Genomic DNA, 286,558 nt, shown 5'->3' on the forward strand with positions numbered 1-286,558 from the left:
AATTTACATTTTGATATGATATGCACATGAAGACAGAACTTTGATGTCTGGGGACTGAGATGGCCATGGGAGGAGCTTAATTCTGCAATTTTCAGGATGCTTCTGCAATAAATGATTAGAAGTAAAGAGACTTTTAACACATCACAACAGCACGTTAATAATTCTGGAGGACACTGTATTTTGTATGTTGTCAATGTCATTAATTTATTTCAATCTACAGTCGTAGTGGTTCATCCGTGTGTTCAGTCCCATTGTGGTTGCTTTGATTAGGACATTATTATTATTATTACTCATATACAGCATATAAAACATTTTTTGGTTTTGTTTTACTTTATACTGCCTGTCTAGTTATTTGGTTGTGTTATTTGCTTATCACGTGACCTCAAACAGACTTGACCATTTGATTGAAGGTCAGCTTTTGAAACTTGAAAAAGGCGGAAAACAATTCTTAATCTATAAGATTTGATCATCACATACATAACATATATAGGAAAAAAATGAGCTGATTAATGCCAATTTGCTATGTCTCTTCTAAAAGATTTAAGGGAAAGGACGTCCAAACAGATGAGGATAAGAAAAAGAAAAAAATCTGTAACGTTGAGTTCAAGCCACGGACTCCAAAACAGATGTGTGCAAACATGACTAAGGACTTTATTAACCAAATCATTTTCCCCATAATACCCACAAATAAAAGTGATCTCTTTATATATATTCACATTGTATTTTTTTTTTTAAATTGTGACACACAAACAAAAAGAAAATGCCTTTCTTGTGGTTTCCTGCCATGCAGTCACCAGGAGAAGTTGATGAACATTACGATTGATCGACAATGGCGTCTTTCGTCTCTATTGGCTCTTCAGAGTGCTGAAAACCTCCTCGTCGGCCGATCATCAAACGTACTTTAATCATGAAAATAAATTATGAAAGCATTGTTCACCTTCAGAGTACTTTGTGAGCTTCCTCCATGACAATTGATTATTATTTTTTTTATATGTTCTTATTTTTATAGTATAATAGTAATCATAATTATGACTCTAATTCTCCTTGATATAAATTCAATAGCATTTTTTTCCCTCTATCTCAATAATTAAATAAATCACTTTGTCAATCCTCTCGTGTCGTCACTTTTTGAGTAAAAGAATAATCGAGTAGAAAATAAAAGCTGTGAGATCCCAAAGAGGTGACTGAAAAGTGTCAAAGCAACACAGAAGAGCGCGAGAGGAAAGAAATGAGAGCAAAAGAGACAGACTCAGCGAGAGAAAGAAAGAGAGAAAGAAAGAAAGAAGGAAAGAAAGAAAAGCATCACCATCAGACACATGTCAGATACGGCTCTATATACAACAAAGTGTGTTGTGGAAAACCATCCTTGGTGTGCCCGTCATCCAGCAGTGCGTCTGCAGAGTCACCCCAGTGTTATACCAGAGTGTACGACTTGGCATAGGGGTTGTTGCTTTGTTTCAGGTGTCCTCTGGAGTCCAGCAGGGACTCCTGGGAGGTGCTGAGCTTGGCAGCCTGTGCTTGGGCCAGATCCCCAGTGGGCGGGACTTCCGCTCGGACCTCACCCCTCGCCTCTCCCCGTTCCCGGACATCCCTGTGCGGGAGGGTGGACGCCGTTCCCGACTGCCACTGTTGCACCTCCCTGGGTGAGGGCACTTCCATGGGGGTGGGCTCCATCGGAGGGGGCCTCTTTAGGGTACGGCTCCTCTGGGGCTCCAGGCAGGTCTGGCCCATGGCTCCGCCTCCTGCAGCTCCTCTCGTTTCTCCCGTAGCACCGGCAGAACCTCCACCCACTCCGGGACCCGCTCCTCCGCCTGCACCGCCGCCGCTGCTCGCCCCGCCGCCTCGGGGCACGCCGCGGTTCAAAAGGAAGTCCATGCGTAGGTAAGGCGGCAAGTGCACCAGCTCTCCTCCTGAGTGGCAACAGCAAATAAATGGACAGAGAAGACAGTTGAAGACGACTGAATCAATCAATCAATCAGACCCCGCCACAAAAGGTTTCCCCTACCTAACCTACCTAAGTGCTTCTCCTATTCCTCCAATGACAGGACACATGCAAACATTTTCAGTTGACAAATGTCAAAACTGTGGGATGCAAGCTGATTATTCCAAATGTGATTTTTTTTTAGTCTCCTTCACCAATGTATTCAGTTTTAAAAGTCTCCCTTAACTTTTAAAAAAGAAATTAAAAATGTCTGAATTGCATTAGAGTTAAAAAATATCGAATCAATCAATCCTCCTGAAATAATCCCTTTTTCTGACAAAGACAAGCCGCACAATCTATTTTACTGTCAAACCGCTGAGATTTCATGCCGAGGGTAACTTTTACAAATTGGGCTCATGATGACATTGAGGAGACCCTGCCGCCCTTACATTCTTTTCCTTCTCCATTGTTCCCTCTGCCGTGAGTGCGCGCTCCGAGCAGGTTGAGTTCTGACATTTCTCCAATTTTAGAATTCCTCTGCTTAAATCGACACCGCACCGAGAGTTGGAAATCTCATTATCGTCAAGGTTTGCACTGCGACACGGGTTCACCTCGGACCTTAAGGCATTGTGATTCAACTTAACCGTGATTCTAAACTTATACCAATCTTCACCCACTGTGAATCTATCTGATTGATGGAAAAAAGCAACAGAGCGAAAATGAATTCAAAATTATTCCTGCAGAGGTATTGTATTTAAAAGTTAAATAAAAACTTAACTGTACCTGACAAATACAGTGCCCGAGATAAAAATTGTGTATGCTATACTGTCACGTTCATCATTCGCTGGATGTTGTCTACACAGCACACGCTACACAAAGAAACAAGACATTAGTGCTTTTGGAAGTGTTGCTCAACCCTGACAGTCACTGTATCCACACCATCACTGAGTGAGAATTGAACCCAGGCTGACTGCATTGGAAATCGGGCGACACGACCCCATCACTGACTCGTGTACCACAAGCCAGACGAGGATTGCATTTTCAGACGAAACTGTGGCGAGGTGAACCAGCAGTGACTCTGGCACCCTGACAGAAACCAAGCGCAACTGGTGTCCTCTAAGCATCGACGCGATGACATCCTTACCGGGTCTATGCGCTTTGGGCACGGCCATATTCATAACGCGGCTGACATCCTGAGGCTTGGGTGGCGAGGCGGTGAAGCGACAGATGCCCGACTCAGATGGCGTGCTGGAGGTCAGGCTGTCGGTGTAGTCGTTGGTCCCTGCTGTCATCTGCTCGGAGGAGGTGTCGGAAATGAAGCACTCGGTGATGGTGAACTTTGCGTGGCGGAGCTGCTCCTCCATCTTGGCGTGCTCGTAGGCTCTGGCCAGCTCCTCATAGGTGGAGGAGGCGCTCTCGGTCGACACCATGCTGCTTCGCGCTCGATCTGAGGACGGCAAGTTGCATATTAAGCCAACAACACCCCAAAGCATACGAGACTATCTATTGAATTCTGTCCTTCATATTGTCAGCACATTTATTGGTTACCCACCTGTGTCCTGTGATGGGCTGACACTGTAGCTGTCGCTCTCCTTGTCCACAGATCCGGTCGCGCGTGGCGTGGGGAGTCTCCAATCGGTAGTTAGCGTGTGTGAAGAGCTGGTGGGGTGCGGCCTGTTGAGAGTCCACTGGCTGGCGTATCGGCTGCGTGCGGCGGCAGGACCGGCTTTGGCAGTGCGTCTGGCGGTGGGATCTTATGGGGTAGAGGAGTGTCAAATGTGTCTTTCCGTTACGATGAGGGGAAAAAGTGGGATTAATTACACTCATTCATGCAGTAATACGTTCGTAGTAGTGCTCAGTTTGTCAGCCAAAAGTGAGCCCAATGAGTGAATGAGGCTTAATGAAGTGGTGGCAGAGTGCCTGATTGCGTAAAGAGTAATATATAGTGTTGCGATGTGAAAATTATTTCATAGGAGGAAATACTACCAAGATTAATGTGAAAGCCTACTGAGGAGTTGTTTGTTTATTGGGGAGAGTGTGGTACAGTTTAAAGCAGGGGTGTCCAAACGTTTTCGTTTGAAGGCCGCATGCAGAAAAAATGGAAGGGTGAAAGGGCAAATAGTTGAGGAGTTTTCCGAGTTTTTGGGCGGGCCAACGGCCGTCCGTCTATCTCACAGAGTAGATCCAGCACAGCACTTAACAGCAGCCAAATCCCGTCTCCAAAAAAAGAACAAACTGTCGTAAAGGGAACATTTTTCAAACAATTACTTGAGGATCATTAATTTGATGTCTTCATAAATCCGCCACAGAGCACAAAGTGGACAAAACCATTTTTGCCTCTAAAATGGAATTCTTTGTATTCACCACAGTGCTTTGAAGATAAATTGCGTTATTCGTTTCATCACAAATGCTTTATTTGTATCTTTGAATAGTGGAGAAAAGTTGTAGAGCATATAAACAAATGTATTACTGGCAATGGCACCTATTATCCGGACACCCTCCCTGCTCACTCTGCTCAACGTCACATTTTTTTAAACTAACCGAGTATAGTTGCATTCATTGCATTACATGTTTTATTAATGAAGTAGTGTACACTGTGCGTGTACACTGTGTAAAATAAAAAATGATTTTGTACTCTCAGCAACCCCCCCCCCCCCCCCCCCCCCCATTGTAATTTGGGAAGGGTGCGCATAACAGTTTTAGCATTGTGCATTTATTTTCGTTTGGGGCATTAAATTCCGTTTCAAATGCGGACAAGCGGCGGCATTGACCGAACAGTAACAAGAGTGCTGATTTGGAACACTCTGACCTTGGCCGAGGCTCTTTCGATACACTATTATTGGAGCTAACTGTGGTTTGATGCAGTCTCGAAAAGTAAACCTTCAATAGTCTCACACATAGAGTAGAACAATATACTGTATATATCTATGTTTATACATTATACACAATATTTAAGTGCATACAGTATCTGTAGTACTACGCGGTCACGTTTCACATCGAGGGACTGCACAATTATGCATAAGCGAGTGCAAGAAGGATGGGGAGGCGTAGGTGCAAACGTGTCAAGGGGAAGTAAAGGCACCACTACTCTTCATTTATTCCGCGTCGTCGGAGCACAAACGCCAAGTTACTCGATCGCACTGTTGCCGAGTCATCATCATCATCATCATCATCATCATCACAGCTGGAAGTCACCTCATTGACAAGGTGACGAGTTTGCAGTAAATCACAAAGGTGAACTTTGCCGACGAGGGAAATATGCGAGGAAAGAAATGACCAATTATCCGCGGCTCGGTTTGTGCTGCAGTTGCTAAAAGCATACGAAATGGCTTCGTTCATGAAAATGATCGCAGCAATAAGTACAACAACAAGATGGAATATTTAGGAAAGAGGTAATAGAAATGGGCACTAACAATGGTGGGACTCACTGGTTCCGGGCCTGGCATCGGACACGTCCACCAGTGGTCCAGTGGACTGGGAGAGAGACTGGTAGTGGACTGTATGCGTCACCGTGGACGACTTCTGCTTGTTTGTGTCGCCAAAGTCGTTATCGGTCAGCAACACAGTGGATCGGTCATCTGCCGGGTCAAATGAAAGATGGCGGGGCGAATATGAGAACGTGTGGGCAAATTGTATTTCTTTTCGTTCATATTCTCGGTCTTACCGATTGTCTCCATGGTGTCCCTCTCTTCGATAAGCAGCTGCGCTCTCGGAATATCGATGTGCATTCTTAACGTCTGTTGCTGCTTGTTCACGTTTTCTGGCGTCCGCGTGTTCTTACTGTGCACATTAATGGGAGGGGGGGGGCATGATTTTTTTTTTTCTGTTGCCTTGAATTGTACAAGGGATGCAAAGTACTCACCTCATAAGCATTTCTGCCAGGCTTTTGGCATCTGCGAAGTCAACAATGAAACTTGAGTTACGAACAATATAAAGCTGTCAAAAATGATAACGAGCAGTGGAAAGTTGTTGGAGGAGATTGTTTAATCCTATGTCATGTTCACCTTCAATGCAAATTTGTTTACGTATTCCATCAAAGTTGGGATCTTAAATGAGGTTGTATTCATGTCAAAATATTTATTCAGAACACAACTCCAAAGAGGTTTTTTACCAGGTACACGCTCTTTCTCACATGCAGTATACTGTACATACTGAAAGACTATTGCACATGAGTACAGGTTCATGTTTTACCATGAACACATCGAACAGACACGCGGAAGACGGAAAGGCTTGGCATTGTGACTGACAAAAATCATTTCAATCCACGGGCCAACCTCGGAGTCTTTTGAGCCTCTGCTCCCTGCGTCTCCGCTTCAGCACCATAAGCATGATGAACACCAGGGCGGCCACCACCAGGATAGACGTGATGGTCACCACCATCTTCAGACCTCCGCTGCCCGACATGTTGTCTGAGATGGGATCGCCTGTTTTCAGCAGGGGAGGAATGGTACCTTGAAAGAAACAGATTTAGATACATTTTTAAAATTACCTTTTTTTGTGTGGAATTGTGCCATAGACGAAATCATCGTTTTAAAAATGAGGTCTATTTGTTTTTTCAATTTGAGAAAAATAAGACTGGTCACTTTCGGGTTATATGGAATTGTAGATCTTTGGAACTATTTAAGAAAAAGTCCAATACAATTGTGTAGACTGCAAAAAGAACCCTGCTTGGACAGTGAATTGAATCACGTTTGAAATGTAAACATTTTCTCTGTTGACAGCATTTAATGCATCTCCGAAGGATCAGGCGTTTTTTTTCTACGATTGCTCAAGTTTGAGAAGAAATTTTGCCATGATCCGCGTGAGGCTCGTGTTGAATGTTTGCTTTTATTGAGCTGCCAAACTGACAAGCTCCCCCACAAAATCGTGTTTGCCCACACACAGAGGAAAGCGCATCCACACACACATCCGCCATCCTGACAGGCTACTTAAACTCCTCAAGCAAAAGCCCTCAAAGAAAATTAACGCGTAGTATAGAGTGCGGCGCTCTCATCGCCTCCCGTCTGTCCGCCTTAAAAGCACCCTTTCAGTGTGAATGGCACACTCTGTCGTCGCACAATAAAGCTCTCGCTTTGCCAACTACAATTAAATATGAAGAGTTGTATTCTTACTCCCCTGGATGCGTGACAGAAGCGAAATGATGTTCTGGCTGCTTGAGATGCAGACGACAAAGTTGTGTAGATCCCGAGTGTCGGCTCACAAACGCAACTGTGATTTAATGAAGGGCAGACATGTTCAGAAATAAATTTCAAACTCACTTCCATCTGCGCTCAGAGTGGCAAAGGTGAGCTTCTTTTCCGCCGAGCCGGCACTGTTGATGACCTTCATTTGCAAGTCGTACCAGGTGGCTTCCTGCAAGTCGTACAGGATGTAGCTCTTGGTCAGCGACGTGCGCTGAGCTGTGGTCCAGGTGGCCGAGTCCACAGCTTTGTACTCCAGTATGAAGGAGGTGATCGGACAGCCGCCGTTGTTCCAGCCAACCAGATTAAGTCTGGCGCGGGAAGAGTTGATGCTGGCGAAGAGTTCATGTTCTTTGGCAAACTGCGGTTCTGAAGAGCAGACACACACACACGCAGAAGCTCGGCTTTTTGACTTGCCCGGCAAGATTCATAACATCCATCCACCAATTCATCCATCATACCTTTCCCGTGTGTTTTAGCTTCAATGATCTCACTAATTCGGCCTGGCCCAACAGCGTTCTGGGCCGTCAAAGTGAATTTATACCAGGTGCCGCACTTTAAATTCTCCAGACGGTACAAACGCTCGCTGGGACTGATGGGAAAACTGCCCCACTGCTCGCTGTTATCCTCTGAGTACTGCAGGATGTATCCTGCCGATGAAAAGATGACAGAATATGTTCTGAAAAATCTTTCTAGTTCTGTGAACAACATCACGTTTTCGCAATCAGGATCATATTGGTCTTCTAAAGATGGATTTCCTCGCCAAAAGACTCCCCACCAAGTGGGATTTGATTTGTGGTTCACTGTTTCATGAGTTTCAGCTGATCCGTTATTTTACCCTGGCTGCGGTTAGTTATATTTTCAGGGAAAAAACCTCAACAAATAATATTTTGAGGTCAAAAAATTTTATAGCGATTGCAAACAAATTCCAACACAGAACAATTGAGTCTTGTCATTGTAGCACTTCAAGACATTTTTGAACAGTAAATGGAAGGATAAAGTGATATTTGAAAGCACAACTAGGGTCATATTTTGTGTCCGACTTTTGAAGGATCTGCAGAGACTCTGGATAAGGTTTTAAGGTTAAGGTGCTTGCTGAATCTGCATCAGAGGTTGTAGATGAATATGCCAGAATGTCTCACCTCTGATGGAGCTTCCGCCATTGTCTCCTGGTATCCATGACAACGTGATGGAAGTTGTGGTGGTCTTGGTCACTGTGAGACGTGGCTGATCAGGAGGCACTGCGGATGGAAGGATAAAAACACTTCGGTGCGCGATGTAACATTTAGAGATACAATGGACCACTGCATACTTGCATTGCAACTAATATGGGCATTCATTTTGTTTGTTTAGAGTAAATCATTCTCGTAAAAGTCTTGTTTTTTTTTTGTTTTTTTTCCTTGACATGAATTATCCGTGCATGATGACTTGCCTTGAACCTGCAGGTTAAGCGTGATCTCATCTGAGCCCCAGTTGTTGCTGGCCACACAGCTGTAATTGCCGGAATCCTCTGCTTTGACTGTGCGGATGATGAAGCTACCGTTGGTGTGGACGCTCCGTCGGCCATCCACCAGGACAGGCGCAGGTGTCCCATTGGTGCTGCAGAATAATAAAGTGGATAATATCGACTGTACACATTACAAGCCAAAACAAAGCATGCTGCCACATTACATTGGAAACATAAACGCTCACACCTCGAGACAATTTTGAATCTTCCATTAACCTGCCATGCATGTTTTTGGAATGTGGGAGGAAAACCGGAGTGCCCGGAGAAAACCCACGCAGGCACGGGGGGAGAACATGAAAACTCCACACAGGGAGGCCGAACCCACGGCATCTGCACTGTGAGGCAGACGTGCTAACCAGTCGATCACCATACCTACTTATTTACTTTCAAGGCAAATTAATTAATTTCAAGTTTGATTTGAGTTAAAAAGAAGACAATATGTAAGAGTGAAATGTTCGAACAAAGGAAACAAATCCAAATTACATTCATTTAATAAATCAGTTGTGCTGCAGTCCACTTTTTGGAGAATCACCAACATGTATGAGTGAGGGGGTACTCATCGTACGATAACAAGATGTGGGACGTCGCGAGCTAAAAAGGGAACCACTGATGTAGTTTTTTTGGTGCGACAATTCTTGACGTCTGACTTACTTTCCTTTGAGCCACTTAATCGTGGGAGAAGGGTCCCCAACATATTTGCACGGCAGAACAATGTCCTTCATCCAAGGAGTGGTCACCGTACCATTAAAGGTTAAAATTCTGGCTGGAGCTAAATATAACACACAAGCAGTGAAACAAACTGATGAGAGAAGGACACAAGGGCAGACTACTTATCCTCGGCCTACTGCACCTTTAGGCAGAGGCTCCACTGTGATCTTCTCACTGTTGTTGCCATGACCGGCGGCAGTCACAGCCACCACCCAGATGCTGTACTGCCTGTTCCGAGCCAAATTTGTGATCCTGTAGAAATATACGTCGGGAGAGGCCTCAAACTCACTCATCACCTGCAAATTGGAGAGGAGAAGAGATTACTGTATCACTGTGGGGGCCACCGTATTCCGACATCCTTGTCACACAGCGTTGCGATATGAGTCATCCACATTACAAGACCGATGTACAAAGAAAAGAAAAGAAAAAAGGTAATCCTGTGGCACACAAACACTATTACCATCGGATGCAGGTTTGAGCAGAAGACGATGTACTTCCTAATGATGCCGTTGAGTTTGAGAGGCGGCATCCAGGAAACAAACACCACAGAGCTGCTGGAGGCAGCAGCCTTCACACCTGCAGGGGGACCAGGAACTGGGATGGACAGAAATAAGTCAAACTCAGAAAAGGAAATGAATATGCAGTCCTATAGGGGGGATACCATTACTTTCTGTCATAAGAAAAGAACTATGAATTCTGTGCTGTTTTTTTAAAATATGTATCTAAAGACAAAGAACATTCTTCTCTTAGCATGATGCAGGGCATTTGCACCGCCGCCAACGACAACCACGGTGATAATTAGTGACACTTAAACCTGAGTATTTTTATCTTTAAGATATTTCTAACAAACGTTTTGCAGTGTATCTCCTTTGAAGGAAGGTGTCTCTAGATCCATTCAGTGCACGGCAACGAAAGGAAAGTACAGTAATGTGATGAATTACCGTATTGGCCCGAATATAAGACGGCCCTGAATATAAGACGACCCCCTCTTTTTCAAAACTCAAGTTTGACAGAAGACTTTTTGAACACCAAATTAATTTTTATACAGAAAATAATTACAGTACATCTGAAACAAATGATTATAACAATATACTTGAGAGAAAAAGCATGTTATTTTGCCTCATTCCAATCTTAATATCTGAACATCTAAATATGTAAACTAAAGTGCAATCACATTCGTAAATGAATGGCTTCTGGTTTTTGAAATGTAAATTACATCATAACTTCTCCTCAGCTGCCGGTTAACCTGGCCGATCTTCGACCCACTTTTCTCCAGATTGTCGCTACGTTTCTCCATTTTCTGTTATCTCTTCTATTATTTTCTTCTCTTTTCTTTCTTACCTCTATTTTTATTTTTCCTCTTCGTGACAGGGGTTCACTTTGGCCTGGGAAGTCAAGTTCAGCATTTGCTTCAATGATATCTGGCGCCATCTAGCGTCGTGAATGGGCATAACGTCTAGACCCCGAATATGAGACGACCCCCACTTTTTCAGTCTTATTTCAATGCAAAAAACACCATCTTATATTCGGGCCAATACGGTACAAAGCAGACTGAACATACGGAAAGGGTTCCAGAAAACAAGAAAACAGGAAAAATTTGGTATACTGTATGTTTGTTTTCCATTGTGGTGTCTTACCATCCTCTTTTGTCCGCACGTAGATCTGCTCACTGCGAACACCATCTCCAGCATTAGTGAAGGCTAACACCTGAATGCTGTAGTTAGTGTACTTCTCCAGACTACCCAGTTCCAGAGATGGCTGACTGGTGGTTATGTTCCTGATTTCTCCGAGTTCTAACACATGGGGGGGGGGGGGGGGGTGATGAATTCATGAGCCGAACATGAATAATAGTCGTTGAAGTTTTATCCTGTGTGTGTGTTGCCATTTGTATCCGTAAATAATGTACAAACCAGCACCAACTAACGGAGATAAAAAAATAATAATAATACAAAAGAATCACAGATAGATGGTTACTTAATCAAATGAATTTTGAATTATTGTGGAATAAAAAAAAATAGACTCAGGGACTATATGGGGTATATGACGTGGGTAAAATGCTGTTCTGGTTCAGTATAATGATGCAACAGTGCCCCCTAGTGCAATACTTATAAAAACACAGAATTGAAAAAAAAAACAATGAATGGATGAATAATAACAACAGCAGCAACAACAACAACAATAACAATAATAATAATGCATCTATAGTTACATTTAAATGTCATTACCTTGCACTGATCTTTGCATAATGTAAGCATATCTAGAGTATGTTAATACCTCCGTCAGGCAGATTTGCCCAGTAGATGACTCTGTAGCCCTGCAGGTTTCCATTGAGAGCCTCTCTCGGTAGCTGAATCCAGGAGAGGGAGATAACATCGGGGGACTTGGCCACAGCCAGCACATTTTCAGGAGGCCGAGATGGCACTGAGAAAGAAGCAGAGGTATAAATCGTGTATATCGTATATATAAATAGTATGCTTGGACACATAAGTAATGTGAACTTAAATAGGTTTTGAAAATACAGTGGTGACAGTTTTAAATGTTCCGTTTAGGTGGTTAACTGTACTTAATCACTTCTCTGGAAAGATTATTTCCTTATGTATGAAAAAAGACAAATGACACATTTTGAATAAACTAAATTTGCAAAGCGCGATAAGCATGGACTCATATGCACACACACACACACACACACACACACACACACCAGGCACAGTCCTCCCGTGCTTACCGTCCTCCAAAGTTTTGGTGACCACCTGCTGTGAGGACGGACCAGTCCCGGCCCGGTTAGCCGCTTGGACAACCACGCTGTACTGTGTGAACTTCTTCAGGTTGTCCAGCACAATGCTCTCCATTGTGTCTCCTGTGGTGTCCACGCTGATGATGGTGAACTGGTGGCTTCCACCGGGGCTGTACTCCCTGTAGCCTACCTGGTAGCCTCGGATCACGCCGTTCTGCAAGTGCTTGTGGGGAGGCTGCCGTAGACGAGAAATAATTAATCGCCATATGAGGAGACAATAGATGAATAAATAGACAGAATTTAGAGACAATTCTTGAATTGCATCTCAGTACATTGAGCAGGCCTATCCGTAGTGAGGCCTGTGTGTGGATGACTGGGCTTTCGTGATCACGACAAAGTTTTAAAATTCGGTTTCAGTCTTGTTTCCTTCACTGCTTCAGTGATTCGATTAAAGAATAACAATTACTTACAGTACTTGGCTTAGGATAATAATCTTTCTACAACTTGAACCGCAAACTCGACAGACTCTTTTTCAATTATCAAAACCTTTTGGCAGATTTCTTCTTTTTCAGTTTTTCTTATTCCTTTAGGAAGGGTTAATTACTTTCTGGCAGGTTGAAAGAAAACCAGACAACAACAACAATAACAAACTAACAAACACTAATCATGCAGCATGCTGCAAATGGCCACCGGGCCAGACTTTCGATCCCACTGTTAATGTGCCGTCGACTGTCACTCTACCTTCCAGGAAACTTTGATGCTCTGTGGGGAGGTGGGCTCCAGAATAACATCTTGTGGAGGACCATCAGGAGCTGCAGAAAGAAATCTATCAGTCAACATTACCATGCGCTTGTGTCTTAAATGGGACGGATGATAAACCATCAAGAGCAATTTAGTTGACACGTTTAACTTCACTAGAGGGTGCTGTCGAGTTAAAAATTTGGGATTTGAGTGCTCACGATTCTTAATGTGCCTTGCAGCTTAATGGCATAATAAAAAAACAATATTCACATTTAAATGTGACAAATGCTTTACTTACTTTGAATTTCATGCTTTATCTCATTAATTTAATGCACCCACAGGGAAAGTACGAAATAGATTAACATTTATTGTAGTGGCTACCACGCCGGAATGATGGGTAATATAAAACCCCCCGAATAACTGCATGTTATGGTGGGCTCTAGTTGTCTCATGACAAATTTTCACTCACAAGTACTCATGGATGACCATCTTTGTATGGGATCAAGCATGCTCTGCTGGTTAGTGATAGTGGCTTCAGCTGGAACAAGCTGTCCACTTGAATTAATGAAAGCCACACCTCTAAAAGACGCCTCCATCGGGCATTGTCTTTAACATATTTCCTAAAATAGTGAGTTTGTTGAAAACCTGAATCTGCCATAACAGAAATAGAGGCCTCATATTTTCTCTGTGTCGCTGATGGTGTGGTGGCACACTCGCCTGACTTGTGTGCGGGCAGCGTGGAATCGGTTCCCACTCAGTGACGGTGTGGATGTGCGTGTGAATGGTCTCAATATGTGCCCTGCGACTGACTGGCGACCACTTCAGGGTATAGTCTGCCCCCCCCCCCTCCCCGCCCCAAGTCAGCTGGGACAGGCCTCCAGCAACTTCCCTGTTCAGGATAAGTGCTGTTGAAAATGGATGCATGTATGGATGGATGGATATTTTCTCTCTCTCAAGGAAAAAAGAGGAAAACGGGGTTCCACTCAGAGGCTGTAATTACCTTTCCTATGGCATTTGGTAATACCATGTGTCCCGGTAAATGCCATCATTACCACACACCACTGCAGAGCAGAGGTGGCATGCATAATGCTCAAGTTGCTGTATGCAGCAACCAGAAGGACAAACACGAGTGAGTCAAAAATGGATTTGACTGAATTTATGATTAAAATATAGACATATTTTTAAATACTGTATCGTATTACAAAATTGCAATGCAGAAAGGCCTCCTAGTAGGAAATACTTTAGCCCTGATAGATGCCCAAAGATGAGTGAAAAATGCCTTAGGTAGGCCATGATATGACAAAAAAAAAAAAAAAAGAGTGAGTCGCTTTCGAACCGGCTTCATCAGTGGTGATGGTGAGTTCGTTGCTCGGGTTGCTGTTGCCGATGACGTTCTTGGCAACCATGCGGATGTTGTAAGTGGAAGAAGGGTGGAGGTCAATGATGGTGGCCTGGTTGAGCTGCGGTGACACATCTTTGGTCACTTGGGCTGAAAGCCATGAAGCTGGAGGGAAAAACAGAAAGACGGGCAATCAGATATGATAACGTGTCATCGTGCGGACACAAGCCAAATGAAAAGATGCTTATCAAATGAAGAGAAAATGTTTTTATGATGGGATGCATTATATAAGTTTCGACCGTTAGTGACGCAGCTTGCCTCAAGATTCTTCAGATCACGCTTTCATGATACTACTTCAGTACATCTCTGTTCCAATTGGAAGCGCCTTAATTCAAGTTGGGTCCCCCCCCCCCCCCCTCATGACTGATTTAAAATAGAATCGATGATCAATACCTGATTTGTTCTTGCATTCTATGTCATATCCTATAATGGGGCTGTTTCCATCAAAGCCCATAGTCCAGCGAAGAGCGATGGTCCTGTCTTTGACTTCCCGGATCTCCACCTCAGGAGGGTCAGGAGGCTCTGTGGTCAAGTGTGAAGAAAACAAAATACAATTACAGAACATTTGCTTGGATCAGATTTGTATCTTTGTTTCTGTCAAAGAAACAACGAATATAAGGACACCAAGGAGCACATTTTCAGATCATACAAAGGAGACGTGGTTTGGAAAGGCTTCAAGCAAGAGCCAGAAATGTACTTTTTAAAAAATGTCAATGTGTATAAAACATTTGCAAGTTGTGTAATTGAGGTGAACATTTTTTTTTTTTAAATCATCCCTTTGGAAGTGTTTTACCTTGCACAGTAAGCTGTATGATTCCTCGATCTTCTCCAAAGGAGTTGATGGCATGGCAGGAGAAGAAACCAGAGTCCTCGCGCACGGTGGGCATAATCTGTGGAGAGAAAACACACAATTCCTCTGACTAAGAAAGAGAGTCACACTGTCACTGTAAAATCTGAACGAATTCATCAAATAGCAGAGTTGGAAGAGGAAAGTCATGTGGAAGAAAAAAACATATTTCAGAATCGTCAGAATCTTAAATACCGTGATCATGTGGAGGCAAGAGACTAATTTAGTTTTCGGCCATTGACTTCTCCAGAGACAGATTTCCTTTTGAAGATTTTAAAGTTTTGACACTCACCACCAGCGTTGAGATGACTTCGTCGGCCACCTCCTTGACGGTGACGATGTATCGGCTGGTCTCAGGGTTGATGATGCGTTCTTCTTTGTCCCAGCGCACCATGATGGGCTTCTCTCCATGTGCGATGCAACTCATCTTCTTTTCCTCCCCCTGTGTGGCCAAGGTGGTGTTGGGATAGGATGTGATCATCGCCGGAACTACAAGTGGACGACACAGAGGGAATTGGTAAGAAGCACGAAACCGGCTGGGATCACCGTCGTCGTCATGCCATCCTTTTGAACGTGGGAAAAGGCCAATAAGACATGATCATAAAAAGTCACAGAAAAACTATGAAAAAAGTCATGATGTCTATGCTATTTCAGCATTTATCAAGGTAGGTTTTCAACAATCTAGCTTTTCACTCGCGGAGGAATCCGGAGCCATGACATGTATATATATGCTCATGTGCAAAAAAAAAAAAAAAGTGTTGTTGTCTGAAAGGCAAAAAAATACCAACTTTGGAGATATACCTTGTTGTTGCAAAGCAGCGGTATGGGATTTTACATTTGTAATGTATTTATTTGTTAGTGTTTTGGCACACAGTTTGTAGAAGGATCCGGTTTGGTATCGTTATTTGTAAATGCACTGAAAAAAAAAAAGAATAAAATGTGTATTTCCAGCAACACGCGGCGAAAATGTAACTTTTTCTAAATTCTCGGCGCCTGCTTTGATGATGACAGTGAGCGGTAACGTGCAGTTTTTTGAGGAAGAGGCTGCTGAGACGGGGAAGAAAGCCCTGACTCCTGACTGAACTCCCATCGGTCTGATCGTGGAGTCGATCTGGCGGAGTGCCGTAACCACACACCGGACTCATTATCAACACAACTAGTCAGGGAGTGCGTGTGCACGTGCGTGTGCGTGTGTGTGAGTGTGTGATTGAGCAGAATGTTTATACATTGTTAATGTCTCTCACTCAGACTGCTTAGAGTATTTTTATTCATTCTCACACCTCCTTTCATACTTCTCACATAAGGCCGATTAGTCCAAAGATTTTGGGCTACAATGATCAGGCAAAAGTGTGAAAGTGCTGAATTGGATTACACCACATTAGTTCGGAGGCTCTGAGCAGAGAGCGTGAATGTACTAATCTGTATCACCGAGCACATTATGGGTATTTTCCTTCTTCTTATCATCGATCCCGGCCTCCCTGTGTGGAGTCTGCATGTTCTCCCCATGCCTGCGTGGGTTTTCTCCGGGTACTCCGGTTTCCTCCCTCATTCCAAAAACATGCATGGCAGGCTGACACTCTAAATTGTCCCTCAACGGATGCTTCTGTGTGCATGTGCCTGATTATTACATAGCATGAGTGTGTGTGTGTGTGAGAGCAGCAGTGGTGTGGGGCTGAGCGGGCAAGCAGAGCAACCCGTGCTCTTGACACATCTCAGCCACACTACACGATGGAGGATGGCGAGAGAGCATGTACCCCTGCAGCGCTAACTATGATCCCTTTCGCTCCCTCGTTCCATGTGCCTCCTCGAGCTCTCACCAGGACAGCCATGATTTAATGATGAGAGAGACCACTTTGATTATTCATACGCAGCAGACAGGTCCGCTGGGCACACTGGTGTCTCACGCGCACATTAGAATAGGCATGTGTATGGAAGCATGAAGACAGACGCACAATCAAAATACACAATCAAAATATGAGTGCTTATATTTTTTGTAATGTATTATTCAATTTATAAATGGCTTTATTTCAAATCCTTCTTTGAAACTGACGCTGTGCGCGTGAAACGTTTAAAGCTCATCTGTTATTCACTGGCGGCCCCTTCTGCTTCCTCCCTGATGCCCCATACCGTCATCTCCCTTCCAATGTCCCTACGAAGGAAATTGCTGATTTATTTTGCATTGGCACTATGAATTTTAAGTAAGTCCTATTAAAAGAGGCCGCGCTCTAAATGGTATTGCTTCTTAACGGGGCCTATTTTTGCCTTCGAAATCTGAAGCCGCGGCAAAGCAAGTTCAAACTGATGAGGACGGTGTTTGCTCAGTGAAAAAAAAAAAAATGAAGACACTATACACTTTTATGGAAATGTTGCATTCAGAATTGTAGGTATGTACGTAAAGGCTTTAAAATAGTTTTTTTCCCTCTGAAGAGCAGTTTTGACTTGTCATTTTCAAAATTTGAGCAGCAATTTTTTTCCAGGTTAATCCCAGGGAGATGAAGCAAGAATTTCATTAAACAATAAAAATACAACAATATGATGGGCGAGTTGAAGGTAGGGCTGCAAGTGCATCATCTGATATGGATGAGGTAAAGAGTCTTACTTTTGACAGTGAGGTACATGGACTTGCTGACGTCAGCGCCCACATCGTTGCTGACCTTACACAGGTAAAAGCCGTTGTCGTCCTCCAGCACGTGTTTGATCAGCAAAGAACCATTACTCAGCTGCTGGATGCGAGAGCCGCTGTTCAGGAGGATGGGCTGAAACAGGGGGACGCCTGCACCTGTGGCATCAAAAGGGACACTATTCAGTCGACATACAGGATTGACATACAGTATATCAGGGGTGGGAAAACTTTTCTGCTCAAGGGCCATATTTGTTTTCATAACGGACAGATGGACGAGGTCATTTGCAGATGTGGATGTAGAAAAAGTAAACCAATGTACTTGATTAACAAAATAATATTCCATCCTCATTTAAATAAAATGATTAATTCAATTATGATTAATCAAGAATTTTATTTCTCCAAAAATATTAAGTGTAGAACTGAAATTGTTTATTTTCCCAATTTTTAAAAAAATATTTACACAATTCTATTTCAATTAACTAATTTGAGGGCTAAATAATGCAACTATCCGGCATGGTGGGCCTGATAAAAGACTGGCGCATGCTGTATGCGGTCCAAGGGCTATTTTTGCCTGCCCGTGATTATTTTTAATTTAAATTTTTGATTGAACTGCAAAAAAAGTAGGTTAGTTAGTTAGTTAATTAGTTAGTATTACAACAGCTGGCATATTTGGACATTGGAGGCAGGTTTACAATGACCGGGATAAATTAAGTGTTGATTCAAACCAAAATAAAATGAATTTATCACACAGATTTTGTATAAAGTCTTATTAGATTGTGTATTCGCATACCTAATTAAGTTTCCAGTGGGTGTATGAATACATATAATCACATGTTGGCATGACCCAGACCTAGATGATTACGATGCCCACTCTGTGTGCTTTCATTTGAGCACATGTGTTTACAGATTTGACGACAAAGCCTGTCAGATTTTGGAAGGATTGTAAACATGTTTCTTAACACCGGGTCTAAATCCTTAAACCGACCAACAGCTGCCGAGTGCGGTGTCGAGAGCTGAGCTACCGACGTGATGCAATCAGAGCGGACGTAATGCTCATGTTGAACAAGGCGACAGATTGGTGGCAGAGGGGGAGAGTCTCAATGTGAGGCTTTGCCAGTCGGATGGATTGTATTTAGACAAGGATTAATATGCATGTGTGAGTGGACAACTCCCAGGATTTTTTGTTTGTATAAAAGATAATGAAAGAAGAGGACAATTATTTGTGTTAATGACTTTTAAAAATGATGTCATGGCCCTTTAACGGAAACGTGGATGTTTTCTTGATAACAAATAGAGTTGATGAACAGCAGTGTTCTGAAGTCTGACGTAAATGTCACAAACTGCCGCATGTAAGAAAGAAGTCTTAAACTCGGATGTGTCGCCAACAAGGACGTGAATAAGAGTTAAGTCCTCACGAGGACTACCTGTGAAAGTGTGAAAAATAGAGTCACTCCAGAATTTACTTTTGATTATCCATTTCTCTTAAACATAAAAACGACCATTTCACTTTCCACCGAGAAGAGCTCTAATATTTCACAGGATATTTCTGTGGAACTATACCGGACATATTGGACTAAAAACTTGCGCATATAATTTCCTCTTACTCTGACTAATGCAATGTACCGAGAGTTCTTTGAAAATCTGTGACAGGGGCCTTAGATAGCAATCGGGAATGTTCGGATGGTGTTAATCTTTCTCTCTTTTTGTGTGTGAGTGTCTCTCTCTCTCTTTCTCTCAACCCCCCCGCCGCCCCACTCACACACACGCACGCGCGAATCCCATCAAAGGTTGAAAAACAGATATTTCATTGTTTTGATCATAGAACCAAGTGCATAGACACACTTGCACATGGTCACACGCACACTTGCACAAATCCCCATCGGTTGCTGTCTTTCTGTTGGTGAAGCTTTCATCCCTGGTTATATGGATGAGGTAGCAAACACCTGGGACCTCGCTTCATGTGCTCTGCTCGTGAGGCTGAACTCACCTGCTGCCTTCCTGTCCGTATGCCAGGCTGCCTTATTGTTCTTCTATGCCCCGATGTGTTGCCTGTTTTTCTATAATCGGGTCTTTCTCGGCGATAATGCTCTGAGGATTTGGGGTGACAACTTGCAAGACCGTGTGAGCTGTACAGATGGATATGTGCGCTCTGTGCATGCATCAATAACCTCTTCATGTGTATAAATGCACGCACCCGTGTGCACCACCTAACTAAATACAACTCAGCCTACTCAAAACAAAACAAATACAAATCCCCACCAATGAATCATCTGTGTTTACTGACAGGTGTCTTAGGTGAAAGTAACCTTTTACGGCAAGTATTGTACCTTTAGAGTGCTCCCATACAATGGTGGGTGGCGGGTATCCTTCAGCAGAGCAGTTGAGAGTGACAGTCTTCCCATAGATCCCATCTTGGTCCTCGGGTTGAACCACAAACTGAGGAGGAACTGTACGCACACAACAGTTTATGTAAATGTAATGTTTTATTGTTTTGTACGCATTTTTAAGGAAGTTATAATAATCCGAGTAGGCATAACGCAGTGGAAGGGGCATGTGAGTCATATTTATTCACGTGAATCAAATCCCTGCTCTGTATGGTATGTAAATGTAGGCCAGTACATTTAGAAGTACCATAATAATATTTGGTGGTGGACTGCTCCAAGTTGCCACTGGCCTCACCTCGAACAATTAGTTGACTCTGATGCTCCACAGCGGCCGCTTCATTGCGGGCAATGCACGTATAGTTGCCATTGTGGTCAGGCGTCAGATTGGAGATTCTCAGTGAGCTGGTGAAATCAATGTTGTCCACAGTCACGCCCAGGCTAGTCGGGATCGGTCGTCCATCTTTTTGCCAGGTAATGTCCAGAGGTCGGTCACCTGACATGACCACGCAGGGGATGAAGACGCGCTGACCGATGGTGAATCGCTGAAACTCAAAGGGCTGAATGTAGGGAGGGACTGAAGACAGAGCAGTGGAGACGAGTGGGGGCGAGGAGACATACAAAGGAAGATAGTCTGTAATTAGAAATAATTTCAGATGCCAGAGCGCATTTATTTCTTTAAATTCAACTGACATCCTGTAATTTTCTAACTGCAGCGCTTCGGAAATGTCTTTGAAGGAACATAGAGAACCTGAAATGCAAAGAATTCTGTAATATGTAATGAAATTCTTGACGTTCACCTTTAACGGCTTTCACATTTACATTTATCTTATGCATAGTCGCCCAGTGTTTGTTTTACAACCTGATGAATGTCCTGGGGAATGCTTAAAATTGTCAACGTATTAATCGAGAACCGTCAAATTCCTTCATGAATGTTAATGCAGACGTATTACAAGAAGGTGCAAAAAAAACGGTGCTAAAATCGAAGAACAGGAAAGCCAAATGTTAAAATGTGGAATGTTCTGGAATACATTTCTAAACAGATGACGCACAAGTGCATCAGAATGCTGGGAAACAATATGTACGGAGAAAAAAAGAAACACATGCTCATCCATGTTAGGACTAGGATTTCACAAATGTATGGCCATGAAAATTCGACAGCTCGAGGACATTCCTGTACATTTTGGGCCATAGAATTGAACAAACTATTATGTTGGAGTTGTTCAAGGAGAGGTTCAATATTTCAGCCTTGTGGGGTACTTAAGGGCGGAAGTTGACCTGTACTTATTTTCTTCTATTTTCTATTAGCTTCCTACCACTCATCTACTATAAACTGTATATTACCCAACCTGTACATCATACCTTCATAAAATATGTTGCCAAATGGCCTGCTTATTTAAGTAATTACAGTGATTAGGGAGGCACAATCTGGACTGTAATTAATGTATCCCACACTCCTATGTGGGTGGTTAGGACATTGATCAACAATGACAAGAATAGCACTTGAAATCAAGGTAGAATGGCAACCCGCCAACATAATAAGAAAGAGTTACGCAATAAACTGTGTTAAACTTGTCTCTTGGAATTGCACGAGTCATCTTTGAGTGTCCAGTGAAATCAAATAACTGTGAAAATAAGCAGCCAGTAGCTGCTTATTTAATTCCCAACAAAGTGGAGATAATGGACTCCGGGGTTCCCCGAAGACCGCCGTGTATTTTCAGCATGAGCGGGTTGAAATTAACAAATGCATTCTCTTCGCATGATACCGCTGGGAAGTGTTGTTTTGGATCATCGGCCTCTCTTGCGTTCTCACTCTTCTCTCTCCACCTCTGTTGCCCTCGCTTCATGAGCGAGTGTTAACGTGGCGGCGGCGGCATCCTCGCGTACCGATCAGACTGAAGGAAATGGAGCGTTATGGAGAAGCCCTACTTCGTCTTTCCAATTACAGCTTGTAAGAGCTCGACGGAGATCAGCTCTGTGATATCATTAGCACAGATACAGTCTTCATTAACTAGCCTGATGAGCTGAGGGGAAGCAGGTAGCCACATTGCTTAGTCTGAGATGAATATGAAATCTTGAATAGCGTGAGCTTATTTGTTTATCCATCGGCTCGAGCCTTGCTCTGTGATGCACTTTGGAAGCCGACTCTGGTCTCGCTAAAAATGGAGATGAGCAATTTTTACTTTGCAGTTGTTTCAAATTAGGACACAGGGACCTGCAAAGGGCAAAGACTTGAGGACCTACTGTACAGGATATATTGTAGTATGCATGCCAGGCCACTAGTTGGCAGTATAGTATAAATTGGTAGTTTCTTCGGGAGTCTTCGGGCTGTAGGTGGGGGACACTCTCAACTGTTGACAGCCATTCGCAGGGCACACATAGACGAACAACCTTACGTGCTCACGCTCGCAGATCAGGACAATTTATCGTATTCTATCAACCTGTTATGCATGTTTTTGAAATGTGGGAGGAAACTGGAGTACCCGGAGAAAACCCACGCAGGCACGGGGAGAAAATGCAAACTCTAAACAGGAAGGCTGGATTCGTAATCGAACGGCGCACCGCTGCACTGTGAGGCGGAAGTGCTAATCAGTCGACCAACGTGCCGCCGACATTGGACATAAAGGTAAAATATAGACTTACCTCTCACACGGAGGTGAACACTTTGGGAGTCCATCTTGTTGGGTTGGACCATCACTTTGCAGTTATACTCTCCGGCGTCGACCTGCTGCACATTGGTGAGCCTCAGCGTGCCGTTGTTTTCGAAGGCCCGCTGTCGATGGTTGAATGGCAACAACGCTGAGTTCTTGTACCACTTGATGGAATAGTAAGGATAGCCAATCACACGGCAGTGAATGAAGGCATCCCGTCCAGCGATGGCGGTGACGTTTTTCATCGAACGGATGCTGGCACGGCCTGAGAATGGGAGTGGTTCAGAAAGAACTCCTTATGAGGACATTTATCGGCCGTGGTGTTAGGCTGCAAGAGCTGTGACGCTTGCTGCAGTGATGTGTACACAAAACAGTCCCTTTGCAGGAGATCACACAAGACAATGTCAAGTGCTCATAAAACAAATACCAGCTTCCTATGTGGTCCTTGCCATCAACATCGTGTTGAACTATTGCCGATTGTTTCACTTAGCGCTCAAATTTTTCGTTTCAGCGGAAAGCGGCAGAATTACATGCAGATTCAAGTGTTCAACATCTGAGGGGAGGTTTGAATTCATGTAATAATGCATGCATAAAAAGCACAATAACGTAAAAAAAATTACGTTGAGGGCAGAAAAAAAATACAAAGAAATAAATGAAAGTTGTTAAGATGCACTGAGCAAAAAAAAAAAAAAAAAAGTGAGCGAAAGCTAATACAAACCAAGTAAATTGACAATTCTCTTGCTCAACGCTCAGATGTGTGCAGCATTCAGGCAGACAGACAGACAGACAGACAGAAAGACAGACAGGTATGTGTATTGTTGTTTTTGGAGGAGCTGATTTGACAAGCACCTCTTACGTTTATTCGAGCCTGGTGGTACACGAGGCCGGCCGAGTTGCTGCACGTGCACCGGTACACGCCGCCGTCCTGCACCTGCGTGTGCGTCACGTTGAGCTGGCTGACCACGTGGCCCTCGTGGGTCTCCGAGTGTCCCAGGTGATGGTGGCTGTCTTTAATGACCGGGTCGTCGTCCAGAGACCACATGCACCGAGGCGGCGGCGTGCCCCTGATGTTGCATACCAGGAAGACGGGCTCGTTCGGGTTCACCACCTTTTCGCTGAAGGAGGCGAGGATCTTTGGCGTACCATCTGCGGAGGACGACAGGACGCAATGGGGATGCGCTGATGAATAAAACATTGTGGCAGCCTACACGTAATTTCAGGGCACAATCACCAAGGTACAATCATACTCACTGGGTGGATAGAAATAATCGCCGCCTATTACTCTCGCAGGTAGAAAGTCTTCCATTTTGTATTCATTTATAACGTGGACATATTTACCATCGCGAGTATTGCCTTTCTTTATACAGTATAAAAATCACATTGCAGGTACAATTTGACAAAACTAGGGCATTTCCGAACTGTGCCACATTGGTGAGACGGCAGTCACTAATTGGATGGAAACAAGTAAGCGCTGACAAATATCGTCGATCCCAGCTTTCTCAGGCATACATTATTGGACAGTCGTTAAAATCGGCTTTGATTTACAACTACTAAAAAAAAAACAGTCACCTTACAAAATTTGACTTTGGTTCCCTCTTGAGAGCTCTTGCATGTTTTGGGATGCCGGAGAAAACTGGAGTCCTTCGAGAAAACCCCACGCAAGCACAGTGAGAACATGCAAACTCCATACAGGACCGCCTGAGCTGAAATTTGAACCAGAACCAGGCTGATGGGCTAACCTCTATTCAACTATGCCGCCATTGTTTGAATCATCATCATCATCATCATCAATTAAGCCCAAATGCGTTTTTGGACGCAATTGGGACACGTAGTCAGTACAGCTAAAGGAAGAAAATAATATATTGATCCCTTCTCTTCAGGAAAGACTTCCCAAAAGATTTTGGACTGTGTCTAAGACTTTGTCATCTATTCCTCGAGATAGGTGTTAAAGGTTTAAAACAGGGGTCGGGAACTCCACTTTCGGAGCCATATCCTGCTTGTTTTAGATCCCTCCCTACTCCAACACACCCGATTCAAACGATCAGCTTATCAGCAAGCTTTGTAGAAGCCTTAAACTATCAGAATCATATGATCATATTACCAGAATATGTTCTCTGTATTTCTGTCATTTGGTTTGGGACATGATGGCAGCCATACTTATTACATTTTCATTCCGGAGGTTTTAGGCAAACAAAGAAGTGTAGCTGCATTTTGAAATATCTGCCATTTATTATCAGATAATCTGGGTCTGCTGCACATGATTATAGATAATCTTTTTACAGTTTCATGGCCGCAGGAGACAGTTGCCTGAGCAACACTGCTGAGGTAACCACATTACATGCATGCGCTTGTGCTTTTGCATGTGTTTGTGGCATCAGGGATAATGACATTAATGGTGCCCTATGGATGAGATGTAAACCTTACATTGATTTTTGTGTGTGTGTGTGTGTGTGTGTGTGATATTGCACATGTATGCATGTATACAAATACCTATTGCCGAATTGTTACCTTCAAGGATGACTTGCACAAAGTCCTGAGCAGACATTTTGCCCTTCCTGGCAAAGCACTGATAGGCCCCACCATCACTCTTTGACATTCCTTCCATGATGAGATTCTCCCGGTTGAGACCGGTGAAACGGACGTTGTTGCCGGGGTAAATGATCTCTCCGTTACGGTACCATGACAACTCGTACTCGTCGGAGCCGCTCACGCTACATGAAAGAGACACCTTGCTGCCCACGCTGCCTTTCACCTTCCGTGGGCTGACCATCGCCTTCAAAGGTTCTGAGGATACAAAGGAGGTTCAACTTCAAGAAGGTTTTTGTTCAACGCAACTTAATAAGAATGAAAAAGCCTCACGTCTGACATGCAGGCGGCCCATGACCTCGGCGTTGCCGTAGCTATTCCAAACTTCACAAACATATGTCCCAGAGTCGCTCGGCTGCGTGCTCTCTATCAGTAAGCCCGTGATGGTCTGGCGGAAGCGACTATCTGGCTCCAGCGGGCTGTTGTCCTTGAGCCAGCGGTACTTGGGGAACGGGTAGCCGGATGCCTTGCAGGGCAGCTCCACCCGATGATTAATCATCACGTCGCGGTGGTCGAAGTCGTCCAAGATGCCTGGCTCGGCATTGCTGGGGTCTGGAAAGAGGCGAGCTTCGCGTTAGCGTTAATTATTTATGAGTGTCGCTCGGCATTGGGAAGCAGAATCCAATAGTGACTCTGTGGGTGAAGATTCTGTCCTTGAAAGTATGTGACGTGGTAGGTGAGGAAGAGAAAGTTCAAAAAAAGCACTGTGGATTGGTGCCTTGCTGAGCCAGCGAGCTATTAACATACAGAGAGCAGCATTACGGTCATATTGCATTTAAGCTTTACTTGTAGAACGCAAAATTCTTGAAAATTAGGCCAAGGACACTTTGTTTTCTTACAAGTCTTGCTTTGTCCCCTTATCGGTTCGCCGGATTACACCAAAACTACAAGCTAATTTTCTCAAGACTTGTTGGGGCTCGGGGGAATTACATGGGAGGAAGGGAGAAGGGAGAATAGAGAAGGGACACATGCGGCTGCAACAAACTCAAGTTTGTCTGACTAAATTTGTGAATTGTTCTTGTCGAAATGATGATGTGCTATGTAGTTCAAGTCAAATTTCAAAGTCAAACCTGAAGTACAATTTGGAAATGGCAACCATGGCTGTTGCACATCATGCGTTGAGAGGTCTATCCCTCCAACATAGTGGTGGTATCAGTGACCTTCTAATATTGTCATATAATCTATAACAGTGTCATTACTATGTCTCTTTTCTACTAGTGTATCGTGACTTCATACCTGACACAATGAGACGTGCACTGTTGCTCTGTCGAGTCTCCCCAGTGAAGCGGTGACGTGTGGTGCAACGGTAGTTATTCAGCCCATCCTCAGGCAGGACGTCCAAAATGTACAAGGCTCCTGTAGGCGTGATGACATATCTTTGTCCTGCAGCGCACACACACACCCGCACACGCACATGAGCACACAGGGGTTTCCAACTGTACATTACATTCCACTGAGTGAGTTGTTTTGATTGCGCTGAGGCATTGAAGGCAGCGAGGGTGATTTCTACTTTGTACAAAAGTAGACCGAACTGAGGCTTTGTGGGGGCAAAACAAGATCAAAATGGGGTGATTCACTTTCGTTGATAAAAGGGAACAGTGGGTGTTTGCGCTATTTTTGTCTATTTAAAAAAAAAAGGAGTAGACCTGTCAATATTTACTGAAGTGGTCTGCAGTTACTGCAGCTAGAATGCCTTCAAAATACAATACACGGTATTGTATTTGGATTGCAGAGTGGTGCAGTTTTAATATTTACTGTTGCGATTTTGGGACAAAATGGCTTCCCAGATAGGTGCTTCAAGCTTCCATGAAAAATGCATGTGCAAGCAGGTCTGTTTTCTATGTAGCTTAACAAAATAGATGTAAGCGCCCTACGGTCGCATAACGTCAACCCCGATACATAACAAATGAAACTCTCACACACTAAACGGACGTGTTACTGCTCCGATTTTCATATGCAACACCAGCACGTTCGCAACAACAAAGTCCAAAGCAATTAGCTATGAAATGTTAATCAGAAGCATTAAAATCCACTGTAATTATGCCAAACGGCAAAAGTTTTTCTTTAATACTCCGCTTGAGACTAATTTGGATGGAAGAAAGGCAAAGGCATGTGTACTATGCTTACATTTTTGATGATTAAAATTACAAAACAAAAGAAACCTTGTGGGGCTCAGCAAATGGGCGGTATATGTGTGTGTGTGTGGGGGGGGGGGGGGGGGGGGGATAAAGAGCAAAGTGGCAGAGGGGAAGGAATGGCAAAGCTATTGTAAGCATTGACCTAGATAGAATAGACAACAGATCCTTTGGATTTGATGTCCTGAAGGGCTTTTACTGGTTTACATGCAGTGGAATATCCTCGGAGCAAGTGAAATTTATGAAGGTGGAGGCAAGTAGCGAGGGTCTAACCATGTGCAAGCGTGTGTGTGTTTAAGTGCCTGCGGCACGTGCGCATGTGAGCGTTCCTGACAATAGTGGGAGGACATCATCTCAGGGCATGAGGAGCAGGGGGGGGGGGGGGGGGGAGGGATACAAAAGCAAAGAGACGGCTAAATATAATTTTCCAAACTTGCTGGCTGCGTGTAGGTTTCATTTCTGCAAAAAGCCTCCCAATATTTCACAAGTCGGTTATGAAAAGGGCTAAAAAGTAAAGACGTTTTCCCGCAGTTAACCACAATCTAGCGGCCACAACAAAACACAAGTGTCGATTGCGAAGCTGTACACTCCATTCTGCTCCTCTCATTCTTTTCTCTCCTCCCTCCCGGCTTCTCCATTTTGTTTCTGTACCGGTCCTCCGAAATCTCACAGCGGAATCCATCTTGAGTGAGACGAAATTGTATTTCACCGCAGCCGCTGCCAGCCACCGCAATTTTCTCAAGCGCCTGGATGCAACCGTATTCTTTTTAAGACATTCGAGCTCAGTTTATTGTGTGATGACAGAATGAGAGAGGGATGGGGCTGAAAAAAAACTAAGATGGACTGTGATCAATTGGATTCTGTCAACAACTTGCATCACTAATGGCTCCTTGCACACAGGTAAAAGCAGAAAAAAAAACCCTGCAGCACATTATAAAGGTGATCAATAAAAGGAGCTAAAATAAATCACTAAATTCCTAAATCATCACTGTACTCGAGTTGAATAATGGAACATCATGACATTATTTGTGCATGAGATAGAATTAGACTGTATTGAAAAGATTTGCCTTGAGGCATAATCCAGGTTTGAGATTAAAGTTCACTTTGAAAGCACGATTAAAATTGGATTGAAAAAGCCTCCTGCACCTGTAAAAGTGTCTTTCTGTGAATGCACCTGCTGTGTGAATAGATTTCAGCAATGCACAAGAATGAAAGAGCCGCCATTGACACTGTGTTGAAGAAGGCGTCCTTGGTTTGAAGCGAGGGTTTTGGCATTAATGCTAGAATGCTAAGAGAGTCTCTGTGTCTTCTTTCCCCTCAAAAACCTCTGTGTTCCTGTTTGGCTCATTCTACTTCCTCTCCTGCCTCCTGCATGTTCTCTCTAGCGGTGTGCGTGTCCTGAATGCTAAAGCGGTGTTTAGTTCGCTCAGAACATTGCAATCTCGCAGCTGCTGCCATAAACATCTTCCTTTTCATCCTTATGATTTGTATCCCCTCGGGTATGTGTTAATATGAAAAAAATGTTGAAAACGAATGCCCTAACATTGGGGCCTGACTCTTGAGAAATCAAAACAAAAAAATAATGAACGCACTACGAATGAATGCTGAAAGAGGAAGTTAACCCTAAAATATAGTGACAATAATAATATAAGGCACCTGAGCAACAAAGCCACTACTCTCCGCTACGAAACATTTGAAGATGTTCATTTTGAGTTGTATTACACAGTGTTGATTCAATCTGTAAAATAAGGTCGAAACGGCAGATACAAAGATTTCATTTTCCCCCCACCCCCCAAACACACACGGATGCACACACCCACAAACACATAAAATGTTGGCGTAATTTAGAGTGGAAACTATTGTGACAAGTGGTGTTATAGAACCACTTCTTTATATTGAAAATGGGCTCTCATTTATCATAAATTATTGCTGCGTTGTAATCCATGCAAAAAATGTCCAACTGCCATGAACGATTCATATTTAATAAACAAGCGAGCAAGTGAGGGATGTCGTCGTAAATAAATCATGAGACCGCCCCTCCACCACATCAGATTTGTACCGGGACTGGTCACTGAGATTTGCTTGACGACAGTAATGGGATTACTGCAACTGCCGAATAAGAGCATTTCAATGCTTTTTGGCGCGGCTTTTTTCATTCTTTAGTCAAATCCAAACAACAAAACACAGAACTGTCTTTATGATCAATTAAAGATTCATTGAAGATACCCTCCGTGCACTTCTGGAAAAAGGCTGTCTTGATAAAATGACCACAGATAAACATTGAAATATTGTTAAGCAGCAGTCGTGTTCATATTACTGCCACTGTCATCGGGTACACTGTGTTTTCTGGCATCCCCGGAATACGAGAGTTGCAGATTTATGTCATCGCGGCAATAACCTAATATCAGAGGAACTGGAGAACGGATTAGTTTCTCACTAATGTCTTGCACTTTGCTGAGCACACACAAACACGTGCTCTTAGCGCAAAAGTGCTGAAAGTGAAAGTTGGGTCTCCCAGGTTTAAGAGTCATGTCCTTGTTTATGTCTTTGATGAGGTTAGCAATCCAGTAATCCCCGCACAAACCCAGTGCCATTAAACAGCATGTTGCCATGCAGGCCAATGGAGTGAAATGAGGAGAACATCAGCACAACTATGGAAAAAGAAAAGGTGATCTTGTTTTAAAAGTAGCTGGATAATACAGCCTGAGAATTTGGAACACATCTCGACAACGGTGGCTCTGTTCAAATTAAAATGTGTTGACACACTGTCAAACACATGCCAAAGGGACAGGGGCCATTATAACTTTGCGTACATTTCACGCAGTCAAAACCCTGAAGGGAGTTGATTCTGGAAAGCAAATTGTACTTAGGGGCTCACAATTAATTTTTTTTTTTCCGGGATGTTTTTGTGTAAAGTGTATTGAATGTTTTTCAGTATTTTTTCAACTATTGTTTGGGTTTGTGAAAAAAACTCCAAATTATTATTATTATTTTTTAATTAATCAAGGGGCCTCTCAGAGTGTGGTGAGAGGGCATGTGCAGCCCGCAGGCAGCCAGTTTCCCATCCCTGTTCGAAGGTAATATGGATGTCAGTTTGATCTTATCACATCATGATGATTGATCCATGTTCACGCAAATACCAAATCACGACATTTCAAATACTCAGTGCACTTCAAAAGCCCTTTGCCTCTCCCACAACACCCCCCACCCCCATCCATAAGGAGAGTTGCATGATGTGTAATTGGCCAGAGGATGAGTCTGGACAATGCATCTGAGGCCTTACTTTTTAATAGGGCTCTGTTCCAACTTCCCACTAATTATGCTGACACAATTTGATGAGCAAATGACTAAATATCTTCGTCTGAGGGGATTTTGGGATGGGGGGGGGTGTTCAGGGGGGGGGGGATTAACATTGATGTAATAAGTACAATTTGTCACTATTAAGACAGAGGTGTTGACAGGCGCTGGTGTTGTCAGGGCAACGGATGGTGCTCCCTCGTGACGATGTATTGTGTCGCATCCGTCGAGTAGAGCGGTCAGCCCCCTTAATAATCAATGCCTCGGGTTGCTCTGCAACTGGCTGAAGCACACGTAGGATGACAGTGTCATCAACATACCGAGGTTGAATACCAAGCAGCGTATCAACCTCACATACACGACACGCTACAAACATGCATTCAGTACAGCACGCGCTAACACTGACAGTAAACACCCACAAACTTAACAAGCAAGACAACACAAACCGTCCAGTTCCGCCTATAAGCTGTAGCTTTTCCCCTCGATTTTCCCCAGATGTTCCCGATACCAGAAGTGTCGTGTTTCTCTCCATTCTTAGCTCCTTTTCAACTCACCAACATCATGTTGACTGTTTATTAAATTTCCAGTGAGTTCACTGTCCACAGTTTTATACCAATCCCGCACATCTTGAAGCGTTTGAGTGGACACTACATTTTCCAAAATGAATTGGTTCTGGAAGAAATTATTTAGCAAGAAATGTTTGTAAGTAGAGACGCGTTTTCCATGTAAATGCCCTAATCCGTTCCAAGCCCCCCAAAATTCAGACAGAAATGTTTTATAAAGCATAAAAATAAAACAAAATAAACAATAGATATTATGGGCGTAACGAGTTGGCGTCAATGATTGACCTAAAAACACGGACATTTTGTCACAGTTGGCAGTGCTGCAATTTTTGCTTTCATGCTACTTAGCGCTTTTTCCACTTTTTGCTTTTCTCTTTTAATGATGGAAGTTCATATTTGCTCTTATTTTTGGATGTGTCATTTGTCCGGCTGAGTGACTTAAGTGTGAATAAAGTCTTTTGGGAACTTGTGTTCCATTGACATACTGTACTTCCTCTGAATTTTCATGTACTGTAGTTAGAATTGACGAAGAGTAGAAAAAGACACTTGTTTCTTGAAGTGGATGACTTCAATATGGCATTTGTTAGAGCGGGCGCAACTATTTGCAGAAATTGCCAGAGCAATAACAGTCAAAGTATCACTACTTCGAGTCGTGAGTCAGGTTGCTTTGCCCTGTGCCCTACGAGGGGATGGGCATGTTCCCTTTTAATATTAAACGTGTTCTGTTTTTGTTTTTTCCATTCGCCCTTGTATGACATTTTCCTTTACCCGCTGAGTCTTTTCTCGCAAAGTTTTCAGGTTTGAAATATTGATGTTGCTTTTTTGTGATTGTCAGTCAGTACTCTTGACCGTGCTCTGCTTTGTTTACAAAAGACACAAATTTTACCACGGCCGTAATGGAAGGCCTTTCTTTGTCTTTAGAAGACTGGCTTTTTTCAGGGATCCATTTCTAAAAATAAATAAAAATGAATACAAAACACAAAGGCCTCTGAAGTGGAGAAAGTTGTGCATCACTGGCAACGTATCACTATACTTAGCAGCCTGTCAGTCCTACCAGGATCACTGTCCACATTGGAAAATGTGACACAAATGCCTCGGGCTGCTAGAATAAAGTTGCAACTATCGCCGACTCCTAAATAATAATAAGGTAGCACTCAACAAATTAGGGGACGTTCATTAGAATGCAGGCACTTGGATCCAATGTGGTCAAAGTTACTTTGAGCTTCTTGTTGTGTGAAACATGCGCAAACATTTGCATGATGTGCTGTGTGTACATTTTTAAGGCATTGTCTTGGGAGGCATTTTCAGTGTGTGTGCGTGTGTGTGCCGAGGGGCCATGTCAGCACTTACACACCGTGCTTTCCAGCTGACGTTAGTGGTGCAAGAGCTACTGTACCAGGCAATCCCCATCCCACCTTTTGAGAGCTCTGTGCATCCTTATGGGTCAGCTTATGCTTTTGCAATTTCATTTCACATCAGCACATATTCTCGAGAACCTGTTTCACCTCAGCCAAGCACAAAAGCTAACATGATTGTTTGATTCGATCTGTTTTCATTGAGCTGTTGAAACTTTATGCCGGGCTAGCCATTAGATTATGGTGCAAATTCAAAAAGAGAAATGCTGTTCACTCAAAAAGGAAACACCCCCACTCTCCCAAATGGTACAGTCCTGTCCATCTATTCTTCATATTTTACACACCCTTCCATTAAAGAAATAAACACTCATAATGTTCCCTGAAATCATTTGAAACTGAAGAATGAAAATCTCCACGTCATGTGACTTCTGTCTCATTGTCCTTTGGAAAGATGTCACATCAGTTCTTTGCCACACTAGTCCAAAAATGTTTTCCCCTTTCTCCTTCGCGAAGGCCTGCACTCGACTGGCTGCTATTCTAGATCATGCTTTTGTTTGTTTGTCCTAACCCCCTTTGTCTTTCCTCAAAGTACTTCAAAACTTACCCCCTGCACCTTCATCTCAGGCCACTTGTCATTCACTGCCATCTTCTTCCTCTTATCCTCTGCCTGCATCTGTCTGCATCCCTGCCTCAGTCCATCCTTTCCTCTCTCCTTCCTCTCCGGCTCAACGTGAACACTGCCGCTCCTTGTCCGCGGCCTCCTGCCTCGGACAAATACTCTCCTCTGTGCTCTACCCACAGTGTTTAGCAGAGCTGCTGCAGGCCTACCTCTCAGTATGCACGGCAGTCATGTGGCCTGACAATGGCTCATTTCAACCTCGATTTCCCCTGAAATGAATGGGAGCCCACACCGGCGCATGCGGGCATGCCTTTTAATTGGTCCAAGTTAGATTCAAACCATTAAACCACTGATGTTGCCACATCTCCGCTGCACTTACACAAAACACACACACACACACACACACAAACACAAACACACACACCCTCTTTGCTTTTCTTGCAGCAAGCAGCAAACGCCTTATCTCTCAGCCCTGCATAAATGCAGACACCCTGAATAGCCATCCCCTGGATAAAACGTAGGCCCACACATTCACTTGCATGCAGAGGTGATCATCCAGCACATTGTATGCGCATGTCCGACTTATATTGCCCCCTAACTGTAAAAAAAAAGACAACTTTTAGTTTTGGGGGCTAAAACAGTAATTTAAGTTGGAACAACTTTGAAGTATAAATTATTTACATTTGTGGCATCCATATTAGTTAGCACAACAAAGCAAGCAAGTTAGCTGGTCCAAAACAATTTTCTCAGTTGTTTTTACTTTTATCTTTAGGTTGGGGACAATATATGGACAATTAGTTCTATATACCCTTATTTCTTGGTTGAAAATGTGGGAACTGCAATTTTCACGTGAGCAAAACTTTTAATATTTCGTTGAATTGCCAAATATTTTATCGAAGTTCCTTGCCTTGAAAATTTGAGTTCACTCAACTTTTTTTTCCCGTACAACTTGGAAAAATAGCAGTCACATGTGTGACCTGACCAATAGTATAGATTTTTGAAAAAAAAAAAAAAAGAAATGTACCAAACTGTAACATATAAGGTTTCAGCTTGATGGCAGAAATATATGGCAGCAGACAGAGAGAAAGAGAGTGCGAGAGAGCAGCCAGTGTCTTGTGTGAATATTAACATTTACATAGCATTTTGTTTTTCCTTCTTAAAAATTTCTTATTTTTTTTACAGTCTGGCCCTCATAATCTTCATCAAAGCATATACCTTCAAATGTTGGGAATTTCAAAAATAATGGGTAATTAACTCATTCATTACCAGCCAATTCTGGATCAAGTCTGAAAAGACGTTTAAACACGTCTTTGGGAGTGAATGAGTTAAAGGCATTAATTAATACGTTCCTTCAATCACCAAAGACTATTCAATAACACGAATAAAAATGCTGAGGAATTTAATCTTACTACGGTAACCACATCTATTTCAGGTGTCGCATGTTCTCGACAAGAGAGAATGCGACTTTGACTTCAATCTGTCAAATATTAACATGCATTCATGACAGTGCAGCAGAATGACACATGGGCTTGTTTTACAGTCTCACCCTGTGTGGAGTTTGCACAATCTCCCTTGAAAAGTGAAGGTGTCAAGAGAATATACAGGAACTATACACTGACCGGGATCGTGAGTCGGCGCCCGAAGCCTTGGCTTCAAACTGCCGTGGAATAAAAGCAAAGGCTCAGAACCTAGTGTGTTTCATCCCTCAAAAGACAAGCAAGTGGGCCGAGCCAGACCGACTGCTGCTCCAACAGGCCTTTGAACGATTTTAGCATTTTCACTCTGAATTCACAACAGCCCCCGATGTCAGAGATGGAAGAGACGGCTCGCACCGACCGGCGCCCCGTCTACCGTGCTCACCGCTGCTTTCGACCGCTTGCTTGTTCTCTATGCAACACCCACAAAATTAAAGGGAAGCAGCTCTGGCGCTTTTCAACCCTTTTCCACCACCCGCTTTGATCTCCTTACAGCACACCGCCGCCATGACGGATCGACAACCCCGCCGTCTTTGTTTCGGAGGCTTTTCCTCTCCATTTTTCGAGCCACACGCATCAATTTGCTTGGCTGAGCCTGCCTTCTCTTCCTCTCTAACTGTCTCTCCCCACCAGTTGTCCTCCTCATTTAGCTCGTTAGCGCGCGGTGATAGCCACGAAATCAATTACGGGAGAATGGGAGCTCGCATCTCAGCATCATTACCTACCACAAACTATATTAGGCCGGTCTGAGGGGAACACGAGAGATTGTGATGATTAGCTGTCCGCCCCAGCCACTCGAGCATCCAGCTCGACTGCATCCTTTTGCACGCTGCTCTGTCGCCTTTGCCTTTTTTTTTTCAACTACCAGCAACCATGAACAATGTTAAGACTTATAATACAAATAAGGATATATGGAATATAATACAGTCATGCAGATACAGAGAACACTTTCAAAATTATAGTAAGTGAATTGTAAAGTGTACTAAAACAACACGCCCGTATGAGCAACCCCCAGCAAAGCTTTTTGGGACCCTCTCAGCAGTTTGATTCTCAGTTTTGCTATTCAACGGGTTTTGATGAGGCGGAGAATTTTTGCCTCGTAAACCGTGATGCCAAAGTGCTTATTCCAAGCCTTGAAATCAGTGGAGAGTGAGGACACGGGAGTTTCTCTGGACAGCAAAATATGCGATGTGGAGTGCATGTCAACAGCAACACAAGCGTGTTTTGATCTTTATTCTGCCTGCGTTTATCCCATGTCATCATGCAACCTCTCTCGGTATTCCATCCATCTCAGTATAGAGTTCTTTTTTGTTCTTTACAGGCATTGTTTCTTCCCTCCTGTGTTCCCATTTCATTTGTTATTACCACTACTCCTCTCCCACCCTCCTCCCACCACACGCACACGCACACACACACACACACACACACACACACACACACACACACACTTCCTCCTCTTTTCTTTTCCCCCTGGCCTCACCCTCATAGGAGAGACTTTAGGACAAACTCCGCCCTCCTAGACAGCTGCACATCACCAGCTGTAGGAGGAAGCACAACATTCTCCTCCTCCACCTCTCTGCGCTTCCATCAAAGTCCTCCCTTTTGCTCCTTCTGCCTCATATGATTACACGGAGTGGGGAGCAGCCAGACGCAGCCTGTCATTGATGTCAGACTCATGACACAAATTACCTCTTTTTGATCATTAATGGAAGCCATTAATGTGTCAGCCAAACACGTACTACTACACACATTTCATACCGAAATCACACAGAAAAGCCTTTTTTTTTCCATTCCCATAATTTACAAAGAAGAACAACAAAGAACCCAAGCAGCACTAATTTATTTAACAAATGGCGGAGCCCGGTCAGACACACGGTCCACCGAGATTCCACGAAGGTGACACACTTGAGTGATTAGGAGCTGAGCAGTTTCAAGTGCTGAAGGCAGAGGCACGAAGTGGGCCATCTTAGAAAATCTATCCACCACTGTACGACAGTCTTGCCCCGAGACGGAGGAAGACTGGTGATGAAATCGAGGGAAATGTGGGACCATGGGCGAGTAGGAACACGTACTGGTCGAAGTAAGTCGGCTGGGGGTCGATGAGACGACTTGCCACATGCAGTTGGATGCCTGTCCCCACTGAAAGACTTCCGCACCTCAGTTGTTAGTGACAAAGAATCTTTCTGCGGGACAACCCGCCGGGATCTGGATCTGTTCGTGGACCTCAAAAATCCTTTTCCCGCATTTGTCGGCTTTAATGTAGAGACGTTTTTCGAGAAGACAATGAAGCATCTTATAGACGTGTTGTTTGTGTTCAGGGATGTCTTTAGAAAAAAATTTAAATGTCATTGAGGTCAACAAAACAAAATACATTGTTAATTAAATTCTGAAAAACTGCTGGTGCGTTTGTGAGACCAAATGGCATGACCAAATATTTGAAGTGACCTGAAGGTGCTTTGAACGCGGTTTTCCACTCATCCCCTTCCCGTATTCTGACCAAATGATATGCACTTTGGAGATCAAGTTTGGAAAGTATTGTGGCTGATTGTAGGAGAGCGAAAGCAGAGTCTGAGAGGGGAAGAGGATACTTGTTTTTGACAGTGATGTCAGTGAGGCCTCGACAGTTGACCTTGTGTCTTAAGGCCTTATCCCTTTTTTTCAATGAACAGGAGATGTTGAAGGACAAATTAATCCCTCCACGAGTAAGGAAGAAGTGTCCTTTTTAAGGGCCTGCTGTTCAGGTTGAGAAACGTGATACAAACTGGAACGAGGGAGTTGAGCATTGGGCAAAAGCTCGATAGCACAGTCATCTGCTCGGTGCGGCGGTATAGTGACCGGAGAAAATCCACTTCAGTAAATGTAGATCAAGCACACGCCGCACCGGAGGGTTAGAGCTGAAATTTCAAACCCTTAACTTTAGAACTATGATGCCGACATGATAAGCCAGATGACTGTGCTGCTGTTGTCAGATTTATATGAAATTAAATGAGGTGATGAGATTTGTATTTGTGTTTGTATAATTGCCAAATTGATGTCATGTTGACATTCATGTGTGTTTTGGTTTTGAATGATTACTATTGAGATTGGGATTGCTGTTTTCATCATTGGGTATACTTGTAGGATAGTAAAAATCTGTTCCTACTATATGTGTGCTTTACAAAATGACGACCGCACCCTGTTTTTTTTTCTACAGCTGGCCTCATCATGTATTATTTAATAACTGAGGATCATTCGAGTCAACAGTGAACAATGGCCAAACCGTGTGAGGAAATTGGGTTGAAGTAGACTTCACAAATAAGAACAAACAGGAAAATCTTCTTGTGAATGTAAAGTGGGGCAGATTAAAAGAACATGTTATGCGAACGATTACATGGCATTTATGTGGCACACAGTCGGCTCATGTAAGCAAGATAAATTGGGACGCATAATTACTGAACAGATGCGCCATAATACCTCCTGATTTTGCATTTAGGTTCTTATAATTCAAGTTTGCCCCTTTTTTTTCTCCAATTATTTGTAGACACAGACAACGGAAAAGGGAGTGAAGACATTATAAAGGTGAGATTTGTCACAAAGCCTAAAAGCAGACGAATGCACATCTGTGACAATGCAATGCTATGGCCGGCGAAAAAAGGCTGGCTAAGGTGTCGTTCAAAAGAACAGCAGCTTGTGGCGAGGAAGGCTCTTCTACCAAGCTATCGCCCTTTCCAAATTCACTTTGATCCTCTCCTGACTTTCGACCAAAGCTTTGTGTGCTTGTGTCCTCGCATGTTTTATGCATTTCTTTCTCACAAGTGCTGAGAGAAGACAGATGGATGGAAAGGCAAGAGAGGTTGTGCAGAAGAAAGCACGGCAAGAAGAATACTCCAGTGACTCTCTTGTTATTTCCAGTGATGGAGAGCTGGTCATCATGCAGCAACTTTGATCTGAACCTCCTAATTGGAGCTGCTTTGTTAGTTGACAAACATGAAACAAAACCTTCCACGGCCAGGTTGATATTTTCATAATAATATTCTAATGTTAAATGTTCCTTCAGTTTAAGTTACTAATTCAAGATTGACTTTGTAATGCATGCTCATATGCTATAATGTGTAACCCGTAAAGGCCAAACAAAATCCATTTTGGGATGCAGGTTGGCCTCAGATTTGTCAGCATTTTTCCGGAGGTGATAACGGGAATTTGATATTCAGGATCAGACTGTCCATCCATCCATTTTCTAATCTGCTTATGCTCACAAGGGTCACGGGTATGCTGGAGCCTTTCCCAGCCGTCTTCGGGCAGTAGGCAGGGGACACCCTGAACCGGTTGGCAGCCAATCACAGGGCACACACAGACAAACAACCATTTGCACTCACAATCACACCTAGGGACAATTTAGTGTGTTCCATTAACCTGCCATGTATGTTTTTGGAATTTGGGACGTAACCGGAGTACCCGGAGAAAAGCCACGCTTGCACGGGGAGTACATGCAAAGTCCACATATGAAGGCAAGAGCCGGAACCGAAAACCCTGAACTGCTGCACCGTGAGGCGTGCGTGCTAACCAGTGGACCCAAACAAACTGTCATCAAAATAAAATCTTATTTACCGTACAGGCACTCTTTCAAGTCCCAAAACGTTTGGTTTGTGTTTGACAATAAGTTTGTTGAGTGCATATAAATGCTGCACCGACTGTATGCCACTGCTAACTCTTTTGAATAGCTTGAAGCGCTTACTTTCTCCACACAATTCCCTTGCGTAATAGCCTCATAAGAGCACTTGCCTGAAGGTGTGTGTTGATGAGTCGTCTCTTTTGACCGGTAACTTAGACAGTCACCCACTTAACCAGTCCGACAGAGATGAGTTTCAGCTTCGTATTTCATTTTACAGATGATGACAAGCTTCAAACTAAGGCAGGCAGGAACACTGTTGCCACAGTGAGCACGAGTGACACCCTCCAGGATGTGCATGGATCTTAATTTGATCTACTTGAGATTGCAACTTCCTTCCACTTGATTGAATTAAGCAGAGCGATGTGACTAATTAAGTGGACGGTGAGAAACACAAGCGCGTCAAAGGCAGCTGATGAAACGACAGAGACAGACGATGGCAAATATTGACAAGGGAAGTTTATTGGTTAAGCGGTGAACAGAATCGCAGGGGGAAAGACGGTCGGGTCTGGTGGAGCCATTTCGGGGATGTTCGTCATTCATGATGCAGATAGTGGTGTTTTTCCTTTGGTCGTGTAGCACAGTGGCTGTACATGTTGTATCCATCCATCCATCCATTTTCCGAACCGCTTGATCCTCACTAGGGTCGCGGGGGGTGCTGGAGCCTATCCCAGCCATCTCCGGGCAGTAGGCGGGGGACACCCTGAATCAGTTGCCAGCCAATCGCAGGGCACACAGAGACGAATAACCATCCACGCCCACACTCACACCTAGGGACAATTTTAGAGCGTCCAATCAGCCTGACATGCATGTTTTTGGAATGTGGGAGGAAACCGGAGCACCCGGAGAAAACCCACGCAGGCCCGGGGAGAACATGCAAACTCCACACAGGGAGGCCGGAGCTGGAATCGAACCCGGTACCTCTGCACTGTGAAGCCGACGTGCTAACCACTGGACTACCGGGCCGCCCTACATGTTGTATATAAATGAATTTACCACCGTCAATGACAGAATTAAGAGAATGATCCAAAGAACAAAATCACCACTTTGCCAAGAGAATATTAATTAATTCATGTGGGTGTGTTCCAGAACTGAAAAAACAGCAGCGCTTCCAAAGTCAAGCACGACCATGAAGTTGTTCTAATGTCAAATGAAAACTTTTGTAAAATGAACACATGTGTTGCAGACTCAAATTGTTTGGTCATGACATTCCGATTGAATATAAAACTGACTGTGTCATGTTTTTTTTTATAATAAAGCTCGGATAAATAGCTCACACGTAGAAGAGGCCTAACAGGTTGGTGTTTATAGAAAGAAACTCTAACCTCGTGTCGTGTCTTTTGGTATTGACATCTGCAAATACCCAAGATAAATGCTCGGCACTGAACGGAGTCAAACCACAACGCGTCCATGTCAAAGTACACGTACATGATGTACACTTGAGAGCCTCACATCACCTGTTACACGGCCTCATATTGCAGTCGACGAGCCTGGCCTATTAACATTTGGCAGATGCGCTGCTCCCACATGAACAACCTGCATGGCTAAAGGTCTTCTGAAATGTTGAGGTTTATAATTGGCAATCTGTGCTAAGCCCAGAGGCCTCGTTCACTTCGTTTAGGCCTTTTATGGCGGCGCGTCAGACGGAGAGACGTTTCCACTACATAAAAGAACAGATGTTAAAATCACTTAACCAGATTGGTGTCCCTCTCACTCGTCTATTTCTCTTTTTCGTCAGTCTGGTATTCAACTGGATGCGGCGAGGCGGCGTTCACACAGTCCTGTGTTATTGTCCATGATGCAATCTCGGTTCAATACATTCACTCGCGTTAGATATCATCTTCACCTCTGCCAATCGTAATGTTTGATGTACACTGTGGTGTGTTGCCATATGGTAAAATGTTTTGAAAGCGAAAATTGAAAATTGATGTGCGACTTCGGTAACTGGTGGAAGTTTCGATAACGACCTGACTGTCAAGATGCAAATTTTTTCGAACAAGCTCAACTCAAAGAGTAGCACATGGATGTGAATTGTCGTCAAATTTCATGAATAACACTCCCGCCTCAAAAAAACGATGCATGCAAAGGTGCATGTGGGGCACTTGCTTTTGTTTTTGTTGGTCAATTGACGAGAGACAATACAATGGCTGCCTCCATCCATCTTATCTCCCATGTGACGTAACTCTTTTTCTCAGAGTAGGCATTTCTTCTTCGCTTCCCTTGCTACTCTCGCCTCTGTCCTCCAGTGGTCTCATTAAGGCAGGACTGTAAGGCGAAGATGAGCTGGTTAGTAGCAAATGATTGACGGAATGGTCGGGAGCTATATGTACCTGTGCATGTTGTGTCACGGGTCATGAAAACATGGCGGCCCTTGACGGTGCTCTATTGCAGATTTTCAGTCGTAAAGTATTGTTGGTCGCTCGGTGATGAATGTGGCTTGATTTGATCGAAAACACTGAAGCATTCTGGCTCATGGGTGTTAGCGGAAAGGGGGGAATGCAAGCAAAGGATATCAAAAGTAAAGAACAAACATAACTGGACAGACCAGAGATGAAACCAAATGGAAAACAGACGGGGGAATGTAATTGAGTTGGTGATCCATTAAGGGTCTTATCTATTTCACGGGAACTAGACGCACACAATGTGCTTGCTGTCGGAGGGGAGCTAAGATTAGACCCAAGTGATTGACATGTTCGTGGAGCCAACTGGAATACTGCCATCCGTCCCTTTAGATCGCCGACTTACGGTAAAGAAGAAGCAAGTGCCAAGGGCAGTATATGAGAGCATTGTCAACCAATGAAGAAAATTGTTTTGAAGCTTTGACGCGTAACCCAGTCTTCAAACGAGTGGTGTTACAACTTCATTTAAAAAAATAAATACATTTAAAAAAAAAAAGGAAATACAGTCTACCACCAGAAGACATTCTAAAAAGACATCGAGCAAACAGTGAAGTGGCAAGGGGATGCTGCCTCGTGTGGTGCGGATGACCTTTTGCAATGCCACATCGTTCTGGAAGACTTTGATCAAGAGCAGCTGGGAGGTGACACAATACCCTTGTGGTGGCCACACTGGCCACACCGGAGGCATAAAAAACACAAACACACACACACACACACACACACACACACACACACACACACGCACGTGCACAAGAGCACCCAGCTGGCCTAGAAATATCATTTGGTTCAGGTCACGGGTTCAATTTCCGTTTCAAACAGTGGGGTGTGTGACTGCAGGTCAAACATGATAGCTGGCAGAAAGCAGGTATTAGTCCTCAATACATACTAGCGTCATTTTCATGTCAGCCTTATGTTTTTCGAACGTAATGCTGAAAGAGAGGGTTGGAACCACTTTTTCAGAGCGATACTAGTATGAAGACTGAACTCTTGAGTATTCACCGATATGATAACAAGTAAACAATGCCACTAGTACTTTATATACATACAATTTCTGATCAACCAAATGAAAGATCATTTGAAAGAAAGTCATTTGGTTTATTTCTGAGAAACAGCAAAACAGTGACTGATTTCATATCAACCAATACTGAGAACTGTTGATTTCTTTACCTATTCAAGATGGGGAAAAAATATTAAATGGATTCAAGATAAAATACAATAAAGTCCACCCACCCAGAGGAAAAAAATACCATTAATAGAGTCACATATGAGTCCAAAAAAGTAGCCACGTTGTGATGAAAGGGTCCGAAGGCAAAGCTACAAAGCATGCACAGTCCTTCTGTACATTAATTTGCACCTAATGGGAGGGGAGGAACATGAAAAATGACAGATGCATCAGAAAGGAACAGATGCACATGCTCTGTATGAAATGAAGCAGAATGTGTAAAAGCAGACCGTGCAACACATTGACATGCTACATTTGCTCTTAAATTCATCTGTATTGGCTTCAAAGAGTGTGTGTATGTGTACAGTCATGAGGACAGACCAGGGCCATATGAATACACTCAGACTGACAGTTCATATGGTAAAATTAGTAACATTGAATGTCTCTATGATTATCAAATAAAAATGGGAAAAAAGTGCAAACATGTACCCCCCTCCACCCCAAAAACCAAAAAACTAAGAATGTGTCTCTAAAGTCACGCAAATGCACCAACATACAGTGCACGAGTATGAAGTGGGCATTTCAAGGTTTAACTCTGGGTTCATTTTCGCTTTTTCTTTTGAAGCAGAAGCACACACAACAAGAACATGAGAAGAGGAAATGATCTATTATTTATTATTAGTACAGTAGTATTATTAACTAGTAAATGGTCTTTCACTTGTATAGCGCCTTTTCAACCAATTAAGGCATCCAAAGAGCTTCACACTGACCTACTGATGACGTAGCATCTGGAGGTTCAGTATGTTGCTCAAGGACACTTTGACATGGTCACAAGGATGAGGCATTGAACCCACAACCTCTGGGTTGGGAAACAACCACTCAACCACTGAGCCAGACACCCAAGAGAAAGGGTAGTGTCACCTCACACACACACACACAGATTTTTTTTTTTTTAATTTAGAAAAAGCATTTTTTACTCTTGCCTGACAGTTAGGAGTGTTGAATTTGCCCCATGACGTTTTAATGACGACAACAGTCTGACCCTGAAAATTTCCATTTACATGGCAGAATGGATTGTGCTCAACCAGAGAGGCTGCTGTCCGGTTACATCCGCTGACATAGCCAGATATGCTCGCGGAGCAGATCAGCGGAGCTTTTCCAAGTGGAAATGACCAGACAATCAGACATTAACACACACAAAAACACAACACGCCCAAATTGAGACACTAATCTGATTATGGAGCAGCTGTCGCGGACAGATTTCAGTGATGTGGTTAATGAGTCACCGCACATGCACATGCATGGTTACATCCATACACGAATGTAACCACTTGGCTCCATAGGCCCAAACACACTGGGGAGCCCTCAACAACAGGGAAGTCACCATGAATTGAAACACGACCTGCCTTTTAGAAGGCACAATATGTACCCGTTTGCAAGATTGAAGGTTGAATTAAAATTGAAAAACAGATGATCATGACCCGATGATCATGTCTTATAACAAAACATGACCATGCGATGCGGTGGTAACGGTGGACATTTCCACTTCAGCCTCCGCACTCTACTGCCACCAAATGTCTCCACTGAGACATGTCATGCAAGCCTCCACAAACCCCAGTATCAGTGCTTTGCATTTCTAAATACCACGAAAATGGAAATGGACTATCAGAATTGAATTGACCGTGACTACTGCGTAAATCAACAGTAGAAATCACGCGAGAAAAATCACGTAGAAATCAAAGCTCTGATGAAATAAAGAATTGTGTTAAAATACTTTGACAAAGAGATTGTACAGATACTCTTGAGTTTTTATTTTAACAGGATTATTGGTGTGGTTGTTGTGCGCAATTGAGTACATCTGTTCTGCGTCCTACTGATATATATCAAAGCTCCCATGTGGTCAAATGAGGTAATCAAACCACCAGAGATCTACTCACGGGACCAAAATGATACGGTTACATGAATACATTGCACACAGTGTCCTTGCCGGGTCAATTTAATGTTACAGATGATGAAAAATAGTTGACACTTGAAAATTAACCCCAAACTAAAATAGAATGAAAAAAACTAAATCATGGATGCACTGAAAAAAAATGTGTGTTGAATTTAGCCAATTTTATTGCACGGAAAAAAATCATCTGGATCCAGTTGCAGTGTTCAAGTAGACGACAGTTCGACTTAAAAAATGCATCTGAGTAGAGATAATTGTATTGTGTGCAGCCACCTAACAAATTAAAATTGGCTAAATTCAACACACCATTTTTTTCAGTGTGGTTGGTCTCAAACATGGTTAGGAAACCTTGTACAGAATTTCCTTCCATAGATGCCCGGACAATCTAGTCGGGGGGGGGGGGGTGTATAGGGTGGGAGTATTTGTACAATTGCATCTTTATGATGCGATAAAATTATTACAAATATATATTTTTGCCAACCGGCCAATCGCAACATAATCGGTATTGCTATGAATACAATATTTGAGTTGGAGTAGTTATCAAAAGAAGGGGCAAGAGAAATTAGTCCACCTCTCTTGGTGCGCGGGAATGTCAGGGAGTAGGCGGGGTGTAACATTTCCAATTTAGGCTCATGCAATTTTAATATTTGACCATTTCCTTTGATATCAAAGTTAATGGGAAAAAAATGGAAATGCGGTCGTCATTTGACCGGTCACGCTGATATCAGTGGCGCGCTTCCTTTGAGCTGTGATGAGTCAATCGGATTGGGAGTAGAGTCCCAATGGGTCCGTCGTTAATGATTAAGTCAGGGCGCAGACATTGTGGCTGTGCTAGCGACCAGCCTCAATAAGTCTACACTTAAGTCAGTCATTTCGAGGGTCAGCCGGACAGTCAATTACAGTCAATATGTTAATCAGACACCGCTGTCAGTCAGTCAGTCAACAAGATAATGATGGCACACGCGTTCATGCGGGGTAATGACAGCCAGCCTCACACTTCCAGATGTTCCTCTATTGCCTGTTTCAGAATGTGACAACTTGTGAAAAGAATCATCCCAATGACACTGTCAGAGGGAATGTGAATATTCCAATGGCATCAGTTCAACTGATTTGTAGGGAAAGGTTCTGGTACAAATGCAGTGCGTTTACCCTCTGGCAGCATCTGCAAGTCATAATTTTCCTGGGAAACACCTGCAGGCAAGACGATCAAACAGCAAGCGGCTGCTAGCTGTTTGCTTTTGTCTAATGTGAGAGGGATTCCTTTGACAATGTGCACGTGCAAGGGGGGACCGAAACAAAGTGCATAATTCCGAGAAGAAAAGAGAAGAGCGGCAACGTGATGGCCCTTAGATCACATCCGCACCGAGCATCGCAAATCAGACACGGAAAAGGTTTCCCTTTTATCTGCTGAGAGTCATTTGTTGCAGGGAGCAGCGCGCCGCCGCCGCCGCCTTTGACTGCCACGTGAAAATGTGATATCACAAGGAGGCCTGAAGGTCGTGCGGCGGCGGCGTGGTGCTACTTGAACACAGGCACCACAGAGAAATATATTTACCTTGCAGACTTGTCCGTAGAGGATCGACGACATGGGCCCATTTAACTTGAAACGAGTGGAACACGGCATCCCGTGTCCTTGGGAAAATCGAAGGAGTACTTGCATTTAAAGATACAGGCCTATCCATTTCTGAATGATTGCAAATGATCACATCTTCTGAGTGTGTGTACAAGTGTAGTGTTTGGTTGTAAGAACTTTTCATTTCGACGATGCCAGAACAGAATTCTCCTTTCTGGAGAGAAGCTTTTGACTATTAGCAGCGTGACAGCAATTGCGACTCTTGATGCGCAATGGCCGCCGTGCCGATCGCTGCCTCACTCCACATGGCCTCGGCCTCCCGGATAATAGCGGACTATTTTTAGCCTGGAGCGAGAGTGTGCGGGTGTGAGAGGGTATGGCTGAGAAGAATAGGGATGAAGCAGCCGGGGGGGGGGGGGGGGGGGAGAGAGAGGAGAGAGATTTCATTGACAACATGCAGCACTCAAGTAACAGAAGGAAGACAGGAAAATGTTATGGGCAACCAAGCAACTAATAAGCTTGAACCCCAGCACTCTGCATAATGCGACAGCTCATTACCGTCCAATTGGGCATTACAATGCCTTGCTTACCGAGGTTTACTGATGTAAATCAAGCAGGAAAAAAATACCTTGGTGCCAAAGAAAAGATGAAATGATGACAAAATTGACTTTCTGAGGCGAGGGTGTTATCCAAATGAGGGAAAAGGCTTTTTACGATGCGCATGCCCTCATCATCAAACAACTGATGCTATTATGATGACCACTTCACAGCAAAGAGCGTCTTTTTGCAAACACCCCTTTCTTCTGGGACAAGACTCTGACCTGCATACATGTCACTCACACGAAAATCAACCTTTTGATGTCTTGCCACATCATTGGAACACACGCAGAAAAGCAGCATCCCCTGATTCATCCCAACCCACCCCCTGGAAAACTGCAGACCCTTGCCGTATCTTAATTTTACTCTGGATGTCTGATCCTGCTCCCTCTGGCTAGCCCATATGCTGTTTCGATGGATTATTGCATGCTACTAAACTTAGTCTGGATCAGTCAGAGGTAATCACTTACTGTATATAATGCTGCAAATGTGTGCGTGTGTGTGTGGGGGGGTGGGGGGGGGGGGTAAGATACAGGCTCGCTGCTATGATGTTTTATAGAAATGATCAAACTGTAGCTGTCTTAATTAGGGTTTGTTTTTTGTTTGTTTGTTTGTTTTAATTTCATGTGAATTGAAAAGGACCTTGCAAGGTAGAGTATGCAGTAGAGTCACTGTGTGAAATACGATGTGCAAATAAGAAATAAAACATACCCGGTAATGAATAGAAAACAATCCGTTCTTGGGTCAGCTGTCGAGATCCCAAATTTTTTATTAACTGTACACCCAATGTTTTCAGTAAAAATGTAACTTTTTTTTCACTGTCTTACAAGACTAAAAACCAAATACGAAGTATTCAGCTTTTACTTTAATTACAAATCTGTAACGCCGCTGAGATTCACGCCGCATATCTGACTTGCTCATGCTCACCTGAACATTGTTACAAGGTCAGAATTTTAGTGTGTTTCAGTGCATTCTTGCAAGTACAACACCAAGGGCAACCTTAGAATTTCCAACGCATTTTATCCTTGACACCACGAGAATTGCTTTGTGTGAGTGGAAACTAATATAGCATGTTTTAATTTATTTGACTCGCTCATTGATACACATATCGCAAAATTTGTATGTCTTTTCAAGGACTGCTGTCAGTCTGGTGAAGAAGTACAAAATAGTTTTGTATGTAAATTACAATATTTAGACATGGTTTCTCATTCAGGAACATGAGAAAGAGTGTCCAAAAACTAACTGTTAGTTTATGTGAAATGAAATGACTCTACATGTATTAGAAATAGAAAATATGCCCCAGTGACATTAACAATTTTAGAGAGCAATGACAGTATTTGTTTGTTTTTATGTCATGATTGGATGGACGGTTGGATGGATGGGTCATTATTATTACGGGAGCCAAGAATCACAAAGCTTCACTTTGATAACAGAGCATCCGCTTTGCCTTGTGATTCATGTGTGGCCTCAATTCCACATCGCAACTGTTTGCATTTCAATTATTTAATCGGCGGTTACTGAAGTCGTATATCTGGGTGGTGTAATACAGTCGTTGAAAATGATGGATCAAATTCAGTCTGACCGGAGCACGATGCCTTCAAAGAGGCGGGAGACAATGCAAAGAAAAGCTCTGTCTCCATTTTGTTTCTCTGTCAAGGACACACGGGGAATCGAGATTTTCCACGGTGAAGCTCCCCAATCCAGTTCAGTCCAGTTCAATCATACAAAGTGCTGATCAGTCTGCACTGATATTTCAGTGCATAGGCAGTAATAGGCTCAGATACATAAATGAGAAGAAAAAAAATGCATACAAACAGGCTCACTCTCTGCCTGGGTTGAATGGAAAGGACCATTGAGAGTGAGAAGAGAGGGGTGTGTATGTTTGCATTGGCCCAGTCTGGTTGCTTTCAATAACACGGTGGTTCAGTCCGATAAAGGGCAGCCATCTATCTGCAGCCACCCAGTCAACTCTGACACCGTTTCCGTGGAAACGCCACCCTCGGGAGTGGGAGCGGGTGGGGTGGGGGGTCGAATGTGAGACTATGAGGGAGGGGTGGGAGTGCGGCGGTGGGTGTGTGTGGGGGGGGGGGGGGTTGGTGGGGGGTAACGGGGGTGAATGTGAGACCTTGAGGGAGCATTCTCCTGTTCTGTCAGCACGCCAGGAGGAAGGAGAAAAGGAATGGAGTGATTGAAGGGTAGAGGGGGGTGGGGGATGGGACATACAGGGGGCAGGGTGCACCAGATACCTCAAAGGGGTTAACTTGAATCAGCCATGGCACACATGCACACACCTCAGGAAACAATGTGACAAACGCAACTAGAATCACGCATGCGTGTATACACTTTGGCATGCCGCATGCAGCGACAGTCCAGTTGGGTTTGGGGATGCTATGTAAATTATTTGGGGTGGTCGACCATGACAAACAGTTGAGGAGTCAGCGAAGCCATCAATACTCATGCCTGAAAGCGTCACAAAGATGGGCCCCCTCCTGCATCGACCCACAGCAAATCACGCTGTCACCTTCAATGATGTCAAATATCAGGATCCTCATCACTCATCACAAGAGGTGTGTCACGTATTTGTTCGGCTTAAATCATCCCCATGCAAAATCTGCTGACGCGCTCAAACAATTCACAACAGCAGCAGCAGTTAATGTGCGGGGTGATGTCCAGCCCGTGTGTATCACCAATCACATCTACCATTGCTGCGTTTCCTCAAATAGTATCCGTCACGCTAACAGACATTGGCTGCCTCATCCACTTAACACAAATAAATGCCTCCCATAAATTGACACCTTCCTTCTCCCATGGGCATAATTTTCTCAGTTCTTAAATGCTACTGTCGGTGGCACGGTGGGCGACTGGTTAGTACGTCAGCCTCACAGCGCTGAGATGCAGAGTTCGATTACTGCTACGGCCTTCCTGTGAGGAGTTTGCATTTTCTCCCCGTGCTTGCGTGGGTTTTCTCCGGGTACTCCGCTTCCCTCTCACATTCCAAAAACATGCATGGCAGGTTAATGGAACACTAAATTGCCAGGAAGGCCATGCATAAACTTTAAGCAAAGAGAGAGGAAATAACCATTATTATTAGCAGGGACAGTTGTCTGTACTCGCGGACTGATCACCCGCAGAGACAAACTCGCACACAATACTGGTACAATATGAAGATGTACACAACCCCCATTTTACCCTGGACATGGGACTTTATACTGAGCGTTTGTAGTAACGTCAGTTGCTAGCGTAATTTGGAAATTGTAAAAATGACTTTCTCAGACTGACTCGTCCATCCACCCACCCTTCCCGTCCGGTGGCTGATTACAAGTGTGTGTACTGTTTCGCTGAATTAACGCTATTTTGCTCCAGCAGAGCCATTGCAGCAACCCAGATGTCCATATACTATAATCTAATCGAGAATGTTTCTGGCTAAGGATTGGCTAATCCGACACCAGTCGTCTTAATCTGACGTGTAATTGATGACATCTGGATGAGACAACATGTAAAACATGACCTCAAGACAATCTGACTGACTCGTTCGGGTGCTGTAATCTTGTACGTTTGAGTAACTTCGAGGGGCTCCACGGTATATTCGTTTCCGGCACAAGCCTGGCAAGAAAAGTGGTCTAACTGTACGCAGTGGTGGGCTATACAAGTATGGGTATTTTCACAGATGCCAGCAATTTAGCGAAGGTAGAAACGGACAGTTTGCGCCGAGGATGTTGGCATGAACGGAGCCCCTTTTGCTTGACAAGGCAGAGGCGGAAGCTGATTTGCTGGAGTCCACTTCGAGCGTACTTTTCGTCTTTGTGTGCCCTGCGATTGGCTGGAAACCGGTTCAATGTGTGCCTCGCCTACTGCCCGAAGACGGCTGGGATGGGCTCCAGCACGCTCCGCGACCCTTGTGAGGTTAAAGCGGATCAGAAAATGGATGGATGTTTCTGTTACTTAAAGCAACAGGTGAAAGGTTAATAACAAACAATAAAAGCGGACAGTTTGACTATTTTTCTCATTTAAAAACAAAAAATGTGGACGCTTACCAGCCTACCAACCTCAGAGGTTCCACAGTGTACTAAACACAGACCCCTCGTTGTGTAGCTCCTCTTTTCCAGACTACCTACATGTGTCACACTGCATTCACAGCTCTGCCAAAAAGCAATGAATAAGTCCAGAGTCTATTTTGGCTGGTGTCAACATGTTCCTTTAAGTGTATAATGGATCAAATCATGAATAATCAATTGAATTATGCCACACAGGAGAAACACCTCCCTTTTCTCCAACCAATATTTTGTCTTCTGTCCAATCTGAAGGTGTTATAAGATCCCTGAGTGGGTGGCAACCGCCCTCTTCAACCTGCAAGAGCCCTTCTCGGCGAGCGTAGCAACAAGATATGTCTCTCCTGTAAAAATAGGATTGGCCTCTGTAAAGCCTTCTCAACGCCTCAGATGCAACACTCATGCCACTCCATTTGAGTATGCGTCCAAGCACCTCAGAGGCTAGCCACACAGGCAATGTCTGCCCCTCTATGCCGCGCTCTCTCTTGTGTAGCTCCCATTTTCACCCTTCTCAGATTTTTCAGCCATCTACCTCACAAACACATCAATATTTCAGTCATCTTGTATGTCAAGACTTCCCCCCTTTTTATGATGTACATCTCTATTGTTTCTTCCGCATAGTCAAATGTTAATGTGACTTGGGTATGAGGGACTTTGCTGTACACGCTCACCCAAAACATGGCACATCATGGCAGACATTTCGTGAAAATCAAGAAAACCAAGACTGCCTGAGTGAGTGGATCATCTTAACAAAGAAGCAATGGAAATAATAATTTGATTGTGATCAGTTTCATTCGATGCTCTTAAGAGATCTGATTTTTGTCATGGAATGGTATGGAATTCTCTCTCACATGGATAACAACATATTCAAGGATATTTTCCTGAACAAGGCCACTGTGTGAATGAGAAAGCAATACATGAAGGATGGACATGAGAATAGCGATGGTACATTTTCACAAAACAAGACTTCCGCCCATTCACTATAAATCTCGAACACGGACTGAAAACAGACCAAAAAAAAAAACATGTTTTCCCTCAAAAGGCTTGAACAAAATCCAACAAAATTCAGACTTTTGCTTGTAAAGATGTTATTTTTGGAGGTAGCATTTCAAAAATAACACATTCTCATTAATGATTTCATTCATTTGAGCATGATTTAAAAAAACAATCAGATTCTGAGTTATCCTGGATTATGCAAAACACTTATCAGTTCCATTTCTTTGTCCTCCCAATGATATTCATGCCGAATCCTGCAGTGCCCTATCTTTGCTCACAGCTGGCAAGTGTAACTAAAGGATTATGCAAGCAGCTTCTACAAGCAAATAGATTTCTCCCTACTTCAGAGGAAACTGCGAGTGATGCAGCGCTTATGTATCCGCCAGGCATCCACGAAAATGTAGCTCCCAATTTTCCTTTTTCCACTTGTTTTAACAGGAAGATGTGGAGCGAGTTAGGCGACGGTGCATCTCGTGTATCCATGCTGACGAGAGCAGTTCAACACAGTGAAGCATGAGAAGGTGCTGCTTTCTTCAAACCGACTCTTCATAAGGCGCTGAAGAATTGAGATTTGGTACACAGCATATAGTTTCATGTCAGAGTCAACGGGAACACAGAAGCCGAGGTAGTTAATGGCATAAAAATATTGCTGAAGGTGTGTCTCAAATTAAAAAAAATAAAATATATCACACTTCCAAGTGTACATTCTCAGCGATTTCTGAGTCTCCTCCTGCCTTCATGTGAGTGTCATTGAAGGAGATACGGTGTATTCATTAACTCATTCACTCCCAAAGATGTTTTTAAACGTCTTTTCAGACTTGGTCTAGAATTGGGTGGTACTGAATGAGTTAACGTTGGTCTGGAAGAAGAAAAAAACCATTCGTCTATATGTATTGAATTGGTGCTCAGCGGTCAGCCTATCAATTACAATATATATATATATTTTTTATGAGACTGAAGAAGTATCTCCACAGCCACGACAAATGAACTGGAATTTAAGGAAAAGGAAGGCACGTTGAGAGTTTGGCTGTGAGAAAGACAACAATTACACTTGCCCTAGGAAGCAGAAGGAACCTGACCACGTTGCCATGGAAACTCAAGCACAGCAGAAAGTAACGGGAAAATCAATTCAGACTGAGCTTATCTCGGCTTCTCGCTCGCTCCCCTCTCATTTCACGAGGGCTACAAAGCATGTCTCCGCTCCGAATTGCATTTTTAAAATTGCAAGGCCGAGGCTGCTCGAGTCTCGGCAAACAATGATTCCCTCCATTCATTCTCCCCAAATGACAAAGGAGGATTATATAGCCACATGAAAAATATGTCTTCAAATTTAAACCTCTCAAATGATGCAAGGGAGGGATGCCAATGTGGTTGTGCTACGCCACAAGACAAATTTCCCCCTTTCCTTCCCATCGTTCCTTCTTTCTGCCTCTTCCCCCCCCCCCCCCCATCTTCCTCACTCAATACCTCACCTCCTCCGACGGACGACCGCAGCTGCATGCAGGTGATAAGCATGTGCGGCAATGAGCGCTCGCCTCTGATTGGCTGCCTCCGCTCCTACGCTGATGTGAAGATTGCAGGGTGCGTCTGTCAAAAAGGCCACTCGGCTTTCGGCTGTCACCTCGTGATGACGTGACCGCAAATAACTGGGCTGGTGGGGATCACAAACGAGAACTGCATCCTTCCATCCTTTATGGAAGCATAGTTTGAGAGCCGAGCACAGACCTGGTGTCGGCATCTTTGAAATTATATCTACAGTGTGTGGCACTGTGACAAGATTTGACTGGCTTCTTGTTTTCACAACTGCTAAAGCAACAGCCTGCAGGGAGTTCGGGTGGTTAGATCTTGGATGCTTGCTGTCCATGGCAAGGTGAGGCCAATGACAGGCTGCAAGTCTAGCACGTGGGAGTGTGTTTGTGCGTGTGTGCGCGTGTGTGTGTGTGTGTGTGCGTGTGGTTGTGTCACGGTTCATGACAAAGAAGGTCTATGAGGAGAGAAAATGAGTCTTAAAGAAAAAGGACTGATTTCTAACGTCTCATACATCACCTAAAAACAATACAAGGTCACCTTGCGGCCAACTCAGCTGATGATTTCAGAGGTGGCGGCAGGCAGGTGATTGTCGGGTGCTTAGATAATCTGAGAAACAACAGTAGAGGATACATAAAGCTCCTGTGCCCACAAGAGGACTGTGAGGCAGATGAGCTCACCATTAAGCCACCCAGCTGGCTTTGTATTTTATTTTATTAGTTGATTTGTGGGCGACACAGTGGTCGACTGGCTAGCACGCCGGCCTCACAGTGCAGAGATGCACCGGAATCGGCCTTCGTGTGCGGAGTTTGCATGTTGTTCTCCCCGTGCCTGCGTGGGTTTTCTCCGGGTACTCCGGCTTCCTCCCACATTCCAAAAACCTGCATAGCAGGCTGATTGACCACTCTAAATTGTCCCTAGGTGTGATTGTGTGTGTTCATCTGTGTGTGCCCTGCGATTAACTGGCAACCGGTTCAGTGCCCGAAGACAACTGGGATAGGCTCCATCATGGTTGGATAGTTGATTTGTATTATTATTATTATTATTATTATTTTCAACTGCTCAAATCTCCACTGACTTCCTGAGATTTCCATTGCACCTTTCATTCATTTTTAACCACGACTGGACACATGCATGGTCTGCTCCCAAAATATTCTAGCATCATAGTAAGACCAAGTTTAAATCTCAGGCTCACCACAATTAGCTGTGAGTAGGATTAAAAAAAAAAAAATAGAGCGAGAGAGAGAGAGAGAGAGCGCATCTCCATTTCATTGGTGAACAGGGCCTCTCAATGTGATTGGTGTCCAGCAGGTGCTCTCAAAGCAGGATCATGTCTAATCAGTGTTGCAGATGCCCAGCATGAGGCCGCAGACACCAGGGCTTTGTGTGAAAGTTTTAAAGAGGCTCAATGCGATTTACTGTATTTTTCGAGATTTACCACCCTGGGAGCAGAATAAGTCCGTGTCTTAATCCTTGATTGGATGGAAGATGACGCCAAGAGAAATAAAAAAAATCTTGTGAAAAATCCCTCTTAGGTCCGCAGGGTGATTTGAATTTTAAGTGGCTTTTTAAACTTTAATCAGTCGCTTTTAAGATGGGATCAGACACTTTTGCATACGGGATGTGACGAAGGACCCAGTTTGACTCCACTTACCCCCAGTAGGGAGCATATGGAAAGGCTTGAGCCCAAAACTTGCCACCTGTCACCAACGCACGCAGCAACTACAGAGCCGATACAAACAGCAGCCATTCAAATCCCACATCCAGGAGCGTTTATAAACAGAAATTAATTGCTTGTTCCGCCTGTAATTAGCCAACACCATGCTCATGACTAATCTGTGCTTTGGCCTAGTGCCAGGCTAATTCTGGCACAACTCCAGTCCATTTTCGCCAGTGTTTCCTTGCAGTAATCCATAAACTCAGGCAGGGTGAACAATGTTCCTTTAACAGACAATACATCCAAATTCAGACATAAAATATGAAGCTGTGTTTTTATTCAATGAGATGGCAAAATCACTGCTACCTGAACATGTTATGTAAAAAAAATCATGCTTTCCTGTCCATACCACACCGAACATACAGTATGTAACAGTTCACAATTTCCCAAACCAAGTTTCATTGAATTCAAATCTGCCCTCAGTCCAAGTTTTAAAAAAAAAAAAAGAAAAAAAGAGGGCATCCCCGCGTCACAGGAAGCCAAATTGCCCATTAAAGACGAGAGGCTGCTCAGTGTCCCAAAGCGTGCAGCCATCAGCACCCTAATTATCCGTTGCCCAAACAGCCGAACGGCTGCCATATTGCTACTGTTTGTTAGGAAACAATGATGGAAGAGTGCCTGCTTCAACATTTGTTGAATTTGTCTATCCGCGCGGCGTATCAGCTGGTAACCACAGCCATCGTGCCGGGTCGTTACCAAAAATAAGTTCAACGGCTGTTATGTAAAGTACAACAATATCCATCCATCCATCCATTTTCCGAACCGCTTGATCCTCACTAGGGTCGCGGGGGGTGCTGGAGCCTATCCCAGCTGTCTTCGGGCAGTAGGCGGGGGACACCCTGAATCGGTTGCCAGCCAATCGCAGGGCACACAGAGACGAACAAACATCCACGCTCACATTCACACCTAGGGACAATTTAGAGCGTTCAATCAGCCTGCCATGCATGTTTTTTTTTGGAATGTGGGAGGAAACCGGAGTACCCGGAGAAAACCCACGCAGGCCCGGGGAGAACATGCAAACTCCACACAGGGAGGCCGGAGCTGGAATTGAACCCGGTACCTCTGCACTGTGAAGTCGACGTGCTAACCACTGGACTACCGGGCCGCCACAAGGATTCCAAAACCAGATAACAAGTAACAGAGCATATAGTAGCTCGCTATTAGCTAGCTTTAGTAGCTAACATTACGAAACCACTCCATTACGTCATCTGAATGTTGTATTACTTTATTCTGGAGGAGAAACATGAAAGCGAGGGTATATTTCAAAACGAGTTTGTCTAAATGAGAGCAAGAAGAAAGAGAGCTACAGATGACCTTAGGTTTAAGATGCTTATGGGAGCACCATCATGAGATCGATTTGCTTCCCCTTCTGTCTCAGTAACCCTTCTATCTGTCGATTCTTATCAAATATGTATCACGTCCTCAAACCTTCACCACAGCAAAGAGGGAGACTTCAAAAGCATCAAACAGAAAGCCAAAAGAAAGAATTCTTTCTTGCCGAAACCATAAACCTCACAGGGCCAGACCATGAAACCAAATGTCAGCTCAAGATTTGCGATACTTGCATCCCAAAGCTACAGTACTATTCATGAACACTTGAAAATCTCAATCAAACCTCATTACATTGCATGCCTGGCAGGCAGTTTGGGCACTCCAAATTGTCCCTTGGTGTGATTGTGAGCGTAAATATTTGTCTGTCTATGTGTGACCTGCGATTGGCTGGCAACCAGTTCAGGGTGTCCTCCGCCTACTGCCCGATGACAGCTGGGATAGGCTCCAGCACGCCCGTGACCCTCGTGAGGATCAGCAGATTAGAAAACGAATGGAAAAAAATGGATGTTTCTACGCTAAACTCCGTGAAAATATATCTTTATGTGAAACCAGTGCAAGGCACAATCACATGATCGCAGAACCTCAGTTTTCTACCACACAAAAGCAATGCAGCTCTCGAAGAGATGCCAGAGGTTTTTGGCGTTGATCAAGAGCATCCCAGCATTGTTCAGGAAGCAAACCAGCACCTCAAGCAGGCGCAATATCCAATATTTTGGACTCCAGTAGGATTTGAACTTTTGGCCCTAGCTCCCACAAGCCTAGTCCTTATTATAACAACAATTTCCCAATACGGTGATGATGCTAAAATTCTTATACAGGTATGTGATCGTGAAAAAGCATCTCCATACCGTACATACATTTATTGTTGTACATTAACCATCAAGAATTTCAAGAATTGATTTATGTCGAATTTGTTTGTCCATAAACCTATACTGTGTACATGCTTGCCTATTTAGGCATGATTGCAATGTTGTTCTATGCGGGGATCAGACACACGTCTGCTTGAGCCTTGACCCATTTTCAGCCTCCCTAACAGCAAGCACAACAAGACATGTTTGTGCGAGGAGGAGAAAGATGGAGTCTACAAAGGCGAGAGCAAGATGGAGGGAGGGGAAGTGAGAAAGATATCATGTGGCCAATGTGCCGCAGCCCCTTGTTTACCAAGCAAAGAGCTTCGCCCACTCACCTCCCCTCTACCTTTCACATCTCCTTCTTATTCTCTCGATCCCACAACTTGCCTCCTTCTGTCTAATGTGCACGCACATTTCTTTGCATCTTGTTCTCGCCCGAGCTCATTTCGAACACGGTGGCCTCCTTTCAAGGTTGGCCTGACTTTGGGCGTGTTGGATTTACAACCCCCCCCGTCTCTGCTTGCCGCTCAGTGCCCTCACTGTCAATCTCTGTGAAAAATGGAGGCGGCGGCACATCGCTGGCATGATAAATTCCGGGGAGCAGTGATCCTTTACAACCGAACGCCTATTGTAGCCTATTTGAAGACATCCTTAAACATCTTTGCTGCTAAGTTTGGTTTAGACTGTGACTGTATTAGCAACACAACAGATTTATTAGGCTCTGTAAGCACTCTGGAAGGAAGAACGACATTAGGAGGGCTGCACAGAATGCAAGAGGCACGTTCATCCCCTAAAAGCTAAAACGCACAGCTGGGTAGCTGCCGACTTGAGCACAACTGTAACTAAAATATTTTTATTCGGTTTTTTGGAGTTTTTTTTTAAAATTATTTTTTTAACAGTTGCCCCGAGTATTGGATGGAGTCATTTGCATAAAGCAAATAAGAAAGCAGCGTTATCCACACAGGAGAAAATTGACTTAGGCTCTTTGCCAAGCGGGTTATGCAATGAGATGCAAAGGAGAAGAGGGCATTAGTGAAGGCCAGTGGAGGTGGATGCAAAGGAGTGAAGACGAAAGTCAAAGGCAAAAAGATAAGATGGGCAATTCTGCAAGGGGAAGAGGCAACTACCAACCATGACTTGCTTTTCAATCAGATAATGCAGCTTTTTCAATGTAACAATTGTTCGAAAAATTAAATTGAATATTACCCAAAAATGATCCATTGCACAATGTGGGAAAAAAACATTATCACATTGTTTTTTTCATGAGGCCAATTATTTACAGTGCACGTCATCTCAAAATATTTATCTGACAAAATGCTCACAATTATTGAAGACTGTTTGGGCAAGCCAGCCATCTTCTCATCCATTTTCTAATCCGCTTTATCCTCACAAGGGTCGCGGGTGTGATGGAGCACTCTCCCAGCTGTCGTTGGGCAGTAGGCAGGGGACACCCCGAACGGGTTGCCAGCCAATAACAGGCAAGCCAAATCATCATTTAATGAAAAGTTTTGAAAGCAGCCCAGGGTGAAGGGCAGACATGAAAAAAAAAAGTAACAAAATCGATAAGAACTCAAAAGTTTGGACGCAGTAGAGATCCGTGCCAGCTCCGGGCTCATAGGTCACAACTAATACATTACAAAACAGAAAGAAAGAAACTTTCAAGCTGATAAATTACACTCCACTTTCTCAAAGAATATGTTTTCATCCTCGCTAAACTGTGCAAGTCAAGTGTGCAAGGTCTCGCTGACATCTTGTTTGCTACTTTTTTTCAAATATCCATTCTTTGTTGGCTCTTCTTCCTGATACCAAGGCCGCCAAGTCTGTTGCTCTGGCTGACATCTTGAATGATAAGCAAAGTAAGAATACATAAATGGACAGCCGCACAAACGACTCCCTTTCAAAAGCCACTGCCCGCGCGGGACGCTGACACACAACGGTGGGCTTGGCACCACAGCATCCCTTCAAAACAAAGCTGCGCTATAAAATACAGAACACAGCACAGCTCATCCCCCCCCCCCCACCCCCACCCCACTGCCTTTCTTCCCCGTGTCTCTTTTATCTCTCCATTAGCTCTGTTAATTGTTTATCAAAAGGAGCAGACGACAGCAGCGGGGCATATGAAAGCTTGAACATGCAAGACCCGTTTTAAAATTCATGACAGGTTAATGGTTTGCTAGTTGCAACGTTAGGACCCAGTGAACTCACGTTGTGCACATTCACATTCAAAACAGGCTGCTTCAAATGACTACTAAGCAGCCCTTATTCTAGGAGGTAATTCATATTCTAATTAACTTTTCAATCACAGCTGATTAATCAAGACACGGCCTACTCTGTAATTATGCATCTATTTTAGACCCATTGAGAATGAGACGTTCTTCAGTGATTTTTGACACACTTTCCTTTCCGTTTTCACCAGTTGTTGATGTTGATGTCGCTAAATACAAAACTACAACGGAACTATTTGAAGTTCAGCCAAAACAGGCCAGAAAATCTTTCTGCACAGTGTCCAGAAAACAATTTCGGTCAGGTCACTGATGGTGTCGGGGCACACGCGCCGGACTTGTGTGTGGGCAGCGTGGGATCGGTTCCCACTCGGTGATGGTGCGGATGTGGCGTGTGAATGGTTTGCATGTTGTCCCTGTGCATGCAAGGGTCTCTGACAGTCCTCTGGCTTCTCCCCACTTTCCAAAAACATGGTCGGGAGGTCCATGAAAGACTCGTGTAAATGTGAGTGTGAATACGGTCGTTGTTCGTCTATATGTGCTCTGCAACTGACTGCCAACAAGTCCAAGGTGTACACCGCCTCTCGCCCAAGGTCCGCTGGAACAGACTCCAGCTCATACATGACTCGAATGAGGGTAAGCACGAGAGAAAATGGATGGATGGGTACAATGGATTCATCTCTCTGTGTTTTGAAATAGAACAAATGTACGGCAGGCAGTTCATAATTTAGCTTTAAACATTGTGCAATTAATAATGGTTCAGCAATTATTTGAGCCTGGTTTGACAAATTTAATTTCAACGAAGAGCATTGTTTGGAATTCTGAAAAAGAAAAAATGGAACTCGATCAGCGCTCTTAGTGCACATCCTAGTTTTTTTTTTTGTTTTTTTTTTGCATTTCTACAAGCATTGATTGCACCTCCCTCACCTTCTGATGCAAAAGAAGCTTGATGTTCCTATTCGCTACAAAAAGTCTTTTCTCATGAAAATTTTAAAAAAATTGAGAGAGAGAGAGAGAGAACTGGAGAAGGAGTTGGAAAACAAGGCTGGGTCAAACTACAGCTCGTTGCCACTGTCAAAGCTCTCCGAGTATCCTTCTGCAGACCGCTACTACTTGGAATCAACTCAACCTCTCCATAATAGTGTGAGGTGGATCTACCCATGCATCAGAATACACCATCAAATATTTATCAGAGAGCAGCAGTGATTTTGACCGTGAGCTCATGCTTTTGACAGCGCTCGCCTGCTCTTTATTGGAGTAAACACAACCAATCCAATATTGTCCTTCTTGCAAAACGAGGCGGATCCAGATGAAAAGAACACCAGCCCTTGTGGTGTCCGCATGAGTCACTCTATTTGCACATCCAAATCGTATCTGCGTGCTGAATATTTCGCCTAAATTTCTGTGATATGAGGCAATGTCTTTTAACTGGAAGCTTGCAGTGAGTAAGTCAGGCAAACTCGCCAGTAAATAAGTCTCCGGCATGGATCAGAAGACAAATATTCATGCTCGAGCAGACACATTTAAAATGCCACCAAAACACCGTCCCAGATTTTGCCCTCAGTCAAATGACATCAAGTGCTCACTTACAGGTCCCCGAATGCCCCAGTACGAAGCAAAATCAGCCCGTAGGCGGAACACGGAGCAATCACAGAGATAAGCGCTGCTTTTAACGTGAGTTTAAAAAAAAATCAAAAAAAATCAATGCCCCGGTTGTTATGCTGAATTACATGACTTGAAAAAAATTAAGGGCTGTTCTGCCATGTAAATGTTGGAGCTTGACTGAGGTTGAGAATGTGCTACAGGGGAAGACACATTGATTCAGTGTGACAGTTATCAACAACCCCTGGCTAGGTAGGAGACGCTGTCATATGGAGCTGTTGATTTCCAGTGCTATGACTCACGAGAGAAAAGAGTCAGAGTTGTAGTATTAGGAGAAAAAAGTTGCAATATTACAAGAGAAGTTAATTAGATAATCGAACAAACCCAACAAGAAAGTGCATATAGACTGTAATTTTCTTTTCTGGCTGTGTTCTTGTAAAATAACCGTTTAACCATTTAACAAATGTATCGGATGCCAAATGAGCCCTAAATTAACATCATTCATAAGACGTTTCTGTATATGTCAGTATGTTATACGATAGTATATCAGTATTTGGGCGGCATGGGTCAGTTAGTGGTTCAATCTCGGGTCATTGTGACCTTGTCGAAGATAGAGAAAGTGAACCCCCAGCTGCCCCTGATGCTGCGTCATCAGTAGGTAAATGAGGAAAGCGATTTGAGTAGCAAAGGTAGAAAAGTGTTACACAAGTGACAGCCAATTTCTCTCAATATAAACGTTTTATTTTTATTTTTTATTTTATTGTAATGCTTACACGTAGTTATTGTAGTGATTCATGAATTTTCCTATCTCCTGTCATATGAAAACAGAAAAAAAATAGAACAGACACATTATGCTCGATTAATTTTTGACTTAGAGAAGAAGCCCATACCAAAGAATTGGGGATTAAAAGATACATTGAATTTGAAATGTTTGATTTCTATCAAAAATGGTAAAACACTGAGAGCTCAATGAAACTAAAAGAGTCCATCCACATTAAAGCACTTTCATGTCAGAAGCTCTAATAGATTTGTTCAGTGCTGTATATACAGTATAAACTGTAAAATTTTCTCACAAAATTTACCATTTCATTTTCAAAATATTTCAACTTTTATCCTCGTCTACTTTTGACTCGAGCATGAATGTCCCTTCTTAAACGGTTATGATGCGTCATTTGCTATAAAGCCACTGTGGCCTTCTATGGAATAGGCAGCAGCATTTGCCAACCAACCCGTCAAGGCATAATTTGGACATTGTTGGTGCAAATACAACAGTAACCGACCTGTGTATAAACAGTCAGCGAATCATCCAGATGATTTTTAAGCATTTATTTTAAGGGAGAGCCACTGCACATTGTCCAGACGGACATGATACAGCTCCTGATTTAAAAATCCGACTTACACGCAGGACTCGTAGCGGTCTTACCTGAGCCGAGCGAGACCGTGTCTTTCTCCCATGATACAACACTGACGTAGGACTCGACAGAAGCAGGGATAATGCACTTGAAGACGGCTACGCTGCCTCGCATAGCCTTCTGGTCAGCCACTCTGACCGTGTAGGGTTCCCGTGAAACTATGCCAGATAAGCAGTGAATGAAAACAATTTGAACGTTTTCTTTCTTTCAGTTTTTCCGATATCCATCCTCACAAAAAGTTCCCCTGCCCCACCGCGATGGACTTACCAGCTTTAATGTGGACATCCTGACTCCGAATCTTGCCCGAGGGGTTTTCGGCAGTACAGTAGTACGTGTTGTCGTGGATCAGCTTGCTGAAGCTGGATGGCAGGAAGTTGAAGATCTGGAGCGTTCCGTTGGGGTGCACATGGCGGATGCCGGGGACGTCATAAATCTCCTCACCGGTGGCCAGGTACCAGCGCAGTGAGGCGGGGGCTGCGCCCCCAGCAGGACAGGGCACTGAGGTCCCTGTGGTGCTGGCGAATACTACCTCTTGAAGCGATGCATTGACAAAATATAAGCTGGAATGTAGGTCCTCACTGAAAACTGTGGAGGCAGAAGAGAAACGCATTAGACAAAGACAAATCGATTTTGAAAAAAAAAAAGGTGAACGTGACACTATTTGCTTTAGGTGGCAGCAAGAAATGATGTGAGAGGTCGGATCTGCCTCTTGAATTTGACGCCTGCGCACTTGAACATCAATGGACACGTTACCGTCCACTCACCGCTCTCGTCTTTTGTCATCTTCCTTGAACCAGGAAGTAGGCAGCTAATGAATACAACGGCCAGACAGCCGTAGCCTAAAATGCATACGAAAGTGCCAACTAGCCCGACAGTGCATGCATGCATATCAACCGCCATGTTTGATAAATATTTAGCATCCACAATCAAAATGAGTTGATTGTGGATCTATGTTGAGTCAGGCCAAAAAATATGTGGACATGGAGTACATGCTTCATGTTACTAGCTTGCCCTAGCCTGCCATCTGAGTCTCCGAGCTACGAGCATGGTGGCTCTGCTCTAAATGGCTTACAGTGACACCGACTGCAGGCTCTGGGGAGAAAACATTTTAGCACTTCATAAATTCCTAATAAGGTCTCAAATTGCAGACTTTCCCCCCCCCCCCACCCCCATCTTTTTTTCTCTGCTCCTGCAGCCTGAAACCAGCAATAAGACCCCCTTAATATCTCGCTACTCTACACTCTCTCACCGACGTACAAATCGACACATTTCAGCAAATCAAATCAACTCTTGATTTGAAGTGAAACGGTTGCGTATGTATTGCAAATTGTAGGCTATTTACTGTAGTGATGGAAGCATTTTCTCTCTCACGCTGTCTTTCTATAATCCCATCAAAAAGATTCACAAACACAAATTGAATGAAAGGACACACCTGGAGATGATGATTAGCTCAGCGCAGTTTACACGTTTTCGTTTCGTTTGTTTATTGAACATAAGAACATATACAGTCATAAGTTGACAGAAAGTAAGGTAAGTAAAATAGTGAAAAGAAAATGGTCACGTTCAAAGCGAACTAGGAAGAAGTGGAAAAAATGCATTTCGTCCTACCCGTTGTTCTCTATAAATGATCGAATCCTGCACAAAAACTGTCAAAAAAACCAACAAACCAACCAACAGGGGTGGAGGCAAATAGCAGAAGTAACTCATAGTACCGTGTACTTTGAAAATCATGGCCACTGCCTGTCAAACTAGTTTGGCGGGGGGCGCTCATGGATTTTTTTTTTTTTTTTTAATGGCACACAGTACAGTATTTACACTATTGGCTGAACCCTGAGACAGGTACAACTGGCAGTAGTGGTTTTTGTACAGTGGTCGAGAAGCAGATCAAAGACGACTGTGATTGCCGTGGAAGCTCTTATTCCGGTCTATCATCGGCAAAAATCTGTCTCACATGTGAAAAATGTGTGAGAGAAACTGCCTTGAACCGGGCTGAGCGCAAAAGCCAGATTGATTGAATTAAAAATGGAGAAATGGACTATTTCGCTGCGCTGCTCGTTTTCTTAATTGACTCCGCTCCCCTGGGCCAGGGCGCCCGTGGTCTGGTGACGCAGGTCCATGGCCTGCGCAGACCTCACAAAGAGGACGGTGTCACACCCCAACAAACGGCCTCAGCGCCTAGCCACTTACTACTTTGCCCGAGAGAAGAGGCGTAATTGCCGTCATTTTTCATGAGCCCAACTGTAAAGGTGAAATCAGTGACACTGTTCAATTATGTATGATATGCATTTATAATTGACTGTGATTTTCTTTTACGTCTCCGGTTGCTGAGAGGAATCTTTGAAGAGAAGAAAGTGATTTTCTGTAAAATGTGCAGGTCAAGCTATTACACAGCTACTACGCAGTGAAAACACATTCCTTTGGGCTGCGTTGTGGCAACATTTACTGTAGTTCCTATTATACCACCATCGGTTAGAAAAATCTTCCATCGAGCTATCCATTTTCGAATGTTTATCATGTTCGCAGTCACGAAAGAGTTGGGGTCGATCCCAAAACAGACAACAATTTAGAGTCTTCAATTACACTGGTCAGCAAAAGTTTGCTTTTTTTTTTTTCAAATCAAAAATGCAATTAAAAAACTTCTCGTCCGTAGTGCGCTGACTCCGAGTCTCCACTTTTTTTTCCCTCTAGCACATCAGGTTTTAATAATAATAATAATAAAATACTACTACTAATAATATAAAATATAAGCTAATATAGTAAAAGATTAGGTTCAGCAACAGGTGGATTCCTTTTTCTCAAACATCACAAATTGCCGGTACATAAATTACAATGTAAATATTTTTTTGAAGTAAGTTAAAATATATGAATTACAACACATGGTAAAACCTGTATTGCGTCAGCTTTTAGAGGTCTAACCAAAAAAAAAAAAATAAACACCCACAGATGAGAATGTTTCAAAAAGATGGAAAAAAAGACATTTTTGAAATCGTTTTCCCCCAAAAAAAAAACATTTAGAAACATATCTAGCCATATTTGATTAAAATTTGCTGTTGACCAGTTTTATCGAAACAGGAAGCGATTGGAATTTCACTGAAGAAGGTGTTCCTGATTCCCAAATTTCATCTTCAACTTGAAATTTTTTCCCCTTTTAGATCTCAGCTACATTACAAGGCATGTTCCCAACTCATTTAAGGGATTCTATTATGTGTGCAGGAGGCAGTGGAAATGTCTTTTTTATGTGCCACCTTCTAAAATGCTCCACATAACTCCCTCATTTCCTGTTTATCAAAGTAAGGCAACATATTTAGAAAAAAACTTCTCAGTGTCACCGTGAAAAAGCAAACAAACCCCCGTAATAAGCTTCTCAGGATTTTAATAAAACCTTGGCCTTTCTCTTTTAAGGTCAGAACGGTGTGTATAGGATCACACAAAATTGCACAGATGCATGAAATGAAAGCATTCAGTGAATTTACATTGTAAGATGTTCCACCCTGACCAAAAGTGTTTGTTGCATCATTTTATTTCATGCAGCCTCTAGTTGTTTGGATTCCACATTCTTTGACAGGGGCATGAAATAAAAAGCTGCACAGAGCAAGCAAGAGGGAGCAAAGAAAAAAACAAAACAAAAAAAAAAACAACCCAACATTTTAACCCGCAAGCGGGATTCAATATTCTCTCTTTCAGAGAGCATCTGTTGAGTTCATTCCGTCGTCGTGTATGCGGCAGCAATGGGAACAGTGGCAGTGTGGCACCGGAGTCCGAACAGTGACCGTGTGACAGCAAAGAACCTTGGATAATTAAAGCAGCGTTTGTGTGCCCGCAGGGCAGTGTGTGAGGGGCCGGGACATCACACAAGGCTCACTAAAATACAAGAAGAGAAGACAGTAGAGTAATATTCCACCCTTTCAAATTTTTATATATTCGAGTCCCTTTTCTCACCACAGTGTTTCAAATTGTACCAACATGGCAAATGATTTATAATTTGTTGCAGGCAGAGTTGATAGAATTTATGCTCGAATGCTCCATAAGTCAATGGAAAATTTGGCATATAACAGTCACGCCCGCTAAGCTCAGGCTATCAGGTTCTGGACCGAACCGAATGATGGTTTTGGATTCCAGAAATGCAGGCTCAGACAAAGTGCAATAACAAAAATATTTATTGACAGAAAAGCGCACCGACAAAGTACAAAAAGAAATCGCTGCTCACAAAGAGCCAAGAGAAACAATGCAAAACCAAAAGCCCTTGCAAAAGGCAAGATACGAGGGAACACCAAGAATAAACAAAACGGAATGTCTATATACTATATATGGCAAAAAATCTGCTGAACGATGGCTCATATATTCAAAAAATTGTTTGTCGAGTCATTCATATCTCAGGACACCACTTTAAATTTAACCAAAGATGCCCGAGACAGGCAGATGCCAATGAGCCCGAAGTGAGTAAACGCTGGCACTCATGTGATGTGCCTGGAGGCAACACACCATGCGCCCAAGCTAAATAACTGTCCTCCAATTTGCTCTCATGAATATTAAGCAGCGCTGTGACAGTGGAAAGGGGCGGCTGCGTGCATGCCACTGATCCTCACCGACAGATCTGTCCTGTGATATTTGAGGGGCTACGCTTAAACGATGATGTCTAAATTATACACTTGCTGCTTCTGCATAGGAGCTCACGAGCGAGAACAGGGTGAGGAGCAATTCTTTTTTGCTGCTGTAGATGGAAAAAAAATATTGGCTTTCATATGAAAGATGAATGAGACAACTAATTATTCTTTATCTTTTTTAGATTAGATCTGGATCTGATACGCAATTTGAAAAAACGGCACCTCTGGTTTGAAATCAAATGATCAAAAGTACACTGAAAAAAACATTGTGTTGAATCTGCTCAATTTTATTTGGTCAAGCGGCTGCACACAAAAGAATTTCCTGGATTTAGATACCTTTTTTTAAATGAAAAGACTGCTGACCGCTACCGTGATGAAGATCACGCGCCACCGTAGGTTAAATGTGACCTGCTTTTTTTATTTATTTTTTAATACTTTTTCGTGAAAATGTAGCCGATAGGATGCTTAAGGTGCAGTATGCACTAACACAAACATATATAATATTAATAAGACAGACACACAAATCTTACCCCCCCCCCCTCCTTTCTGCCTGCACTCCCCACTACCGGTCCGTCGCGATCGACCAGTTGGACACCGCTGTTGCAGAAGAATTTTAGTGGAACAAGTATGATAAAATATCATAAGACACTGTCTGCCAAAATCTCAATCTAATTTCACCTCTGTAGTATTCAAATTGCCACAATTGAAAAAAAAAAGTCGTCTGCTTCTGAATGGATGTGTTCACGTGTTAATCAGAATCAGAATCAGAATAATCTTTATTGGCCAAGTATGTAGAACACACAAGGAATTTGTCTCCGGTATAACACGCTGCATTAGTATCATCGTAAACAACAAATCATTGAACCATTTTAGAGTAACCAGTAGCAGTATTTGTAGTACAAGAAGAGTGACTACGTCAGTGACTGTTTAAGGAGTTAATGGCTAGAGGGAAGAAGCTGTTTAAGTGTCTACTGGATTTGGTGCGCATGGATCTGTAGCGTCTGCCTGAGGGGAGTAGCTGGAAAAGGTGGTGGGCAGGGTGCGGGGGATCCAGGAGGATTTTCCGTGCCCTTGTCTTGATTCTTGCAGTGTGCAAGTCCTCAAGAGTGGGTAGGGCGGTGCCAACGATTTTTTCCGCCGTCCTAACTGTCCGTTGAAGTCGGATTTTGTCCTTTTTTGTGGCGGCCCCAAACCAAACCGTGATGGAAGAACACAGGATTGATTCGATGAGTTTTATAAGTGGCACTAATGAACTCTTCAAAAGTGGGTTACCAAATGCATCTGTTGTTCACGGTTTTCGCCTTTCTCCCTAACAACGCACATTTGTTTATTGCATGAGATGATGTGCGGTTTAGTATAGTTCGACTGTATGTTCTGGCCAATATTCCAAGCCCAGCGTTCATCCGCTGCATTGTCGCCGTTACAGTCTGCCAGTAAACAATGAACTTCTGTGCTTCACTGTGATACTCCAAGACGTCTGATTGAGATTTGAGTGGGTATAATCTAATCCCTTCCCGAGTAATCTAATGGTCATCTTACATCGTCACTCTTGATAACATGATTAAGCAGCAGCGTACACGTCGGCCAGATTGTTGCTGACAAAGGCCTGACTTCAGTCGGTCACGGCGCATCATGGACGGCCAACCTTATTATGTCAGCAGTCATTATAGTTAAGGACCTTCAAAAGGAGTCGCTGCGCGTCGTCTTAATATGACCAATGTCCACTTGCATTCAAGCGTAGCTAATGCGCATGGTGGGTCAGCACAGGTTTCACTGAGCCTAGAAGCTCTTGGCAGCAAGGAGAAGCTGCTGAGATAACTCACCTGTCAGTCTACGGCCTCTGTCGGCCTTAATATTTTTAAGATGCTAAATCAACTTAAATTGTGAGTAAAATCTATTTTAACAGTTCATCCTTTGGGGTAGCTTGGATAGACGGAGTTGAAAATTGCCAAAATGACCACAACAGAAAAGAATGGGCTTTACGGCGTGCTTATCAAAACAAATGGAACCACCAAAGACTTGGCCACTTGTATGGAGACACCTATCTATTACTTGTGTGTGTGTGTGTGTGTGTGTAGTGCATTTTCATTCATTCATTAACTGCTTTTTAAACATAATATGATTTACCCCCTCAACAGCTAAAAGTGGGATATCTTTGGCTGCGTTCTTTCTTTCAATATTATTGAGCATGCCTAATTATCTGACTTACTTATTTCCCTAGTTGAAGAGCTGGGGCGGGGGGGGGGGGGGTCTTATCAGAGCCATAAACATTTATTGGGCTTTCTTTTTGGTCAGTGTGGCAATTTCTTTGAGACTATAATGTAAACTTTTATGAAGCTATTGTGATTTTTATTTAAATAGTGTTGGAGATTTATTTGTTTCGAATTTGTTACAAATGAATCATTATCTCTTTTTTAAATTCAATTCAAAGAGCAATTGTTATTGTATTGTATTGTTGTATTATTTGATACATTTTTTGACAGTAATATTGCCATAACCTGATCGCAATGGCGAAATGATCTGTATGTTCTGAATTGGAGAAGGGGCGCCAAGGTCGTGCTCTCGACATCAAATCTATCGAGCAACCACATTTTGTCCATAATGGGTCTTGAACTTGCAACCCAAGCAAAGCACGTTACAAATCGATAAATTTGTCATTTTTGGGCGAATTTACACCCTTTTGTTTTTTTGCATTGATAACGTCATTAGCGGGCCATGGCGGGCCTTTGATGCTCTACCGCCATTCCGATTTTGTCCAATAGACGTCTGTGACCAGCAGCTGGTGAAGTGTGTTAATATCGATGTCACAGCAGCTGGCTGCGCTCATCCTGTTAGCTCTGTCTGCCATTATCTCTCCCCCACCCCTCCTTCAAAGCTGCTGCTGCGTGCCATTCTCATTTTAATACTCCAGACTCATTTGAGCGTCTTTATGGACTTATCATATTAAACATTTATCGCAGCCATTTTCCCTAAACCAAGCATGTTTATTCAACACTTAGGGGACTGCCGCACGACTCCTTTCAGCAATCCCCCACCCTGTACGCGCGCTGCCTTATTTTCTCCTTTACCTCATTTCTTTCCATTTCTCCACCTCCCTCTCTCTGCCCCCCCCCCCCCCAGGTCCAGGTTTATTACGACTCTCCATGTGCCACGGGCTGAATAAAAAGGAGCAATATTTGTCTACACTTCCTCTCTACTGCTCTCCGGTCATCATTTCCACAAGTGATGGGTGCTCGTGGAGACCAAAGAAACACAAATGTATTCTGAGCATTTTAATACCTTGCATGAATCATGTCTTAATTTAATCATCTAATCAAATAGTGATTAGCATAATCACTGGTGGGGATGGATGTTCCAGATAGAGAGGCACGAAGCAATACATAATAGACCTCAGTCTGACAACAGTGTACGGGGATACTTAACACCATGTAAATGACGACACTCGGCACTCGGTCCAAATTACTCCCTTAACTATATCATTGTCTTCACTTCTACCGTTAAATGACGCTGTTCCATTATGCCACTTTTCCACTGTCTAGCAGCAGCTCGACTCAGCTCGACGTGGCTTCTCCTTGCCTCGGTTTGGGGCACTCACTTTGCCATTTCAAAATGGAATCGCTGGAAACTGCACAAAAAAAACTCTCATTGAGTTGGGCCGCGATTTGCCAACTATTATCATTAGAGGAGAGGTGATTCTTGTGTGTTTATCTCGACACGGGATGGTTAGTAATGATAGGAAGACATTTTATTCAGGAGGAGACTAACGGCAGCACCAAAGTGCAGACAGAGGAGCATCATGCTGCTGCTTCTATTGATTATTGTCGTGTTCAGATGTTGCAGTGACTGAGCAATGACATATCAATGTACAACAGGGGATCTCAAACCCCGGTCCTCGAGGGCCTCTTTCCTGCATGTTTTCCATCTCTCCCTGCTGCAACGCAGCTGATTCAAGTGATCATGGCCGTTATCGGGCCTCCGCAGAGCTTGCTGATGAGCTGATCATTTGAATCAGGTGTGGGAGAGAGAGGAGACAGGGAGAGATGGAAAACAGGCAGCAAAGCGGCCCTCGAGGATCGGAGTTTGAGACCCTCGATGTACAGCAATAGCTGCGGTGGTTTACGTCAACCTATGGTAGGGATTGGCAACTTAAATAATGGCCACGATATTTCATAAACTCTACTGGGGGGGTTCTACAGGACTACCCTGCACTTGCTAACTAGATGTGTGGCAAAAATGTTGCTAATGGAAAGCCACCAATTAGATTACAGCTGAGCTGAGTGTATCCCGTGAAGTAGAAAAGGAAAGGACGCAGAAAAGTGGAGACTGCGGGCAGCATTATAGCTCCTAAAATCTGCTAACAAATAAGCAAACTGATTTACATCGTGTAGTGAACTGGACTGACCAGATATTACAAAATGAAGTGCTGTCCACAAGGCCACACTATCTAGACCAAGACTTGGCCGAGACCAGAACTCACCAAGACCATGACAAAAAATTAGATTCGCTGGTGAACGTTATCTTAACTGTGTTTATATTTTTACCGTTGCAGTCAATCTAGGGATGGTTAGCTGTGTTAGCAACAAATGAAATGAAGGTACAGTGTCTGTTATTTTACCAAATGCTTGTCCTTTATTACCGCATGAACAAAGTTGAAGAATAGCAGATCAGTGCTGGTTGGAAATGTTAAAATATGAGACCGAGATAAGACCTAGATCAGGGGTGTCAAACTCATTTCACATTGTGGGCCACATACGGACTCGGTAGATGTCAAGTGGGCCGAACCATTAACATGATACCATACTGAGCTATGAATCACCAAAATCTCATCTCTTTCCTTTGTTTTGGTCTCAAGAAGCATTGATTGGCGCTTTCATATCATTTGCTGCGTTGGGTCTTTCTCGGTGACAGACTGAGACTGCTGTTTTCTTCCCCGATCAAAACAATGTTGTCTTCTACTGTGATCAAAACAGTGTGCCCCCTAGCGGATAATCCAGGAATTGCATTTTATTTAAAACATTCATTCTGTCTTTAATGCATTTTTTTCACTTTTAAATTATCCCGCGGGTCGGACCGAACCTCCTTGGGGGCCGATTCCGGCCCGCGGGCCGTATGTTTGACACCTCTGACCTAGATCTTCAAAATGAGGTCTCGAGAATAATCTTGAGACCAAGGCGGGTCTCCGGTGTTGCAAAGCTACTAGGAATAGAACCTGGGTTTCCAGAAGCAAATAAAAGTAGATCCGTAGTCAGCGCAATGCTGTGAAGCTGGGAATAACAATACCCGGTGACAAGTTACTGCAGCGCCACACCACAAACGTGCAAAGAGGTTGGTGAAATCGAGGAATACCACAGAGTGTTAAGATTATTGACAATGCACTGAGTCTCACACCAGGCTCGGGGATCAATGAGCGCCTGAAAGGACATAAATCAGGCCTCGCGGCCCGGCTACTGCATGACACACCCACCAAGCTCCTCAATTAAACTCGCAGTGCATGCACACTTGCACACAGTAAATCACACGTTGTTTTTGCAGCTTGTACGGACTTGTCCACGCAAATATAGAAAAATAAGTGCACGCCTCACTTATAATTCCTTAAATGACACGACAGCACCTACCTGTGAGTAGTGCAGCACACTAATATGATATGTCACTTTGACAGGCGCTGAGCGAATGAAAAGCATCCTTTCTGGTGAAAAGCCAGGCTGAGAGGGGGAACCCCCGCCAGATGTACTACAACCTCACTTTGCACGCATGATCAAACACCTACATCTGGCTGCTGAGGGCTTTTCTGATTCCGCTTCTTTCCACGCGGATGCTAAATGATATCGTGAACATTTGAATGCAAGAGACATTTACACGCTGGCTTGTGCAATTACTCCTCCGATTTGCTGGAATCCAAACAGACACAGCATGATCAGTAATTAGATTTTGCACTGGATGAAGCACGCACGCATGCTAGTGGCCAAAGCTTGCACTTAATTGGAGTGCTGGATGGGCTCAAGGAGGCGCCGTGCAGTAGAGTAGCCCTCATTATCCCGCGAGTACAAATGAACCTGGTATATCAATTATGATCACACATGAGGGTATCCATTACCCAATGATTGCGGCCCTTTCAGATGGAATCACACAGTGCGGGGAATATAACCCAAGAAATCCAGACCATTACAGATTCATATCGGAGCAAAGCCGTTCAAGATGATCTATCACTTGAATGTGTGTTTTCAACATGTAATTAGATTTCATGGGCCATGATCTAATGTCTGCAATCAAGCCATAATTATTTGCTAGTAAACATCCTTAATGTGCAGCACAGTAAAGCTGGTCAGGTTGACAACATCTATGACGACATGTGGCCAATGGGGTCATCTCTAGAGTCATTCGATATCCATCCATCCATTTTCCGATCTGCTTATCCTCACAAGGGTCGCGGGGGGTGCTGGAGCCTATCGCAGCTGTCTTTGGGCAGTAGGCGGGGGACACCCTGAACCGGTTGCCAGCCAATCACGGGGCACACAGAGACGAACAACCATCCACGCTCACACTCACGCTCGCGAATGGGAGGTCATGACAAAATTGGCAGGCTAACTAATCGTGCTGCAAGCTAGCTTGCATGCTCTGCGAGAGCTTCCGCATTTCTTAGGTTTTGCTCAGAGAAAAGGTCAGTGATAATTGAGATAAAAATTTAATTGCGTGATCCCTTGATCTCTGCCTAACTGTTATCATATCAAACACATACGTGATTAAGTCCTTTAGCATCGAATCAATCCTCTTGCATAGGACTAAATTTCATTGCTGCTCCTCTTTGCATCGATAATGTGAATTTGGTATTTTAACGTGATACTGTTTTGCCTTGAGGCAGCTCTCAGGCAAAGGTGGAATTTGCTTCCGTTTGTGTTGAATATTGATGGCGGAATCGGGTCATTAGTGGCTTGGGAAAAAAACACTTTTGAATGTCTCTTAAGACAAATACTACAGGTCTTCATGTTCACAGTATTCTTCTACGCACCTCAAATGGAGGAGCTACAGAACAAAAACTTGTAAAGGAAACAATCTAAAACTTAATTTTAAGGATTTTTTTTCTAGTCCCCTTTAAATTGTGTGTCAAACAAATTTCGTTTTCAAACATATTCATTCTTGTTTTTGCCCTGTTGTTGGAACGTAAATGTGACACCATATCATCAGTGTTCAATGAATAACCGTTTTACAACTTTTGCCATTTTTGTTGTTTTTATCTGGAATGTCAGAGATGAATATGGAAAAAAAGTCATGGCGATTGGAGCTCTTTCAGGCTTATATAGTAATTAGTTGAATAGCACCTGACAGTGGATGAATGAGTTTTCATGTGGATAAGCATTTTGTTAAAATAGCATCATGTGTTGACTTGATTGTTTATTTAGTTAGGTTTTTTTTAAGTCGCTCATATACAGTATTGCATGTTAACTACACCTGTAAATATGACCATTCTGTGGAATGAATTACCCTGGTAATTCTGTCTGATGACAAACGGTCCATCTCATCGGTACGAGAAGTTATTTATATATATATATATATATATATATATACACATATATAAAGGAGGTTACCATAGAGACCGGCCAGGAAGCATGTGATAGGCCTAACTCTGAAACAGCAAGAATTGTCTAGAAACCAATCACTGCACTGCCTCCTGTCTACAAGGTCATTCATTCAGCCTGACAACGCCTGCTCATCCGGTGAGCAGCTCATTTTCAAGCTTATCAACAATAGTTAATAAAGCAAGCCTCCTCTATGGTTCAATCGAATAAAATGACGCGAACAGCAAGGGAAACGTGTTCATCTTTAAAAAAAAAAAAAAAAAAAATCAAATATGAAATAAAGGTGACAAAGTAATCCACCCAGACAATGTCTACACACAGCAGCCTAATTCAATATCCATTGTTTTCCACTGGCTGGTCCAATAATCCCAGGCGCAATAAAAATACAGTCTCTTGCATAGGAGTTGATGTAATGTCACAGTCAGATGATTATGATTGATGAGAATTCCTTATTGTTCTTTTATGAGTTTCAGCACAAGCTGAAGCGAAACACCATTTTAGTCAGCGTCAATATATGGGACTGGATGAAAGAAAAAAAAAAAAAAAGCGAGGCGATGCCGAGACCAAAAATCCATTCCGAAGCCTTATTTTATCATCTTAGGCAGAAGGGAAAATCCATTTTAGGGACACACCGTATCACATCACGGCTCCTCAATGCAGCTCAAATGTATTCATACCTGTAAACTACCGACTTCCCCATATTCCTTCTTTGTGCATTCAGCTTTTCTTGACCCTCCATTTTGAATGCGTACAATGATGTGAAAATATTTTACCATTCTCTTCCCCTTCATCCACCCTGCCTTTTGTACACACCCAGGCAGCCATAATCTCATCCTTGTAGAAAAGACGCTGGCCAGTAACTGAATGCCATAAACTATCAATTTTCTTTTATTGATTATAGAAATGGAAATTCATGACGCGAATATGCATGCACAGCATCCGCGATATGGATGTGTGTTCTGCTGTCCTCACACAAATCCTATATACGGGTCTGAGAAAACAATAAGCAAATCTGAACGCATTTAAAAGGAGAGAGAGACTTTGGGTCATTTCAATGGAAGATGCATATTTAGTGCGTGTTCTGAGCTAGCCCCAAAATTCCAATAAATCGTAGCTCTCTGCTACAACGTCACACTTTAGTTTGGGAATACTTGTAAAATGTTGTACTGGTTTTCTTCCGTGAAATAAGACAAACATTGACAAACCTCACTGATGGAGAAAAGTGGGAGCAGTAAATTAGGATTTTACTTCAATGTGCTATAAATGACACTGTCAATTTGTTGTTATCAGTTTTATGTGCATACATTTCTCTCGCCTGTTTAAATGCAAATCTGAGGAAATGTGCTTTTGGAAGGACAGCGACAAATCAAATGTTCATTATATCGAGTACGTCACCTATTACTAAGGGCCACAGTGGCGCTGAGAGAATATGTAGCATCAACAGTTCAAAAAAAATATATTTTTTAAATGAAAAGACATGAAAATGCATTCTTTTCACTGAAAAGACCATAATAAAATCTAAAATTACTCCACTACAGCAAATCCAACTATTGAATATGATCGCAAACAGATAAAATTTGTCCGATCAAGACATCTATAGGCCAGAGGTGCATTTTGGTGGTGGGCTTAAAAGGTTTGATATGCCTCTTGCACATGCTTCACCTTTATCAAGGGTGTCAACCTTTTGACAGCCATGAAAAATCCATTTCTTGCGGGCCATTTTCACTCTCCCTCACTTCTATGTGTCATGTGCATCAATAATAAATACCAACATTAAAAACAAATACAAAGGATGAAACTTACCATTCAAGATGCTCTGGAACAAGGTAAAAGCCAATATCCACATGCCCTGCTCCGTTCAATCCCCTCCACAGCTATGCTTTCTCTTCTTCCTCACACCAGTGCCTTCCTGGGGTTCTCTTCGGAACGTTTAGGGTGATGTTAAACATTTGTCTCCAAGCAAGCAGCCCTGAGTCTCGTACTTTTAATTTCTCCTCGTTACTTTTTTTTTCTTTTTTTTGCCCCACTTTTGGAGCAGCAAATGAGCCCGGTGATTGTCTCGGAGAGAGCGGTGCACTCTCCTCTGCTCCGCGTCTTGCTGCCTCTCAAAAGGATGCTGAGGGGTGAATGAAGCCCAGGTGTGTGTGTGTGTGTGTGCGCGCGCGTGCTCGAGTGTGTGCGTGCGTGAGTGTGTGATGCTGAGTCAGAGGCGTTCACGAACGGAGCATTTAACAACAGAAGGCTTCAACTGCCTAAACTCAATATAATTTGGGGGGGGGGGGGGGACTCAATTAACTAACAGGTTATGTTTTGGGGAAGGAGGAAATTAAAGGGGGGGGAAAAGCCTCAACTTGCGGAGACGCAATAAGAAAAAAGAAGGTGCTGGGTTAGGGTTGCTTTGTGCAGGGATTCCAAAGTCAAATTATCTTCATCGCCTGTGTGCGCCCAGCAAGAGGCGAGCAAGCGCATCTTCGCCACTGACGCTCTCTGTAATCGCACCGCACGGACTCTGGGAGCATTACATTGAATAAAACACACCCACACACACACACACACACACACACACACACACCCTGCTCTGCCCCTGCAGACGGTTTAATTCCTCATTGCTTTAAAGGAGCAGAGGCGGATACCGGTAGTGTCCTGCGGGCAACACGCCACTGGAGACGAGACTTATTTGCATTAAAGACGCGGCGGCAGCCTGGCCGCCCTGTTCAACCTTCGAACATAAAAGTTTTTAAGAGTCAATATGGAAGTGTCTTGCAATTAGTAGAAAACATAAGGGGGAACGCTTTGCGCTTCTGTGGTCGATGACTCAGGCTGCGTTCTTCTGGTTTGTTCTGAACACTTTGTTGAAGATGAGCTTTAATGCTTAATAAAGTTCTCTCGCTCCGTCAAGGCTGCCCTATATCACTGCTTTCCTGTCATATATAGTCGTGGTGTTCCTACCTGGCTTAAACCAGGAGGTATGGAACATTTATTAACTTCTGTCATCAGCAACACACTATAATCACAAATACATGTATGTCTCACTTTAGTTATATTCAGGTCACCGTTTGCATTGATAGGTACACTAAAAAATGTGTTGAATTGACTCGCCAAGTGGGCTGCACGCCATAGAATTATTTACATGTCGATCCATTTTTAATTTATTTTTTTTAGTAGATGTATAGTCTTCTTAAAAATGTATCCGGATCCAGATGGATTTATGTGCATATTCTAGAAATAGGTCAACAGTGATGGGACATTGTGATTTTCTTGGAAAGGTGGTATACTATAGGTAAATAGCAATAATAACATAATTAAACACAATTTGAGCACATTTGTTACAGTGTTCCCTTGCCAGTTTGCGGTCCGGCGATTGCGGATTCAATCAGGTAAAGACAAAACATGGCTCAACTTCAGAAAACAGGTAAGCCGTGAGTGTTCGTTATCTGAGCCCTGAGCAACCGAGATGTCATTTTCAGCTAGACAGAAAGTGGCAAAATGGTCACCCTCTGAGATGGCTACAAACGGGAGGATTTCACTGGTTTACTCATAATCCACAAACACAAATCATTTGGAAATGAGTCACGCACTGCTCCCCTGTCATGTGGTGTTCCACAGGGCTCAATTCTGGGGCCTCTGCTGTTCTCGCTGTATCTGCTCCCATTGGGTTCCATCTTAAGGAAACATGGTATTCCCTTCCACTGCTATGCAGATGACTGCCAGATCTATGTCCCACTGAGCAAGAAAGACGCCTTCTCATTAAGGCCACTCCTATCCTGTCTGGAAGAAATCAAAACCTGGATGGCACAAAATTTCTTGAGATTCAATGAAAAGAAGACAGAGGTGATATTGTTTGGTCCCAGTGGCCCTTGTACATTCCATCCTGTAGACTTGGGCCCCCTGTCTCCTTATCTTAAGTCAACAGTCTCAAACTTGGGCCTTAAACTGGACAGTGATTTCAAACTCGATCGGCAAATTGGTGCCGTTGTTAAATCCAGCTTCTTTCACCTTAGACAGCTGGCCAAAATAAAACCTCTCCTCTCACATGAACACTTTGAGACAGTAATTCATGCCTTTGTCACATCCCGGCTCGATTACTGCAATGCCCTTTACTTTGGAGTCAGCCAGTCCTCCATTAAGCGCCTTCAGCTGGTCCAGAATGCCGCCGCTCGCCTCTTGACTGGTACTCGTAAGAGGGAGCACATAACTCCTACTCTGGCATCCCTTCACTGGCTCCCCATTCATTTTAGAGTTATTTTCAAGATCCTCTTATTTGTTTTCAAATCTCTGAATAATCTCGCGCCACCTTACCTCTCTGAGCTCATCCGCCCCTACACACCTGCCCGGCGCCTCAGGTCTGTGGACCAGACTTTATTAGAAGTACCAAGAACTAAACTGAGGCTCAGAGGGGATCGAGCCTTTTCTGTTGCTGGTCCCTCTCTCTGGAATGACCTCCCACTAAACATTCGGCAAGCCTCCTCGCTGCCCATCTTCAAAACCCTCGTCAAAACTCACTTGTATTCTTTGGCATTCGACTCAGCATGACTTAGATTTGTTCTTGGTTTTACTGTTTGGTGCTTTCTACCGCCTTTATTACCGATTTGTCGTACTGTTTATTGTGCATGTTAAATTGCTCCATGTACAGCACTTTGTATGCAGCGATGGCTGTTTGAAAGTGCTCTATAAATACTGTTGACTTGACTTGACTTGACAAAATGAATCAGAATGCAGTGTTTACACTAGCGAAGGCACGTCCTGTATATTATTGTCAAGAAAATTGGGGGGTTGACTGCCCCGTTCATAAATTCATAAAGTCATAAAATTAGCGACCTGAATGGAGTTTAAGACCAAGGTGTTCCCAGGAAAATGTCTTGTTTGTTTGCTTGTACACAATCTTGACAATAACAGCGGTTCTGATTTAGTGCTAACGTGTTCAAATGTTATGACAACACCACGGGCTCAACTGCAGGTGTACAGGTGCACCGGAATTTGTTCTGACTTATGATTTGTCGGGAGAGAAAAGGCAGCCTGATCCTGTTGGGAGATTTACAAGGACATCCAATGTCAAATATTGAATAAGGTTTAATTTGATACAAATAGGAGAAAGAATAGAAGATTATAACAAATATCATGAATTTGTTTTGTGAAAGTAGGAATTAATTCCCAAAAAAGAAAGCGTGCATACAGTAGTCATGGTTGCACAAAATGCAGGGTTAAACCAGAGCACCCCCCCACCCGTCAGGCACACGCATGCATGCACACATGCATGCTCCACACTGCCTCCCTCAAACCCAGTAATCCAGCCAGCACCGGCAACGGCACCATCCCTCCATTTTAATGCCTGCCTTGATGTCAAGGGTGTCGCTGTAGTAGCCGCGGAAACCCGCAGGGCCTGTCCACAGAGCTGGCTTACGCTCGATGTGATATTACCAGCAGGGTAGTAGTCTGCATCTCATTCTCTTTTCCACATGACGGAATATAAGGAGAGTCATGTTTATTTACTGCAGGATATCCAATCTCTGAACTCACTTTAAGGCTAAGGCAAGAAGCCCCTACCAACCCCCGTCCGTCCCTGAAAAAAAACAAAGCATGTATGATAAATAAATTCACAGCATTGTCTGCCCTCATTTTGGTCCCATCCCGTTATGTCCCAATGTACACAAACAAACATATGCATTTGTTTATGGACCTGATATTTCTGTTTGCTGACCAGACTTCTGACGTATTGGGGGGGTTTTGTCCACTGTCTGGCAGTGGTCTCCATAACATGTGCTTGCATAGCTTGAAAATACAAATTATTCTCAAGCCAACAGATAAAGCCAAACAGCTTGAATTCCCACTGGCAGTGCAAACGAAGAAAGCCAAGGCAAATCAGGGCAGTAGGTCAGGGATCCTGCCTATAATTGGCAATGGATTAGAGGCACAGTCCTCGTGTTTTAGCTCTGCATTTTGGGCATTTAAACCTAATTCGCTAGCAGCACAACAACTCGCTGGATTGTATGAAATAAAGAACCGACAGAAACAAACAATTACTACATCACAACAAGCCAGTGGGTGAAGTGTGTGTTTAATTTAATGCAAAAAAAAAGTCAATTGCTAAATTATCCATCCATCCATCCATTTTCTAATCCCAAGGGTCGCGGGGCATGCTGGAGCCTATCCCAGCCGTCTTCGGGCAGTAGGCGGGGGACACCCTGAACCGGTTGCCAGCCAATCGCAGGGCACACATAGATGAGCAACACATTTGTGCTCAGAATCACACCTAAAGACAGTTTAGAGTGTTCCATTAACCTGGCATTCATGATTTTTGGAATGTGGGAGGATACCGGAGTACCCGGAGAAAACCCACACGGGGAGAACATGCAAACTCCACACACGGAGGCCGGAACCGGGATCGAACCCACAACCTCTGCACTGTGAGGTCGACGCGCTAACCACTGGATCACCGCGCGGGAGAGTTTAAGAGTGTGTTATTTCAGTATTCATAGCATAATGGTTTGACTTTCACTATGACATTTAAGAATATTCAAAAGATAAATAAACATTGCCTGCACAGATATTTCGAGTCATTACATTTCAGTGTTTAATTAATTGTTAATGCAAACCAATTTGAGATTGACCCACACCACTTCATGGATTTTTTGTGACCTTTAAGGATGCTTTCTACATGTTTTTTGTGAGCTGTCATGCAGTCTTGCTGCACTTAAGTACAAGCTGCAAAAATGGATGCATTTTAAAGGCGGGTGCTGGTGTGTACAGTGTATACACACACTCACACCACTATACACACACACACACACTCCATACGTTGGAAGTGGCCCGGTATAAGCACCCTTTTACAACGGGTGTTTTGACAACAAACTAACATGGGCTAACATCCGTATTGACCACTGACTTTACAGTGACCAAAATACAGCAAGTGCGCTTGACTGCTCGGCAGGTTGAGTAGCGTAAATATGACTGAAGAGAATGTGAGGTCTTAGTTGACATTGATTTGAGGTTTTTAGATCTCAGGAAGATAAGAGTGACTATCCAATTGCTCCACACACAAGCCCTACTGTCCCTACGGAAAACAGGTGCCGAGTTCATCACTTCAACTAGGAGGACAGCTGAACAATTACAACAGACGCTTTGTGATGTGAAAGACAATACGTTAAATTTTCACACTGAAGACAAGAGCCTTGACCTTGTCAACAGCAGGCAGTGGTATTTGGTGGTAGCTCCTATTCGATCATTTTCAGGCATGTGGGGGGAGCTGCTGAATGCGGAATGCATTCGCTTTGAAACATATTCAAAGACCAATGATGTTTTTATAGGACAAATAGAAGTTCCCCAAATATCCTGAGCAGACCTACAATATGGTGGCGTCAACAATAACAATAAGAGCCGAAAATAAATGAATGTACATCATAAAATGAGAAGTTAAAAAAATTTCACATGGGTACAAGCAAAAAAAAAAGAGTAAATAGTTCATTGTTTTTATTTTTAATGCAATATTTTCAGGGTCACCTTGACAGTTTCATATTTTCCATGACTACACGTTGTGATATATTATGCATTGCCATTCAAAAGTTTTCGGTCACTATGGAAAACATATACAGTATACAGTATATTTTAGAAAAACATTTTTTTAACCACATCAAGAAGGTCGAATATGTATTCCGGTTCATTTACAGGTAATGTTATCCTCGTAGAAAAAAAAAACAGTCCTTTTCTACAATACAAAATAAATAAGTGCTACATATCTTTTCATCCATTTGGTTACTATCTCAGACTTTTAAGAGTTTCTTTGTACTTTAATCATTTTGTTCACATTGTTGGTCGCATTATTACAATCATAATTACTTGACGTCAGATCCCAGATAATACCGAAAATAGATAAATAACACAACTGCAATTTTTGACAATGACATGATACGAGCATGAATAAAAAATGATTCAATTTCTCTCCAGCCATATTGTAAACATGAGCAGAATAGATTTTTGGGTGGGCTTGAGTTTACTGTGTGGGTGGGAGGAGGAGGCGTGGAAGTTCATTTTAACCCCCCAGCACGATGCCCAAACCATGATAAGTGAATGTGACAATGAGACCCTTGGGCTACTGAATGCACAGTCTTGGTTTGGCTGTGTGGCCGTGTGTGTGCGTGTGTAAGAGTGTGTGTGCGCGCACACACATGCACGTGCATGCATGCGTTTGCAGAAGTAGAGCACATATGAAACAATTTATGAACACAACACACAACCACATACACAAGGCCACAATTCCCTGTTGTGTAAAAGCTCACACTGGCATTTTTCATTTCACTACCAAACATGTCATGGATGCTGCAACAGGCTGGTTGACTGGATGGATGGATGGATGGAGGAACAAATCACTGCAATCATTTTACAGGGTCTTTAGACTCTACAGTCTTTGGACTCTAGGTTGACTGACAGAGTACTGACTGATTAGCCCTTGGAGAAGTCATTAGTCTAGGGCTCGTATTTTCAAGCAAGTCTAGCACAAAGTGCAGTGTAGCTATGCGCAAGAGTGCAATTTTCTTTCTTTTGGCATTTTTGTAGATGGGCAGTAGGAAATGGGCGTTTGCGCCATTGTGGGAGTGAACACAGCCGCCTTGATTCCCAGCCAATCGAAGAGGCTTTCCTTATTTCCTTTAAATTTATCGCAGATGAGGCGTGCACTCTACACAGCGTAAGCAGAACAGACTCGCTAGAGTCCGTGCAGAAGATCAAAATACTTGCAAAGTACGTTTATAAGGAATCACAAGATGATTTCCACTCGCCGGATGATGTAAAGTGTCCTGCTGCAAAGTGGGCAGTTGGCGACTACCTTCAACCCCCGATCATGTATCTGTGTTTTTCAAGTCCTATTTTTTAATTATACCTGCTAGATACAGTATATTTGCTATACTGTATATGGATGTCCATTGCTATCAATAATAGACTGCATATAAAGTCCGTAAAATGTTAGGCCCAGATTGGTTTAAAAAAAATGTACAGCGTGCTTCAAAATAGTGTCGGAGTGCTTTTTCTTTTGAGGTGTGAACAAAAATCTCTGCAGTGTCACACAGGAAGACCGTATAACCAACCACCCCGCAACCCTCCACCCTCTGTGGACCCACAGCTTGTGTAGTCCCTCCAACGCACCCCAACTCTAGTGTGTGTGCATCCCAGCAGGGTAATCCCTCAGGATGGAGCCTCTTGTTTTGACAACTTCTGCGAAGCCTAGTGTCTCTTACAACAAAACACAGGCTGGCCTATCATCAGCCAAACGTGAGGCGGCAGCTCACTCCTTGATCACCCAAAAGAGGATCTGGTTGCCCGTATACGATGTGACCCATTATCTCAGAATAGAAACCATCTCAGCTCTGGTGTAATGATACCCTTTGTTTGTTAGGACAATGACATCAATAAGAGACGAGGCACGCTCATGGTTTCTGACAGAAATGTGTCTTAGGTTACATGTTGCCTGCACAGAAGTGAGGTATCCACTTAACTGAGTTGGGGCGAGGTTGCTGCTTATCCTCGACTGGTTTCAGTGGTTGGCAAGACACCAGAGATCAATCAACTTGAAGACAGTTGTGCTCTTTAAACCGCTCCATCAGAAGGGTGGAATGTGCCAACTGTGACAACAGCAAATTTATAGAACCTAAAGATCAGGTTCATGTGGAGGTCAGAGGAAAGACTTTTATGAACAATTTCATGATGCAGCCATCTTGAACAACAAAATTGCAGAGGGTACATTCGTCCAGCGCCCCGTCCAGGGGAAAATTGATGGAAATATTGGAAAAAGCTCCACGCAAGCTGAATGATAATCAGCAATGTGAACGACTGCACAGCTAGCTAGTCAAGACTTTGTCTGTAGCTAGTGGGCAGATTTCAGGGGAAAACTTCTTGTTTAAGTAACCAAAAATGAAATACTTTTGGTGGCAAGAGTGACAGAAGACCGTTACAAATTTACTAAAGCTCCAGATGATGATATGGAGCTTGATGATGGTTAACTTCCTTTAAATTCAAATGAGGGCTTGTAGAGCTATTGCTTGAATTATTATTATCATTACTGTGTACACAAGGATCTTTTTTTTTTGTGTGTGCCTTGCATAAATATCATTGAGGGAGTCTAACACAAAGCGCGGTCTAACCATGCATATGGTTTGCGTTTTCGTTCTTTTGATATGTTCATAGACAGACATAGTTAGAAAAGGGCGTTTGCGCCATTGTGGGAGTGAATACAACTTGTTTCCTGGCCAATGTAAGCAGCTGCTCTCATTCCCTTTAAATTCAACACAGGATAGGCATATGGTTTATGTGCGTCATTCAATTGATTTTTACAATGATTCTGAAAGTGTGATGCATAGCACAGGCAGTGGAAAAGGTTTCATTTGGTTTTCATCCACATGTGCGTGAAAGAAAAATTAAAGCAGAAGATAAATGCAGAAGGATTATTACGAGATACAGTTGACCGTGGACACTCATTTATTGTGAATTAAAAAAATAGCCACGCAAGACAATATTAAACTGAACAGGGTGTCTTATTTGTTATGACAAGATGTAATATAATACAGATTGGTAAACCATACAAGCATATCTTCTATGGAGCGCATGAGTGGCATTTCATAGACTGGGCAAATTCAGTAACGAGTAACCTTTTACCACCTCGCTCTATGTGGCACACTCAATCCCAGTCAGGCTGGGAGTCTGACTGGGATTCGCCCCGAGGCCCAGGGGAGACTATCTGTAGCCAACCTTGACATGCTCAACTCGTATGCCGAAGGGGACAGCAATAGGGGAGAGAAGAGCAATAGCATGCAGAGGAGAAAAAAAACATAATGCAAGGCTGTTGGAGGAGATTGGAGGCTATAGAGCTGATGGATAACAGAAAGGGGGTGACAGGTGAGGTGGGAAGAGAGGTGGAATGCTTTTGGTGATTTATACTGTGGGTGCATACGTGTAGCACCAGGTCTCCAACCTCTCTATGGTCTGCTTAGCCAAAAACAAACAAACAAAAAAAACAATACCCCTCGCGAACTGCATACCCACATGAACTGCATCATTTAAAATATAAGACATTCAAAACATCATTTTCATCAACGTTATATTTCTGAACTGTCCTTTCTGCCATATGTTCGCTTTTTTTCCCCAGCCTTCTGAGAAGGACACCATCTGAAGAATTGAATCAGAGTTGTTGTTAAGATGTCTGACCCCTCAGCTTCACAACTCAATCTGACTCTGGGTTGCAGTGTTGCCTAGTAACAACTGCACTACACTGACCTTATCTATGTGGTCATAAAAATGTATGAAGAACCCTCTCCCAATTGCATTGTCTTGAACTCCTCCCTTCAAGCTTCCGTTCAGCTTTTCCTCCAACAGCACTACCTCCCTCAAAGCCCTTATGTCCCCACCATAGAGCATCTAGCCAAGGGATAAGCCCCCCTTCTACCACTGTTATAGCAGCTGTATGACAGGTCTTATCTGCCTTGCAGCGCGCTCTTTTTTTTTTTTTTTTTTTTTCCATTTTGAAGGAAGGGCAAAGACTCCCACACTTGAGCCTTTTGCGAAAGACACAATGTGCAATGCGGTGAACAATTCATATGCACCCAGACCACAACAGAAAGAGCACCAGTGGGTGGCCGTGGGAGGCAGAAGGATGGAGATTGCCTCCTGTGAAACTCATAGATAAGTGTAAAGAAAGAAGACTATGTAGAATGATGTAGCACTGCAAGGTGAACTGAAGAACCAGCCCTCAAGAAAAGGATAGCTTCAGATTGGAACAGGCGAGTGGACAGTTTCGTAATATACAAGAGTATCTTCTGCAGTCATTTTCCCAAATGGACTTTGCAAACGTACAAGTAAGAGATGAACCGGAGTTCTAGCGACGTGTGTCCTTATGGAGCCAGGTCCGATCTTAACGAGGAAAAATAAAATCAATCAAATCATAATCCAGCCATCGATCCATTTTCTAATCCGCTTATCTTCACAATCGTCGCGGTTGTGCTGGAACCTATCCCAGCAGTCTTTGGGCAGTTAGCGGCTACAGCCCGAACCCGTACGTTGAACGTTAAGCAAGGCCCCTCTCTGTCCATTTTAAGAATTCCTCGTAAAACACACTTTTATTCTTTGGCTTCCAGGCCTTTCTACATAAATACATGAACAGTCTCATGTACGTGTAGAAAATACAGACATTGCACCTAAAGCAGAGAACTCTAATGAGAACAGTCACAGCTTCACAGTCCACTACCACAGCAACATCTGCTCCGAGGCACCCAACGCATCAGGTGGGTCTGAACAAACACAGATGGCATCTGTGCGTGTGTGTGCGCGCGTGCACGTGTGTGCATGTGCGTGTGCTGCAGCGTTACAGTAACAAGGCGGGCTGGTGAGGGCATGAGTAGTGCCTTGAGGCAACAAGCAGCAGGGTGGCAGCGATCCCGAATCCCATGGCGGCCTGTTATGGTGCTAGCCTCAATGACTCATCTACACGTCACTAATGCTTATCCTATGAATGAACAAGCGGATACAGATACACAGCACAAATGCAACACCACGATCATGCGTGGATGTTTGTGTGGCTCGCCTGCAAGAATCACAGGTGCCATTGCGCTTACTCGGACAGAATCACAACACAGAGTTGTCATTCTTTAATGAGTAAATGATCTGGTAAATGAGGAATACTACGGCAAATCGGATCCAGTTCGGAATAATAGAGTGTGTTAGCAGTAAATGAGCAGGCGCAGGTGTTGTTTGGCCTGTCCTACTTACGTATATTCTTTCCGGGTTCTCCTCATTTGAACTACTTTCCGGCAGCAGTTGAGTACAAGTACCTTGTTAGTCAGCTTGGGCTGTGGGAGAGACAGCTCGTTATGAAGAACACACTGCACGTCAATAGAAAGTGAGAGACTTTGAATAAACCGGAACCCTCAAATGCATTTTTTTAACATATGGCATGGAGACCTTAAGATATCCTTTATTTGTCCCACACTGGGGAAATTTACCCATACTAATGAGTATATAGATGTATCCATCCATCCATTTTCTGATTCGCTTATCCTCACAAAGGTCGCGGGGAAATGCCGGAGCCTATCCCAGCCATCTTCGGGCAGTAGGCGGGGGACACCCTCAACTGGTTGCCAGCCAGTCGCAGGGCACACTTAGACAAATGACCATTCGCGCTCATGCTCACACCTCGGGACAATTTAGAGTGTTTAATCAGCCTGCCATGCATGTTTTTGGAATGTGGGAGGAAAACGGAGTACTGTACCCAGAGAAAATCCACACAGGCACATGCAAACTCCGCACAGGAAGGCCGGAGCCAGAATCGAACCCTGCATCTCTGCGCTGTGAGGCAGACATGCTAACCAGTCGCCCACCAGGATGCAAAGCGTGTTCATTCAAACCAATCAAACTGGATAGAAAAATGTAATTTAAGTCAGAAGCATAAGGCATATCATTATAATTAAATTTCGTTCACCCAGCCCAGTAATTCCCATGTTAGAATGACTCTGCTTGTAGTTATCACAGTAAAATGCACATTCGGCAAATCTGAGATCAGCGTTAAAAGCAGCGATTGGATTTCTGGGGACAACACAGGACACATCTCTTTGTGACGCTAAAATAAGGCAACACTGACAATAAACCTGTCAAAAAGGATTGTTTAATGTGATAGGTAATAGACATATTTTATAGATCCCTTTCATAATTCTAGTTTCTCCATTGTGAGACAAATTAAGGTTTTCGTATTCTTATCAGTTTGAACAGTTTCATGTTCAGGATGTATTTTCCTGAGAAAGAGCTACAAAAAACATTCTAAACATTTCTAAAGGAGCTCAAAACAAATCACCGTTCTGTTTGCACGTTAAAGCTGTGAGATTTTCGAGACCAACTATTTGTGCATTTTATTTGAGACAGGTATTAGGAGAAAGTCCAGATTTGCTTCCTTTGCTACTAAGGCTAATTGGGCCTCACTCCGATAGCATCTTAATGATTCAGGCATTTATTTAGAAAATTAATTTAACAACCCCCTCGTTCAGGCAACATGTGCCGTGACAGCTTGCTTTTACAGAATTGATCATGCATGGATTAAGGAGAGAAACTATTGACTGTAACAACGGAGAGCATCATTTGTACAAAAATCTGTAGCGCTCGTCCTCACTTGTGTCGCAGATGAGCTGAAGCCTTTACCAGTTGACTTGTGCGAGAAGCATAGCACACTGGACTGGTCGCCAGCCAATTTGCAGGCAATGTGGCTCACAAATGACTCATATTATTGTGGGACATTTAGTTGAGGAAATAAATATTCCAGAACCTTTCATTTTAACATTACTCAAGTGCAAAAAAGATGAAGTACTAGTTGTGTTGTTTAGGGCCAAGCACATGAGAAAATGCAGCCAGCTCTCCTCCTCTCTCATCAATGTTAATGATCAGAGCTCAGGATTAAGCACCAATGTCCAAGTCAAGAAGATTTGCACTGCCACATGGAGGGCCACTGCTTCTACTAACCTGCCTAATTTGTTCATCCACAGATGCCACCTGCAACACTTGAGGCTTAAAAATGGAGTAGAGTGCCTTGTTGTGGTCACCCATTGAATTGCAAGCAAATTTATCAAAGCAAATCCTGATGTCACTCTCACAGGGCTAATCACGTTCACTTATTCTGACTTCGCCATAATCCTTGATTACATTTTGAACAATTTTGTATCGAATAGAATATTACATAATATTACCATAATATTCCAGTATATAGTATTGTAAAGATGATATAATGAAGACAAAGACTGTATAGCTCTCAGTTGTTACTGTGTAATTTTGTATACAGACTTTTTTTTTCCAGCTTCTGTGTTCTGTCTGCCTTTGGGTGCAAATGTTGTTCCTCATGTGACAGACACATAATTTTAACCCACGACCTCTGGGGCATACTTGCTAACCACAACTCACTGTGCTGCCCCCACATAAAAAAATGAGTGCAAATTGAACTATACTGGAGAGCACGTAGGGCAAAGTCTTTTGGAGCCGAAAAGGCGCACAACCATGATGAAGCGTCAGATCATGTGTTCCGTGCTTAGTAAAAGAAGGAAGCGATGCATTTTCTTTCATTTTGATGTTTTCACGGAAACCATGAAAACACGACAAAAATCACAGGAATTAAGCAGGAAGTATGCTTAAATTCTTTCATTCACAAGACCCGATAAAGGAAAAACATCACGGCCTTTCCTTGTATTATTGAGATTACAAACATGGTGTTTGAGTCCAGAAAGCGAGCAAGACGACGGTGAACATGTGACAAGTCAAACGACGGACTTCTGAGGAATTCATCGAGACACAGTGGATGTCTCTGTGAGGAACAGACAGCATAGAAAAAGAATCCGAATCATCCTTATTGGCCAAGTATGTAAAACACACAAGGAATTTGTCTCCGGTAGTATGAGCTACCCGAGTATTGCAACTTCTAGAAACAAAGACATCACATATAAGTATGGAAAGACTTTCCATCATGTAAGGCCTGTGACATTGATCTTGCTTAACCACTGCAAGCCTCATTAACGAAGCATTTTTTCCGCATGAAAAAAAAAACCCTCTGAACGATAAGGATTTGCATCACCACCATGTCTAAAGATCTGAGTAAAGATGAATGACAGAAAATGTTGAAAAAAAGTTATAAGCTTGGAAACCAACAAAAGTTAGTGTATGAAGACATACTGTTGACAAACTACAACAAGGCTTGAAAAAACGTTTTATATTTGCGTTGCAGTTTTCTCACTGAGCGGCAAATGCTTCGCGAGTGTTTGCGCACGTAGCGACGATAACAGAACGTGATCATGTCACCAATACTCAATATCAGTGAAATGAATTGATTTTCAAAATGAAATTCAACGAAGAACGTTTTAACTGTTCTTCTTCTTTTCCTTTCGGCTTTTCCCTTCAGGGCGCGCCACACAATCAGTTGCCTCCATCTAACCCTTTTTTGTGCATCCTCTTCTTTCACACCAGCTACCTTCATGTCCTCTTTCGCTACATCCATAAACCTCCTCTTTGGTCTTCCTGTCAGCCTCCTGGCTGGCAGTTCAATTAATGTTTTAACCGTTATTGATCAAATTACGGTTTGTGAAAATGTTTTTTTAAATAGCTGGGGGAAAAAAATGAAGGCGTCACCATGAGTGAAATGGTGAAACAAAATTGTGTCGCAATTTATTTTTTAAGCCTCTTTAAAAGTATCACTGGTTTAAAACCATACTTGTGCAAATTGTGTTGTCTGTAGGCGTGTTAATTCCAACCAGCCCGAGATGTGGCGTGAGTTCAATCACATGGTTTGGCTTAGTGTCTGACTCAAGGCAAACAGGAAATGGGGTTGAGTTTGCAGAAAAAGGATTACGCCACTTTGACTCCAGAAAAAAAAGACACAATTTGAACTGTCTCAGCACCCATAACAACTTTAAAAAAATAATTAAGTAAAACTCACCAAGATTCTTCATTGTGGTTGAGTAAATTATTTTTAGTCAATTATATCGAAAACAGAATATCGTGGCTTGTCTTATTGTACTTCCTTCTATTGTATAAAGTCTGTAACTTATTACTTTTGTAATTAAATACATCAGGAGTCACCAATGTGACCTGATGAGTAGCCTTTGGACATGTTCTAAAGATAGCTTCCCAGTGATGAGATATTGTGATTGTCTAGGAATGTGGATAGAGGCGATCATTTGAGAACCTGTCATCTGTCATTCATCATTAACAATAACATATAATAATGCCATTATTAAAGTTCATTTCAGCGTGATTGTTTCAGAAGCGTGTGATGGCCCTTCGCATTCACCAGTAATCAAGGAGCTCTCAGTTTCAAAGTTGGTTACCCGTGCAACACGTTATGTGTTATTTTGAAAGGGCAAACCGGAAGTAGTCAACTATTTTATCGAAGCCTCTTCCTCGCAAAAGGGCGAAGCATCTATAAATTTCCTTTTCCCTTTCCCTTACAGTTTTAAACGTCGACTCGGCTACATTGTCATTATGACGACGTGAGCTGTTTCTACTTGGCGTACAGAAGTCGGCAATAATGGCGTTTCAGTAATGGCTGAACTACAAACTTAGGAGCCAAACTTTGAAACTTTTGTACCTGGAATTTCTCCCACCCAGATTTGGCCTCCACATTTGGAAAACAACATTACTATGGCATACTGCGCCTACAATCCTATTTTGGCATTTGTTTGCTGCGTTTGCATCATCGGCATGGCCAAGAGTTATGTGTCCATACCTCTGAAAATCTACCCGGGGAAGTACAACGTGTCCTCGGCGATGCGTTTGTCTGTCACTCGCCTCGTCGCGCTCGCTGCTGATGGGAAGGGTCTCTCTCTGGCTTCCGACCCCAGCGGTCAAGTCAACTTTATGGACATGGTGGGCAACCTGCAAGGGGACTCCGGCAGAGGCTACTACATGGAAATGATGATTGGCACTCCCGGACAACAGGTAATGTCGCTTAAACTGTTCCTGTATTTGATCTCTAAAATAAATACTCAACACGTTTGCATTATATAGCTTGTTTCTGCTACCAGGAAGCAGTTGGTAGGAGAGATACCGTATTGCTGTGTTAAAAAAATAAAAAAGTGCACCTGCATAAAATGCAAACGTTAATAATTTGTTTTACTGTCGGTTATACACAATCCCTAAAGCATAGGTGTCAAACTCAGGTCCTGGAGGGCTGCTGTCGTGCATGTTTTCCAAGTCTCCCTGTTGCAACACACCTGATTCAAATGATCAGATCATCAGCAAGCTCTGCGGAAGCCTGACATTGAACATGTTCATTTGAATCAGGTGTGTTGCAACAGGGAGACTTGGAAAACATGCAGGACAGCGACCCTCCAGGACCTGGGTTTGACACCTATGCCCTAAAGGAAAAACGGAATTCAACTGTATACAATTTATTTTCTCCATATTACCAATTTACGTAGTCCTGAGAAGATTTTGTTGGTTTGTTTTAAAGCAAGACCTAGCTGTTGGCTCGACTTTTCAAAGTTTTTGTTCCAGACAAAAATGCAACATAAATAAGAACATGGATGGGGAATATCTTGCTTCTCGGAATCTTTCACTGTCATAATTAATGATCCGTGGTTCCTATTCCTCAATTGCTTTCATTCAATTAATTAAGTAATAAGTCTCACAAATTTCACATGCATACAGTAAAAGTAAAATAAATATAAGTACAGATACTGTACCTAAAAGATCTGTTCACCTCTTAATACTGCAGAGAACAACTTTATTGTATTGATTTAACAATTCATATTATGTAACTGCCTGCCAGTCAGTAAGTTTTTACACAGGAATTTCAAATACTGCTGTAAATGTACAATGTTTGTCATAAATGTTCCAGTACTTGTGTCAAAAAGATATTGAAGCCCATGCTACCCTTTGGTGTGAGCCGGATGTTCAACCAGCGCGTCGCGTTGATAAAGAGCTCTCGCAGTACTGTATTTGTTTCGGATAGAGCGCGAGAAGTAAGTTGAAAAAAAAAAGGAAAACTTGTGGCTGCTTCATCATGAGAACGAGTCACAATGCCCAGTGCATTTGACTGTTCTTTGCCAACAAGAAATCACCATGCTGGGACAACTTCCCTACTCACCAGCTCTCGATCTGGGTGATTTTTATTTTATTTATTTATTTTTTAAATACTCCTTCCCAAACTCAAGGGTTTTATCACAAGGACCCATTTTGAAGACGTGGATAAAATGACTGCGACGATGGAAGTGCAGCGGATCCTGGAAGAATCCTTCCAAGATTGCATGAAGCCGTGTCACAGAAGACTGGGAAAGTGCTTCAGACTGCGTTCACACTGCGTGATGCCCAATTCGGATTTTTAAACTTGCAGTTTAACTTTCGAAACTATTTTGTGACATCAGTCCAGGAACTTTTCTGAGATACCTCATAATTATTACACTCTTGACTAATGAATACTTAATACAGGACTAATCGGTGTAGACTCTGCAATCAAAATTCTATTCTGAAAACCAAAATCCCAAACTGTCGACATTACGACATACTGTACTGTCACATGATAGGGCACAGCTAATTCCTCTCGAACTTGTTTCTTACCTTGGTGGAACCTGTTTTTTTTGTTCCATCACGTACCTGCTCTGAGAAAATGAGGAAGTTGCATTCGCAGTGTCTCTGAAAATGAATATAAATCGAGAACTCCAAGATGGAGACAGCCATGATGCTTTATTTTTAAGTGGAAAAATTGCGTTTGATTTGGTGGGATTACAATTGCATTCAGTTATAGCACGGCTCAGTCCGAGAAGGTATTATACAGTGAGCTTCTTTTCGTTATTATACAATATGAATGAACTTATTGGTAGGTTACTGTGTAAGTGGCATTTTCTCTCCAATGGACAATTCGATATGTACTTCAATATACAGTATTTTGAAGTGGAATGATTCGATATGGGTCGATTCGATGCACTGGCAAATGGGCTGATTCAAATACAGCAGGGTATTATTTGTTACACCCCTGGTGTTTACATTTCATACTTGTGTTATTAGGGGTAATTTTAACTGAAAGGGGGTTAGATTAGACCAATTAACGCCTTATGAGAAATGAATAAAATCTCTTTCCGCATGAAAATTAATTTGCACACCGCCAAGTGCATTGCAAAGCAATAGGTGGTGCGGCGCGGCTAACTATAGCACTGCTGGAGTTTGAGGACAGTCATTTCCGTAAAAGGAGAAGTTACAACCATGACAAATGAAGAAAAGGAGTCATTCAGATGTGTGGACCCATAGTCAAGTGACACACTTGAGTATTAAGTTGCCAAAACAAAAACTACAACCAAAAAAATGAAAATAAAAAAATCAGGAGACACCGCCAGCAACAGGGATGAAATGGTCTTTTTAGTCATCGCTTATGACATGTACTGAGTAGCCAGCGGTGTTTGTCACAGTTCTTTTGAAAAGTAACTTACTTTGCTCATGACTTGATATTAAAACCAACTTCCTTACTTGTTACTTAATTCGTCACCTGCAAACACTGATTCCATTTTTTAAAAAATGGTATATGCCGTGATACTTCATTGGATGCTAACAGTATATTTAGCCTTCACCTTCAACATTGATTGCGGGGTGCTGATTATTGGTCAACGATTGCCAGTCTCAGAAGTAACGTGTTACTCCGATACTCCGCCTTGCAAATAACATATAACTTGTTAATGCATCACTGGTTACCAGGACAGTAATGTGTACATGCTATAACCTTAGCCACTTTCTCCTCTTAGCATTTATGCCTGTGGCATACGTTTCCAGTATGTTACACGCCGTTCTGGCTTCACATTGAGCACTTGATGCTCGGCGCAATGCAAATCTGCATGTGCGGGCACCATGTGATGCGCTGAGAGGACAGCTGTGTTGTTGAACACCAGAGCACTCATACACACTGCAAATATTGTTTGATAATGCAACACAGGACCATATTGTGTTATTGTTCCTAGAACCAATAGGTTGGTACACTGTGGCGTTTGCCGAGTTCCTGCTGCAGCTCGGGCTTCGCAGCCCGGAGGCGTGTAGTAGACTCAACCCCGCTCACATGCGCTCACATGATGTTCGCCTGTGAGAACCACTGTTTCTTAACAGGCAGCTGACCGGGATTACGAGGCTCCCAAGAGTACTGAGCTGCGATGTACTTTCACTGAGTAGCCACTCACTCGTATTGGTTCAGCACTCTCGTTTTCATTTTGATTCCACACAAATGTGCTCGTGTGTGAACTACTGGACTTCAAGTGCAGAGCAAGATCATATTAATGTTTCAGGGTGACTAAGTGATCCCAGGCTAATGTAGACTATTAAAAATAGTTCATGCATTAGAGCAGGACAATTCAACTGGAGGCCCGGGGACCAGATCAGGCCCGCCAAGCATGTTGGTCCGGCCCGTGGAAGATTGCCAAAAAGAAAAAAACACAGACGTTCACCACATGTACACATCCTCTCCTGAGTAGGTAGGAGGCGCTGTGGCATTGTGCAGTGCTATGCCTCTTTACCGAGAGTTTCAAATTGGAACCCTGTGGCCAACTGCGGCCCCACAGGATGATATTTTGCGGCCCACTTGACATCGAAATTTAACTCATTCAATGCCAGCCATTTGTAGCACTGCAAATTCCCTGAGTTTCCGACATTTTAGAGGAGTTTGAGCTGTCTTTGAAGGCCCACAAAATATTGTATTCGATGGTTATATAGATAAGAAACCTACCAAAAGAAATATTAGACTGTCTTTTTTCTTTAGGTTTTTTTTCCTTTTGTACCATTTGTCATTCTTTAGTAATCTGCAATAGAGTATGTGTAAGCTTGGTGACAGATTCCCCTCAGTATTCGCAATTGTAGTTGACATGATCATCTCATGTTTTATCTGTGTACAAAAATTACAATTTGCCACAAGAGGAAAAGTGCAAATTTTACGAAGGATCGCTCGGCAGAGTCATCACATCAGCGTTCGTGTGATTTCACAATATTGGGTTCAACTTGAAGCGTTATTAACATGAAATGATGATGTGATCACACTGCTGCAGTGTTGAAAACGAACCACTAATTGCCGCATCTGTTAGCATGTGGCAGAGACATGCGGCGAGGTGTCGGCTGGAGAGTTTTGCATCTGCTAATTGGTAAAAACAGGTGTCAGATGCACACTGTCGCCACAGACGCCACCAATTAGAGAGTGAGAGATCAACTGCGTGTGACCACAGGCTGCTTCAACATCACAGTGGGGGTATTTGCCCGAGGCGCAGTAGCCAAACCGAGGGAGGAAAGTGTGACTGGAGAATATTGACGCATTACGGTAATGCCCAATTTATTACCCTTTCTTCCCCACTTCACGTCAAGCTTTGCATGTTTTTCAATCTGGCTTGTTTGGCCAGTTAGAGCCCATGACAGCGATGCCATCCAAAAATCACAGTTGGTATTTTATGTGGCACAGTCACAGCATGTGGAGGAAGTGATAAGCAAGACATTGCTGATAGGAGCCCACTTAAAGAGGGTTCTGTTTCCAGTGCCCGGATATTGTGTGAAAACTGGAAGGAGTATAAATAAACTACGGAAGAAATTTTTTTTAAAGGACCATAAATGGGGGTTAGAAACAGATACATTTTTTGTTTTTTCGCCCTAGTATGAGATCACTGAGGTGTCTCTGCAGAGAGCGCTTTGTGGTTAAAGCCGCCCACATGTGGCTATGAGGTATTCGGTTAATGATGTCAAGGTAAAGGGACACTTGCACAAGGGTGTTAATGTGGACGCCATTTAGCGGTGAAGGTTAAAGACGCCACCGGCAAATGATTTCCTGCTCATTAATTTGTTACCTGGAATATTATCTCGACTGCAGTTAGTGTTAGCCGATTACAAGTGGGTGACACATACCAGGAGGGCTGGACAGGTCAAGCTGTCATGCGGGAGAGCCTGCACGCTGTTATGGTTGACTCAAGGATAACATTGTAGATGAATTCTGACGAGCAACATGGTCATTGTTCCACTTGGCAAAGCTTGATCGCACATTGTCAATAGTTGGCCTGACGCGAGAATCTTCAGAGAGAAATATTTGATCTGTGCAAATTGGGGTGGGGCAAGGTTGTAGCCGAAAGGCAATGTTTGTTAAAGCAGCTTCGACTTGGTTTCTTTCAGCTCAACATCCTGGTGGACACCGGCAGCAGTAACTTTGCAGTGGCTGCGGCTTCACACCCATTTATTACTCGCTACTTCAACACCGCACTGTGAGTAGCTGAATCATGTTTGAAAACGTTGACTGAGGCATTAAGACGTTTGAATAAGAGTGAACGAATGAAGTCATTTTGACCCGTGATGACTTAATACGTCACGAATCCCGTTCCTAATTTTGTTGTGATGTCAACTGTACTTTGTCCCACAAATGCACACACTTAACAGTGTTTATAGTCTCCCCTTGTAGTGACATTTACAGAAAAGGAACGAGTGTCTGTTTTAATTTGGCTCCTGTCTGTGTGTAGCTCCAGTTCCTTCAGGTCAGATGGCCGAAGCGTAGCAGTCAGGTACACTCAGGGAAACTGGATGGGTGAACTTGGCGTTGACCTTATCTCCATCCCCAATGGCCCAAATGGTACCATCAGCGTCAACATTGCGACCATCTTGTCATCTGAAGGCTTCTTCTTACGTGGGATTAACTGGCAAGGCATCCTTGGACTTGCCTATCCCATGTTGGCTCGGGTAAGTCAAATAATTTTTTGATTTTACTTTTTAATGTACATCCACAGCACATCCGATCCTGATGACATTCAGGCCAGCGACACGTTACAGAAAGTTGGGAAAGGGATTGAGTCCCCTTTACCAATGCAATTTGAAATAGATGTGATCTGCTCATGTGTTTCTAATCAAGATTAGCAAAGCCCAGCAGCGTACATACTGTGAGGAGAAAATGTTTGCAATATGACGGTACTTTGGAATGGTGCAGAGTAAGAATGGTTGAGGGCTGCCACTACCAAGTGTTGTGTGGCGACACAGAGGAAGAAGCGCGAGTATGCTTGGTGGCTGTGGCAAGGAGTCCGATTTCATTTTAAGTGACTGAATAAATCCGATGTTAGCGGGGCAAGAATTGCTAAAGCCTGAATCGGTGCACAGAAACCTCTGTGGTGAAACGATAGACACGTAATGACATTATCATTATTCTGAGTAATCATATAAAAATGCATCAAATAAAGTAGCCATGCAAAAATGTACAAATGAAATTCAATGAATTTGAATGGATTACTTTTGCTGTCATCAATTTAGCGATGTTATGGAGGATTCTTGATTTCCTTCCCATATGACTTGCCTTGTATCCACCTCTAATGGGAAATGGATGTCAAATAACCATAGACCATTGTTTTGCATGCCATTTCAATGTGTGGGAAACTTCCCGATTCAGTCAAGGAAAATGGAATCGGATCACAAAAGCTAAACGTACCTTGACCAGCACTAATGAGTGAGTGTGTTTGCTTTTTGTTTGGTCTCAATCAGCCAGATTCATCCGTGGAACCCTTCTTCAATTCTGTGGTGAGACAGCTTGGTCTTCCCGATGTCTTCTCCCTCCAGATGTGTGGGACTGGAATGTCGGCGAGCAGCGTCGTCGACCCTGCGGGTGGTAGCCTTGTGAGTAGTCAGCAGGCAGAGGAATTTGAGTTTGTCAAATTAATAAGGAAAAAAAAAACAGGGATGGACTGTAAAGCCCAACGTATTTTTAGCAGTCTATTCTTCACACTTGTGCACTTTCCGTAATTTTACCAGTGCGTATCAATTGATATTTTCTGCATCCAATCATGAGCGAAGATGTTAAAATCATGCGAAGGAAATGGGTGTTACCGTGACAATGATGCAATGTTTCATGTTTGGCTTTGTGTGTGTGTGTGCGCGTGTGTGTTTTAGATCATGGGTGGGGCTGAACCAACTCTGTATCGGGGGTCAATCTGGTACACCCCTATCGTTGAGGAATGGTACTACCAAGTAGAGGTGTTAAAGCTGGAGGTCGGTGAGCAGAACCTGGACCTCGACTGCAGCGAGGTGACTTTTGGATTTCGTCAAATCGTCGACACCGTGCATGCGCAATAACTTCAGAATGCCTGCGTTTTATGCAGAATCAACCCAAAGCACATGTCCAAATCAGCAAAGAAATGGGCTCACCAGAGAAAATGAAACATTTTGGAATGCCCCCAGACAGCGCTCAGCCCAAAGTCACTCGGGGAAACGTGTGGAAGAGGGTTGCGCAACAATCGTCCTCGCAATTGAATGGATTTGAAATGCTTTCGCCAGGAACAGTGAGCAAGTGTTTTAGTCATTTGCCATTTGTGTACTGTTTATTTTTTAAACAGGAGAAAAGTCTGGTGCTTTAACGGGAGGGTCTCTGCATTTTGTACCCGTTGTTTACCCGAAAACAATTCCCCTGAACACGAACCCGTCGTATCACAAGGGCCAAAATTCATACTGGCACCAGGCTTCTGGAAATCCTTGTTTCTCAGCTCAAGAAAGAACTTGAATCCCCCCCGCCCAAAACGGAGGGTCTTCCATAGGAGTGTGCTGAACTGACAAGCCGCACTTCTCTGTCTCGCCTTTTTTTTTTCAGTATAACACGGATAAAGCTATAGTCGACAGCGGCACGACGCTGCTGCGACTTCCCGTCAACGTCTTCAATGCGGTGGTGGACGCCATCACACGCAGCTCTCTGGTACGCCCGTCGCTCGCAACGGGCAATGATGAAACGCGCTGTCAGTGCAAAGAGATTTCGGGGAGGGTGTCACTGTCGCTGTTCAAAGATGCGGGTTCTTTGGCAGAACTGAAAATGTATTCTGCAGAATATGCTGGAGAGGGTGATACTACAATTATACCTTTGACTTCTTATTTTCAAGTGCCGACAGACATTAGCTTCTGTACATGCATCAATGCCAGTTGTTGTGGTGCCACCCGGACATTTTCTTTTCTTTCATTCATTCAGATCCAGGAGTTTTCATCAGGATTCTGGGACGGGACCAAGTTGGCTTGCTGGATGAGGGGAGAAACCCCGTGGAGATTTTTCCCCAAACTGTCCATCTATCTAAGGGACACAAACACCAGCAATTCCTTCCGCATCACCATCCTGCCTCAGGTACTGAAATGCGTTCCTCAACAGATTCCCCACCAGTAAATCATCATCGCCTTTTTTTTTTTTTGTGTGTGTGTTAAAGTTATACATCCAGCCAATCACAGATTTGGATGGCACACTAGACTGCTACCGCTTCGGCCTGTCTTCATCCACCAACGGTCTTGTGATTGGAGCGACTGTTATGGAGGGTTTCTATGTGGTGTTTGATCGGGCCCAGCGTCGACTGGGCTTTGCACTCAGCAACTGTGCAGGTGAGCAAGTATAGATCGATAACACACGGAATGCTTAAAAATTAGGCATGGGTCCACTGATTTGTGATGTTTCTCCGCAGTAAGCGGCGGGGTGGCTCTGTCCGAAATCGACGGTCCCTTCTCGTCAGCCGACGTGGCGTCGGACTGCTCCGGCCGAGCGCTGAAGGAGCCTCTTCTTTGGGTGATCTCCTACACCCTCATGGCCGTGTGCGCCATCATCCTCATCATCCTGCTGCTGCTGCTGGTCTTGCCCTGCCGACGGCGGGACTACTCTGGGGAGATTAACGACCAGTCCTCGCTGGTGCGGCACCGCATCAAGTGACTGAGAGGGACGGCGCGGGTGATGGGTGCGCACGAGCGGGGCGCGAGCGAGCAAAGTGCTACCCCGGAGGTGGAAAAAGGGGTGAGGCCGCACAAGAATGTTGACCAAGAAGCATCCACCTCCTCTGAGAAGGACAATCCTTCTGATAAACTCTCAAAAGACACTGCCAGTGGTGCACAATGAACTTGTGGTTTTTATTGTCGTTCTTGATTGTTCACCAGTTGATTAGAGAAATGCTATCGTGGTCAGAGTGCGTTTGAGGTTCATCCTGAAATTTCACCCGAAAGCCCACTATTCCTGACATTTTGAGTGTGGTGTATCTTACAAATGCCATTTGGTAAACAAAAGCAAACATTGTTTGGTACATGTTTGTTTAAAAGTGCCTTTTTGCTCAGATCAGTGATGGGATGTTTTACCCTCCCGTCCTTTTAAATTCACTTCCAGATGATGGTGAAATTAGCGTCGGGAAAAAGCTGCTCGGACACTTGATGACATTTCTGTAATATTGGAGGCAAAATGTCATGTTTACATTGCTTGTAGTGCCTTCAGAAAACTCTTACTCTGTGTTTGTGCATTTTAATACAAGTTGGCCATGCTTGCATTGCTTGTTTACACAGACCCCCGAAGTCCACAATCAAAAGGGTTCATGTAGTGTTCTGGCAAACGTGTCGGGACTGTGCCAAAGTATTTTCTTTTTTTTTCTTCTTCTTTTTTTTTTTTTAATGAGCCGATGCACCACTCCGGCTGTCCAGCCTGCACACTTGACATTTTGTTACAACAGTCGTTCAAGAAAGAGTAGGCAAGAGCTCCTGCCTCGACATTCTGACCTGGAAGGCACAAAAAGTGTCACCTTCCTGCTCAGATGACCATTTATGGTTTTGCACTCGTGAAGCTCAAACTGACATCGAGTTCTATGGTCAATGCAGTGCCGGTGTGTTAATGTCATTTTACTAATTGTGTTCAACTTTATATTGAAATTGATCTGAATGTGAGTTTAATTTTAGTTTCAAATTTTGGCACATGCTGCACATTTGTAAATAAAGCAATATTGCGTTGTAATAAGTGACTCAAGCACGCGTACAATCAAGGCTGCCGGACCTGAATCAGGAGTTTCAGCTTCTTTTAAAACCTAAATGTGGTATCCATATGCCATCGAGTGGAAATGATGGCGATTGCAAGCAACTGATTCGTGAGGAAAGCGGAGGAAAGCCAAAGCCACTACTGATTCTTGAAGAAATGTTTAAATTGTTCAGTGTGTTTGTCGTTACTAAAATTGCTGCAAATAAAGAACTTCTGGTAACATTGAAGGTTTGATTATAACTTCACTGTTTGGGATAAATTAATCATCCTCATTCACGTGAAGACTGGCTGCCTGTGATTGATCAAATGTTCTGGCGTGAGCTCCAAGCAATGAGCATTTATATTTTTCTAATATTCTAAATTTGCCAAACCATCTATTCATGTCTAAAGTTTTTAGAAAACAGCTTGATCAGATTTAGATTATGGCTGTGCCCGCAATGCTGAATTGTCGTCTCGGGAAAATAGAGCAAACCATCAACTTCATGAAAAATTCCATATTATACACAAGTACAAAAAATGACGAATTATGGAAATAACAATGGTGTTAAAAACCGTGATCGTCTTTGACCAGTGGCCATGTCTTCAGTCAACTTGATTTTTCTGAAAATACAAAGAGTTAATGTGAGCATGAAAATTTGCCATCATCAAAACATAATAAGCTAAAGTTGATTATCTGTTGGAATAATCAATCACGATGGCACTTTTTTTATCTACTTAATTACCTTCATCTGATGGTATATCCAGTCCAAAAAATAGGTGACGTTGTTATAAAGACCTGGTTTGTTCAGGTCGATACAACTTTCTGGCCAAATGTTTTCCCCAACAAGCCACCATAGGCCATCCCTCTGCCAAACCAGAGGTCCGCCGCTGTCGGTCTGACCCCCCCCCCCCCCAAAAAAAATGGTCAAAATCCACATGATCTGACGATTATAAATCATTAATGAGTTGTGTTCATTCATTGAGTTATTCTGTATTTCTTGTAATGAGATGTTATTTTTCTGAATTTCTGATGCCTCCATTAAGCGTCTCCAGTTGGTCCAGAATGCTGCTGCTTGCTTCTTGACTGGCACTTGTAAGAGGGAGCACAAACCTCCTGCTCTGGCATCCCTTCACATTTTAGAGATCTTTTCAAGATTCTATTTGTTTTCAAATCTTGAGGTCTCCCCACCTTACCTCACTGAACTCCTTCGCCCCTACGCACCGGGACATTTTCAGTTACACACAACTTATGCTTCAAACTGAACTCATGCAGCTATTAATAATCATGTATTCATTTTGTTACAAGCATCACATTTCCACCATCTGTACCTGGATAGTGCCTGCCTGCAGCACAGACAAAATGACATTGTCCTCACTTCTTCTGTCAGCCGTGTAAATGAATTTTGAACAGTATTCTGGGGTTGTGGTTTAACCCAAGGAGTTTCATAAGCTTTGTTGTCTGGTGTTTACTGTTTTGCCACAAACATGACAATAGCTCCACGCATGACTCCGTTTACTTCGCCTTTGTGTCTACGTCTGAAACTGAGTGACTGATTTACTGTGCAGACAAGACAAGAGCACAATTGTTTGCTTACTTTCCACGGTACAGTATATACATTACCAAATCAAATGCCCGAAGTATCTAAAGTATTCATATTTTCATTAAAATTTTAGATTGTAAAGATATGGTATAGGAGATAAATCACTATTGATCTGCACATCACTACCATCGAGTTAAAAGGACCAGCAGTGTGTGACTATTATCAATTGGAACCGCATATGTCGCAGCCCTCACTTTGCATGCGTCCGATCCAGTCTGCGCCCCTTTGGAACACAGCATTTCCTCCGATATCAGTCCCTTGTAAGCCGTGGAGCTGTTGCATCCCGCAACATCCACGAGGGAAACCTGAGCCTCAACCAGGTATGGAGAGTCTGGGGCACAACAGAAAAGCAAATGTGTCAACTTCACTGACCATTCTGAGCTTTGCAATTCAAGAGTGGGACTCAACAAGTTCTGTCTCATCGACGCATGGACACAACCCCACACACACAAAAATTAAAAACGAAAGATTTCAACCAGAGTCCACAAGTGGATGTTAACGGTTCCGTCATTTACTCTTTATTTTGAATAGGGACATATATTGAATCTTTGAAATCCTGACTAAAATACATACGATTTCTCCTTCAAGACAGAAAACATGGATAGCATCAAGCAGCCTTGTGTGTATTAGTGTCCGCTTATCTATAGTTATTTCCTTGATTAAGCAAAAAAAAAAAAAAAAAAAACCTGCTTGTGCAATTCCTCACCTCCATTGACTGAAACAGCATATCCTGTTGTCCAGACATTTAGTGGGGCCGAGATGTTTAGCCCAACATTTGGGAGGCACACGGGACCAACGTTACTGGAGGCTATCAAGACAAATCCATACAGTATATGAACAAAAAAAACCCCATCATTTAGCAAATTCAGCTATTTGAATGAAGTATTAGTTTTATTTCCGAGTAGTCTGTTATTTGTACAAATGCTTGTGTATGGATAGAATGAGGCACGCTGGTGTTTGTTGATTATTCAACTGAGAATTCATACTTCCAGTTTACTTCCACTTGATTATCATTTACTCTTTCTAATTCAGTGTGGTTGATCATGGATACGTTCGTATCATTTATCCAGTGTAGATATTGACACCAGTGTGTTGGGGGTTTTTTGTACAGTGGTTTGGCATATGCAGATGGTATAGAAGAAACTGAGAGGCGCTTTGCTTTTTCATACCTGTGAAGTCCAGAGGTTTCCTGAGCCTCATCAGAGCAATGTCATTCCTGTAAGTAACTCTGTCGAAGCATTCATGAGCAACGACATGGCTCACAGCGTGAGTGGGGTTGAAGTGAATGCCCAAAGGTTCCACCAGCCCCGCATACACTGACCAGTCTCCAGGATTGGATGTCCTGCAGAGGAGACACAAAACAGAGGAGCAAATTGAAGGATACAATGGTCGGCGACGACTACAAGCCTGCGAGGACTCACATGAGGGCACAATGGGCCGCTGTGACAATCCAGTTGGGGGAAATGATAGCACCTCCACACCGGTGGGAGCCCGCAAGCTGGAGGCTCACCTGCCACGGCCACGCGCCGAGGGAGGCCTGCTGGCCCCGAGAAACCCTACTGGAGTTTACTCCTCCCGTACAATCTGAAAAGAGGAATTAAGGAGCAGATGAGAAACAACTGTGCACTCGTTGAAATAACAGCGTACAACATTAAACTGTGCAGATTTGAAACATTTTCCATACATTAAATTTCTGTTCTGCTTGGTATAGTTTGAGGCTCACAACATGTGATCAACAACAACATTAGAAGGACGAGTAGCCTTACCTGTGCATCGCAGTGTCACCACAGTGTTGTTTGGGCAGTAATTGCTGCAGAAGGTCAAGAAAACAAAGGTTGAAATGCAGTGAGTTGTCATTTTTTTAAATGGAGCATTTGTACAACCTGAGAGTGAGCTGTTGCACGACAGGTACATGATGGTTTAGGTTGGATTTCACCATCAGGAACGCGTCATCAGGGATTGCCTCATGTAGGCCAGAGGTAACACTTGTGCTCCTGTCAAAGGACATGACAGGAAACACAACGTGATGGAAACGCATCCTTGGAGAGCGAAACAAACACAACACACTCCACGTCTTCTTACCCGCTGTATCCGATGTCCCGGCAGCTTGCTTGGCCCAGCTGGGCTGTCCAGCCGTGAGAACAAACGGTCCTCCATTGTTTGGTCTGAGTTGAGAAGATCTGAAGCAGGAAACTGGTACCATGAAGCCTTACTGACCACAGAAAGAAGGGAAAAAAAGCGGTTTGGAATACGAAATATTGGAATGAAAATAGGATTTTAGAAATAGTCTCTCATTTTCTTTAGCGAACAACAAACATTTTGGACCCATTCATTAAAAAATATATACATAAAGTGAACAGGAGCCTATCCGAGCTGATTTGGGCAACATGTAAGTATGGTGTTGCCTAGACTGTTCACAATTTAGTGTTCGATGAACCTCGCGCGCACGTTTTTGGAATGCGGGAGGAAGCCAGTGTATCCAGCGAAAACCCTTGCAAGCATGAGGAGAACATGCAAACGCCACAAAGGAAGGCAGGAGCTGAAATTTTGAACATGCTCACCACTCATCCACCCTCATTTAACCTTTGATTAATTTCAAACGAAGTTATTTACCACAATGAGCTTCATCCTGCCCCGCTGGACAGTCCACCACTCCATCACACCATTGGGACTCCCACACACAGCCTGTATTACCACCGCATGGTGTTCCATGCACGCAGGTGGAGGAATCTGCCAAAAAAGCACAAAGAAGGGACTTCATCACATGAGTGTTTTGTCCACTGAGGAGATGGAGCACATGAGGATATACTGTGCTTACAGTAATAGGCCAAGAGGATGCCCGCCAGCAGCAAGAGGAGCAGCAAGCAGATCACAGCAACCGCACTACACTTAACACACCTCTGTTTGAGATCTGTCACAAAGCAAACACAGAACGATTATTCTAAAGCCACAACTGATTTAGAATTTTCCATACAGTGACCCGACAAGAGAGGCCGTCGCATAAAGGATTAGGAGCGCATTTGAAAGGAGTTGGTGTGCAATATTTGTTCCCCCTTTAAAATGTGTGTGTGTGCGTGTGTGTGTAAGTAGAGGTACCACTGTATTTGAAATGCACGATATGCAGATAGACCTTCATTGAAATTCTTTGATGAATTTTAAATTATTTTTTTACTTTGAGTTGACATTTTCTAAATCTTACTTTTGATATCTTTAACGAGCCAGTATTTTATTTCTGGAAAGCATCAAAACTACCTGTTAACATCTGAAGTTTGCCTTATCACCGAACAAGTTTGGATTGAATTTCAAAAGCATGTATTTATTTGTGAACTATAAATTGCAATATGAATGAATTTAAACATTGCAATAGCACATCATGCCAATTCGGGGATTTGACTTGTTCGATCCATGCCACTGAAGTGCAGTGACCGGCAGAAAAAATCACCACTCCTTCACAAAGATGGCAGAAGGTGAAATAAACTTGTTTACATTCACATAACATAAGTCGGGGCTTCCTATGAGTAGGCAATAAATTAAGTAGAGATCATCATTATTTCAGTTTTGACATTTGTTGAGAATGCAAAGTACCTTTTCGTTGCGGAGTCGTGAAGGTGATTTCGGGCAGGGACCTTGGGGCCAAATGGTGAACATACTGAGGCTTGACTTCTGACCGGCAAGACTGACGCATCCTGTCAATGGCCACCCACTGAAGCAGTTCAGAGTCAAACTTCAGACATGTGGGTCCTTCATCAAATTGGTCAATATGAGCTTCAACGCTCTTTATCCAGGAGTATTTTTTTTTTTAGGATGGGCAATATATTAGGATGCTTGGTAGAGATAAGAGTGCACAGAGGTTTGTATACCAATTCTGAAGCATGTCGTGGAAAAGAATGACCAACTTATGATGATTCAGTATCAGAAAAGAACAATGAGGCAATAGATCTAACACACCACAGGCTAGTACAGTACTTCCTTTGAAGAAGCACTCACATCATCCACTACAGAAATTAATTTTGGAGCGGTGGCGCAGGAATGGGTTAGCCCAGGGGTGGGCCACATATATTTTTTAATCAAGCCCCCCTTGGCAATTACATAATCCTGTAATATACTGTATGTAGCATTAATTTTGCTTTCTTTATGCCCCCAGATTGGTTTAGTATGTAGTAATTTTTATTTATATTAATTTATCACGAAATAATGTCAATTGATTTACTGTATATATAAGATACAGTATTTCACATACATTTCATGTTAGAAATTTGTTCATTAGTCATAATCAAATTAATTGTAAAAAATACTTTTAATCATTTCATTAAACAAAACATATCCATGTTAGAAAAAAGTAACCTCATCTGTGACTGACACGGCCCAATTGATGGATTCAAAGACTAAAGGTTTTATTTGTACCACAGAATTGATGCACAATATGAAAGGAATGAAAAGGAATAAAACGGCAGACATATGACCAAAGAGGACAAAAAAGATATCTTACACACATTTATGAGTACTAGTGGCTTAAAAAGTATTTACCTGATATAAGTACATGTAAGTCACAACTTAAATAACATTGCAAGACTTACCGAATTTGTGCTCATTTCTATTTTCCTTAATGTGTCAGTCCTCAAGATTATTTTTCGATCAGGGTGTCTTAAATATCCAAAATTCCAATCTGTTTACAACCAACCATAACCATCCAATGCAAGGATGATATAAGGACTATTTTTGACAAGCGTCTGCTTCTTTAAAAAAATAAAATAAAATAAAAAACTCACACTGCGCTGTGTCACCAGAGTGATCGAATGAGTGATGGCGAGGCAATGTGGACACACCTCGTTTTCTTTCTGACATCCTCTCAAGTTTTCCACCTCAGCCCACAACAAGCACAACAAGCTTTGTTCACTTGTCTAAACACACGGGGCCACGCTTGAGTGCACAGTGCAAACACTCCAAATATCAAGTGGGGGTTTTTTTTTTACAGCTTTGTTTTATTTCAGCTATGGTTTTCATTTTTAATGTAAAAATGAACATACGGATAATATAACCTCCTGTTCTGGTGTGACATCTACACCCAGGCCTGCCAGCCTGGGAAGAGCCTGCTGAGGTTTTTGTGGTCCATGGCCTGTTGGATGAGCAGATTGACCTGGCCGCCCACGGAGAGCACCGTGCCCCCCTCCACGCCCTTCAACTTCTCTTGCAGTCGCAGCAGCACTCGCTCTGCCACCTTGTTGAAGTTCTGGCTGTCACTGTGCCGGGAAGCACAGCAAGTGAAAAAGAACAGCTTGAAAGGAGACAATGGCCAGCAATCATCTGTTTTGTGCGAATATTATTTAGACATAGCGAAGATACGTACACTGAACAGAGACTATTTATACGATTAAAGAAAAGTGTTATCAACATTTGCCAATGAAGCACTTTTATTGCACAGGTGTGCCTTAGGCTGCCCACAATGAGGTAAATGAGCTACTATTCAGCACCTGTGTTTATTGTGGTTGTCCAAGTCGTCACCTCCCATGGTTGAACTGAGTGTGGCGTTGAGCTCCTGTTGCTCGTCGTGCTGCAGGTTGAAGGCTTTTAGGGGGTTCATGGTCCAGTCAAACAAGGGGTCGTAGAGCAGCACCTATGAGACGAAACACGTAGGGACACGCAGCCGCGGTGTTTACAGGACTCGGGTTTCACTAAAAGAGACACTGGGCGCATTTATTTCCAAGACAAAAATCAACCAGCTGAGTGCGAAAGAGTTTTTGTGGTACCTCCACGATGGTCAGCAAAGCTTCTTGATAGCTTCTCATTACCCCCATGGTCTTCTCACAACATCTGAACAGGAAAAAAAAAATACATTTAACACCTACATATAGCTAAATCCAGAGTGAAACTCTTGTTATGGATGTATTTCATTTGGGGTTTTCATTAGCTCTAAGGTATCATCATCAAAATTACACCCTCCCCAAAAAACATCATACATCTTCTCAATCTCGTTACAGTGAACCTACATGATATACAAGTTTCACTTTTAGAATCAAACTGAAATCAATTTCAGGTATTCAAATTTTTGGAGAATCGACAGCAACTGTGCATAGTTACCACTCACTGCTATTTGACTCCTATTGCCTCATGGTGTAAATATGTACATGGGTATTTAATTATTCTTGTGTGCGGCTGCTATGCATACATAACAATGTTATTCTACTCCAGGGGTGCCCAAGTACGCTTCACAAGAGCACCAATCATCAAGCATGTTTTAGATGTCTCCTTCCTCTAACACATCTGATTCAAAAGTGTCGTTATCAGGCTTCTCGGAGCTTGCTGATATGCTGAATGAAACCTTCTAGAACAATGACCAACAGTCACATATGACACTCCAATCACAGTCAATTCTCGCCTCCTCCTGACCTCCTGAAAACTCCCTCCACTCCAGTGATGCCCATTCCATCGACAATATCCCTGGAGAGTCTGAAGGGGACGGTCTCGGGGGTGGGCAGAATCTTGCCTTGCTCGAAAGCCACACCTGCACAAAACAATTAAGCTGGACCATGGCCAAAGGTACCGTACCCGTGGTCGCAATGAGAGTCACTCAAACGCGGTTACCTAAATCAATATGCACCAGCTCAGCAGTCTGCTCATCAATTAAGATGTTCTGAATGTGCCGGTCACCGAGGCCAACGATATAGCCAACTGTTGGTCACAAAACAGTCACTTCATTCACCCGCCATTTCAAAACATCTCAGCCTTGGCACTGTCATGATGAAAATGGAGATCTTACGTCCACATGGGTTATTTATCATAAGCTGTTGTCAACTATTCTAAACTGCTGTTTAGATATGATGTGTGGCAGTTAAAGGTCACTTGCTATCCGAGTACCGATAGAGGAAGTGGCCACGCTGCGGGTGTAGGCCAGCCGCTTTTCCATCCACACTGCGGGGTCCACGAAGCGTTCCATGCAGAAATATCTGAACACAGGCTTGAGGTTTTTGCACACCTCGATGTAAGCTTGGAGCTTCTCGTCAAAGCCATGTTTCTGTGCCTCCTAAAATGACAGAATAACTTTAGTTAGTGACACTGAGACATAATTTCAGTGTCTGGACTCTTTGTGACATTTTTGTTTGGTGGTGTGGTGTGAAAGTCTTGCAAAATATGTGCCTTGACCCAATAAAGGTTGGGAACCACTGCCCGGAGCAATGCCTACGAGGTAGTACCATCATCTTCTTGCGGCAGGCGAGGCTGGATGCATCCTGCGGTCGGTATCGTTTGTGAGCCCCTTTGACGGGATCCGCAAGGTACTCTCCGAGAGGAATCGTACCGGAGCACCATTCCAAGACCCCGCTGCACTGAGAGAACGGCACCACCTTCAAATGAGCATAAAATTATTATTATAATGAAAGGAAATACAGGAAGTCCTTCATTTATGACGGATTTCAGTTCCGCTAGTGGTGAATTAGTACTCAAGTCAAATGTGCTGTAGTGACCTTATATCTTCTGATATTGAGCTTCCTCTTGTGAGTGTCAGTGTTCCGCAGCAGCAACATGGAACACATGGCAAACACCTGCTGCATGACCGCATCTTGCCGCAAGTCGTCTTTACCCTGTTCACAAGGTGAGAAACCGACACGATTGACACAACTCCAATGATCATGTGTTTCCATCATTAGAAATGACGCAAAATGCTAACAATTGCACAGGAATGGAAACTTACAATTGAAAGATTCACTTCTGCAAGTCATTATTCCATTAAGACAGTGTCAAATAGTAAACGATTAGTTTTGACTTTTCTCACTCACACACACACACACACATGCACGCGCACCCTTGATGACATAGGTGCGAAAAAGTATTTTTGATCTGTAAACTTTGTGTTTGCTTACACACAGAAACGCCATCAATTATTAACAAAAGGTAAAACGAGAGACGTCATCAATCAAACAGATGAGGACATGGGACTAAACCAGAATAAACATTTCGGAGAAAAGGGGGAAAAACACTTGTGCACTTGTATATTCGTGACTGGCACCCAACTTTACCAGAACATCAAAGCCAGATTTTTGCATGCGCTTGTAGCACACACACCTTTGCAAGTAAACATCCACCCACCTTGACCAGTTGCCTTCTGCTCTTGCCATCAGAGCCCACACAGTCTATGATCTTGGGCAGGTTGACTCCTCCAGCCAGGTGATAATGAGGCAGGAAGGAATGGACGGTCACCACATCATCATAGCGACCTGAAGGATCGACCTATTAAAGAAGAGGGTTAAACTATTCCAACAGACTTCAACACATTTGGTGTTATGGTTTCAATGGGTTCTCAGGTCAAATATGGCATAGAGTAGAATCATGGAACTCGAATGGTTAAGTAGTTAAAAAAACCCCCCTGAAAATTCCAAAGTAAATGTTTTTCTAAATAAAATACTATATCAAGCATAAAAGGAAAACGTGCTAACGGTACTCAATGGGAATATATTTTTTCACTTGATACTTGTATTGGATTATAAGTTTTACGAAAAGGCTCATTAAGAAGATTTAAATAAATAAATAAAAATCAATTTCCATTATTGCCTTTGAAAAAAAACAGTCCAAATCCAAAACATAGGCCCCCTACAATATGTGTTCAATTGTCGCCAAACACCTTGAGCTCAACAGTGGGAATTGCAACTTCATCCAGGTCTTTGATTTGATGTATTGGCTGATCCGCAGGAATGGGAATTGCCTCTGTAATAGAACAGAACTGAAATGAGTCCACTGTTACCAGACATTACAAAACTATCCTCGACGTCCACGAAGTCTATCTGCCTGCGTGAATCGTTGGAAATCCCTAGATGCACTGTGTGTGTGTAGAACTATTTTACTCACTCTTCTCTACCTTGTGCCTGCTGGCATCCAGATAAGCAAGTGTGATATAAGCGTCACATAGTCGCTCAATACCCCGGATCATCTCGCCTCTCTTTTTCCTGACGGCACTGATGATCTTCTGGGCCACATTGGAACGCTCCTGCAAGGCAAAATATACCTTATGTATGGTACTGCATGTTTTTTTTCATTGCTGCAAACAGATTGAATGTGAAAAGACACCACACTGTAAAAAACATCCAAGGGAATCTGCCCAATAAATTCAGAGCAACAAATTGGAGCCACTTTGTGTAAATTTAAGGGTGCAATCAAATCCATGAGGTTTCCTTCCTTCATTGGGATCCTACCATGTCAAATGGCGAAGACTGACGTGGAGCACTCTTCGTCAGCCGACTAGTACAAAACTGTTGGTCCTTGTTGGCGTTGACCAGGGCAAAGATGATGAACAACGTATGATGAGGGTGCTCAAGACAAGAGCGGAAGATCAACTGTGAGGAGATAAAAGAATGGCAGTCATACTATCCGTACAATCATACGGATCGACTGCTGCAGAAACTAACACACTTCACTAAGGACGTCATGGAAGCCCGCATCCTCTCTTATGCCAGATGCCATCTTGGTTCCCATACGCGCAGCAAGCTGATACATAAGAGGTAGAAACTTGTAGGAGGGGATCTTCTTTACTCCTTTCTACAACGTTACAAAAAATGATGATGAGTCCAGGTTAATAAAAGAGATATATACACCAGGGCCTATGAGCCAAAAATGACAAACCAATTCAGATTTGACTGACAAACCTTCATCATGTCATTGACTACTGTCATGTCAGCATTTTCCAGCCAGAGCGACGCCAAGCGGAACACCCATGTGTCGTGCTCCTCACCTTGCTCCAGACACTGTATGTAGTTTTCTACTGCCTTACACAGGAAGCGCTGTCTGTCTGCCTGCAGGTTGGAAAGGGCCTTCTCGTCCAGCTCCAGCTCTCGTTCAACCTTTATTGTATACCTGGATTCAGAGAAATACAAGCATGTTTCTGCCAATTTCAAAATTTGGCACCAAATTCTTGACTAGATATCAAGGTAGTACAGTGATTGGTCCAAAACCATATGTTGAAATGATAAATCTTGACTGGGACACAACCCTTGCAAATCAGGGAGGAGCTACATTTAGCCTGGGTTGTTCGTGGAGTAAGGGAGAGTCTTCCCAGCATGTACACGTACACATACGGGGGTACATTCAAATCATCTCGAAGCCATTTTTTTCAGGGTAATAATGTAAGATGAGTTTTAACGCATGCACGCACAGACGCAAGCACACTCACGTACACACTACCACCACCTCTATCAGCAGCAAGTCAAAGTCCCTATCAGTGCAGAGGAGAAAATTAAGTACGATAAAAATACAGGAAGTTGTGCAAACCTGTTTTTTATTACGTTACGCTCTTTCATTAGATCCACTTCTTCTTTAGCCTTCTCCAGCAAGGCCTGCTTATTCTCAAACTCTGATGAAGTCATGTATTTATCAATGCTCTGGTATTGGGCATCTGAAAAACGAGCCAGCGACAGGAAGGCCTCAATTCGCTCATTCTGAAGCCGAGCGTCCTGCACTCCGGATTCAACTTCAATTACCTCAACAGCCTAAGAGAATATTACAAAAACAGACATTTATGTGTTGTGGTAAAAGGTTATGAAGAACATAGTACTGGTATTTTTGGTTTCTTTTGCATTGTGAGTGAAGAGGGTAAAAGTGCACGCAAGCTCTCACCCTCTCCAAGTACTTCTCCAAAATGACTCCAGGACTTTCCTGGCACGTTTCAGCAAGCCAGTTACCACAGAGCCTGAGGCACTCAGTGTAGATCGGTGCCAGAGCAGGATTGAAGTCAATCTGTTGATCAGACACAAAAAGACAAGGACAAGAAAATGACGGTAAGACTTTTCTTGTGATCAAGACCAAGTTAAGGTGCTGAATGTTTCTCTTATTCCAGCAATCAACTAGCCAGGTTGTGAAGAAGTGTTTTCAGTTGTCTTACATTTTCCTCAAGCTTCTGGATCATCTGTTTCAGAAGGCCGAGAGCCAGACTTTGTTCTCCCTTGACCCAAAACACCTGAGCTTCTTCCATTTGCCACAGTGATACTGGTGATGATGATCGGGGGTCGTCAACTCCATGCTGCTTCATCTGAAACACTGCTCGCTCCGCCAACTGGACACAGGAGTTAGCATATATCGCAGAGTTTTAGTCGACTACAATCATAATTCATTGCAAAAGCAGGTTCACCTCACAAACGAAGCACAATTTGGACCAAGCAGCACACCCTTTGAAATTCAAATATTGTACTTGTACTTCAAGTATTGTACATAGTAATGAATAATATATTTTTAGGGTACTATATTTTAGCCATCTTATTAGCTGTGGCGCCCAGTGAATATTCGCAGGAGGTTTATTTAATATGAGGTTAGTTGAATAGTTAAAGTTTCTGCAGATACAACCTGTGTGTTCCCTGCTTTCCGAGCCATCTGGCACAGTTCCAGTAAGTGGTCAGTAAGCACTGAGCTGAGATACTGAGTAGTGTCGGGGTCCACCGTCCCGCACATCAGGGTGTTGTAGGACACAGAACGAATGGCCAAGATGGGCTCCACCAAAGCAAAGTCGCTATTCGAGAGCAGCTGGGAGTGCTGCTTCCTCTGGTTATGCACATTCTTAACAGTCAACTCTGAGAATGATCTGATAAACAATGGCAGGAGGCGGGAGAAGAGATTAAAATTGCATTTTTAACATTTTAACACTGGCACTGATATTCTGGAACTACCTTGTGAACAGAGGTTTGATGCTCTCGAGCTCCCTGAGGCTCTGCAGGTTCCGAAGGGCTGGGTACAGTGAGGACACTGCCTCCAAACTGCCTTTACACAGCTCCTCTACTTCTCTCCCCCTGAGGGAAAAAAAGAGCAATATTCTTTGACCATCTGATAAGATGATGTTATGTTAGGACAAAAAGAAGGCAATTCACCTCGCCCATTTGAGAGTATCATCAAACATGGAGAACTCCTTGTCCCTCAATGCTTGCAAGGCGCAGAACACAGACTCATGGAAGCCTGGCTTGTGTTTATTACTCCTGACATTCATGAAAAACATCAAGTTACCCTGCACTCTATAATGTACAAACCCAATTCCAGTTAAATTGGGACATTATGTTAGACATGAATAACAGCGGAATACAATCAGAATGCGGGTGCTAGCCTGGCCTGCCTGCAGTCCACACCTGTCTCCCATTGAAAACATGTGGTGAAGCCTAAAATACAACAGAAACTGTTGAACAGCTGAAGCTCTGTCTCAAGCAAGAATGGGAAAGAACTCCACCTACAAAGCTTAAACAATTAGTGTCCTCAGTTGGCAAATGTTTTTTGAATGTTACAAGAAAAGATGATGTAACACAGCACTTAAATATGATCCTTTCTCAGCTTTTTTGGCACGTGTTGCAGTCATAAAATTCAGTCAAACTTAATGACTATTTGTTATAAACTTTAAAGTTTATCAGTTTGAACATGAAATACCTCATCTTTTTAGTGTATTCAATTAAATATCGGTTGAACATCATTTGCAAATCACTGTATTCTGTTTTTATTGATGTTTATCACAAGGTCCCAACTTCAGTGGAATTGGGTTTGTTCTCGAGTTAATATTTATTTATTTAATTCAAGGCCCTTCTTCCTCCCCGCACCTCTCAGAAAGCTCACAGTCCCACTGAGTGTTTCTCCAGGCAGCCTGGAAACGGAGCTCCCTCAGCTCAGCTCCCCACTCCACCCCTTCACTCTCCAGACCCCTCATGTAGGTGGTGAGGATGCTACTCAGACCAAAGTTCTGCAGGCCCTGTATGTGTGATACGTAGTTCAAGTTCTCAACAACAAGAGTCTTATACTCAAGGTCTGTAAAGGTTTAATGTCTTTCAAGAAAATGTACCGGTAAGGAATAAAACCAAACTATGTTAGCAAATAGCAAATACATACAACTACTTGCTAAAAAAGATGTGTATATCTCCTTACTTGAAATCACTGTGTAAATTCAGACCCATGAGACTACATCTGACATGGACTGGTATGTTTAACTTGCCTCCACAATTCCCACTTGTCGAGTGACATCTGGCAGGGTCGAGTGAAGATCGTATGAAGTCAGAGCCTTTCCCCACATAGCTTCATGCTCGTATGTTCGAATCCTGCAGAATTGGTTCGACAGACTTTTGTGAGTCTGATCAGTTGCAGAGAACATGTCACATTGATCACAAAATTATTTCTTACCTTGTCAGTGGACTGGTCATTGTTTCTCCTCCACAGCCATAAAGACTGTCAGGCTCGCCGATGCTCCGGTAGACGTCAATCAGCAGTTCCTATGATTATGTAAATCTAATTTAGTCTTTTGTAATGTGATGAATGATTTGATAAGCAAAGCTCATGTGGCTAAGAGTAAATCTAAATAATGTTCCTTGAAAAGTGTCATATCTGACACATGGTTGACCTGCAAGCTGATGTTGGAGTCCTCCATACTTTTCTCGGTCAGGAATGAGATGGTGAGATTTTGGCTGTTTTCTTCAAAGTTGATCTTGCGTGTTGCTTTGCCTTTCGTTCTGCTCATTCAATAGAGATGCACAAACATGACAAAAGAAAACTATGTCGATTTGCAATGCAGCAACTCTTTCTGAATATTCTGAAAAGTGATTGATATGAAATGAATTAAACCACAATTTCCAGAGAGTTAATCTAACAACGTCATTAAAATGTATATACATACCTGCGACTGTCCTCCAAATTTGATTTAATCTTATCCACATATATCTCAGTGTAGAGCAGAGCAGTGAAGTGAGCAGAGCATGACTGAGCAGATTTGGCCACCTCCAAGTAGTTCAGGTCCAGCCAGAAGTTGGAATCACACACTGTGCCAGAAGGCTTGCTAAAAAATGGATATGCTTGTCATGGTATAAGCCTCCGCAGACTGACGTAGCTTTAAAGCACTGTATACAAATAGTCAGAGGTAGGCATCGTCAGTCAGTCACTAAGTTTCCGTCAGTCGTTCAGGCCGACCCAAAGGTGAGTTAACATCTGCGAGACTGGAGCGAGTCTCAGAGTTATTAGAAATCTCCAATAAAACCAGTTAATTTTGGGGGAAATGGTAGCTAGAAGGGCCGACAGAAAGATCAATGTAATGGCAAAGTCACCATTAAGTGCAAGGCCCGACTAGCTCTATCCCAGGTCAAGCAAAAGAATGTGAACTTTGAGACTTATATCAAAACAGATGGGAGCTTCTTCAAATTGTGAAAAATATTTACCATGTATCTCGTTTAAAACAATATGACAAAGACATAAATAATATGAATGCAAACCTATCCGATGTCAGGGGTCTCTGCTGGTGTCTCAGATAGTCAATAACGGCCAGCATGGTACGCAGAGATGCCTTGTCGTACAAGCCTTGGCTGGCGGTGTCAGTCTCTGCAAGGAATAATTTATGCTCATGACAGAAAAACTATAAATCGCTCTCATCTGTTTTCAATTCATTATACCGGAGTCAAGGTTGAGTGGTGTGGTGGAGCGGCTCGCAGCCTGAGCACTTCGGGAACAAAAACTGAAGAAGTCTTGGATATGGGTAGAGAGCAACTCTCTCCAGGAGCCCTGACTGTCATCCAGGAGGATAGAATGAATGATGAGGGGCAACAGCCTCTGGCAACAGTCCAAGTTCACCTATCGACAGGGAAGGAATACAACAGTGAATGACACAATGAATGAAGGCTCTTTTCTGGTCAAAACTGTGAGAATAATTTAAGTTTGCTTCACAGGCTACTTACCAGACAAAGGGGTCGGGACAGTAGGAGAGGCTCACACTTGACTCCTCCGCTGTCCAGCAGGGCAGCGCACAGAGACTTCAGCCAAACTGTGTGGCCACCCATCTGTGGGATCCAAAAGTCTTGGTTCTCCAGCTTCTGCCTGGCCTGCAAACTCTCCTCAGAACTCATAGTAGTCACCTGAAGAAAATATGAATTTGACCTCTGTGAGTTTTGTCACAAACAGAAGGAATCTAAAGATGATAGGCAATACAATTTTCATGATTCAAACAGTTCTTTGATATCGTCTTTAGGCCACCTGGTTAAAACTGTCCAATGTTAAGCACATCCCACCTGTGTTATCAGTTGCCATAAACTCACCTTCTTGTTGGCTTTTCTAAATGGATTTAGGTATGCCAACATGGGGTCTCTACTGTGTTTGTGCTGGTCCCAAAAGTTGATTCCAGACTGAGTGGCAAGGATGTCGTTCACAGATTGAGCTGCTGCCTTCCTGACATCAATACTGCCAGCAAATCAGAGTAGAGCAGTCATAAAACATCTCCCTTCAACACATTTACAGAGATTAAAGACACGCCTTACCACTGGTGAGTGAGGGAGTCATTCACGCAGTTAAGGATGATGTAAACACACTGAGAGTCAGTGGACGGGAAGATGGTCATAGCCTTTTCATAAAGAGGGTCTCTGCCGTGGAGCAAGACGATGGTGGAAAGATTTACAGGCCCCAGTTCTCCCAGACTACTTCCTGCTGCCTCTGGAGGAGGACGTTACAGTTTGAAAGTGAAAAGCACACTGGTTTGCTGTTGCCAGACACTTAAATTAGCAGCATACCTAGAATGTCAGCTCCAGTAGGGTGGTTGGTTGCCAGCTTACAGAGTTGCAGCAGATCCAGAACCAGCTTCACCAGGATGCTGTTTGTGGGCTCAGCTAAGGTGGGCAGACACAGAACTGTATCAGGTCATGTCTAATAAACGTAGGACATATTAACATGAAATGCATCTACTGTCCTACCATGACACTCTTTAAGCAACTCCCTTATGTCTTCCTTGTTGTCATGCAGTTTTTGGGAAAGTTGCCGAATTCCCTCAAGTCTGGTCAGTGGTAATGAGTCAGAAGGTGTCATAGACAGGAAGTGTGATATCTCCTGTACATAAAAGAGACTGTGGGAGTAAAAGAGAGTACTACGGAGACAGATTTACTCCAAGTTATGTCCAGCCATTCCAGCACACAAATACAAAATAATCACATGTAAAAACATAGAAAATACAAGAAAATTGTTACCTGTCTCAATGTGAAGGTCCCAGAATTGTATTTGAGATCATTCTGGACAGAACGCAGCTCTTGGAATTCAGGCAGGTCAGGAAACGGTTCCAACTTGCAAATGGCTGCCTTCAGTTTGGGTTGATTTTTTATGACAAGAAATTTCAATAGACTGAGCACCTGGAGGGTCACAGAAGAGAGCCAAATAAAGGTGAGGTTGCTTCAAAAGAATATGAATTACAAGAATTCTCCCCTCCATCCCCTCACTTTTCTGCCATGTACAATATATGTATCATAAAAGCACTTCCCACGGATTTGTTCTCATTCCACAGATAAACAAGGTGCCCACAACTTTATGATCACCTCCACAATCAAATAATATAAGGTACTGTATATCAAAGGGCTGTATATACATTATGAATATTATTGGCACTGCGATTGACCAGCAAAAAATGTCAGTTAGGAAAGGTTCTAGCTTTTGTCAGCACTAAGATCAATGTGTGAGAGCTTTTCATAAGAAAACATTACCTGCTGTGAGATAGCTGGCTGGCTGGTCACTTGTGCAGTGAGAGTACCAACAATGACCTTTAGATGGCAGTCTAGAGCATCATCACAGAACTGCAGAGCAGCCTGACACACGGCAGTCAAGAGGTCACAGCACAGGGACAAGCTTCGCTTGGAGACCTCATCACACTGAATTGGCCTGTGAATGGAAAAAAAAAAAAATCCTGTAACGAAAACCAAGCCATCTTTCAGGCTCGTGTACTAGATAGGGTAGAGAGAGGAAGAGTATGATTTTAGGTGCATCATGCATAACACTATCAAGTGACCTGTGGGTGTCTGCATGCACCAGCCAGCTGTTGATATGGTGGATGAGTGTGTATATGATGTCCCTGAGGACAAAAGCCCAGGCTCCTCCAAGACCGTCTTTCACCTCCCTGAGCAGCAGGTTGACAAAGAGGTGATACATCAGGAGGATGCGATGACGTTCATAACCGTTAGTCGTCACAGCGGCCTTTTCACATACTGCCAGCAGAATCCTCTGAATAGATATCTGAGGAAGACCAGGACAAAAGGAACAACTTCTCAAAGAATATCCAAAACATGATAAACAAGATAAATAATGTTATCATCGGATGAGAACATCTTACTGGCGTTTTTGACAGAATGGCTACCAGGGACTTGTGGTTTGAGCTGTGGCATTTGCTCAGATAGTCCAGTGTAGCTTTGATGACCTGAGAGCTGAAGTAAGGTGGGTTTGGGACAGGGTCCAATTCCCTATAAAGAGATTTACATCGGCCCTTTTTAGTAAGTTATTTTGTTGAAAAGAAAACAATAATGGTACAGAATGCAACTACTTTATTCCAAGTGAGAAAATGAAAGAAAAAAAAATAGCTGAATAATCAAATATAGTGGAACCTGCATGTAATAAACAAATGGTCTACCCCTGAAAACAGTATCTCACAAAAACGTCGATCCATTTTCAACATCGATTTTCAGTATTGAAAATAAAAGTGACACCCTTACCCTATAAAGCGTTTCAAGTCTCCTCTGTCCTCTTCAGAGGCACCCCTTTCATAGAGAGTCATTAGCAGTTCGACAACTAATTCTGGTAGGTTACTGTGGATCAGGCTGTCAATTTGCTAAGGCAAATGAGGGGAAATATCACATGGAGTATCATAAATATGACATGTACTCATCATCATATCTTCCTGTTGCAGCATGAGAAAGCAGTTGATGCTGAATGTAACACAATGTGGTTAAAATTCAAATGCACAAGAAGTCAAACGCAAGATTTAGATTGAATTTTGGCCTAAGGCTATAAATTCACCTTTACCTGTTTGCCCAAACAGTTTGCATCTTTGAGCAGGTCATACACACGGTGGGCCTTCTCCCTCTGTTGTGCTGTCTCTTGGCCAGACAGCGCAAAGTAAGGTAGGATGTTGACCATGATCTTGGGGAAACAGTCAGCCAGAAGTTCTCTCCAGTCCCTCTCAAGATACCGGCCAATAGACTTCACTTGATCAAAGTCATCCAGGAAGACGAGGTGCGGGATGAGCACCTGGTAGGAGGAGCTGCAAGCAGGCAAAAGGATGCTAAACAAATGCTTGTTAATATTGCGAGGGATGTTCAAGTTTTACTTTCTAACCTATAGAAATCTTTGAGCGTGCCATGGTCGAGTAGAGTGAAAGGGAAAGATTCAAGTGTGTAGCTGTCGTCAGACTGTCTCTGGGAGAGCCATTCGGCAACCAAGTAGTACAGGTGAGAGCTGACAAATGATTTCATCTTGTTGTAGCCGAGTGCTTTGGATACGCTACACAACATCTGTGACAAAAGCAAAAATGTTGTAAAGGAAACCCTTCTTGCACATTTTTTGATGCAATGTAACCCAGTGGCTACAGCTTAAATTATACCATCACCATCTAACGAGATGCAAGAACTCTAAATAAAACATTCTCTTATGTCAAAGAGGTAGAAATTTAAGGTGTATTATCGCGGTTATAGTCCGCAGCAGAATAAATCTTACTGTATGTTTTTTTTCTAACACTATGTCCCTCTAAAAGGGGCACAAAGGTAACCAAAACATAACTCCAGTTAGTGTGATACCACTGCAAACCACAATTCCAATAAGTATATAATTCACTTGTCGCTCTTCTAATACAGTTAATTGACTTACACGCTCACTTAAACTCCATCTTAACGCATACATTAAAATCCTCAACCAATAACTATTAAATGCTCTAATGCCCTTAAATATATTACCCTCATTTGATTATTAATGTTTATCTGTGCATCCATCTACATAGAGTATAACAGTTGCAGTTTAAAATGATAAACACAAAATTTTTGGTATTTTACCTTCTTAATGAGGTGCTCCTCAATATTATTTTCCTTGTAAGACTGGAAGAGGGCAAACAGGGTCTGCTTCTCGCAGACTGGACTACAACACAGCACAACTGACAAACTCTTCAGCAAGGTAGCCTTTCGGTTGAAAATCTCATCCTGCTCATCATCAGTTGAGCTGCTTTTCTGAATTTGATGATATCAACAAATAAAACACACACAAAACAAAGGGGTGGTGATAAGACCTATAAAGTTATCATACCACAGGTGTCATGCCCTCTTGAGCTTTCAAGTAAATGTTCTCAAAAACTGCTTGTTGGTCCGACAACATCTTTCTCTCGTCTCTGTGCTTGGGTCTCATGTCCAGAAATAACCTAGACACAAAGCATCCCAATAAAAAAGACTGCATCTCAAGGTTGCAATATAAATATTTGGCACTGCAAAGTGAGTGAGTATCGTGAGATAGCTTTACTGCTTTAGCATACCTTTCCAATGACATTGCCACAAGCATGCGGACTTGGTGATGGGGATCCGCAAGGAGAGATGGAAGGATGACAGACACTGGACGGTCTTCCTCTCTTTCAGCCTCCCTGATACTCAATATGGCCCAACTGCAACATGGGTCAGCCTGGAATAGTGTACATGGCATAATTTTAATCTTAGCATATTCAGTGGTAGCAATAGGTGTCCCTTACAGCGAAACAGAATGAACTGTCTTGCAGTCTATCATCTATCACTGACGTGTAAGGATCATAACCTTTGGCAAAACTACCATACATTCTAAAGGCTTACCTCTAGTAGCGCAACCAGACATCGCACTAAAGCAACTCGGACAGTGGCTGTGCATTTCCCCGTTTGGCTCAGGTAACTAAAACAGAACACCGGCATAAATCTTGTGTGTTTCAGACCACCTATCGATCAAATATTCACAATGCTACAGACCAGAACCCTGACAGCACTTGTAGCAGGGAGCCCTGCACATGCTTCATCTCTAATTGAATGTCGTGGGTTCGTCCCAAGCTCCTGATGGAGGGCAATAAAGCCACAAGAAGTGCAACACACATCTCCTGATCCTGACGATACAGAGAACACAGGTCCCTGCGAAGAGAGCAAAGCGCATTATTGAAAATACACGCTAAATCATGGCATCGGTTTTCAGTTTGATGTTTTGCTAACACAACTAACTTTAAGAACAGGAACAGAGCAAGTAAAGGCAAAAACATTTCCCTACGCCAGAGGACGAAGCAGAGAGTCAAACTCTTCTGGAGTGAGGGAGTCCTCAGTCGGGAGCTTCTTTAACAGGACAAGATACTATAAAGAGAAGAGACACTTTTTTTTCTTCGAGTGCTTGTGCTAAAAAACATTGAAAGTCTTATGACACCTACCATGTTGACATGCAGGGCTTTACTAGGGTCAATCTGCTCCACCAGCAGCAAGAGCCTGCGTCGTACCTCCTGAGGTTTATAAAGTTGGCCATGGACGGGGTGAACTGAGCCGCACTTACACAAGAACTCCAAGATTTCGAGGAGAGCAAGATCCTGGTGGACCAAATGCTCGTCAGCTAACAGGCTTTTTGCACCTACAGAAAAGACATTGTTAAATTTTGGTTTGAGCTTTTAAACTCATTTAGAGCATGGGCTAATGGCATGAATAATAAGGTTAATGCTGCTGAACGGAATTAAACCATTTTTTTCAACAATGAATGTAGGTACAGTAACTGAATGTAGGTAACTGTGGAGAATCCCTCTTACCTGGTCCACTTGACATTTCATTGCTGTCTCCTCCCCTTGGTCTCTGAGTCCCACTGTGGAACTCCTCATCATCGAATAGAGGATGGTCGTCTCCATGCTGGGGTCTGGTCATTTCCCAGTCATTATCCGTAGGTTCGTCTTCATCTACAACTGAAGCTCTCGGGGAAACGCTGCTGAGCTGAAGATATGGGGGTGGGGATATGGACATGAGGATTTTAATAGAATGACTGTTTTACATGCAAAACTGTGCAAAGCACTTTAAATAAAAGGAAGGGTGACTTTTTACCATCATTTTGTAAATCTCTGCCAGCTCTGTGATAAAACTCGCCGGGAGAGCCATTATGAAAAGATGAGAGGAGAATGTGCAAATATTTTCCTATTGAAAGAAGATGAAGTTGCAATTAGTACAAATGAATATTAAAATGGTCAATATTTAAAAAATAAATACATAAAATTCACCTTGTTTTTTGTTGTGGCAGAAATAGTGCATAGCCTAATGACAGACCTCAGTGTGGTCATGGTTAATTCTTCACTCATCTTCACTTTCACGCTCGACACAAATCCACTTAACTCCTGAGCCAGGGTCTTGAAACAAGACATACTTTAACTAAGGACACAAAACTCGAGCAATTAATGATCACTTAAACCTGAAACTCTTTGAATGATCACCTTAGCTTTCGTGAATAGCTGGGAGCGCTCTGCCTCATCCTCAGTGAGACAGCTTGTGGATACGTAACCTGCTTGAACACCCGTCAGCAGGCTTAAACAGCGCAACAGGCACTCTGGGGTTGTGGACTGACTCTGTGGAAGGTCAATCAGTGTATAAGTTCTACCATGATGACTGCACACAAACATGAGCAAGCGCAGTTTCAAAACTCACGTTAGGAAAGTAGCAGTTAAGAAGGTTGTCGGCGACACAAAGAAGAGACTGCTCCAACTTCTTTTTGAGACCGCCGATGGCCGTGAAGTGCCCATTAGTTGACGTCACCTTGGACTTCTTGTCAGATCCTCTGCTTCGTGCCAACTCCGTGTTAAAGCTAAATTGCAAGTACAATCTCTCAATCTTGTCCAAATCTTCATTAACACCGAGTGATGTGGACTCTTGAGAAGAGGCACTAAAAAAAAGGATTGAAACTGGAATGATTCAAAGAAAACAGAATTTACGAACATGTTTTTTTTCCAGCCCTTGCTCATGTGAGAGCACGTTTCTTCTCACCCCTCTACTCCCTCAGAACCGAGAAGGAAATTCAGGCCAGCACAGGTGTCTTTCAAGGTCAAGGAGACCAGGATGTTTGCTATTAGATTGTGAGGAAAATCGCTGTGGAAAACCAAAATTGAATAAAAACTTAAGAGGACTAAACCATAAAGGCATGTAAGGAAATAACACGACATAAAATATAAAAAAATATATATAAACAAAACACCAACCTGCAAATGATGGGATGAGGCCTGGAGTTATCCTCCATCTCGTCGCTCTGATCTGTCATCAACAACCAGCCAATGAGGGTTTCCTTCAAGTTAGGTGACCCTGATCCATCTGGGACTCCCAGATGATCCTTAGGGACCGGACACTTCAGAAGAGCTTGGGCCAGACCAATCACAGAGCTCCTGGAGAGAGAAACACAAAGTTAAAGGACTGCAACATCAATGTTAATTAGCATTAGCACAAAGCTAGCAGGATGAAATTCTAACCGATATGGCTGTTTTAAATACACAAAGTGTAACTGTCTTTGTCTTATGTTTAGTTTGACAGTAAATTTAAACTGGGAGAGTCATTAAACAGTTTGATGAATTGTTCACTGTCGTATAAACTGCTACTATTGTGAAGTGTGTTATGTTCACTGCCACCATACAGCACTGATAATTAAAGTTTGCGCTCAAAATGTCATAGCATAAAATAAATAAATCATCTGAATGACAGCTTCGATCTTGAAACTCATAAGTCGGGTCATTTGTATCTCAAGGCACCACTGTACTGTATCATCATTTTATTTATTACGGTATATGTTTTATGTTTGATCTTATGTTAAAGCTGTGGTTGTAAAGTGATCTATGAACAAAGACGAGGTGAGGGTGCCTCTCAGTCTAAGTCAGGATAGCAGTGTAGAAAATGTACAGATGGATCATGTTTCAGGATGAAAAATGAGCAGTGACTCACTGGGATGGTTTACATGCTGATCCTGAGAAGAGCTTCCAGAACTCTCGATCCACATTGACCAGTCCACCGTGGACAATGGACACCAGTAGGTCAAGACTGAGAGCTTCTAACTGGAGTGAGCTCACACGGCGCAGTGTCAGAGGCCATACCCGACTCCAAAGTTTGTCCAGCTCTGGCTTGTAAACTCTGATCCTTTCTGGAAAATGGGCTTGACATCGGGCTACCTCGCGTAAACAGCGCAGCACATACAGCCCCCTTTCTCCTCTCCGGTGTTCGGCTAAGAGCTGGTGCAACAATGATAACAGTGGGACTGTCGCTTGGCTGGGTACCATTGATGGATAATTCGATATGAGTGCTTCTGTGATCTGTAGCCTGAGAGTTGAAAATGAAAGCTTTTATTTTCTCTCTCTATAAATCTGTTATGCGGTCAAATGTGTGCTGTACTGTCCATACCATGGAATGATATCAAAGTCGCTACAATGAGGTTGCAGGCGGTCCAAAAGAACCTCCCAGCTGAGGTCAATTCGCCGTCGCTTGCTTGGTGTTCCACAGAGGGAACTAGCTATCAGGGAAGAGGCCTGCGTTGCCTCAGAGATCTGAGAGTCTCCGTCAGTACTGAAAAGCTACAAAATGCAGCAAGCACAAAAAGAATCAACTTTGCAAACACATGATTTGGCTACATGTAAAGCTTCATTTAATTCATTCAACAGCTGACGTCATCTTTGTTACCTGGTGACAAATATCAGCTGCGAGCTTGATGATGTTATCTTTGACGGCGATATGTCTCATGCCAGTGACATACTTCCCTCTGCTTCCAATATGACTGATTTCTTTAACTAATGCTTCGTAGAGGTTGTACAGCAAATCTCGCCACCTGGCCCAGTCCTCAGCATGAGCACCTATAAAGTAGAATAATGTTATAAATTTTACAATTCATGGACTGGACCTGCACCCAGAATAAAGACACAAAAAGGATCGTATTGCACATGATAAGGAAGAGATATCTTTTGGGTTGAATATTTTCTTCCTACAATTCTGGACACACAATATACAACCAATTTCAAATGCAACATAAAAATGTTCCAAATACTGTACTATCAACCCAGCAAACCGTTTACCATTTTCATGTGATAACATGTACAAATCTTCCTAATGCCCTAAATCCAATGACCTGCGTCCTGGGTCTTTGCTCCTTTGGGATGATGGATGCAGAGTTGCAAGTTGAAGAACTCCACAATGTCCTCTTTGAGAGCAGCACTGGGCCTCATGTTGGTCCAGACATACAGTATTGATGGGAGCAGTTCCTCCCCCAGTCGACACACCCTCATCCGACAGTTCATTGCCACAGCTTTCAAGAAGGTGTTAAGAGCCGAGATAACATGCTCCAAAACAGTCAAATGTTTCTCATGCCTGATGATAACAGGAAAAAGACATAGTTATTTTACACAGGTACTGTACCATATTTCCTCACAGTTGACCATTACCGTCCGAAGGACTCTCAGTCATGGAGTTCACCCCAACTCCAAGGTGGAGTAGGTCATATTACAGCTACCCTAATGTTATTTTCTTAATCACTAAGAGGAAGAAGAGGAGATGTGTGTCTATTTAAGGAGCAGCGTTTATTCGAATGGGCTACGCACCCAGTGAACAATTTGAGGTAATAAAGTAAACACTGGTAATAAAGTAAACATTGCTAAAGGAGGATAAGGCGATAACTATATTGTAGATTCAAAGGGTTGAAAAGTTACTCACCTTGCATTGAGCAATGCCTTGGCGAAGAAGCTAAACAGGGTTTTATTGAATCCATCAGTCTGCATGCAGCAGCCCCTCACCACCGTGTTGATGACCCGACTTACAAGAACACGGTTAATGGATTTGGATGAGGAGGTAAACAAGCGGCTGTACACATCCAAAAGACCTTCAGCAAAACATCAAACATCCATTGATAATTACCATGAATAAATTCCTGTTAATCAATTAAGAAAAACTCAATAAAACATGTTGAATTCTCATTCATTTTTCTACTGACTGTGCCACTGCTGTGGAGTGATGTCACACCAGTACTTGCGAACAGACAGGATTTCCCTTAGGAGCAGGTTGCTGTAGTCTTTTCCAAAGGCTGAACAGCTGTATGAATTTTGAAGAACGTCAATCACATGCTTCAGCAGCTCACTGCACTTTAGCCGAGGCCCACCTGAATAAGCACGAAAAAATGACACTACAATACCCGCCACACAACGACCAGAAACGTAGCATATCCATTCAGAGCTCTGCAATAAGAAAAAGGAAACCTCACACCTCTTGCAAACATAGCATCCTTACGTTTGTTTGCGTAGGACACAAAAAATCTGATCAAACTGCTTATTTCAGACATCTTCTTCTGCCGGATGGCCAGCGTTGTGGTCGTGACGTTGGATTTACTCGATTTCATGGTTTCAGTCTCCCGTTGGAGGTATCGCTGCAGAAATCTTCAACACCAGAAATTAAAGAATGTGCAGTTGAATACTGGCAGATTAACATAATACAACTAGTTTGGGCAAATTTCATCAACACAGCTACAATTTATAGATACAGTATATCAAATTCAAATAACATTAACAAACTAATCAAATATCATATTAAAGACAGGGTTTTTATGTAGATTGTAGAATGTACAAAGATCGAAGTCACTAGGAAACATGTACATTGATCCCCCATTGCAGTTTGGCATTTGCAAATTCACCCATCCATTCACTAATTAACAAAAGAAACACCTACAGTATTTGCTGTTTTTGTGATAAGGGCCAAACGAATAAATTTTCTTGCTTTGGTGCCATCTTACTGCATCTCGTTGCCAAGAGACCATGTTGAAGTGAGAAGAGGAGCTTCAAATAGACAAAAGTAGTACTTTGCCACTATCTTGATGCATCTAAGTGCCAAATATCTATGTTGAACATTTAGACAAAAGTAGTGCAGTCTTGTTGGCATCTATAGGCAATTATAAACCTATTTGGGCGGTCAGGGAGGGATGTCAATTTGTGGTGCTCAGTCCCTGTCCTCTGCAATAGCAGCGGGAAACTGAATTACTTACACAACAATCAGTGTAATACCTGAAAACAGCATCCCATGTGAGTTGTTTTGAGCCTTTGGTTTTAGGCCCCGAGGTACGATCAAGTTCTTGCACAATCTCTGGAGATCGTATGAGCTTTCTGAAGCGTTCAGCTTCTTTCTGAAGGCATCAAGCATGAACACAAGAAAACAATGTTTCAAGTGGCCCTGGACCATAAATGCACCTGTGGGGAACATACTGGAAGACATTTTATATGCTGGTGTGACTAAGGTACCTTCCTCTCTGTAACCTTGTCATTCTCTAGTCCCCTGCAGCACACCAAGAGATCAGAAAGAGCCAGACTCATCGTGCCTCAAGAGGAAAATACAACTGTAAAAATATGAGTCCACCTACAACACAGGAAGTTCACATTAAAGTTAATGTCAACGTTGTCTCTTTCCTCCATTATTCTATTGTAGTTGCACACAATTACTACTACACGTATTGCTAGTGTGATTAGCTGTGATAGAAACTTCACTTCACTTTAACTTCACTTTGGGCCTTGTCCTTAAAACCCAGAAGCCCGGAGAGCACAAAACCATATTAATTCGAATCATAAAATTGCTAAGCTGTGCTCTCAGCTCACCTTCCGTCGCAATTGTGACACTTTTCCAACGACCCATCACATAGTACCACACAGTCGTTAGTTGAGATGGAACATGCGAGCCTGCTGTAACCCCAACAACATTTCCATATTGACATGCGTAAAAATGTAACAGGAAATTCCCGCCTCCAGAGTTACAATTTCCGGGTAGTACGACACTCCCCATTATGACAAAGGTATTTCCGTTTATTTGATGAACAATTCATAAATGTTAATATTTGGACCTAATGAAACAATGGAAAGCATCGTATCCCCGATATATGCATTAAGTGAGTAATTACATGTACAAAATGGAAAGGAGTGTAATATAACGTAGATGGCTGTTTGATGTTTGGGAACTACAAAATTGACATCGAACTACAACCCCCATAATTATGATTGCCAGGATGAGTGGCTATGTGTGCTCGAGTTCCCCGCCTTTTGACTACGACGCATTCACAACATAGAGCTGAAGTTTGACGTGATAAATTATCTTTTTTATTATTTCTTGAGTATGTAGCTCACGTATTTGAGGCTATATACTCTGAACGAATCAGCTGGCAGCCATGTTGCTGCCATCCGACGTTGCTCGTCTTGTTCTGGGTAAGTCCGTTCAGAACTAGCGAACATCTTGTAGCTCTAGCATTAGCTGATATAATGACGTATTAAACATCGTTGTCAATTGAATTCGCCCATCCGCTGGGCTTCGTAGCGCCCACAGGAGTAAAGCGATGTTGGGCGTGTCAATATTGTTTGTATTTCGGAGAGTTACCTTGTATCCAGCTTTTAATGTACCCCTTTCCGTCACCAGGCTATCTACAGGAAGAAGGTCTGTCCGCTACAACCCAAGCATTCATTCAAGAGAGCCCCAACCTGAAAGAATACGCAGAACACACTATGGGAGATGGAACTCTCCCTGCCTGTGTTTTTGTAAGTTGCACATATTTACTTTTATGTCCAGTAGACTTCATTATTGTTAGTCTTATTACTGGACTCCCTCGAAAGAGCATCAAACAGCTGCAGCAAAGTCAGAACGCTGCAGCTTGGGTTCTGACCACAATAAAGAGATCAGATCATATTACTCCAGTCATAGAGGCTCTACACTTCCTCCCAATTAGCTGTAGAATAGATTTTATTTGTGAGGATAAGCGGGTCAGACATGGATGGATGGTCTATAAATCACTGAGTGGTTTGGGTCCTGAATATATTAAAGATATGCTGCTTGAATATAAACCCAGCAGCTCTGAAATATGCTGACTTTGGTCAATAGTGGAGCCCAGAGTTCAAAGTCGACAGCTGCATTTAGCTGTTATGCTGCAGACAAATGGAATAAACTGCCAACAGAAGTGAAATCAGCCCTGAGTCTAAAGGCTTTTAAATCCAGGTCAAAAACTTTTGTCCCCCACCCTCCCATTGATCAAGGGCCTCTAAACAATCTTAAATATTTATTTCCCTTTTAGTTATTTTAGAAACGTATGTTTATTTCTTTACTTAGCTTAAAAAGCTTTGACAGTTTTCTGTTAATGATGTTAAATGTTGCCAGTAAGTTCTGGTAGTTTGTGGAATCTACTTTTGGGTTCTCTGCTTTGCTTCTAAACATCTTTCAATGATCAGTTTGTAAATGCTCGTATATATTATGTCTTTGCCTGTGTGAAGCACATTGAAATACCTTGTGTATGATATGTCCTGTATAAATGAAATTGCATTGCCTTATTTCTCTTCCCCACAGTCTGTCTTTGGGAAGGGACTAACAACCATTTTAAATGAATATATGGCTGCCAAAGCCAAAGGTAATATTTCCACGTTTAATATTTGAAATATAACTAGCTAATGGGTCAAGATTTGGTTAAATAATTTCCCCCATTTCATTCTTTTTTTACAGAGACTTGCCATGAAGTACCTGCTATGATGACATCATTGTGGAAAAAGCTGGATTTTACACTCAAACAAATCAAGTAATAACAATTGAATTATTCCAAAACAGTGTATGGGTGGTTAATGTCTTGTTATAATGTGGTTCTGAACGTTAATTCTTTGCTTGTGATGGCACTGTTAACGTCACCCTACAGCCTAAAAACATTTGTTTGGCTCGGTTCACTGGACATTCAAAATGACTCTGTGTCTAAGCAAGCAATTTATAAAATACATGCGGGGGGGTTATTTCCATTGATTAAAAAAAAACTCTTTCTCAAAACATAAACATGTAATTTTTATCTTTATCTCAGATCCTTACAGAGTTCTCCAGCTATGTCAGCAAGTCAGAGAGGTGAGTAACAAAAAATAAACTGGCAATGCATGGAAGGTGTGCATATACACTGGAAGCTTGTCCGCCTCCATTGTTTTCAATTTCCTAAAAAAACTTCCCCAACGGATACAATACAAATTTATTTTCCAGCGTGGCGGCACAGTGGTCGACTGGTTAGCACGTCCGCCTCACAATGCAGAGGTGAAGGGTTCAATTCCAGCTTTGACCTTACTGTTTGGAGTTTGCATGTTTTCCCCGTGCCCGCGTGGGTTTTCTCCGGGTACTCCAGTTTCCTCCTCCATTCCAAAAACATGCATGACAGGTTAATGGAACACTCTAATTTGTCCCGGGGTGTAATTATGAGCGCTTATGGTTGTTTGTCTATGAGTGCCCTGTGATTGGTTGGCAACCAGTTCAAGGTGTACCCCGCCTTCTGTCTGAAGACAAATGAGATAGGCTCCAGCATGCCCGTGAACCATGTAAAGATAAGCGGTTTAGAAAATGGATGGATGGATGTTCCAGCATAGATGGCACGGTGGGCAACTTTTCAGCACAGCCTTACAGTGCAGAGGTCGTGGGCTCAAATCCGGATACTGGCCTTCCTGTGTAGAGTTAACATGTTCTCCCCATGCCTGTGTTTCCTCCCACATTGCAAAAAACATGCATGGTAGGTGAATTGAACACTCTAAATTGTTCATAGTTGTTATTGTGAGCGTGAATGGTTGTTCATCTATGTGTACCCTCCGATTTGCCCGCGAACAATTCAGGCTGTACCTCTCGAACCTAAGCATGGATAAGCGGTGAGGTAAATGGATGGTCCAGTACCAAATGTTTTGAGTCATAAAATATATTTAATTTTATTATTTAACATTACTACTGTTAACTCATTCACTCCCAAAGACGTTTTTAAACGTCTTTTCAGACTTGGTCTAGAATTAGCTGGTACTGAATGAGTTAACAGCGAAAATGAGATTTTAAGTTTCATTATTACCTGTTATTCAAATATAAAAATTAAATGACCACCATGTGATGGGATTAAATAAAATCAAACTGTAGAGATGAATTTGGGAGATGCATGTTGATGAAGGCATAGTGTCAAGAAGAAACTTCTGAAAGCAAGCCAGCTTTGTGCATTGCGCCTTTTAACACTCTTAACTATCATACAAAAAACATTTAACCGCCATACAGTATGTTGATGCCATAAATTTGGTACCGAGAGAGTGCTAACAAGTCATTGAGTACAGCTGAGTTGCGTACAGTATAATTTTCCTGTTTTATCAATGATGTTTTCTTTTATCACTACCATAAGTCCACTACATCATAAATTCCATTGCAAGTGGCCATTTAAGCCATCAATTTCCTCTTTGCATGGTGGCATCACAAAAGACATGCAAAGTTCATGCTTTGGATGCTCGCTGTCAGCTTCTTGCATGGTGGTAGGGGGAGTTATTGTGTGTTTCAAAAGAATATTAAAAAAAAATCCCCCCCCACAAAACTATCCTTTGGTTTCCAAATGGTCCGACCTTAAGGGTATTTCAAATCTGAGGTTATATTGAACTGTTTGATGTGTTGACTATGCAGCGAAACTGTATTTAGCATTCTAAGAGTATCCACATTTAATCCTGCACCTAAACTAAACAAATATTTTAAATGGTATTTTTCCATTATAGCACGTTCACGTGCTGGACTGGCAAACTTGGCGAGACAACAAGTTTTGACGGTGACCTCAGCAAGCAGTCTGGTATGTTCCTCGGAAACATCCTTAATCAGCAGCCAAGCACTTAGTTCGCAGAGTATGCTTAGCCACCCCACCCCTGGAAGCCACAACTCCCCACAAATCAGAGCTCCCCCGGGCACTGCAACATCGCAGCAGTTCCATGATATCAGCCGATCACTAAGTATACAAAGTAAGTATCTCATAGCAGCGTTATGTGTTTCATTTTCTATTGTTTAGAAAAAAAAGGTTGCAATATGAATAGTATGTGACATGGAAAATGTAAAACCAAAGAAAGAAAAAAAATACATACCCACGCTTGTCTCTTTCAGGAGATTCCCCGATACAGATAATAGTGTCAGAACAACGGGCAAATCCAGGACCAATGTCCCCAGGGCGACGGAAATGGTAAAGAAAGCTGTTTTGTTTTTGTTTTTTGTTTGTTTTTTAATCTGCACACAGACGGTTTACCAACACATTGGCTAAAAAATATTCTAATGTTATTAAATAGCACTATGACCTGAAATTAATGTTGGAGTATCTTAAAACACAACAGGTTGATAATTACATTGTTTCCCTCTCTACCATCCACATTTGATGCTCATGTTGCGATGTTACCACTTTCATGTCATATTTTTATTCAGTACTGTTCTATTAAACAATCTAATGTTGTGTTTTGTCCTCAGGGACACTCCAAGGAAAAGGAGCGGTGCTCTGGGAGGCTCCAGTGGTCCTGGTAAACACAGCACACCTGCCAGCAATGTCACTGCTGAACCACAACTTGAGGAAGTAGTTGATGAGAATTTTCCTGTAAGTATACAGTATGTACCGGTGCAATCCCGCATTTAATCAGAATGAGATATATGGATAGTTGCACAAGTGAAAATTTCACCCCAAACATATGTTTCCACAGCAACTAGTGATACAAAATGCCCGTGACAAGATTCTGGGAGACAGATCATTACAGGAAAAACTTGCTGAAAACATCAACAAAATTCTTGCAAAGTAAGTGTTGCATTTAGGTTAGATTTTGACAGTAGTCTTCAAAGTACTTTTTTTCCCGAAAACCATGATGCATTTTCTTCTTGTTTTCCCCTCAAACCTTAGTGAGCCAACTCCCCAAACACCCAAGGCCCCATCAAGCTCAATAGAAGATGACCAGTCAATTGATGAGATTCTTGGACTACAGGTGCTCAATTTTCATAACTGTCCTTCATTTTCTATTTATTATTATTATTTTTATCACAAGCATTCCTTATACAGTACTGTTTGTGATATTCCCTCACTTCAATTAAATATTAACATGATTATTTGTCCTCTGATTCAGGGAGAAATACATATGAGTGAGGATGCAATCCATGACATTTTGAAGCAAACGGAATCCGACCCCGCCTTTCAGGCCCTGTTTGACCTCTTTGACAATAGTAAGCGTTACATTGTCTTTGCTTTATCTGTCGTAGAAATATGTAATGTGTAAATATGGCATAATTCCTCCAATTTATGAATGCATAACGCTGATTTTACTTTGCAGATAAAACCCGTACTGATGGAGAACCAGGAACTATGGAAATGGACAATAAGACAGGGGAGAGTGATAATGCCGGATCACCACCATCTCCAGTCGGGCAGCTTCAGAGTAGCAATCCAGGTAGTTGATCACCCAAATTCTGAGCTGAGCTTTAAATCCCTCAAGTAGAGACTAAGATGAATCATTCAAGTACCCATCTCATTTAACAGGTGCCGCACTGCAAGATACATCAGATTTAACAGAAGCAATGGAGAAGAACAAAGCTATACAAGATCGTAAGACCAGAAAATCAAACCCCCTTTTAAAGAAGAGTGTACTCGGGTCAAGCAGCAGGTCATCCCAGATAGAAAACAGTTCTGCAAAACTGTTCATTCCTCTTGAGGAGCCGCCTGGTGAAAACAGAAAGGAAAAAGCCTCACTCTTCAATAATAGCGTTGATGCATCACCAATGGATATTGACGACACATTGAATACTTCAGCTATTTTGGACAGTACACCCACTCTCGGGGAACTGGAGTGTGTCACTAAGGACAACTCTCCCACCACAATGTCCCTTATCGACTCAACAGCTGACCTTTTATCGAGAGCCACCTCTACAGTGGAACCAGTCATTAATGTGGACAATCAGAAGGAAAGTAAAGAAGAACAAGGCTCTCAAGTTCAACCTGCTGCATCTTTGTTATCTTCGCAGAGTGAAGAGCCTGTATTTTTGTCTCCTGCTCCAGTTAAATTGAGTGGAAACCCCTCTCTCCCTTCAGTGGCAATCAGTGGTGGAACAATTCAATCTCAGATGAATCTCCCAGTGACATCTCAGTCTTCCCATAGCTTATTTTCTTCTGCAGGCGCCACCGTTTCTCCCCCTCTCTCTTCCAGTGTTGGTACACCTCAAACGAGTCCACTCGACTCATCCACATTTACTTCCACCACATCCTCCATATCTGGAATGCTAGGCGCTGCTCAATCTAGTTTGGCGACCAGCAATTTTAACACCCCAATGAAAGACGTGACTGATTCCAGTAATGTCGTTTCTTTGAAGATCATCATCAGCGATAACCCAGATGAAGATTCCTCAAGTGGTACGGCTTTGAATCAGGCCATTTCCAGTATTTCCGCAGAAAAGCTACCCACAATCTACCTTTCCTCGCCTGCCAAGTCCCCCACAGATCCTGGCACACCGAGAGGCACAAAGTTGGATGAAACTGCACTGGCAGTTCATGGCTTACAAAGGTCAGAGGCACTAGCCAATTCACCTTGTGGAGCTGGGACACTAGTTCCATTTCATCAGTTGACAGCAACAACACAAACACAGCGAGGTAATTCGCCTTGTAGAGCTGGGGCACTGGTTCCTTTCCATCAACTGACATCAACAACACAAATGCAGCAAGCTAAATCACCGAATAGAGCTGGAGCACAAGTTTCATTTCATCAGTTAACAGCAACACAAACACCGATGGCGAATTCAACTAGTAGAGCTGGAGCACTCGTCCCGTCTCATCCTTTACCAACGACGCAAACACAACAAAGCTACATTATTCAGCTAGCCTTGGACACTGCTAACCCTGTGCTCCAAGCAGCAAGTACCAGCTATTTCCTCATGACGGAACCCCTGACAGCAGATCCTTCAGGCAGACCGGTGCAAGTGCCTGCTGGTTCCTCAAAACTACCACTTTTGCGCCAAAACAACCCCTATAGTGTTTCAGCAGCAACTCCTAAGCAAAGCCTTGTCCCTGGTAAGAAACACTTCTTATGCCGTAGCACGTTTATTAGCTTCATTAGTGAGTGCTTACTTTACTATAAAAACAAAAATGTGTTGGAATTTCTTCACAGGTTCCCCACTCATCTTACCATCACCTGTTAAGCCTATGATGCTTCCTGTGTCTGTTGTGGGACAGAATGTTCCTGGAAATGTCCAGATGGTGTCTAATCCGGTAAAATTGCACTTCTCGGCTTCTTCGTTTCTCTTCATGACACTGGTACATATGAGAGTACTGATTAGAGTTGTTTTGACAATGCAGCAAACCATAACTTTGGATCCCAAACTCTCGATGGTTGCGGCCAAACAGTCCACAACCGGTGGTAAGTTTTAGCTGACCTTCAGTCCGTAACTACCAGATTCATTATGGTGATGTACAGTACATTGATTTCAGAATCCTTTTGGACCTGTGTAGGTTTTTAAAATTATGATTTATTCCACCTTTACACTGCACTCTACCTATTCAGGACAGCTGAAATAAATGCTTTTCCATCATTCAAAACAAGTACAGTGGACTACAGACCATTCTAAGATTTTTTTTACTATTTGGAGCGAGGGAGAGAGAGGGAGATTTTCGCAACTTGTGGGCGAGCTAGGTCCCTATCTGCTGTGAATACCGGGTGTACACTGTACTAGGTATTCTGCCCTGTTGTATAGCATGGCATGCTTAGAAGTAAGCCTTGATAGTGTCTCATTGGCTAAATAGTTATTATTGCCATAATATAACATTCAAGGGTATGTGGCCAAAAAAAAAACCAAATCTAACTCAGTTGCTATGCATTTGCTCTCATTTTTCCTGCTTGTACAGTAAAAAAAAAAAAAAAAAAAAAGCAGCATGTTTGCTCATTTCGCTGACTACATTTCTGTGAATTCTAGGAACCATGCACAGTGAGGCGACGCAGAATGCATTTCAACAGCATGAACCAAAGAATTCAAGTTCCAGCCATAAAAGAATTTTATGTTTTGAGTCATCGACCAAAATTCAGCCGCCAACTTCTAAACCAGCAACGGCCGCCTCATCTGTGAATACATCAACTTCAAAAGGTGTCACGCAGACCAAGAAAGGTCGTTCACGAACCACTACCTTTACAAGGCCTGCTATCCTAGGTGGAAACAGGCACAAACGGAAGGTTGAGGATCTGAGGTGCTCAGCAGATTCCAACGCCCCTGGGAATTTGGTTAAATCCGTTTCCCCTCAACAACAAAGCCATGTGAGAAAGAACTCTGGCAAACAAGATGCTAACATTCTCAATCGAAAACCTCAAATTGCAAGAGGAAACAGCGTTGATGTGTCACAGTGCGAGTTTGTGAAAAGCTCAGAACCAGAAACTACACTGAAATCTGCATCGGGGAAACGCAGTCACGATGAGAATGCGGTAAGTGGAGCTCCACCAACGGATTCTGGTAGCTCTGAGTTGTCGTCTTCCCATTCTCTGCTAAAGTCAGCAAGTAGTAAAGACAAAGTTGAGAACACCAGGAAAGAGCCTGCACAAGAACAGGCAGGGAAGAACATGCATACTCAGGACAAACCAAATGTGATGGCTGACAAAGAAAACAAAGTGATGGCTGGCTCACAAGAGCAGCAGCAGTCCTGTCACACACCTTTCTCCTCGGCACCGGCAGACTTGGCCCCTCCAGCTGTCACACAAAGTTCCCAATCCACAGCTGCCAAAATTGCCACAAAGACCAGCTCGTTGGCCATACAGGCAGTTGAGATGCTACAAAACATTCAAGGGCTCAACTCTCCTCCCAGACCTGTTAAGAGATTAACAGTAGGACTCAACAGCCCAGAACTAACTGGTGCACGAATCCCAGGGGCTGTTGCGAACCAGGAAGAGTCCAGGAAGAGTCCAAGAACTCCTCTGCAACAGAAGAAGGGTAAAGATTCCGAGGGAACACCGAAGAATCTTCTTCCCCATAACACCCCAGAGATCCCCACCTGCAGCCCCGCCAGCGAGGCTGGCAGTGAAAACAGTATCAATATGGCCGCTCACACACTAATGATCTTGTCGCGTGCCGCCATCGCCAGGACCGGCTCACCACTCAAGGACAGTTTGCGTCAGGGAGCGGGCGAGACGTCTCCCACGGGCTTAAAGAATTCAAAGAAACGTAAGCAACCCCCAACCACTGCCAGCCCCCCTGTTAAGAAATCTTCAAAACAATCTCCCATCAAAAAGAAAAACCAGGTAAGACATAATTGCACATCTACAATAACTATTATTCTTTTAAAGTCTGTACAAATCTCATTGAATGATGTTGCTTGTACAGCATTTTGCAGTGACCACTTTAATCAATGGTCTTTCTCTTCATAACTTGAAATTTGAGTCCAACCTTTTCAAGCTGAGCCATTGACAGAAAAATCGAGATTGCCTCCAGATCACACGTCACCAAAACAGGTGATGCAAGACCACATCAAGACGGTTCAAAGTGTTCTCGGCAAAATACTGACTGAAAACAGTATTTGGTTTAACAATTATGACCTTGCAAAAAAGAAAAGAAAAGAAAAAAAAACAGGCACAAAAATACAAGAACAAAAAGGCCACAAACAAGCAAGGACATGGTTTTGTTTTTGTTGCCAGCGGTCAGCCAAATTTAACCATACCACATTGCGGCATTATTACTCTTTAGATTTTTACCATGGTTTTAGGATGTATTTTTTTCCATACTCAGTAACCTTTGATTGATGGTCAGGAGAATGACAGGTGAACGTTGCATTATCAAGCCCACCCATTTTCCTCATCAAACTCTTTGTTTTCATTTCTGCAGCAAAGGAAAACACTCATAAATTGCTTCCCCCATGACTTGGATGTGGATAAGTTCCTTTCTTCACTTCACTACGATGAATGAAAGTGGACTAGCCAACGGGAAAGGGTTGCTATGACATGGCCTCCTTGAGTTACGTCCAGGAATAGAAGAAGCCATCTGGTGATCAAATGCCCACGGTTTCTTCTCATAACCTAACCTTAGACCTTGTAAAATGAAATAAATCTGTTTGGCCTGTTTAGGCTTTAATTTTACCAGTGTTGTTGGCTGTTGCAGCAGTTGAGAAACGTGGCACTTTTTGCATCCTCACGCTTGTTTAGGATTATGATGCTGTTTTACAGCAATGGTTATATTCATTTGAATACTTGCTTGTTCTCAAGAATGGGCCAGCAATCTTTGGTCAATATTTGACTCGGTTTGATGAAACCAACTAACAGTTAAACATGTTGCCGTGTACAAATACATTTTGTAATATGCATCTTCCAGCAGATGTGTTAATCTGTTTAAAAATGACTTTTGATAGGTTTTATGTTAAGAAATGTGATGTAAACAAGAAATGTGAAATGGAAAGAAAACATTTGAGAAATATGTGAATGTGAAATGTGCTGGCCAAAAGTACAGTATATCTCAATCAATTAAAATGATTGTATTTTTGCTGCGCAATAAAATTGACATTCATTGCTCATGCAGTTATTTCTCATGGATGTGTGAGAGGAATATGCCTGTGTGATTACAGCTGGTAAAAGTCATCTTGTTTTAAAATACATTGATTTAATTTTTTTTCAAATTCGGCTTTGTTGTAGTCTTTAAATTATGTTTGTATTACAAATTTTTGACAAATTTGGCAAGCAGGGATTGGATCATATTGTAACGTAGGAGAACAGTCGCTGAGACTCTTAAGTCACTTTATCGTTGTCGGCCACAAATCACTCTCGCTCACTCTACACACAGATCGACTCCCTTTGAGCCAACGTTCAAGCTTGAATGGCCTTCCTGTCCTTTCATTTGAGATGTTCCTTTGTATCTTGAGTATCATCAAAGACATCACGGAACCACTGAAAAAGAGCAACTACTGTACATTTACAAGGAGCGAGGCAAAGCATGCTGGGAAGTGTGGTCCCGCCGCATCGCAACGTTATCATTTTCACATTAAAGGTGCACTAATAAGACGTTTGGAATTTAATCTAAAACAAGAAGAAAAATATGAAAATGGTATGGCTTTCAGTTATTTCGACAGCAACTCGTTTTTAAGAGTAAATTATAGACATTTCTGTTCACAGCCAACCATATTTATTTTTATTTTGACAAGCCACGTTTGTTTCCGGGTGAAGAAGGTAGGAAGTAGGTACGGCTGTCATTTCATTTGAACAAGTATCACTCGGCTAACTCCTTATATAACGCGTTTTGGGCAAAATTATATCTGCCGTAATTCTAGGGGCGTTTTTCATATCATGATTAGGAGGTTCGTGTTGCTATTTGAAGTGCATGTTCCGTTTGTAGAGTTCAGACGTCCCTCTCAGCGGGTCGGCTAACCGGTTGGGTTAGCATGTGGAGGTGAAGAAATGTGTTGCAATCAAGTCCCATAATGAAGACTGCCTAGCTTAACTAGCAAGGTTATTTCTGGCAAGTGTTGACGCGAGAGAGTGGTGGTACTCAGAAATGTTTCAGGGGGTTTTGTCAACACAGTGTTTTGTGTTTTTAAACACCATAATCCAGTGTTGTGTATTTTTAAACACAATTGAGTGTTTCATATTTTTGAACACAACGTAAGCTACAAGGAGCCGTTGTAGTAATAGACTGGCACTAATTTAGTTGTTCAAACAACACCTTGTAATTTATTCTCTGTCTTCCCCAGACTTTCCCGGTGAGTTACACATTGACTGACATGGCAGCCAATGGAGACAGTTGTGAAAAGCCTCTAAGACGCACAGGAATTAAAGAAAAACAGAATGGCAACACCACAGGTTGGTTATCAGAAATATCTCGACTTAATTTCTTCGGAAGGCAGCTCGTTTAATCGATGTCACGTAAACGCTACTGCAAATGAATTGCTGATTGCATCAGTCATAAAAGTGAGCAAGGAGGTCGATATTAGAACGGAAAAGCCAAGTCTGAGTACAGAACTAGATCCGATGTAGTATGCATTCAGCGTTGACCATTGGACCTAATGTAATAATTACTGTAGATGCAAATGCAGAATGTCAGGACGATCGCGATTGTGGTTTGTTTGCAGACTCAACAATAAGAGAAAGGCGACAGAAAGAGAAGGAAGAGCGCCTTTCTCTTGTGTTATGGAGGAGGCCTGTAACTACGCTCCATTACTTCCTCTTGGAGAGCTTAATCAAGTTAAAGGAGTGGACAATTAAGTAAGAAGCTCAATTGGTTTTCCTCATTCTGCTTTTTTTTTGTTTTGTTTTTTTTAAATCATGTTGTTTGTACACAGCACCAGCTTGACCCATTTAGTGGTCTGTTGACTTTATCCTGTTCTTGGTAAAAGTCATGCCTGCATAACTTAAAAAATAATTAACATTTTATGTTTTTTGTTTATTTGCTTTCTTGCTCAGGCTTTGGCAACGACGGAGGATTGTGTTCTTAGTTTTGGTGTTATGTAGTCTCTTCTCTACTGCCTACTCTATAGAGGGATCACATCAAAAAGTAAGGCTGAGTTTGTTTGTGCGCATGTGAGTGAAAGATAAACCTGTTCCTATATCAGCAGTTTAAAGGTTAAAGATAAGTCACCTTACAAAACGGGTTTGTAACCATAATGTCACAGTTTTACATGGAACCTTTGAGCATTTGAGTGAATGTTGTTGAATTCTTCTGTTTGACTGGAGACATTGGTATTTAAATACTAAAATCAAACGTGTCCCCCAAAGACAAGAATGGGCAAGAAGTTTGCTTTCACAAATTTCTTTGTCACCCTGAGAGAGAAGTAGTTTCTTTTTCAGGTAATGAACCTAACCTTCACGCGAAGTTTAGTGACCAAATTCTTTATATGGCCTTTTACTGAAAACTCGTGATCAAGATTAAAACCCCAGAACCTGTAATTTAAAACCTACACAATCTTAGTTTTTCACTGCATGTGTCACCAACATAATGTCCACTGGAACCAAGTCACTCCCAATGACATGAGTAAGCTGTGGGTCTGTTCTAAAAATATCTCACCAGTGATGGGACATTGTGATTTCCTAGGAATGTGGGTGAAGTGATCATTTGAAAATGTACTGTAAATAGTTGCAGAAATTTGGAGAAAAAAAAGTGTTGCATATTTATTTCCTACATCATCAGTGTCTTCATGTAGATTAATTAATTATAATAATATGATTAAAAGGTAATTTGAGCAAATTTGTTCTTTCGGAAATGTTTATTGAGATGTATGTATTTATTTCTTAATTGCACACAATGGACATATTGTTATTTTTCTTTCTTTTTCAGTATGTTCAGTACCTCGAGAAAAAGTTCCTTTGGTGTGCATACTGGGTAGGTCTCGGAATTCTGTCCTCTGTTGGCCTTGGGACTGGTCTGCATACCTTCCTTCTCTATCTGGTAAGATTCCAATTATGCTATGGGAGGGGGTTGTGGGGCCTGGTAGACATGGTATTTATGGATACATTTGGTCAACATGCTGCTAACTCGACACACAAACCACCCGTTAAGCTTTGCTATTTTGTTCACTTTTGTAACCCATCTGGCTTTAGTGGAAGTCTACCCCACCTGGGAGCCATCATAGTTTTACATGCTTTAAATTAGGGAGGTATTTGTGAAAGCAGCTGCAGTTATACAAGTTTTTATCCCTTGAGTTAGAAATGTTTCTTGAAATGTAGTTCTGAGAAACCATATTGTTTCCTGCTGCAGTGCATAATAGGATGGGGAAAAAAAGCACTTTCAACATTTCTGAGACATATGAAAATGTTCCACTATTTAATCTTAGTGACGATGCTGGTATATTCTGGCTACTTTCAAGGCTGCCATGAAATGCATTTGCCTCCCAAGTTTGTGAATTTCTTCCCTTTTATCCATAGTTTTCTTTGGACAGTGACTGAGCACTTTTTACAGAAGGCCCACACAAAGAAAATATTTAGATTGACTTTTCAGATTCCCGCTTCACTTATAATTTAACAGGCCGTTACTGAATGTCCAGGCATAACTTTAAATAACTTCAAAGCTGTGTGTGTGTGGTTTTGGGGGAAAGAAGAGAAATCCTGAAATGCAAGCAGATGGGGAAGCTATAAATTGGCATGGTAATTTGGGCTTGTCCAGGGCACATGATTCAGCTATTTCCATTCACATATTTTTTCCTTTCATTGTTTCACACGCTGTTTCTAGCTAAAAAAAAGTGCAAAAGGAGATTTCAAAATGTCAATGTGTATGTTAGTGGTCGTGTGATTCATGTGGAGAAGATGACCTAATCTGCTCTCCCATCTGTGTATGAGGGAGGTTTGACCGCCAGTATGGAACATGGCCTCCATTATCTTTTTTGGGTTTTTCTTTTACTGTTTAGGCGGGGGACACCCTGAACTGTTTGCCAGCCAATCGCAGGGCACACATAGACGAACAACCATTCGCGCTCACACTGAAAACTGTAAATTGCCCATTGGTGGGAGTACAAGAAACATGAATACGTAACCCCAGCAAAGAAGATAAACAGAAAATGTTACAGTGCTAATGTTAGAGGAAAAGGATGGATGGATTGCACTGCAAGACCGTAGTTGAAGATTATTTGTCTGATATGGCCTTCATATTTGATCCATCCCACCATGCAATTCTAAAAACCATTCTCGCAAAAGGTCTAAAGCACGACAGCCACAAATGCTTATAACGTATAATTATAATTTGTTTAATTGTTCTGTCATATTTTTTTTAAATGAACTCAAAATGGCCCGAGAAAAACTTAAAAGGTTTGCCACTCCTGAATAAGATCAAATATTGACATTGCATTGTTCATTCTGTTCTCAAAGCTTCAATCCAACACAGAGTAGTAAGTTGAATTTTCTTTCTCTTTTGTTTCTCTTAGGGCCCTCATATAGCATCAGTGACACTGGCAGCATATGAGTGCAGCTCAACGGACTTCCCAGAGCCTCCGTACCCAGACCAGATTGTGTGTCCTCAACTTGCAGGGGCTGAAGGGAGTATCTCCCTCTTCTCCATTATGTCGAAGGTCCGCCTTGAAGCCTGCATGTGGGTAAGTGGACATTGTTTTTAATCTTCTCAACTCAAAGGTGCCGGAGGGGATCCGGGGGAAAAAATGTTGGGCAGTGCCAGGAGCAGGGCCCACAGAATGTCAGCAGGAATTTAATTTAGGCCAGCATTTCTGCCTGACCTCAAATACCGTTAACCTTGTTCTTACCAAAGTATGTTAGACTTCAAAGAATAGTTTGTGTCTTTCTAGGGTGCAGGCACTGCCATCGGAGAGCTGCCCCCATATTTCATGGCCAGAGCGGCACGTCAATCTGGGGCTGATCCTGAAGATGAAGAATATGAGGAATTTGAGGAGATGCTGGAGCAGGCTGAGAATGCGCAGGTCCGAGTTGCACACAGGCGTTTGTTTTGATGCCGTTATCATTTACGTTTTAAAACCATACCACCAATTTTAAGTGTCTTGTCACATGAGCAAAATATGAAACGGCAATCATTGATGTCATTCCATTTCGAATGAGAGCTTTCTGAAAACACTGCAATAGCCACAACTGTGCCTGGTGCGCTGCTCTGGCTTCAAGATAATTTTTTGGGGAAAGAAGTTGCTCAGTAGAGTTCATCAGCAAAGAACAAGATAAGCATCTCTCAAATAGTGACGACACTAAAATCTCAGCAGCCTCGTAGAAGGCAGAAAAGGGCTAAACTCGAAACACATTGTATGGACAGAGTGGGTATGAATAGTCTACACATCCCTGTTCAAATACCAGATTTTGTGATATAAAATGTGACGAATGAGCTGTCCAATTTCTTTTCAACGGGCAAAAGACAATTGTGAATATGCGATTCGATAAATGTGCGCACCATCTTATACCCGAGGACGTGGCTGTGTCAAGTCTGAACGTGTTGTCACCACAGACCTGCCACTGCTTAAAAGTACCTCTGGTTAACCCCGAATAAAGTTCAGATGTTCAAGTAGGCTTTTCGTTACTTTTTGAAAAGAGGTGTGTAGACTTATATCTACCGTAAATATGAATGTCATCAACTCCCATTTCCTCTTTTACATGTCATGCACAACATATATACAACTTCTATCAAAACGGGTAGCCGCTAGTCCTCAGAATGCCAACTGACCATGAACCAACTGTCCAGTCATTGGTCCCATAGTGCCACGTGACTTCAGTGAAGCCCCTCCTTCTTCACGCTTCCAGTAAATCCTTGTGTGTGCACGTGTGAGTCACCCTGAGCACTGCTCCCCCTTTAATCATCCCCCGGGCTTTGTGCTGTCTGCATCCCTCCCGCCTGCCTCTCTCTTTTCACGGGCTCTAATTTGAATGACAGACAGCTCTGTCAGGAAGCAGGTTCACATGACTGGACATTGTTGAGATCAGATGCTGAGTCAGCGAGACGGTAATTGGAGAACCCTGGCGTGCAGTACATTTTCACAATCACCATCTGATCCGGTGATCCCTCCTCACTGGGTAACCCCTCCTCACTGGGTAACAGCCGATTACCATCATAAGAAAACAACAGATCGTGTTCTGTAGCTTGTATAATGACCATAACATATCACCTTTTCCTCACAAATATACAAAGTAGACACAAACCTGTATTGTCTGAGGAAATGTGTGTTGATATATTTGGTGTTATTTGGTGGAGGCCCCTCCGTGAGTCGTCACCTTACCGTGGTGGAGGGGTTTGTGTGTCCCAATGATCCTAGGAGCTAAGTTGTCTGGGGCTTTATGCCCCTGGCAGGGTCACCCATGGCAAACAGGTTCTAGGTGAGGGGCCAGACAAATCACGGCTCAAAGACCCCTTATGATGAGAAAAATATATGGACCAAGGTTTCCCTTGCCCGGACGCGGGTCACCGGAGCCCCCCTCTGGAGCCAGGCCTGGAGGTGGGGCTCGTTGGCAAGCGCCTGGTGGCCGGGCCTACACCCATGGGGCCCGGCCGGGCACAGCCCAAAGAGGCAACGTGGGTCCCCCTTCCCATGGGCTCACTACCCATGAGAGGGGCCAAAGGGGTCGGGTGCAATGTGAGCTGGGCGGCAGCCACAGGCGGGGACCCTGGCGGTCCGATCCTCGGCTGCAGAAGCTAGCTCTTGGGACATGGAATGTCACCTCTCTGGCAGGGAAGGAGCCCGAGCTGGTGTGTGAGGCAGAGAATTTCCGACTGGATATAGTCGGACTTGCCTCCACACACAGCCTGGGTTCTGGTACCAGTTCTCTCGAGAGGGGTTGGACTCTCTTCCGCTCTGGAGTTGCTCACGGTGAGAGGCGCAGAGCAGGTGTGGGCATACTCATTGCCCCCCGGCTCAGTGCCTGTACATTGGGGTTCACACCGGTAGACGAGAGGGTTGCCTCCCTCCGCCTTCGGGTGGGTGGACGGGTCCTGACTGTTGTTTGTGCATATGCACCAAACAGCAGCTCAGCATACCCACCCTTTATGGAGTCCTTGGAGGGTGGGAGTAGTAGTAAACCCAAACGTATTGTGAGGGTTTGTTGGGAGCGTCTGGCGGAATCCCCTGTCAGAAGGAGTTTCAACTCCCACGTCCGACAGACCTTTTCCCATGTTCCAGGGGAGGCGGGGGACATTGAGCCCGAGTGGACCATGTTCCGTGCCCTCTATTGTTGAGGCGGCCAATCTGAGTTGTGGTTGGTACCTGTCGTGGCGGCAACCCCCGTACTCGCTGGTGGACACCAGCAGTAAGGGATGCCGTCAAGCTGAAGAAGGAGTCCTATCGAGCCTTTATGGCCTGTGGGACCCCAGAGGCAGCTGACGGGTATCGACTGGCCAAGCAGAACGCAGCTTCGGTGGTCGCCGAGGCAAAAACCCGAGCGTGGGAAGAGTTCGGTGAGGCCATGGAAGCCGACTTCCGGACGGCTTCGAGGAAATTCTGGTCCACCATCCGACGTCTCAGGAGGGGGAAGCAGTGCACCACTAACACTGTGTACAGTGGGGATGGGGCGCTGCTGACTTCAACTCGGGACGTTGTGAACCGGTGGGCAGAGTACTTCGAAGACCTCCTCAACTCCACCAACACGCCTCAAAAGCTCTCAATTTACCGGTCGATCTACATTCCAACCCTCATCTATGGTCACGAGCTATGGGTCGTGACCGAAAGAACGAGATCCCGGTTACAAGCGGCCGAAATGAGTTTTCTCCGCAGGGTGTCCGGGCTCTCCCTTAGAGATAAGGTGAGAAGCTCGGTCATCCGGGAGGGGCTCAGAGTCGAGCCGCTTCTCCTCCACATCGAGAGGAGCCAGATGAGGTGGCTTGGGCATCTGATTCGGATGCCTCCTGAGCGCCTCCCTGGTGAGGTGTTCCGGGCATGTCCCACCGGGAGGAGACCCCGAGGAAGACCCAGGACACGCTGGAGAGACTATGTCACCCAGCTGGCCTGGGAACGTCTCGGGATCCCCCGGGTAGAGCTGGAAGAAGTAGCTAGGGAGAGGGAAGTCTGGGCTTCCCTGCTAAAGCTGTTGCCCCCGCGACCCGGTCCCGGATAAGCGGTAGATGATGGATGGATGGATTGTTGGAGGATTTGAATGATAAATGATAATTCAATTCATCTTCGAGGTAAATATCTTAGGCGTTATGTTTGTAGTCGTGACATTACATCGTCAGCCACATAGCATTAAAAAAAGTCATTTTTCAATATTTTTAGAAACCTTTTGTTTTCCCTGTGACCTATGTGTTAACCCACCTGATTGAAAATTTTGTGACCTTGTCACCCAAAACAAATGCATTTTTTACGATTAAAATATTGATTTAGGCAATTACGCTATGAGGTCGACAACTACCGATTAAATATGTATTGGATACTGCTGTTGGAGAGGCACATAAAATGGCTCTGTCGGCACTATCAGCCAAATATGTTGTGTAAAATAAAGTTTGATTATGAGAATTTATTCAAATGAACATAAATTATACATTTTAAGTCACATATATTTTATGTATTTTGAAACATTCAATTTCTTTGTAGGAATACCACCAAAGCTTGTAAAACAAACACAAGGAGGACAAAAACATTAGCTATTTTACCAATATTCTGACTGAGACTCACATTTTTTGTACAGCCATACACATACATTTAAAAATCACACATTTCACTCACATTGTCAGGTTAAAAAAATCAGATCGAGTATTTACTACATTTGTCTTTCAAATCAGCTTGTAATATGCCAGGGCATACAGTTTGTAAATTACCGGTACTGTTTTATGTCAGTTTTTAAGAAGAGGCTCACACCCAAAGATAATTGAACACATCTGTTTATAGATAGTTTGTTGTAGCTTGGTTTTGTACAAAATGTTTCTCCTTTCCTCTTGCAGGATTTTGTCACCAGAGCAAAAATGGGAGTCCAACACATGGTGCAGAAAGTGGGGTTCTTTGGGATCTTGGCTTGTGCTTCGGTAGGAAAATTTGCTGTCAAGATTCGTCTTCATCTTTGTGCGTTTTTTTACAATGATAGTTGTAGGGGACAGTTTTTGAACCGTGTGGTATCCCTTTAGATCCCAAATCCTCTTTTTGACTTGGCGGGAATCACCTGTGGGCACTTCTTGGTCCCTTTTTGGACCTTCTTTGGGGCAACTCTCATTGGAAAAGCCATCATCAAGATGCACATTCAGGTCAGTGCTTCCATTCATCCAACTGACATGTCAAGGCTAATGCCCACCAAAATAACACATCAATTGTGCAGGTTTATTCTAATCGTGACCCACCGTGGGAAAAATAACTAAATATAAAGAACTTACAACACAAAAATCAAACACTCAGAACAGGGAAAAAGAAGCCTGAAGCCCTCCATAGTTCGGTCTTTTTCCGTTTCTCCCATATCAGAAAGTTCTGTTCAGTAAATTGATAATTTTTCAGTCTTCCACACAAGTGACTAATATGAACCTTGTTTGAGTAACTGTGTATGTGAGTCAGTGAGTCGTATACCTTTCCATCCCTGGGTGGTCCCAGCCAGTGACCTCACCATCGCACATTTCAGACAAAGGGTCCCGTCACGCAGCAGGGGGTTCAAGAGGATGTAAAGTGGACATGAGTGAAGAAAGTTAAGCCCAATAAAATGTCTTGAAAACCTAGAGGCTTTATTTGTGTGTTTATGCTTTGAACGTGGTGGACATTTCATGTCATATCCTGTCTAGAATTGTCCAAGGGATTCATGCGTCATTTACTTTAAAATGCTGATCACTTTCATGAGAGAGAATATTGCGGTGTGCCCCCCCCACCCCCCCCCCCCCCTAACACTGTGAACCACAACAAATTCCTTGCAGCTCGAAATCGAACATACTGCCACGTTTAGATTTTCTAATCGGTAAACATTAGTAGGTCTGTCGTCAATTTCAGCCTTGGTCTGTCTCTCAGCCAAGTTAAACGTTGTCTCGTAAATTCTCCCACTTTACAGCATTTGCTATTTGTCATCTGTCAACAGAAGCTGTTTGTTATCATCACCTTCAGCAAGCACATCGTAGAGCAAATGGTGTCTCTCATTGGGTCAGTATCTTCATGTGAGTCTTGTCAGGTCAGGTGCTTTATTGCAGTGGTTCTCAACTGCTGTCACCCTAAAACCTGCATTTCCCTCCGTTGGTGCAAAGTCATGACTCGTGACCCACTGTTACAAAAGTCATATTTTGGTCATTTTCTGATCCAAAAACAGTTCCTATATGTAATTTCCAAAATATAATGTGTGTGTGTGTCCACACACACACACACACACACACACACATATATATATATATATATATACTGTACACACACACACACACTGTATATGTATGTGTGTGTGTGTGTTTTTAATTATGGATGAATGGATGTTTTGGTTATTTTCTGATCTCGACTCGGAGAGCCGTATAACATAAAAACCATGGCATAACATCCACTCATTAACAATAAATAAATCAATATACTACCCCAAAATAATGGATGGACTTTGATGATCCCGCTTCTGTTTTCAGCGAAGTCAATGTCATTCTGACAGAAGCTCGGTGACTCGCCGTGATGCGCGGTCTGTCCATCCGTGTGTGCTCGCATGACAACATGAGGAGAGCACGGCGAGTCAGTCTGAGTGAAATCAGCTGTCGTTGATTTAGTTGGTTAGTTTAGTCGTGTTCCTAGTTTTGCAACTCTAGGCAGTATGCCTTTGTCCGGATCAGACCGCATTTGTTGGAACTGTTGCTCTTTTTTAATTGTATTTTAAATATTTTGCCGTGAAAGTACAGAAATCGTGAGCCAATCGTGCTTTGCTCCACCCCCTGAAGAGATAGCATACCCTGCCTAATAAGGATGCAAGTATGCACTGATTAGATGTCTTTGCACCCATATGGGTGGTAAGGGTGATGACGTCATGGCGAGTCACTTCCCGGTTGAAAGGGCTGACACAAGTGCCCGAGGAAAGCTAAGGAGTATAAAAGAAGGGCTGAGGACCAAGTCCTTCACTTGCTTCTCCTCCTGCTGGACTCATGTGCAGCATGGCTGCTCTTGGGATCTTTGCTTGAAAATGAATAGAAAAAAAGTCTCATTGTATTCATGCTCTGAGCTTGGGCTCCTCCTTTTAGAAGTTTTTGGGTGAGTATAATAAAGACATTCTGATCCCTGCCTTGATTTGTTGTTTGCCAGGTCTGTACCCAAAGTAGGACCATCACTCCAGAAGCCCTTCAGCCATTACCTGGAAGCACAAAAGAACAAGCTGCATCATGGTGAAAGAAGAAAGGCATCGGTAAGCCCAAACTATTTCATTTGCAAATAGTTATCTTTCCATTCAAATGAAGAACTTAGGTTACTGATTAATTAATGGACATTGTTATGGACTTGATTTACTACTTCAAAACACTGAGGGGTTTTTTTTGTGGGTTTTTACCCTTTGTACCTGTCATCACAATGGAGTTTAAAAGAAGCGTAGAAATAAATTCCAATTCGTCAGAAGAACGAATAGTGTACAAATTACATATATTTCAATAATATATATTTTTTATATATAATATATACAGTACTGACACAGAACACCTAAATTTCTAGGGACTCCGTTCTATGACTTTTGAAGGCAAGTAAATGGAATAATCATCAAGGCCAAACTTGATTTGAACTTCATTCTGCTGTTGACATAATGAATGTCGTAACACTTGCAAAAAAAAGTAGCAATTGAGGTTGCAGTGTATCTTCAAGACAGATTTATATTGTCATGGACAACTAAGGGTTTTCATCGAAGTGTTAAAGATTATGGTCACTTTGTCCAGATTACATTGCAACACCAGCTTCTGTACAAGTGTGCCAATTGTTTTACTGTTCAATGAACAGCGGAGAAGTGCGTTGTTGCCTGTAGCTCTCCTTTCCTACATAACGCATTACAGTAAATGTATATATGAGAAGACACGTCAAAAAATATAAGGGAAAAAAAATAACACGATATAGTGAAAGTGCAAATGCTAACTTGTAGTATAGCAGGGAAGCATTGTATTTTAACAAAATAATTTGGTCTTTGACTGCTACTTGGCCTTTAGATACTCATGAATGTTTCATTTTGCAGTACACTGATGTCGTGTTAAAAAACAATCCACCATCACTGTTGCTCTCCAGGATGACAACTGGCTTTCCTGGCTGTTCGAGAAGCTGGTGCTGGTCATGGTCTGCTACTTTGTCATCTCCATCGTCAACTCGATGGCTCAGAGTTATGCCAAGAGGCTCCAGCAACAAAGGCACTTGGTGGAGAAGACCAAGTGACAAGGGACCAAGAGGGACAAACATCCAAGAAGTGACTGTGCATCTGCGGCCGCTGCTGCTCGGACCATGTCCACTCATGACTTGCCAACAAACCTCACCCTCCACGCTCAGAGGCTGAGCACGCGCCAAAGCAGACTTGTGTCCTCGGTATGTGTGTGTCTGCATTTTCAAATCTGTCTCCACCGTTATTTGTAGTGTGTCTCATCTCACTCGGTCTGGAAAGCGCCTGGTTATCCTGCTAATTTAATGGTCTTACTTTCTGATGATTCCGTACTTTGAACTCACAAGTGAAGCAGTGGTTTGGGGGAGTGTCTTGTGTGTAAGGGCACTGCCGATCAGATGCAATGCCTTATGCAAAGATGGGACGTTTTGACTTCCCTTGAAAATAGTTCTTGAAATTTTATTTAATTTTGTGACATTTATATATGACTGGCTTTTGATTTCTTTGTACAGTGTGCTGCCAGGATAACTGCTTCTAAATGCTCTTTCTTTTCAGGGTTGAGATAGTCTCATATTTTGGACCGATTAGACATTATTTTATTTGCTCCTAGACTTGTCAGTCACCCCCCCAAAAAAAGGAGAGAAAAAAAAGCAATATCAATGTAAAATGTGTTATTGACGGTTTGCACATTGTGTAGATATCTCAATCATGGACATTATGCATCAATGTACTTCTGTTCTAAATTTAAACAGTATGTGGCCAGGAGTCACGTGATCTTGATTTAAAATAGTGACAGTTTGTAGTGACGCTGTACTTTAAGGCAACTAGTCCTATTTCTAGTTCTGTACTGTTAGATTAGACCTTGGAATTGGATCTTCTATAAAGTCATGTCAATAATGACACTTGTATCCAAGTGTGATTCATTGGTTTGCTTATTGTGCTAAGGCTGGAAAAGTATATGTCCCTTGAAGAAAAGATCTACCAGGTAAGTGAACACATTGGCAGGGCTGTACAGCTGGCTGCGTCCAAGTTACGTTGACTATCGCTGTGTGTGGTAGTTCCTTGTCGTCCTCCTATTCTTTATGGTTCTTGTTTCAGCCTGGCAGTGTGCATCTGGGCCACCAAATGTCCACCTCATCAGCTAGCTTATCAGACTGGTGTTGGCTGTTAAATCTCCCGTGGCAACAGCAGTCTGTAAGCTGACTGAAGTTGTGGGTCATCATCTGCCTTTTACTTTTGTGCAGTGTACCACACTTCGATGAACAGCCTGTTTTTATCTAATCGGTGATACAAATGTTACTGAGTGGAATCCTTAAACAATAAATTGATATAATTACTATATGTGGTGGTGTTCCTTTCAAATTGTTCTCTCTTGTATGATTCATAGATGCTTTGAGCAACAAAAATACATTTATTAATCATAGAATTAGTCATGTACAATATTTGCAGCATTGCATGTACAGTATTGTGTGTTTCTGGAGTCCTCAAGGTAAAAGACAGTCTGCCATTCTGTTTTATACATTACAGCCCAGTTGACTGTAGCTGGAAATGATTTGCTCTGTAAATGTAAAGCTTTCAAGGAAATCCTCTTCGGAAATCCCAAACTTTGTATACTGATGGATGTAGGCCCTGTAACAAAAACAAAACAAAACCACTCTTAACTTCCACCCCAAAAAAGATCGTGACATGGTTGGTCATATACTGTATAAATTGCCACATCATCATGGTTTTTGCAGATTTGATATTCGAGAATATGATTCTTTTTTTTACCTAAACCCTAGAAGGGAGCACCTCATCTCCGAGGAGAACTCACCTTGCAGCGAACATACTCCAAGCTTTTCTCACCATGTTGTCCAATGGTTCGATCAAAGCTTGACTGTTGCTGACCAACGTCGCCGTTTTTTCGTACTTATTAAACGAGACGGGGCATTTCCAAATGTTGAAAGCATCTTTAGGTGAGAGCCATGAGCTGTAAAGGGCAGCATCGTCGAAGATACCTATTGGCGTGGAGATTTTATTCACATTAGCTATATGGAGAACTGCTGATGTTTATTTTTTTTTTAAAAATGAAAGTACATTTAGCCATGATCTGTCAAACCTGTCTCTGCACTGAACACGTCTTTGCCTCTCAGTATGAGCAGATTGGCCAAGGAAGTGTTGACGCTGGATCCAGTCAGACTCCTTGTCCTCTCGGAGACAGCCAATGGACGCACCTGCCAGTCTATACCTGCCAACATACGGTGTTTTATAATATCCCTGAAGATGTGACGGGTGCATTTATAACGTCGGAAGAATACTGAACATATTATGTTATAATACATAAGGCTGAAATGGGTAATGGGTAGCAACACACCATTGCACCAAAAGGAAGTGGGAAATATAGTTCTTGTGGGAAGAATTTGAATATAATTTGAACTGTCACCCTCCGGTTCCAAAGCCCAAGTCCTTACAGATGAAATTCAAAACAAGACAATTACTGGAATATATTACAAGAACTTGGTGCCTTTTTCCAAATTATATGCAATAGTAGAGTGCAACCCTTTGGAAAAATAATATAAGTTTCTCAAATAACACTTAAGATTCAATATTTCTGAAATGTTGTTTTTGTGTGCTTGTGTTTGCAAAAAAAATGATTCTGAAAGGAATCTCAAGATATCTAACAAATCAATTTAGTTGTCCTTATTTGTGTTGTGCACTATTATCATAACGACATTCCATTGATTTTTGTTCAGCATTATAATTCATGTATTTAGCAGATTGGAGAGAATTTTTTTTGTCGACAGGCTGCTGACCTTGAGTGCTGAAAATAATAATAATACATTTATTTTGAAAGCGCTTTTCATCGTACTCAAAGCCACTTGTACAAGAGTTTAAAACGGGAGATAATCCATTTCTGGCCATACTTGCCTTCCTCCATCTTGGAGTTGGAGATGAGCATCTGGCGCAAGTGTTTGATCAGTGCTGGCCATCGGAAATCGGTAAATGCAATGGAGGAACTTGGCATTTGAGGTATGGTGCTCATGCTGAGCAGCTTGTACTCAGGGTGGCATGCAAGGGCGCTCACAAATTCACCTGAGAGGAAAGCAGAAATAACTGCAATTAACGGCTGTACATGCAGTAAATAATCCAAGCAAATCATCGGTTCAGTTCAGTTGGCTCATTCTCCTCCACTGTGAGTGTGTCTCATTCCAATTACTATAATGTTTCCTTGCTATTTGTGGATAAGGACCCCGAGAGCAAATCTATCACTTAAAGCAAAGTCAAGTCAAACATTTTCTTTGCGTTAATATGTTCTATGTGCCCCCATATGTCCAAATACACGGTATTCTGATTACTTTTATGGAATATAAATTATGCTGAAATTTCCACCCATTTTTATCCATCTCAAAGGTTGCCATTTTGTCCTGCATCAGTTCCTTGGCACCGAGATGCAAGAGTTTATTGGTCACACATCAACCCAATGCTGGATATCATACGGTGTGTCTCTCACCCAGAGGATTCGTGCTGTAGACTCCGTTGGAGTCAGCGGTGAGCGCAGGCTGAAGGACGGTTCCCAGCTGATGAGCAATCACCCTGTTGATATCAGCAATGGAGATGTCTTTGATATGGAGCAGCTGACTGCAAATCCTGTGCGCCGTGTCATTTTCGTGCACCAGGAGGCCATCCGACAGTTGGTAGAGGTGACCCAGTGTCAGTACCGAGTTGTAGTTCTGCACAATCACCTAAAAGACACAAAGCGGTTATTCTTTTGAAACTTCTCATTTCTTACACATGCCGAGAGAGGTCTTCATACCTCACCTGTCCTGTATGGCCAGATTAGGTGGTTGACAATGAAGGATTTGGGGTAGACGTCCCGCAGACACTGAGTGACATAGGTGCCCACTCCAGAGCCCGTCCCACCCGCCACACTCATCAAGGCTAAGAAGCCATGCAGTCGGTCGCAGCGTTCCACCTCCCGCCGCAAGATGTCTTCCACCGCTTCTCTGTGACGAGGGCCCTGGATACAAAACCTGGAGACAAGTTTTGAGTTTTACAAGCTGCACTCTATTGTCATCATACCATTTATGATATCATATCATTGGGGCAACATATTTGTATATTTAAGGGGACATGCATTTTTTAGGCGTAAAAATGTCCTCGTTCAATTTGTTGAATGCAAAGTAGATGAATATATTTAAACAGTCTTCTTCATCATGAGGTTCACATTTTGATGACTCTTCAATGAAATGAACATGCATTTTTTTGGAATGTATGAGGAAAGCGGAGTACCCGGAGAATCTGCACACTCCACTCATGAAGGCCATTGCTGAGATTCAAACCCAGACCCGTGAGACAGACATCTTAACCACAAGCACACCATGCAACCTGTGCCCCTCAAATTTTGTTTAAAATAAATCATGTACTTGTTAACCCATGCAATTGTAGTGTATAATTCTAATGACACTTTCTACATAAATCATAAAAGTGAATCACCTCACCCGTTCGCCCAATTGTTCCCAGTCCCCTGCCTCTGGTTGAAGCCTGACGCATTGTCATACTTCCACTTGCCAGATTTGGCTGTCTTGCTGAAATTCTGCTTGATGACTTTTGGCTCCATGTCAATCAGCACTGCCCTGGCAATATGTTCTTCAGAATGTAAAAAAAAGTCAATCAGTTACTTTCTAGAGGTTGACATTTTTGCGGGGTATCCCAAGGGATCGGAGTCAACTTTACCTTTAATCAAAAAAGTAAAGCTAAGGGAAACTTGTTACCTCCATGTTCAGTTTGGTGGAAGAAGCGTCCACAGCTGGCAGTAGCGTATGTTTTCCTTTGGCCTGCCTGAGCGTCATTGTAAAGGGTGTCAAATAACTCCAGACCCACCTGGTTGCCGCACTGACCCAACTGGACGGTCAATACTGACATTTTTTTTATCCGAGTTAGGTATGACACGCCTGCTTTTACATGTAGTCACTTAGCTACTGACAACAACAACAGCCGGCCAAGTCTAGATTTCGAAGGAACACTGTAAGAATTTCATTGTTGCCGCTTTCACGGCGGATTTCCGGTATCCACTTGTTGAACTTTCAAACTAAATGCCTTGTATTGTTCGTTTAGTCGCGACAGGTCAATCAGAAATTCGGCCTTGAATAATTTTTTTAAAAAAACGTTGTATTTGGTCTCAGAAAGAACGAGTGTTTCCTCGAAAATATACTATTAATTTCTCGTAACCATAACTAATCTCCTTTTTGTGTGATCCTTACAGTATCACGTTTACAAACGAGATGCATTATTTGTAGACACATTTAATATCCATTGTAAGTAGTTGAATTCCACTTTCAAAACAAAAGACATAAGTCGGCGAGGACTTTTGGCTCAGTGTTTATTGTTGTTTTGTGACAAAATGAAAAAACAAATCTTGGGTTACCGCCCACCGCCCCTTGGGATGTGCACCGCACTGCGCATGCTCAGTGTAGTAGCCGGTCATGGCGGCCGTGTGTGTTTGTACATGAGGTAGGGGACGTAATTCTTGCGGTCTGTGACAGAGCGAACCGAGCGAATCGCTGCCATGGCCGGAGTGTTTGACATTGATTTGGACCAGCCGGAGCAAAATGTCTCCGATGATGAGACTGACGAGGTACTTCAAACGAAGCTTCTGAGCTGAGCCGCTCGACATGTCACAGCAGAAAGTCTTAATGCACTGTAGCTATCGAGCTAGCTGTTTGTCGCTTAGCTTGCCTGCCTGCTTGCCTGCCAAACACCGCGGGCCTACTCCCGCAGCTGGAACTCCCGGGCCTCCTCACGGCCAGCGTTAGCACAAGCTAACATGCTCGCCACTTTTAATCCGCACCTCTTTCAGAGCTGCCAAATTTGTTTTCTTTGGGTCTACCTAATAACAGGAGCTTGTGGAACTGCGATGCTTTAACGTTTAAATGCCATAGCTGTCAGTTTGGAATTGTGCAAGCACAGCCTTACTTGTTCACTGGCCAGTAGTAATAAATGTCTTTCAGTATGCAACAGTTTATTTTGGGAGTTCTGTGGAGTTCTACCTTGTGGTGCAGAATAAATGCACGAGCACACATGTGTTTGTGTTGTGTACAAAGTACGGTATTTCTCAAAAACATACTGTTCTAACTTCTGTTAGTATTTTCAAGTTAATAGCATTGTCCTTTTTTTCTCCAATGAATCTTACATTGTAGATGATTATTTTTAATGTATTGGATGTTCAAATTTAGAGCATTGCTAAACATCTTGCTTCACGTGATGTTCAGGAGACAGTGCTGCATCTCAACAGCTCATATTTATTATATGAAGAGGCACACCTCCGTGAACAGACATGTTATGCGAAAAACCCCAACCTTCCCCTGGAAACATATCGCTGGTGTCAGGCGGAATCCTTGTACTGTCAAAATCATCATTCTTTTGGACACCCCCCAAAAGTATGTCAATTCATCCATTAACATTACATCAGAGTGCAAACCATTTTTAAACACGTGAGGTTGGTCAACCATTTGTTAAAAAAAAAAGACACACACACATTCAACAATAAAATAGTGAACAAATTGTTACATAGGAAGTTTTGGCCCAACGCCAGCGATATGTAGCATTAAGCTTTTCGCCCTCACCTGTTACTGTTGTGTTATTAATATATGCACTATTATTTTATAAAATGTAGATCAGGTCAAACAGGGAATTAATAGTTTACAGAATAATGAACAGGAATAAATAACAGTCTGGACATTCATGCGTGCGTGTGCGTGTGTGTTTGTGTTGGGCGGTGGGTAGTTTTGTGTGTGTGTGCGTAGGTGGGGGGGGGGGGTGTTATTGTCCACCTTGTTCTTTTCTTTATGTTTGGCATATGAGCATCTGCTTTTCCTTCCAGGCGCAAATCAATGACATCATGGACCAGTGCAGCGGATTTGACTTGTAAGCATTGAATATTGGCCGTCACCAGAGATTGTATTACCACAACATGTTTTTCTGTTTTGGATGTCTCTTTGCAGCAACATGGAAGGTTGTGAAAAGATAGAGATATCGGAAGACAACGTCAATCAGGGGACAGAAAATATTAGACCAGAGTGTTTTGAACTGCTAAGAGTTCTGGGAAAAGGCGGTTATGGAAAGGTACGTGTTGAAGAGGCACATGGCCTTGACCTATTTTCTTTCCAACTTTTCTTTTGACAAGCTCATAAAAAACTTTGTTTGCCTTCTTGCAGGTTTTCCAAGTTCGAAAAGTTGTGGGAGCTGCTTCGGGCAAAATATTTGCCATGAAAGTCTTAAAAAAGGTATGTTTAATAAAAAACATATTTACTTAGCACATCCCCATTGTTTCCAATACCCGTGAATCCATGATGCAGCTTCTTTCTGTAAATACACTGAAAGAAGTATGCACATATGTTGGTCTCTGTCACTAAAATCGAGGCAAAAAATGCTTGTGGGCTGATAATGTAAATTGTGCACATGCAGTACTGAAGTTTACTAGCAATGCATGACCATACGGAGCCAAATTAAAACAAATGCAGTTGGAGTTGACCAAAACAAAGGAGTTGACTAAAAAAAAATAAAGGAATATCAGGAACATTTTCCTGGGGGGTTTTCTGATGTAAAATATGTGTTCTGGCTCATTATTCATGTAGCTGTTTGCGTATGGAGCAAAAATGAGGATAAACATTTGATTTGCCACTTTAGCAATCATTAACAAATGTCACTATCGTGATGGAGGTGGATCGGTGACTCGACCCGGCACACACCTCTCACTCTTCTAGTCCAATGAACAAAAACGGTTTCATTAGGCTTTATAACGCAGCTTCACGTTTTCCAGTGATTGTTGTTGGATGTGTGACAGGCAATGATTGTACGCAATGCCAAGGACACAGCCCACACCAAGGCGGAAAGGAACATCCTGGAGGAGGTGAAGCATCCTTTCATTGTCGATCTCATCTACGCCTTTCAGACAGGCGGGAAGCTGTACCTCATCCTGGAGTACCTGAGCGGTTAGTGCGACAGCGTGCACACCTGACACAAGTAGGATCGTGGAACAGCAAAAGAAGAACACTGTCGGTTTCAGGGTGGTGGTCGACCTGCCATTTATTATGATTTAGATTCAATTTTTCCCACTTTCCCCCATTTTTCCAAGTTTTTGGGGTGGCCAAAAGCCGTCTCTCACGGGGTAGATTCAGCTCTGCACTAAACAGCAGCCCAATCCCATCTCCATATTCAGAACCCAAAAAAAGAACAAACTGTCGTAAAGTGACCATTTTTCCTAACAAGTTACTTGAGGATCATAAATGTGATGTCTTCATAAATCAGCCATAGAGCACAAAGTGGAAGAAACACATTTTTCCGTCCATCCATCCATCCATTTTCCGAACCGCTTGATCCTCACTAGGGTCGCGGGGGGTGCTGGAGCCTATCCCAGCCGTCTCCGGGCAGTAGGCGGGGGACACCCTGAATCAGTTGCCAGCCAATCGCAGGGCACACAGAGACGAACAACCATCCACGCCCACACTCACACCTAGGGACAATTTAGAGCATCCAATCAGCCTGCCATGCATGTTTTTGGAATGTGGGAGGAAACCGGAGCACCCGGAGAAAACCCACGCAGGCCCGGGGAGAACATGCAAACTCCACACAGGGAGGCCGGAGCTGGAATCGAACCCGGTACCTCTGCACTGTGAAGCCGACGTGCTAACCACTGGACTACCGGGCCGCCCTCATTTTTCCGTCTAAAATTGAATTATCTTTATTCTTTTTTTTTTTTTTTTTTAGCTAATCTTGCGCCGCATGTCAAATGCCATTTTTAGTTTTAGTTTTTGGGGTCACGTTGCGGGCCACTGAAAAAGGGATGGCGAGCCACAAATGGCCCCGGGGCATAGTTTGGACACCCCAATCTTCACCTACACTCTAAAACAATTTAGTTTAGGATCTTGGACACCGCAGTCATACTGCTACGAACATAAATCCTCTCACCTCACCTTGTATCGCGCATCACTTCGGTGTTACATATGACGTCTGGCGAAATTTGCAACCCTCATGCATCTCGCACTTGTGTCGCATACTTGCAAGTGTCTGGCGACAAATGTACACCACCTCTCGCCCAAAGTCAGCCAGGACGTGCGCCAGCTCACCTGTGACAAAAAAACGAGGACAATGATGACAAAGTGTACTACTTCAGGGACATTTATTAAGTTGTTCATGTCTGCAGAGGACGAACTTCCCGGTGAGGTGTGTTTCACTCATGCTGTTGTGTTTTTCCTTGTAGGAGGAGAACTGTTCATGCAGCTGGAAAGAGAGGGCATTTTCATGGAAGACACAGCCTGGTGAGAAGATAAAAAAAGAGACGAGGGGGGGGGGGGACATTTGCTCTGGGAAGCAGTTTATTTAAGGCTTGAAATGTGAAAAGTGCCAATGAGGGAATTGTCTTTCCTTGTAGTTTTTACCTAGCTGAGATCTCCATGGCTCTGGGACACCTGCATCAGAAGGGCATCATCTACAGAGACCTGAAGCCTGAGAACATCATGCTAAACAATCAAGGTGTGCGCGAGCTTGAACCTGTTGGTTCTATGACAAAATTGTGCGACACCAACCGCTTGACTGGCGTTTTGCATCCTTTAATGAGCCACGGAACCCATTTTACATCAGAAAACTCTCAAAATAACTGAAAGATCTGTAATTGGATGTGAACTCATTGTGTGTGTGTGTGTGTGTGTGCGCGCGCGTGCATGCATGCGTGTGTTCCTTCTAGGCCATGTCAAGTTAACAGATTTTGGATTGTGCAAAGAGTCGATTCACGACGGGACAGTGACCCACACGTTCTGTGGTACCATTGAATACATGTAAGTCGCTCTGCCCCAATTGACACTACTATGCACAATTGCACTACTGTATTGTCGGCAAGTTCTTTCGTGTGGTCCCTTTTTTTATTTTTTATTTTTATTTTTTTTTTAAGTAAGCCACGTCTTCTCATTGGTGCAGGGCCCCAGAGATATTAATGCGCAGCGGACATAACAGAGCTGTCGACTGGTGGAGTCTCGGTGCTCTGATGTACGACATGCTCACTGGGGCGGTGGGTATGACTCACAAAATTGCTGTCTTGCCTACCATTCCAAATCCTAATGAGTCCTGCAGTGATCGAGCAATTCTTTTTCATCTTTCCACTCCTAGCCGCCATTCACTGGCGAAAACCGCAAAAAGACCATTGACAAAATCTTGAAGTGCAAGCTCAGCCTTCCACCCTACCTCACGCAGGAAGCCAGAGACCTCCTGAAACGGGTAGCTCGCGCTTTTGACCTTAGGGGTGCCTCTTTGAAGCGACTGCGATTGGATATGCTTTCCTAACGACTTGAAATGTGCATTGCAGTTGCTTAAGAGAACCGCCTCGTCGCGGTTGGGAGCGGGTGCTGGCGATGCCACAGAGGTGCAGGTGAGCATCCGTTTGAAATTGGAGGTGCAACACTCCAGACCTTGACGTACCTCACTAGAGTCAGCATTTATCTTCATGTCGCACGTAAAAGTCAGAGCAGAGTGTTCCTAACCAGGGCTGTTAAGAACATGTGAAGAGAAACTACGGTCTACTGTGCATGATATCACGAGTCCTCGAAAGTTCAGTGGTTTAATGTTAACTCACTCTTAAGTGGTCAACTTCCTTTCCAGAATCACAATCTTAGTGCATTTCGTAAAAAAATAAAATAAAATAAAATAATGGTTTAATAAATACAAAACTCAAGTTTTCAAGTTCTTGTTAAAAAAAAAATCATCATCGTGTTCCACAGGCGCACCCCTTCTTCCGACACATCAACTGGGAAGATTTGTTGGCTCGTAAAGTGGAGCCTCCCTTCAAACCTTTCTTGGTGAGTTTGGGGCCACCGTGTTTCTCCAACTAGACTCGTTTTATTTATGTAGGCTTATTTTCAGCTTAGTTCATTGTGCACCATTCATAACCTCGAAATATCATACTTTTACCACATATTTGTAATTTAAAAAACACTTCTAGGTCATGTCTATAAAACACTAAATCGGCAGTAACTGAGTGAGCCATCTTGTGCTGCCCGCCGTTCATGGCCTTGAAAATGTCGAATGTCCAGACCGTCACAAATTTTCATTTTCTATTTGGGTGTTTGACCACTTGTCCTGTTCAATAAACGGCTGAAAATCTGAAAGTGCATCGACCGTGGCTCTCATTCCCCAACATGTAATTATAGTCCTTTTTTTTGTAATTCAAATTTTTGCTTGCAATACAAAGTGAAAACATCAACCCAGAGACAGCCCATCACTTGAAAAAAGAGAAGTCAATATACCAATGGATGTCTAAAACTGTTTTTTTTTTAAATTGATTTATTATTGTCATTCATTCCCCTCTGACTTTTCAGCAATCAGCTGAAGACGTGAGTCAGTTTGACTCTAAATTCACCAGTCAAACGCCAGTCGACAGCCCTGATGACTCAACGCTTAGTGAGAGTGCCAATCAAGCTTTCCTGGTAACTTCTGCTCATTGGACTCTTTTGGTGTCTTCACCAGAAAGCACTCACTGTGCTTCCCTCCAATGTTTCTTCTACTTTCTCACAGGGGTTCACATATGTGGCTCCTTCGGTCCTGGAAAATATCAAAGAGAAGTTCCCCTTTGAGCCCAAAATCCGTTCACCTCGACGATTCATCGGCAGCCCAAGAACGCCTCTCAGGTAAAACAGTATACGGGCAAGTTCGAATTCAGATTTGGTTGATCATTTTGGTGCTAACCTTCTTCCATCATTTCAGCCCAGTCAAGTTTTCGGGAGGGGACTGGCCGCGCAGCTCACTCCTCCCGAGCGGAGGGCCGACTCTCCTCCAGTCTCCTCAGGACCAGGCCATGGAAGTCTCCACTCCAGAGCAGATGGATGTGACCACCAACTCGGAAGCCTCCGCACCTCTTCCAATTCGTCAGCCTGCCGGGGTCAACCTGGCTCTGATGAAGCAACAAGCATACCCCGTGGCAGCAAAAAGGCCCGAGCATTTACGTATGAACCTATGACCCAGCTTGCCTGCTTGAGTTTATTTCTTGACTCTTTTTTTTTTCTTTTTCGTATTTTTAAGAAGCAAAGCAAAAAGGTATGGATGCTAGAGACAATGTCAATCAAATCTTGCTCATCAACACTGCATGTGCTGTCACAGCCTGGCGGTGGAAAGCTGGTCCGGGATGCCAGCGTGCCTCGGTTCATTTATCAGTGTTACCGTCTTGCATTGTCGTTGCAACGGTTCTCCACAGACGCTTCTGGTTTCTCCACATTTGACCCTCTCCCACCACATCTTCCCAAGCTGTAGCTAAGAAGAACCAGAGACATTTCAGAGGACCTGCAGCAGGAGATTTTTTAGCAGAAAGGGTGATCTGCTGTTCAAGAAGCCATCCAACTGCTTTGTGCTGAATTAGCGAATGCCATTGACGAAGGTGCTCATGTTGCTGGGAGACGGCACACAGATTCCAAAAAAAAAAAAAAAAGATGCAATTGGGTCTAACGTTCAAAATGTATTGGTGGCTTTAGCTTTCATCAAATGTTGTGCTATGCATTAATTATGAATAAGAGAGCCTAACTTAAACATATCAATTATGTTTGGGAAAATTTTGACTTTTTACATTTTTTGGAGATTATGGGTTAAATGTATTAAAAAGGCCCAAACTGAATCAATCTGCTCCCCCTTTGGGGTATAGAATTGGATTATTATCATTGGACTAAAATTATGAAGAAATGCTATCCCTTTCCCGTTGCCAACGGGTGATCTCGACGGTGTTTGCAGTTTGAATGTTCTCCAAAAAGTTTGGGCTGCATTTTTCGCTACCTCCATCCAGCCCTGTAGTTTGCGAGGACATTTGAACATTTCTGGTGAAGCAAGGGGAATTATAATAAAACTTGCAAAAAATAATGTTTGATGTATTCTGTGTGTAACAGCACTTCATGTACACAGCCGTAACTCAATATATTGAATGACATCTCATCTATGACAACTTCAAGCTAGATATTTCCACAATTTAATATTTTCATAATTTGAAACTTGTGTTTTAACATTTAAGAACTATTTGCATTACAAAATGGCCAATATTTCTTGTGAGCAATTAAACCAGCCCAACCAACAACTCAAAATAAAACACCATATTCATTGCTCACGTTGAAAAGCCTCATATGACCTACGTTATCACAGAGATCAGATGTTAAGAGCAGTAATCTCTCTCTATATATATATATATTTGGTGGTACTGTAGTTGGAGGAGGAGGATGGACTGACCAAGATGTATTTAACAAAAAAAAAATACAAATAGGAGTACAGGGGATTAAAAAACTAACTGAAGTACTTGAACAAAGTCCTGAAAATTACAAGAAACGAAAATAGCAAAAAAAAACATGACAGAAAGCATGACAGGAGCACACAGACACTCACAATGATCCAACAAAGACTGACACAACCTAGTGAACTGAATACAAGCAAAGTTACGACACAACGAGAAACACCTGGACAAGACGCAAAGGGTTGAGGGAGTTTATTGGTTAAACACAAGGGACACGGGTGACGTCAACAGGTGCAGACAAAAGGGGCACACAGGGGAACAAAACCAAATGTAATCTAAACAAAAAAAAAACATGAGTTTATCTGTTTACATACAGTATGTTCAATAAACAAACAAACGTTCATTTTTCTATTGTGCTTGTATGTCGCATATTCCAGATGACTGGCCAGAAGAGGAGAGGGGTTGTGCTCCACCTAAACTGGTCGCCAGCCAATTGCACTCAAAACCCAGCGGGGGGGGGGGGGGGGGGGGGGTGTAAATTGCAACCGTGTGTGATTTTACCCAACATACCGCAATTTTTAATTAGATGTTGGTGATGCCTGTCTCATCTTTGCCAGACAGGGACAATGGCTTTCTGCACGAGCGTCGAGAAGTAAAAGGTGCAATGTATAGAATTGAGTGCTACCTAGTGGCGAACTAATAGAATGCAACGACCTAAGATCGAAGAGCGTGCATTTTGAAGGACGAACGCTGTGGTGCCTCAGAGACCTCACCTTGCTACCTTACCACCACTTTCTTCACCAGCGGTGCAAAATATCAGCCTAAATGTCTTCAAGTCTTCCCTTAAGTCACCGAGTAAAGTCCATGGACTCTATGACACATGCTGTAGCAATAATGTTAAATTTGTATCACGTTACCTACAAATTACATTGAAAAATACGTTGCTGTGACAGAACAATTTTTTTGCCATATAATTATACTGTATATTTGGTTTTTGAAACGATGAACAGTGAAAAATCAACACATTTTTACAGATTATCTCTTATATTTAACAACCCTGTCCCAATAAAAACAGGTCTGATTTCCCCATCCGAACAACCCCTGTCCCAATAAAAACAGGTGTAATTTCCCCATCCAACCATCCATCCATCCATGTTCTAATCCGTTTATCCTCACATGGGTCGCAGGCATGCTGGAGCCAATCCCAGCTGTCAGTAGGCGGGGGACACCCTGAACTGGTTGCCAGCCAATCGCAGGGCACACTTAAGACAAACAACCATTCGTGCTCACACTCACACCTAGGGCACAATTTAAAGCGTTCCATGGTATGGTATATACTGTATCTTTCATAAGTCTACTCCAAAGCACACAAGGAAACAATGTGATCCACCAACAACATTTAGCTGTTCCTTTCCTATCAGTTAATAAAGAATAACCAGTAGGTGGTCAGGCAGGTATGATGCGTTGTTTCTGGATGGGTTATGTAAACAGTCTTGTCATGTGGTAGTCGGTCATTACTTGATGCTGTACCGAACCAGCTCTGATTTGGTCATGCTGCTTCCGTCACCAAAGAAACAAAAAAGGCTTTGATGCAAAAAAATTAAAATCAAAAAAATAAAGTATCCAGCATTCAGAGAAAACAAAACAAATGGACCGGTTCAGTCATAACCAGTGACGACTCGGCATCTCCACGCAGCTGGACTGTGCTCCTGCAGCCTCTTCATTTTCGGCCCTAACCACACCCACCAGGCAAAGCCGATCAGCACACACACCACTGACTCCACGTAGTAGCCATCCAGCGTTGTGACGCAGGCTCCGCCCTCCTTGACACACAGCTGGAAAAGAGGACGAGCGACATTGAGTGCTTTCTCCTTACACACAGTCGATGCTGCATTCAACGGACTAGCAGAATGACTAACACCAACTCATTTTTTCCCCTCACTATGAGTGGCACTTTTGTCTACGAATACACAATTAAACCTTACTGGTAAATTACAGTACTGTGCTGTGCTGCACTACTACGCTCAACTAAGGCTTGCACAGGAAGCTTTCTGGACCGTACCAGTAATAATAATAATAATGCATTTTATTTAAAAGCGCCTTTCATGCCACCCAAGGACACTGTACAGACAATAAGAAAATACAATGTAAAAATTTGTAAACGAGATATATAAAAACAGGACATAAAATCAGTAGCATCACAATCCCCAATAATAGCTTTGCGTCACTAGTAATAGTAGTTTTGCACTATTGTGCAGAACAGTTCTACAATACTGGAAGGCAGAAGACACGACCTTACCCCCACTGCCTCCGGTGAGGCACAAGTTGGCCCAACAGCGCCCTGACACTCCTTGCAGGTGAGGGAATCCACAAACCAAAGCGCAAGAGTGGAGGGCCAGTTCCCTCCCAGGTTAGTGACTGTGTTCAGCAGTGTCATGTAGGTGCCACCAATCAATGGGTCGCTCACTTTGGCGTTGAAAGCCATGCCGGCGACGTACATGCTGTACAAAGCCACCTGTGGGGAGGAAGATTCAGTTACTACCTCACCGGGCCACCACTGTTGAATAGCAAACTCTGATGGAAATAAAAAAAGAGATAACGAGTATACAAGTAACAGATCACCTGATGCACTGCATAGCTAAGCAGCACAACGCCATAGTAGTAAACAGGAAAGCCTTCTTCTTGTCTCACGCTTGGGGTCCACGCAACAAGCAGAGCGAACTCCAGGCCAATGATTAATCTGCAAGAACATAACACTTGACCAAACCCGCAACACGCAGAACGCTGTGCTTGTGTGCGGTGGTTAGAACCTTAAAGGAAAGGCCTTGTAGAAGATATCCAACGGTCTGGGCCCCGCTGTGTATTTACTGATGAGCACCGGTAGAAGGATCTGCAGAGGCACCATGGGCACAGCCAGCAATGCCAACTGTGCCTTCGGAACGCCTGCCTCCACCAACTTCAGCCCAGTCACCGCATCGGCTGCGGAGAAGCCGATCTGAAACAAGCGTACGAAAGGGTAGCCTAAGTGGAGCTCTCGCAAAGGAAAATTCGTGTGTTGAAAGAGTGCTTACTTTGGCCGTGAGAAGCAGCGCGCAGTAGGTAAAGACTGCTGGCATATTGATGATCGTGAACAGCAACTTGTAGGTTTGGAAAACACCCTGGGTCTCCTCTGGATCTTTCCTCCTGCCTTCGCTTCGCTCGTTCTCACTTTTTAAGATGGCCACCAGCGTTGTGGAAACCAGGAAAACCACTCCCCAGAAGAACAAGAAGTCTGCAGCCAAACAACAAACGTTAGATGTCGAAAATTAGAGCGGTGTGACATTTCGGCGTTGCGGGAAACCGACTTACTTGCCAAGGTGACAATTCCAGTCGGCTTGGGCTCTATTCTGAGGTATTTGTTGCAGAAGTCGGCAGACTCCAGAGCCAAAAAGAGCACATTACCCAGGAAATAGCCAGCTGTCTGGCCCACTGAGTTGCATGTAGACGCATATCCTACATTCTCCCTGGATAGCATTGTCAGTGCCCAGCCATCTACAGCAATGTCCTGACGATGACAGCAGGAGAAGGTCTTTCAAAAAATAACTGCTTCTCATATGATTTAATTGTATTACATTAATTATGATGTGTTTTATTTAGTTGCAGATGTTAAGACTTCTGGTTAAAATTACATTTTGTTGTTGTGTAGTATGACTGACCATTTTTTAAAATGTACTATTTTTATTCACTTTGCTTCTCAAAATCAAAAAACATTTTTTTCTCCTTTCTATAAGTTGATTGTGTCTTTCTTTATTCGTGGAGTTGTTTCTTTTATTTCTATGACTCAAAGATTTTATTTTTTCAATACATTTTTCAGAATGGTCGTAGCATTATCATACACCTAAACTATACGTTTTGAATATTCCTGACCATCATGACACTTACGGATGCCTACCTGTGTGGCTGCTAGAAAGGCAAGCATAAAGAAGACTGATGTCAATGCGACCACATTGGGGCCTCCCTCACTCTGCAGCAACGAGTCAACTCTTAGAGAAAGGTAGAGCATGAAGAGGCCCAACAAGTATTGCGTGGGTACCAGCCAGGATTTTCTACCGAGACATGAGCAGAAACAGAAAAGCTCAACTCGTTTAAACAAAGCTTACAGTCAATTGTACAAAAAAAGATCACAAAAGTTTCTTATTACCTTCGACCAAATTTATTCCAGTAGAGCGCATCCACCAGCGGGGCCCATAAAAGCTTGAGACTAAATGGCCAAAAAACAAAGCTAAAGACCGCTTGGTCCTTGTAGCTGACATTCTTACTCTGTAGGATCAACGGAATGCTGCCAGCCAGTCCAAGGGGAATGCCTTGCAGCACATAGAGGAAGAGAAGAAGCAATACGTTCCCCAACTCGGTCCGAATACCCCGGTGTTCTCTGAGATGTATCCTGTACTCAGAGTCTGACTCTACAATTAGGCTGTCCAGTTCCCTATCTACTACCATTTCAGAGATGACCATCTCTGTCCTCTCGGTGTCCTTTGGGCTTTCAGAATGGGGGGGGCCCACACCTACCTTCTTTCTCTGCCGCCCATTCTTTTGTGCAATTAGATTGTGATTATAGTGTTCCATGGTAGGACAGGGGCATCCAAGGGTGCAGTGCACTCAGCAAATCTGAGGGAAAAAAAGAAATCGCTCGACTTGACTTTAAAAGAAAAAAAAAAAGCTAACAAGTTAAATGACTCAATTGTGTCTTTGTCTAGCTCTGGTGCAAACAGAGGCGGTGAGCAAACACTAGAGCGGTACGCATTTGCTCATTTAAATGATATCGTGTGAATAGACTTATTTTAAAACTGCGCTAGGATAACAGAGAGAATTTTGCGACATTAAAAAAAAAATAAAACAATATGCTGGCGAAAAATTGTGTTGTCACCCGGAAGCAAAAAAAAAAAATCCGCACTTCATACAAGTAATACTTTAAATTCCATACACGCTTCAATCATGAAAGTCAGTTCTTGGGGGGATGCAAATGCGAAGGGCAATCATGAGAAGAAAAGTAAATCATATGCCAGCATGCATACCTGATTGTGATGACGGCGAAATGAGCGGCATGCTAATTATAAACTAAAACAAAAAAATAAACAAGAGAAGCCAAATTACACATACTGGCTCGAAGTGAATTTGTTGGTCGTCGGAAACGTGACAAAACAAAGCCAGCAACACACGAAACACTGGAAAGCCTACCGTAGAGGTTTGACAAGTCACATTAGAGAATGTTTAACAACACGGACGTCAGAGGCATGAGGAAGTATGCTTGTGTGCAACGTTCAAATGTGTCCGAGTCACTACAGCTGACGTGTCAAAACTGAACTGAATTCTTGCTTCCGTTCGAGTTGCTGCCGATTACAGTATCACGATTGTAAAACTGCCGTAAGGGTGTCGCGCATTTGGTTAACTGTTGTAGTAAATCAAGCTCAACGTTGCTTTTGACTTTCGCATTTGTTTTTTGTTTCTTTGTTATGGGATTGGGCCTGGTGATTGGTGGTTGTGATGTCATCAAAGTTTGTCGAAAGAGCAAAGGGGCATTTAAAAGCATGAACGTTGGCTCAAGGCAGCTGGTTGAGCATCTCTTAAATAAACATATTTATTCGGACTAACGAATGAATCATTGCAACACTTTTGCTGCATTAGATAAGAACATGAATCAACAGTTAACATAGTTTACCAATTTGACCGCTTCAATACTCAAAATCTTCATGATGAAAAACGTCACATGTATCAGTCTTCAGCTCGACTGCATCCTCCTCGGCTGACAGTAACGCTACTGTGACTGGCAAGAGTGTCTGGCATTTCACTATTGTCGGACACGCATATTTGCTGTCACACTGACAAAGGTTGAAGGTTTTGATCGGGCCACGTGGGGCCCTCATAGTTAGGACACGTGCCGAACAGTTCTGAGTTCTAGCGTTCAAATGTTGGGAGGGGAAGAACAAAACTCCACATAGGTTCCTCCCCGGCTTGCATGGGTTTTTCTCCGGGAACTTCCTTGACATTGAATCTTCTGAGGAAAATAACATAATTGCTGCATGGTTGAAGAAAGATACAATGTGGGCCGAAGGTGATTGCCACTATTTATACAAAAACAACAAAATTTTAATTTGAACTTTTGAACCACATAAAAGTGTGACCTATGTTCTCCTCACAACAACAAAAATATGACCTTGCAAAAAAGACACAAATTGTAGACCCTAAGAAATTGCGAGTCACATCAGGGTAATTTGTGACTGCTTATATTCTTTCACAACTCTTAGAGTCTTGTCTCTGTCCAGTATAAAATCACCACGGGTTGATCTCTTCGCAGAAGCGTTCTCTGCGAAGCGTGTCTGCGATCGAAAGGCCTTTTCGCAAAGCACACAATACATCCATCACACTTTTCAAGTCGAAGGTAATGACAGGCAGCATGCTCTGCCTTGTGGTTGCTTTGAGTGCACGTGATGCTGCTTATCACCACGGATGGCATGTGACAAGTCGCAGGCATATTTGAAGTACAGCAAGTGATGAGAACAGGCTTGACCATATCCATGTGTCTTTGTCAGTTTTGCCTTTTACTTAGTCAGTGCTACATTTTTTGGGGTAGTGGGGTGTTTTCTCATGCCCACTGTTACATTTTTACATTTATTGTACTTTGCATTATTGAAATTTGGGGAAACAGAATGGGCAGATTGTTGACGTATTGGTCCGCACATCTGCCTCACACTTCTGTGGTTCGGTGTTATAAATAAATAAGAATGTTTTGTAGTTTATTTGACAAGTGTCCATCAGAAATGCCCCTCCGCTGCTCCAACCTCAGCCCAAAAACGGTGTTGTCACTGTTCACACAATTTTAACACTGTTATTCAGTTAGACTCTACAACTGAATGTCACTCATGTGCTCAAATATACATCTTCCCTGTGAAATTCCAATTTCACTCTGCCGGACTTGTGATTTAACTGAGAGCATGTGGCAGACTGACTACTACAATTACAGTGTGGTTGTTTAAGACAAGGTAACCATGGATACCGAAAGGTTGGTCAGCAACTTCCGAGTAAACTGGAATTCAAAGCACACCCTGCTTTGAATTCCATTTTACTCAAAAATTATGCTGTTCTTATAATTAATTATGCTCCATTTGGCCTGACACATTGAGATGTATTGATTGAACAATGTTTATTGTGGTTGTAGTTTAAAGTGGTCTATAACTGCATGCCATCCTACTGAAAGCTCTTTCTAATATACTCGCTCACATTACAACATGAGATATCAATTACAGCACATTCATCAGTTTTCCATTCCGTGGGCAACTCCAGAGTGAAAGAGAGTCCAACTCCTTTCAAGAGGACTGGTACCAAAGCTGTGGTTCGAGGTGAGTCCGATTATAAAGATGACCTTGACCATGACCTTATATCTAGTTGAAACTTCTTGACCCCGCACATCAGGGTCCTTCCCTGTCCTGACCCTGGAGCCAGTTGCTGTGGCCGGGGATCGGACCACCAAGGCCTTTGGCCGCCACCCAGCCAGCCACACTTCACCTGACCCCTTGGCCCCTCCCACAAGTGGTGAGCCTATGGGAAGGGGGATCCACATTGTCCTTTCGGGGGGAGCCCAGCCAGGCCCCATGGGTGCAGGCCCAGCCACCAACAAGACCCATCTCCAGAGGCATGCCTGTGCACTATGCACGAGTTGACAACTGTGTGCTACTAGTCCTACTGATGACATCAAATTCTACCTATTGACATTATACTATCAGACGAATCAGTACACAAGTAGAACAACTCATAGATAAGCCTTAAACTCATGGTTATCTAATAAATTCTCAAACACTTTAACACACACACAGAAGCACACAAACACGTTCATTTTGGCCACAATTAAATGAATCCTCAGTAGAAAAGAGAAGGGGAGATGCTGACACTCCACTTTACAGCAAGAAGCCAGTGTATTTGTGTTATTTTCTGTTTTGCCCCAGTCAATCAGTGAGTTTTGAGCTAACTAAGGAGTCTCTCTCTCTCTCTCTCTCTCTCTCTCTCTCTCTCTCTCTCTCTCTCTCTCTCTCTCTCTCTCAGTGCCTCTTGTCTGTCTCTCGCCCTCCCTCCCTCCCACACACCGAGGACAGCAAGGCGAAAGCGGAGCGCTCATTCCACCACACAACAGTCCCCTCCATGGCTATGTGCAACGGAGACAGCAAGGTCGGTGGAGCCGGTAGCAGCAGGAAAAGCAGCAGCCGCCGTCGCTGTCGCTGTGACATTACTCGCTCTTGCGTTGTGGTTTCACCCCCTTCGCTTTTACTTACGGCCTGTATTGATTTGCGTGGAAAGTTGGCAGAACATGTTTGTTAACATTAGGATTGTGGACGGCGCCCGGTGCCTGTTGCCGCTTTACATGAACATGTCGCTAAAGCCGATGGTCGTCTATTAACCGAGGTTGAACACGCGTGGATCTTTGATAGCGCTGACCACCAATAACGCTTAGTTTGCTGTAACGCTGGACCCTCACAATTTGAAGTCACCGCGTGGGTTTAGCATAGCTCCGCTAACTTAGCTGAGCTTCTTCCAGTACGTGCTAACATGCTAAATGCTCATTCCTGTTTATTTTGACCGTCCACTAGGATTCGACACTGGCACAGTTTGTCAGGGTCACCAGCTAAATTGATACAATTGTACTTTTGCCATCGGTAGATCATGAAAAGGCATTGCATCTCTTCTTTGAGAGTTTGGAGTGACATTAAACGTTTGGCTTGCTAATTTAGTTCTTTCGAGCACTCCCCGTCACAAACTTGGAGCAATAATAGCGTCGGGTCTTGACCGTTTGCTAACATCATTTCCGGGCTCGATAGATGTAAATACTTCTTAATTGCCGTAATATTAGTATTAATAATAATCTGAGTATCACTGTCTAAGTTAGCCACCCCGTAACGTTATTGACGATGGTGTTTGGAGGGGCACTTCACTGATGTGAGCGAACCGAGCGTAGTATGAACCACGTGAGTTCGTCTTACTTTACTGTTATCGTTCATGTCATTTTTTTCATCATCGAATTTTGGGTTAGTATGTTATTTATACAGCCACACGTGCGTATTTTTTATGGATACTGCGAATCGTTCCTCGCATCTAATCGTTTGTTATCTGTGTTTCCCAAACATTGCCGGCTGGAGACCCATATTAGAAGTGGTCCCTCCTCGGGACACACCGTTAATACATCAGTTATCGTCATAGTACCGGTATTGACATTTGAGTCGAGCTTTTTTTTCCTTAATTACCCCACACACGGCCGCCATTTTGAGTAAATATTAGGACCAGTACACGTTTTACGGATAGTTTAATTTGTGAGGAATTTATTTGGTGAATGGTATCTTTAGCTTAATGATAGAAAAGTAGCAGTAAAATACAGTTAGACATTGTGATTAGAGATCTTTACCATCTTGACTGAATTATTTTGACCAAAAATTCAAACGATTTATTCCCACTCTCAATGAATGCATAATTCCCAAAGTTCCAACATAAATTCGTGACATCCTCTCACTCATACGAGTAGCATGTGATTCTCCTAATAAGCAGAATGCCTTCAGTGCATTTATTGAGACCTGGTCAGTCACATGCCATTTATAAGGACAAGCTTAACTACGGCAGGTCAAATTACTCTGGTTAGAGTAGAAAGTAGAAACGGATCTCAGTTGAGTCAAGAAGTGACTTACCAATAATTAAGACTTGTCTTTCATGGACAAATGTGACTTTGACTGTGACTCTTGGCTGCAGATTGGCATCGTGGAGCAGAATGGGTCATGTGAGGGAGCCGTGGCCATCCTGGATGCTGGCGCCCAGTATGGCAAGGTCATTGACAGACGTGTGCGAGAGCTGTGTGTGCGCTCAGAGATCCTCCCATTAGAGACACCGGCCTTTGCTATTAGGGAACAAGGTTACAGGTGAATAGATAAAGCATTTCACTTAATTTTCCATCAAGGATCGCATCTGTCTGTCTCTCTATCTACAGTATCATTCACTGTGATGTGTTGGGTTTTTGATTGTATAGTGTAGTGGAACATACAAGATTGAGAATGTCCCTGTAGAATCATGACTATGACTAATCTCTTATATGGTCAAACGTTTACCTTTATTACAATCTTTATTCTTGAGACAATTTTTTGAATAGAATTCAACCACAGGGCAAAATAAGTTAACCACAAAAACAATAAAATATTCTCAACTGTTTTTAATTTAATAGCACATCTTACTCCTTTCAATGCAGGTCTGCTTATTTCACACAACCTTCAGTGTGTGTATACTTCTCGGTTTTCCTCCTTTGTTGAGTCTAGTTCATCTTCTGGAATATATATATATTTTTAAAAGTCACAATAAATTGCTTTTAGGGTTCCCCTGTAATTCTGTCGCTCTGCCAGTCTTTTGTGTACTAATGATCTTTTTTTTTTCTAGGGCAATCATCATTTCAGGGGGCCCTGCTTCTGTGTATGCAGAGGATGCACCATGGTTTGACCCTGCTATATTCACCATAGGAAAGCCTATCCTGGGGATTTGCTATGGAATGCAGGTACATGCTGTACAAGTCTTTTTTGAAAGGCTATTACATGATTTGTGATCCTCTTTTCCAATTAGACAACAGTTCGTAAAGCTTTATACACCAAATACCACTTAAAAAGTACTTAAGTCTCCAGGTATCACCATCATGACCAACATGACACACTTTATTTAATGCCATGCTTAAATTTAGAAAATACACGAAAAAGTGTGGATGAATAATATAATTTCTTAAAGGTTAAATGTAAATGTATTGAACTTGAAGTTAAATACAACTGAACTGTACTCAGGCAGCGATTCTTTCACATACCACTAGAGGGAATCTGCATACAAGTAGTTGTAGGCCTACCACACCGAGAATAACTGTCTGAAGGCATTTATTCATCCAAGGAATTATCACTTTGAGGATCTGAGTAGCTTCCGCTTCACCATGATTTCCTGGCTGCTGTTCTGCTCTCTTGGGCCAGCTGTGATTTCATCTTGCTTCAAGGGCACATTGAGACTAACTGAGGGAGATAAAAGCATCGTTAGGCCTCTTTCCCAGGGAGCTTTTAGGTCTAAAGTATATTTCTCTATACTGCATTCTATTGTCGCATGAAATGAACATTTTAAAAACATTTTCTTCCGTTTCATTTCTAGATGATGAACAAAGTTTTTGGCGGCACAGTTCACAAAAAGTGTGTAAGAGAAGACGGGGTGTTCAGTATTGGAATGGACAACACCTGCTCACTCTTCAGGTAGTCTTTCTTACACTTTTCCTTGTTATCATCTTTTACAAACCAGTTGGTGATAGGGTAGTGCAGGAGGTACGTGTCCAAATGTTTTCTTTCAAGTGCCAAGTACAAGAGGGGGAAGGAAGATTTAAGCGCCACTTTGGCATTCTTAACCTTTTAATTTAACGTGACAAAATGAATTCCCTCACAGTCATAGCGGTGGTAGTTGCTGGCGTCACACCCGCGGCAACACATGCACCATGAATGAGTTGATCTTCGGTGCGCTGTGCAAAGTATGGTGGGAAAATGCCTTTCGAATGACACTTTTCATTCAAAGTTGACAGTCTGTAGCTGTTTGTGTTTGTCCTACCAGAGGCCTTCAGAAGGAGGAGGTGGTTCTGCTGACCCATGGAGACAGTGTGGATAAAGTGGCTGATGGCTTTAAAGTGGTGGCCCAATCAGGAAACATCATTGCTGGTGAGTGTTGAATGCATACTTCATCTACATTTGATCCAATTTTTACAAATGCTCCTTTTTTCAAATAACAAACTGACAATGTTACAGTCAAGAAAGGGGCGAATATTACATTGTAGTGCTTTGTGAAATACGTTATTTGATAAGGGGTTTTTCAGCCTCTGCATCTGTTTGGTGTACCAGGTATTGCCAATGAGCAGAAGAAGCTCTACGGAACTCAGTTTCACCCAGAGGTCGACTTGACAGAGCGTGGCATGGAGATGCTTCGCAACTTCCTCTTTGAGATTGCAGGATGCACGAGTAATTTTACGGTCCAGAACCGCCAGCAGGCCTGCATCAATGACATCATAGAAAAAGTTGGCAAGTCAAAAGTGTTGGTAAGGGTACAACATTGTACTAAGTCATATTTTGCAATGCGATTTTCTGTTCAGAATGGGTAAAAAAAAAAAGAGAGAGAGAGAGAGAGAAAAATAGAAAAATCCATCCAGTCGCTGCGAAGGTGCGTGTTTACGCATGGGCCTGTGTATGTGCAAGGCCACTACTGAGGAAGTGTTGATCGCATCAGTCGAGGCAATTAAACACTCAAATGAAACCGTTCTGTCTGAAAAGTGCCTGTCGACTTCCTAAGTGCCTTTATAAACTAGGCTTCATCTCAGCGGAATGTGAAGGTGATGAGAGTGCCTCATAACGTTATATTTAAAGAGTAGCCTCACTATTCAGACAAGTATGTCATCAGAGATGCTGTCAGCTTCATAAATGTAATGTTACATTCATTGATTGTTATGCCACATTGAGTCATAACTCATCTTTTTATTTATTATTTTGCAATTTCAGTCCAAATACAACAGGCGAAGGAGCAAAGTGCCTTTCCAGCTTCGCTTCTATTGACGTTTTGTGCTCATGCGTGCGTGCGTGCAGGATACACTGTTTGATGTCGGAGTGACTTCTTCACAGTAGTGACCTGGTCTACAATGACTGCTGCAGGTGCTGTTGAGCGGTGGCGTTGACTCAACTGTGTGCACGGCCCTCCTCAACAAAGCTCTGAACCAGGACCAGGTGATTGCGGTTCACATTGACAATGGCTTCATGAGGAAGAGAGAGAGCCAGAGCGTCGAGGAGGCCCTCACCAAATTAGGCATTAAACTTAAAGGTGGGTGTGGTCTGACTGATGGAATATGTTTGTTATTTCGTCTCATATGTCAAATACTCTGTGGTCTTTGTATAATCAAATCCTATTTTGGGGTTTTCCACCTTTCACTCTGCCGAAATGTAATGTTCAGTGGTGAACGCCTCACACACATTCTACAATGGGACAACAACACTTCCCATCTCGGAGGAGGACAGGACTCCTCGGAAACGCATCAGTAAGACCTTGAATATGACCACCAACCCCGAAGAGAAAAGGAAAATAATTGGGGATACGTTTGTCAAGGTCGGTTCACCTCACCAAGTGAATCTCTTTTACATTCACTTTCATCTTGATGCTGTCAATCATGTGTATGGCGGTTTGTTTTGGACTTCTTGCTTTTACTTGTTCTTTGGTTGAGACTTCTGACACTTTGCGGATTGTGTCGTTTTGCAGGTGGCAAACGAGGTGATAGGAGAGATGGATCTCAAACCAGACGAGGTTCTCTTAGCTCAGGGTACCCTGAGACCCGATCTAATTGAAAGCGCGTCTCATCTTGCCAGTGGCAAGGCAGAGGTCATCAAAACACACCACAATGACACCGAGCTCATCCGCAAACTCAGAGATGAGGTACTTCAGAGGCAGAAATTGTGTATCAATAATCCAAATGTTAAAAAAAAAAAGTGCATATATTGAGTTTCTCGACAATTATTTATGAGGGGAAATGTGATGCACGAGTCATTACAATGGAGCTTTCTGTTGACCCTGCAAAGCTAAGCGTGTTTGTTTTTGTTAAAATGCTGATTGTACTGGTTTGTGATGCTCCAGGGAAAAGTTATCGAACCATTGAAAGATTTCCATAAAGATGAGGTTCGAGCGCTCGGGAGAGAATTAGGCCTGCCAGAGGAGATAGTCTCGCGACACCCTTTCCCTGGTAAGTACACACACACATACACACACACGTTTGATTTGACTGGTTTTCCAAATATCTTTACAGGGCCTTACAGGAGAGCAGTCCTAGACATCGTTTTGAAAGAACGCTATGCAATGAAACACTTGAACCGCATTACTTCCATTTTTTTCACATTAGATTCATATTTATGGCCTCCGGTGCTTTTCACGCAAATATTTACAGTAATTATGACTAAACTACTATGTTACCGTAGGTTAGTTAATTGCAAACAAATTCAGGTTACACCCCCACCACATGAGCCGAACTTAGCCATGAACCGCTCGACCCTGTACAAGAGATTTGCATGAACAAACGAGTCATAAAATGAAAACTGATACTGTATGTCAGCTTTTCTGGTTTGTTTGCATGGCGGTCTCATTCTCTTCACCTCACATAGGTCCTGGCTTGTCCATCAGAGTTATTTGTGCAGAGGAGCCGTACATCTGTAAAGACTTTGCCGAAACCAACAACATCCTCAAAATTGTCACAGACTTTTCTGCTAGCGTCAAAAAGGTCAGTGTTTTGGTCCAATCGATTTTCCTTCTCTAACCGAACAGCAATAGAATGACAAGACCACAAAATATTTGCCATTTTAAAAATCAAACATGGCATTGTTAAGAAATGGTCGTTTTCAGGGATGTTCTGTCTCTCTCATCTCCAGCCACATGCCTTGCTGCAGAGAGTCAAGTCGTGCATATCGGACGAGGAGGAAGAGAAGCTCATGCAGATCACCAGCCTTCATTCACTTAATGCCTTCCTGCTGCCCATCAAAACTGTTGGCGTCCAGGTGATCGGTTTGTCATTTGTTTGGTCACGTCCAGGTGCTTTTTGGTTAAGTTTGGGTTTGCTCATCGCCTCTTGTTGTTTATCATTTTGTGGCTAACCAGTTGGCGCGCACACACACACACACACACACAGTTCCTCTAATGTTTATGTATTTGGTCCCCTCCTTCCATCTGGAAGACTTGGAGAGGTGTGGTTCACATTTTGTATATCCAAAGGAGTGGAAATTGTGCTCAAGTATTAAAATGTGGTCAAAAATGTATTATCCTGCCCTCAAAAGTGCCTTTTCGCATTGCTGAAAGAACCATTCCCTCGGCTGCTACTTTTTTGGGGGGCTTGTTTTCCTTTTTATTTCCTGTTTTCTCACTCAAGTTTTTATTTTAGTCCTAACCTCATAACTGTGGTGAGACAGTAGACAAACATTGTAAAGTTCAACTGATCCGTCCTTTTTTCCGTGTACACATGCCTACGGGTGTTCCCCCGTGAACGTTTTAGTTGTATTTATTCCTGTTTACACACTAAATAAGAGCTTTTCTCATCCAGGGAGATTGCCGCTCTTACAGTTATGTGTGTGGCATCACAAGCAAAGAATCACCTCATTGGGAATCTCTGATGTTCCTGGCCAGACTCATCCCTCGCATGTGCCATAGCATTAATAGGTAACACACTAAGCTATTGTCTAAGTTTCTTATTTGATTGCATTCTGTGACAAATGGCGCAGTCATACCTCCACCATGGTTTTTATGACTCCCTCCCCCTTTCAGAGTTGTCTATGTATTTGGGCCTCACGTGAAGGAGCCACCAATAGACATCACTCCAACTTTCCTGACCACAGGCGTTCTAGGCACCCTCAGACAGGCTGACTTTGTCGCTCATTCTATCCTCAGAGAGTCTGGTGAGTGTCTTTGGTTTGAATAGAAGTTTGAACGTGGGGGAGGGGGCATGGGGGACGGAATATTGAAAGATGCCCAATCTGATGATTGCAATATCCATCCATTTTCCAAATCAATCAAAAATAACCAGGGTGATTTTTTTTTTCCATAATCACCCATCCCTTTAGAATTCTATTGAAAGTACGTGTACAGCTTGTACAGTACCTACCTGAAGAATGCGTGGGGAGCCGCACAAGTTTGGCTTCGGCGAGTCACATAGCTTGACTTGCTGCATATTTGCATTCACGAGGGGAATCTCTCACGGCTACACAAGCAAACAAGTAACCTGAAAAAAATGTTGGCCTGTTATTCCATGGATGTCTCATATATAAATGTAACATTGGGCTGGGCGATATGACTAAAAAGTATATCACGATATAAGTATTTCATGTTGCTCGATATAGCTAAAAAAATTTTTGAATTTTTGAAGAAGCTTTGCCTTCTCCTGTCAGGATACTCTGGAAAGATCAGCCAGATGCCAGTCATCCTGACGCCCTTGCACTTTGACCGGGACCCATTGCAAAAGCAGCCATCTTGCCGACGGTCTGTCGTGGTCCGCACGTTTATCACCAGCGACTTCATGACCGGCATCGCTGCCACGCCGGGGAACCAAATCCCAGAGGAGGTATGACAAGGTTCAGGTTTCCAAACGGGCAGAAATTACTAGCAAAATTGTTAGAGTAAATTGTAACAGTTTTGAGTTTAATATTTTATAATATGCATGAATCAGCAACACATACAAACAGCATTCAACAATCTTCATAGGCATATTGTCTCTCATCTTTGGCAATGACAACTACTATTGGGGTTTATTCAGCATTGTCTTTTTTTTTTTTTTTAACCATAATGTTATTGTTGCAGGCTATTTGCAATGCATATCCGGTGTCACATCAACATCTGTTTCCCCCAGGTGGTGCTCAAGATGGTCAATGAGATCAGCAAGATCCCAGGCATCTCCAGAGTCATGTACGACTTGACCTCCAAGCCACCTGGCACCACAGAGTGGGAATAAAAAAATAGATGTATCATGGCAGTGATAGGAGACACACACACACACACACACACACACAGTATTCAAGTTATCAGAGAAGGCTGGTGAACTCGTTCGAAACTCTCATCTCCTTCGTGCACCCCTTGTCCCCCTTTCTCATCAACATTCCCATGGATAACAGACCATACTTTGATCGCCGCCCCTTATGCCCTTGTCTTAATTATTTTGGCGGTGGGGATCCATTCTCGATAATGTTTTTTGTTTTTTTGCCCCTCCAAATTCAAAAATTGGTTTTAAAAGGTAGCGGTTACCCTCTGTTGTCAGTCAACCATCACAATGGAGTGACAAAATACTGTGAACAATTTTGGCTGTGGGTTTGCGGTGCAATGCGGTTTGAAATCAGATTACTGAATGAATTAAGACGACGCATGTGAATAGCGCAGAAAGATTGGTCATCTACTCACCCCGCCCTTATTGGTCAGTGTTGTGTGTAACTTTAATGGATCTGAATATGTTCTTCCACATATTTTCACCATCTACCTGTATACTGTGCTATGAGGACGGGGGGGGGGGGGCTGTCTGAAGCGGAGATGAATAGACAAGGCGTTGTCTGACCAATCGACCGTTTTGTAAGCGATTCTTTTTGCCAAAAGTCGATGCTGTTGTCATTGGCGCCTCCGTGTGGTCATAACGGACGATTCTTATCCTGACTGTCACGTCTTGTGGGGGAGCTGTGCAGGAAGCCAAACTCGTGGGTTAACATTTTATGTGCCTGTTTTTGGATTTGTTTTGTTTCTCTGTAATGTGACCAGTTCTGGACCCTGATATTTCTAAAATATAGTCTAACACTTTCTCATTATAATGTGACATGTATACTTTTTCGACAATAATTCCAGAACTAATACATAATCAGTTGTAAATTGTGGTTGTCTTTTGTTGCTGCTCTTCATCGGACAAAAGTGTGTCTCTGCACGTTTGTTCCTTTTTTGAAAGTAAAGCCGTTGAGCTTTATCAACAGAACCCAGTCATTGGGAGGTGCGGCCATATTCAATGCTTCACTGTGTTGTGTGTTTCCTGCTCCATCTTAAACTTTCAATGTTTTTCGATTCTAAATTGACAACCGTACTTAAATTTTGCCATGTGAATGTCATACATGGCTCATGTTTGACTAACAAAAACATTTTGTTTGTGCCTCTACTTTTCATGGCAATGTTATCCTAAAGCAAATGGTTCGCCACCCCCCCCCCCCCCCCAATCTCGCATCTGCCTTTTAATGTAAATATATTTTTTGTCATATGCGTCCATGGGGAGAGAAAAAAAAGTGTCTTGACATATTACTGTAAACACAATTTTGTAGTTGGATTAAATTGCAATATCCACCTGATTAAGTTATGCAATTGTATGGCTGAGGGTTATATTTTTATGTCATCTCGCTCATTCTTTCTTAGTAATGTGCCTCAAATCAAGCCACTGCATGCAGTTTCAACAATAATGAACTTTATACAAAAACTGAGCTTTAATAAAGATCTCCATGTCGAAACCTCATCTCAGCCCTCTCGCCTGTCCCTGCATTTATATGGCACCACATAACTATGTATATAGACTGGCATAATTTTTGATCTTTTAGCTGGAAGTGACAAGAATGTTGCAAAACAAAAAGTTAACTGAAATTCACAAAAATGTCCATCCAATTTAAGATTTCATCACAGTTTGTTGTCAGTCAACCTAATGTGTGATTTTGGAATGAGGGAGGAATTTCAAGGTAATCATTAGTTATAAATTAGGAAAAAAAAAATTGGTGTCGTTTCCATCCATTTTCCGAACCGCTTGATCCTCACTAGAGTCGCGGGGGGTGCTGGAGCCTATCCCAGCTGTCTTTGGGCAGTAGGCGGGGGACACCCTGAATCGGTTGCCAGCCAATCGCAGGGCACACACAGACGAACAAGCATCCACGCTCACATTCACACCTAGGGACAATTTAGAGCGTTCAATCAGCCTGCCACGCATGTTTTTGGAATGTGGGAGGAAACCGGAGTACCCGGAGAAAACCCACGCAGGCCCGGGGAGAACATGCAAACTCCACACAGGGAGGCCGGAGCTGGAATCGAACCCGGTACCTCTGCACTGTGAAGTCGACGTGCTAACCACTGGACTACCGGGCCGCCTTGGTGTTGTTTCCAATAATGTCAATTAGTTGAGGTCTGTATTACCCAAGGTAAGTGTATGTGTCGTGGTGGTGGTGGTGTTGGTGTATGTGGGGGGGCGTCAACAAACAGGTGCGTCTTTTCCCCTGCTGACTGAGCAACAAGAGCAGACAAGTTGTGTCAGCCACTACAACACGCAATTAAACTCGGGGGACCCAGGCTGATTTTGGAACAGTATCTTGACTCTGATGTTGTGTAGCGACTACGTTACCATTTCTGGACAAATAACTTCTGATATGCAGCCTTATGTGCGGCACACTTGAGTGTAGACTGATGTGTTTCTCGCTGCTTGAGTGACGAAAATTATTTTTTAATTCTACTGTACATTTTTTATTGCATGTTTAAAAGAGCCACTATTCTAACCCAGCAATAAAGTAATCACATACTGTATTTTTTTTTAGCCCCAGTGCAAAGAGCTCTTGCATAAAATTGTGATTCAAGAGCACCACAAAACTGCTTACAAAAAGCCAACATTAAAACTAATTGCAATAACTCTTTTTGTAATATTTTTTTCTTTCACAAAAATCAACTCACTTGAAAATTAGTAATACTATGGTTGTCCTGGTTATCATTCCAAATCCACAAAAAAATATGTGGCCTACGCTCGCAGTTTAGGGCAGTAAGCTTGTTGGCGCCATCGGCTGGTGATTGGTGATATTACAACTTAAAACTATAGTTGACCTCTGCACATTCGCAGTTAGGCTCCTATGGATTCAAATATTTGCAGATTTTGTTTGTACTTTTTTTTCACATTTTGACGACAAAAATAATATGGAAAATAATGTTTAGAAAAAGAAAAAAAATGTGACCAATTTTCTTGAGTGTTACGACTATACACTGTATCATTTTACGTCTCTCTACCAGTTGAATCGACTCTCCAGCTACCACCGTCACCTCTCCCATGAGGACGCAGGAAACACCTGATGCACCTGGCTGCTTCCTTCAATGTCCTTACCCACAGCAAAGCTCTTCTGACTCGTTCTACATCGCCTTAGCATGGAACCCTACCACCTTTTGTTGGGATTAAGTGTCTTTTTCCACTTTGACGCCTTTGCTTCCACAGAGGTCACGTGCAAGCTGAAGGCCAAGTTCAACCTGAATGGCTACAAGGATGTGGAGAAGAAGAAGGTCATCATCGGCGGGATGTTTCCTGTCCACATGAGCGTTGCTTCTAGTGCTGGCAACACTTCACGGCTGCCTGTATCCTCGGGGTGTGAAGGGTGAGTCGAGTTTTTGTGTGTTTTCATAAAATGTGTAATGGGTTAGATGATATATATATATATATATATATATTGCCCAGGTCGAATTCTTTTATTCTTATCATTGCTCGAACTGAAATATTGAAATTGATTCAAGCATTTCACTTATCCCCGAGAAATAACAGGGCAGCGTCTCGGGGGGGCAATTAGCCAATTAGCTAACATGCTTCTGAAGATTGTTAATATGCCCTCAGTGCAGCTGTCGCCAGAAATTATGTGAAGTTGACTCAAGTGGAAGGTTTTAGAATAGCAGCTCTACCAAAATGAAATGAAATGAAATATTTCTAAGATCTCATTTGGCGAATCAGCATCCAATTATTCTCCGTTTCAAAGCTTCAAAGCTATTGTATAAACATTTGCGTTAAGCGAGCTGGCCTGGCTGAACAACCAATTAAATTGATTAAAGGCGCAAGATAATGTCGATTTGTTTGTCTGCGTGTCACATCACAAATTCATTATTGTAGCTTGGACAGATCAAAACGTCAAACAAAAAAAAAAACACTGCACCTATATCAAACCTGTTGAAATATGATGCGGACTTCATCCTCCCTTCACACGCTAGAATGAATTACCGCACATTCCGCTGGACCCAGACCATGCTGTTTGCCATCAATGAAATAAACAAGATGGAAGAGCTGCTGCCCAACACCGACCTGGGCTACGTCATCTATGACTCCTGCTTCACCATCTCCAAGGCCGTGGAGGGCACCCTCACTTATTTGACCGGCCAAGACGAGGCAGTGCCCAATTACCGCTGTGGCACGGGGGCTCCCCTGGCTGCTCTCGTGGGGGCGGGAGGCTCTGACTTGTCCATCGCCACTGCCAGGATCCTGGGACTCTACCATTTTCCACAGGTATATCATAAATATCTTGCAATAAAATGGAATACCAAATGTTGAACAAAGTCTTGCGTTCATTCAACCATTCTTTAGGTCAGCTACTCCTCAACCTGCTCAGCCCTAAACAGCAAGTTCCAGTTCCCAACCTTCCTGAGGACCATTCCCAACGACATACACCAGTCAACCGCCATGGCCCAGCTGGTGCTGCACTTCGGCTGGACCTGGGTTGGAACCGTGGCTGCAGACGATGACTACGGCAAGTATGGCATCAAAGACTTCAAAGAGCAGGTCGAAGAAGCCGGCGTCTGTATCTCCTTCTCTGAAACTCTGCCAAAGGTACGAATCAGTGCACATTTGGTTTTGTGATCACTTGTCTCACTTTGTGTGGGGTTGTTTATTTTTTTCCCCTGGAAATTTCAGGTAAATTCCCCTGAAGACATTGAGCGAATTGTCCAAACCATTATTGAGTCCACGGCCAAGATCATTGTAGTCTTTTCATCAGACGTAGACCTCAGTCCTCTGGTGCTTGAGCTGATCCGGCAAAATGTGACCGACCGCACTTGGATCGCAAGCGAGGCCTGGGTCACGTCAGCTCTCATCAACCGACCTGGAGTAAGAACCCGCATTTTTTCAAGCCCCTTTTATCACCCTATTTTGACATGTGCTCAACTATTTGTGTCCAGGTGAGCTCTGTGCTTGGCGGCACCATTGGCTTTGGGGTGAAAAGGGCCGATATACCTGGTCTGCAGCGACATTTGCTGGATCTGGACCCTTATGCCGATCCCCTCACTGAGGAATTTTGGGAGAAGGTCGGTGAAATAGTGTGACTGAGTTTAGTATCAATTCGAGATAGCGGGAAACAACTAACTTTGTTGCTGCACTTATTATTTTTTTTAGCTATTTGTTCTTCAATTGAGTATTCATTTTTTTAAACATCTGCTTTTAAAAAAGTCACCTAAATCCATCAATAAGTAACCAACATTCTACCAGTAGTCACTGCAGTTTAGCGTCCTCCATAAATTCATCGCATTTGTACTGTGAAAGTTTGCAGTGATGAAAAGAGCCTCGGTAGCTGAGTCGGTAGAGCATCAGAATTGGAGACATAATCTGGAACTCAAACCCAGGCAGCATTAACAATTATGGTGCCGCAGATTCAGAGAAGCAAGTCATTCCCTATCCGCGGCCTTATTTAAGAGAATTTTGATGTTGGATGCTCCAAGATTCTTGATGAATGTGTTGTGTCTTGCACGGGACTAAAAAATAAAAAATAAACAACACATTTTTGGCATTTGTCCATCTAATCTGAAAAAAAAAAACCACCACCACATTATTTTGCAAATAACTGACAAAAATGCGTTTTAAACTTTTGTACTTAACTTAATCACTCCCAAAGACGTTTTTAAACGTCTTTTCAGACTTGGTCCAGAATTACCTGGTACTGAATTAAGAACATATCAGAGTTTGTATTTTTATTTATTTTTTACTCTTACTTCAGAAAAGTATCAGAATCAGTACTTTTACTACCAGAGTAATTTTTTAAAGTATTTGGTACTTTGGCTTGAGTACAAATTTTGAGTACTTTTGCCACCTCTAATAAACAAACACTTCCTGATTATTTCGATGTGTGTCTTACAGCTGTTCAACTGCACGTTAGATTATGGTAAAGCTCTAAGAACGGCCAAAGAGAGGGCCAAGGCATTCAACGGGACAATGTCCAAGGCAGTAGAGGTTGTTCTTGGCGGTTTGTGTACCGGCAGTGAATCCCTGGCTCAGCTCAACAACACATACTCTGACGTCTCCCAGCTACGAATCACCTACAGGTCACTTCACGCGCCGCTAAGATAGCACTAAAGACTTGATGATGCAGTCTCCTGACAAAAGTAGCTTTTATCTATGGCAATCATGATTTTAATGTGGAGTTGTCATGGTAGACCGCATTGTCTTACCACAGTGTGTACAAGGCGGTGTACGCCGTTGCCCATGCTTTGCACAATCTGGAGCACTGCAAGGCGGGACAGGGGCCGTTCGTTGGGATCGGCTGTGCCGACATCACCGAGTTTGAGCCATGGCAGGTACATGCTTTTGTGCGTGTTGTCAAATCACTCAAAAGTAAATGAAGGTTCTTTTGCTCATGACTTGCGCCATGTTAGTAAGAGATGGCCACTTGTGTGTTTGATTGGGCTCTGACACTTGTTCGTAGCTGATGTACTACCTGAAGAATGTGCGCTTCAACGTGCCACACACAGACGAGGAGGTCTACTTCACTGATGGAGATGTGGAGGGCTTTTACGACATCATCAACTGGGGAGTCGATAGCAACGGGGAAATATCTTACGTGACTGTGGGCCACTACAACGGTTCTGTGGCTCCAGAGCACAGGATGACCATTCGCAATGATTCCATTGTTTGGAACAATGAAGCGTTGGAGGTCAGTAGCACGATGTTCAAATGAGCTAGCGTGTCTTTTAAATGATTTCAAAGTTATGTAAGTGCACCTGTGCTCTTCAGCCACCTCGGTCAGTGTGCAGTGAGAACTGCATGCCTGGTACCAGGAAAGGGATCCGACAGGGAGAGCCGGTTTGCTGCTTTGACTGCATTCCGTGTGTCGATGGCGAGATTAGCAACATGACAAGTCTGTATACTACTTCTCCTTTCTCCTAAAAATATAAAACACGGTGTACAGCATATGGGGAAAAAAAACTACACATCCCTGTTCAAATGCCATTTTTTTGTGTAAAAAAATGAGACCAGATAAATAATCTCAAAACTTTTTCCATCATTAATGTGATCTATAATCTGTAAAACTCAATTGGATTTTTTCCTTTCAAGGGGGGGAGGTAAATTTTAAAAAAAAAAGACCGCCGACCAATACTCATCCGCACAGTCAGGGGCGTGTTATTAAGAATAATTTAAAGATGGTAGTGATGATAACTCATTCAGTCAATTGATTTTTACAAAGTGATGCAATATGCGGTGTCAAATATTATGACGGTTTGAAGCCAGTGGCGTTTTGTTGTTGACAGACGCCCGGGAGTGTGTCCTGTGCAGCGGCGATCACTGGTCCAATGACGCTCACGACGCCTGCGTGCCCAAGATCGTCGAGTTCCTGGCCTTTGGAGAGCCTCTTGGGATCACTCTCATCGTCATCTCTGCCTTTGGAGCCCTTGTCACCTTTGCTGTAGCGGTGAGAATACGCTTACAGTAAGAAAACTTCCCATGATTGCGGCGCTGCAATAAAAGTGCCGGCGATTTGTAGGTGATCTTTGCCTTACACGTCGGCACTCCTCTGGTGAAAGCCAACGATGCTCTCCTGAGCTTCTCGCTGCTCTTCTCGCTGATTGTGACCTTCCTCTGCTCCATCGTCTTCTTGGGAGAGCCTCAACACTGGAGCTGCATGACCAGCCAAGTAGCTCTGGCTCTGGGCTTCGCACTGTGCCTTTCCTCCCTAATGGGTAAGGCGGGAGAAAATGCGTGTGTGAAGTGTTAGAGCTAATGGCAGTCCTGTCTTCCGTGTGATAGATTATCTTTAGTCTATTATCTTTATCATTCTACCCAGGCAAGGCGGCATTACTGATGCTGAGAGCTCAGGCTATGAAAGCGGCCCGTGCCAAGGCGAAGGCTGCTTCCAAAGCTGCCAAAGCCGCAGCTGAAGCGGCAGCCAACAGTGGCGGCCCCGATGTCATCGCAACCAACACAACAAACCTCAACGATGTTGCTGCTCGCGTCAAGCCTGACGGCCTCACATTTGCGCACCAGAGGGCGATAGCTGCCGTGGCCACGTTGATTCAGGTAAAGAGCAAAAGTGTATCCTTCGTTCCAGTTTATCTCCGAATTTGAATTCTATTCATCATGATCATCCAGATATTTGCCATTTTGGCTTCCAGCGTTCTGTCCGCTCATCTACATCGTCCTAGCGAACTGCTAATTGATTTGTGCTGACCTCCACCAAGGGCAGACCGTTTGATTGGATCAGTATCAAAATGCGCACCTCGCTAGATACCTTTGACTGATTTCTGCTATCGCATTTGGCTTGCCAGTTTTGACAGTCAGTAAAACAGCATACAGCATTTCACTCTGACAGTCGCCCACAATATAAATCGTCAGTGATATCTTTGATCTTGTGGTGGCAGTCACATGACATCAAGTTCTTTATTCTGCAATTTTGACCCAACAATTTCCCATTTAGGTTTTCGCTTGTACTGTGTGGCTCATCCTCCTGCCGCCCTATCCCGTGAAGAACACTTCAGCTCAGAACATCAAGATCATTCTGGAGTGCAATGAAGGTTCTGTGGTCTTCATCTGTTGTATCTTTGCTTATGATATCCTACTGGCTCTGCTGGCCTTCGTTTTCGCTTTCCTGGCCCGGAAATTGGAAGATCACTTCAGGTGGGGGGGAGCAGTAAATTCTCCCGTAAAGCAACATAACAGTCGTCACAGTTTGGTTTCATGCAAATGTCCAATGGTGTGTTCCAGTGAGGCCAAGTGTGTGACTTTCGGCATGCTGGTTTTCTTCATCGTGTGGATTTCCTTCGTCCCAGCTTACCTCAGCACACGAGGCAAGTTCATGGTGGCCGTCCAGATTTTTGCCATCCTGGCGTCCAGCTTTGGGCTGCTCAGCTGCATCTTCTTGCCAAAGTGCTATATTCTCCTCCTCAAACCTGAACGCAACATCGAGGAGATGATGAGACCCCACGACAAACCACGTGATGGAACCTCAACCGGGACATCGGTGTCACTAGCGACCTCCGCCACTGAGGTCAACTCTACAATCGCATCAACTGCTTTTGATGATTAGATGTACTGTAGCTAGGCAGGGCGAGATTAGATTGTATGTTACAGTAAAATGTACACTTTATAGACCAAAAATGCACTTGGCAAAATGTGGCTTTCCTGCATCAGCCACTTTAGGCCTTAACTCATTCACTCCCAAAGACGTTTTTAAACGTCTTTTCAGACTTGTTTTAGAATTGGCTGGTACTGAATGAGTTAAGACTTCCGTCCATGTCGTTAATATTTAAAAATCGATTCATTTTTTTTTAGCCAATTACACTCAAGTCATCCATAAAGTGCATTTCTTTATGTAGGCCTATGTTATAAATACAGTCATATTTTTGACTTGTATTTGTACTGTCCTAGTGGCATCGGATGCTTTCTAAGGGCTTGTTCAAGTGTGATGGTTGACGAAAACAAAATAAAACTCTCAAAACAAATAGCCGACATCATGTCATTATCATCATCTTACTATATTAGAACTCGCAGCGAGTCAAAGCAAAGGACAACTTTTACATCGATGTTAAAATTAAGAAAGCCTGAGATAGAAATTTCAAAGTGTCTCAGAACAACACTTTCAATTGCCCGGGGAAGCAATGAGACATCAAATTGCTTCGAATTTTAAGAAGCGTGTGTCTCTTCGACAGTACATCAGTACATTCGCGTGTTCATGAGCACCTGCCTTTCCGGGAAACAGCCAAGCTATGAAAGTGTCCAATCAAAGTTGTCAGTTCTCATGATGATAAATTTTGCAGGTGACAGAGCGGTGAAGGAATGTGTTTAGAATTTACTGCTCGCTGACAAGCTGGGACAGCTGCTAAATCATGTTAAAAGGTGCACATATGCACCACCACGGGTGTGCTGCATGTGTCATTCCTGTATTACGCAAGTGCTGTGCTGACCAGGCATCTTTTAGGGGAATGCATTTAATAGGGGAGGGCTCTACTTGTACACTTGACCTTTTCATGTCAAAGATGGATATTTTCTATACCACTTGCTCTCATTCAAGCACGTGAACTGGAATCTTATCGCATCTGACATTTGGCTAGAGGAAAGGATACCGTTGACTGGTCACCTGTCCAACAGGGGGCATATGTACTGTATATCCAGATTGTCAACCATTCACAATCACATTGACACTTCTGGGCTCTACGGATGCATCAGTAAATTTTGCCGGTCCGTCATTTGTCAATCATCAGTGGCCTGGGCGTCTGGACATTGTCAGTTATTCAATTGCTTAAAGCCATAACCAAACTGTAACCGTCAGTCCATGATGGCTTTCCTCAGTAAATTTCACTGGGGCCTGCCAGTTTGTCAAGTCGTTGGTCTGTCAAAAAGAAAAAAAAAACACCTGTTGCTGTTTTAACTTGTAAAATATCAGAAAGTTTTAATGCTGTCACGTTTCGCATGGTGGTAGAGTAGCGCACCTCAAAAAGCAGGGAGTCAGGGAGGAGCAGGGTGGACTGGCCAAGATGTAGTTAACAAAAAAATACAAACAGGAGTACACCGGAATAAAAACTAACTGAGGTATGCAAACAAGGTCCTTAAAACCACAGGAAACCAAAGTAACAAAAACCTAGGACAGAAACAAAACGTGACAGGGGCACGCAGATATAAACAATGACAAACACAATGCAGCGAGTAACAATGTTCAGTAGAAATGTTGTTCAGCCAGGCCCTGAGGAAAACGTTACTTTCTGAAGTTTTTTTTTAAAAATTCTGAGTTCTGGCATAAAGCGTCGACGGTTAAAAAGAGCCTTAACACCCCTTCCAAATACTCCTTCACATGAGGTACGTAACTTTTTATACCTACTGAAAATGAAATTTTCTTCAGTGGTCTGCTGAACTACATTAACTGGCCACATGGTGTATTCAAAAATAAATGACTTCGGTGACTCTGTGAACCTGTGTCGCCACCCAAAAACCTCTGTCCACATTCAGTGATTATACCACCCATTGGTTTTCGAGAGGGCTCGTTCACATTCAGGTGGCGGGTTAGCTGGAGTCCATTCCAGCTAACTTTAGGCGAGAGGCGGGAGCCTGCCAATCGCGCGGCACATGTGGACATTCACACCTTCACAGTTAGCGCCTTCACTGAACCCTTCGTGTATATTTGGGGATTGTGGGAGGGAAGCCGGAGTAGTCCGAGGAAATCAATGCAAGCACGGGGAGAATGTGCAACATCTACACAAACCCCAAACCTCCAAACTGTGAGGCAGGCGTGCACGACACTTTTCCAAAGTGTTGCCTTACATACTGAAACCTTCTTTCCTCACAGGGAGACTCCTCTGCTTACGCTTAAAAGCCAAGTACAGGTTTGTGCTATTTCATTGTATTTTCCACTGGCAGATAGTTTTAAAATTGTAGATACTGGATACTGATACAAGTTGTAGTTGGGAGATGTCAGATTATTATATTTTGGCAAAGTAATCCATTCGTGTTCCTCACGCCCCAGCCCAGAGTCTTGTGACACGAGGAATGGTGTTTAAAGCCTAAGACCTCGAAGAAGTCTAGAAGGTGTGTAAATATAGAGTTGTCATTGGAAAAACAATCGAGCGTGCCAGTTTACATGTAGCGTATGTCAACCTCCGAACACAAACGCTGGAATCGTTTGGAGCCCTAACTTACTCGTACTGTGTGTACTTTCATGAACTAAAATTAAAACTCGAGGTTGTTCAAACACTTGACCATCTGCGTGTGTACGTATCTCGGCGCGAGAACGTGTTTATGTATGTGTGTATTGTTGACACACTGGCATGTTTGTCTCCCTCCTTTAAGGCCAGCGCAGAGCAGTGACGAGACAAGGAAACCCGGATCCTGTTTCAGGGTGGATGATGCTATAAGAGGCCGGCGTGCACTCTCCAGTAGCATACAAAGCTGAGAATAAGAAGGCAATCGTGTGAAACACATCCCAGCAAGTAGTGAGTCTTGAGGCAGTCTTAAAATCTGTCTTTGAGTGGTCCAATCGGGCACCACCGGGGATCATGATAGCTGCCCGGAGCAGCGGAGGCGGAGTCGGGGGACACCAGCCTCCTCCAATACATAGGGAAAACTCCGTAAGCTCCGCCGGTGGGACGAAAGTTCACGGCCCCGGGAACTCCACGGAGGTCAGGTGTAATGCCTGCTCTGGACGACAGGGAGCGCCTCATCAAAACAGAGCAGCGATACTCAGAGAGATGGAGAGCAACTGGTACCTGAAAATGTTTGGACTGGGCAAAGAGGAAACGGTCACCCAGAAGACGGGCATGCCCTACAGGTGAGTCCATGACACATTGCACAATTTTTAACATCTACATTGATTTTAAAAAGTCAGTGTGGTGTGCACAATATGACCAACAAAACATCCATTACATGACAATAATTCCTCTCTCAACCAGCAGTCAGGCAAGAATGGTTCTGATATCCAAGACTGATATTGTAACCTTAAGTCCACGTCATCTTATTCTGAACAACAAATGATCACTGCTGCATGTGTCTCCTTACATCTTCATCCATCCATTTTCCGAACCGCTTGATCCTCACTAGGGTCACGGGGGGTGCTGGAGCCTATCCCAGCCGTCTCCGGGCAGTAGGCGGGGGACACCCTGAATCAGTTGCCAGCCAATCGCAGGGCACACAGAGACGAACAACCATCCACGCCCACACTCACACCTAGGGACAATTTAGAGCATCCAATCAGCCTGCCATGCACGTGGGAGGAAACCGGAGCACCCGGCGAAAACCCACACAGGCCCGGGGAGAACATGCAAACTCCACACAGGGAGGCCGGAGCTGGAATCGAACCCGGTACCTCTGCACTGTGAAGCCGACGTGCTAACCACTGGACTACCGGGCCGCCCTCTCCTTACATCTTAACTATTGCAATTCACTCTTCACTTTTCACAAGACAACTTTGTCGCCAACTAGCTCAGAAATCCCTCGCAAGGCTTTTCCTGGATACAAAAGAAAATGTTACTTACAATTCATAAGGCTTTGTAAGTTGCAAAGTCCTCAGTGGCTCAATGGTCAAACGCCTCTGGTCAGGTCCCTCCATACTTGGTCAATCTTGTGTCATTTCCTATTCGGTGACTCTTGTCTAGTGACTGCTTTATAGCCACAAATTGTGGATCTCACCTCCGTTTACGCTGAAAGGTGCCTCTTCAGCAGTCAAACACAAATCTGTCCAGGTGACATTATACTAAGAAGTGGAAAAAGAAGAAGCTACTGTCGGTGAACAGTTAGCTTCATCCGGTCACTGCCTTGTGGTTGCAAACTCTTCTGACCATTTTTATTGTGAGTTGTTCCTCTATTTGTGTCCTGCAACAGCACAAGATTCAGCTGGCTTTCTAATTGGCTATCATGTTCCATTTCACTTCACAATCAAAGTCTGTAGCCAAATTCGGTCCCAAGGATTTGCGTTTGCAAATATAAAACGGGCTTAACGGTTCCGATTATCAGCTGCAACTGTTTTCTCTGCAGATCGTGGCGGGGGGGGGGGGGGGTGGATTCAGTCGAACCTCACAGGAAAGTGGCTTAAGATGATTGTTTTTCCATCGTTCCTTTACTGACTTATTGGAAAAATAGAAAATTTGGGACCCTTCGTCAGCATGTGTTTTCCTTACTTTAGCTGATAGATCATCAAGGTATTTTTGGGCGAGGCTGTCACAGTGATGAAGTGTTTCCTCTCGTGGCTCATCATTTCATTTGTGAGTGTTGTGTGTCGCCAAAGTCCGACCCGACTTAAGAGTTATGTCACTTGATCTTGCTCTAATGCTAAAAGGCAGCATCTGTCCTGTTGCATTCGACCATGTTGATGTTGACCAACGCCATGGCGACAAAACAAATGGAAGTGGTGGGAGCGGTGAGTTGGGCACATGAAGTGTTGATCGGCGTTGACGTCGCTTCCAAGACGGGGATTGCGACCCTGCCTTGTGAAATTCAGAATGTAGTCATTATCCCTCTCTTTGTTTCTCACTCATAGATAATGTGAGCGCCTTCCCTTTTTCCCACGCTCTGTTTTTTTGTTGCAAAACCCTTAAACGCTCCGTGGCCCACTGCAATCATCTGAGCTTAAAACCCCACATTCATTTGTTCTCCAATCGCCTTCCCTCTTTCACAGTTCCTTTGAATGTGTGTCTTATTAATATGATATATTTTTGTGTTAGTGCACACTGCATCCTAAGCATCCTTTCAGTTTCACTTTCACAAAAAAGTATTTGAACAAATACAATTAAATTAAAAAGCAGGTCACCTTTACCTTGCAGTGGCGCATGATTTGCATCACTGGAGGTTGTTGGCTGTCATCAGTCTGCAATTGCAGCTTGCAATCAGAGCTGTTGTGATATGTCTTTTATTATAATGATAATGATGATGATGATGATTATTATTAATCAAAGTTTGTTTCATGTACAATTCACTGACGGCATTGGCAAAAAATACGAATCTGGAGTGCCAAGAGAAGCATTTTAAAACGGTAGACGTACGCGCACACACACAAAGACAGCTACGAGTGAGCAGTGCCACCCGGGATTCATTTCTCTATTGATTGCAAAATTCGGTTGAAATTGTGGCTCCGACTTGTACTCCCGGAACGGAGAGATTTCTGTCTGTTGGATGCACCAGAATGGAGAAACATACACAAGCGCATGCCCGCACGAGCATGCGCACACGCGCGCAAATGCTTTTAGCCCTGTAGCAGTTCTATTTAAAACTGGGACAGAATATAACCACAGATTTCCCAGGGATCTTTAACTGAGCTAAAAATAGCTTTTGTGGGGTTTTTTTCCCCCCCCTGAAAAACTATAAATGCCAATTTGATTATACGCAGGATAATGCAATAAAATGTTCTTATTTGTAGTCACCCGCTTCATTTCCTGATGAAATTATTTTGGATTGTATTTTGTGCAGCCGACCTGTATTTAATCTGAGATGAGATTGTTTATAGTTTTCGCAGCGACAAGTTGTCACCTTTACCATTTTTTTGGATTGATTAGTTATATTTCATCTTTATGAAAGAATTTTTTAAGAATCAAATTAGCTAATGTTAGTTCACAGTAAATATTTAAAAAAAAGGATAAATTAAATGTTCACTCTGCAATAATCAGTATCGTTTTGATAGATGTTTTTTTTTTGTTCGTTTGTTTAAGTGTTAAAAATATGATCCCCATTGTGCTCTTTGGCATGAGGCGGGGTTCGATCTTCAGTGATAATAACGTTGGGCTTTAGTCGGATATGTAGGCCACCACATTGGTCTTAAATAGGAGCAGGACACTCCCCGAGGGCTGGAAAATGATCACTGGCTTAATTATTGCTGCCATAGTACCGGATGAAATGAAACGAGCCTTCTCATTTAAGTTCGCAAAATACTAAGATGATTTCACGCTGTATAAGATATTAAAAAAAAAAAGATCATATTTCATCTTCTGTTTCTAACGGCTGAGTTCTTCATTACGAAAAATGATACTGTGTATAGAGTTGCACACGATTGTAGTGGGAGTGAGTGTGTGTGGAGGCGGTGGGGCGCCGAATAAAAGCTTAATTAGTCTCATGAAACATGAAGCTGATGTAGAAATGCTTGAGGACACACTTGTACGATTCAGCTCCATTTGATTGCACAACAAGGCAAATTATTTGAAAATCAAAACACTGTATTCTGCTCCAATTCAATGTTAAAGTGAATTTGGATTTGGAGAATGTATCAATGTATACTATGAAATATACAATATTTCAATGTAGCTTGAAATATTGTACGATCAAAAGGCATTGGGCTGTTTTTGTGACCGGCGTGTTTGCTGCACTTGGCCCAAATTTGCGCCGAGACGGGCTAGACCCGATGCTGGTGATTTTGCAGACAAGTGTCTGCCCGTTGAGATGTGAGAGGGAGGGCTGCGCCGTTGTTAGAGTGGTTGCAGCTGAATTCAACCCACCTCCCACCATAGCTGTGCCACCCTGCTATGCAAAGTTCATACACACAACAAAAAGAGTATGCCTCCAATTTAGGAGCCTTTTATTCATATACATCAACTTTACATTAAATTCATGACCTTATTTCCATTACAAAAATACATACAAGACAAATAGATATCACAATGTCAGAAAAGTAACAATTTCCCCCCACAGCACCACCTTCTGGGGCTCTGTCCCACTTACTCCGAGCACAAAATCACCACAGGTACACCCGTGTCTATTATTACAACGGTAAACACAGTCACGTTGCATAAGCTCAGCTGACATTGCTTCTGCCAAGCAGGATCAGTTTTTCCACTCTTCCTGCAGGACAATGGACACAGCTGCCCCTTTGTCAGTCTTGAGCATTCATGGCAGTGTGTTGTGAAAGATTTGAAATAAATCCAACAGTTCAACATGCAGTACTTGACAAAGTATGGTTTCGAATCTGAAATTTGGGATTTCACCTTTGACGTGTTGATGTGTTTGACAAGAGTGACACTTGCATGTCTGAAATCAAATCTCACATGCAAGAATGACACTTGGACCCGAGTCCCGTAATCCTCTGGGAGAACCAGACATCATTTCATTGTTTTGTCTCAACGGGAGCTCAAAGGTGTGAGACTCTATGTTGTGAATGCGCTTGTTTGTGTGTGAGAAAGACGGTGGGAGAGAGTACAAATCGAGCAAAGTGGAGGCTTCCCCCATGATATTTTGTGGTTCACTTCATTACAAAAACATTGCCCGCAGACAGTGTGCAAATGTGCAGAACATGCTGTTGGCTGTGGGTGTGCTTGAATGTGTACGTGTGTTGTCGTAGTGCACTTTGTTTAGAAAGAGACGGAAAAGGAGGAAGAGAAATGGCGGTCTTTGCTGCCCAAAAAAAAAAAAAGAAAAAACCTCAACTAAAGTAAAAGAAGAAAATGTGTAAATAAGAACACCATCGAGATTGACACATTTCAAATGGGGGAAGCTGAAAATGCTGGATGAGAGTCAATGGAGGAGATCGGGAGTAAGTGACGGAGAGGGAATACTGGGACACAAAAGAGGGATGATGGAGGAAGCGAGGGTGGGGGGGGGGAAGACGATAAGAGGAAGTGGGGGTGAGAAGGGGTAAAAGGATGGAGAGAGATGGAAAGCAGCAAACTCAACAGAGAGAGGGCGAGAGTAAAAAAGAGAAGGAGGGAGGGTGTGAAAAAAAAATGTCCCAGATTCCCAGACCGTTTAATAGGGAGCAAAACCAAAGTGTGCTACTAATGCAGGCTGGCTGTGCAGGGGGCAAAGTTACAGTGTGTGTGTGCGCGCATGTGTGTGTGTGTGTGCGTGTGTATGTGTTGGGTGTGAAAGAGAGCGCAGAGAGATAGAGAGTGCATGTGTGTGTTGCTCTCTTCATCTGCATGTGCACACAGAACATATGTGACAGCCCTCTTGCAAGAGCACACGAAGCATTTTCAGAATGGACTTCTTCCACTTAAACTGGAATTTTCGGCATTTCTTCCTTTGATTTTTTTTTTTTTTTTTTAAACAAGAGGATTCACCTATGTGGGAATTCATCCAGGGACAAATCACTCACTTTGCTTGGAGCTCGACTCACATGCCCACCACCGTGTGGGCGGCAGGCCTACCTGGATTATCCCGAGCGTGCGTGTTCGTGGGACCCGCTCACAGCAAACTTGGCTGAGAGACCGGATCAAGCGAGATGTATCTGTACAAAGCAACATGCCCGGATATCCCCAACCCCAAGCAGAAGGCGTCCAGAAGGCAGAGCTCGATCCAGACCCAGAGCCTCGCTCAGGGGAGGCTGGTGGGTCAGATGTGTGCGGTATCGGGCCCCCGAGCACGAGTGCCTCTCATGCTGTGGAGCGCCAACAAACCGCACGGTGCGAGAGACCTCAAACAGTTGGAGGAGTTTCTTAACTTCCACACGCTGTCGCTGCACGACTCCATCAAGAGCCAGACCGGCATGGTGTACAGGTAACCCGGCGTGTGTGTGAGTGCGCGGGTGTGTGCATGCGTGTGTGTATGCAGAACTCCGAAACGGCTACTTCCAAAACTTATTCCACCTCCCAGTTGCAACAGATGGTTGCTGCCTGCAAATGAATAAATTGCATTCACCTCTTATTTGTTACCGCTGGTGCTTCTCCCTCCGTGGTTGCGCTTGTTATTGATCATAGTAGTTGACATTGTTGTGTATTGACAAGGCAATCTGCAATGTGAATAATAAGTTTTAGTCCGTGAGGAGGGTGCGTAGGGGAGGGACCGGGGGGGGTCAGCACAATTGCTGCTGTAATGGTTTGGCACATCCTCCTCACAGTTCTGCAATTTGGGGTTTGAATTCCGACTCGCGCTTTCCCGTATGCTGTTTGCATGTTCTGACTGTGCTCCATAAATGTGTCGGTGAGTGTGAAGTGAGTCGGATGGGACAGACTTGGGGTCACCTGTAATCCTAATGGGGATAAGCACTGTAGAAAATTAATGGAGGGATGGAGCAGTCTTCCACTCAACTAAAATCTATAGTCCCATAAGCCTATTTTTAAAAGGCGTGCTTGATTACGCAATGACCACAGCGCCGCAAGAACGATTGATTGATCGTCATGTAAAACCCAGATTAGTAAACGGCAATGAATCTCATCAGTCAGCGTTACCAATATCGAAAAAAAATGAGAACACAGCAATCAAGATTGAAAAACAAAAACAGCTTCAATATGACCACTTGGACAAAATAATATAAAATCCAAATAATATTCTTTGACAAAATCTGCATCGAACCAAATGAGCTAATTACCGAATTAGATGAATTAGATAAAAACAGGATTACGCGACCAAGTTATAGTGTTACTTTTTTTTTTTTTGGCTGGATAAAAACTTATCAACACTTAAAGATCATTTCATTGATCAACACACAAGGGAGAAGAAGAGCAGGACTGATGGCACCCAGACGATAATGTCACGTGGCGTGAATTTGAACAAGAATCTAGACATTGGGGCATAAGGGATCAATGATTCATTTATGAATGCGACTTTCGAACATCTCAAATCAAGCCCAATGAAAGCAACTTCTTATTAAATCCAACCCCCCCCTCCCGCCCCCCCATGAAACAAACAATCTATGCGAGGCTTATAGCCTTGTCCACAAGCTTCATGTTAGTCCCGCCAATTGTTGCTACGTACATTCTTCAGACATATTTGACCAACTATCAATGAGGGCAAAAATAACATGACCTTATCAGAGTCGACGGTTGTGTTGGTGCAGAAGAAATGAGAATATGAGACTGCAAAGCCCTCCATCATAGAGGCGGGGGTGTTGGGGGGGGGGGTGGTGCTGACAAGCTGTATCCCTTTTGGGTCGACCTGGCTTTAAAAGCTCATATGGCCGTGCGCTGCTAGCACTTTGCCCTGGGATATTGGCATATCTGCGTGTGTGTGTGTGTGTGTGTGTGTGTGTGTGTGTGTTGGAAAGCTTGTCTTCATTTCATTTGTCGCAATGTATGTACAGCAATATAACAAAGCAGCTGGATGCCCCAGAGGCTTGTTTGTTATTGTTGTTGTCTATTGGTTACAGAACCACAGACATGGACGTTCCATAGGCTTGTTATTGTTGTTGTTTTTTGATTTGTTTTTTTTAATGTGCATATAACATTCACGTTATGTTGCATCTTGGAGTCACAAAAAGTTGTGTTCATCACAGTAGATAGGCATTCACCCAAAGTGGAGCTTGGATTGACTTCAGTTTATCTACAACCTTCATCAGGACAAGCGCTACAGATGCCGACTCTTTTGACTCAAGGAACATTTATTCCTTCCACTCATTTTATGACTTGATGAAAGGGTGCACATTTATTCACAGTTTTGCAGGTTTTTCAGGTAGCTTTTAACCTGGCAGTTTGTTCAATTCATTCATTCATTCATCTTCCGAACCGCTTCATCCTCACTAGGGTCGCGGGGGCGCTGGAGCCTATCCCAGCTGTCTTCGGGCAGTAGGCGGGGGACACCCCGAATTGGTAGCCAGCCAATCGCAGGGCACACAGAGACGAACAACCATGCACACCCTCACTCACACCTCGGGACAATTTAGAGTGATCAATCAGCCTGCCATGCATGTTTTTGGAATGTGGGAGGAAACCGGAGTACCCGGAGAAAACCCACGCAGGCCCGGGGAGAACATGCAAACTCCACACAGGGAGGCCGGAGCTGGAATTGAACCCGGTACCTCTGCACTGTGAAGTCGACGTGCTAACCACTGGACTACCGGGCCGCCTTGTTTAATTCACTTCATACATATATATCATACATCCATTAATGCTAAGTTACCAAGCAGTAAGTAGCTAGTAGCCCAGCAACATAGAAAAAAGAAACTGGAGCATACGGAGCTAAATGAAGGGTACCACTGCATTCAGTGAAATGATGATCTAGAAAATATTTATGTCATTCTTGTCTTTTTGGTTAGTTTTTTTGATGCAGACCAGTGTTACTTTATTTAAAGTCCCACTCAGCATTCAGGCTTACTCTGTGTCACTGTAAAATTACGCACCAAAAAGGGATGTGAATTAATTAAACAGCTGCATAAAGATAGTACATCCGCTTTTAACCAAAACGCTAATAGATGCTTAAATTAATGCCCGCAGCTTAACTTTAATCACACATGCCAAATTAAAGTGGACAGCAATTCAATCAAGTTGCTGACATGGCTTGATCGCATGCACGTGATATTATTGGAAAAGTTAGTTAGGCCGGTGACATTGAGGGGATCTTTCGACTTCCAGGGTCTACTGGATGACATTAGAAAGCATATGTCGCGTGTGCAGTTTGCACGGATGTGTGTGTGTGTGTGTGTGTGTGTGTGTATGTGTGTGTGTGTGGTAACAGTCTGGATGTTTGTCAGTCCATCAGATTAAATGAACTGTGCTGACAGACCAGAGTGTGAAGGTGACAGTATGAGTATCATTACAGTTGGTCTGTCTGTTACTTTTCTTTCTGTTAACTATCATCTAAACATTTATAACTCCAATTCTTTTGGGAGAAATCAACCCTTGGTTGTGGAGGGAAACCCCCCCCCCCCCCTCAATTAACTCATTCAGTACCAGCCAATTCTGGACTGAAAAGACGTCTTTGGGAGTGAATGAGTTAATAAAATATGCAAATTAATAAAACCTGAAAATTACAGCTCCATCCATCCATTTTCCGATCCGCTTTATCCTCACAAGCGCCGCGGGGGTGGGGGGCAGGGGGGTGCTGGAGCCTATCCCAGCTGTCTTCGGGCAATAGGCGGGGGACACCCTGAACCGGTTGCCAGCCAATCGCAGAGAAGCTCTTTTCACATGCCGTGACCAGGATTCGAATCACGACTGCTGGGTACTAACCACGACACGATCATGATCACGACCTAAACTGTTACCGATGCTCAGTGGTACCTTGGAAGTTGGACCAAAATTGGTTGCAGTTCGATTAGGTTGACTTTCGAAACTAAATCGAAAGACGTCTTCTTTCGCACAATTTGATCCAGAGTCCACATGCCATCTTTTAAGTCACAATTTAGCATCATACGGAAATTGTAAATTGTCTGTACCGCTTGCCCTCATCGGGGTCTCTGGCGAGCTAGAACCGATCCCATCAGACTGTGTTTTCGTTGAGAGGAGGAGTACACCCTGGCCAGTCGCTCATCTGGCCACTCGTTCAGTCAACATGTTTTGGACTTCAGCATGTGTGACAACTCAATTTTTTTTAGTTTTTTTGTGTGAGTTCATGGATGGTTAAATGGTTAAAATAGATTTGCATCATCTCAAATCCTTTTATATTGTTCCTATTGTTTGCTCGGTCATCAAAATTCTTACACTGCCGGTTTCCAAATGTATCGCCGCAATAACTCGGTGTCGGGTTATCTCTATTCCAAACATCTCATAGCTGAAGTATCATAAGTAAAATGTGAGTGTCGGGTGGTTGATCCAAGATCTTCTGAAATATTTGGCTCTCGAGCAGCATTGTGTCAAATGACTTTTGACGGCAAGAAAGCGAGCACCTGGTGGGGGAGAAAATCTCCTTCGTGTTTTATGGTATCTTGTGCTTCATTATGTTCCTAATCTCTTCTTTACCACGACCAAGAGGGGCTAGATTCAGTTTACCATGGTATGTCTGATCGCTTGTCGTTATTTGGATGAGCTGGAATCTGGCCCACATGATGTCGGAGTAAGAGGCCGGGTACTGTATACATCCTGGACTCGTAGACAAAACAAAACAAAAGGCGCATTTACGTTTAGTGTAAGAGATAATTGCCAATTACTGAAGGGCTAGAACAGTGCTTCTTAACCTGGGGTTCGATGAATCGGTCTCAGGTGTTTCGCGCAGCCTCTTGCATGGAGGTTAAGACACGCCCAACTCAACATGTCAATTAGTTATGACACGCCCACTTGGCCATCACTGGCTGATTCATTTTGTGCACAATTAAAACACTTCTACTTTATAATTATACTAATTGTGTTTGAGTTGGCTTTTCTTTAAATGTCTTGAATTTGTAAAAAAAAATCATACTTTTTAAAAAAAAGTTCTCTAATGAAGGGTTTGGTGAATGTGCATAAGAACCGGTTGGGTTCGGTACCTCAAACAAATTTAAGAACCACTGGGCTAGAAGCTTTCGGAGGTTCCCTGAGGATAACATCCTGCTCCCCTTTATCGCCTTGAGCAAGAAAGACATTGTGGCTTGGTAAATGTGTGCACACACACACACTTTGCTTGATTGAAACATTACAACTCATGTTCAAGGTGACACCGTATGCTGCAGATTTTGGCAAATACCACCCGCAGCTTCCTGCCAATAAGTGCACACGAGATCAATATGATAAGGGCAAATGTCTCATTTTGAGCGATAAAGCAGAACGCAAGTGATGCCATTAAGATTCTCAGAAAGCGGAAACGCAGGAGACGGCGTATGTGGGGGTGTGCTCAGCGGGGTGCTGCTCACATGACATTTGAAAAACCCGAGCGAGTATCGCTGCAGACTCAAACGGCTGCTTGGCGCGGGACTCGCCGTTAGAGGGAGCCGCGGCCTTAGTGGACATGCGAGCTTTGATGCCTGAGCCTTTGCATGTGTGCATGAGCAGATGAGTGTGTCGTGTGAAGAGATCGAACAGTCGGACCTTGTGGACATTTTCACTTTCTATGATTCATTTTAGAGGTGGATCTAAAATTAACACTGCGACAAATACAAGCCCTGACGCCCATAGATCCTCCCTCTTTATTCTCACAGGCGTCTTCTTGTATAGGATATTGCCTAAGCACTGCTTTGTCAGTGCTCCTTATTGATTGCCAGTCATCAAATGTCAACTCATGATGATGCATCCGTTCGGTTCTCTGTGTCTGCTGGGGGGGAGAGAAATTGTTTGAAAGTGAACTATTTAAAGTGTGGCAGGTGTGCTCTGCTGGATTGTGACCCACTGTGGATTGAAAGATCTTTTAGGTCAAAAGAAGGAATTGCAATATCCGTTCAAACTCCTACAGAAAAGAAAAGCCGGTTACCTTCTTTTTATTCTTTTCCACTGAACACATTTGTGCTCCCTGGAGCTGGCCTGGCTATTTTCCCAAAATAAAGATTAGCTTTTGAGTCGTTTTGTTCAGGCAGCTTCCTCCATGTTTCTTTATCCTTCCGCTGTGGACTTTCCATTCGTTATTCGGGGGATTGGATTGCATTGTTCTGAGTTATGTTCTTATAACTTGTAAACAAACAGTGTTTTCCCTTCAGATCTCTTTGGAGAAGAGAGGGACAGCCTGTATACGATCTGGACAAGCTTCCTTTATATGCAGTTTACTACACAGATCGTGTACATTATTCAGCAGCATTCTGCACTTTGCTGACTTTGGTGCAGCAATGCAGTGTAGATGCAGCAGTCCGGGGCTGCTCCCTGCAATCTTCAAAAAAGCAAAATAAAATGTCGGGAGACGGCAGATAACTTGAGACTGCTTTTCAAGATGCTTCCTGGTTATTTTCGACACATGAAAAATACTTAATATGATAAAGTATTTCAAATACAACATTTTTCACAATAGTGTGACACATTTTTAGTCTTCTGTGATAGGTATCCAGTCCAGGTGAATGAGGCACCAACCACTGAACCTTCCAATCAATGTTGAACATTTCTAAATGAATGATCGACATAAACATACCACAGAGCCCCAGACATGACATAGCAAATTTTAAAAAATACAATTAAAAAAAAAAAAAAGTTATTTGTGCTCACGCTGTTACTATTATGTACTCACAAGTAACTTCTTTGTGGGCATGAACTCGTACTTTCTATTACATCCTTTGCACAAAATTGTTACAAAGTGCGCACAAAGTAGTTGTTCGTGCCGTCGCTCCTTGTGGGTCACTTAAAACAAACTGCTACTGTGCGCGCACACACACACACACACACACACACTTCCATACAGTTTCCATAGCAATGCTATTACCGAGATGATCCTTTTTTTGTGCTTGTTGCCACTCTTCAGTGTCAAGTGTCCAGATCTGAAGACTCTTAAGCTGCGGCGTGGGAGTTTGTTCTCATTAGGCTAACGGTCCAAAATAAGAACTATTACGTCAGGGATTGAGTCACAAATGATACAAGTTTAGATATCATCGAAAATTGGTGCTTTGAAAATGTGTATTGATCGAAATCCACAAGGAGAATTTATTTCTGTATGAGACGTGTAGGAAAGCAGAGCACAAGTATGCATTTCCATTGAAGAAAATTGACTCCTAGTACGCCCCCGCCTACAAAGCTACTGTGTGCCACACTTTTTGCATTTTGCACAAGCTAATAACATGAATACACTAATTTATAAAAAGACACCAGTAGATTAAAAAGGGTCATAACTCCAGTAAGTTGTTCAGCATCTGCTATTGAAATGTGGCAACGCCCAAATAAAAGATGATTCGATCCATTTCTTGATATATTGCTTTTTAAAGTGGGATGATTCGATTTGGTTTGATTTGATCCACTCGCGTGTTTTATTAGATTCGATTCGAGAAGTTATGTTTAGAATCAATGGGGTTTAATATTAAAGGTTAATGTCAATACCGAGTACAGGATACTTTTGGCGGGAATTTTTCTGAACGTAACACAGGCCATTGGTCACTGAAGATTAAAAAACTTCAATTTCATGCTGAGGAGTACAGTTTTTTTTCCTCCTCTGGCTTTTTTTTCATCTTTCTTTCCACTCAAGAGAGTCGAATACAGCACCTGCCCTTTATTTTAATTGCCTTGCTTTTTCCACCTCTTGTATTTATGAACTTCTCAATACGCGGGCGTTTATACGAAATGAGCCACGGTTACAGTCTATTACAGCCAATTACGCAGCTCACTGAAGGGTCACTGTACAATTTACAATCATTCGCTGGCTCACTGTGCTCTGCCTGACTAACATGCTGAGTCGGTAGATGAAGCAGGAAATGAACGATGCTCACTCCCGACACACGGGATCAAAACTTCATAACGTCCCAAGGCCAAGTCTCATCGCCGTAATATGCTAATAGCTTTGGCATCCACGCCACGCGGCGTCTATGCCGTCATGCTTCATGGATACATATGATCCGTGAGGAAACCCGCACCTGGAGTATTGTGTGACGTCAGCAAGCATGTGCAAGGATGCATGGCCCACAAATACCGGTAATAGAGGATTGCAGATGGGATACAATCATACGCAAAGAAGGGTAAACATTCACGACAAGAGTCTTTGCCATATTCGTAGGTTTAAATGCTGATGGATTTTAATGAGGCAATTTCTTTGTCGAGGTGCCTTTGAGCAACCGCCCGTCCGCTTGGCAATGTCACACAGCCACCTCAATCTGACATCTCGATTTGGTGGTTAAATACATTTCCCCGGAGAATAAAATCACGTTCTGAAGTCGTTCCATTTTATTTTGTCAAGTGTTTGCACGAAATAAAATCACGTGGATCCAGGATTAGACCACACGATTTTAGTTGGTGCGACCGCTTGACAAAATAAAATGGAGGAAATTCAACCACAACTTTTTGACAGTGCTTTGCCCTAGAATTGTGTTGGGCACGAAAATAGGGTCCGTGGAGTTAAAACCCAACACTTCGAGATTTGGCATACAAAGAATCTTGGGATGTTGGGGCCATGAATTGGAAGCGCTAAATTATATTTAATCGACTGGAAAGGGCATTGGAATAGTGACAGCCTTGATTCTGCGTGTTGAACAGTTGAACAATTCAAATGCAGCTTCGAAAGGAAGCAACCCTTGAAAACTTATACATTTTAGCTCTAAATGCTTTTCACTTGAAACATTACAGCTGTGTCCACTCTGAATGCCAACATTCCCCCCGCCCCCACACTCATCCAGCTGCCACAACCGCTTCAGTCCATAGCACATTGTGAGAACAGTTCAGCCCTTTGGGCAGTTGACAGTCGGCTGACGGCCCGATGTTGCCTTTTCTACTTGTGTCATAAAACTTGGAAAGAAGCCAGAGACGAAGGCAAAATACATGTCACAGGGGATGTTGGGTCAGAGATGTCAGCGCGATGTAGAACCCTAATCCGACAGCTAACTGGTTGTTAGCAACGCGATTCCTTTATTGAATTTGAAATGAGGTATTCTTACCATGTTGTCCTTCATGTCACCACGATAGCTCGTACTTTATAACAATCATGATCACTTTTTAATCAATGGACAGAGATAGTATTTGGTATGACTGGTTGGGTTGAACCAGAACGGCAAAACTGCATAAATGACATTGATATGACATGCAAACTGTTTTTACACGAGCTGCTTCAGTGGCAATAATTTAGTGGATGATTTCTGCCGATAAAAAATGAGCATTTGAGGTTGATATGTACACCAATGTGGAATAGTTCCCGGTTATTCGTGTCATTGGGCAGTGGCATTATACTGGCGTGTGTGTCACGTGTGCCAGTTTTGCAGTGTTATAAACCACCCTGACCTCAATGTGTTGCTGTTTTGCTTTGTTAGCGATGTGCGGAGATGTATTCCACACAGTCCAGCGCTGTAAGCCGCTACGCATCCACACACGACTCAGCACTTTTCAGTTTCTCATTTCTGGGGAGAGGAGAGCATAATTGAAGTGGGCAAGAGAATAAAGCATGTCCGGGTTCAGTGGAATGTATGTGCAGTACTGAATTGCTGATTTATTTTCCAGCAGGGAGGCCCGGTGGTCCAGTGGTTAGCGCGTCGACCTCACAGTGCGGAGGTTGTGGGTTTGATCCCGGCTTCGGCCTCCCTGTGCGGAGTTTGCATGTTCTTCCCGGGCCTGCGTGGGTTTTCTCCAGGTATCCCGGTTTCCTCCCACGTTCCAAAAACATGCCTGGCAGGCTGACTGAACACTCTAAATTGTCCCTAGGTGTGAGTGTGAGCGCGGATGGTTGTTTGCCTCTGTGTGCCCTGCGATTGGCTGGCAACCTGTTCAGGGTCTCAGCCGAAGACGGCTCGGATAGACTCCAGCACCCGCCGCGACCCTTGTGAGTATAAAGCGGATCGGAAAATGAATGAATGAATATTTTCAAGCAAGGGATTTGCTCCACAGGCTCGTGCCCTCATTGCAATTTGTTTTTGGAAAAGAGAGCAAGGACTGACAGCAAACAAAAATGAAATGAAATGTATGTTGCTTTGTGTGGCTCCAATGAGCCATAAAGTACACCAAAAATAAAAAATGTGGGTAACTGTTCAAAAGCTGCGAGACAGTTGAGCAAAGTCCCCTACCCTCGTGAGTGAGACAGGTGCAGAGGGAACTAAAGAGACGAGAGAGAGCGAGAGAGAGGAGTGGGAGGTGCGCGCTGTAACCCAATCCTCTTGTGTGCTGTCGACCGGAGCCGCTGAGCAAAACAAGAACGAGAGGAACAGCTCGAAGTGGAACTGACTCAGGCTCAGGTTGTAGAGACAGCGGGAAAGTGACGAAGCCATCAGTGAGCCCCCTTTTGAAGATCTTAAGTGAGGAACCAGAACAAAAAGAATTGAGTCGTAAAAGTGCCGATGGCACCTATGCGGGGCCGCAGCGTGACTCCCCCCCACCCCCATCTTGTTCCCTTGCTTCTACTCTGACCCTCTCCACTCCACTCCACTCTCTCCCTCCTCCACTCTCGCACATCACCGCTCTCCATCGTGAGCACAGCATCTTTCCCTCTCGCTCTCCCTCTCTCTTGCTTCCATCGCTCCCTCCAGCGCCTCTGATTGTCATTCTGCAGCTGGACGCGGCATGTGAGGCATCACACTGGCAAAGAGAAAGTCCGGCGAGGGGATAACTCACCGATTGTCAGTGAAAAGAGCAAAAGCGTCATATAGCTTCATAGAGCATCGCGATGCACATGGAAACGCGGCAAAGGAAGACTCCATCTGTCTCCTGCAAAACTTGAACCTGAACATACAGACTTTTTCCAAAAGAAGACGCGATCGAGCCTGACCTCAACCGTTCGTGCTTTTCCCCACTGAGCCCCAGCCCCTTCTCCTTGCCGGAAGCTCAGTCATGCAGGTGTCCATCGCCTGCACGGACCACAACCTGAAGAGGGGCAATGGGGACCACGGCAAGCAGAGCGCCACCAGCCCCAGTGTGGTCAACCAAGCTAGGGCCAAGTTCCGCACGGTGGCCATCATCGCTCGCAGCTTTGGCTCCTTCACTCCGCGCCACATCTCACTCAAGGAGTCCACGGGGAAACACACGGGAATGAAGTACAGGTGTGTCCGTTGGGTGCATTGACTTTTACTTCAGTACTTTGTCTTGTTCGCTTGCCGTTTTGGCGGGTGGGGGATTTCTTCAGAAATTCACTTTCACAGAAAAGTTGGTGGCACTTATAATGAGGTGAGCATTCATTTGGAGAGCTCTTTTTAAATGATCTTCATCGGTTCGGGACCGGCCAAATTGCGCTCTTGCCACACTCAGAGCAGTACATCGATTCTGTCTGTCTGATGAAAAAAACATTTTTACTCTGCACAAGACAGACTTGTTGTGTTAAGTGTCAACTATCAGATCTATCCAACGAACTAAGAGAAGGCAAAGCGGTAGTGATAAGTATGGGCTCACTATTTGGCGAGGTCGCTAGTTGTTCTTAGCTCAAGTTGTTCTTTAGCGACACAAAATGGGTAGATTATTTCTGTGTTGTTAAAATGCTCTTGGCCGGTAAACGCTGTTTTATTTCCCTTTTAATCTCATATTTGTAGGACACAACATCGGAAGCAATTGTGTGTTTATTTTCGAAAGCGTCTAACAAAATTAGTGATATCTGTGATATGTGGAAGAGCTGTAGAAGTCAATAATAGATGGTCACACCTTGCTGCGGGACGGCAAGTTACTCATGCGCCAACACCGCAATCAATTGTTCGGTTTGGTGAGGGGCCTGGTCTCTGATGAACAGCGCTCTGTGGGGAAGAGAAATGATCTACCAAACACAAATGTCCAGACTTTGTTTGACACTAATGAAGTCTTATGCACCTAACAGCACACATTCAATGAAGTAAGGGAACTTTCATGGCTAAGTGTAGAAAAAAAAAAAGCAATGCAACGACCAACAATATTTTCAGATGTGACATTGATTTCTTAAGGAAGCAAACCTGACAAGGGCTATGAATAGATGCATCGGATTTGATACCTGACGGTTGTCGTGAGCGAGCTACTTTTTTCCTCTTTCCTTCTGTCTGTTGGCCTCTTTTCGTCTTTCCTCGCCAACACTCTAATGTTTCGCCGGCTTTCAAGGGCCATGAATGGAATAGGCTCTTCTGCTTCTCTCCCACGCATCAAAAACACACCTCCGTGCCTTTTGCTGCGGTTTGATGACACAGATCTGCAGTGTGGGCAGAACGTCTGAATCCGATTTGACCTCTGCCAACTTGCGTGTTTGACTTTTGAGGTCTCAAGATGAGAATCCTGTGTGGCGTGCCGATATAATCTTAACCTGAACATGTGTGTGTGTGTGTGGGGGGGGGGGGCTGACAGATTGCAGGTGGAAAGTGACGCTATGAAGTGGTTTGTAAGGTTGATGGTGCCATAGCAAGGCAGGGAAGGTACAGCTCACTTAATGAGATTGCTGTCTGTAACGTTAACCTAAATGAATTGTTTTTTGACATTTTAAAGAATAACACATTTGCAGAGAAAAATGCAGCTGGGTGTCGGGTAACAGATTTTTGGTTGTTTGTCGGCTTGATTTTGTGTGACTTACCTCTGGGCCATGTAGGTCATGTTGTTCAAACATCCCCTTTGCTATTTTAATGCTATTTCAAGGATTTCTGTTGAATAATATATCTTCAGAGTCGTTCTCCACTTTCTGCTACGATCAAAAGCCTGTTTTTAAGGGCAGTCAGCTGGCAAGACTTCACGTGGGATAAGTGCCCCTTTCCTCTCAGTCCAGTGAGTAAACTGTATAGCAGGTGGATGATATTACCGGGGTGCACAACAATTGTATTTAAGTGGTATTGAGGATTTGAGATATTCGTATCGGTATATTATGAGCGTGGTCACAAAACAGATATAAAACCAATCTCAATGCACCACTGTATAGATCCATCCATCCATGATCTGAGCCTCACAAGGGCCACTGGGCATGCTGGAGCCTATCGCAGCTGTCTTCGGGCAGTAGGCGGGCTACACCCTGAACCGGTTGGCAGCCAATCGCAGGGCACACGTGGACGAACACACCTAGGCACAATTGAGAGTGTTCCTTTAACCTGCCATGCATATTTTTGGAATGTGGGAGGAAACCGGAGTACCCGCAGAAAACCCACGCAGGCATTGGGGGGGGGGGGGGGGGGACATGCAAACTCTACACAAGAAGGCTGGAGCCGGAATCAAACTGGTCTTTTCACACAGTAGCTACATGGCACCTGTCAGTTCTTTATTGCTCTCAATTTCAGCATTATATCGAAAAGTAGACTCCGATATAAAACAAAACGTCAAAAGGCATCTGGAAGTGCATTCACCTAAGGTCCGTATATAATTGTATACAGTCAAATTAGTTGTCGCAGTCCCTCTCACCCCACCATGTGTACATGTGTTCATTTTGATGTCGACACTTAATGACACTTCCTCTGCCGAGATATTTGCACTGCATAGTAATCAAAGAGGCCACATTGCTGATGCATGTAAATGAGTTAGTGCTTGATATCATTAGCGGTGCATTTGGGCAGCAGCGAAAAGTTTTATGACGCAACCTCCTGAACGTTTTCGACATTGGTGTCGCAAGAAATGTAATATTGAAAAAAGGTAAAATGTGTGTATGTGTGTGGGGTGGTTGGGGGGGGGGCACATTTCTTAATGCGTGCTTCACATTACCTCACAACTAACCAACGCGCTCTTCTAGTTGCCATGGAAATCATGTCCTTGACTCTTGTTTTTCGATCATTCACGTTAGAACACATGTGAACAGCACCTCTTTGCACACAAAGAAACAAATAGTCGGTACTGAAGATATTACCGGTACATGAAAATGGTTTGGTGAGCTAAATAGATGACAGACACCAGAAAAATGGGAGTGTTAGTTTATAAGGACCATGAGGCATTCCGATCGTTTTACGCAATTGTGAATCACCCAGAAAAAGTGTTCACCAGTCCGGCGATTGCTCAGTATGCTGATGTTTGCTTTGGACAGTTAAAAGCAAACAAAAGCAAATGTCCTTGGATCCGTTTTTCACATAACGCCAGATAAAAAACACTTCTGAGAGAGAACATGGACTAAAGAGGGCAAAAAACATCGAGGATGCAGCAAAAATCATCATTTTTATTCTTTACTCTTTGTTTTTTGCATGATGCACAACTCTCATTTATTATGCAATGATCTAATTGTAACATGTATTTGTTACATATTTTGATGCATTTTTATGCTTTAGGAAACATTTTTGTCTGACTTTGGCATGGGCTTGGAACGAATTAGGGCATTTACATGGAAAACGCGTTTCTACTTACAAACTTTTCTACTTCTTCCAGAACCAATTAATTTCCTAAGTAGAGCTACCACTGTATTCTGGAAACGACAAGCACCGTATGCTTTCCTCGATAAACCGCATTCATGCCATTCATGTTCTCTATGATGCTGATGTGCGGCGGTTTCACGGGACTTCTTTGTGTAGTATGTCTGCTCTAATCCTCGTCAACGTGGGAAAGAAACGAGAGACATCAGAGAGTGGCGTTTTTTGTGGTGTCGTAATGTATGTAACGTGACGCGAGTTCACTTTGATCTTCTGGCAAATATAATCCTGAAGGAAGGAGACAACGTGCATGCCAACCTTGAATCTATTTCAGTCCGCCTTCTTCTGCTTGTCTTGATCATTCTTCGCGGGGTTGTCAATCTGCTGATGATGTGATGCAGAATTAAAGGGAATTAGGTGTTTGAGATGAAGAGATACAAACCTGCGAATTTAAGCTCCACCGCATGCACATGTGCGCACGTGCAAGTCAAGTGAAATGAAACATGCCCCTGTTGGAAATTGCTCTCATCGTCTAAAAATGAAGACAAACACATTCACAAATGTGCACACACGGTCACTCTAAGATGCTGACATCTCTTTCTTTCCTTCTTTCTTTCTTTTTTTTCTTTCTTCTTCCACCAAGCATAAAAGCTGTCATTTTGCATGGTTTGTTGATTCCTTCATGAGCAAAATTATCCCAAAAAATCTGTGATTTCCACAAAGCAGAGAAAGTAGTTGTACTTAAAAGGCCATTACATTTTGGTCCATAGCCAGATAAAAATATTTCATTGCATTTCAATCAGAATGGAACCGCCATTGAATCCAAATGCTGCGGGGCATCAAATCCTGACATGTTACAATAGAAATTAAAGCTGATCCAGGTTTCACTTCGGTGGTTTTTCAAGCGCCCTGTCGGAAACCTGAGCCATGTCAGCTAACTACCAACTAATCCAAATAATGTTTTTATTGGATTTTTATTTTTTATTTTTATTGCCTTTATATTGGCCGAAAGACATCTTCTGCAAGTAAGGCTAAATCGAGTACACTCGCTGGTGGACTTCGCAAGTTGTTGTCATTTCAGAACAAAAGTTCTCTTAGGAAAGTCTATTTTTTTTTAACATATTCATTATTGCTATTTATGAATTTGTTTTCTGCTAGTACATGAATACATAGTGATGAAACGGTATTCGAGAAGGAAATAATTAGCCATGCTTATATTGGTAATTTTTTTTACCGACTATACATAATAACCATATGCAAAGAGTAAACATACTCGTTCGTGCCTGTACTTTGCCACACGTGTTTGGCCTAATTTATCGGACTGCTCGATGCATATTCAAATGCATATCAGGCAAGAAGCAAGCCACGCTATTTTATATATTTTTAGCTTTTGTAGCAGCGAGCTCGCTTGTACTAAAGTATTGGGATTCACAATAATGTGGCTAGCATTTGACATTTAGCGGACACGCCACAGTGATCAAAACAAAAACGAATACATTCTTGGTGGCACCGCAAAAGACCCCTTAGTGATAAACACGCTGACCTTTTATTTCTATTATTCTTTCATTGGTTTCATCTGGTCCGAGGAGAAAAAAAAAGTGCTTTCAGGAAAAAATATTTTAGGCTACACCTCCTATAGTATCAATTAATGACTAAATCATCGTTCACTGGCTGCTGAGGCTAAATCCCAGAGTGGACCCTGAGACTTAATTCTGAAGAGAACATTTTGAACAATTGCAAAGCAGACACGGATTCCCAAGCCTTCACAGAAAAGTGGAACCTTATACAGTATCTGCAAAAGGGAGTCGAACCCCATATTCCCATCTATCTTTCAATTCCCCTTATAGTGAACACAAACAGCACGCACAGTATGCCGAGCTCCCAATATTTTTGTCCATCTCATGTACAATTAGTCTTGACCTCTCACCAGGAGCCCTTAAAAAAAAAAAAAATCCAACCAACGTTTTACTTTGGATGACATAATCAAAATGAGGTCCGCTGCATGCAGTGAATGCAAACTGCTAATGAGTTCATATAGACTCTGACCACGCTAAGCTTCACCACTGCATTATTCACTACATCGCATACCAGCTCGCTCAGCCGTGAGCTCACTGCAGTCGCCGTTCTAATAGGATCGTACCACTGCAGCCTTTTAGATATGACCGTTTGAACTTCTGCGCACTCGTCAGCCACGGCGTTAGGTACAGCTGCGCAATCTAATGAGATCCATTACTTAGAGTACAATCATCTGAGAAGCCAAGAGGAAAAATACATTGGATAAAACAGGCCGTCGTTTAAATGTATAAAGTCTATCACCAGATCGGAGAATCTCACCGTGTTTGGGTTCAGAACAGTCCAAAAGTGAACATAGTGAAAATACTTCCTCCCTTGGGTGCCTTGCAGGTGTTGATCTAATGTGCTCATTAGATTGTCAAAGAATTAACTTGAATAAGGCCTTAATGAGGCCATGCAAGCACTTTAAAAATGTGCTCACAACTTAATGAAGACCTGTTTTCATCGCACCATAAATAAATAATCGTGATCTCTGGCGACTGCTTTATCTCCTTTGTCTTTCTACACCTTTGCTGATCTTTTATCCCAAAAGTCTGTCAACCCACATTGTCTCATTGTTGTGGGGCCAAAGATCAAGGCAGGAGAAAGGATGAAGCCAGGAAGGAGTTGTAATTGCAGGCAGGCTAAGCGGGGCTTGAAGTCGGAAGGGAGTTCTTCAATAAAGCTACAATTAGCAACGTGTGAGAGTATGTTGTCAAGCAGATAGATGTATACCGGTACGCCCTCTTAATCACATGTTTTGTCCTCGGGAAAATTATTGGAGGCAGAGAAAAACTGTGGCAAGCAGACGGAGAGATAGAAAAATGCTCGAGCAGATCAGATGTCGGGTATTTAAAAATAGTTGAAATAGAATTCCTTACTATGTCAACAGTAAGTCTATAGTGGGCGGCCCGGTGTTCCAGTGGTTAGCGCCTCGGCCTCACAGTGCAGAGGTACCGGGTTCAATTCCGGGGACACAGAAAAAAACAGCATACAGATTAGCATCCAATGTTGTGTCTCTGTGATAAACCCAGCAAGCAACCACACTAAAAAGTTTTGTTCATGAGCATGAGATATGTATTACCTCCGTGGGGGGACGGGGGGGGGGGGTCTATTCACTGAACTCAGATGAATTCATTGAGTTAAACAAAACCAAAAAAGAATCTCAATGTCAAAAGCAATGCATGAAAGCGGGTGTGTAGGTCGAACTTCTCCTTGAAGATTTACTTTGGTCTTGGCGCGAAGCGGGTTGGGAAGAAAGTGGCGAGGAAGCAGATCAGTCTTGGTGGAGTCGGACAATTAGCTGAGGGAGTCCCCTGGCACGCGGTGTGATTGAATAGCTGCCCATGTATCTCATCCCGGCTCTCAATCACTTCCTCTTATCTCGTTCCACTCACTGACTCGAACGCCACACATACTGTAGTTGTCAATTTCCTTTTCATTTAGGCTGTGGGATGTGTGCGTGTGCGTGTGCGCGTGCGTGTGCGCGTGTGTGTGTGTTAATGTTCCCACACAAAAGCAGCTTCTAAAAGATGACATGATCACCTAACCCATCCAAAATCAATATAACACATTCCCACCAGGTCATCTTTAATTTTCGGCACCACATTTTTACAGACTAAAACCTCAAATCCACAGCGTATAAATCACCACCGCAAAACCTCCGCTCAGACACACAAACACACGTTTGAGAGAAAAACCCACTGAACAGAAAGCTTCTCACTAGCAGCTTTTTCTGTCATTCTCATCTCCATGGAGACAGAAAGTCAATTACATGGCCTTCATATGGTTACACAAACACAGCCAGTCCCTTTTTCTCGAACATATCCTGGGAACCGAAACACAAACACATCACCAACATGCATCTTTTAAAAGGCTTCTTTGTTTTGTGGGTATTTTCGTTTTGAGATCTTTCACGTGTTGGACAATAATACTCTTCAAGAAGAGTTTTAAGGACTCTAATTCCGCTAGGCGGGTCTCAGAGTTGCTGCTGAGCAAATTATCAACAGAGAGGGTTCAATGTAAATGCATTTCTTTAAAGGTGTTGCATGTCATGTGCATATGGGGTTACATCTTTAAAAGCCAAGGCTATGGTCAGATAAAGAAAGCATTTTTTTTTAGGACGAATAGAACAGTGTTCCAAACGACAAAATAAACTAAAAATCATAGAATACGGTCACCGTATTTGTGCCTTTTTGTCCTGTCTGTTTGTTTGCGTCTTAAACTTAGAATGTAATCACACACACCGGCAATTGTTTCCAACTATCATTTTATTGAAACACTGGGAAACACTGGACAATAGGTCACGGCTGTAGTTCGAGTCTGATTGGAAACAAATGTGTTGAAGTGCAAGCTAGTACAAATGAATACGTGAGGGGCAAAAATCATGAAAAGAAAATCAGGAAAGATCGGCTAGTGCGTCCTAGTTCAGCATCGTTGGATTTATGCTGAATCCAAAGACAGAACAAAAGTAATATTTGAAGCAGATTAGTGAACTCTAGAGTGGACCACCGAGAGCTATGTGTCCTTGTGTGTCAAAAAAGGACATTTTATTTCAGCAAGGCTACGCTGAGCTCAGCGGAAACAGCCGTCGAGCTGAGCAAAGGCGATAATGAAACCATAGGGAGACACCGAGCCGAAAGGAAATCCAGAGCTGGGGAGAGACGAGGGTAAGGAGCTGCGGAGCCGCTCGGGTGCTAAAGGAGGAGTTTACAGGGCCAATTCGACGACCCTGCAAGGAGGAAGCGGAAGGTTATCTGAGGGGTCTTGATAATTGGATGCCATGCAGCTGGAGGGGAACTGCTCTGGATCCAAGCGCTATCATATAGAATACATAATACTTATCACCGTCGCAATCCCGTCGAATTCTCCAGAAGAATTTTCCACTCAAACATCACCAGGTACATACGTCAGCATAAAAAATATATATATTTCGGGAGTGTTTTTTTTTTATTTTTATGGAATCATAGCGGATGAAACTGCTAACTCTCTTTCCTACAAAAATCCACATTATAAACACAGAGTAGTGAACATCTAGAGATCTGAAAATAGGCACATAAAACCAAGTGTTATGGCACATCTTATCAAACATCCATCCATCCATCCATTTACTAATCCACAATGCACCACACATCAACGTCATTTCTCATAAGATTTCAATTACTTTAGTGTTGTGATATCGAGGAATTAAGAATAGAATTTTTTTTTTTAATATCCCTTATTTCTGGATTAAAACTAAACCAACAATAAAACACTACTCAGTCTGTGATTGATTCCAAATAAGCCCAGACCAGAGTGTTATTATCTTTCATGCGACATCTAATATAAACACATACACATGTGCATCTCGGCTCAGTGGCTCAATCGATTACAGTTAGTGTTAAGTGGAGCTGTCATGCGACGTTATTTTGCTCCGAAGCTGAGGAGCAAAGCCAATGACACAACCACGGAGGGAGAGAATCTTTTTCACATGCAGCAAGAGGCCAACGTTGCCATCATGGCATTGATATCGAAAAAGTCATTATTACTGTCGATCATCAAGCGAATGAAGACGTGCTTGGGTGACGATGAATAGCTTCATTGACACGGAAGGCTTGCAATGCTAAGATCTGTTTGGGAAAAATGATTCCAGGGGTTTAAAATTTCAATCAATATTTGATTGGCCAGGACGGCTGCACGCTGTGCGGGTGTGTGCGTACACGCTAAGTGGCGGTGGTGTGTGCTTCCAAGTGTTTGCAAGAGCCTTTTGAGACAGATTACAAACGAGGGAGCTGATGACTGTCTCAATGTCTCTACCGAGCGGGAAATCTCCTCATCGGTCCTTTTTGCTTCATTGCTGTCATTCCTCCAAACATCATCGCACCTCTCAAGCTCACGTGGGCTCCATAATTATGGAACCTCTAAGATGACCCACAAAAACGTAACAGCACCGGGCGCAACTGAAAGAGTGTTAGGGCACATGTGTTTTGATGAAGCGCCGAGTTAAGTCGTTTTCTTCTGTTTTTTTGCAGGAACCTTGGAAAGTCAGGACTGCGGGTGTCTTGCCTAGGACTCGGTAAGTGCATGTAATTTCACTTTCTTCTTGTGTCACTCAGTGAGAAAGTATTGAACTGTGTGTCGAGTCATTAAACAAATTTCACGAGTAAAATGGGAGGCGGGTTGCGATCGCCTCCGCTCCGTATCGCTTGCAGTTTGAAAGCCTGACACGGGAGCTGGCCGGTAATTACGTGATGACATAGGGCGGGACGTGATGCGTAGCAGCGTTAACAATAGCCACAATGAAGGCAACAAAGGCTCTTCTCCTCCTTCTGTAACTTATACGACTCCTTTCAATTTCGGCCAAAAATTCACGTCGTCTACGTTGTCTCAGTAGTAGCAAAGAGTTGATCCTCCGCCGCTTTTCGACCATTTTGAGGACGGTAAAAAGCATGATAAAAGAAAGAACACTCGCTTCCATGTTGCTTTGTTTACCACCAAGAAATCTGTCGCACTATCATCTACGCAATCACAGCGTGGTGACTGCTTCAAATTGATGGAGCTGTGCAGTGCAGAAAAGGTCATCCGAATGCCAGCTGTCTGGATGGATACGATGTGGACAGTGCAAGAGGTGATCAGGATCAATCCGGATGGATGTGTGTGCGTGTGTGCGTGTGTGTGTGTGTGTGAGTGTGTGTGTGTGTGTGTGCTTGATCATAAAATTAGAAATTGGTACTTGTCGCTTGGAGGATAGCCAGTCGGTTTTCTGGGCACTGTCAAGGTGCCCTTGAACAAGGCACTAAACGCCCCCAAACTGCTTTAGGGAGCAACGCAGTTGAGCTGCCCCTTCACTCTGACATCTCTCCCTCGAGTGCATGCCCGTTGGATGTCTTTGTGCATACGGCATGCGTGAAGATGTGGAGCCCTGCATCTGTGTGTGTAAAGCTTTCACCACACGCAACACAGTGTGATAAAAGTCAGAGATTAGAGCGGAGCCTTCGAAATCAAACGCTCCAAAAGTCATAGGTATGCTCATAATCACGAGTTTATAGTAACAGAGTGCAAGTGAGGTGAGGCGAGTTATTGAGTTTCATTGTCAGCGTTGGGGGGAAAAAAAAGTGTAACATTATTTTTAACCTGGGTTGTACTGTTTATGTTGTTCTCTCCGCCCACTGAAAGCAGCAGTAAAAAAGTAGACAAAACCGAATGACAAATCACAGTAGTCAAAGGTGATGCAAGTGCTGTTCTGAAAAAGTCCATAAAAAAAAACAACGAAGAGGCAGTGCAGTAGATGGGCCTGTGCAACACACCCGGAAATAGATCCAAAGGTTGTATGTTAGTCGGTGCTGATGACTTTGCAGTATTTGCTATCATTACGGAGACTATCCACACATTTGCATAGCCAAATGCGCACTAATGTAGAACCATGCTATTTTCCTCTTTGTCTTTGCTGTGATTGACACGGTCCGGACACGAACCAGGTGGAGTGTTGATCCCAACAATGCAGACCCAGATTAACTGTGTGGCAAAAAATATTTATTGGTAGAAAAACAACATACCTGCCTTTTCACTTTAAATGCCTCTCTCTGTTTCACGAACAACTCTCACAAAGTTATCCGATTAACAATTGTTGCATAGCAACCTTACCTACATCCACCGGCACTTTCCACTCGCAGTTGCCATTAGAAAAAGAAATGGGATTTCATTTCCATCAAAAACCGCAAAAACTCTGTTGATCCCGTATGTGCAGTGGCTGCAACGTTTTCATAACAAACTGAGCCTCCCACTCAGACACAAAGCAGCAACTGGACATCCGCAGCAGTGAATATAATTCTGCCGCAATGGAAGCAGCTTAAACGGTTGACTGAACACACACACACACACACACACACACACACATGCGCACGCATCAGAGAGATGTTCAGAAACCCCCATTTTGAAAGGTATGTGCAAAATGTAGATAAGAAACGTACGTACTGGAAAAACTCTCCATGATCACATTATGGCTGTGGGCATACAGTAGGTGACACGATGTGAAGTCACCATGGTTACTGATATCAACAATTCTTCAAATCGGACCAGTGATGATATGAATGTAGATTTTATGCACCATCATGGTCACGTTGGAAGTAGCTAGATGGACAGGAGGCGTATAATATGAAAACAGGTTGCTCGATAGTTAAAGTAGTTGTGCAATGAATCTATGCTATGCTATCTTGAAAAGCAAAAGCAGGTAAGGTCTTGAGGAAAAATAAAAAAGTGGTTGATCACCTGTCCGGGAAGTTGCAGGCTTGCTTCCTTATCTGCTTTCAAGCAGCCCTCGCAATCCCCTGAATGAGTACACGAAAGCCATGCAGCGTTTTAAGGTTCGAAGCAGAAATAAATTGCTGTTTCAGGCTGTTTTGCGACACTGTAAATTCTTAGGCTGCTGCAAAAATGTTGAATGGGAAGTCTTTTGGCACAACGGAGCTCCATGAAGAATTCCGTGAGGGAATTTGCTGAGGGCTTTGTTTGATTGCTTGCGGTGGGCTTAACCTTTTGCATACCTTCAGCTTTGTTTACCTGCTAATCAGCAGCAGTAGCCAAACTCATTTTGCAAACTGCCCGCGGTCACACGCATATGCATCACTATTATAAAGCGCAAACAGGCAGTCACACATAGTAATCATTCATCAAAGGATAAATTGTTTCTCTTGGGAACATGACAGCCTCGTTAGTTTACTCCCATATGTCACAGCTCACAAACCGACGCATGTTACAAAATGTTTTTAAGGTCTTAAGGCAATTGCCATTTTTTTTTGTTGTTTTCCCTCCAGGTACATGGGTGACTTTTGGGGGTCAGATAACAGATGAGGTAGGCTCCATTTTCTTCTCATCGTTCATGCTTTTATGGAAGTGGGGAAAAAATGCTTTTTTTGAATGAGAACGATCAATATTGATGGACACTTTTCTCCATAAACTACCCATCCGCCCCTTCCCCATCCACCCCCACCACCCATCCCGCCTCGAAAGTTCTGAATGTATTTGAACCGGTCTGCGGTGACCCATGTGACCGCCCGTGTTGCCCTGTAGTGTTGCCGCATCTCTGCGCACACATTCACACCCACACACTCAGTGCCATGGAGTCCACACGCCTTCCTCCCGGCCGTTATTCTTCAGTTCAATGTCACTGGTGACATCATGTGCTAAGGCAGCCCCCTTCTTTGCTTCAATGTTTCTGTTGTCATCAACTGATCGACAGTCTGCTTACGTTTAAGAGGGGAGATAAACGCAAGCTTTGGTAGACAATAGCTGCTGGCAATGAGACGGCTTTTATTGTGATAAATGGCCATTGTCTTTACCGTTGCTCTTTAAGTAAAGCTCATTTGCTTCTTTGTTTATTTCAAAGCACTCGGTCAGCAGGTACACGATCAGGCTTGAGCCCTTCGGTCATCCATCATGGGGACATGTGCAAACACAAAGGCTTGTCTAACACGTGAAGGGGGCATTTCTTACTCAGTGTAAAGATCAATTTGGAGACATTAATGCATCTTTTTTTTTTTTTTAAACAACTACAATAACAAAAGCTCCGGACATTGAAGCATGTTGCTTAGCATTACTTATTGTGAGATGGAGCTTGTAGTCCTCATGGTTCGACTCATGTTGCCAGGTTGCAGAGCAGCTGATGACTATTGCCTACGAAAGCGGGATCAATCTGTTCGATACGGCTGAAGTCTATGCTGGCGGCAGGTGGGTGTTGTCCGGTTTCCCCGCACTCTCGCTCCAATTCACAGTCTCATATATTACTGTGTATTGTCAACCTAAATAGAGTTTGCCTTCGGACTTTGTGCTGCTTTCATCGAAAAAACGCAATCTGTGTTGAGGTACTTATTCTGAATCTGATTTATCACTGGCTTGACAAGCTCCAGTCGACAGTGTTTCCCTTATAATATTTTGCCTTTGCTTTGAGAAAATATGAAGTTGTCCTCAGATTAATTTAACATCACTCTCATTGGATGCTGACTTTATTCCCACAATGTCAAATTATTTTAATTTCAGTGAGTCCTTCACATTCATTCATGTCCAATGTTTGCTCCCTGAAATAATAATTCCAAAAAGATTGATTAGCATAACCTGCGATTGGCTGGCACCCGATTCAGGGTGTCCCCCGCCTACTGCCCGAAGACAGCTGGGATAGGCTCCAGCATCCCCCGCGACCCTAGTGAGGATTAAGCGGTTCGGAAAATGGATGGATGATTAGCATAACCATTATTGTCGACAGTTGAACCAAAAGCAAATTTAAAACCAATCTCTGTTTGTGCCGTGCCCATAAAATGACATCGATGACTAACATCAAAATATAATTCTTGTCATTTTTTTGTTCAACCTTTCAGGGCTGAAGTGATTCTTGGAACCATTATCAAGAAGAAGTGCTGGAGGTAATGACATTCCAGTCCTTTTATCGATCAGCCCAGTCCATTTTTCCTCCATAAAAGGCTCGAATAGAAACAAATAAACAAACAAACAGCCTGTGAATAGAATCGTGAGGACAAGGAAGGCAAAGCAACCGGACTTAAAGAGCGGCTGTAGTCGGCAAAATGTCCGATTTAAAGACTGTAATCATGAGGATGCAGAGAGAGAGAATCGATCCTGAAAATAATTTACTACCAACTGTAAAATCAACACAGCAACCATCTTTGAAGGTTCCTTTCATTTTCTGTTTTGTTATTTTGTAGGAGATCCAGCTTGGTCATCACCACCAAACTTTACTGGGGAGGAAAGTGAGTTTGGAGTACCTTTTTCTTTTTTTTTTTAATTCCTAAACATTTATTTCAAATACGAAAAAAATATTTTCCTTATGTCTAATATACAGCAACTTATGCTGTTTTCTTATACTGCCATAGCCACATTGACAATCTGGCAAAGAAAATAAAAACTTTGGGCATCATTTGTTTGTTTGTTTGTTTGTTTTTTTTTAATGCCACCAGAGCAGAGACAGAGAGAGGCTTGTCTCGAAAGCACATTATTGAAGGTATGGCTAAAACGACGACAACTTAATAATGAATGATGTCAAAAGCTTTTGTTCATGTATATGGTCTGAAAGGTCTGAAGGGCTCGCTTCAGAGGATGCAGTTGGAGTACGTCGATGTGGTTTTTGCCAACCGCCCTGACAGCAACACCCCGATGGAAGGTGAAGCATTAGCTGTCCGAGGCACCTGAGAAATCACAATCAGATCATGAACACGTCCAGGATGGGAACACGCCCCACTTGTCTGGCATATGTTTGTTCCTTCTGCACTGAGTACTTTGCCACGAATGTTTACGCAACATGAGAGGCATACACTTGTCCAACAGTTCTTATCTCTATATCAGGGGTGTCAAACTCATTTTTGGCGCGGGCCACATTGTAGCTACAGTTTCCCTTGGAGGGCCATTTTGAATTTTGGGAAACCATATCAATGTTTCATCACCTCCACATATTACATACACAGCGCACAACAAATTGATGGATGACTAGTTTTAAAATCAGAAGTCAAGAATAATGACTGTTATTGTTCATTACATGTGACAATTTGAAATTTTGGTTCAGACTTTAGCAAGCATCATGGAACTTGACATGCTTGATTTGCTTTCGCGGGCCACATAAAACGATGTGGCGTGCCAATTCTGGCCCCCGGGCCTTGACCTTGACACCTGTCCTCTATACAGAAATGAAACAGTGGGATTTTATTTTTTTTCTTTCGCATAACCAAACCTTCCGTCCATTTTCAAAAGTTCTCCTTGTCTTTTTTTTCTTCTGTCCTACCTTGTTCTTAACCTTTGTACAACAAAGTACAAAGTACATCGCTTCACCTAGAAGCAAGAAAATAAGTGGGATGCCCTCAGCGAGAGAGATTGCGGCATAATTATTGGGGAATGAATCCGGGGGTGATGATGATTGGACCTAATGACAGTCCCAAGTCTGAGTTTTTGTTGCCTGGTTCTGTCAGCACTGTTTGAGACTAATTGCATCATTAGTGCTGCGGTAGGCTAAATCATACTGTAAGCGTCCCTACATGAGATTGTGAGTTAGTGGTGGATTGGGATAGTGAATGAGAAAACTAGCGTACATTTAAAAATGTAACTGTGCAACTGTGTGTGCTATTTACTTAACTCCAATCCGTAATGTATGCCTTACATAATACACATACAGCATAAAAATACACCCCAAATTTAAAAAACTGGATACATTTTATGTATATTTTGAAAGCTTTCAAATTCAAATTTCAAAAGCTATCGGCGAAACCTTTTTTTTTAAACAAAGAAAAAAAAATCTTCCTAGAGCAATATTTTTTCTTGAGTATGTTTAGAAGCCATCCTTGATGAATACAGAAACACCCCCCCCCCACCCCCACACACACAAAAACAGATTTCAAAATATTATCCCACTCACCGCAACTTACTGATAATTTGCATGTGTCTGACAGAGATCGTCCGGGCCATGACTTATGTGATCAACCAAGGGATGGCAATGTACTGGGGAACATCTCGGTGGACAGCGATGGAGATCATGGTAAGCATGAAAAACACCCCGAAAGATTCACTCTACATCTTTGCAAGGGAACAATTTCTAATGAATGACATTAAAAAAAAAAAATAGCCACTGTTGACCAAAATTGAACTCATTCTTAATTCTGCTCAAATAAATGGTGCTCCGGTGGTCGACTGGTTAGCGTGTCGGCTTCACAGTGCAGAGTTGTAGGGACCGATTCTGCCTTCCTGTGTGGTGCTTGCATGTTCTCCCTGTGCCAGCGTGGGTTTTCTCCGGGTACTCCGGTTTCCTCCCGCATTCCAAAAAACATGCATGGAAGGCTGCCTGAACACTCCAAATTGTCCCTAGGTGCGAGTGTGAGCGCGGATGGTTGTTCGTCTTTGCGTGCCCTGTGATTGGCTGACAACCGGTTCAGGGTGTCCCCCGCCGACTGCCTGAAGACAACTGGGATAGGTACTCCAGTACTCCCCGCGACCCTTGTGAGGATAAAGCGGTTCCGAAAATGGATGGATGGATGAAGTAAGAACTAGATGGAATATTGATTAACTGACTTGAATTAACATTTGAATGAGTACCCGATTGCCACCATTTGATTAGCCCTCTCTCATCCGTCTCCCTCCTCTTGAAGTCCGTCCCATCAATGGCTGTCCTCCTTTGGTTCTTTTCTCCTCTCCTATTTTCTTTTCGTGACAAAGAAGCTGACTAACGCATATATCAGGCTTCCCAATTCTTGGTCGGTCTTTGTTCTTGCAGGAGGCGTACTCGGTGGCAAGACAGTTTAATTTGATCCCGCCAGTGTGTGAGCAGGCGGAGTACCATCTCTTCCAGAGGGAGAAAGTGGAAGTGCAACTGCCCGAGCTTTATCACAAGATAGGAAAGGAGTCTTTGCTGTCATCCTGTCATATTTTTGACTTTCTACAGTTCTTTTTCTGTTAACATACATAGTCCCGTTTGTCTTCTCCTTGGGTGCAGGGGTTGGAGCGATGACTTGGTCACCGCTGGCGTGCGGCATCATCACAGGGAAATATGAGAATGGCATTCCTGAATCTTCCAGGGCTTCCATGAAGGTACACACACTCGTTGGACTTTGCCGGGCTTTTTCTCCAGTTTCTTCAGCTTGCTCTCACATTCCAAAATGTTCGGTAAATTGAAAACTTAAAATCCGTGGTATGCTGCCCTTTTCAAATAAGAAATTTTAAACAGGGCCCACGAATCAGAAGGTCAGTTGAAAAACTGATGAAATGTTAAGTGAGATGAAATAATAATAATTTAAAATACAACCGCAAGAAAAGGTAAAGGTAAGTTTCTTTTTATTTTAAATTATTTCAAAAAGATGAATGAAATGTTCATGAAAATGTCTCGTGAGTTTTTTTTTTTTTTAAATCCAGTTCTGTCTTTAACTTTTGACTTCCCCACTTTCTCGCTCTTCCAGTCGTATCAATGGCTTCGAGAAAAAATCGTGAGCGAAGATGGACGAAAGCAGCAAGGTAAGCTGAAAGACCTCAACCACATTGCGGAGAAGCTGGGCTGCACGCTACCTCAACTGGCTGTGGGTGAGTCAGACTCCAGCCGGTCTGCTGCACTCATGTTTGCCGTCTATACTGCCCTACTCATAATTTGTCACCAACAAAATCAATACTGTACCTTACTTTCTCAAGAAAAGACAATCTCAAACAGGCAGTTGCACACACATGATTAAAGAAACAAACAAACAGAGCATTGGCAGAGGTAATTCCAAAGGCCACTTGTCCACTTCACCACTCGTCAAGACAATTAAAAGTATAAGCGCGCCACCTACTAGCAAAGCAACCATGCGTGGCGCAACGGCTCACGCCTCTACCGCGTCCTCTCTATGCAGCGTGGTGTTTAAGGAATGAAGGTGTGAGTTCAGTCCTGTTGGGGACATCCAACCCCGAGCAGCTCACAGAGAACCTTGGGGCCATCCAGGTGAGAACATGGACACACGCACGCATTGCTTAGTGCTTGTCCTCATTCGGATTGTGGGTGAGCTCGAGCCGATCACCGATTATTTGGGGCAAGAGGTGTGACGTACCCTCTCCTGAATCCAACTTTATTTCTGTAGAATTCTCTCCTCCTCCCGGTATCAATTATTATGTATCTCACATCCAGGTTCTTCCCAAGATGACGTCTCATGTGGTGTCTGAAATCGACCACATTCTGGGCAACAGGCCGTACAGTAAGAAGGACTACCGCTCATAGACCTTACTGGTAGGACCCCCCCCCCCCCCCCCCCCCCATCCCAAGTGGTCAAGGCTGCGACAGACTTGTCATACCGCCTACCATGGACCTGCTGTGGCCTGCTTCAGACTGGAACAAACCCCGCATTGCATGACCTGGACTGTCTGAGCTGCCCTGCTCGGTTCCACAAGGCTAACATCGGGCGCCAACTTGATAAGCCTCTCCTTGACGCTTCTAGTTTAGCTTAGTCAGCGTGGCCCTGTTTAGTATCCGTCTGGAAACATGGTGCAGCCTGTTAAGTACAGTATGTCTGGAGTCGGGGTGGGTAAACCTTTGTGCTGAAGGGCCACATTTGATTTTTTTTTTTAGGCCTGCCGTAAACCAAGCAACGCTGCCGTTTGTGACAGATCTGGACATCTGGGAGCAAATTACAGTCTGTGACTCACAGCCGTACACCTGGCGATTGACCTTGCCACTCTCTGTCTTCTTCCTGGGATACGAGGTTTTTAGGCTATACCTTTATCCGGTACTGTCTTATATTTCACGGAACTATGAATAACACGATGCGTTTATAAGGGAAGAAACAGATTGCTTTGGCGGCTGCAGCTATATTATATGGGTTCGATTCCGGCACCGGCTTTCCTTTGTGGAGTTTGCATGTTCTCCCCATGCCTGCCTGGGTTTTGTCCGGCTACTCTGGTTTCCTCCCACATTCAGAAAACAAAACAGGCAGGTTAATAGAACACTCTAAATTGTTGTTGTATTTAAATATATAAAAAATGGAGATACACACGCTCGGTGTGTGGCGGGTGTGCAAATGGAACACATCGTTCCTGGATGAGGAAAGCAAAAAGTTACAACGCGAATGTAAAGTTAGGTAAAGTAAGATAAGAAGATCAGTAAAGAGAAGAATTAATTGTCATTTCTAAATTTGAGGTTCTGCAGTTTGTTTGGATGGTGATTCCCAGGCAGTGCCAGTCCCAAGCCAGCATAAATATTATCTGGGTTGTGTCAGGAAATCTGACGTAAAAATTGTGCCAAACAAATCATGCGAGTGTCTCACGGTGGCGACCACTCACAGAAAAGCCAAAAGTTGCAACATAATTCATTTAATTATTATCAATGAACTAACTATTGCGTCCTCCACGAAATCATAAAAATATAAGCCTTTATGGAGGTATTTTTTACATTCATGTGTTATTTTATTGACCATAAAATTTATTGATTTAAATGAAATGAATTTCAATACCTGCGATTGGCTGGCAACCGATTCAGGGTGTCCCCCGCCTACTGCCCGAAGACAGCTGGGATAGGCTCCAGCACCCCCCGCGACCCTAGTGAGGATTAAGCGGTTCGGAAAATGGATGGATGGATGGATGGAATTTCAATACTTACTTAATATATTTTAATGAAACACTTTTCACGGGGTGACAGCTAAAATAATGCAACAAATATGGACTCTTGAACATGTGCTGTCAATGCTCAGTGCGCTGGATTGATAGAAGGTGTGGGTTGTACAGCTTTTAGCCTGTGTCCTACATACCGGTACTTTACCCACCTCTGCTCTCAAGCGACTTCTACATGACGAGTGGCACATCAGGGGCGTTTCAAGAAAAAGTGCCTTGCTTTGAGAGCAACTTTTAAGTACAGTAGGGGAGCAAGATAAGCCTCTTTCACACACAGATGCCACAAAAGAGGAGCATCCAAGCCAGAAGAGAAGATCATGCATTTATCAGTGTTTGCCTTTCACACAGAACCCAGCAAAGCAGGATATTGAAAGGATTGTCCTTGCATTCACAGTATCACGGCATCCACTCACAAAAATAAAGATGACATTTTTCAATGCACTTCTTCAAGTTTAATGATTGAAATTCAAATATAAATTATTCAGATTCAGTTTCTGGTGGCACATATTCAGCGTATATCCATCTTTTTGAACGGCAACAAATTGCTTTCAACACAGCAGGGCGGTAAAAGTCAATATTGAGTTTAAAGCTTCACACCCTTGCGGCTCTGATGCAACCTTCAACATGGAATATTCATGGGACACCTTTGTGCAGACGTTCTGTCTTTTGCAGAAAAGGGACTTTTGTGGAGGAGTGACTTTTTCTGTCCTATAAGGCAGCGGTCCCCAACCGCCGGTCCACGGACCGGTATCGGTCCGCAGGGCATTTGGTACCGGGCCGCACAGAAAGAACTTGCCTTAATTCCGTTTTATTTATTTCGGAATACGAAAGATGTTTTATTTTGAAAAATTACCGGATTCTCCGCTACATCCGTCTGTGTCACGCTTGACACGCGTCAAACCACGCTTCCGCGTCACGTGACCGATTACGCTTAAAAAAACGACTGCTGGAAATCGCAAATGACGGTGGCTTTAAAAAGACGTTCGAGACAACTGGATTAAAGTTATGTCTGAATATTCTGAGATCGCCACAATGGCACTGTTGCTATTTCCGACATGCTACCTGTATGAGGCGGGGGGTTTTCTGCAGCAACGTTGACTAAAACAAAATTACGAAGTAGACTAAACACACACCTGAAGTGTCAGTCTCCTATTACCACGAGATGGGACCGTCTGGTTGCAGAAAATCAAGCTCGGGGCTGTGGTGAGTCGTCATTTTCATGCACTTTGAATTTGCATTGTATCGTATTTTGAAGGCATTAAACATTACCTTCGCGATCAGAGTGTTGCGGCCAGATTATACGATCCTTGTGTTTATTGTTAATATATTTTGAAAACTCCACAGTTTTCATGCACCTCATACCATATTATTTTGTTGTATTATTTTCGCCACACCTTAAATGCTGGTCCCTGAAAATATTGTCTGACATAAACCGGTCCGTGGGGCAAAAAAGGTTGGGGACCCCTGCTTAAAGGGCAGTGTGAAATGGCTTTCATTTGAGTGGTACACTACCCACTTGTATGCTCCCAAATGACTCAATCCCTCCAACCAACAACAAATATGATTCTTTAACCCCCCCCCCCCCCCCCATAAATCAATATATAAACATCCTTCATATCTACCTATCGGGTAGCTTGATGGAGTGCAGTCAATAGGCCTTTATAAAATGGCTACGTAGGCTTAATCAAAGCATAATAAATAAATAGATGCATGTTTTCTCTCCTGCTTCGGTTCAACGAAACATCATTAAAACAAGTGGACTACTGCTTAAAAAATGAGAAGGGGGGGAAAAAAAGTCGCCTGAAAGAATGTCGGGGTTCCGTTGGCCAGATGGAAAGATGTCGCTCCCATGTGGTCACTGGAGGAACTGAATGACAGGAAAGGAAAAGTGCTCCTCCTTCCTACCTGGTGCATTTATTTTCATAGATTTTCCTCATTTTAGTTTCTGCCTATCATCGAACCCTGCATTGCTGAGTGAATGAAGCAAACACGGCGTGTCATCATTCTAATGCATTTCAAATGGCTAACAGCACAAGCATTTTCGCATCATCTACTGTCAAGATTTTCCTTCCAGAGTACTCCAGTATAGTTGAACAAGCTTATACTAATGTACATTTTGTGACTTCTAGAGTATGCCTAGTAACATATCCGCAAACATCCAGAAGCCTCATGCATTTCAAAAGTGTACACTACTGTATATGGTTATTGGTTAATATGATGTACAGGTGTAGAGATATTTTTAAGTTGCATTGTTGAGTCACTCATTTTCAAAGTGCATTCTGAAGGACATATTTTTTTCAACAATAAAAAAGCTCAGTGGGTCGTTTCATTTGTCACAGTGTCAGAAGAAATGATTCATTAAGTTCCAACTGACTGAATCATCATCACCTATGTACTGGTGGTTGTGGAAAATAAAATCGCCACATAAACCTAACATATTGTTTCTTATGCTAGTGGTCCTCAAACAGCAGTCAGCGGACCCCCCAACCCCTGTCCACAAAACAATTTGCACATTACTGCATATTACTTTTGAGCAAAATGCAACAATCTTGCAACCAGGCATTTAAAGATCATCAATTCATAAAATGGGTCATGTGCAGTCATGTCACTCGTGAACGGCAATGTGTCCTCGGTGTGTGGAGAGAAGACTTTGTGTTAAAGTTTTGCCACTCAATGATGTGCCTTGATGAGAGCCCCCCACCCCCACAGGAGGATGAGTTTCATTTCATTGTTACATGTGTTCGGGGGACAAGTTAGAAGTTAGTAGCCGAATGGACTTCAAGGTTCTAGTATCAGTAAACAGTTTGATTTCATTTAAGTCTGCATTACAAATTTCCATTATTGTTGAGATGGATGGAACTTGTTTTTAGTTGCAACATGTCCCTGCAGAACATTTATTGTAAATAAAATCCAGAATAAAGGCCTTGCCAATGGAAACAAAATAGTCTTGTCATTTTTTTGTACTTGGAGAATAGTTGAGGATTTACTATCAATTAAAACACACAATGAGCAATTATATTGGGTTATTTTTTTATTGTTACAAAAAAGATACACCTAGAGCAAGAGCCTCCAGATTTTTGATCATGAATTTCATGAAGTTGAAATGTGATATTGTTCCTCATTCCCAACTTTAGTGAAAAGTACTCAACCCAAATATCCCACCCTTCTTCCCCTGATTAGCACCATCATCATCATCATCTACTTCGATCCGGTGGACAGCAGAGCAATGAGTCCGGAGGATGCGCCAATTGACAAGATGTAGTTGCTGGGGGGAAGGTGTGTTAAGGCCAAAGCTTCCCTTATTGTTTGTTGCAAATGAAAGATTTTCTGGAACCATATATGCAGGGTGATAAGAAAGGATACACGGCAGGGTTGAAGTTCTTGAGCAGGAAGAAGGAAGCGATGATGACAAGCACCAGGAAGAGGGTGTTGTTGTAGAAGATGGAGAATGTGGTAGCCTCGTAGTCAGCAACCTCATTCTTCTTCCACAGGATCCTGAGGCAACAGAAAAAAAGCAGCTTAAGTAATGTGAGAAAAGGACAATATACTCTGCTGTGTGCTTTACTGTATATTAAAAAATATATATATTTGAAGTCATCAGCAGTTGCCCTTTCGTCGTCAACTTTTCACCTCTCGTCCTTCTCCTTGCGGGACATCTTGCGATTGTCGGCCTCGGACAGCTTCCTGGTCACCTCCTTGGAAACAGCATCCTCGCGTTTCTGAGCAACTCTGGAAGGAATTGGGGGGGGGGGGGGGTGACAAGAATTGGTGAGTGATTGACTTGAGTACCATAGGGGAATTATAAAACATCAGCTGTAGAAAAGAGGAGCAGGGGAGTTTGAAACTATTTCCGTTTCAATATCAGTGAAGGCTGTCCAAAACAAACTAACAGTCCTAAACTGGGTTTCAGCCAATTCACTGTATAGGGTGTCCCCACGTGAGCAACTGACAGCAATTATGGCATTTTTGCATCATGTTCACATAGTAAGAACTGGATATTTAGTCAATACTGCGGTTGAATAGAATATCAGCGACATATCCGTTCCGTCAGCCCATCTTACTTGTGCTTGAGAACAAACTTGACATTCTTGTATGCAAAAGCCACCAGGTAGGTGCTGGCTAGAGTCATCACAGTGTACAGGAACGCAGACTGGACCAGATCCATATGCCAAATCCTCCAGAACAGCCCTAGAGACAAACGGGAACCAAATGATACGTCCCACAGGTTACAGTGAGCTTCGTTACGTTTGGAAAATGGGAATGTATCCATTGTGGGACAAATAAATGTTTTCTTAACTTAATAGCCTCCCCTGTAGCAGCACAGCTATGCTAACATTAGCCAAAAACGCTTTATCTCTCTTGTGGCTGATTACTAATCTTATTTCTTGTAGTTTAGGCACCGTATCCGACGTCTTTTCGTTCCTCCGTGACGCTTGACAGCGTGGCAGAGTTGCAGAAAGCAATTAACCGCAGCGAGGTACTCACAGATAGGGATGGCAGAAACAATGAGAGCATTGGCGTAGAATAGCGCGGTGGACTTTGTCGATAGGTTTCTGCTGAAGTCCTGGAGGAGAAGGTCTTCCTCTGACTGCTGTTTGTTGGTGACTTTAGGCGCCATAACTGCGAGAAGTGACTGAGAGTCCTGGTTGACTGCTCGGCTAACGACAGAAGAGGACTGACACGTCGCTAGGAGAACTCTAAGAGGGACGCGTCAGCATTAATCCGGAAGTACAACGCTTGCTTTCTTCTTCGTATTGTTCGCTCAGCAACGAAATGCCTCCTTCCATTTCAACATCGCCCTCTACAGGTAATGTGATTATTGCAAATGAGCAGTTGATGTCAAAGGAAGAATGCTATGGTACAAAAAAATCTTGCAAAGTGCCTGAAAACGATACTTGAGTAAAAAAAAGTGTAAAATAACTTTGGTAGAAGTTAAATTCACCTTGTAGAATATTACTTAAGTAAAAATCTTAAATTTCTCAAATGTCAACAACTCAACTTTATTCATAGAGCACTGTAAAAACAGCCACAAATTTCATAAAAGTGCTGTACATAAAGTTTTTTTTTTAGGGTTCAAACAATCAAAGAATTGAAACATTAACATAGCACGGTGATGTGTTAACATGACACAGCAGATGGTTCACTTCTTGGTAGAAATGTTACCTCATCATGACTAATGCATATTTTCCTACTCCATCAACTTTTGTTCCTGCAACATAAGCATCTTTGGATGTACACTGTGTAACAGTCCATTATTATAGTGTGGTATCACGCCACAAGATGACATCTCTTTAACCTACTGTGTCAGCTTTTCCTTAAACTTGAGGAGAAAACTTTTTTTTTTGTCATGGACTCACTCGGATGTACCTGACAGCTTTACTCATAACTAGTGTGTTGCGAAGCTGCGGAACTGTTATTTTGTTGAGAATATACAGGTGTTTTTGGAAACTTGAGAAGTCTTTGCTCCTTCGGCTGTTCTTTGCTCCTTCGGCTATCAGGCGGCACATGTCCAGACCTGGTTTCCTCACTGGCTCAGATCAACACGTTTGCAACTGCTTCTCCATTATTTTTACTTGGTCAGAAGAAATGCTTTGAGAGCAGAAAATAAACCCGATGCTTGCATGAGAGTTGAATTCAGCAGCAAGTCACGTATCAGTTTCTTCCCTCTCTTCTTCTTTCCCAACATTCAGTAAACTCCACTTCTCTTTTTATGTATTAACGGAGAAGTGTGCCTCGGTACTTCTTCCTACTCACGTTCCACTAACTAGAAGTTCTTATCAAGAAGAAACAGCACGCAGGGTGAAATCTCTCATCACAGTACCGAGTGACAAAGAAAAAGTATCAGCTTTATTACACTTAGTATTTGACTTTAATTACCTTCACCAAGCCCAAGCGCAAGAAGGAGGCAAATTACAGCATGTCTTATTGATCTGTTTGTTGGTATGAAGAGTCTATTAAAAAATGTTTAATCTACTGACATTTTGACCTCACCTTCAGTTGTTTGGCTTTTGGGTTAAGATAACAATTTATTAAGTTTTTATTTCCTTTTTCTTTGCTCGAACGTCCAGCAGACGGTGCTAGTGAGGCTCTGCCTCACTTTCCGCTCCAGATTACTGGTCACTGAAGGATCTTACTTCCCATCTCTTTAGCTATAGGCGACACTTTATTGATGTCGTCAGCCATTTTTGAAATTTAATTTCACTTCAAGGTCTGACCTTTTGAGCGCCAAGTGGTGTGTATCCTGCTTTTCAATTTTCCTGAGTGCAGCATTACGTACGGTATTACAATAGCGACTGATCTGCAAAGTGGGAGGTATCCATTACCACGTGCAGAGTAATACGAACAATCGATTCAATGTTTGCGCATGTATGATTTCTCCAATAGTCGGTAATTCGAGTCCTGAGTGTTAAAATGACTCGCAAGCATTCCAATAATCATTTGCACAAGGCACTCACGCAGCTCCTCACAAGTCCTTTTTTTGTCCCTATGTCGTCATCCAAAGATTACCATGGACATGTTGTTTGTTCCTGCAGACCAATTGAAAATAAGCAGACAGATATTTGACCTGCTGCTGCCCCCACATCATAGCTTAGCCCCCTGCTGCGCTGCTCTCTTTCTCAACTCTGTTTGCAGCAAGCAGCTGGCAGCGCATGTGTGCGTGTGAACGAGTGTGATGCATCCGGGCAGTTTTGCGTGATGTCCCTCTCTTTACGTGGGGGTAGAGTTTAAGGATTAACTGTGCACTTCAGGGGTGCAAGAAGATGAAAACTAGGAGGAGCAGGAAGAGATCCCAAATGGCCTTCTAACACAATGCCAGGTTCACTCACTCTCCCTCATGTTGATTACTTTGGTTTCGGAGACACTGCGGGCACACTGACCAATACACACACACACACACACATGCGCGCGAGACACTCTGATGATGGTGTGCCTGGCGATACTCTGACTGTAGCCTGGAGTGTGTGCATGACAGATCACCTAAAGTAGACAGAGCCCTTGTCTTCCTTTTCAATGACTTTGTCACACATGCCAAAGGGTACACTCTGGGAGTCCTACTTTACATATGCATGCCACTACATATATGTATGTGTGTCTACTATATGCGTGTTGGGTTTTACCGTAGAAACATAGCGGAGAAGTGACATTCGCCTTCCCAGGCAGTAGTGATGTCAAATTGCAATGGAACCGGGATGTTGGTCCACCTATGATTTGTTTGGATTTTGCAGGAAAAAAAATGCTATTTATTTATGCTACAACAGGTGTAAGTGATAATAACAACAATAATAATACTAAGAATAATAAGTCTGCGATTGGCTGGCAACCAGTTCAGGGTTTACCCCGCCTACTGCCCAAAGACAGCTGGGATAGGCTCCAGCCCGCCCGCCACACTCGTGAGGATAAGAGGATTAGAAATTGGATGGATGCATCATAATGAGAAGAATACAGTACTACGTTTTGTAATGCTTCCTTATTAGGGCTGTATAGGTTGAAGCATTTTTTTTTTTAAATGTGCAATCAATTAAAAAAAAAAAAAGACAACCCAAAAACAGTCGATTAACATCCTTGTTAATTCGCCCCATCTGGTCCGTTATTTGGAATGAATGATGCAAAAAAGGAACAAAAAGTCAAAGACAAATCAAAGCCTTCATATAAAGTCAACCATTTGATGTTCACTCAACTGAACTGACATATGACGATGGTTCAAACCATTTTCCCCTCTGAAATGTCCAAGACGTTCAGCCCCCCTGATTTTCTTTGACCGAAAAGTCACATGTGAACAGCAAGTAGTAAATATGCATGCCTTGCCATGTATTAAGTGTCATCTCAGAGGTGTACCGAGTGGACCGCAACACATTCCTTCAGAAGCAGAAGCAATGAACTTAAGAGTGACACGCCAGCACTCATTTAAAATGACATTTGCCTTGACTCTGAACAAATGATTTCGTACCCTCGGTTTGAAGTACAGGCGATCAGACAAGTGGTCACATGGTCCCTTTGATGATTTTGAAGCAAAATAACATGATATGAATGTGTTATTGCTGAAATGTGGCATCCGCGCCGAAGTTGAAAGGGCTCACATGAAGGGAGCTCATGGGCATGTCCTTTGTTTTTCTTCATTTCCTCCACAAGAATGGGAACATTCCACAGTGCGCAGCTTTCCTCTGCTTATTAAAGCTGAGAAGGCGCCAATGCAGTCCATGATTGATTTTCTTCATGAAATAACTAGATTGGAACAAGCAGCATTTGTGTCAAACGGCACCTAAAATAACTTTGTATTGCGGCGCATTAGCAGAGCTTAGCACGCTTTAATACAACTAAATGGAACACAGTTGTGCGGTCATTTCTCCGAGATGTGTCACTAAGCTTTTCACGACGTGGGTGCAGACGGCGGGAAAGGCATATGACTTAAATATATCTGTCCGTGTCTGTATAAAGATTGACATTTTTCAACTTGAACGTGTCATGATTTCTGTCACTTAGTAGCGTACCTCATTTGTGTCCTGCATTTCATAAATGAAGTCTCTCTGTTTACTTAAAAGAGAAGAGGACATGATCTGCTGTAATTGAGGACAGTGGTATTGTCGTCCGGTGTAAAAATAAATTAACCGCTGTATAATACCAAAACAACAAACCTAGATGAAAAAAAAAATCATGATTTTAGGGACATTTGGATGCATCGTTTTCACTCTACTGGAATTTTGGTGTCGATAAAGTTGCTGACAGCGCTGTGGTTCAGTAGTTAGCACGTGTGCCTCACATTTATGAGGCTTCAGATTTAAATCTCGGTGAAAGATCTCCTGTGTGGATTTTGTACCTTCTGCCTGTGCTTGTGTCTATTTTGGCTTCCTTCTGCAGTCCAAAGACATGCACGTTAGCTTATTTCTAAAGTATTTCTAATTCTGAATCTCCATTCTGAAGGATTAATTGATCTCAATCGAAGATTCAAAATTGCCTTTATTTGTGAGTGTACCTTAACCTCTCACCCAAAGTTAGCAGGAATAGGCTCCAGTTTAACCTACGACTCCACCTCAACTTTATAGCAGTCAAGTTTAGCCTAAATGGTTGCATGTGGCAAATTCACATTTGTGGTGTACCTCCTTGTGTCCTGTGATTAATGACCCCTTTCAGCTCCAGGGGAAGAGTACGTGATCTGCCGGAGTTGAAGGTGTTGGTGTGGCTTCTTTTTGTGAGATGAAGGGGAGAAGAGGGAGTGAAATACTTGTACTTTAAGAGACATGTGTTTACACTTTGTGCCCACTTTTGCCATAAAACGTTTCCTCAACCTCAAGCTGTGTGCGTGCGTACCAGCACACTGCACACACATGCGCTTGTACACGTGTGACCAAAGAGAACAAATATAAACTTGTGTCTGCCGCTCCACCCTCTCTCTTTCACACACATACACACGCAAGCACGCACACATGCAAGCACGCACGCACACACAAATATGCAATATTGATAATCTTAAAACATTTCCGAATCAGTCCTTGAATATTGTATTGCTATTGTACATGTAGTACAATTGTACTCTGGAGGCAATTCGTTTTTAAGAAAGCAAAAGCCCATTCCGTTTTTTTTTTCTTCTCTCTTTTAGCCGTGTGTGTTTCAGAGGTGTGACTCATACTGTACGTGCGGAGGTGTAGAGATTATTTATTGGGTCAGCCAGACCCGGGCGCTGAGATACATAACTATCCGGACTGCGATGACACAGGCTGAGCTTTCCGCAAAGTTATGGTGACCCTCCAGGCGGAGCTCAGTCCCAAAACAAACTCTCACGTGGTGTCATTCCTTTGCTCCGATAAACCTCAGATTTCACTGTGTGCTCAAACAGCAAGTAGATAAGAACGGGCTGCTCTGTTTTTCTTTGTGTGAACGCAGACCTCTGTCCCATTCTGGTTAGCTCCATTCTCTTTTAGATCTGCTTGGTCACTGCACGACTCGACTCCAAAGTAAATGGACTGTCAACGCGTTCTCATTTAACCCTTTCATGCACCAATAATGTTAACCTGTAACCTGATAAAATGATCAGCTGTCCACTGTAGTAACTGCTGTCCCTGAAAGGGTTTTAATCATTTCAACTGCTTGTTTTCAAATGTTTATTTAGGAACAGTTTTGGATTTAACTTGTGCAATACATTTCAATGCAATCATTGTACGTTCTTTTTCTATTAAAGTACAATTTATTGGCTGACAATAATGATCGGCATACCTTTTGAGAAATAAAACCTTCCTCTTTTTTGATGAACACATGGGCCTACTACGCTGCTATATTTTAATTTTGGCCATTATTTTGGTACTTGGGGAAGCAAGTTTTTTTTTTGAGGTGGTACTTTGTGTAAAAACTTTAATTACCGGTACTGAACTGGACAGTCACAAAATCGGTTGTAGGCATTAAATCAGAATAGAACCCTGGACTTGCAGAATAAATTCAGCCTTAGAGTGGAGGCCATGATCCAAGGAAACTCTTCCCTCTTTCATTTGGATCTTCAACCAAGACGTGAACGATTTTTTACTCGGCACTTTCCACCCTGACACAAAGTTTTATGTAAACTGATTTTGTGACAAACAGTGATTAAAACAATACTTCTAGTGTCAGCACTTCTACGCTTGGAAATGCTCTGCACAGACCGCGTTGTGTGAAAGTAGACAATGTGGGCCGAACCTGCTGCCGGCTCCGTCTGCATCAGAAGCGAAGCGGCGGCAAAAGATGTTGACAGTTTGGCAGTGGAGCATTTGGCATCTGAAAGGTCACCGCGGTGGATTTGGAAGAATTGTGTATGTGTGTGTTTGTGGCCGCTTGGCTGCCAAAAGCATTCAAAATGTGTGTCTTTCTTATCAATTCTGTGTGAAAAGAGCAGCAGAGGGCTATAAACAAAGACGCAGGATGTGCTGGACACAGCACAAACAAAGTAGTAGGGATCCCTGCCAAACACACACACACACACACACACACACACACACACACGCTTGACTTGTGCTAGTGTTGTTCCAAAACTGCATCAGACAATACATGTTTAGACTATAAAGTAGGATTAAAGACTTCCTGTATGAGGCAGGGGCGGCCCGGTGGTCCAGTGGTTAGCGCATCGACTTCACAGTGCAGAGGTACCGGGTTCAATTCCAACTCCGGCCTCCCTTTGTGGAATTTGCATGTTCTCCCCGGGCCTGCGTGGATTTTCTCCGGGTACTCCGGTTTCCTCCCACATTCCAAAAACATGCATGGCAGGCTGATTGAACGCTCAAAATTATCCCTAAGTGTGAGCGCGGACGTTTGTTCGTCTCTGTGTGCCCTGCGATTGGCTGGCAACCGGTTCAGGGCGTCCCCGCCTACTGCCCGCAGACGACTGGGATAGGCTCCAGCAACCCCGTGACCCTTGTGAGGATAAGCGGATCGGAAAATGAATGACTAAATGTATGAGGCAGAACAGTGAGGTAGCGGTCAGCACAACTGTTTTATAGTTGTATGGTTGGGGGTTCTAATCCATGCTCCCACCTTGCTGTGTGGAGTTTTGCATGTTTTCCCAAAGCTGGTGTGGCTTTTCTCCAGGTACTCCCGCCCACATTCCAAAAGCATGCATGATGGTTCACCGAAGGCTCTCAACTGTAAATGTGAGTTTGAATGTGTCATCCGTGCCCTGCCAGTTCAAATTCAGCGAAGATAGGCTCCCGCTTGCCCTTGGCCCCAAAACAGTATCAGCGCTCCAGATAATGGACGGCTGGATTGAATTTTGTATGAAAATGAAACCTACCGGTAAATGAAATCAAATGAGAGTATTTGTTCATCATTCCGTCTTTTACCTTTAAATTCACGGAAGTCTCCAGGTACAGACCATGCACTGTCAGATTCTGGACCGAACCGAATCCTATTTTTGGATTCCAGAAATGCAGGCTCAAAGTGCGATAACAAAAATAGTTATTTACAGAAAAGCAAACCGACAAACAGAAATCGTTGGTCACAAGGAGCCAGGAGAAACGCTGCATAAACAAAAGCGCTCGCAAAAGGCAAGGTACTAGGGAACACCCAGAATAAATGTAAAGAAGCCAATAACGCAAAGCCAAAGATCAAAAGCAATAAGAAAAAATAAATAAATAAAAATACTTGGAAACTAGAACCTAAGAATAAAAAGAGTGACTATGGAGAGTATCTAGAAGGTCCAGAAAACAACACTTGAAGCACTACAGTGAGCAAGGTCAATAATCCGACAAGAGACGAGGCAGCTCGGCAGTCCTTAAATACATGGCAGGCTTGGTTGGTAAACACGGAACAGGTGCACCTGCTGGAGAGAAAGCCCTTCACTCCAGCTGGTGCTGAAAACAAAAACAGCCAGACATGACATCCGCAACTGCTGAATTTCTGCGTTTTCAATGTCTCTGTAAAGATAATAATGCTTTATTTGTATTTCCATAGTTATTGTGGTGGTGTGGTATTTAGCTTCATGAGAATAGTAGCACAATTAAAGGAAGTCAAAGTATGAAGTCGTGTGCTTTTTACACCATTGCAAACTCCAAGCAAAATTATAATCAGATTGACAAACGATTACCTCTCTCACAGTGCCGGTCAAAATTGCATGATTATCTTATCAAACCTCATTACGCAACAGCGTGCACTCTTACAGTGGCGATATCTTTCACTTGCTGCCTCATGCATTACATCATCACCGTGAAAAACAAGAGCAGCTGATTTTGACCAGTGTTGTGCAATGACCAGATTCGTGGAATTTATTTACCAGGAAATTCTTTGCTCTGGCTCCGCATTTAAAAATAAATAAATAATAATAATAATAATAACAATAATACAACTGCAAGGGCACTCATGAGAATTTTTGCAAGAATGTTCTGAATGTAATTATTTCAGACCGAATGTATCTCAGCTGTAGCCCTCAGAGACTTCTTTGTGATCCCCATAATTTGGGGAGATTTAGTTTGGCGGTTGATCGACTGCCATGGAACATATGTGTTTGTTCCGGACAAAACTGAAATACTCCGGAGTTTTGGGTACGAAAAATGTGACCTTTCAAAATCATGCGGGACCTCATGATTTAAGTCTGTATGTCTTGTGCCGTAATGCTATGTAATGACCTTTAATATGCCCATTGGCTGCGCGAACGCCTGTAATGAACAGAGATATATTTTGATGGAGGTAGATAAAAACGGCGGACCTAAAGTTACTTAAAAGAAAATATAGGCTAGTGGAAATTCTAATTGGCTTGTCAATTTAGAGAGTCAACAGGCACATTGGCTGGTTTCCAAAAAGTTCTTTTCGAACCCTGGGCGTATGCAGATGTCAGTTACCACCTCGGTTCATCTGTTCTCATTCATCTCAAAGATGTTTGATGGGTCGAGGTCAAGACTCTTAGGTTTTTCTACACCAATCCAACCACAACGTTTCGGTCCATTCCCCGGGTACGGAAAAAGGCCTTCCCAAAGTGTTCAGAGGTTTATCCGTTGAGACTTTCTGCATTTTATTCCATGTTAACGGATTAAGGGATGCTAATCACATGTGTGTTTGTGTGCAGCTGTTGGCTATAATTTCTGGTGAATCTACAAACATGCCTGTGGTGCGCAGCACACCACATGGGAAGGCTCTTCGTCCTCAGATGGTGCAGTTGCGGAACATGTGTGAGATAACAAAATTCTTTTTGAGTGATTCTTTAAAAGCAGTCTGCATTCCTCTGTGCTATGTGAAGTACTTCAATGTGGATATTCTAGCTCGCCATGTGAGATGAACATCAGATGCTCAACAACGACCCCAAAAAAATCAAAGGACAAACAGTTTCTTCAATGAACCTAACATACTCGTTTTTTACACTGTGAGTAGCTAGATATGAAAATTCTCGGCTATATACACTCTCAGCGCCATTGCGATTTATAATCCGGAAAATACGGTATATGGTTTCAGTCATAAGGGAAGCCATCAATATAATGTGGCCCGTGACAAAAATTATTTTTGGCACCGCTGCCCGAGGTTGAAACAGGTACCTCATCCGAGTTCCATTTGTGATGCAAACCACAGCTGGTCGTGTTGAAGGGTCATCTTCACAACACTGTCATATTTGGATGACATATAATGATGACAAAAATAAACAAGCTTGCCCCGATAGATTCCTTTGACTTTGGATGTTGCAGCACCGAACTGCACTCCAGTCATGCACCACTTGGCTGCATTGGGCTTTTTTTTTCTTGCTGACCTCACTCTCCTTTTTGAATACAATTTCTCTCCTTACTGCAGCTAACAGCCACAAGCTGAAAAGTAAACAGAAGAACCTTTTTTTTCCCCAAGCGAGACAACCACATGGAGTCGTGTCAGGGTTGTGTCATTGAAAAGCAGCATGATTTTAGTTTGACTTTTATCCATCAAAAGAGTCCAGCGCATATGAAATGCAACTAGAGATTTGCGTGTCAAACACCAGCTAGAGCAGATGTGTGCACAGTGGAATGAGGGGCCACCGTAAAAAATAACACGAAGGTTTCCACGCATGTGTTCATCAAAGGCTTGAAATGACTTTCTCGCTGGTGTGCATGCGTGGCCCTTAGACTGGAGGATGCGTTCAAGGTGCATGCGAGAATAGAGTTCCTGTCCAATTGCACCATGAGAGGCTAACATGCTTGCATGAGAGAGGAGTGGTGTGAATATGTGGATGTGTTGTGTTCCTGATTGAGACAGAGGTTACACTCTCACGGGAGGAGTTCTCCGCATGTTTGCATGTGAGCACGCGGGGAATTAACGTGTGAGTGAACGGGCTGCTAAATGAGGAGTGGACTAGACGGTGGAACAAATGCGCAAGTGTGCATTTACATATGTCAACGGTTGTCCTAATGAAATGTGAAAGCCCTCCGAGTCACCTCTGCCAACCCCCTACCACTGCTGCATTGAATGCTGTCTGCCCATCTCTTGTCTCACGCACACAAACACACATGCACTCGGGGCTTGTGTTAACGTGGAAGCGTTAGCGTGGAAAGAGGTGGGTCGCGGCCCCTCTCCGTCTATCCCGCGAGGCGATGCTTTTCCCTGGGCGTGTTGCTCGTACAGCTGGCAGTCCCCGAGCCTCCGGACACACGGACACACGTGCATGCAGACAGAAGCACGCTAGGCGGTATGTCATGAAGCTGCTGGCATGGAGAATAGACTGGTCTGACACCAGAAATGCAGACAGCCGTTGCGGCATGCACGGGAGAGCATCGCGAGCACAAGCGTGGCGTGTTCCATTGTGACTGCAAGTGTGCGCACATCCATGTTGGAGAATCACAACACATTCTTGTGAGATGACAGAAGAAAAAAAACATGTTATTTATTTGGAAAAGGGCACTTCCTTTATTTGTTCTACGTGCATAGACAGCATAACTCATTTTACATGTGCATTAAAAAAAAAAAAACCCGCAGTCAATGACCCTTCCAAACTTGAATATTGGCAATACTCAGGTTTTGAAAGGCCATGTAAAATGTGCAAAAACTCAAATGTTCTCACATCTTTTGAGTCAAGGAAGTACTTGTATGCGCGGCCTTTGGTGTGCAAACCACAGGAAATACACAAACATGGCAAAATTCAGACATAGCACACTTCTGGGAGGGAGGTGGGTGGCAAGCAACTGCTTTATTCGTATGGTGAGTGACATGAATATCCGTTTTGTGGACGTTAAAAAGTAAGAAGCGGAGCAGACTTCTATTTGCATCACAATGTCATCCATGAGTCACTGTTTAAATTGGGACATTCCAAATGACACCTGTGGAGGTGAACGTAATTTAGGATGACATGTTTTGTAGGCTTACCTGTCGGAACGCTCCCTCACAATACTCAGATGTCGCAAATACTGTGCCACCGTTGCATCGAGACGCACTCTGCTTGGTATCTCCGTTGGTGATGCGTTTCACCTACTATGCGTGCTTTGTGAATAGGACGCTATCTGTTTGCTCCATTTTGACAGGTTGGCATCGCGCAAATTCCACGCAATCCTTGAGTGAATTTCGCCCTGGTGTCATATTTCTTAAATGGATGATAAGGAAGAAACTTTTTTTTTCTTTCTTTCTCTTTGTCATTACTGATCTGACTTTGGAGAGTATATGAGGCAAACGTAACAGAGCCATTTTTCCTGTTAAGCAACAATATAATTTTGAAGTGTTTTTTAAAATGATTTATTTTTAAGATATATAGACCCCGCCTCCTTGCAAATGCTAAAGAATTTGAAGTTCTTTACAATTTGCCTTTGAGCAAACGTAGTGTTTCAAATAGGTTGTTGTATACTAAAGCAATTGAAGGCAGAATTATGTCACCAAAGCCTTTGATGAATCAGTGGACTGAATAGCTGAGCAATTTGCAGAAATCCCGTTCTTGTTGTTCAAGGCGTTTTGAGACAGTTCGCCTTTAGCTCAAAATGAGTGGATGTCAGGTTGCGAAGTCGGAGCCAGATGCCACTGAAATTCGCGCCCGCAGCACGACTTACAAGTCTGCACAGGAGAGCAGAGAAGAACATACCGGTCATTGTTTTCAGCTCACTTGACTAATTTGATGCATGATAATGTGTTTTTCTTTCAGCTGCTTTTCACTTGTCGGGGATCGCCCAACTGTTCCTATTCACTGGCTAAACAATCTTTGAGGAATATACGGTAATTGTTCAATAGCGGTAGAAGACTAGCCTGTGACAAATGTAAACTTTTTTTCATTTGAGAAAACCGAAATTAAAAAAAAAATAATAATAATCAGAATGACACTAAATGTGTCATTGAGTGTAAAAAAAATTTTAAAAAATTAAACGATAGCTTCATGTAAAAAAATATATATACAGTGTATATACTATATATATATATATATATATATATATATACTGTAACTTGCTATGCATATTGTGACGGTTCTAAATAATGAGGCTGGTCGTTCATTTGAAACAAGCGTCCGACGGAAAACCCGACAAGCTGAAGCGAAAAGAAAATGTCGATGTCACATGAGCTACGCCGTGGTCCTTCATGACATCTTGCGTGATAATGGTTGAAAATGGCTCCGCCGCACATACATTTTCCAAGTTACTCTCGAGTGAATCATGGAGTTCTTTGACTGACGCTTTGAACAAAGTCAGTAGCAGGCAACACATTTTCCACATTACCGCCTCCTTCCTTCCTATTACTCCCACTCCTGTCTCTATTTTAGTGTCCTCTCACATTTACTACACTCTTTAGAGCGATAACTTCCTTTCTGCTGTCCATTATCTCAGCGTAATTTATGGTGGTTCGACCCATCTCGTTTTATTTTATGGACGCTGTCATTTAATTCCTCCTCAGTTTTTATGTCTCAATGACAGAGGGTCAGCCACTGAACACATTCATGCTTTTTTTTTTGGGGTACAAATAAATCAATAACCAAGACATTGTTTGAGAGTGATGCGGATATAAATCATGAGAGTAATTTATCACTGCGCAAAAAATATGTGCTTTTCTGTAAGGACATTATGGAAGTACCATCTGTTGAACTTGTGACAGGAAACTTCACATTCATTTTTTACAGTCTTTATTCAATTGTATTGAATAACAGTTGTTCTATTCCAGGATACGGTCCAATGTTGACTGCACAACTTCCTGTTGCCATGCGGGACAGAGCGTTCGATCATTGCTTCCTCCCTCAGTCTCTAAGCAAGGCCGCAGTGTACACACACACACACACACACACACAAGCATTGTCCTCTACATTGTTCTATGTTTGTCGGTGGTTGCATGACAACCAGTGTTAGATATTAACTCAGAGCGATGGAGCAAAAGGTGAACGTTCACACGCGTTGGCACGTGTTTCTGTTTTGCTCATCATGGGTGACCGCGGGTGTATCCGCACACTGCTTGGGTTGTGTACAGCTGACTCAGTAAAGGTGTTGCGCATGATCTACTGTGTACGTTTGCAGTACATTCTGTGTGTGAAACACATTTACCTGATATATCACAGCAGTCAATCAGTTCTTTCCCTGGCAATGGAATGCTCTGTGTGCATGCGTTTACTGGACCACAACACAGTTTTCCCAGTTACGAACCGTTTTTTCAGTTGCTCCACATAAAACATGAGCGGAAGCCAAAGGCTCCCATTTTTGCCGTACGCGTTTTCTTCCCCAGCTGATGCTTTAGCATTATAGGCTTTTGGAATGGTGGATAGTGGTGAGGGAGCAGGTCAAAGAAATTAACAGACTAACAGAGACAAAACGCAACTGTGATACAAGGGCCTATATCCTGTGGAGCAGTACAAAAACCAGTTTTTATCTAATAACATGCATGGCGCAAGCTTAAAAAAGAAAAAGAAATAAATAAATGAAGTACTTACCAGCTATTCCGATTATCAAATGTGCTGATGTGTGCAGACCAGTTTTACTTGTCCACATTGGCCGTAACAAGTTTTGCTTTGACCTGAACTGAGCTTGCTTTGTCCTCTGCTTGGCTAACACAGGACGGAAAATGCTGACATCATCCACGGCCTTTTCTCGCTTGCCCCGGGAGGATGAATTTGAAATCTGATTGGTTTAAGAAAAAAATGCTTCAGAATGGCCGGCCAATTCTAGCCCAACCTGGTCCAGCAATTTTTTTGTCTGTTGTTGTTTTGTAATTGACCCTAATTCCTTTACCATGGGAGCACGCATCATCACATGGCCGTTTTTTATTCTCACCTGCTGTCACACTGTCACACTCTGTGTACTCACCACTCAACTAGAGTCAGTAAAGTACTTTATACACCTGTAGGGTTTATTGTGTGATCCATGTGTCCATAATGAGCCAATCAAACCAGTCAAACCAGGGGAGATTTGTAAGATTTGAGGACATGCGGCATGGATTTCTCCAAAGTTCTAAAAGTGGACTCAGAAAAGAGTCTTTTTCAAAATAAGTGGACGGACCAGTATATTTTGCCAGTCCGTCATTCGTCAGCAGACTGAGCACCTTTCCGTCATTGTCAGTCCGTCATTATTTTAAGCAGAACCAAACTGTAATCGTCAGGCGGTCAGTCCGTCATGCTAGGGACACTAATGGACAAAAAAAACCACTTCCGTCAGTGCTGAGTCTTGAGATGACTTAGTCCATCAAGTTTTTCATCATTTGTCAGCAAATGGACTGACGGACCTCGCATCAGTCCCGACAGAATGCTCCAAGATTTTGTATTTTTCTGGAGCCACCTCTCAACAGTACCAGTGACAGCAAAAACAAAAGGGCAATTATGACAATGAAGAGGAAATGGACCTTATTTGTCATGAGGCTGTGCAAGCGTATTGTTGAAAGTGATACCAGGTGTCTCAACCCTGGCTACTCAGTACTAATAAGAATTTTGAAAAAAAGGAACAGCACGTACTGTACACACCTCCTGGGCACAAGCACTAATCTCCTTCTGCACTACCTCATGTCACATTAGTGGTGAGAACAGGAGGTCTTTGGTTTTTGGATGTTTTTTGGATGGCCCCAAGCTTACCAAACGGTGCGCAGTGAACTCGTTTTCTCAGCAGCGTAGCAATGCACCATGACATGGCACTTTGAAGCACACTCGCATACCGTCATACTCACTGATTTATATGTATCGACTAGAAGTGTTTCATACAATTATTTACACGTTAGCAATTCCATTATTTCATACGGGAGAAGTGGTAATGACCCGTGTTCCACTGTTTTAGGATGCAACGAAGTTGGATTGAGCATTAACATAATTGTCTCTGATGAATGCAGTCATCCCTGGTTTTTCGCGGTTTATGGGGAGCAGAAATACTCCTGGAAAGGTGAAAACCTTGCTCGCCGTAGTGCTTCAAGTGTTGTTTTCTAGACCTCTCGATCCTCTCCATAGTGGCTCTCGTTATTCATAGATCCTTGTTAGTATTTTCATTTTTTTTCTTATTGCTTTTGATCTTTGGCTTCGCGTTATTACCTTCTTGACATTTCGTTTGTTTATTCTTGGTGTTCCCTAGTAATTTGCCTTTTGCGAGCGCTTTTGTTTATGCAGCGTTTCTCCTGTCTCCTTGTGGCCAGCGATTTATGTTTGTACTTTGCCGGTGCGCTTTTCTGGAAATAAATATTTTTTTTCTTATCGCACTTTGTTTGAGCCAGCATTTCTGGAATTTGAAAACATTTGCTTCGCTCCAGAACCTGACAGAAATCTGATGACCATTGGACTATCGATCTTTTAGATAGCTTCTGCATTGATATTGATTCCATATAAAAACGGTCAAAAGGTCAGTAAAAGATTAAGATTGCCTACATACCATGCAGTATGTATTTCATGGCAATATGGCAACACGCAAGTATCAAACTTCACACTAATCTTGGAATATGAGGAAAGGAGTGAGGATTTAGCACCAACACTAACCCAAAAAACACGAGCAAACGTCATTGATGAGAGAGAGAGAGCTCATCCGAAGTCTAGAGATTTACTTATATAGCCCAATTAGATTACTTATTAAGTCCAAATAATCAGACCATGTCGGAAATTAATGATAGGGGCGAAAACATAAGGCAAATGTTTGTGTATTCTTTTAGAAGGCTAATTGTATTCTTGGAATGACTCCGTGTTGAAGGTGAATGAATACTATAAGCTTCGATTTAACGTCAAAGCAACAATCACAGGCAGTGTATTATCTTCTGCTGATTCTACGTTCACATGAAGATGATAATTCTGGATCAATGTTAAGACGAGGAAGTGATACAAGGAAAGAATTTGATCATTTTACTCTTTTAGGGCTTCAAAGAAGCCTTATTCAATATGAATTATTTCATGACTACATGGCACAATGGACTTTCAGTCCTCAAAAGGTTTCGTGGTCATGAAGATGATCAGATTTCAATCTGGCGGGGGGGGAAAAAAAACAAGATCAAGCAATTCTCAAGAAGCCTGACACAATTAGAATGAGACGAAACAACACCAATAAAACTTTAAGAGCAGTTCTCATCAAGGGCAAGGTTTGTCGTTGTTAATGATGAACTTACTTCTAACTAAATCCTTATTTCTTATGCAAGAAACCTGTTTCCAAATCTAGGAGTGGGCTGTTTGACCTGTCTACTGCATTTCCTTTAGGGTCAAATAAATCAACGAGTACATTGACCAGCTTGCAATTGTCTCGCAACCATTCCATTGACCCAAAGTCAACTTGGATACACTACAGCTCACCCTAATGAGGACATGCGGATTATTAAGAATGTCCAATGTACCGATACTCAGACAGAGCACCGCGCCAGGACAGGAGAAATCATAACAAAACTCGCACACAAGCACTGTGGAGTCATATGACCCATGAGAACTTTGAAGTGACCGCCGCGTTCTGTCAGCCAAATGACAAAAGTGTAAGTCATCTGCTTGCAAAATGAAACAGAGCGAGTGAGGCTTGAGCTTGTGACAAAGAGGCAGGCCGAGGTCTTCTGACTAAGGAAAGCGGCAGATCATCGTGTGTGACACATCCGCATACACGCACACGCACATGGACTTGGAACAAAGTCAAGCTCATGAAATCAGCTGATGTGGGGAAAGAAAACTCCCAAACAGGAACCTTTGGTTGCAAGAACCGAAATGGGATTCTGTCAATTTGTTAATCCCATTAAATGAGAAGGTGGACAATGATGCTACAGTACTCTTAGTGTGGCTTTAAAATTCAATGTTTAGAGTAGATCAACAACAGGTGGCATTCATGTACAGTAGTAGAATGTATAGAAGAGGAGAAGGTACAAGGTATCTGTGGCATTCCGGTAGTACGGACCTGCTGGGCTGGTTTGTGGGTCATTAAAATTCCTTTCCTTCTCTCAGCGCTTGGCTTATCGGAAGCCTCTGTTTGTTCCTCATGCGACATGTTGGCTCACGTCCACCCACCTGCCCAGCCTCGCCTCCCACCTTTCACTGTGTTGTCTCCCCTTGTGCCAGAGCACACCGCGTTCTGTGAGTCTTGGAAAGTTTACTCCATTTCCACATGTTGTATTTTCTGACGAGTGAAAGAGTTCCCCCTTTGGTTTCCACACCGAGAGCTGATTGCCACCTATTTTTATCTTCTTTCATTCAATCTATTTTATTGGTGTGTGTTTGTGTCTCTTACTCCAGTGGAGCTCGAAAGTGACATCTTTGATGTCACTTCTATGTTAAGTAAGTAAGCAAACAAAGTCATGCGCCCGTGGCCTTCATCACAACAACAGGATGATGTACGGAGCTGACATTTGTTATTGTGATTGAATAAACTACACAACATCATGGGAAATTGATTGTTTAAAAAAAAAAATCCGGACTGAATGATGCATGGAGGTGACCCCCTGGTGACTAAAACTTCTGTAAAAGTACAAATGTAGCGTCATTTTGTATAAACAAGACTTTTTTTTCCCTCTCCATTTTCTCAAAATTGCTGTATGGTGATGCGAATGTTATTTTTGTCCAAATATTCCAATAATCTTGTATTGCAAGTGACTTGACCCACATTTATCTCCTTATAGTAAGGCATGCAGTTAGAAATTATTCAATGCCAATTATACTGACAAAAAATATACACATAGCCAAACCAATGCAGGTCACCTGCATTTCACGGGGCGTTGTGAAAAAGTGGACAGAATGAGCATGGAAACGTACTGATTGATAAGCAATAGACTTTGGTGAAATAAGATCAGTTGACCCACACCACACACATGGACGCACTCGGCCTCCGGGGCTATATAGCCCATCCCCACATCGACCTAAAAGCCAGACCATGCCTTTGATCAACATACATTGTCAAGGCACACTGGGTGACCTGTGTGTGAGAGAGGCACAAGAGGGGGCTGGGAGGTCCCAACCTGAAGTGCGGTTGTGTTACTTCCTGCCCTCTTAAGCTCTGACCCAGGGAAACTCAGCCAAGGAGCCTTGTGTTTAGATGACCCTCAACCTCTGCTACGCCCCTCCCCTTCTCCCTTTCTATTCATTCGCTTTTGCACTGCTTCGCTCTTCTTTTCACTGATGCTTTCCCCCTTGAACCTTAACTATAAACACTTGTCCATTGGACCTGATCATCAAAAGACCACCAACCGGAATGTGTGTGTGTGTGTGTGTGTGAGAGAGACACACCAAACACATTCCTGAAAGGTCTCCATAGCAGCAGAAATCCTTGATAGCATGCTTTGAACCTGAGTTGGGTGGGCAGGTCACCGGGTTCGTCCACAAAGGCACACCGTGATGGTCCCGCCGTCTGTTTTATGCACATTAGGATTCTTGTGGTGTGCAATACAGATCATATGCTCGTTCAACATGAGACTGGGCAGATATCAGCACTAAAAGTGACCCTTGCTTTTTCAATTGTAAACATCCCCAAGATGCATGCTAGTTGGCGGGACACACACACACACACACACACGCGCACACGCCACGCGCACACACACACACACACAGGCAATATCTGCAGGAATGTATGTCAAACACTTAGTTTAATTGTTCTTGCAAGATTGCACACGCACCTCTTGGACAGCATGTTTACTGTGGAATTGTTACTTTCAGTCATAGGAGAGCGTCATTTACAAGTCGACCGACTGTTTTATCAGAGTCAAGGTTTTGTCCAGTGTCTTACAAAAGTGGAACAGCATAGGTCAAACATAATGGATTCTGGGACTGTGATGAAAGTCATATTTGTTCAAATTTTAAATGCAATTTTCCCGCATCGGAAATAACGAAAGATCGATTATGATTTTGAGACTGTTGCCATCGAAACTGTTGCCATCGTAAAATATGCATGAATTATACAGGCAGCGTTTCCACTATTTCACAGGTCTTAGCTAACAGGTGAGGATAAAATAATAAAGTTAACCGTTATTAATTGTGAAACATTTAATTTACATTTATTATAAATTTAATAACATTTACAAAAATTTATGATAATGTGCTGTACTGTGAAGAGCATTTTTCCCAACATTATAACATTTGATAGGTATGGCCAAAGTGTGACAGCATACTTTTTCCTTATTCATGCTTGGGAACATGCATGCTTCTCTGATAGCAAAGCGTAACATTTGCTGCTGCTGAATCTTTGCATTGGAGTTCACATGCCTGCCCTCCACACATTTCACCGCAGTTCTCTTTGGTTCTGGAGGTTTTTTTGGCTGCAATCAATAAATGATGCGGAGGGAACAGAGTGTGTGAGCGACCTTATGCGGCCTGTCTGCATCAGCGTGTTTGACAAAAGGATGTCAGTTGTACCAGTGACAGCCCCGTTGATGTCAGCACTGTTGTGAACAATACTTAGTTGATGTGCTGCAATCAGGCTTGGAGTGGCAATAACCACAAATCTAACATGGCCACAGAAGCCTCTTTGGTAAAAAGAAATATTTGTTTGACTTTGACAGCACCTTGAACACATTTCATGAGAGTATTCCTTTTATTATATTCTTATATATTGGGTTATATTATAAACAATTGTTGTACATGACCGTTTATTCCACATATTCATGCAAGTAAACATGCCTTTTTGATTCACGATCTTGATAAAGGTATTTGTTTAACAATATGCTCCTTACTGTAATGTAGCATACTGAGCAGTCCTTCCAATGCAAATTTCCCCAGTGTGGGACAAATAAAGGTTATCTTATGTTAATATTTGACCACATAAGGGGGTCAAAATATCAAAAATGCATTTGATACAGCTTTTGCATGAGATTTCAAAACATGTGGTGGTGTACCTAATGCTGGGAGCCCTTAGTGTTTCAGAGACACTGAAGCCATGACGTTTTTTTTAATGTTTCCATTAGGGCCAAGACTTTAGTATGCTATTAATTACAGAAAAAAAACCGCACACACACACACACACACACACACAGACTACATTTAATTACACTTTCTACATCAGTGTCCCAATTTCTGGCAAGCCACTAACACCAATAAAAAAGACGAGTGACATCAACGCATTGGAACATACAAAAGACATGATAGAAGTGAGACCACATTTCTTGGCCTGCTTGATGGAAGGTTTATTTGTGGAAGAAAATGCTGAATAGAAGCATGGAGAAAAGCATAGCTGTGTGCAAATTGTGCAAATTGGGCTTTGATTATCACGAACGTATTGCAAGCATACACTATCACCTTTTATATATATAACATTGGAGGAAGCACTGCTACCAGAGCTAACATTAGAGTGAAACGTTTTGGTGCGAGCAAGGCTATTTGTCTCACTAACGATCAGAAAGACAAGAAATAAACGTAGATTCTAATGGGTTTGTTTTTACCTATTTTCGTAGACAGGGGCCCATGAGTTCAGTGTAAAAATTGGCACATCTCAATTGCCCGGTCAAGTCAAATTTAGTGTTTTGGAATTTGGCTGACCATGCGAGATTTCACTGGGAAGTCCAGCGGACCGAGGGCGCTTTCTATAGCACGGCCCCGGCGCTAATGACAATTTTATGACAGAAAGTAGACTATACTTCAGACCAGGTGAAACTACGTCTTAGTTGTGGTGCAAGTGTTGTAATGTGATATGAGTGGATTTGATCCAGGCACAGGCAGACACATTCTGCGTAGCGCGAATCTGTGATGTAAAATGATGCAATTAATAAAAATGTCTGCATGTTATAAACACCCCCAACAGTGATCTTATGGTCCTATCTCTGCTATGACTCCAAAATGTATGTATTAAATGATCATCTCAGTGCTTTATTTTGTTTTTGTTTTTTATTTCATGGGCTCAAAGTGCTAATTGACATCAGCAGGTTACCTTTCCATAGAGCGTCCTGTCAGACAAGTTGAGGCTTGAACAATGACTCGTCTGATGCATGTCGGCCAAGGAAGACTCCTCCAGATCTGTCGGTATGCATCCAGGCAATTACTCTTTTATACATCAACTGCTCACAGTTTATAACGGGCAAGCCTGTACTTTCCCAAAGAACAACTTTCATGTCCACTGCTTTGACAGCATCAATATTTCTCCTGAATAGGGCATCACACCTGCGATTGGCTGGCAACCAATTCAGGGTGTACCCCGCCTACTGCCCGAAGACAGCTGGGATAGGCTTCAGCACGCCCCGCGACCCTTGTGAGGATAAGCGGATCAGAAAATGGATGGATGGATGGCAGCACACCCCTGGCCTAATTTCTGATAGTTCAGGTTGCAGTGTGTGCAGGTAACTTGTGCTGCTTGCAGTGAGGTTTGATTTGAAAATCACTGACACACAAGCTGAACGTTTTCCTGATTGCCAATCTTAACTGTACAAAAGTAATCAGTATGTTTTTTTTTTGCACTTTAACTTTTTGTGTAGCGTTTTGTAAATAAATAAAGGCTTCATTTTTCAATGAATTTAAATACGTTATTTTATAAAATTACATGACAGCACAGCTTTTAAAAAATCAATTTACCTTTGCTTCAAGACAAGATAATAAACGTTATTGATATACACAATATGAAAAATAGTTGATTATATATTTTGAAAAGAAACCCAATTGTTCATTCATTATAATGTCATATTTTTATTACTTTTATTACTCCTCATGAAGTTCCTGATTAGCAAAACTCTGCAAAGAAAAAAAATCCAGCTTTGATGATATTGTTGGGGGGGGTATATATAATTCAGCATTAGTATAATTTATGGATCAGACAGATGACAGGTTATTATTGATGCAGGAATGGGGGAACGAAGGCGGCCGCTGGGCCCCGTCAACCTGCAACTTCTTCCGGCCACCACTAGACGACTCTTCTCTTGTTCTTGAAGCTCAAGCCGCGATCTCGAGTCCCACCTCCAGCAGGTTAGGAGGCGGGACCTGTCCCGGCAGAGGAGAGGCAGCATTGCACAGCACAGCAATTCCCCTCACAGCTGAGCTCCTTTCGCTGTGCTCACGGATCGATTGATCTCTTTGCTTTGCCAAACGGCTCTCGGACGGACACAAAGAAACGGCCGGACATTTGATAGAGACAAAGCATGAGAGCGGCGGAGGCATCAGAGAAACACGACGAAATTTACCCGGACTACCGTTTCATCTGCGCGCATATATTGTGGAGCTCTCCAACCGTGCTCCGCCGATGTGTTCACCGGTTGTAACCTACCAAAGAGCGCCGAGATCTGAGTGGTGGGAGGACTTTATCTCACAGGTACGGGAGTATTTTTCTTAATTTTTAGACGAAGCCACGACGTTGAAGGGACACTCTGCGTAGTGCGGTTGTTGTTTAGGCATATAGTCACGACGCACGTAGGCCGTAAAGAAGCCTAATGCCAATTGAAGAAACGTTTGTTAAATGATGAGAGGAAACTAAGCTAGCAAGCTGGATGAAAGCGCCCGGTGCTGTGGTGCGGGGGTCTTTTTCCGCTGTTCCGCCGCAGTGGATAAGTGTGTGTGTGCGTGTGTGTGTGTGTGTGTGAGAGAGAGAGAGAGAGGGAGTGTGTACGGGCGCGCGCGATGGCCGACGTGCAAAGTTGAGCGGGGGCAGCGACGTCTACACTGCACGTAGCCGACCCGGAGCTGCGTATCGGACTCCAGTGATCAAAAATACAACGTCCCGGGAGAGTGAGCGAGAGAGAAAGAGAGAGGGACAGAGTGGGGGGTAGTTATAGTTCCTTGCCACGGCCTTGATTTGCCCTCTTTCTTGGAGGCACAAGACCGATTTTTGCTAGGCACCCAAGACCGTTCGAATAAAAGCGCCATTATACAATTAGCACAAGATAAACGAAGCCGGCGACGGTGACTTTATCCACACCCCCTCACGCGGATTAGGTCATCTAGTTTTCGCTTCCGTTGTTGCTCGTGAATCGCTCATTTTTTCAAATTATTGCTCGTACGTGCCCGACGCAGTTAGTATGACGTTATTATTCAAGTGCGATCCACTTGGTTGTTTCTTCGTTGGTGTCGCAGCTGTTAAATACAGTCTAGGTTTCGTTTCAGCACATCGACGGTGCCGGCTCTCTTTCCAGGAAAGGAAAGGCGAGTTTTGAGTCAGCAGCGAAGAAACATTGCTTTATACGCCAAGATGACTTCACCTTGTGAAAAGGCCACGATATTCTAGGCATTACCTTTGATGACTACCCCTATCACCTCTTTTCCCCCTCCAGGACCGCCGAGGTTTAGGTGTGGAACATGGATAAAACTTTGCACATTCTACAGAAATCCACAGACGGTGTACGGACTGGGATCGCCTTGAACGTGAGCTTAAATGTGGATGAAGGGGAGGACTTCAGAGAGCACTCAATCGTGGGACTCTCGGACAAAATACCTTTGGTGAAACCTTATTTCAAAAAGAAGCAGAGGAAACTAGATGCCAAATGCCTTCACCGCGCCTTGGAGGAGCCCATCCTGACCTCTCTGCTCAGCGGCGACATATCGGGGGACGGCGTGTTCGTGCCGCGTAGTCAGGCTGGACGCACGCCGGGGAACCTTTGTGCGGCGGTCGCGGCCAAACAGAACTGCATCCGACCAGTGTGTGGCCTCAAAGACTCGCCGTCCGCCGACGGCGCCGCAGCAGGGACCGGAGATGTGGAGATGGCTGATACTACTGTGGAGCTGGAGGAAATGGAGCGCAGAGGGGAGCGACCTAAGGCAGGCCTCAAGGCTGCGGGGAGCACAGGGACAATAACGTCAGCCAGCAGGGACGTGCCTCCCATAGTTGCCCCTCAGGCTTCTCGTCAAGAGGGAGCCATCAAAAGTAATGACTGCTCAATTCACCCGAATCCCCTCCCTGTGAAAGACTACGGTGCACTCCAGGACAGCCACCCCCTACTCGTGCAAGCCCAGCTGCCTGACAATCGAGTGCTTTTTCAGGACAAAAGTGAAGAGGCCTCTCTGGACTTGGTATTTGAGCTGCTCACCCAGCTTCAGTATCACACACACCAGTCAGACTCTGTGGACATTTGTGTGGATTTCCTCCAAGGACAATGTGTGTACGGCAGTGATTGCGCTCACCACCACACGGTCCTGCCCTACCACTGGCAGATCCGCAGGAGCGACACTCAGACGTGGCAAAGCATCGCAGATGAATCCCAGGAACAGCTGGAGAGACTCTACTGCAACCCAGACAATGACCAAGTCAGACTCAAGTACCAGTAAGTGTCAGTCCCACTTTCGTAGTGTTTTTAAACCTTTGTGTGTTTTTGTCAGATGTTTTTTTTGTTTTGTTTTATGATGGCTCGGGTTTTCACTCAAGAAGTTGCCCTTTACGTTTTGTTGACAATCGACACACGCTGACAACACAAATGTTAGGAACAAAAAATACCCAATTTAAAATCTTGTTTTATCTTAATTTTTCAAATATATACAGGGTTAGGCTGCAATGTTAAATTAGGTTTCAACCACAAATAGCTGTTATGTGAAATGATGTTTGGACGACATGTAATTGACAATTAACAATGACAAATTAGCTTGTTGTTGTTTGCCTTTAGGCCGAGTCACTCCTGGTTCAGGGGTCGCTGCCGAGAGTTAAATGGATCACTACGGACTCGTATAATGCAGTTAGTTGTTGCTTCACGAGATACTGTAGGGTTGTAAGTGTTTCTAGAGGATTCTGTATGGTAAATGGATCAGTGCCAATGTCATGACGACAATGGCGCTGCAGTAAGCTGATAGGCTGCTTATAGATGATAAGCAACTTCTCATTCATTGTGTTGGAAACACGACACTTGTTCCTCCTTGGTTTCACCAGCGCTGGCAAACACGGGGCTGGCATGCACACGTTGGAGTGCAATCGTCCATCACATTAAAAAAAAAAAAATGTGGGTTTTATTTCATACACGCATGTGTAAAATATAGCATTTTATGTAGCCTGTCATTATCAGTGAATGGTTGTTTTTCTGTTGTCGTGTGCAAAGGTAATCTATCGGCTCCTCACCATATGACTTCCCATCTCCCCACTGTGATATTTGTGATTCATTTCCTGTAAGTCAGCCCTCTGCTTGGCTGCAGCTCTGTCCTAAGCAGACTTTAGAGCACTCATGGCAGAGCGTGGTGAACTTCTGTGACCCCCTTGTGCGGTCACTGACACAGCCGCACTTGGCAGCTTCTATCCCTCCCTCGGTCATAGACATGCACACAATAGAGCACACACACACACACACACACACACACACGCTCACTCCCTCTCTCTCTTTCTCTCCGCTCGCACGCAGATGCTCACGCGAATGAGAAAAGAGAAGCTCAGTGGCTCGCAGCTCTCACACGCACACAGTTTAGCAGACAGAGATAAACCGCTCTTTCACTCTCCTCTCACACACCCTCAAAGTTACCCGCACGCACGCACACCCACACCCACACACTCACACACACACATGCGAGCACTTGGCAAACCACGGTGGGGTGACATAAAGGAGCATGCCGTTTCCTGCGGAACTGTACTGTATGCATGCATAGTCACACACAATGAGACCATGCACGGTGACCTTGTTCTAAATAGGAAAAGTAGCTCTAAGAAGCAGTTGACATGAGTTTTGCCTTGTTAGTTAATATTCCTTTGCGTGCTGTATGCAGCAGGAACAGTAGATATTAGTTGGTTTCGCTACACCTCCGCAATATGAGCACAGGAGGTACCAGAAATGGATATATAAGGCACAGTGGTTCTATCTCACCACTGCATCAATAATCAACGTGTTAATTGTGTGAATGATGTGAAAAAGCGGAAAAAAGTATCTTGTTGATCGAAATGTGTCAAACGAGAAAACCACACTTGTAAATTACAAAACAAATTTGAGCCCTTTCTTCAAGGTAAGATCCACATTGCCGAGGCTTTTCACCATGTTACCGTTCTACTCCGGGTTTGTCCACATCTACTATACCCCTTCACCAGATCACCTGGGACCAGTCATACAAAGACGGATTAGAGGATTAGAGGAGGAACTTAATGCAGCGTTTGCAATGTTAGGCAGGGTGTGCACTCAAATCAAATGATGTACTTGTAAACAGGTTTCTGTACTCTACACTATATTGTCAATATGATTGATTAATCAATGACAATTCTTGGAAGATGCTCAGTGTCTTATTGGAATGTCAGATCCTTTGGCTTCTCTGAGTCGCCGCCGTACACCGAGTGATGTGGCCGTAAACAACTGAAATGGACTATGACGCAAAGTCAGGGGATTGAACATCGTTCATGTTTAGCAACTCGCTGCAAGGGGTGGGGGGGTGGGGGGAGAACAGTGTTCCGATCAGCAAACAGTATATTGAGGTACTGCAAATAAGTATTTTTGATTGACCCTTAATTCGGAGAGTCTGAGACGGACGGGCAAACAAACCAATGCCCTGCTGTCGGCCATTCATGATAACTAGTTGCCGAACTGCACACGCCACCTGACAGTTGAGTCGGTTTTGACCGCGTCGGTCAGTGCGCCGTGGGCCAAAAGAGCTTCTTCTGTTTAAGAATGTAGCGCTTCATCATATGTACCCCAGGCACAACTTGAAGCCACTGTGTACCTTTGACTGGAACGACCACATGCAGATTCAGCTCTGCCTGTATGCGCGACGATTTATATCAAGAGTTGTTGACTTCAACCGAAGCTCTATGCAAAGTGCTCTTCAAACAGGATATGCACCTGGTGATGTCAAACCAAATTGGGCTGTGAGTGTCTTCCGCCCTCACACAGCCAGACAGGCTCAGCTGGCTCCCGTGACAGAAACTGCACATGCTACAAAGGCAAATAAAATGTACTCTTTTGTCATTCGCAATCATTGCTCATCTTTTCTTATGCTGCACACGAATGCACCTCCACCGCACTAAACGACAGCCTTGTGTAAGGGGCCCTGGCCTCGCACCGCTCAATGGAAGATTTGCACATCATCGGTAATGCACGTTGAACAACAGAAGCAGCGTGCAATGCGGTTTTTAAAAAATAGTTGTTTTAAATGATCAAATTAATCGATAACATCAATTAATCGCCTAGATGAGTGACTCTTTTTTTATCTGGATAGCTGCTTCAATCCCAGTGTCTTACTGAGCATATTCTTGCGACCCATCGGACTCGTTTAGCAGATGTCTTCATGAATGTAGCTCAGGTCATGTTTTGCAGGTATACTTAGCTGCCTATCACACGCCATTTTGCCTCAGTCGCTTAAAGCTCAATTAGTCACTAATTATCCACACAATTGACAAAGTTATTTGTGTTTAACTGTTGAATTGACAATCAGTCAACTATTTTGCCCATCCCTGGTAGGAGAGTGCAAGTGACTCTAGTTGTCCTTAAAAGTGCATCGACATGCTTGCCGACAGTGACGTCGCACGCCAAAAGGCCTAAAAAGAAGCCAATTAGGACCATAACAATGCCAATTTCCATAAGCCAATTTCCAATTAGGAGCATAACAAATTAAAGTCAACGTGTACGTGATTAAAATATGATATATATATTTTTAATTGCTCTTTCCATATCGTCTTAAAAACACACAGTGGCTTTGACAAGCAGTGGTTGAATGAACATACCTGACTCAGGTAAAAACCCTGACGAATCTAAACACCGCATTCTGATGAATATTACGCTTGTGCAATATGCAACAAAATCCACCTGTTTTTCCATCTCAGGGGGTGGCCATTTTGCCACTTGTTATCGACTGAAAATGACATCAGGGTGCTGAAGGGCTTAGCTTGCGATTGTCACGTGACCAAATCCAGAGAAGGTTCAACTGTGATTGCTCGTCACTTGAGCGCTCAGGCGCTGTTGTATTGACACGGAGTGGGTCGCTCCATTATTTTTTTTTTAATCTTGTATTTCATTTTATTTTTTTTAAACCCATAAAAGTTCTGGTCTACTCACCAATGGTGCTGTCGAAGCCTTTTTTGCTGCGCGAGCCGGCCGCCACATCTCTTTGATGTTGTTCTATAGAGGCTCAATCTGACCGGTCTATTCATGAGAGCATGCACAGGGTGATCACTACGGTTGCCTGAGTCAAATGATACAATCAATCGCCAGCCCAAGAGCACCCGCTGACTTTACAAGATTGACTATCATTATACCCTTGACATGTTTTGTCGTCTGTTATGTAGATCCAGCTCTTTGCGTTTCTGATTTTTATTATTTCGCCTCAACTCAACTCAACTGTATTTATAGAGCACTTAAAAACAACCACCGTTGTATACAAAGTGCTGTACATGGAGCAAATATCATACGTACAATAAAACAATCAATTGATAATGAAGACAGGAGAAAGCACAAAAACAGTCAAACTCAAATCAAGTCTGAGTCATGCTGAGTCAAAAGCCAAAGAATACGAATGACTTTTGAGACAAGATTTAAAGATTGGAAGTCTAAGTGTGAGTTCTGTGCGACACTATTCCCATGTGTGAATTGTCCACAGCACAGGTAAATCCCGTCCATATGATGAACAGGAATGAAGGCTTTGCTTATTCCGCCTGAGTCATGAAGTCAGCGCTGAGCGGGAATGCTGCCGTCATCATTTCTAGACAGACAAGTTACACTGCAGTAATCCTCAACGGTCCAGTTGTTGGTTAACTGCTCCATACTGCTGAACACGAGTTTTTATATGCAAGAAAAGGGTGTCTGTACTTTCTGTAATTCAACCCACGATTAGAACGCGCTATGCGGTGTTAGATTTAGAAAACGGAATGTCTCAAGCCCATTTCCTCTTCATATGTGTGTGTCATCAGGGCATGTTTTCGGGCTTGAAAGACGGCCTGCAAATTCTTGCATGACCTTGTGACAAAGCTCGCCTATGTGTGGGTGTATGTCTGTGTGTGTGTGGGTGCGAGCGTGTGTTTGTGAATGAATAAATGAGAGCTCACGATAGGGCTCTTTTGTTAGCCAGGTGATAAAAGGTTTGCTTGTCATTAACTGACATTAAGAGTCACAGAGGACTAAGGGCAAAGCGACCTGACATCACACTGTGTGTGTGTGTGTGTGTGTGTGTGTGTGTGTGTGTGTGTGTGTGTGTGTGTGTGTGTGTGTGTGTGTGTGTGTGTGTGCGTGCGTGTGCACATACTTGCATTCCATGAATCAGCAGGGTGAGGTCAGGTGTTGCTCTGCCTCTTTGTTAGTCACGAATAAGGATGGTTATTCAAATTAATATCCTTGGTGGATGTTCAAAAGGTAGATTTCCATAACAATTCTTTGTTAATGTTCTTAAACTATACTATTTCAAATTGTTGTCAAAGCCACAGAACACAATGGTTTGACTTGGTGTTGCAGTTTCCTCTGCAGCGTGTTTAGGTAGTCGACCACCTACCCAATTACAAACCATCAATTTACTGCATTCGGACCAGAGAAAGTGTGAAGGAATTCTTCAGAATGTTCTATCAATCAAAATAGTCCATATGAACAAAATTTCTAGTGATAAAAAAAAATCTGTGAAGACTTTGGTCATGCTCATCCCACACATCTTTCATTCCCCATTCATGTGTGATCCTGAAAGGGTTGTCTGAGATGTCTGTCTGTGTTTTCATGATCAACCTTTGTATTGGTCTCAGCTTCTACATGTGGTGGGTCTCTCTCTCTCTCTCTCTCTCTCTCCTGGCAGCATCTGAAGCTGATTACGTTCTCGCTCTGCACCCTGCATCTCTCACATTTTGTACCTCGAGCCTCTTGAAGTCCTCAGAACTGAGTGAAGGAACTCCCTGAACCATATGCAAAATGTTTGTAGGGTAGAGCAGAACAAGGGGAGTTAAATGAAACTTCGTGGTGGGGGGGAAACACTGATTCTCTTCAGAACATGCATTCATAAAACATTTTCATAGCTCACCTGGACAACTTGAATCAACATTTACAAGACGTTAAACCATCAAAATTGCGAAAGCGCACACACATGCATTAAGCGAAATGCGACTACAATGGAACTTGCAAGTTTACTGTGATCCTCACTACGTTCATAAAAACGTACCCCCCCAAAAACGGAACGCCAACTGAAACCAATCAAAATCCACATGAAAATGTCACAGGTTGCCATTGTCCAACGTATTGTTGACACTCAGGTGGTGTTTACACAATTCTCTCAGTAAAATGTTTAAAACATATACCTTAGGCAGAGGTTATAAAAATGTGTCCTTTTTGAAATTGAGCTCCAACAAATTGAAAACCATGACATCAGTCTCGGTATGTGAGTGTGTGTGTGTGTGTGTTTTGTGTATTCTTGTCTGAAAGGAGCATTCGTCAACAGATCTTATCGATGAGGTATATTTATCGAGGCATGACTGGATGAAGCTAGCATGTGTGTACATGAACCTGTCTAAAGAATGTATGCGAGTGAGCCCTCTGTTTCTTTTTTTTTTTTTTTTGTCTGTGACGTTCACACTCGTATGACTGATGCTGGTATGCAGGGCCTTGTGTGTGTGTGTGTTTGCGTGTCTGCGTGTGTGTGTGTGTGTCGAGCCGTGAGAAACTTTTGAAGGCATGTAGTATGTGTGCGTGTAGGAACCGGGCAAGGGTGGGGGGTGATTATTAACAGTCTTTTTTCCAATGCTGTGAGTTTTCTTAACTGTTTTTTTTTTTTTTTTAACACTGGGTGAAAGGCTTGTTGTTTTTCCAGCAACAGTGTTGCCTCGCCCTTCGCAATGAGCTGTGAACGTTCAGCTGCTTTGTACAGAGCAGGTTTGTCAGTTTTTTTTTTCTCTCCGTGGCCTGCCTCCACACCTTAAGCACACCTCGGTTCAAGTCAGCAGATGTATTAATTTTATTCTTTACACATGTAACGTACCAAGTTGACCTTGCCAGAGTGAGCGCCAAAAAATGTCTCTATTCCAACTTTTGATTAGCCTCCGTGTCCAAAGCACCCCCGTTTGAGTGCACTTAATTTAACTGGCGGAATTTTATTTTTGGAACATTACAAACCCAGTCGGGGAGCAAGGGAGGGCAGAGCTCAGTGAAAATGTCTGTGAAAATCACTGGCTGTCCCGTCTGCTGTCCAAATATTTTTCTGTTCGGGCCACACGGTGGGAGACACAATGGGTGGGCGGGGAGGATGCCTGTAAATGACACAAAAGTGCACTTTGTATACTGATAATAACAGTTTAAAATGTGCTTGCTCAACAGAATATACTGAACATGCCCAAACAGCCGTTGTGTGTATGTGTAAAGAGGGGGTTGTGTGTATGTATGTCGATGGGGTGGGGCTGGGGGGGGGGGGGGGCGTGCAGCTGCATCCGGAGGGCTTCCATCCAAAACAAAAGGAAAGAAGCAGTCCATCAAAGCATCGAAACAATGAAGAATGTACTTTTATCTGAATCCACGTGCATGCGCTGTACATTTTCTCAAATTTCTCTTTGATCCTCCTGGATCCTTCCTCTTCCTCTCTCGTAGGCCCGCAATTGCAGTTACAATTCACTTTCGATGTCATCATCAAACATCACGAAATGACTGGAAATGGCCCAAAGTTTTGCGTGAAGTACATTCTCTGAAGTACGTTCTCGGAACAGTCCAACGGTTCAGTCTGCATATGTTAAGCCTATTTATTCCAGTTTTACTTCCTCTTACAAACGCTCATTCGGTCACGCGATAACTAAGTAGAAACAGACTGCGACTATACCTGCAGTACATCCAGTTGATCTCGAAGTGTGCTCAGGCATGACTCGGCACCTTGTTTTGTGCAGTGGAGGTAAAGGTAAAGGTGCAGCTTAATCACTTATTGAGGATTATGGTTGAGAGCTCATGAAAAACTCCCAATTGTACCTGCTCAAGACGTTATAAATATTCCAAATAATTTTTGATACAGATATATGATTGGAATTTGTGTTTTCCTATGTCTCCTGCGAAGTTGACCTGTTCTGCTGAGTGAGGGAGTTGGTTGCCCATGTACCAGATTTAGCAGGAGTGTGTGAAAGCAGCAGTTTTGAAGTAAGCCGCCCGGGCACGGTGGCGATGCAGTGAATTTGCACATGAATGGAGAAGCTGTGTTGCGCCATTGTTAGCAAATGTTTGCAAAAAGTGCCGGTTTATCTGGTTTTGGTTAAAAGGTGGCATTACACAAACGGGCTGGCCCCCTTTATTTCTCAACTTCCGCACAATTGGATTCGATTTCATCCTTTGAATGCTTCCAGACAATCTTTACTTTTAAGCCACTTCCCAACGCACAGACATCACTAACTTAGTTTCCCCAGGAAGCACAATCAATCGGCCAATGAGTTAACCGTTAGCGTGCATGTTTTGTTTATTTTACCTGAATGAGTATATACAGTATTTGGCAATATTTTGTGCGCGTGTGCGCGCGCACGATCATCCGTCTCACCACTGTCTGTGGCCTAGCGTGCCAATATATGGTGCCCGTATTTATGCAAGTGTTATGTCTGACCCAGAAACACTATTTGCCAGAGGCCATATGGCAGACCAATGTAGATAGACTGTCAACCCCCCGCAACACACACACACACACACACACACACACACACACACACACACACACACACACACACACACACACACACACACACACACACACACACACACACACACACACACTATGAGGTGATGACCCAGCGAGCTTAAGAGAGGTCATGAACAAGCTACAGTATTTTGTTCAATAGCCAGGATGCTAATGCGCGTGTGTATATAAGAGCAATGGTGCTACCAAACTGCAAATCGTGTTTGTTTGTCATTCCACAAACGATGCTGTCGCCAATTAAGCTACAGTCTCTCATATCGAGGCGTTAGATGGTGCTTGCTGAGCTTGACAAAATAAAATGTTTGACTCAATGCAGACATATAGACAGAGAGAGAGAGAAGATGAACTTTTGTCGAACATGTTCAAATTGAGCAAATTCATTGCTTAACAGGATAAAATTAGTGTTTGTTAAAACGGATTTACAGCACTTTGGAAAATAGCTCTGGAAATATGTATCAATTCAAAATGTGCTCTTGTGTTGACATGAAAAATAACTGACTATTCCTTACTAAGTAATGATATCCTGGTATGCTAGCTTTAGCTGAATCAGTACTCTGTAGATGCGTATGTCATTGGACATGAGGGAAAAGCCGAAAGTCACTTCTTCATTATAAAAAGGCTCAAATCACAACATTGCAAGTGGTGAAATGCCGAGTAAAGAATTTTGGTGCATTGTTTTGTATTCCTTTTCCGGATTTAAATGCAGCTTCACCATCAGCCTTTTGATCACATACAGCATCATTACACAGTGTGTAGATTTCATGTTTCCATGACGACTTTCACGTGTTTCCACTTGTTCGCCGCCAAGTGATGTAAAAATTGTGTTTGTCCAGACGGGCTCATTGGCTGAGTAATTAGGTCCGGTCATATTGGTTAATATGCCTGCTTCATGAACATTGACCAGGTTACAAGAGAGGCTCATATCCCATGAATACAAATGACCGAGATTTTATTTTCAATAACGTCTTCATTTTCCACTGCGTGTTTCAGGGGATCGGTGTTTTCCCTGGACTTTGGAGCCATGCGGGTTTGTGACCTGAAGTTTGATCGTGTCCGCCGGCTGTCCACTCCCCCCAATCCTCTCGCCATGCCTGTGACGAACCCAAACCCCACCTCTAGCTGTCACACGGTGTGGAAGTACTACTGCAGAGACAACTTTGGCTGGAGGGAATACTCCGAGGTGAGGCGCGGCGCGCTCATGACCTCGAGTCCAGACACATTAACCCTACCTCGATCAATCAGTTTCGCCAGCAGCTGGGGCGGGATCAATACTGGCTCATCTGAATACACGACAGTGACACTTTACACTTGTAACACAGCTGTCATAATCCATTTGCATTTTTTCCCCAACCAAATCATCAACCTCTTATGTGCCCCCTTCCCTCTATTGACTGTTAAAAAAAAAAAAAAAGCATCTTAATGATCTTCTTTCCGTGTCCATCGCTTCCCCCTTCCACTTCTCTCCAATAGCCTGTGGTGAAGCTAATAGAAAAGGCAACTCTGAGGGGTCTCAAGGAGGTGCGATTCATTACGCTCCAGAACCAGTACATCCTAAACATCAGGGAGGGCTTCCAGCAGAATGCCATGTTTGGCTTCAGGCGTCAGATCAAGAAGCGGCCCATGTTCATGTCCTCGGTGATGCTTGCCCCTCATCTAGAGTAAGTAAAATATTTGACTTGATATGAAATATCCCTGAGCTGTGTTTACTATCCAGGCAACAAATGTGTCACAGACACCAAGGCAAAATCAGATTCGAGACTCAAAACATGCCCGTGGTGGTATTTCTGTTCAACCATTTCAAATGTGCATTCCGAATGAATGCATGTTGAGAATCAGTTGTTGAACAACGTGAAATTTATAAAGTTGAACTCGGAAAGGTGGAAACGCGAAGGTCACCGGACAATGTGTGGTGCACATTGATGAACTGTAGTCCATGTAAATGTGATGTCATGATATTGACAGCATAGCGAGTGACGAGTGGTTGATTCTTGGTTGGCTTGGCTTTGATCCGGTCACCAAAATGGCAACGTGCAGAAGCAAAGTGTCCTCTGAGTACACTGGTGGAAAAGGGCTCTGTGAGACAGAAACAGACAAGAACCTAAACCAAATTTTTCCTGCAGAAAAACAGGAAACCAAGGATGGAAACAAGCGGCTTTGAGATATCCCATTTCTCCCTGTGGCCATTTTCTCGAGTAGTGGGATGATTCGCACCCCTCGCCGCAGTGATAGTCCAGAAGAATGTGATACCAGATTCAAAACAAGTGTCATCTCACCTCATTTGCAGAGTTTTTCACGTCCTCGGCAGAGGGCCAGTCATCTGCTCTCATCCCACACTGAGCGAATTAGAACGAGCTGTTCGTACAGGACCTGGCAGCTATGAAAAGGAAAAAATGTAGGAGTGTCGGAGATGGAGGAAAGAAGATGAGATGGTGGGTGCAGGGGACACAGAGAGACAGTGAGTGAGAAAGCGAGGCGCACGGCCAAGAAAGTGAAAGATGGAGGGCGCTAAATGCCTTCCAGACCAGTTGAATGGAGTGTGAAACGTGACTGCGATCTGGAATTTGGAACCGGGGATTTTGTTCTCAACAGTTTCCAGTGAATCCAGCGTCCCAAGTTTTTCGTGTCCAAAACAAGTGCGCGCGCGCGTTAGGAACAACCAGCCAGAAGCTTAAAAGTTGAGGTTGTTTGTTTGAGTGACGCCGTCGCTCCTTTTCAATCCGCTGGTCCCTTGTTATTGTTTCATTTCTCAATTGTTTAGCGTCAATGCTTCAAAGCCCCGTGGGGATCCAGACGTCGTCGGTCGCGCGAGATCGACACCAGACAGACAGGATGAGAAAAACTGTCAGTGTGACTTAGAGTCAAACTGATCAAAATCTCTTGACAACACACCGCCCGGCTCACGTTCTTGTGGCTCATGGCACTGGCTTCATTTACAGCGGGAGAGTGAGAAGTTGACAGACAAACCGCTGTTCCTGTCCCACATGACAGACAAAGTGGCTTTTCCTGACACAATGACCGCTCCGCAATCTGCACTTCATTTGTCTCTCGCTCTCGTGTTTGTTGTTTGGCTTTCTCAGCTCCGTTACAAAACTGGCGTCGTCGTTGACGGGGCTGGAGGGATATTGTGGAAGACCAAGCATGGTCGTTCGAATAAACAGCATTTTGACAACAGCGAAGCTCAGACTGGGAAGATAACAACAGACAGTGGGGAGACAAAGGGGAGGCTCAGCCCTGAGAGGGGGAAAAAAAAAAGTCCTGGAGCCGTGCCGGCCCAAAATAAAAAGTATGAACATATGTACGGGGAAACCAAACTGCAAACTCCACATGGGAATGTCGGCGCTGAGATTTGTTGGCGTGGCGCGTTAACCGCTAGTCCACAGTTTTGACACAGCATTTATTACAACTAAAATATTTAATGGCTGGTTTTAGATTCCCTTTTCTAATCTTTTGATCACTGTCAATGCACAAATAGAAGGTCATGAAATTTATAATGCAGACCAAATCTATTTTACCTTCCATTACCTGCCGCAAATGAGTTGAGTCTGAGCGAGAATGTAATTGGGTAAAAAAAACACTTCCGTCTCTTCTGTCCAGGACTTTGGGTGGCATCGCTTCGTCTCCGCTGTCTAGTTCTTCCTCCTCCCTGTCGTCCGCATCATCAATGGATGTCACGGCGTCGCATCCGCTCTCCCCGACCAGCACCAACCCGCCGAGCCTTTTCCCAGAGACCTGGTTGCCCATGGCAGTGAGCCAAGACTTCCTGCAGGTGCCCGTGTCCCGCGACGATCGCAGCTACAGGACCGTGTACAGCTTGTTCCACAAAACGGTGGCGGAGACCAAGTTCAGGATCATTAAGATACTCCGGGTACAAAATCCTTTCCTCTGGGAGAAGTACAAAAGGTGAGTGGTGCGTTTCTTCATCAACCCTTTCCACGCAGTCATGCCGATCTAATTTAGCAACTTGTTACAGAATGAAAGACTGAAATAAATGTTTCACTCCTGAACTCTATTTTCCCCCACAAATTCAAAAAAAAAAAAAGACATGGATTCTCAGATTTTATTTTTTATTGTGTTGCCAAAGTACTGTTTTGTCAACCCTTTAGCGTTTATGGTGAGTTTATTTGCAACATACTTCAATGTTTTATGCATTGGGCATGGTGTTTGTATGTAAAGTTGGATTGACAAGAGGCGTTAGCTGAAGAAAGTATCGAAAACGCTGCGACGAGATACAAGCAGAAAAAGATGCTCTGTCATTGGCATGTATGCAAATCCAGCAGCGTTGCTTTTAATTCCCTTTTTATTTATTTTTTTGCCGTGACCAGAAAAATAAAATGCGTCAACCCCCTGGTTGATTGTTGCTGTTGCTGAGTATGTGAGCATTTCACACTCAGCTGGCTTTGCACAGAGACGTGATTACATAGGGCGGAATGTGAAACACTGCGAAGGGGAAGAGGAAGAAAGGCTAAATGAAACTAGCGCTGGTGGAGCTTCGTGAGAGCGAGCTGGCGTTTGTGTGCGAATGAAGCGGATGGGGTGATGTTTGGGTGATGGTGATGTTCCGTTTGTGAGCACAGTGGGCAAGCCACTGCGGTCGGAGCAGGGCGGGTCCTATCAGCGGTGACACACTTACACAGACTGGTACCGCAAGCGTTTCACAATGACTGGCGTTGTGTCATTCTAAGAGTGAGGCCCCATTCTGGTCATCACTTGATTACGCCCCCCACTCTTGTTTTGACACAGGAATCCTTCATGGCGTGTGTGTGTGTGTGTGTGTGTGTAATTGCATGCGCGTGTAAGTGCATGCATACTGTGCCATGCAATTTGTTGGTAAAAAAACTGAAGGGTATGTGTTTGGAATATGTTCAGTGGCTGTCTGTGTCAAGTCACAAAAGCGGCAGGATCACCACCGAGTTGGCTTTGGCCTGCGTATGCCTGATTGATCCGCTCACAAAACGAGTCGTGTGCGTGTTGCTCAAGAAATGGATTAGGCCCAATGTTCTGAGTGTTTTTTGCGCAAAAAAGGTTGTTCAAGTTTTAGGCTAATTTATCACCTGCATTTGTGCATCGGTAGATTTTTTTCATACTTTTTAGTGGGACAGCATTGAGGTGCCTATGGTTAGCATATTTACCTCACAGTCAAAGTGTCTTGATTTGACTCTCGCCGCAGCCATTCGCTTCCCGGAACATGTATTTAGAAGACTACGTTTTCCAAAGGTGTGAATTTGAAAATTTTGTCTCTGTGTGGTTTGTGATTGACGAGCATTCCAGGGTGTATCTTGCCCACTCTCAAGTGCTGATATGCATACCTTTTAAGACAAAATGAACACATGTGAATGTGGGACTGAGCCTCTTTGTCCAATTCAACAGGAAGAAGGAGTACATGTCCAGGCGGCTGTCCGAAATGGACCGGCTGCTGAGCGAGCGTCATCTCTTCCACGGCACCTCGGCGGACGTTGTGGAGGGCATCTGCAAGCACAACTTTGACCCGAGGGTCTGTGGCAAACACGCCACCATGTTCGGCCAGGGCTCCTACTTTGCCCGGAAGGCCGTCTACTCGCACAACTTCTCCAAGCGCTCGCCCAAAGGAGTCCACTGCATGTTCCTGGCCAAAGTGCTCACTGGCAGGTGTGTGGAAATTGAGCAACTTTTGACAGACTCGGCACCACAAAGTCAAGTCATCCAAGACAAGTCCACTGTACACTGACGTTCACGCTCATGCTTTCAAAGTGCGTTGCGGTAAATGTCCTCAATGTATAATGTATTTTATTCATAACCCCAGAGAGCTTTGCAAAGATTTATGGTTTATGGCTCTTTAGGCCTGCACAAACAAAGTGGCGGCATCGCGTAGGCTCATCTCACATACGTTCACCACACAAGGTTCATGCTCTGATATGAAGCCACATGCTCCGATGCTTATATTATTCAAGCTTTCTTAAGCACACAAAAGAGCAGCAGTCTTGTCATCATTAAATTTAGATCATCTTCTTCTCGATGCTGAATTATTCCGTAACCCTCCAGACAGGCGTTTGTCTGAAAACCACATAATGCTCTTAATTGTCACCATGTACTCAACACGGCCTCGTCTCTGTGCAGGTTTACTGTAGGAAATCCTTCAATGCGACGACCTCCGCCCATCAACCCCCGCGACGCCTCTAGTGACCTGTATGACTCCTGTGTGGACAACTGGGTGGACCCTCAGATCTACGTCATCTTCAACGACGACCAGAGCTACCCATACTTTATCATTCATTACGAGGAGGTACCCAGCATGGTAGCCCTCTGAGCACACTTTCTTTTTGGCTGCTCTGGTGGTTAGCCTCCCCTAACTCCAAAAAGCAGCCTAAACCGCATCTGAAGAGACGCTCGCAAACAAAGCTGTCAACTGGATTCAACCTGACTGCGCTTTTCCGTCAAGAACCACAGACAAGTCTAGACCGGACTCAACTGGACACAAGTAGACTGTCGAGCGACAAAAATCAATGTCACTCTCTCAGTACGTTCACATGCGCTAGAGAACACTCCAACGACTGCATTACTTAATACCCGTAAACATTGAATTGGATTTAATTTTGGATTGAAAACTCCTTGTGACGGGTAGAAGCGTGCAGTACAGTACAGTACATGGAGAGTAGGACCTACTACTTGATGAATGTGTGCATATAAACGTACTGAGAATTCAGTGGGGGGATGACAGCTTGCAACAGTCGTGCTTGGCTGGAGTCGTAAACCGTGTTAACTAGAACATTCAAGAAAATCTAATGATATCGCCCTTACCTTTTAGTAAGTAGTAGACAGTTGGCATCGTTGAGTTTTGTATTTCAAGGACGCAACAACCAACCAACAGAGGCAAACTCGGACCACCCCATTCATTAAAAACAACACCAAAAAAAAAAAAAGCAAAAACAAAATACAAAAAAACCCTGTGTGTTATCCCTGCTGCTGGCCTGTATGTTTTTCAAGCTCCAAGTCTACGTGTTGCGTGTTTCTATTTAGTGGACTTAAATCTCTGGGCCTCTTGAACCAGTCAATGGACGGAAGTGTTGAGTAAAACTTTTTCCTAATGGACATCTACGTACTGTAAGCCTTCACATGGAGGACTCGTACAAAGTTACAACTGTTCCTGGTTGGCGTGCGTTGCTGCATTGGCGCCCACTGCTTTATTTTCTGCAAGGGGGGTGTATAGTTTTCATCCTGAAGCTGCAGCTCTCTCTCTCTCTCTCGCTCTCTCTCTCTTGCTCTCTCGCTTCCCCTCCCTCTCTCACTCTGTCTTTCTGACTGCTCATGTTCAGACTGTAGACAAGTTTGATTGAGACAAACTGTAAAAACATTATTTGTTTATATTTGAACTTGTGTGCCTTTTGTTCATAAAAATGTTTATTTATGTTAGTTTAATGTAACATTGATTGAATAAAAAAACGGAAAACAAATATGCAGTAATGTGGTTTATTCTCATATTTGGCATGTTAGCGTTGGGACTTCCAGCACTTTTTTTTTGCAGATATTCCACTAAACGTACAGTGTTGGACGCATATAGGCCACCTGCTATAAATAACGAGCATCCTGAAGTTCTTGATTGTGCAATGTCACTCTCTTGGTTTCACCAGCAAAAGAAATTGATCATTTCAAACTTAATTCAACTTTTGCTGTAAGTCTGTATCTAGATTAGTGCCGCAGGTTTGCAAGTTTGTGTACACTAGGAATGTGACACCATCTCGTTATGGTGTTACATCACGATGGTTTTTTCTTCCGATCGATTATCGATATGCCTCAGCCAAGTATCGATCTTGTAAATGAATACAAGGCCGCTATAAAGGCTCCTTCATTGTGCTTAGTGAGCAATTACTTGGCGGTCCACTAGGGGCGCGCCTCACAGGAGCGGTGGGGAAGTGGGAGGAAATTGACAGGCGAGGAAGACAAGCAATGGGAGAGTACGCCGGTGAAGCAAGTGAAAGAGGGAAGTTAAAAAATGCGCCGTCATCACACAAGTCAAAGCTGTGGCTGCATTTTGGATTTTACAGTCGTACGGATGGAACAAAGGCAAGGGAAGGCAAATCAACAGCAAAGACATAAAAGACCCTGCAACAAGAACAACTGTTGGCGGCCATTGAAGTTGGTTTGAAATATTTGGCAAACGTCTTTGCAACTGTATGCAATATTGAAGGAATCCTGACCAAAAAAAACCAAAAAACATTTGCTCCATGCACACACGTGCGTAAATGAGATACGATTTAATATTTGTAAACAACCAGAATTTGATTTCTTAATCAAATTTTTTTTCTTCTTTTTTTCCAGTACATTAGAACAACACGGACAGTTTTGTAGATTGAATCAAAAGTGCCTCGAAGAAAAGAAATAACATATTTGGTACATCTTCACATTTACAAGAACAATAAATGAAGGTTAAGGTATTTGGATATTTTGGAGGCAAACGCTAACTTCACAACCCACTCTTTACGATCCTACATTATTTATGATAAGCTATGCAGCTGCCATGTTAACAATTTAAAAAGCTTTAAAATGTCCTCACTGTGACACGACTCTCGAGCTTGCTGAGAGACTTCTTGGTGTGATTATTGGGTCTTTTCAAGAGACGTTCGTAAGTAGAGGTACCACTGTTTTGTGTTTGTAAAAGTGAGAATAAATTGCGCTGAACAAGCATGAGGTAATCTTTGCACTCCAAAAGTGTGAGTGTAAAAGTTGACTTGTTCACTTGTATTTCAGTCTGATAATTATGGTTTGTTTAAAACGGAAAGGTAAAGTTAATAAAAGGCAACAATAACATTTATCTACTAAAATTAAGTTATTGTTGTTTCTAAATTCAATAGTGCATCTGCCATTCAAAAGTAATCACGTTAGGTACCGTAATTTGTTAGTTTGTTGTTGTTGAGGGTTTTTCTTTGTATATGTAATGTTATATTTTGACAAAATTCAGTCCGCCACTACATTTTCAGTCACAATGTATTCATCTTGAAGGTTTTCAGTGCCATTTTATTTTGTTGTTGTTCTTTTTATATGCTGTGTTGGTTAATACAATTTTTTTTTCGGGTTAGTAAGATTGAGCTTTTTTTCTTTTCTTTTCAGATTTTGAGCAAAAAATATATCATTTGTCCTCAAGTGGGAATCCACATTGTCAATGTAACCTTTCACCTAATTTCCTCCGTGCCTTTGTATGTCCTGCATTTTGTTTTGTCCCACAGCTCCCTCGGCCTCCGGTCACTGTCATGTGAGGATGGCGTGCTGAGCATTACTTTTTTTTTGTTATGGAGGGAATGAAGGAGTGGGGGTTTTGGGAACAAGAGTTATTTTGCTCTCTTCGTGCTTCTTTGCTGGGCTGCGTGCCTGTCTGCTCCTCTCGTGTGCATGCAAGCTTGCGCAGTTTGCCCTCAGTTTGCCCCCATCTCCCTCTCTCCTTCGCTGTCTCATCCCCCAGTCTCCTTCGCCTCACCCCTCCCTCTGTTAATCTCACACCCCGCCCTTCCTTCTCTTTCCTCGCTCTCCCACCCTCCTAAGTCCCTACCCTACCTGCCCCCTCTCATCGGCTCTTAACGGCTTAAAACTCATTTTTGCCCTCTTAACAGTTCTACCCCTTCTCTTGCTTCTTCTCAGATTCTCTCTCTCTCTTTCTCTCTCTCTCTCTCTTAGTGGCCGCCTCTCATGAGTCATGCAGCGGGCACTGGCTGGGTTTGTTTGCCTGAATGCCCTCCAGGAATTGCTGCCGGCACACAGAAAGTGCTACTTTGTAGACCTGCTGGCTAAGGTTAAGAGAACAAAGTAGGAGAAGATGTGCAAGAAGGGTAGGAAAGGTAATGGATGTGCACTGAGATGTGTGTGTGTGTGTGTGTGTGTGTGTGCACGCACATGTGCGCATGCATATATATATATAGAATAGCTACTAAAACTCAATACTAAATGAGTATATTGGACTACATATTAGAGAGCAATTTAGTTCTCAATGTCTCTCTCTCTCTCTCTCTCTCTCTCTCTCTCTCTCTCTCTCTCTCTCTCTCTCTCTCTCTCTCTCTCTCTCTCTCTCTCTATATATATATATGTGATTATTTGGGGGGAAAAGTTGTAGTATGAATAGTCATTTTTTTCTCAGAGCTCAACGTCATTAATCACCTTTGAAATGTGCTAGAACCAACAATGTGAGCTGGGCCTTCACGCCCAGCATCAGCGATCGCTGCGCTATCTTCCATGTTTAGTTGCTGCTGACCAGATGTCTCGATGCTTTTACCCAGCGAGTGATTCCGACGTCTGCCATTGTGTCATACTCATCTTAAGTGAATAAAGACGGCTAATCCAAATAATTTCAGGTGGATTTAGAAATGGTTTTGATCTCACTCTGCGCCTGCACTTGTCACACTCTCCAATCTAAATGATTCCATGTTTCCTTTTTGCCTAGAAATGAGCATGAGAAACACTTTAGGACTGATTACAGAGTACAGAATAGGCTCCCACTGACAGAATCGGAATACTGTAGTGTGATGTTGGCCTTTTTATTTTTGCAGCTATTACCACAGATTGTCACCGTTTGACCATTTTTATGCCACACGCATGAGATGTGACTCACTGATGTGTCATACAAACCATTCAAGTCAGTGAAATGTATCACCTGAAAACAATTGCTTTCCATTAATGGAATACAATAATCTGTTGCTGTTTGCCATTCTGCATCACGATCGATAGCTTCTGTGTTCCACTCTGCTTTGTGTTTGTGGAGTTTGCATGCTGTGTGGGTTTTTACTTTTGCATTACTACTTTTTTTTTTCCCTACTCCAGCTTCCTCTTACAATCCAAAAACATGCCTGTTGGCGCAATTGTACTCTCTGATATGTAGTCTAAATTGTGCATTTGTGTGAATGCGAGTGTGGATGGCTATTCGTCTATTTCGGCTCTGTGATTGGCTGGCAACCAGTTCAGATGGTGTCAGAGTCATCTTCGCCCCAAGTCATCTCCAGCTAACTCATGACACCAATGAGTGCAAGCGCTTTAGAATGTGGGTGGGTGGATTTTACCAATCCTACTGGGCTTACAAGTGTAACAAAATAGCTTTTTGTGATTTAATAATCATAAAATAGCTTTATGATTAAGTTTAATCATTGTAAAATATACAAACAACACTAAAAAATCTTCAAGACTTAAAAGGGGGAATCACCCCCCCAAAAGACGCTGTTAAAGAGCTTTGTGTAGCTCAAACAATCTAATTGCCCCACGGGGATAAATAGTTTTCTGAATCTGAAAATCTAAAATCAAAAGTTGAAAAGCACTATTTGAATCAAAGCCCATTTACCACTATTCTTGTATTAGTTCATTTTGAGGAATTGATTGTAGAATTGCTATGATAACTCAATACTAAATGAGTATATTGGACGACGTATCGGAGAGCAATTTTGTTCCCAATGTCTACTTCCTCTTTGCTCACACATTGATAATTCACACACATGTGAGCCCAGGTCCACATTGCACATTCAACAATGCCCAGCTGCAGCCAATGAACATTCCAGATGTTTTTTCTTTCTTTTCTTCCTCCTTCCCTCTCAATCATTTCAAATTTCAGCTGTGAGCCTTTAAGAAACGCAAAAGCCAAGTATGGGCAGGCTCGTGTCGTGAACTTTGAGCGACCTTCTAAAGCGACATACAGATTGTGACCTTTAAGATCCAGCCCCGGGGGCTGCGCTTTAGGCACCAGCCAGTGTACGGTCTGCTCTGACCATTAAACAGCTCATTTTGCTGTTTGAACATCCTCAAAAGAACTTCTTAATAATCCCCAACACATCTTTTTATGTTCTCATTTTGCCCTGTGCACTTTTAATACTTCCTTGAAGTGCAATAAAGGAAACCATAGGAAACCGAGCACTTCGCCATCCAGTTGTTAGCTTCAGTCAGCTGTTTTTTTTTTTTTAATCTCCAAACAGGTGCAACCTGACGGCTTACAATGAACAGACATTCATATTGCTGACAAAATCTTGGTACGCCGGGCTATTAAACAAAAGTACAGCGAATCTCTCAGGCCATATATAATCCGTTCAGGGATGATTGGATGTGGGTACAATTTATCCCACAGGAAATAACAGAATATAAATGAATCCGTTCCAACGAAACAGTACAGGCAGGTACAATCCTTTTCAGGAGAGAAATTGTGCCATTTTAATCACAAATGAAAACAGTTCCCAGGAGTCTTGTGTGTGACATTATTTGCTCGAACGACCCCATGTTTCAATAATTAAAACAAAGTTAACACCCTCTCAAAGTTCCCTGTCACAGGTAATTGAGCCAGTGGCTCACCTTTACTACTTAACTGTGGGGTGCGTCACCACAAGCGAGACTGAATCCCGGCCTACAGCCTTGCAGCCGTATACAGGGAGTTCACGGTCTAGCAGTTCCATTCCGAATGAACTATTTTGCACAGAGACTCTGTCGGAATGCGGCGCAAGAATACCTCTTCACACGGTTTCGGAAGGCAGGCACATTTGGTTACCACCGTATTTGTTTTACATTTACGCAATGTGTTAATGGTCTAAGATTTTTTTTTGCTCGAAAAACTGTCATTATGACTTTACAGCTGCGTAACTTACCGTAGGTTAGTGATAAACTGTGGCGCGTAACATTTGCATGCAAATTCGAGTTACGTCATCGTAAACCGAGGAGCCCCTGTAGTCGAACATAGACCATGGAAATCAGAGCTAGCTTCCCAGTACGCATTCTCCTCTTTTTCTTTCAATATAATGGTTTAATAATTGTCACTTTGGCCACAATAAGTTTTGTTGTTGTTCGTTTTTTTCTTTAACAGCTGTTTGCAAAGCAACTCTAAATCTTTTCTCATGTTGAGTTGCACAAGTGATGCAGGGGGACAAAATTCCCCTCAGACTTTTTTTTTTTTTTTCCAAAGCACACACGGCGGGTTAAAAGTGCAATGTTCAGCATGATTGACTCACTGGTTGCCTACCACTGGGCTCCTTTCTTGTCATAGAACCACATAGCACATTGGAAAAACGATACGTTCAACTCTGTTTCTTAGTGTCAATCGACTACAACCCACTAAATAGAACAACCAAATCGCTAAGTTCGCAAAAGTGACTGCTTTTGTAAACTAAGTCCTGTCTGTTTGCAACCCTGTTGTTTGTGGAAGCAGGGCACGTCAGCAAGTAGCAATGGATAGATATCGACTTTAATTCACTTGAATGTAGTTTCCTTTCTATTAACTCATTCAGTACCAGCCAATTCTGGACCAAGTCTGAAAAGACGTTTAAACACGTCTTTGGGAGTGAATGAGTTACACATGTCTTGAATATTTAGGTTGAAACGGTAGCATTTGAAACATTCCTTGCACACAAACAGAGAGAACCCCTGCCACACAGTGTACATTGTTGCGTCCATGATGTTGTATGGAAATGACGCCTTTCCAAAAAGCTTTGAATTTGAGTATGGCCAAGTCTTGCTTTTATCCCTTGCTACAGCTTAAGATGCAAGCTAACCTGACCTGGATAGACACTTCCTTCCGGTACATCCACTGTGCCACCCTTGATAAGTCCCAACTATGATCAAATGACTCATTGATTTGTTCAGTCTCACTTGTTCTTTATCTCAGCAGATACAAACACAGGCCTGTCTAATTCTTCCGCAGGTTGTACGACTCCTCTCGCCATCACCTCTCTGCTCCACCGACCCCACTGTCATCTCCTGTTTCCGTAATTGGGGTTCACGGGATGTGAGTCCGGCAGGAGGCTTAGATGTGGAGAAGGTGGAGGAGGAGGAAGAGGAGATGGGGAGCAAAAATGAGTGACAGAGACTTGAGGAGCCGGCCTGCTAGCAGGCCAACAGACGGAAAGATCCTAATCAAATTGAGGTAATGTGTTTAGAGTACTGGTCTGCACTGTCGAGTTAGCCAAATAAACCCATGGTGAGATTGTTTGTAAGATAATGTTCTGGGTCTGGTACTCTTGAACACCACAGTTAGGTTAACATATATAACCTTTTTGAAAATAAAGTTTGAAAGCAGCTCATTGAAACTGCTCTGTGGGAACTAATTCTTTCATCTCTTGCTAAATTTGTACGTTTGCTAATTTTTAAATAAATTAACAGTGTATCCGAGATGGTTATTTCATGTTTTTGGAAATAGGTTATCGGTCAAAAAGGGCAGACAGGTGAAGACAACATCTGCTTTCACTTATTTCCCGCCCTATTCCCTTTTTTAACGGTTGCTACATAATCATGTGCACGGTAGTTTTGAGATGGGAAGGGAAGAGATTGATTCGGGGAACAGGTGTGGTTTATTCACTTGAGCAGACCATGAGAAAGCAATTGATTGTGCCCAGCTGTGTGGCACATGGTCGCCAGGCAATATCCGAGAGCCAGAATTTTGGCTGAGGTGTTGTGGATCCAATGCTTATATGACTCAATAAAATACACAACATAAAACTTTTATATTGTGCGTTCTATGTGCAATTTTTTTTAAATACACATTTAATTAAGAACCATAAAACTTAGACACTACAAATGCAAATCTACAGTCGTTAATGATAATGGCAATCGTGAGATGGGGTTCCAGTGTCTGATTTGACAATTTTATTGTGTTTTTGTCTGCCTAGAAATAATTTTCCAATTCAAGAGGCTTTTTTTTTTTTTTTTAAACCCTCCCCATGGTTGCAGCTGTCTGTTTTCATGAGAAGCCATTTCCGCTCTCGCCCATCAAAGCATGTGTCATGTGGCATTTTAAGGAGGCTTCCAATCAAGGATTTATTTGGGACTTTTTAACATACGCGCCCAGTGTTGCATGTTTAAGTCTAAGCATGTGCGTCTTTGTATGTTCATGTGCGCGCCCCTCAGACTCTGTATCTGCGTGTAGTTCAAAAGGTTAATTGTGCCATATGGAGCCTGCGTGCATACAGGCGCATGTATGCCAGTGTGCATGCAAACGCTGCTGTCTGTGCCGAGTTGAAAAGGTCAGTCGTGCTTCAGCGCTGTGGATCCTGACTCAATAATTGAGGCTTAACGAGCACATGTTAAAACATGATGATCCTCTGTGCTGCCCGACTCAGTCGTGAGAGCCGCAGAAACGCTTTTCACTTAGTTGTACGGAGGTGGACTTGAAATTAAAGTCTCATTGCATTCTCTGGCCACAATATTAGGCACAGCTGCACAACCTCATTCAATAGCTGAAGCAAGAAAAAAAAAAGTCTTCACAAAGAAAATAGGTTACAATCTTGACTGTCCTTGTCAGAGAAGTATTCATTGATCATTATGCATCTGTCTTTAAGAAAAAGAAATCATTTGATATTTGTCAACCGTAAAACAGAATCTCTGATTCAACAAAAAAAACTGACTCAAAGGGACATTTTGTTGTGGTAATTCAGTTAATCAGTACAATACATCTTTGGAGCATTTTAAGTTATGGCCTACTGATGATCTAATTAAACATTTTGACTTTGGTGGTAGTGATTGTCTCCCATTATTATTTGTTTGTTTTTGCATTGACACTTTTCCATCCAGCCAGCCATTTTCCATTTTGACCTCATTCCAGTTCTGGGTGAGCTGAGAGATAAGCATATCAGCATAACAAGAGGATGAGTGGAACCGAAAATGTATGGATCCAAGTGAATGGATCCAAGTCAGATGCAGAGTTAAATCCGTTGTACTTGTCCTCCTTTGTAATCATAGGCAACACATTCCTGAGAATATTAAAATGATAGATCTGCCTCTAAATTCAGCTCCTTACCCCAAGACATGGCAGCTCCCATGTAATGGAGGACATGATTCTGTGGGAAAAAGACTATAGAATATGTGGCCATTAGAGTATCACATTCAATTCTGGTTGTGTTTCACTCGAAAGAAATCTTTGTTTGTAGGTTGCCTCTGTTTTAGAGTCATCTCATTGGCCCTCAATCTCGATGCTTGTTGGTCATAGTTGGCCTTGTGAGCTCTGGAAGGCCTGCATCCAACTCAGTGGATGAAGAAAAGCAGAAGCCAGAACAATAAAGTGATTCAGAGCCATCACCAGACCTCACTCGGCCTTAAGGGGGGGCACGTGAAATGGATCAGGAGCCCAATTATTATTAGTACTTACTTTGCTCCACATTTTTGATTCTGCTGTACCGTGCAGTCAGTTGTGGTGAGTGGCGACAACCAGTGGCAAGTATTACCATGGGCAACGTTTACAGCGATTATACATAGATGTGGCAAAGTTAACCGATTTATGGAGAAATGGGTCTGGACGGCCCACCCTCGACCGCAGCTCAGCCTGGTTCAAAGCAAACCGTGCCATCACATTTGTGCACTTTGGCCATTAAGACTGAACACTTTTGTACTTCATCTAATAGGAGGTCAATATGTTTAATTGTGAAATTTTATAAGTATGGTTTTAATCCGGGCCAGTGCTGGTTCTGGCAAGGCACAACTTGGCTAATATTGGCCCAACAGGGCCACTAGCCAAAAAGGCTTAATGTCAGACCCTGACGACTCGAATTAGTCCATTTCATGGACTAATACTTTATTTTTCATGTCCAAAGGGTTGGTGGCTCCTGTTGTTTCTCTTTTGCGACACATTCAAAAGCCTCTTGTGTTGCCCATATGTAGTATATTCATGGTGATTTTTCTTATGTTTTAGCGTTTTTAAAAAAGTCACAGCAGTAATTTTGACAGAGCGTTCCAAGTCAAGACTAGGTCACATGCATTAGCACGGAAGAAATGCAAATGCACAAAAGCACAGATTTTTGTTATCTTAATATTACAACTATATTCCCCTTTAAATATTCATTAATTGCTGCAATAATATAACATCTAGTCTTCCAATCATTGCTTTTTTCCTCCTCAGAACTGTATGGCTTTCCTCATAAGATTACTGGTACCTTCATTCTCATTAAACAGAACTTTTTCTCGCAAATTTCTCTTTACACCGACGGAAACGATTGTGTTCCGACAACATTATGGCCTTTTTCTCATAATATTTGGGATTTATTTTTGTAAAATTGTGTTTTCACCCCTAATATGTAATTCCTGTACACCGTTGACCTTTTCACATCATATGACCTCATTCACTTTTCTTGCAATGTTATATTCTCAGACCGTGATAAATTTTCCGGACCAAATGTGTTTAGGTATTTCATTAGAACGAATGAGTTCAGCATGGCCAAAACGAAAAGAACACTACTAGTGGACAGAGCGGAAAGGAAAGAAGGAAAAACAAAATTGGTCAAAGGAAGTATGCCACAGGAAGACTGGGCACGGTTTTGGGCGGAGGGTTTGAGATGTGCGTACGTGCGGCGTCTCGCGTGAGCCTCGGGGGTTTGGATGAGGCTGAGAGAACAGGATGCACGGCCTGTGAGGAATGTGTAGAGCTGTGTTTGCATTAATGTGAAACTCATCCCTCCCTTCTCTTTCTTGCGTTTCTCGGTCTTTTCCTCGAGCGGCCCTTTTTCCTCTGCTGGCCCAACCCCCGACCTACTCCAGTGGTCACATAGGCAGCACGAGGCCGATCTGTAAACCGAGATAGTGCTGCAAAATAGAATGAAAGCGACTGACGAGGGAGCGAGAGACAGCCTGTGGGATTTGGAGTATTATATAAAAAGCTCAAATTACCTTTGAAGGGAGAATAGGCAATCCCATTATCACTCGGTGCCATCAAACCCTCTGTGACAACTCTCGCGGTGACTCCACACTTGAATGCGATAAGTCATATTACTGCCGCTGTAACGTGAGTCACGTACAGTGTCCACAGAGACGTCTCAGAGGAGCTGAATGACTAAAGCGTGTGCGTTGCTCCAGATTCACAGAGAAAAAAACAAAACAAAAAACGTTTTTACACATGCGTTTTCTACAGTATGCCGATACAGTATGATGCAGTTCGTACACTATGTAACGGGCGTTTTTTCTTTTGTTCATGGCCTTGGGCATGTTCCACGAGATTAATTTCAACCACATTCTTTTCGAAACCACGCTTTCTACGCTTTGCTTTACACCCCAAACAGCTGCTCTCCATTCATCCTTATTATCGCAGAGAACAGAGCCTTTAAGAGAACAGCCCAGTTAGTATTTAGCAGCATGCAGCTTAGCCCAGCGCGGCTAACCGGCCACAGCAGTCTTGCATTCAAGCCCTGTGCAGTCACCCTGTAAACTTTTGTAGCATTCTTGGCAATTTGTGACTCACCTTTCATGCACTCCACCTCACATTAGAGGGAAGGATGATTTAATTTTAGCTACCATGCATTCCCACCGAACACGTGATGTGAACTTAATTGAACGCAATTATGAAGTCTGGTTCTGATGACTGATTTTGCACCATGGCAGATGCAAAAATGCAAAAGGCTGAAAGCACACTTCAAAAGCAACGATCTTAACAAGATTAAATGTCTCAAATCTAAGCAGAAAAGGCTTGAGTAACTACTTTTGGTGAGTACCGTATTTGTATCATGTATCTCACAAATATTTCACCACAATGAATACAACAAGACTTGGCAACCGCGCGGTAGTTGCCAGTTAGCCTAGCTTCTTCCGCTTGTTCTTTGACTGCAACTCTTCTATTTTGTATTTTTTTTGGCAGTCTGGGTGGCCTGTGGCACCATGCTGTCTCTCACGAGACAGTCCTGGTGCCTTGATATGAATCTGGTTGTGAGGCGAAGACTTTTAATTGTTGGTGGAGACAAACACAGCGTGTATGTCACGTGCTACGTTTCTC

At 43.1% G+C, this 286,558-nt stretch overlaps 14 protein-coding genes across 25 annotated transcripts; 8 read left to right on the forward strand and 6 right to left on the reverse strand.

The window, feature by feature from the left end:
* Nucleotides 1-627: 627 nt before the first annotated feature.
* On the reverse strand, nt 628-77,195 carry dscamb (Down syndrome cell adhesion molecule b). 2 transcript variants are annotated; one of them, XM_086125330.1, is made up of 33 exons: nt 76,742-77,195; nt 63,028-63,345; nt 62,772-62,918; nt 26,515-26,661; nt 25,552-25,830; nt 25,201-25,476; nt 23,542-23,838; nt 22,685-22,957; nt 20,340-20,618; nt 19,988-20,107; nt 17,637-17,816; nt 15,330-15,526; nt 14,984-15,080; nt 14,584-14,712; nt 14,128-14,295; nt 12,792-12,862; nt 12,042-12,285; nt 11,591-11,737; nt 10,954-11,109; nt 9,777-9,910; nt 9,459-9,612; nt 9,260-9,377; nt 8,534-8,700; nt 8,244-8,342; nt 7,563-7,751; nt 7,180-7,470; nt 6,196-6,372; nt 5,784-5,814; nt 5,586-5,701; nt 5,350-5,499; nt 3,474-3,674; nt 3,066-3,368; nt 628-1,910 (listed from the first exon to the last, which is right to left on the reverse strand). In XM_086125330.1, the coding sequence occupies exons 1-33, from the start codon at nt 76,782-76,784 to the stop codon at nt 1,414-1,416; spliced, it is 6,195 nt and encodes a 2,064-aa protein (XP_085981456.1). In that variant the 5' UTR covers nt 76,785-77,195; the 3' UTR covers nt 628-1,413. The 2 variants fall into 2 exon arrangements, with proteins under 2 accessions (XP_085981456.1, XP_085981455.1); XM_086125329.1 differs by having other exon boundaries at nt 5,335-5,499.
* Nucleotides 77,196-91,850: 14,655 nt separating this feature from the next.
* Nucleotides 91,851-102,403, forward strand: bace2 (beta-secretase 2). The gene is made up of 9 exons (XM_086125856.1): nt 91,851-92,380; nt 97,562-97,650; nt 97,903-98,119; nt 98,909-99,040; nt 99,314-99,448; nt 100,008-100,109; nt 100,377-100,526; nt 100,606-100,774; nt 100,855-102,403. The coding sequence occupies exons 1-9, from the start codon at nt 92,084-92,086 to the stop codon at nt 101,094-101,096; spliced, it is 1,533 nt and encodes a 510-aa protein (XP_085981982.1). The 5' UTR covers nt 91,851-92,083; the 3' UTR covers nt 101,097-102,403.
* Nucleotides 102,404-102,758: 355 nt separating this feature from the next.
* LOC147197024 (transmembrane protease serine 2-like) lies at nt 102,759-108,348 on the reverse strand. The gene is made up of 13 exons (XM_086125677.1): nt 108,334-108,348; nt 107,342-107,459; nt 106,575-106,667; nt 106,370-106,486; nt 105,839-105,968; nt 105,640-105,750; nt 105,523-105,566; nt 105,178-105,340; nt 104,926-105,098; nt 104,463-104,564; nt 103,951-104,087; nt 102,899-103,051; nt 102,759-102,776 (listed from the first exon to the last, which is right to left on the reverse strand). The coding sequence occupies exons 1-13, from the start codon at nt 108,346-108,348 to the stop codon at nt 102,759-102,761; spliced, it is 1,374 nt and encodes a 457-aa protein (XP_085981803.1).
* On the reverse strand, nt 108,126-130,214 carry atm (ATM serine/threonine kinase). Of its 2 annotated transcripts, none has more exons than XM_086125676.1 (63): nt 130,101-130,214; nt 129,750-129,864; nt 129,516-129,634; nt 128,749-128,894; nt 128,456-128,620; nt 128,179-128,344; nt 127,598-127,836; nt 127,156-127,325; nt 126,880-127,049; nt 126,427-126,798; nt 125,697-125,876; nt 125,485-125,586; nt 125,149-125,383; nt 124,938-125,069; nt 124,728-124,853; nt 124,555-124,644; nt 124,269-124,446; nt 123,903-124,096; nt 123,749-123,828; nt 123,460-123,615; nt 123,310-123,385; nt 123,003-123,145; nt 122,780-122,891; nt 122,533-122,703; nt 121,823-121,998; nt 121,511-121,748; nt 121,201-121,316; nt 120,825-120,951; nt 120,504-120,727; nt 120,202-120,376; nt 119,695-119,853; nt 119,425-119,557; nt 119,245-119,340; nt 118,996-119,167; nt 118,777-118,918; nt 118,420-118,596; nt 118,138-118,315; nt 117,961-118,066; nt 117,372-117,530; nt 117,099-117,207; nt 116,882-116,970; nt 116,697-116,799; nt 116,308-116,456; nt 115,597-115,701; nt 115,399-115,518; nt 115,079-115,313; nt 114,621-114,791; nt 114,356-114,475; nt 114,011-114,228; nt 113,389-113,596; nt 113,156-113,281; nt 112,939-113,079; nt 112,595-112,733; nt 112,371-112,453; nt 111,839-111,979; nt 111,217-111,333; nt 110,947-111,096; nt 110,612-110,777; nt 110,339-110,425; nt 110,144-110,258; nt 109,504-109,567; nt 109,228-109,370; nt 108,126-108,990 (listed from the first exon to the last, which is right to left on the reverse strand). In XM_086125676.1, exons 2-63 carry the CDS (start codon nt 129,819-129,821, stop codon nt 108,816-108,818), a joined length of 9,246 nt encoding a protein of 3,081 aa, XP_085981802.1. In that variant the 5' UTR covers nt 129,822-129,864; nt 130,101-130,214; the 3' UTR covers nt 108,126-108,815. The 2 variants fall into 2 exon arrangements, with proteins under 2 accessions (XP_085981802.1, XP_085981801.1); XM_086125675.1 differs by having other exon boundaries at nt 108,126-108,996.
* Nucleotides 130,215-130,524: 310 nt separating this feature from the next.
* Nucleotides 130,525-140,789, forward strand: npat (nuclear protein, ataxia-telangiectasia locus). Its single transcript, XM_086126012.1, has 17 exons — nt 130,525-130,700; nt 130,909-131,027; nt 131,827-131,887; nt 131,980-132,052; nt 132,323-132,363; nt 134,013-134,249; nt 134,389-134,464; nt 134,743-134,866; nt 134,970-135,061; nt 135,164-135,245; nt 135,384-135,480; nt 135,588-135,704; nt 135,794-137,314; nt 137,412-137,512; nt 137,600-137,660; nt 138,214-139,523; nt 140,104-140,789. The coding sequence occupies exons 1-17, from the start codon at nt 130,664-130,666 to the stop codon at nt 140,182-140,184; spliced, it is 4,230 nt and encodes a 1,409-aa protein (XP_085982138.1). The 5' UTR covers nt 130,525-130,663; the 3' UTR covers nt 140,185-140,789.
* Nucleotides 140,790-141,417: 628 nt separating this feature from the next.
* vmp1 (vacuole membrane protein 1) lies at nt 141,418-154,241 on the forward strand. Of its 5 annotated transcripts, none has more exons than XM_086125935.1 (12): nt 141,418-141,445; nt 141,956-142,064; nt 142,334-142,466; nt 142,665-142,755; nt 143,536-143,646; nt 145,115-145,282; nt 145,490-145,621; nt 149,569-149,649; nt 149,749-149,865; nt 150,675-150,736; nt 151,859-151,958; nt 152,816-154,241. In XM_086125935.1, exons 2-12 carry the CDS (start codon nt 141,986-141,988, stop codon nt 152,957-152,959), a joined length of 1,218 nt encoding a protein of 405 aa, XP_085982061.1. In that variant the 5' UTR covers nt 141,418-141,445; nt 141,956-141,985; the 3' UTR covers nt 152,960-154,241. The 5 variants fall into 5 exon arrangements, with proteins under 5 accessions (XP_085982061.1, XP_085982063.1, XP_085982060.1 ...); XM_086125937.1 differs by having other exon boundaries at nt 141,425-141,441; XM_086125934.1 differs by lacking the exon at nt 141,418-141,445 and adding an exon at nt 141,466-141,866.
* A 110-nt stretch (nt 154,242-154,351) lies between these two features.
* Nucleotides 154,352-157,895, reverse strand: tubd1 (tubulin, delta 1). The gene is made up of 8 exons (XM_086125938.1): nt 157,652-157,895; nt 157,379-157,526; nt 156,694-156,910; nt 156,391-156,622; nt 155,808-155,972; nt 154,999-155,127; nt 154,714-154,897; nt 154,352-154,529 (listed from the first exon to the last, which is right to left on the reverse strand). The coding sequence occupies exons 1-8, from the start codon at nt 157,800-157,802 to the stop codon at nt 154,415-154,417; spliced, it is 1,341 nt and encodes a 446-aa protein (XP_085982064.1). The 5' UTR covers nt 157,803-157,895; the 3' UTR covers nt 154,352-154,414.
* A 462-nt stretch (nt 157,896-158,357) lies between these two features.
* Nucleotides 158,358-165,770, forward strand: rps6kb1b (ribosomal protein S6 kinase B1b). The gene is made up of 15 exons (XM_086125393.1): nt 158,358-158,514; nt 159,760-159,803; nt 159,881-160,001; nt 160,094-160,162; nt 160,723-160,870; nt 162,139-162,196; nt 162,310-162,410; nt 162,622-162,712; nt 162,852-162,942; nt 163,041-163,148; nt 163,237-163,299; nt 163,649-163,726; nt 164,246-164,353; nt 164,442-164,554; nt 164,631-165,770. The coding sequence occupies exons 1-15, from the start codon at nt 158,446-158,448 to the stop codon at nt 164,881-164,883; spliced, it is 1,515 nt and encodes a 504-aa protein (XP_085981519.1). The 5' UTR covers nt 158,358-158,445; the 3' UTR covers nt 164,884-165,770.
* A 598-nt stretch (nt 165,771-166,368) lies between these two features.
* On the reverse strand, nt 166,369-171,427 carry slc33a1 (solute carrier family 33 member 1). Of its 2 annotated transcripts, XM_086125391.1 has the most exons (10): nt 171,349-171,427; nt 171,186-171,228; nt 170,312-170,778; nt 170,063-170,216; nt 169,480-169,675; nt 169,203-169,402; nt 168,942-169,126; nt 168,754-168,871; nt 168,431-168,646; nt 166,369-167,966 (listed from the first exon to the last, which is right to left on the reverse strand). In XM_086125391.1, exons 3-10 carry the CDS (start codon nt 170,734-170,736, stop codon nt 167,790-167,792), a joined length of 1,671 nt encoding a protein of 556 aa, XP_085981517.1. In that variant the 5' UTR covers nt 170,737-170,778; nt 171,186-171,228; nt 171,349-171,427; the 3' UTR covers nt 166,369-167,789. The 2 variants fall into 2 exon arrangements, with proteins under 2 accessions (XP_085981517.1, XP_085981518.1); XM_086125392.1 differs by lacking the exon at nt 171,186-171,228 and having other exon boundaries at nt 171,349-171,423.
* Nucleotides 171,428-174,231: 2,804 nt separating this feature from the next.
* On the forward strand, nt 174,232-184,189 carry gmps (guanosine monophosphate synthase). 2 transcript variants are annotated; one of them, XM_086125992.1, is made up of 16 exons: nt 174,232-174,330; nt 175,897-176,063; nt 176,572-176,686; nt 177,313-177,410; nt 177,760-177,863; nt 178,044-178,237; nt 178,845-179,010; nt 179,141-179,292; nt 179,443-179,616; nt 179,815-179,920; nt 180,336-180,451; nt 180,600-180,725; nt 181,265-181,380; nt 181,486-181,616; nt 182,106-182,278; nt 182,564-184,189. In XM_086125992.1, the coding sequence occupies exons 1-16, from the start codon at nt 174,304-174,306 to the stop codon at nt 182,663-182,665; spliced, it is 2,067 nt and encodes a 688-aa protein (XP_085982118.1). In that variant the 5' UTR covers nt 174,232-174,303; the 3' UTR covers nt 182,666-184,189. The 2 variants fall into 2 exon arrangements, with proteins under 2 accessions (XP_085982118.1, XP_085982119.1); XM_086125993.1 differs by lacking the exon at nt 174,232-174,330 and adding an exon at nt 174,367-175,124.
* Nucleotides 184,190-185,835: 1,646 nt separating this feature from the next.
* On the forward strand, nt 185,836-192,156 carry vmn2r1 (vomeronasal 2, receptor 1). The gene is made up of 14 exons (XM_086125332.1): nt 185,836-186,068; nt 186,670-186,961; nt 187,040-187,282; nt 187,367-187,558; nt 187,630-187,755; nt 188,582-188,766; nt 188,898-189,018; nt 189,147-189,374; nt 189,455-189,578; nt 189,970-190,130; nt 190,203-190,398; nt 190,503-190,735; nt 191,133-191,332; nt 191,420-192,156. Exons 1-14 carry the CDS (start codon nt 185,845-185,847, stop codon nt 191,739-191,741), a joined length of 2,847 nt encoding a protein of 948 aa, XP_085981458.1. The 5' UTR covers nt 185,836-185,844; the 3' UTR covers nt 191,742-192,156.
* A 7,782-nt stretch (nt 192,157-199,938) lies between these two features.
* kcnab1a (potassium voltage-gated channel subfamily A regulatory beta subunit 1a) lies at nt 199,939-231,980 on the forward strand. 2 transcript variants are annotated; one of them, XM_086125167.1, is made up of 14 exons: nt 199,939-200,614; nt 220,601-220,644; nt 223,382-223,419; nt 224,215-224,294; nt 224,939-224,983; nt 225,281-225,325; nt 225,533-225,576; nt 225,649-225,735; nt 227,012-227,097; nt 227,830-227,974; nt 228,049-228,143; nt 228,509-228,629; nt 228,935-229,023; nt 229,207-231,980. In XM_086125167.1, exons 1-14 carry the CDS (start codon nt 200,340-200,342, stop codon nt 229,294-229,296), a joined length of 1,284 nt encoding a protein of 427 aa, XP_085981293.1. In that variant the 5' UTR covers nt 199,939-200,339; the 3' UTR covers nt 229,297-231,980. The 2 variants fall into 2 exon arrangements, with proteins under 2 accessions (XP_085981293.1, XP_085981294.1); XM_086125168.1 differs by lacking the exon at nt 199,939-200,614 and adding an exon at nt 210,456-211,319.
* A 1,714-nt stretch (nt 231,981-233,694) lies between these two features.
* Nucleotides 233,695-235,392, reverse strand: ssr3 (signal sequence receptor, gamma). The gene is made up of 5 exons (XM_086125166.1): nt 235,167-235,392; nt 234,743-234,869; nt 234,312-234,410; nt 234,045-234,176; nt 233,695-233,946 (listed from the first exon to the last, which is right to left on the reverse strand). Exons 1-5 carry the CDS (start codon nt 235,297-235,299, stop codon nt 233,880-233,882), a joined length of 558 nt encoding a protein of 185 aa, XP_085981292.1. The 5' UTR covers nt 235,300-235,392; the 3' UTR covers nt 233,695-233,879.
* A 21,949-nt stretch (nt 235,393-257,341) lies between these two features.
* On the forward strand, nt 257,342-275,315 carry tiparp (TCDD-inducible poly(ADP-ribose) polymerase). 3 transcript variants are annotated; one of them, XM_086125586.1, is made up of 7 exons: nt 257,342-257,689; nt 258,478-259,631; nt 268,879-269,068; nt 269,359-269,546; nt 271,483-271,788; nt 273,256-273,513; nt 273,982-275,315. In XM_086125586.1, the coding sequence occupies exons 2-7, from the start codon at nt 258,670-258,672 to the stop codon at nt 274,169-274,171; spliced, it is 2,094 nt and encodes a 697-aa protein (XP_085981712.1). In that variant the 5' UTR covers nt 257,342-257,689; nt 258,478-258,669; the 3' UTR covers nt 274,172-275,315. The 3 variants fall into 3 exon arrangements, with proteins under 3 accessions (XP_085981712.1, XP_085981710.1, XP_085981711.1); XM_086125584.1 differs by having other exon boundaries at nt 257,343-257,689; nt 258,645-259,631; XM_086125585.1 differs by lacking the exon at nt 257,342-257,689 and having other exon boundaries at nt 257,710-259,631.
* The last annotated feature ends 11,243 nt before the right edge of the window (nt 275,316-286,558 follow it).

The sequence above is a fragment of the Hippocampus guttulatus genome, chromosome 12 (genome assembly GCF_054856545.1).
Source record: "Hippocampus guttulatus isolate MCC_2025c chromosome 12, RoL_Hgut_1.0, whole genome shotgun sequence".
NCBI lineage: Eukaryota > Metazoa > Chordata > Actinopteri > Syngnathiformes > Syngnathidae > Hippocampus > Hippocampus guttulatus.

Coding starts and splice junctions, on each gene's coding strand:
- dscamb (XM_086125329.1), bottom strand. CDS start 76,784: ATGTGGATATTGGCTTTTACCTTGTTCCAGAGCATCTTGAATG. Junction 8,343..8,533: donor GCTTAACCTGCAGGTTCAAG/GCAAGTCATCAT, acceptor TTCCATCCGCAG/TGCCTCCTGATCAGCCACGT. Junction 3,369..3,473: donor CAGCCCATCACAGGACACAG/GTGGGTAACCAA, acceptor TGCCGTCCTCAG/ATCGAGCGCGAAGCAGCATG.
- bace2 (XM_086125856.1), top strand. CDS start 92,084: ATGGCATACTGCGCCTACAATCCTATTTTGGCATTTGTTTGCTGCGTT. Junction 98,120..98,908: donor CCTATCCCATGTTGGCTCGG/GTAAGTCAAATA, acceptor GGTCTCAATCAG/CCAGATTCATCCGTGGAACC. Junction 100,110..100,376: donor CCATCACACGCAGCTCTCTG/GTACGCCCGTCG, acceptor TCATTCATTCAG/ATCCAGGAGTTTTCATCAGG.
- LOC147197024 (XM_086125677.1), bottom strand. Junction 106,487..106,574: donor CATCCTCTTGGCCTATTACT/GTAAGCACAGTA, acceptor CTTTTTTGGCAG/ATTCCTCCACCTGCGTGCAT. Junction 105,099..105,177: donor GCGGCCCATTGTGCCCTCAT/GTGAGTCCTCGC, acceptor TCTCCTCTGCAG/GACATCCAATCCTGGAGACT.
- atm (XM_086125675.1), bottom strand. CDS start 129,821: ATGAGTCTGGCTCTTTCTGATCTCTTGGTGTGCTGCAGGGGACTAGAG. Junction 121,317..121,510: donor CAAACTGTTTGGGCAAACAG/GTAAAGGTGAAT, acceptor CATTTGCCTTAG/CAAATTGACAGCCTGATCCA. Junction 118,316..118,419: donor TGTCCCGACCCCTTTGTCTG/GTAAGTAGCCTG, acceptor CCCTGTCGATAG/GTGAACTTGGACTGTTGCCA.
- npat (XM_086126012.1), top strand. CDS start 130,664: ATGTTGCTGCCATCCGACGTTGCTCGTCTTGTTCTGG. Junction 135,705..135,793: donor GCTTCAGAGTAGCAATCCAG/GTAGTTGATCAC, acceptor CTCATTTAACAG/GTGCCGCACTGCAAGATACA. Junction 137,513..137,599: donor TCCAGATGGTGTCTAATCCG/GTAAAATTGCAC, acceptor TTGACAATGCAG/CAAACCATAACTTTGGATCC.
- vmp1 (XM_086125935.1), top strand. CDS start 141,986: ATGGCAGCCAATGGAGACAGTTGTGAAAAGCCTCTAAGACGCACAGGA. Junction 142,467..142,664: donor TTAAAGGAGTGGACAATTAA/GTAAGAAGCTCA, acceptor TTTCTTGCTCAG/GCTTTGGCAACGACGGAGGA. Junction 149,650..149,748: donor GGATCTTGGCTTGTGCTTCG/GTAGGAAAATTT, acceptor GTATCCCTTTAG/ATCCCAAATCCTCTTTTTGA.
- tubd1 (XM_086125938.1), bottom strand. CDS start 157,802: ATGTCAGTATTGACCGTCCAGTTGGGTCAGTGCGGCAACCAGGTGGGT. Junction 156,623..156,693: donor GGCCATACAGGACAGGTGAG/GTATGAAGACCT, acceptor TGTGTCTTTTAG/GTGATTGTGCAGAACTACAA. Junction 154,530..154,713: donor TGGAGTATGTTCGCTGCAAG/GTGAGTTCTCCT, acceptor TTTTTGTTACAG/GGCCTACATCCATCAGTATA.
- rps6kb1b (XM_086125393.1), top strand. CDS start 158,446: ATGGCCGGAGTGTTTGACATTGATTTGGACCAGCCGGAGCAAAATGTC. Junction 160,163..160,722: donor CCATGAAAGTCTTAAAAAAG/GTATGTTTAATA, acceptor GATGTGTGACAG/GCAATGATTGTACGCAATGC. Junction 162,713..162,851: donor TGTGGTACCATTGAATACAT/GTAAGTCGCTCT, acceptor TCATTGGTGCAG/GGCCCCAGAGATATTAATGC.
- slc33a1 (XM_086125391.1), bottom strand. CDS start 170,736: ATGGAACACTATAATCACAATCTAATTGCACAAAAGAATGGGCGGCAG. Junction 168,872..168,941: donor TACAAGGCCTTTCCTTTAAG/GTTCTAACCACC, acceptor ATGTTCTTGCAG/ATTAATCATTGGCCTGGAGT. Junction 168,647..168,753: donor TTAGCTATGCAGTGCATCAG/GTGATCTGTTAC, acceptor TCCTCCCCACAG/GTGGCTTTGTACAGCATGTA.
- gmps (XM_086125992.1), top strand. CDS start 174,304: ATGGCTATGTGCAACGGAGACAGCAAG. Junction 179,617..179,814: donor TCCGCAAACTCAGAGATGAG/GTACTTCAGAGG, acceptor GTGATGCTCCAG/GGAAAAGTTATCGAACCATT. Junction 179,921..180,335: donor CTCGCGACACCCTTTCCCTG/GTAAGTACACAC, acceptor CACCTCACATAG/GTCCTGGCTTGTCCATCAGA.
- vmn2r1 (XM_086125332.1), top strand. CDS start 185,845: ATGGAACCCTACCACCTTTTGTTGGGATTAAGTGTCTTTTTCCACTTT. Junction 188,767..188,897: donor CAGCTACGAATCACCTACAG/GTCACTTCACGC, acceptor GTCTTACCACAG/TGTGTACAAGGCGGTGTACG. Junction 190,736..191,132: donor CCGTGGCCACGTTGATTCAG/GTAAAGAGCAAA, acceptor TTTCCCATTTAG/GTTTTCGCTTGTACTGTGTG.
- kcnab1a (XM_086125167.1), top strand. CDS start 200,340: ATGTATCTGTACAAAGCAACATGCCCGGATATCCCCAACCCCAAGCAG. Junction 200,615..220,600: donor CAGACCGGCATGGTGTACAG/GTAACCCGGCGT, acceptor GTTTTTTTGCAG/GAACCTTGGAAAGTCAGGAC. Junction 224,295..224,938: donor GAAGTCTATGCTGGCGGCAG/GTGGGTGTTGTC, acceptor TCAACCTTTCAG/GGCTGAAGTGATTCTTGGAA.
- ssr3 (XM_086125166.1), bottom strand. CDS start 235,299: ATGGCGCCTAAAGTCACCAACAAACAGCAGTCAGAGGAAGACCTTCTC. Junction 234,411..234,742: donor AAGTTTGTTCTCAAGCACAA/GTAAGATGGGCT, acceptor AATTCCTTCCAG/AGTTGCTCAGAAACGCGAGG. Junction 234,177..234,311: donor CGCAAGGAGAAGGACGAGAG/GTGAAAAGTTGA, acceptor CTGTTGCCTCAG/GATCCTGTGGAAGAAGAATG.
- tiparp (XM_086125586.1), top strand. CDS start 258,670: ATGGATAAAACTTTGCACATTCTACAGAAATCCACAGACGGTGTACGG. Junction 269,069..269,358: donor GCTGGAGGGAATACTCCGAG/GTGAGGCGCGGC, acceptor TCTCTCCAATAG/CCTGTGGTGAAGCTAATAGA. Junction 273,514..273,981: donor GCCAAAGTGCTCACTGGCAG/GTGTGTGGAAAT, acceptor GTCTCTGTGCAG/GTTTACTGTAGGAAATCCTT.